The following is a 270797-nucleotide window of genomic DNA, read 5'->3' as shown; positions in this document are numbered from 1 at the left end:
ATTACCATTGTTAAGGACATGCTGGAAGTTGTAGGTTCAAGTGATACAACTGTATATGGGGCTGATCTGACACTGCAATTAATCGCTGTACTGATGTATTCATTTACTAATGAGGGTTATTATGTATTCATGTACTGATGGGGATTCTGGTGATATATTCCTGTACTGAAGGTGGCTGTGATACTTTATTTCTGTAATGTTGGTGTCCCTTGGTAGTTCCCTTTGCTTCCCAGGCTCTTTGCTTCCTTTGGGCAACTTCCCACCGAGTTACTAGCAAATACAGAGGCAAATCATTTCCAAGACACCAGAGACATGGTTCTATTCCTTTATTTATCCAAAATTCATCATAATAGCAACATTTGGCAACCAATGACCTTTTTCAAGCATAAACAAAATGGCAGATGAAGCTGTACTGTTGCTAGTTCTGGTGATGTATTCATGTACTGAGGTTGGGATACAGTATTTCTGAACTGTTGGTGGTTCTGGTGATGTATTCATGTATTTTGCATGGTTCTAGTGCTGTGAAATAGATATGAAAAACCAAGAAGTGTTGTGAAATTGGATTTTGGGCTCCCCCGGTGGCCACTGGTGGAATTGAACTTGTGTGCATCATCCCCTCTGTTCACCTGTTCCCATCAGGATGTGGGAGTCGCTATTTAACCTTGCTCCTCTGTCACTTCCATGCCGGTCAACATTGTAATCAGAAGCCTTTCTGTGCATGTTCCTGCTACCAGACAACTTCCAGCTAAGTCGGACTTTTGTCCTTGTTTGTTTTTTGCATTTTGTTCCAGTTCACAGCTGCAGTTTCGTTTCTGTGTCTGGAAAGCTCTTGTGATCTGAAATTGCCACTCTGATGTTATGAGTTAATACTAGCGTCTTAAAGTAATTTCAGGATGGTGTATTGATAGGGTTTTCAGCTGACCATGAAAGTACCCTTTCTGTCTTCCTGCTATCTAGTAAGCGGACCTCGATTTTGCTAAACCTATTTTCATGCTACGTTTGTCATTTTCATCTTAAATCACCGCCAATATATGTGGGGGCCTCTGTCTGCCTTTCGGGGAAATTTCTCTAGAGGTGAGCCAGGACTATATTTTCCTCTGCCAGGATTAGTTAGTCCTCCGGCCGGCGCTGGGCGTCTAGGGATAAAACGCAGGCTACGCTACCCGGCTACTGTTAGTTGTGCGGCAGGTTTAGTTCATGGTCAGTTTAAGTTTCCATCCTTCCAAGAGCTAGTTCCTATGTATGCTGGGCTATGTTCTCTTGCCATTGAGAACCATAACAGTTTGACCGGCCCACAAAGGGTTAAATTAATTGGCAGAGAAAGGAGAGAAAAAAGAAGTCTGCTGAAAAATTTTTTTTTTTTTTTTTTTTCCTTCAGTTCTGAGTGTGCTTTCAATTGAATCACTTGCAAGTCTGCCTATATTGCAGCCTTCCTCTCTCTCTCTCCTTCTAATCCTGGAATGGCTCTGTGTTCACCTGTTTAGAATGGATATTCAGAGTTTAGCTGCAGGTTTGAATAATCTCACCACGAAAGTTCAAAATTTACAAGATTTTGTTGTTCATGTTCCTATATCTGAACCTAGAATTCCTTTGCCTGAATTTTTCTCGGGGAATAGATCTTGCTTTCAAAATTTCAAAAATAATTGCAAGTTGTTTTTGTCCCTGAAATCTCGCTCTGCTGGAGATCCTGCTCAGCAGGTCAGGATTGTGATTTCCTTGCTCCGGGGCGACCCTCAAGATTGGGCTTTTGCATTGGCTCCAGGGGATCCTGCGTTGCTCAATGTGGATGCGTTTTTTCTGGCCTTGGGGTTGCTTTATGAGGAACCTCATTTAGAGCTTCAGGCGGAAAAAGCCTTGATGTCCCTATCTCAGGGGCAAGATGAAGTTGAAATATACTGCCAAAAATTCCGTAAATGGTCTGTGCTTACTCAGTGGAATGAGTGCGCCCTGGCGGCGAATTTCAGAGAGGGTCTCTCTGATGCCGTTAAGGATGTTATGGTGGGGTTCCCTGTGCCTGCGGGTCTGAATGAGTCCATGACAATGGCTATCCAGATCGATAGACGTCTGCGGGAGCGCAAACCTGTGCACCATTTGGCGGTGTCTACTGAGAAGACGCCAGAGAATATGCAATGTGATAGAATTCTGTCCAGAAGCGAACGGCAGAATTTTAGACGAAAAAATGGGTTGTGCTTTTATTGTGGTGATTCAACTCATGTTATATCAGCATGCTCTAAGCGTACTAAGAAGCTTGATAAGTCAGTTTCAATTGGCACTTTTCAGTCTAAGTTTATTCTATCTGTGACCCTGATTTGTTCTTTATCATCTATTACCGCGGATGCCTATGTCGACTCTGGCGCCGCTTTGAGTCTTATGGATTGGTCCTTTGCCAAACGCTGTGGGTATGATTTAGAGCCTCTTGAAACTCCTATACCTCTGAAGGGGATTGACTCCACCCCATTGGCTAGTAATAAACCACAATACTGGACACAAGTAACTATGCGAATTAATCCGGATCATCAGGAGATTATTCGCTTTCTTGTGCTGTATAATCTACATGATGTGTTGGTGCTTGGATTGCCATGGCTGCAATCTCATAACCCAGTCCTCGACTGGAACGCTATGTCTGTGTTAAGCTGGGGATGTAAGGGGATGCATGGGGACGTACCTTTGGTTTCCATTTCGTCATCTATTCCCTCTGAGATTCCTGAATTCTTGTCTGACTATCGTGACGTTTTTGAAGAACCTAAGCTTGGTTCATTACCTCCGCACCGGGAGTGCGATTGTGCCATAGATTTGATTCCGGGTAGTAAATACCCTAAGGGTCGTTTATTTAATCTGTCTGTGCCTGAACATGCTGCTATGCGAGAATATATAAAGGAGTCCTTGGAAAAGGGACATATTCGTCCTTCGTCATCTCCCTTAGGAGCCGGTTTTTTCTTTGTGTCTAAGAAAGATGGCTCTTTGAGGCCGTGTATTGATTATCGGCTTTTGAATAAAATCACGGTTAAATATCAATATCCGTTGCCACTGCTGACTGATTTGTTTGCTCGCATAAAGGGGGCCAAGTGGTTCTCTAAGATAGATCTCCGTGGGGCGTATAATTTGGTGCGAATTAAGCAGGGGGATGAGTGGAAAACCGCATTTAATACGCCCGAGGGCCACTTTGAGTATTTGGTGATGCCTTTTGGCCTTTCAAATGCCCCTTCAGTCTTTCAGTCCTTTATGCATGACATTTTCCGTGATTATTTGGATAAATTTATGATCGTGTATCTGGATGATATTCTGATTTTTTCGGATGACTGGGACTCTCATGTCCAGCAGGTCAGGAGGGTTTTTCAGGTTTTGCGGTCTAATTCCTTGTGTGTGAAGGGTTCTAAGTGCGTTTTTGGGGTTCAAAAGATTTCCTTCTTGGGATACATTTTTTCCCCCTCTTCCATCGAGATGGATCCTGTCAAGGTTCGGGCTATTTGTGATTGGACGCAACCCTCTTCTCTTAAGAGTCTTCAGAAATTTTTGGGCTTTGCTAACTTTTATCGTCGATTTATTGCTGGTTTTTCTGATGTTGTTAAACCATTGACTGATTTGACTAAGAAGGGTGCTGATGTTGCTGATTGGTCCCCTGCTGCTGTGGAGGCCTTTCGGGAGCTTAAGCGCCGCTTTTCTTCCGCCCCTGTGTTGCGTCAGCCTGATGTTGCTCTTCCTTTTCAGGTTGAGGTCGACGCTTCTGAAATCGGAGCTGGGGCGGTTTTGTCGCAAAGAAGTTCCGACTGCTCCGTGATGAAACCTTGTGCTTTTTTTTCTCGTAAATTTTCGCCCGCCGAGCGGAATTATGATATTGGGAATCGGGAGCTTTTGGCCATGAAGTGGGCTTTTGAGGAGTGGCGTCATTGGCTTGAGGGGGCTAGACATCAGGTGGTGGTATTGACCGACCACAAAAATTTAATTTATCTTGAGTCCGCCAGACGCCTGAATCCTAGACAGGCGCGCTGGTCGTTGTTTTTCTCTCGGTTTAATTTTGTGGTGTCATACCTGCCGGGTTCTAAGAATGTTAAGGCGGATGCCCTTTCTAGGAGTTTTGAGCCTGACTCCCCTGGTAATTCTGAACCTACAGGTATCCTTAAGGATGGAGTGATATTGTCTGCCGTTTCTCCAGACCTGCGGCGGGCCTTGCAGGATTTTCAGGCGGATAGACCTGATCGTTGCCCACCTGGTAGACTGTTTGTTCCTGATGATTGGACCAGTAAAGTCATTTCTGAGGTTCATTCTTCTGCGTTGGCAGGTCATCCTGGAATCTTTGGTACCAGGGATTTGGTGGCAAGGTCCTTCTGGTGGCCTTCCCTGTCACGAGATGTACGAGGCTTTGTGCAGTCTTGTGACGTTTGTGCTCGGGCCAAGCCTTGTTGTTCTCGGGCTAGTGGATTGTTGTTGCCCTTGCCTATCCCGAAGAGGCCTTGGACGCACATCTCGATGGATTTTATTTCGGATCTTCCTGTTTCTCAGAAGATGTCTGTCATCTGGGTGGTGTGTGACCGTTTCTCTAAGATGGTCCATTTGGTTCCCCTGCCTAAGTTGCCTTCTTCTTCCGAGTTGGTTCCTCTGTTTTTTCAAAATGTGGTTCGTTTGCATGGTATTCCGGAGAATATCGTTTCTGACAGAGGAACCCAATTCGTGTCTAGATTTTGGCGGGCATTCTGTGCTAGGATGGGCATAGATTTGTCTTTCTCGTCTGCTTTCCATCCTCAGACTAATGGCCAGACCGAGCGGACGAATCAGACTTTGGAGACATATTTGAGGTGTTTTGTGTCTGCAGATCAGGATGATTGGGTTGCTTTTTTGCCTTTAGCGGAGTTTGCCCTCAATAATCGGGCCAGCTCTGCCACCTTGGTGTCTCCTTTTTTCTGTAATTCGGGGTTTCATCCTCGATTTTCCTCCGGTCAGGTGGAATCTTCGGATTGTCCTGGAGTGGATGCTGTGGTGGAGAGGTTGCATCAGATTTGGGGGCAGGTGGTGGACAATTTGAAGTTGTCCCAGGAGAAGACTCAGCTTTTTGCCAACCGCCGGCGTCGGGTTGGTCCTCGGCTTTGTGTCGGGGACTTGGTGTGGTTGTCTTCTCGTTTTGTCCCTATGAGGGTTTCTTCTCCTAAGTTTAAGCCTCGGTTCATCGGCCCGTACAAGATATTGGAGATTCTTAACCCTGTGTCCTTCCGTTTGGACCTCCCTGCATCTTTTTCTATTCATAATGTTTTTCATCGGTCATTGTTGCGCAGGTATGAGGTACCGGTTGTGCCTTCCGTTGAGCCTCCTGCTCCGGTGTTGGTTGAGGGCGAGTTGGAGTACGTTGTGGAAAAAATCTTGGACTCCCGTGTTTCCAGACGGAAACTCCAGTATCTGGTCAAATGGAAGGGATACGGTCAGGAGGATAATTCTTGGGTGACTGCCTCTGATGTTCATGCCTCCGATCTGGTCCGTGCCTTTCATAGGGCTCATCCTGATCGCCCTGGTGGTTCTGGTGAGGGTTCGGTGCCCCCTCCTTGAGGGGGGGGGGTACTGTTGTGAAATTGGATTTTGGGCTCCCCCGGTGGCCACTGGTGGAATTGAACTTGTGTGCATCATCCCCTCTGTTCACCTGTTCCCATCAGGATGTGGGAGTCGCTATTTAACCTTGCTCCTCTGTCACTTCCATGCCGGTCAACATTGTAATCAGAAGCCTTTCTGTGCATGTTCCTGCTACCAGACAACTTCCAGCTAAGTCGGACTTTTGTCCTTGTTTGTTTTTTGCATTTTGTTCCAGTTCACAGCTGCAGTTTCGTTTCTGTGTCTGGAAAGCTCTTGTGATCTGAAATTGCCACTCTGATGTTATGAGTTAATACTAGAGTCTTAAAGTAATTTCAGGATGGTGTATTGATAGGGTTTTCAGCTGACCATGAAAGTACCCTTTCTGTCTTCCTGCTATCTAGTAAGCGGACCTCGATTTTGCTAAACCTATTTTCATACTACGTTTGTCATTTTCATCTTAAATCACCGCCAATATATGTGGGGGCCTCTGTCTGCCTTTCGGGGAAATTTCTCTAGAGGTGAGCCAGGACTATATTTTCCTCTGCCAGGATTAGTTAGTCCTCCGGCCGGCGCTGGGCGTCTAGGGATAAAACGCAGGCTACGCTACCCGGCTACTGTTAGTTGTGCGGCAGGTTTAGTTCATGGTCAGTTTAAGTTTCCATCCTTCCAAGAGCTAGTTCCTATGTATGCTGGGCTATGTTCTCTTGCCATTGAGAACCATAACAAAGAAGGATGTTGGTCCCACTTGTTATAGCATACAAAATAAACATAAAAATGCTGAATAAATACAGAACAATTAATTATTAGTTTAAAAAATGGATATATTATCCAGCTAGATCTCACCTTTAACTGTGTACAGTTGCTCTTTTATATATCTGCATAAATCGTATGGTCTTTCCTTTAACTTTTGGTAAGTCTGGCAGCATCTGTCATGTAGTTATATCTCCTGATCCTGTTGCAATTAAAATCCACCACATGCTGGAGGGCGGAGTGCTCGATCAGAGAGCTAATATACAAATGACAAAAGAATGACTGGCACTTCCAGGCTAGGATCCTACCTACCCATAAATTCAGGCTTTAAAGAGAGGTATTCATATCTACCCAGAAATTCAGACTTCACCCTAAGATAGAAATTGACACTAGACACGTAGGTTCCCAGCAGTTCTGAGACCGCCTTGTCGTTGGTTGCTGGGCATGCATGAATTGGCCAAATTATGTGCTAAGTGTCTCAGTTTTTTTCTAGTATCCAGAAGCAGTAGTGCTATTCATATTTCATACATTTCACATTGACATACTTTAGCACTACAGAGTGCAACTTCTTTTGTTTACATTACAGGTTGTGTCTGGCATAGCAGCTTTGCCTCAACAAGGTTAATAGAGCTGAGCAGCAATACCATATATAACCGGTAAATAGACATGACATGGTTTTTGAAAAAATGCAGCCATGTTCTTCCATTTCTAGACAACTTCTTTAAATGTCCAATTTATATTTAATTTGCAGATGAAACTCGCCCATTGATGTTAATGGTACCAAGAAAAAAATTAGACAGCTGGGAGATGTACTTTTTCATTGACTGGTTGGAGGAGAAACTTCGGATTCTCTATTAGAGAAAAAAGGATGGCACACAGATGGTACAATCACACACATGGATGGGAAAAAAATAGATGTGTGACTGAGACCCAAACTGAAGTGTACCCCTCCAGTAAATGAGATCCTCCACCAGAGTGCAGAAATGGGGCTCTGTGGCTATAATTGAGACATTTGTTTGGGGGTAGTCCCTTCTTTATGGATCATTTTAGTCAATTATCATGGTAATGAATGCTTCAAGGAGTTGTCCACTACTTGGACAACCCCTTCATGATCTAAATGTTTGGCCGGGATAAAATAAAATAACCGGCCAATTCGACTGGAGGTGGGAGCTGTGACGCCAGCGCTGATTGGGCGCCGGTGTCACGTGTCACAATAACTGCACGGGAGCCCCGCGGAGAGCGAGTCCCGACTCCGCGGGAATGGCATTGCAGCGCTCCAGAGCCCTGGTTGCTGCAGTAATGTTATTCTTCCACCAGGGGGAGTGATATTATGTCTGAAGGTAATACAGGAGTTCATCTTTCCAGGTATCACAGCATCACAACACACTTCACACTCCAGACCACCAGGGGGGGCCATGCTCCTATCTAGTAGGGCACTCCTCACAGAAGGGTAAAACTGGTGGGTTGGATAGGCAGTTAGTGAGAAGCTGACTGAGCTCGGCCCAGGCAACACCTGTCAGGCAGACAGGGGGAAAGGAGGAACATCTGAGCTGCAGACAGAGGGTCCCTGTCAGAGGTGGGATCCTGACAGAGGCCTAGCAGGATAGAAAGCTACGGAGCTGCACCTGCCCCACGTGCGGCAGTATCCAAAGAAAGGACACGAAGCGAATTGTATTGTAGAGAGTGAGAAACGAAGTCACAGCACAAGGAGAAAACACCAGGAGGAGTTCTGCCCTGAGACAGGCAGCCTCCTTCTGAGGCGCGTAGTCGGTGGCCGGAACATCGAGGGAGTAATTGACTCTACGCATTACTTCAGAGACCAGCAGGACAGTCAATTCCAAGTTGGCTGCCCAACCTAATTACCTAAGAAGACACGGTGGCAAATTGTGGGGGTCGGTGCGTCTCTAGGGTCCCTATAAACAAGCCTCAGGCCATCCCAGTCATACGGGTTTGTCCTATCCATACCATCTGGGGGACAGAGAGAGAAAGACATCTAGAACATCTACGAAAGTTGTGAGGACTATCCCGTGGTGCTCAGCAGGGAAGTACTACAACACACAGGCGCTAGTAGGAAGGCTACTGATTTCCACCTGGATAAGGGGACTCTGGATTTGCCTTCGGACCGGCCAGACTCTTCCTACCCTGTGGTTTGCACCCTGGACTGTGGACTCTGAAGCTTTCAGTAAAAGGTAAAGAGACTGCAACCTTGTGTCCTCATTATTTACTGCGCCCTGCATCATTTACCATCACTACCTACACTGAAGGGAAGCCCTGGGGAAACACTTCACCTGTGGGAAGGTATACCATCTTGCTGCCATAACATCACCCCAGCGGACCCCTAAGCAGCATCGGTCACCCTGACCGAGTACCACAGGTGGCGTCACGAATTGGACGCCCCTCAAAGGGCCACGGACCGGGTCGGGCCACCGTGACATCACCAGAACCGAGAGGGACCCGGTACCAAGTACCCCATTGCCCTGACGTGGGGGCGCTCCAAATCTTGGCGTCACGAACAGGATCTACTTAAGCCTGAAAATCGGGTCATGTGTGCCTAAAACTGCGTCAGAATTGTGATTGGAACTGTGATTTGCTTAAGGACTGTGTATTGCCATTTGCAGCCAAAATTCCCGCCAAAACCGCCGCCATTACCGCGCCACGAGGAGCGCAGGAGAAGAAGAAGGGCGTGGAGTTGTGGGCGTGAACGAACTGAGAAGTGCGAAAAATAATGGCCGCCCAGTCTAAATATCTCTGTACCTTGAGGACGTGTCTGTCAGCAGCTGAGACCCGCCTCCTGATCCTCAATGGCGGGCGGAAACAAAGAAAACGAAACCATCCACGAAGGAGAGAGCGGGAAAAGGACCAGGAAGAGGCGAGCCACGTGGAGGATGCCATGGCGAGCTGCCCAGAACCAGAGCGTGGGGTCGTAGCGGAGGACTCCCCCAACTACTCGGAAGGGCACCGGAACCAGGCCTCCATTGCTGACGCCGACTCCCTGCAGGCCGGAATGGAGGCGTTGATTGACCAGCTCCTGCAGATGCGGGTAACCACCAGGGCCGCATACCGGACGACACCTGCGGAGGATTCCTCAACACCGCCACCGCTCCCTACATCGCTACAGGAGCCGCTGACAACACCGTCGCGGACGCCGCTGCCAGCAGAGCCAGCTGACATCGAGGACACCGCTGCGGCAGGTAAGAATGCCGACCCTGCCCCGGTGACGAAGGACTGCTGATAGGCCCCGTAGCAGCGCTACCTGCTGCCACAACTAAGACTAACGACATTAACCCCCTAGTCTCTGAACTAGCGAGTCCCAACACTACTACCACTACGACTATTACGCCTACTTGTACCTTTACTAAGACAACTGTGCACTGCCACAAATACTGAAACTATCGTGGCCACAGAGCCAACTCCAATGGTAACCTGTGCCCAGGTTACCCATGAACGGAACACTGTGGGTACTCAGACCCCCTTCTGGAGCGAGGGCGCATCCTATGTAGCACCTAGTAGCTGCCAGTATCCAACCGGGCTACCTCCACCAGTGCTACCTCCAGAACTACAATAAACCTCGAAGAACTGAAAATGTAAATAGTTAACTGTTCATTCCTTCTTTGCTGCTTTAAAACCCGTCCAGGGTTAACTCTTAAAGGGATCCCTTTGTTTACCCGGGATCCCTATTGTTTCAAGTTTTCTACTTTTACAAAAGAACTACCGAATCATGGACAGTGAATGATTCACAAACTGTTCCTGTATATAGTTTGCACCTTCTTAAAGGTGCTCTCTACTTGTTTTACATAGGAGGCTTTTACAGAGACTGCCTCTTAACAGAAACTGCTGTTAAATTATGCTGTAAAAATAACTGCTTTGCTTCACAGACCTGCAGAAAAACCCGTTGGTGCGGCAGAATCCTGGGTCAGGATTACACATCTTGTAGCCCACCCAAGACCAACGTTCGGGGGTTCGTAACGGGTCCCTCATATCACGTCATACCGCTTTAAACAAACTTGGGAATTAATGATGTGATTATTTGCACTACCTCTGAAAAGACTTGGAGTTTCCTCTTAAAGGGAATGTTTACTTATTGCACTTGGATAATGTTGTTTTAAGAAGTTAGATAGCCATGATGTTTTACATAGTGATAGTATGTAGCCAAGAATAGTAAAATGTTTGATAAATGTTGAGAGTGAAATGTTTAATGATGTACTTTGAATAAAATTGAGGACAAAAGGAATTGGAAGAAAGATACAGTGAGCCTGTAGTGGGGGTGAAACCTGTTCTGCATTTCAATAAAGTGAACCCGTAGGGATTAGTGAGTCCTCTAGAGAGCCTTAGGAAGTGAGTTAAAAGACTTTGCACTTAGAGAAGAATAAAAAAAATAAATGTTAATTTATTGTTGTGTAAATGCACTTAGTAGATAGAATACCTGTATGGGTAATTGTGTTCCATAGATTGCCTTATGCACAATGTAAATATGTTCTTGTTTTCCAACGTTCAAGTGTTCTCACCTCCCATAAAGGGAAGCATTGTTATATTAACTGTTTTACAGCATTCCGAAAACTTGTATGTCTTTTTGCTTATGCATTGTTGTTTTCTGTTCCCAGCCCGGGAGTGCTGGACTTAACAGAGGGGGGGGGGCAATGGAGTGCAGCGCCCCAGAGTCCTGGTTGCTGCAGTAATGTTATTCTTCCACCAGGGGGAGTGATATTATGTGTGAAGGTAATAAAGGAGTTCATCTTTCCAGGTATCACAGCATCACAACACACTTCACACTCCAGACCACCAGGGGGAGCCATGCTCCTATCTAGTAGGGCACTCCTCACAGAAGGGTAAAACTGGTGGGTTGGATAGGCAGTTAGTGAGAAGCTGACTGGGCTCGGCCCAGGCAACACCTGTCAGGCAGACAGGGGGATAGGAGGAACATCTGAGCTGCAGACAGAGGGTCCCTGTCAGGGGTGGGATCCTGACAGAGGCCTAGCGGGATAGAAAGCTACGGAGCTGTGCCTTCCCCACGTGCGGCAGTATCCAAAGAAAGGACACAAAGCGAATTGTATTGTAGAGAGTGAGAAACTAAGTCACAGCACAAGGAGAAAACACCAGGAGTTCTGCCCCGAGACAGGCAGCCTCCTTCTGAGGCGTGTAGCCGGTGACCGGAACACCGAGGGAGTAATTGACTCTACGCATTACTTCAGAGACCGGCAGGACAGTCAATTCCAAGTTGGCTGCCCGACCTTAATACCTAAGAAGACACAGTGGCAAATTGTGGGGGTCGGGGCGTCTGTAGGGTACCTATAAACAAGCCTCAGGCCATCCCAGTCATACGGGTTTGTCCTATCCATACCATCTGGGGGACAGAGAGAGAGAAAGACATCTAGAACATCTACGAAAGTTGTGAGGACTATCCCGTGGTGCTCAGCAGGAAAGTACTACAACACACAGGCGCTAGTAGGAAGGCTACTGATTTCCACCTGGATAAGGGGACTCTGGATTTGCCTTCGGACCGGCCGGACTCTTCCTACCCTGTGGTTTGCACCCTGGACTGTGGATGCTGAAGCTTTCAGTAAAAGGTAAAGAGACTGCAACCTTGTGTCCTCGTTATTTACTGCGCCCTGCATCATTTACCATCACTACCTACACTGAAGGGAAGCCCTGGGGAAACACTTCACCTGTGGGAAGGTATACCATCTTGCTGCCATAACATCACCCCAGCGAACCCCTAAGCAGCGTCGGTCACCCTGACCGAGTACCACAGGTGGCGTCACGAACCTTATACAACCTACACCTTTAATTGGACGCCCCTCAAAGGGCCACGGGCCGGGTCGGGCCACCGTGACATCCCCAGAACCAAGAGGGACCCGGTACCGAGTACCCCATTGCCCTGACGTGGGGGCGCTCCAGCATCGTCACGAGAGGCGAGTATAGGCTTTATTATTTTATTGGTGCCAAGCATGAGGTGAGTAGTGGACAACTTAATTAAATATGAGTACTAACGAGACAGTGTAAGTGTACTTGACCACACTGGGGAAGCAGTAAAATCTGTAAGTTGGTGGAGCCCGTGTATAGCTGTATGTAGGTTCATGTCTTTTACATGACGATACAGTTTTTCGCAGTATTTCCAGCCTGTCTGTAACGCAATCTCTAGTGTTGCCATATTTTGCAGTGAAAGGGTTAAAAGCGGGACTGGACAGTCAGTGATTTTCCACTCTCTGCTATGTAGAAAATTTGCGAAAAGGTCAACAGAAAAATGACAAATCTGCAGAGGGAACAGGGACCCTCTTACAAGCAGATGAATGTCCACATTTATACCCGGCAGCTGGGAAGTGTGCAGATCACTTTAACCCACGGAGTGCTGTCTCCCACAGCAGATCTCAGCCTGAGATACTTACTGCTGAATGGCTGGGGTTCATTGTTTTTCTTGAGAATTGTCACATTTATCTTAGATCCACTTATGTGTAGGCTTTAGTACATTCTATACATTGATCTCAAACGCCATAGTTACACGTCCAAACCACTCAGCAGTTGTAAATTTCCATGTTATGATGTGTCAGATGCGAGAATTGGAGAATTTCCCAATTTGGGCCCCATTGCTGAGATTTTAACCTTCCTGCCGAATTTAAAATTCCAAGCAAAAAGCCTGAGTGCTCACTATAGTGCTCACAGGATAGTCCCCAGCCTCTGCTCGCTGCAGCCCCCAGAACTAACAGCCGTTCAATTCATTCAGATGCGTGGACACCGTTCCATCTGGAATTACAAACTTACCGGAAAGCAATGAAAGTCACATTTGGACATTATTGAATAAAAGCAAGTAAAAAAAAACGGAATTATCCCCCCAAATAGAAGCATAAGTATGTACAGGTCCTTCTCAAAAAATTAGCATATAGTGTTAAATTTCATTATTTACCATAATGTAATGATTACAATTAAACTTTCATATATTATAGATTCATTATCCACCAAGTGAAATTTGTCAGGTCTTTGATTGTTTTAATACTGATGATTTTGGCCTACAACTCCTGATAACCCAAAAAACCTGTCTCAATAAATTAGCATATTTCAACCGTCCAATCAAATAAAAGTGTTTTTTAATAACAAACAAAAAAACCATCAAATAATAATGTTCAGTTATGCACTCAATACTTGGTCGGGAATCCTTTGGCAGAAATGACTGCTTCAATGCGGCGTGGCATGGAGGCAATCAGCCTGTGACACTGCTGAGATGTTATGGAGGCCCAGGATGCTTCAATAGCGGCCTTAAGCTCATCCAGAGTGTTGGGTCTTGCGTCTCTCAACTTTCTCTTCACAATATCCCACAGATTCTCTATGGGGTTCAGGTCAGGAGAGTTGGCAGGCCAATTGAGCACAGTAATACCATGGTCAGTAAACCATTTACCAGTGGTTTTGGCACTGTGAGCAGGTGCCAGGTCGTGCTGAAAAATGAAATCTTCATCTCCATAAAGCATTTCAGCCGATGGAAGCATGAAGTGCTCCAAAATCTCCTGATAGCTAGCTGCATTGACCCTGCCCTTGATGAAACACAGTGGACCAACACCAGCAGCTGACATGGCACCCCACATCATCACTGACTGTGGGTACTTGACACTGGACTTCAGGCATTTTGGCATTTCCTTCTCCCCAGTCTTCCTCCAGACTCTGGCACCTTGATTTCCGAATGACATGCAAAATTTGCTTTCATCAGAAAAAAGTACTTGGGACCACTTAGCAACAGTCCAGTGCTGCTTCTCTGTAGCCCAGGTCAGGCGCTTCTGCCGCTGTTTATGGTTCAAAAGTGGCTTTACCTGGGGAATGCACGGTGGCTCTGGATGTTTCCACACCAGACTCAGTCCACTGCTTCCTCAGGTTCCCCAAGGTCTGGAATCGGTCCATCTCCACAATCTTCCTCAGGGTCCGGTCACCTCTTCTCGTTGTACAGCGTTTTCTGCCACATTGTTTCCTTCCAACAGACTTACCATTGCCTTGATACAGCACTCTGGGAACAGCCTATTTGTTGAGAAATTTCTTTTTGGGTCTTACCCTCTTGCTTGAGGGTGTCAATGATGGCCTTCTTGACATCTGTCAGGTCGCTAGTCTTACCCATGATGGGGGTTTTGAGTAATGAACCAGGCAGGGAGTTTTTAAAAGCCTCAGGTATCTTTTGCATGTGTTTAGAGTTAATTAGTTGATTCAGAAGATTAGGGTAATAGGTCGTTTAGAGAACCTTTTCTTGATATGCTAATTTATTGAGACAGGTTTTTTGGGTTATCAGGAGTTGTATGCCAAAATCATCAGTATTAAAACAATAAAAGACCTGACAAATTTCAGTTGGTGGATAATGAATCTATAATATATGAAAGTTTAATTGTAATCATTACATTATGGTAAATAATGAAATTTAACACTATATGCAAATTTTTTGAGAAGGACCTGTAAAGTGATGAAATCTGTATCAGAAAATGAATGGTTCATTGCAGCATTGTCGAGGTTGCTCTGTTTTTTAGATGAAACTCGCCTATTCAAATCTATGGGTGGCCCAAAAAAAAAAAAAATGGAACCCCATACAGATCAACCGTATGGCACCTGATTTTTGAGGATACATTGCCATTATTACATGGGTTATTGTATTTGATCATGTGCATTTTAAAATCTTGATGTATAAATGTGGATCTCATACGGATGTAAGAAATAGAAAAGGATGGCGCACGGATGAAAGCTGTCCAATTTATCTGGATGAAAATCAAACCATATTTCATCGGTTCATCTGAAACTGGCCTGTGTTTTTCATCTGGACACAACTCCTACAGGTGACGTCCCTGTTTTTTTCCAGTCTTGTAAATGTACAAGGTCGTTAATTATGAAGAAATAGGGATTGGAACAGAAGATGGTTCCCTTCGTAACTGGGGGAGATGCTACGTAATAATCTGGTAAATCTGAGTGACAGGACTTGTATGAGATGTCAGTCATATTCATGCCACAAACAGGTAAATGCTCGTTACTTCAGGGGAAAACGCTCATCAGAAGAACATACAAGTGAGATCATCTGACATATGCTTCTTCCTTATAGCCACCAGTATTGATTTTGCTTTTGTAAATTGACAATATAAGCCTTCTATAAGTCTAACTAGATTAATAAATTCATAATATTCATCACATGCGCTGTGTTGTGCACATGCTGCAGCTGGCAATAAGAGATAGTCTGCAAGAGGGACATGCTGGAACTCTGATTAGCATAGTGAGGAAATTGGCTATTGCTGCCAGAACCCCTAAAATTGATTCCATCTTGAAGAGACGTGCTGGAAAAGGGGCAATTGTGGATCAAGCCACTCGGTGGGGCAGCACCTATTTAATGATTGAGCGATTGCTTGAGCTAAAACCCTTTCTTGTAGATATGGCCAACCCACAGGTAACTACATGAAGGTCAAGGGACACAGGTGGCTGAATTGAAGGAAATGCTTCATCACCCATTTACAGTGACTAAAAAGTTACAAGCTGAGGATTTAACTCCTGGCATTTTTATAAAGGAGTGGAATAACTTGTTGTTTTGCCTGTCCCAAAGAGGAGGTTTAATTGCAGATGGCATTGCTGCTTCAATGAAATAGAGAGAGACACTGCTATTAGAAAATAAAATTCTTCTAGCAGCTGTTTATGTGGACCCGAGTCATCGTATATTGCTGGATGATCAACAGCTTACTAAAGGAAAAGAAGCTTTAATTGAGGTAGCAGTTAGGAAGAGCTACAGGACGGCCAAGAGCAAGAGGACTTGGGTCCTGCCAATGCTGCTGCTGCCGTTCCTTCATCCTCATCAGATAAAAGCTTGATTTCGACAAGTATTTGGACGACATGGAGCAGGCAAACCATTGCTGCAGGGAAAAAGATTCCACGCCCATAGAAAACAGATTGACCATATTTCAGCAAAATGTTTCACTTGCTCTCAAAGAAGTAGAAGAGTTCAATTGTTCATCAAAACTGACTGTGCATGAGGCAATTCCTTTACACCCTGAAAATGTTAGAGATGTTGCCCGTGTGGTTACTGCTTTGTCACCAACCCAAGTTAGTGTAGAGAGGTTGTTCCCTAGCCTTAAAATAATTAGGTCATATGTGAAGTCATCTAAGAAGGAGGATCTGATGGAGGCGACACTATTTCTCAGAACAAATTCACAGACTGCACAAATGCTATTCAGTACATTTTGTTGAAAACTGTTTTTTTCCACTTACTGCAGAGTGTATAATAAATTGTATATATGCAAAGTTTTTTTTGTTCTAAAGTTGTATTCCAATAAACATATTTTATATTCTATCTAAATGGCTTGATTATTGTATCATAATAAAGATTAAAAGCCTGATGTTACCATTTTACTACAGTAAATTTATCACTTAAACTTAAACATGAGCCATGTATGACGGAGTCGGAGTCGTGGAGTCAGAGTCGGTGTCATGGGAATTGAGGAGTCGGAATCGGAGGATTGGTTTACTGACTCCACAGCAATGCTGGAACAGAAATGCTAGTGTATCAACACGTCATACAGACAGGGATAACAGAAAGCAACAAACATACAGAAAGCAACAAACATACAAAAACATTCACCAATGGTAGAGAGGAATAAAGGGAAGGATAGGAGTGTACCAACCAAATGGGAATAGGACAATGAGAAAAGCATACACCCAAAAACAGCATGCAACAATCTCCAGTTCAGCACAGTGTCTCTAAGGAGCTAGGAAGCAAAGCTTTCACTGGCAAGGAGGAGAAGGTCTGGCCAGGTTTTACAGGGAGAGGTAATGACCAGATCAGAAGTAGCTGAAATGCAGCTGCATATTTCTGACCAGCATAGAAAGGTCATTAGCCTCTTCAGCACCAAGGGAAACCAAATCCATTTAATATGCGATCCAAATACACAGGCTAAAATGAAGATTTGCAATTCACATTTACGTAGTGATCTTCTAACCCCAGATCTCCTGGCTAAATTTTTAATTAAACACACACTCCAGTCTGCTGGTCACTGTTTTATAAAATCCTATTAGAAAAATTATTTTTAGTCAAATATACATGTATTTAAAGGGAACCTGACATCCAAAAATGCTACCTAGCTGCACATATAGGGTTAATCTGCAGGTAATCAACATTAAAATCCTGTGTACCTAGCTTACTAGAGCAGCAGCTACAGGGAGAAAGTTAAGTTTAAACCTGAAAAATATGTTCGAGTCCCCGTGGCTGCATGTCTCGTGGATGTTCGACAGCTGCAACACATGCCGGGATTGCCTGTTTGTTAGACAATCCCTGCATGTGTTGCGGCTGTCGGACATCCGTGAGACAGGCAGCCACGGGGACTCAATCATATTTTTCAAGCACGCTGAAGACACTCGGTTAGCACCCGAGCACGCTCCGATAACACCTTATCCCAGCACGCTCGCTCATCACTAGTGACAATCACTCTTGTGCACCAACTTGATGACAGAGACCAGTTATAGGGAGAATAAGCATTTGCTACAGACATTTCTGCATCAAAAACGTATTTTTTGCCACACGTGGACATGCTGCAGATCTGAAACTGCATACACCTCTGCGCTAAGTATACGTATACTACTAAGGGCAAATGTCGGCACAAGAACCGCTACACGACAGTGCTAATACATAGAAGACAAGGAAATGAGCTACAATAAAAACCTGTTTAGAAGAAAAATGTAAGTGAACTGGATAAAAAGTGCTATAATACGGAATTAAAACAGTATTTTTTTTTTCTCTCCTAGATCTGAAACTGCTTCAAGTTTGCAAGGAAAAATTAAGCAGCATCTGAACGAGAATTCAGGACTCTCATTCACTTTTCTGCATTTTTCGGGTGAACATACCCTAGGCTATGTGCACATGTTGCAGATTTCCTGCGGATCCGCGTTTTTTTCCACGCAGAAACGCTGCAGATCTGCAAGTGATTTACAGTACAATGTAAATCAATAGGAAAAAAAAAATGCTGTGCTAATGGTGCATAAAATTCCACACGGAAAACGCAGCGGATTAAAAGAAGGACCATGTCAATTCTTTGTGCGGATCTGCAGCGTTTCTGCACCCATTCCATTATAGAAATCTGCAGAGGTAAAAATGCATGAAATCCGCACAGAATCCGCAGAAAATCTGCAACAAAAACGCACAAAATCTGCATAAAAAACGCACAGATTTTGACCTGCGTTTTCTGCCAAGAGATGCAGAATCCGCACAGAAAATTCCACAGGCAAATCCGCAACGTGGGCACATACCCAAAAACATAATTTTCTGTCGGTATCAGATATTATAGTAAATTGGCTGTATGGGATTTTTAATGTGATTTGCCTACATATTAACTCTATATCTGCAACTAAATGGTATTCTGCACGTCAGGATCCTTTTAACAATAAAACAATGGCCTCAAACGTATCCATAGAGTTTGAATGTATGTTTTGACTTTCTACTAGAATTGCAAAATGCAGGAAAATATAACTTAATATAACTTCTGGGGTGATGACTATCTTAGAACTGCTCAGACCGAACACCTACCCGGTTTATGTGACCGGACTTGTCCATCAGCCTTATCCAATTAAAAAGCAGCACGTGGGAACGCTACTTTTTAATTGGTGGCTGATGGATGGGTCTGGTCATGTGCCCATCTATTGACTTCCATGTTGACTGCCTTGGTCTTCCCATCTAGCCGTATTGTGGTCAATTTGCAACAGTAATATGAAAAGATTAACTTTTGAAAAGTTTCATCCTAATTTATGTCAGGAAACAAGAGAATAATTGTTGTGCAGCATGAACAAAGCCTTCTGTAGATATATCCAGCTCCAAAAATTGTCCAAAATGTTATTTGTGTATTTGAGAGGAAACCAGGGCCATGGCTGCAATCCATAAACTGGAACTAGTCCGAGCCTTCAACACCTGATGGGGAATATATCCGTGTCAGTACATCTGGAGAGGCGGCAGCTGCAGTGCGAGCCCAGTGCTCCATTATCTAATGCCTCCTGTATGTGAGAGGGGTCAGACAGCTGGATGAGGGGGCGAGAAAAAAGGGACATGTCCACGCAAAACAAAAAGCAGATAAAGTCACATTCCAGCTCAGTGAAAGGACTTATAGTAGTAGAAAGCAAAAGTAACCATCCATCGCGCACACTGACCCACCACAGGTCCAATCTTTCATTGTTTGAGCCACTACACTTGTCAATCATCCAAGCAGAACCGCCATGAGGAATTTCTGATCCCCATACAGCCTAACAATCTTGGCCTCAGGGTACGGAACGGAAAGTGGTGAGGTGGTGGTAGTAATGGTGGTGGTGGTGAGGGTGGTGGCTTTAAGTTTGAAGCGGCTTTATAATGGCAGTAGTGGGATGAACAAAAAAAATAGCACTGGAGCTTCCAACTGTACACAGCAGATGAAGGGCTGTCTGCCAATCCGGCAAGATCTCCCATCATCGTGGCACAACCTAACAAAGTATCTTCTTCACACGTGGCACACACTTTTGTCATCCCATACCAGATGCCAAAATTAAGACCCCAGAGTGCCCCATTCTGATCATAATCCAAAATGAATCACACATTAGACCAGATGCCAAAATATATTTAGACTCCACATCCTAAATTGTTTAGACCCCAGGCTATGCCTCAAAGAAAAAAAAAGTTGAGACCAGACAGCTATGCTCTTGCCATGGATCAGGCTGTACAAACCTAAGTCTCTATCAGACGTTCTTAAAAATGGTGTGGACCAGAACCACAAAGCATATGACACGCTTCGGGCGTTTCACTATAGAAAACACTAATTAATAGTAATGGCACCCAGGAAATCCCTTCACACCTTTCCACAATCACCTGCATATGGGTGAAGCAGTGCACCTTTGTGATAGTGGACACAGGGCTCAGGAGTTGTACCTGTAAGATTAGCTGTGTAATAGAAGTGACAGTAACTTTCCAGTGGCAGCGGCCTAGAACACTGTGATTGTGATGCCGAATTAGAGAAATGTCTGAAATGTAACCACCATTAGATTCCATTAATAAGGGGTAATTATTGGTATCCCCCAATATTAACAAATGCTGGCAAACCCCTTAACCCGCATGCACTAAGGTCCTTCTAGTGGTGGCCACGAGCAGACTACGTTTATGGCCATGTGGAGAGGAGCGGGGAATGGGTGCTCCTATTAAAAATAAAGACAGTTCTGGCCCTCATAAATTGATCAGAACCATCCTGCCCAGAGTGCAGAAGACGCACAGAAAATATTACAAAATCCATGATAAATCATGTAGGACAATTAATTCTTCATTCGATCTTACCTGTGTCTTCTGCTTGTAATATGGCTGATGAACCTTCATGACAGTTTGTGTACTCTCCATTGTTGACACAATGTTCAGACAAAGAAAATCACCTGGCTCCATACATTGTCATGAAAGGGCATGTCTCCAGGCAGGTAGCACTTGCCCAATGACGGTGCTGATTAGCAATGTATTACAGTGAGGGTAGAGACAGCGGTGGAGACACAGGTGAGGGATGAGCAATGTCCTCACATGTAGCTGCTGGGTGCCTCATGTAAGCCAGAAGGGCTTTCATCCAGCTCCATGGAGAAGATTGTAGCGGGGGTAATTCAACGGTCTAACCATAGCAATCAGCACTGAGAAATAGTCATGCCCCCTGTACTAGTCTGAAATGCTCGGGCCTATAGTGAAATCAAAGACTCATAGCTGGTAGTAGACCCTTCCACATCAATTGTCTGTTCTGAGCCGTTAAATCTTTTAATTCCTTCCCGACATGGTGATTTTAAATTTTTTGTTCTCCTTTTCCTGAGAGCCATGACTTTTTTCTTTTCCTGTTGATTGCCTCTTCAGAGGCAGAGGACTTGAACTCTATAGCGCCACCTATTGGAAGTAGCGATCCTACAAGTCAATATTGACCCTATAACGAGTCTTGCAATATGACTTAGGATAAAAGCCAATTCAGAATCTAAATTTGCAGACAGTGTGTTTCGGGGTATTGCTCCTGGTCAGTGCAAAGTATGAGATATGATTTGGCTAGCTGAGAGGCTCTGGACTGAAGTCTAAGGATTGAGGGTCCTCCTTGTGGAGAGTGACTGTCATAACTCAGCTGTTGGGTGACCCGGGACCAGGGGCTCCTTCCCTGTCCATAACAATAGTGGGCACCCTAGCCTGCCCTATTTCCCCTGATACTTCTTCCAATAAGTTTATAAGTTGAGTCGTGAAAATAAAAATGTAAAAAAAAATAAATCACATTTTCCCCACAAAAATGTTATTTTAGTCACAAATGTTGCATTTTCATAAGGGTAACAGGAAAAATTGCACCATACAATTTGTTGTGCAATTTCTCCCGAGTACACCAATACCCCAAATGTGGGGGAATACTACTTTTGAAGCACAGTGCAAAGCTGTATTGGAGTTCAGATTTTGCTGGAATGGATTGGGGGTGCCATGTCACATTGGCAGAGCCCCTGAGGTGCCAGAACAACAGAAACCCCTATATGTGAACTCATGTGCCTCACAGCATTTTATACCACTGAGCCCAGAAGAAAGAATAAATTACATTTTTACCACTAAAATGTTGTTTTAGCCCCAAGTATTACATTTTTCTAAGGGCTAATAGGAAATGTTTTACAACAAACTGAGGTCCATTTTTTCCTGAGTGCGCCAATACCCTACATGTAATCGGGAAATATATTTCAGGCACAGTGCAAAGCTCAGAAGGCAAGGAGCGGCAGATTTTACTGTTATGGTTTGCAGGTGCCATGACCCACTGGGAGAGCCCATGAGGTGCCAGAACAGCAGAGCTCCCCATAAGTGACCCCATTTTACAAACTACACCTCTCAGTGAATTCATCTAGGGGTGCACTGATCATATTGACACCATGGGCGTGTCACAGAATTTTATACCATTGGGCAGTGAATAAAAAATAACTACATTTTTACCACTAAAATTTAGCTTTAGCCTAAGATTTTACATTTTCATACAAGAAGTCTACTACTGCTACTGAATGTGGCAATACCCCATATGTGGCTGTACAGTACTACTTGGCCATACGGAGAAACTCGGGAGGAACAAAGCCCTATTTGCCTCCTGGAACGCAGATGTTCCTAGAACAGTTTGTGGACTCTATATACAGAGCCACCAATTGGTAGAAGAGCAGAATCCCCCCTCAAGTGACCCATTTGGGAAACTATACCCCTTGGGGAATTTATGTACAGGTGTAGTGATGATTTGGACTCCATGGGTATTATCCAGAAACAAGCAGCAATGAATGTTGTCGAGTGAAAATTGCAAACTGCCGTTGTAGTGACCTGTACGTTGTAGTGACCTGTACGTTGTAGTGACCAGTCCGTTATGCTCAGCCTGGGCTTCAGGAGGCATGAACCCAAAAGTTAAGCGTGCTCTCATCACTTAAGAAATGCCAAACGTGGAATCAATATTTGGTTTAAGTACACTGGGGGGCTCAGAAGAGAGGGGGCATTTGGATTTAAGAGCGAAGAATTTGCTAAATTTCTTTTGGCGGGTGAGGAACCATTTGGCTTTTCCAGAGCCTCTGTGCTACCAGTAACGTGGAAGCCCCCTATATTTTCATTAACATATGATGGACCTGAGTGAGGGCTTGCTTTTTTTGTGGATTTTGTTGAAGCTTTTATTGGAAACATTTTACATGTGTAGGATCACATTTATCCGGCGCTATACGCTGCGCACTTACTCTGGGGTTTCTCGTAGTGACGGGATACAGATGAATCCCGAGGGATCCATTCACTATAATGAGGCAGCAGAGTTACTCTGGACTATGTCTGGCCTCTGTTTAGTGGTGTCCTTTTCAGAAATGCATAAAGCTGTGGCCGATGGCACTTTTATGCAATCCTAAAAAGACGGACACCGCCAGATCACAGGTCAGACGGCGTCCACAGTGCCTCCATCTGCCTCATTATAGGGAATCTTCCACCAGAGGTTCCATCTGAATCACGTTTTTCAGAGATTTACACGGAAACCCCAATATAAGCGCTCAGCGCAGAGTGCAGGATAAATGTGCGCCGAGCCTGTGATCTTTGGGAGGCAGAATGAAAAAATGAACAGAAGGTGAAGAATTGGTTTTATTTTTTACACTGTTCCTCATGCAGTATAAGTGATTAGGCGACTTTATTCTTCGGATCGGTGCGATTACAGCGATACCAGATTTATATCGGGTATTTATGACTGGCAGGTGTCACACACTAAAAGATGCTTTTTATTGCAAAAGAAATAGTTTTTGCATCACCACATTTTGAGAGCTATAATTTTTTCATATTTTGGCCCAAAGAGTGATGTGAAGGCTTGTTTTTTGCGGGACAAGTTGACGTTTTTATTGCTACCATTTTCGGCACATTACTTTGTTTTACTGCTATTTTTGGGAGGCAGAATGAACAAAAACCAGCAATTCATGAATTTCTTTTTTTTTTTTTATTTTGTGTAAAATTGATAAGGCAGTTTTATTCTTTAGGTCGGTACGATTACAGTGATATCTCATTTATATAGTTTTTTTTATGTTTTGGCACTTTCACACAATAAAAACTATTTTATAGAAAAAATTATTTTTGCATCGCTTTATTCTGAGACCTATAACCTTTTATTTTTCCACTGATGGAGCCATATGATGGCTTGTTTTTTACGGGACAAGATGATGTTTTCAACGGTACCAGGTTTATTTGTATCCATATTTTTTATCGCGTTTTATTCCACTATTTGTTCGGCGGTATGATAAAGCATTGTTTTTTGCCTTGTTTTTAATTTTTTTTTATGGTTTTCATTAAAGGAGTTAACTAGTGGAACAGCTTTATAGGTTGGGTTGTTGCGGACGCCGCGATACCAAATATGTGTACTTTTATTGTTTATATGATTTTTTATTCAAATATTTATAGCTACAGTATCTTGATTTTTTTATTTTTACAATTATTTAAAAAAAAAAATTTTTTCACTTTGTTCCACTATGAGACTATCATTTTTTGCAGGCTGATGGCTTCTACAGCATGGGGATGCGGCAGCATCCCCATGCTTTACAAACTGTCAGCTCTGCACTGACAGATAGACTTGCTGATCCTGGACTGACATACGGTCACTAGGGCAATGAGTGGGACTCCGCGTCACGCCACAGGGTCTATGATCCAAAGGGAGAGGAGCTGTCAACCCTCTGCTGCCAACCGGAAATCGTGTTCAAACGCAGCATTTCAGGGTTTAAAGTGCCCGGGAGCGGTGCTTGACCACTCCTGGCACTTAGTGCCGGGTGTCAACTGTCAGAATAAGCTGACACCCGGCGGCGATCACCCGCACACCACTCGTGTGCAGGCGATCGCGCAGATGAAATAATCCATCCCTGGTTAAATAGGCCCAGGTCACCTGCACGGATTATTACGACTGATGTCAGAAAGGAGTTAATAGGGGTTTATCATTTTCATAAAGAGTCCATTACCAGCTCCCTGCTGCTGCTCCGTGTTTTGGCTACAGTAGTGAGGTTAACGCAATCACTCAGGCTCTGATCACGTGCCATGCCCCCTATGGGAAGCACATGCTTCATTCATTCTATGGTACAGATCAGCCATTTCCATCCATCACTTACAGAAATGAAGAGAGATGGTGGAATGACCATGACACGTCTTCATTCACATGATGTATGCATTACCTGCAATGGCTGGAATATAATGCTACATTCCCTGCAAGGAAATGTATGGGAGAACATGGCTCCACACAAAGTGATGACAGCCGATTACTAGTAATCAGTTATTATGTGGCACACCTACTGATGAGGACATTATTTCTTACCTTCATTATCCATTATCTTTTCAAAACAGAAACACATTATTGTATTAAAAAAAGTTTAATAAATTATAAATATAGATTGCATTATACCATTTAATTTAAAACAAATCATATTTAAAGAAATTCACAGCCGACCGCTCTCCAAATGTGCTAACACCCTAAGAAAGAAATATGCTCAGTAGTAACTGAATATACTTATTAGGCCCTGTATGCGAGGAGCAAGTAATAGTGATGAGCGAGCGCGCTGGGACAAGGTGTTATCCGGCACGCTCAGGTGCTAACCGGGTGACTTCAGCACGCTCGAATAATATGTTGGAGTCTAGCAGCTGTTTGACAGCCGCAACGCATGCAGGGATTGCCTAACAAACAGGTAATGCATATTAAAACATATTATTCAAGCACGTCAATGTCATTCGGTTAGCACCTAAGCATGCAGGATAACACCTTATCCCAGCACGTTCGCTCATCACTAGAAAGCAATGCATAGTCCCTTTAGAAGCAGATTCTTCTGTGAATGGTCATTCATCTTTGCCTTCATTGTGCCTGTGCTCCATATGCACAAGACCCCTATATATAGTGTAGATACAGCCAGATATATATCTAGACCGACATGAAACCAGCTCGTGTGCAGTGCCCTCTACTGGTTTGTTCAGATTATTACACGGCGTTCCTGTATGTAAACACTTCCGTCTCATTGGGAGATTCAGTAGTTGTGAGCTTTGCTCTGAAGCCTCATCTGCTGATCCCGGCATAGTGTCTAAAGCAATAAAGACCGTTTTCATTTATAGGATATACTCGGTTGTCCTTTTTTGTGCAAATATTTAACTGTCCTTTCACAATCCTATGATTTTTCCCGTGCCCAGGAAATGTGTAAGGCTGCAATTCACACACGTTTATGATTTTTACAACTGTTAAAATTGGAGCATGTGTCATATGTTTTGTTAAATTCATTTTTTCCTCATCTGTATTTCATAAACTGAAGCAGGAAGGCTGTTTTTTTTTTTTATTTTATCCATTGAAAAATTAAAAGGAATTTTCCCCATTAAAGTGCATTTTAATCAACAGGTTTTGGAATAATACTAAGTTCCACAATTGGAAGTCTTAAAAAGAAATAGTTCCCGTACGGAGATAATCTTGTAATTGTGCAATTTACAGTGTAATGGCTGTGTCCGACCATGCAGAGCTGCTCCAGTTCATGGTCAGCACATACCACAGCTTCTGGCTAGGTGATGGAAGCATATGTCACCTATGATAATTGAGTATACAGATGAAACAGAAGGGGGGCTTGTTGCAGCTACTTGTTTTTCAGTAACACATTTCCCTGCCTGTTATTTTTTTTTTTTTAAACAGAAGCGAGTGATTCCACTGTGACTCCAGCCCTCTGAGCTAATCATAAATCAGGACTTAATTTATGATGTATGCACAAGACTGATGACACAGCAGAAACATTCACTCCTGTGATAAAACAGGCAGGGAACTGCATTCCCTCACAAAGAAACAGCTGTGAGCCTCTGCTTTTTGTCTGCATTCTCACTTACCATAAGAAGTTAGGCTTTCCCCCAGGCTATGTGCCAATCATGAACTGGAGCAGTCATTACACAGTACACAGCAGGGACACATTTGTAAGTTTATCTCAGCACAGGAACATTTTTTTTTTATCACATTCAATTGTGGAACTTATTTTTATTCCAAGATCTATTAATTAAAATGCACTTTATTTGTTGAACAACTCCTTTAATGGATCAGTTAAAAAAAACAGATGAACTACAGATGGACCTCTGAAGCACAAAGTATGTGTCTTCTATTTTATAGGGATCCCCATAGACAAGTCCTATTCTGATCAGTGTTGTGGATCAGACATGGCAGTCTCATGAATTGGAGATGCCGATATATTTTTAAAACGAAGGTCGGTATGGATCAATGAAACTATGGGTCCATGTGCTGTCAGTTAAAAAAAAAAAAAAAAGCCAAAAACAAGTATAGATGTATACAATGAATGTGTGATTGTAGCCTGACATCAGATGACAAAGGTCTAGAAGTGGACTGTATATGGTGAAGTGTAATGAATTTTTATATTACAGGTATCTTAGTAAAAGCTTCCAGTATAGCAGAAAAAAAAAAAACACAAATTGCTACAGATCTGGACTTCCGGATCCTTGTATAATGAAGTACATCCTCCTAGAATGCAGATGGGCAGTAATGAAAATAATAGATAACTATAGGTCTAGTGAAGGGCTATATACAACATAAACCACCCCAAAGGTCCTCGGACTTCTGCACACACCAGTGGGTTTTTCCACCTTTCTTTTCAGTTTTGGTGGCAATTTAGAGACCTTCATTTTACCAACACAGTCCCGTTTTTCAAGCCTATTAAGTCTTTCTAACGAACTAACTCATCAAAACTAATGGGGAGGAGGGTTGAAGGTCAAGATCATCCAGCTGATGACAAAATAGAAGAGGAATATGGGATAGACGGCCAAGGCTCTCCGGTTGGGTGGCTGACTGTCTGCTAGAAAGGCAGTTGAGGCTGCAAAAAAAAAGAAAACAAAAATCTCAAGTTGGAAGGGTTAACATGTTATTTAATCATGCATGTATTAAACATAGGGTGTGAGCAAGTCAGAAAGCAGCATTAAAAGACAACGTATGAATCATAGGATGACACTTCATGTTTTACATGGTAAGCAGGAGGCTAACCGCTCTGTTGTTCATCTGGGTGCCTATAAAGGAGGTAGGATATCCATACTATACACCGTTTGGTTCCTCGGGAAGGCGCTTTACTCCATCACTACCTGAACACTGCAATAGTCAGTGAGATTTCTCTCACTAGGACTTCTCAATAATTGCTGACGCCATGAAGCAGCCCTGTTTATACATAGGGGGCTTCCTGCATGAAAGTCACCAGGAAAGGTGTATAAAAAAATAAATAAAAATCAACTACTACAGCAAATGGCGTGTGAAAACATATGGCACGAGATGAAAACTCCTCCACCTGTAGGAGAGGTTAATAATAAATCCCTTTTTTTCAGCCTTTATAGCCCCACTATGTAGTGAATGTAAGCAGCCGCAGAGTGCTGCCCATGTATGCCCTGCAATAACCTCATTACAGAGTACTCCCCGGCATGGCCAAGCCGTGGGGTCTAAGGCACTGACACGGACTTATGTCACAATAGGACATAAGAAAAAAGAGGCAAACTATACGCCACATTAACCCTAACTGTTACCCCAGCTGACCTAGTGATTGAAAAGTGACAGATCGTGCAGCTCATTGTATAATTTAAAATAAGGTGAGGGGGGGGGGGGGGGGGGGGGGGAAGATATGAAAACTTACCAAAAGTAGACCAGGCAAACATGGCAGCCACTATGACGAGCCGCATGATGAACGCCGTCACGCTCGTACTGGCCAAGAGCAGCAGCCTACATACCAACATGGCCACTGTAAGGGGCAGGATGCAATATCCCAACACACACAGACTCTGGAAGAAAGAACTAAAAGAGACAGGAGACCATACTGTAAAAACACGTAGTAACAATAAGCCCACCTGCCTAATATTGTACAGGTCTCCCTTGTGATATCTGGAGGCCAAGGTGCATCTCAAACTTGGTTAGGTCCCTCAAGCCAATCATGAGCCACTTTTGCAGTGTGAGGGTCAGGATCCTGCTGAAAGTGGCTTCTGACATGAGGGCATGCAGATTCGTCCTATTGAATTGTTTTGTAGTACTACCGTATTTTTTGGACTATAAGACGCACTTTTTTCCCTCCAAATTTGGGAGGAAAGTGTGGGTGCGTCTTATAGTCCGGATATAGCATGTGGGGAGGGGGGCAGCAGGGAGTGGGATCGCACTGTTATCCCACTTCAGGATGTCCCCGCTGCCCGGAATCAGCTGCTGGGGAAAGCACATGGCCCCGCTGATTAAGTGCAGTGAATATTTATGAGCGGCTCCCCGCCCACCGATCAGCTGAGCGGTGAGCCGGGAGCAGCACATGAATGCTGCACTTAAGCAGGGACACACAGGGCTTCCTCAGCGCTGATTCCTTCAGCAGCTAAGGAGATTTGTGTGTCCTGGGGAGCAGGAGGCAGTAGCAGGGGCCAGGAGATCGCTGCCTACCTGCCTGGACGCTGAGTGTTGTGCACAATCAGGACCTGTGATGATGTCAGGAGTGGGCGGGCTGGAGCATCACATGGCAGCTCAGAGCCCTCCCTCTTCCTGACATCATCACAGGTCCTTCAGACTCCCCAATAGAATCTGCAGGCTTCCTCTTATAACCTGTGCTGTGCTGTGGAAAGGCAACAAGAGGGGAGGGCTCTGTGTGTGCAGCCATGGGATGCTTGTACCTCACCACAGTGGCTGGCTGCCACAATTAAGAGGTTAGTCTACAACACACAATAAAGCACTCTGCCACTCCTGTGGTTATCTATAACTCCCAGCATGTCATAGGATCTGCAGGACATGCTGGGAGTTATAGTTCTCCCATGGGATTTTAAAGCAGCACTCCAGTGCTATTTTGCAGTGCTGGAGTGGTGCTTTCACTATAAGCCCTGTGCCCCCATTCTTATACTCACCCTCCAGCGTCTTCATATAGTACTTCACAGACACCACACTGGTCCCGCAGCTTCCAACATAATAACATACTATTATATATAATAACACCACATATAATAGTATGTTGTTATTTATGTTATTAAATATTTTACCACATTTTTTTTGCTTCAAATATTTTTTTTCCCTATTTTCCACCTCTAAAACCTGGGTGCGCCTTATAGTCCGGTGCGTCTTATAGTCCGCGAAATACGGTAACCAATGCCTACCAGGAACACCCCACAAGACCTACCATTTTGGAGATCACCTGACCCAGTCATGCAGTCATCACAATTTGGCTCAGTTAGAGGTAAGCCACTCTTGGACCATTTTTTTTTTATATAAAAAATATATAAATAAATTATATTTGTATGAGGTATACAGGTCCTTCTCAAAAAATTAGCATATAGTGTTAAATTTCATTATTTACCATAATGTAATGATTACAATTAAACTTTCATATATTATAGATTCATTATCCACCAACTGAAATTTGTCAGGTCTTTTATTATTTTAATACTGATGATTTTGGCATACAACTCCTGATAACCCAAAAAACCTGTCTCAATAAATTAGCATATTTCACCCGTCCAATCAAATAAAAGTGTTTTTTAATAACAAACAAAAAAACCATCAAATAATAATGTTCAGTTATGCACTCAATACTTGGTCGGGAATCCTTTGGCAGAAATGACTGCTTCAATGCGGCGTGGCATGGAGGCAATCAGCCTGTGACACTGCTGAGATGTTATGGAGGCCCAGGATGCTTCAATAGCGGCCTTAAGCTCATCCAGAGTGTTGGGTCTGGCGTCTCTCAACTTTCTCTTCACAATATCCCACAGATTCTCTATGGGGTTCAGGTCAGGAGAGTTGGCAGGCCAATTGAGCACAGTAATACCATGGTCAGTAAACCATTTACCAGTGGTTTTGGCACTGTGAGCAGGTGCCAGGTCGTGCTGAAAAATGAAATCTTCATCTCCATAAAGCATTTCAGCCGATGGAAGCATGAAGTGCTCCAAAATCTCCTGATAGCTAGCTGCATTGACCCTGCCCTTGATGAAACACAGTGGACCAACACCAGCAGCTGACATGGCACCCCACACCATCACTGACTGTGGGTACTTGACACTGGACTTCAGGCATTTTGGCATTTCCTTCTCCCCAGTCTTCCTCCAGACTCTGGCACCTTGATTTCCGAATGACATGCAAAATTTGCTTTAATCAGAAAAAAGTACTTGGGACCACTTAGCAACAGTCCAGTGCTGCTTCTCTGTAGCCCAGGTCAGGCGCTTCTGCCGCTGTTTATGGTTCAAAAGTGGCTTTACCTGGGGAATGCGGCACCTGTAGCCCATTTCCTGCACACGCCTGTGCACGGTGGCTCTGGATGTTTCCACACCAGACTCAGTCCACTGCTTCCTCAGGTTCCCCAAGGTCTGGAATTGGTCCTTCTCCACAATCTTCCTCAGGGTCCGGTCACCTATTCTCGTTGTACAGCGTTTTCTGCCACATTGTTTCCTTCCAACAGACTTACCATTGAGGTGCCTTGATACAGCACTCTGGGAACAGCCTATTTGTTGAGAAATTTCTTTCTGGGTCTTACCCTCTTGCTTGAGGGTGTCAATGATGGCCTTCTTGACATCTGTCAGGTCGCTAGTCTTAGGGTACCGTCACACAGTACCATTTTAATCGCTACGACGGCACGATCCGTGACGTCGCAGCGATCGTATGAATATCGCTCCAGCGTCGTAGACTGCGGTCACACGTTGCAATCACGGCGCTGGAGCGATGCCGAAGTCCCCGGTAACCAGGGTAAACATCGGGTAACTAAGCGCAGGGCCGCGCTTAGTAACCCGATGTTTACCCTGGTTATCAGCGTAAACGTAAAAAAAACAAACAGTACATACTTACATTCTGGTGTCTGTCCCCGGCGTTCTGCTTCTCTCCACTGTGTAAGCGCCATAGCCGGAAAGCACAGCGGTGACGTCAGACGTCACTGCTGTGCTCGCTTTCCGGCTGGCAGACGCTCACACAGTGCAGAGAAGCTGAGACGCCGGGGACAGACACCGGAATGTAAGTATGTACGGTTTGTTTTTTTTACGTTTACGCTTGTAACCAGGGTAAACATCGGGTTACTAAGCGCGGCCCTGCGCTTAGTTACCCGATGTTTACCCTGGTTACAAGCGAACACATCGCTGGATCGCTGTCACACACAACGATCCAGCGATGTCAGCGGGTGATCAAGCGACGAAAGAAAGTTCCATACGATCTGCTACGACGTACGATTCTCAGCAGGATCCCTGATCGCTGCTGCGTGTCAGACACTGCGATATCGTAACGATATCGCTAGAACGTCACGAATCGTACCGTCGTAGCGATCAAAATGGTACTGTGTGACGGTACCCTTACCCATGATGGGGGTTTTGAGTAATGAACCAGGCAGGGAGTTTTTAAAAGCCTCAGGTATCTTTTGCATGTGTTTAGAGTTAATTAGTTGATTCAGAAGATTAGGGTAATAGGTCGTTTAGAGAACCTTTTCTTGATATGCTAATTTATTGAGACAGGTTTTTTGGGTTATCAGGAGTTGTATGCCAAAATCATCAGTATTAAAACAATAAAAGACCTGACAAATTTCAGTTGGTGGATAATGAATCTATAATATATGAAAGTTTAATTGTAATCATTACATTATGGTAAATAATGAAATTTAACACTATATGCTAATTTTTTGAGAAGGACCTGTATTACTATTGGAGGAGATGATGGACCGGTCTGGTCACTGCTCCTCCACCAGCGGCCATTGTATGGACAAAGGAGCTGGTCCGTGTGTGAGGAGAGTGGCCGTCCTCTGACTGACTCCATTAGCGAGCTCGCTCTGATAGTGTTTTTTCGTCACATATCGTACTTCCTGATAGTGGTAACAATTATTCGATATGACGAGGTTATTTATGAAAAAAAATGAATATTTGGCAAAAATGTTGAAAATTAAATCAGAGAGTCATGTCACACAATGCATATTTCCCACATGTCTACTTTACATCAGCACAATTTTGGAAACAATTTTTTTTTCGAAAGGAAAAATGGAGAACAAAGTCAATGCAAATTCGAGATAAAAGGTATATGTTTAGATAATGTATGTAAAGTGCTGTGGAATATGATAGCGCTCTACAAGCAAAGCATGATAAATATAATATTTTAGTGAGAATAAATTTCATTAAAAACAAACAATGGGCAGAATACAAGTGATCAGTGACGGAAAACCAGGTGAACAGGGCTGGGAGCACTGCCAGTATAGAAAATGACCAAGGAATTTTTTTTTTCACATTTGCCTAGAAAGTGTATATATGTGAGGTTTGCGAAAAATCTGAAAGGGACATCCCCATATAGTGTGACGTCCCAACACCAATCAGTCAGTAAAGTAACGGATCAGCGTGTGTGGTCATATGGGAAGTGGCCAGGGTCAGTTTGTATATGCTCAGTGGCTGAGCCAAATCATTTCCCATATGTCTTACCATGGATATAGTACAGGCTAAGTGTGGCTATAAGGTGCCACCATAGGATTGGCAGTGGAATGGTAATAGTAGATTATTAGTATAACAAAAGGTGGATACCCATAGCTGCGGTCGCGGCAGTACACCAGCCCCGTCACCAGTTCAGATCTACAATCTGTTGGAATATTGACAGATTTTGCACTAGTGTTGATAAGGCGATATCTGATCGGCAGCACATGCATGGATTCCCTGTTTGTTAGGCAATCCCTGCATGTGTTGCAGCTGTCGAACATCTGTGGCGATTCGAACATAGCCGAAGATACTCTCTTAGCACCCAAGCATAACACCTTATCCTAGCAAGTTTGCTCAACACTATTTTGTATCCATTCTCCTCATCTTAGCTGGTTTCAGATTAAGAAATGCTGTTCGAATCAAAAGATGTTGTTCTGCAATCTGAAAAATCTCTTGCCACCGCCATCAGAGAGTGGGCTCTCGTGCCCCCGATGGTTGTTGTAGGCTACTGCAGTCCGATTGACAGACAGGATGCGACCATGATGCCCTTGCTGGGATGAAAGGAATTTTGCTATCGCATACAGGTGAAATTTAATTACAAATAGGTGTGATCCATATGTATCTTGTGCTAGTAGCTTAGTATGAAAACCCCGTCTGCATCACTGATTTCTCTGCACTGAGAGAGAAGTGGCCAAAAAAGCACAAAGACATTTCTCTTATCAAAATAAATAGCAAATGTATTCAATATAAACAAAATATTTGACATACAAAAATAATAAGATAAAACAAATGCCCTCCAATGTGACGTGGCTCGGACACTGCACACTGTAGGTATCAGTTATGGGCATTCAGCCTACTTGGAATTATTGAGAAGTGGGATGTTTATTATATGTACAGCCTCATCTGGGTTTTTTTTTTTTTTTTTTAATGGTGGCACCTTTTCAGCAGTTAGTATCGGGACCTGTTTCTGCAGTAGGCTTAAAACTTCTGCCTCCAGGGCTAACTACTCCATGCCAGAACACCTGGGAGAGGTTAGCCTGAAGAGCTGCTGGGGAACAGCCCTGAATTCCAGTCTCAAGCCTGACTCTACTGTCCCAAGGAACCAGGCACTGGATGATATTTTTTCCAAGGTAGGAAAGAAGTGGGAAAGCTAGCATCCTACCTGTGAACACCTGTCACTGGGAAGGTTTTCTTGCCTCTGAGGAAGGGCCTCTAAACATGAAAACTTTATTTTTCAGTTTCTTGTCCTTCCATTTCCCCTGGTCTCTAGGAAGTCTACATCAGTTGTATCTCCGCTTCCGAAAGGACCTCCTATACACTGGAATAGACATACTAAGAAATCCTTGCTTTTTGTCTCTTGCCTTGTCTAAGGTATCGTCCAGAGCTTGTCCAAAGAGATATTCTCCATTGCATGGAATTGAGCAGTTTAGTCTTGGGTTCAACGTTTCCTGGCCAGCTTTTGAGCCATAGTGCTGTTCGGGTGGCATTAGAGGCATGCTGATCTGGCCACCAAACTCACTGAATCCGCTGAGGCGTCTGCTCCTTGCATTAAATGAAGATTGTCCGGAATCTTATATCTGGAGACATTTTATCTTTAATCTGATCCCGTAGCAGCTGCAACCAAATCATTGATCTGGCCGTACAGGTTGCAGAAACTGTTGGCTTTAAACAACTCAGCCAAAGACTAGCAGGTTTGCTTCAAATATACATCCCCTTTCACCAAATCCTCAAAGGACAAAGACGACTTCCTGGATGATTTGGCCACTGTCACAACTATTTTAGGGACTTTATTTCATATGGCCAATTCGTTTTCATCAAAGGAGTATCTTCTTTTAGATGATGAGGGTAGCGGACCTTTTTTCTCTGCTTTTTCCATTCCCTATTAATGAGCATCTTGATCTTTTCATTAAAGGGAAACGCGAGTCTGTTTTTTCTGTTCCAATCCACCAATCACGATGACTTGGACTGATCTAGGGGGTTCTCATATCTAAGAGACCCGTAGTCGCCCTTATGGCGTTAACTGACTTATCCATGTCTGCTATGGGAAAACACAGCCTACCCCGTATAACTATCAGAGAACGAGGAAGAGAAGCCAGATTCATGTTCAGATATTATAGATTCATCTAAATCAGTCACCTGTCGCCTACATTTTTTCTTCCTTTTACTCCCTTCCTTTTGAATAAGTGACTTCGTGGAATCATTGACATCTGCCTTAATCACAGATTTTTAAACCATGGCTAAGTTGGGAGATTCTTCATAGATAGATTTCTGAATACAACCTGGGCAGAGTCTCTTCTGGAATGTGCTTGGTAACTTATCCCAACACACTGTGCACTATTTTTGATCTTGGCGCTACACTTCTTTGACCTTTCCTAGTAAAAATAGAAGAAGCCCCGACTTAAAATTCGCCAGCGCGCACCGCACATGTGCAGGCCTGGGCAGCAGTGTCTCCGGCACACCAATCCAGGACGCCCTGTGCATGCGCAGGCCCAGGACAGCGTGTTGGTTGAAGACATTTGAAAAAGAGATCTCTGCTTGCACACCACCCAATCTCCCGGACTGGCAGTGGCGCTTCCAGACCCACCAGTACCAGCGGAAAGACCCCCAACAGACACCAGCCGGACCTGGGCAAGTCCATTCTTTAGTACTGTCCTTCACTCCAGGTTCCCTCAAAAACAGGAAACCAAAACTAATGTGGAGGAGACGTCCCGGCCTTTTATTCAGTAGGCTTTCTGTCCTTGATGAAGCAGTCATCTCCAACAAAGGCTTTTGTACAAAGTATTAAATAGATTTCTGTAAACGTGTTCAATACTTTTTCCTCGTGTTCTCATTATTAAACAATTTCTGTACATCTATGGATTGATTTCTTTGCCTGTGTGGATTGGATGGGTTGTTAAAGACATCTGGTGAGAATTTCCTGTCAATAGCACCTGCGGAAATATATTTACTTAGGAAATCGGTGAAGTTTTCAATAGTTATTTCACCTTCTGAGTATGTCTATTAGGCTACTTTCACACTAGCGTCGGGCTCGGCCCGTCGCCGTGCGTCGGGCCGAGATCCCCGACGCTAGCGTTGTCCCCGCCGCACAACGGGGGCAGCGGATGCATTTTTCCCACGCATCCGCTGCCCCATTGTGAGGTGCGGGGAAGTGCGGGGAGGTGTGGGCGGAGTTCCGGCCGCGCATGCGCGGTCGGAAAAAGCGGACCGTCGGGAGCAAAAAACGTTACATGTAAGGTTTTTTTTTCCCGACGGTCCGCTACCACACGCCCAAGCGTCGCAAAACGGACGCGACGTTTGGCAATGCGTCGCAAATGCGTCGCTAATGTTAGTCTATGACGAAAAAACGCATCCAGCAAGAACTTTTGCTGGATGCGTATTTTCGGCAAAACGACGCATTTGCGACGTATTGCAGTTAACGCTAGTGTGAAACTAGCCTAATATAATAAATATATTTAGATTTTTTTTAAACAATTTTTTATTTTTTTTTAACTTTATTTTTTGGTCCCCCTAGAGGACTTTAACCTGTGATGGTTTGATTGCTCATGCTATTCTGCAATAATACAGTATAGAGTAAAACTGCAGTTCTCCAATGAAACCCCGGCTGTGGCCAAGATTCATAGGAGGATTGAGATGGCAGTTACAGGGGTCTTGTCGGCCACGGTAAACTATCGGTTCTCCACAGACATAATGCGAGGGGACACTATGAGCAGCTGCACACGTAGTCGCGCACCTGTCATGGCGTAATTTAAATGAACAGAACAAGTGCCAAGCGCATGAGTTACAGTCAGATGCATCTACCTGGTATGAAGCAGGCACAGCTCCTTTATACTCTCCTTAGCACCCTTGATGAACAAGTACATCATACCTGGCTTAGTAATGTAGAATTCAGTTGTACTAAGTCACCAGCTTTAATTTACCACTTGTGAAATGTTCACAAGTTCACTTTTATACTTCTACAAAATTTAGACTAGATGTACTTTTAATTTTTGCATTATTCACAATGTAGGCGATAGGCGGGGGAAAACAAAAACAAAGAAACCCTCCATTCATTATGTACATACATGGTTCCACCAAGCAGCTTAGAATTCAGTGTGATGACGACAGCCCCGAACCAGATGATTACGAACACTTCGGCAAACTGGGGCCCTCCAGCATCTTCGCTGTTTGCATGGCCACCTTGTAACATTCTATCATAGGATAAAGAAACAGATATATAGAGATCATCTAGAAATTTACTATCAGGAATCTGGCACAAAAATAGAGACAAATGCGCTCTCTTGCAGAATAGAAAGTAGCATTCCCTGCATCACTTCATGCTCAGCTGATATCTTTAAAAGAAGTTGTCTACTACTTGTCATACCCCTCGCTTGGCCCCATAATAAAGCTTATAGTCACCTCTCGTGCTGGTGCCGTCTCCCGTGCGGTTGATGTGACATGACGCCGGTGCCGAATCAGCGCTGGTGTCACTGTCCCTGCCTTCTGTGGAGATGAGCAGGAAGAAGAAACTCAGATCAGCTGAAGCCTGGACTTCCTCTTCATGTCCGAATGCAGGGAGAGTGATGACAGAGCGGAGTGGGCGCCGGCGTCACAACAACCGCACTGGAGCCCCAGGACAGCGAGTGCCAACACTTCAGGAATGGCGCTAGCACGGCAGAAGAGAATAGGCTTTATTATTTTATGGGGGCCAAACATTTTGATCAAGAAAGGGTTGTCCTAGTACTGGACAACCCCTTTCATGAAAACCAGCACTTCTCTAACACTGCCTCACTAGAGAAATGTAAAATGAAGGGAGTGGGCTGAACAGAAGCGAATCCGAAATATACTGCGCACTGTTCGTTTATGTGTGGTGTGTATGCACAAAACGGCAGACAGGGGGAGATCGACAAGGGAGAGGTTGCTGCATCTTTTGGTAGCGCTCTACAGACTGATCTTTTCACCAGTATTTCTTTCTAAGGCTATGTTCCCACATAACGTTTTAATTGCTGCGGATATCATTGCGAAAAAGGAGCAAGGAAGTCGCACATTTCATCCTTCTCAGAGCAAAGAGTGAAACTCACAACTATATCTCCAGCATACACAGACATGCAGCAAATCTTAAACCCCCAGCATGTTAATTTACACTGCTGATATATTTGGCAGAAAATGCATGAGATTTTTTTTCAAATCTTTCCTAGTGATGTAAAAAGCAGCGGATTTTCTGAAATTTAATAGGCTTTCATGGAACTTAGCCTTAAGGCTAGTGAAACAGTACGAGCTAGTGGCTCTGCTCTAGCAACTTAATGCCAATTACACTGATCAGGGGATAAGACATCAGAGTATTCTGATGGGATTGAAGTTATTGGTCTTACATTATATTCTACTTCTATATCGTCCGTGAGCAGAGTTACACTGTATAATTAGGGGAGTCTAGGGATATTCTTTTTGTTTTCATTATTTTCCATGTAGCTCAATGTAATGTGAATAAGAAGTTAGAGAGCAGGACAAGGAGAGGACAAATGAACATCAAAGACAGAGCACAGGACAAGGAGAGGACAGACGAGCATCAAGGACTAAAGGACAGAGCACAGGACAAGAAGAGGACAGACAAACATCAAGGACAGAGCACAGGACAAGGAGAGGACAGACGAACATCAAGGACAGAGCACAGGACAAGGAGAGGACAGATGAACATCAAGGACAGAGCTCAGGACAAGGAGACAGACGAACATCAAGGACAGAGCACAGGACAAGGAGAGGACAAACGAACATCAAGGACAGAGCACAGGACAAGGAGCGGACAGATGAACATCAAGGACAGAGCGCAGGACAAGGAGAGGACAGACGAACATCAAGGATAGAGCGCAGGACAAGGAGCGGACAGAAACATTAAGGACAGAGACCAGGACAAGGAGAGTTTAGATGAACATCAAGGACAGAGCCAAATATCAGTCTACAGTACAGACAAAGAAACAAGATGGACCGGAAAGTAGAGGACTGATTGCCATCGCTCGCAACTCCTTGTGCACCACGATGGTGGAGCTCTGTGTGTGGATATACACCAGACATGAGCGATGGGAAGAAGTTTAATTTTCTTATTGTTTGTTTTTAGATTTATTATTGCTGTTGATAAATTCAAGCAACCTATAGTCAGCAATGCAGATAGGTGTACAAGTAGCAGTGTCAGGTGTGGCTTTACACCAAGATGGTGCCACAATTACTGAGGCCTACAGAAACTAATATACTGGCACAAGCAGTGACCTGCAATTGTCTGATGTTTGCACTTTCTGCATTAGCTAAGTGCCTATTCCTTATCCTAGTGTGTCTTCCACGGGTTACAAATCCACAACATACAGAATCATATTCTACTGGTTTTAGCACCAAGCAAAACCAAGATATGCAACCGAGTAACAGGGAGAACATTACATGGGATATGGATATTTTATCACAGGGGACATCAAATTCCAGGAGGTCTACCTTGGGGGAAGAGCTATATATACTTTTGCAATGATTTTTTTCTTATTGTTCATTTGCTTTCCAAATGTAAAATTAAGCAAAATTCTAAATGCTAATATGGCGTGTAACGTCTGTACATGGCAGGATCAGTAGGCATCACAAATAAAGAAAGAGCAGCAACATTTCCATCACTAGTATTATAGGTTATATTATAGCAGGCTATATTTTATTGCATCTATGGGCTTTACCTCTCCCTGCTGATATTAGACATATGCATACTGAGAGTTTATTTGGGATATTTTTCTGACAGTCAGATTACAGCTGATACACTCTATTAACCTGTACATATGGGGTTAATCTGCAGGGTAAAAAGTCAATTATACACTATTCTATTAAAAATAATATAGAATCTGACAAAAAAAAATATCAAGTTACAGTAATGCATGCTCAAAAATGAAATAACTAAAGAAAGTACTTACAATGCAAGTGAGACACAAAGAACAAGAGGACCCCATAAATCCCCTAAGGAAAAAGCAGATTGCACTGGAATTAGAAGCAGGATTAGGCTGCAATGACATATTTGCTAAACCAAAACAGAGAATATTTTCAGACATGGCAGACATTTCTGCAACTGCGCAATATATCTGAAAAAGGTTTATAAAAACTCATTTGTGCTTAAACAACCCCTGGAGATGAATGGTCAGAAATTTCTAAAACAAACCTCGCAAACCTATCACTTTACTCTTAGACTCAATTTATAATTCTTCTAAGAGTTTTCTGCAGCTTATTGGTTGCTCAAAAGCAATCCAAGTCGCTTGGCCTAGTGCAACCCAGTGATTGGCTGCAGTGGTCAGTTACTGTTGTCGTATTTTTAATGCTGCAGCCAGTCAAAAACTGAAGTAGCGTTGAAATTTCAGTGCTTTATCTGCGGTGGGTGAGCAGAGCTTATGTTTACAGTGGGGAAGTCTATAAAGAAAAAAAAATACTGGAAAATCCCTTAAACCCTTGGTGTCATATGTCAAAATGAAAATTATACTGAAATACATCAACTCCAATAATTTGGTGCATACGTTACTTGTCTTAAAGGCAGAAAATGAGATTCAGGACATTTTCTTAATTGCAGTTAATAAATGTGTAAAGATATTCTTGGCCACGCGCCGTCTCACACCCTTTTCTCAATTTTTTAAAAGTGGAACGAGCAGTAAAACGTTAGCAAGGTCAAGCTCAGACAAGACGTGCCATAACTTGTGATTTAGTAACACAAATCTGGCACAAGCCAAATTATAAATCCCCACCCAAAACGTCGGCACTAACCCAGACATTGTATGTGGCATGGGTCTGGGCGTCTCTGCAGCTCCAAGTAGCAAAATGTTACAGAGGTCTCCTCTGGGGTACAACACTAGATGCTTAGCCTCAGGGTAGACCACCATTATGTAATCGGTGGAGCTGTGTAAAGGGATTTACAGGACTCCGGTACAGTGACCCCGTCATTAGTCCATGTCCTTCAGACCTTCCCCTACCTGCTGCCATCCTCTTAATAGGCACTTTGCAACATCATGTGCGTATTGCACAAAACTATAATGTTGTGACGGCCCTACTTATCCGAGTAGGTAGGAAGAGTCACAGCGCTCCCGGCAGGCGGCCACGGACTAATGACATGGCCACTGGATCAGGGTCCTGCACATTGATTTGCTCAACTCTAATATGTATGCATTACGGATTGTCTTTAGTTCCGGGGTACACTCCCTTTTACCATGTACAGGAGCTCCGTTTCATAACAGACATATTCAACACTCCAGATGGGAAGTTGAATTTTACACATTTTTGCTTCAGAGAAACGAAGATGTCCAATAATCCATCTAGATACTCACAGTCCCTCAAAAGTGCATTACTCTTTTTAGGGTACATAACATGAAAAAACTTCTGCCCAACAGCTTTTAGGTCCCGCATCTGAAAATAAAGTAAAAACATTTGTGATAAACAATAAGTGATCAATTTCTGAACTCTAGAAAAGACAAAATGCCGATAAAAAGCTGGAAAGAAATATATCTTGGTACCGTGTTAGCCAGTAGATAGAAAAATATTTAGAATTGAGAGTCCTCAGTGGTTGATACCTTTTAATGGCTAACTGAAAAGATGGTAACAAATTGCAAGCTTTTGAGACTACATACGTCTCTTCATCAGGCAAAGACTAAAACAAATTCTGAAGAATCACATTTATGCACAACATAGTATAGAAAAAAAAAAAGGGAGGGGAAAAAAAACATGGATAAGCCAGGTGACATGAAGCAGAATTACCATGGGTGATAAACAGTTATGTCCATAAACATTGGGCCAATTATTAGATAAGGATTGTTTTATTGTCCTGTGATTAGGGTCTCTGTTGTGATGACCCCACATGGTCTGATGGGCAAGTTCCTTAGTTGATGTAAAAATACATAAATCCGTGTGACACATTCATTCCTGCAGTTAGAGTGTCAAAGGTCGTCATCAGTTTATATTCCCAGACTCTCCTGTCTTTCTGCGATTTGAAGTTACCTTTTAGCACAAGTAATTTCATGTCCATAATGTTATGATTTGGGAGACAGAAATGTATTGCCACAGGTAGATCCATTCTTTTTTTCTCTTATTGTGTGGCGGTGAGAGTTCATCCTTGTTCTCAGTTTCTGCCCTGTCTCCCCCACATACAGACCCCCAGTTGGACATTTAGTACAAATAATTAGGTACACCACATTAGAAGTACCAGGTACTTTCAGCTGTGTCACTTCTAATGTGGTGTACCTAATTATTTGTACTAAATGTCCAACTGGGGGGTCTGTATGTGGGGGAGACAGGGCAGAAACTGAGAACAAGGATGAACTCTCACCGCCACACAATGAGAAAAAAAGAATGGATATACCTGTGGAAATACATTTCTGTCTCCCAAATCATAACATTATGGACATGAAATTACTTGTGCTAAAAGGTAACTTCAAATCGCAGAAAGACAGGAGAGTCTGGGAATATAAACTGATGACGACCTTTGACACTAACTGCAGGAATGAATGTGTCACACGGATTTATGTCTATTTATATCAACTAAGGAACTTGCCCATCAGACCATGTGGGGTCATCACAACAGAGACCCTAATCACAGGACAATAAAACAATCCTTATCTAAGAATTGGCCCAATATTTATGGACATAACTGTTTATCACCCATGGTAATTCTGCTTCATGCACCTGGCTTATCCATGGGTTTTTTCCCCTCTTTTTTTTTTTTTTTTTTTCTATACTATGTTGTGCATAAATATGTGATTCTTCAGAATTTGTTTTAGTCTGCGCCTGATGAAGAGACGTATGTAGTCTCGAAAGCTTGCAATTTGTTACCATCTTTTCAGTTAGCCATTAAAAGGTATCAACCACTGAGGACTCTCAATTCTAGATAAAATGCTGCACATCATTTGTATCCCTGGTGATGTTCCAGACGTTACACTTACAATGGTGTCTCGGACTGGTTCATCCAATGTAGAAAAATCCTCTTCTTGTGACTGTGAGGCCATGGGAACCGTGATCTCCCCCTCCACCGGAATATCCCCCGATATGGAAACATCTGATAACCCTGCAAACTGGAGGAGAAGGCAATTATGGTAGAAGAACAGAACCTTATTTCTTATAGAAAGACTGTAATCCTGATACAAAGACAAAGTACCCTCCTTTTCCCAGGTCTCACGTTCACAAAGCAAAAGTGTGTGAGAAAAAAAAATGCACAGCCCAAAAACTATGAAATTAATAAGGTGATATTACTGAGTTGCTTTCTTTTGCCTCGTCATTGAGCGTTACAATAACTTCATCCTAATAAAGTGAAGCAGTAAAACGAGACGAGTCTCCTGCACCATGGGAAGTGCAGCCTGATTGGCCTCTGAACTTCAGCAACTGCAAAAATGCCAATTCTGAATGATTTAGTAATTACGGTAGATTGAAAAAAATACATTTAAAAAAAAAAAGTCAAGTAGAGAAAAATGGACTTTATTAAAAATATAAACTCTAAAAAGTAAGAAATACTTATTAAAACAAACATTTTTTTTCATAGAAGATGCAAGAACAAATCGATTACAAGCCTGAAGAGGGAGATGGGCACTTGTAGTTTCATAGTTTCTTCCACAGCCACAGGAATGAAGGTGAACAACTGGTGGCAACATTCCCAGCAGGTCTATACTCTCCAATGTACACTCTCCTGGTCATAATGTCACTGTAATGTGACAGCAGAAACAATTGACAATAATCATCTGCTAAGATCTTGGAGTATAATAAAAAAAAAAACAAGTGACCAGCAAACTACACATCCATCACTGCCCGAGCAGGCGTCAGAAGGGAGGAACATGCAGAACAAGTGCCATGTGGCTGGCTGCAGTGACCTGGAGACTGTATATGGTGGGCAGCAGAGTCACCAACCGACCTCTGGGCTATGGGAACTGCCAAACAGATGCTCCATTTCATTAAGATATTTGGCCTTACACGCCGATCATGGCTGACTGTGGAGGACACGACATCATTGCGGCGAGTCACTATACCTTAACAGCAGACTGACAGCCGGACAATGAACAGATGGTATATCACAAAGTTCCATAATTATATAACCAAATCCTTCTTCCATATGGGGGCAAGACTGGTGAAACGGCGCTGTCGGGGTGGCAGCAAAAGGCGCACAGTGCAGCATATCTTCTTTAATGTAAGTCCATCGTTATTACATGGTGCATCCTGCATTTTGGCAGTTCACTCATTCACCATATGGTTTCAGTTTTAGTACATTATGATTTATGTTATATGACCCCGACCCCACTAAATGTGTCATGTATTGCAAAGCTATAGTTTTCTTTAGAGAAATATAATATAATTGTGTATATATATATATATATATATATATATATATATATATATATATATATATATATATATATATACACATACATACATACACACACATATATATATATATATACACTAGCTGAAGAGCCCGGCGTTGCCAGGGCATAGTAAATATCTGTGGTTAGTTATAGCACCTCAGTTCTCTTATTTTCCCATCACGCCTCTCATTTTCCCCCTCACACTTGTCATTTCGACCTCACATCTGTCATTTTCCGATCACTCCACTATTTGCACCTCACACCTCTCATTTTCACCTCACACCTCTCATTTTCACCTCACACCTCTCATTTTCACCTCACACCTCATTTTCACCTCACACCTCATTTTCACCTCACACCTCATTTTCACCTCACACCTCATTTTCACCTCACACCTCTCATTTTCACCTCACACCTCTCATTTTCACCTCAGTATATACACCTTTGTCATCTCCCTTATATATAGTATTCACCTGTGTGTCATCTCCTGTATATAGTATATACCTGTGTGTCATCTCCTCCTGTATATAGTATGTATCTGTGTCATCTCCCCTGTATATAGTATATACATGTGTGTCATTTCCCCTTTTTATTGTATATATGTGTGTGTCATCTCCCCTGTATATAGTATGTACCTGTATGTCATCTCCTCCTGTATATAGTATATACCTGTGTGTCATCTCCCATTTTAATTGTATATATGTGTGTGTCATCTCCTCCTGTATATAGTATATACCTGTGTGTCATCTCCTGTATATAGTATGTATCTGTGTCTCATCTCCCCTGTATATAGTATATACCTGTGTGTGATCTCCCCTGTATATAGTATATACCTGTGTGTCATCTGCTCCTGTATATAGTATATACCTGTGTGTCATCTCCCCTGTATACAGTATGTACCTGTGTGTCATCTCCTCCTGTATATAGTATATATCTGTGTGTCATCTCCTCCTGTATTAGACCTCGTTCACACGTTACTTGGTCAGTATTTTTACCTCAGTATTTGTAAGCTAAATTGGCAGCCTGATAAATCCCCAGCCAACAGGAAGCCCTCCCCCCTGGCAGTATATATTAGCTCACACATACACATAATAGACAGGTCATGTGACTGACAGCTTCCGTATTTCCTATATGGTACATTTGTTGCTCTTGTAGTTTGTTTTTATTTTTGAAGGATATTACCAGACTTGTGTGTGTTTTAGGGCGAGTTTCATGTGTCAAGTTGTGTGTGTTGAGTTGCGTGTGGCAACATGCATGTAGCGACTTTTGTGAGATGAGTTTTGTGTGGCGACATGCGTGTAGCAACTTTTTGTGTGTCGAGTTGCATGTGACAGGTTAGTGTAGCAAGTTTTGCGCATGACGAGTTTTGCGCGTGGCGAGTTTTATGTGGTGCATTTTGAGTATGTGCAAGTTTTGTGTGAGGCAACTTTTGCATGTTTTGCAACTTTTGTGCATGCGGCAATTTTTCCGCGTGTGCAAGTTTTGCGTGTGGCGAGTTTTGCACGTGTGGCGAGTTTTGCATGTGGAGAATTTTGCGTGTGGCGAGTTTTGAGCGGTGACTTTTGTGTTTAGACTTTTATGTGGTGAGGTTGGTGTATGTGTGTTGAAATGTGTGCTGAGGGTGATATATGTGTTCAAGCACGTGGTAGTGTGTGGCGCATTTTGTGTGTGTTCATATCCCCGTGTATGGTGAGCATCCCATGTCGGGGCTCCACCTTAGCAACTGGACAGTATATACTCCTTGTCGCCATCGCTCTCATTCTTCTTCACATCTGGCAGCTGTCAATTTGCCTCCAACACTTTTCCTTTCACTTTTCCCCCATTATGTAGATAGGGGCAAAATTGTTTGGTGAATTGGAAAGCGTGGGGTTAAAATTTTGCCTCACAACATAGCCTATGACGATCTCGGGGTCCAGACGTGTGACTGTGCAAAATTTTGTGGCTGTAGCTGCGACGGTGCAGATGCCAATCCCGGACACACATTCAGATATATATATCCTTGACTATAACATTATTAGTATACATTATTAGATCCATATATTATTATAGCACTTTTTTTTGCATTCTTTTGCACATTTTTTCTTGGAACCTAAATCTCATCTGGTAGTAGATGGGACTAAATCATTTTTTTCAGGAGTGTGCATCTCCTTAATATATCTGTATTGCTGCTCATGTCCATGGTATGTAACTTGCCCCTTTTTGCTGCCTTTTTTAAGATATCCTTTGTGTGTACAGATTTTTAAGAAATATTATTTTAATTATGTTACCAAATAAAATATTTCATATTTTAATTTTCTTTTGTTGATGCCTCTTTATCCCTTTATACCATTTGGGATGTTGCATTATTTTAAAGCTTGATAATGCAGGCTCTGTGTCCACAGCACTATTTAGGCTATGTGCACGTGTTGCCTTTTTCAGCCAAATTCCACCTGAAAACAGCTAAATACGGTAATTGCCAAGAATAGTGGACGCATGCACAGCAATGTCAAAACTCCTGGCGGTGCACAGGTTCCATGTTTTTTTAATATATTTTACCAGCTTCACGTTTTGAAAGTCATGAAGTGGCTAAAAGAAGTGACCTAACAATTCTTCAGGCAGTCCCAGCTTGAAAGCGGCTGCTATGTGACACCGGGTACACGGCACGTCCAGTCCTCAGACATCTCTGTGACACCGGGTACACGGCACGTCCAGCCCTCAGACATCTCTGTGACACCGGGTACACGGCACGTCCAGCCCTCGGACATCTCTGTGACACCGGGTACACGGCACGTCCAGTCCTCAGACATCTCTGTGACACCGGGTACACGGCACGTCCAGCCCTCAGACATCTCTGTGACACCGGGTACACGGCACGTCCAGCCCTCGGACATCTCTGTGACACCGGGTACACGGCACGTCCAGCCCTCAGACATCTCTGTGACACCGGGTACACGGCACGTCCAGCCCTCAGACATCTCTGTGACACCGGGTACACGGCACGTCCAGCCCTCGGACATCTCTGTGACACCGGGTACACGGCACGTCCAGCCCTCAGACATCTCTGTGACACCGGGTACACGGCACGTCCAGCCCTCAGACATCTCTGTGGCACCGGGTACACGGCACGTCCAGCCCTCAGACATCTCTGTGGCACCGGGTACACGGCACGTCCAGCCCTCGGACATCTCTGTGACACCGGGTACACGGCACGTCCAGCCCTCAGACATCTCTGTGGCACCGGGTACACGGCACATCCAGCCCTCGGACATCTCTGTGGCACCGGGTACACGGCACGTCCAGCCCTCGGACATCTGTGGTACCGGGTACACGGCACGTCCAGCCCTCGGACATCTCTGTGGCACCGGGTACACGGCACGTCCAGCCCTCGGACATCTCTGTGACACCGGGTACACGGCACGTCCAGCCCTCAGACATCTCTGTGACACCGGGTACACGGCACGTCCAGCCCTCGGACATCTCTGTGACACCGGGTACACGGCACGTCCAGCCCTCGGACATCTCTGTGACACCGGGTACACGGCACGTCCAGCCCTCGGACATCTCTGTGACACCGGGTACACGGCACGTCCAGCCCTCAGACATCTCTGTGACACCGGGTACACGGCACGTCCAGCCCTCAGACATCTCTGTGGCACCGGGTACACGGCACGTCCAGCCCTCAGACATCTCTGTGGCACCGGGTACACGGCACGTCCAGCCCTCGGACATCTCTGTGACACCGGGTACACGGCACGTCCAGCCCTCGGACATCTCTGTGACACCGGGTACACGGCACGTCCAGCCCTCAGACATCTCTGTGGCACCGGGTACACGGCACATCCAGCCCTCGGACATCTCTGTGGCACCGGGTACACGGCACGTCCAGCCCTCGGACATCTGTGGCACCGGGTACACGGCACGTCCAGCCCTCGGACATCTCTGTGGCACCGGGTACACGGCACGTCCAGCCCTCGGACATCTCTGTGACACCGGGTACACGGCACGTCCAGCCCTCAGACATCTCTGTGACACCGGGTACACGGCACGTCCACCCCTCGGACATCTCTGTGACACCGGGTACACGGCACGTCCAGCCCTCGGACATCTCTGTGACACCGGGTACACGGCACGTCCAGCCCTCAGACATCTCTGACATCTCTGACACCGGGTACACGGCACATCCAGCCCTCGGACATCTCTGTGACACCGGGTACACGGCACGTCCAGCCCTCGGACATCTCTGTGACACCGGGTACACGGCACATCCAGCCCTCAGACATCTCTGTGGCACCGGGTACACGGCACGTCCAGCCCTCGGACATCTCTGTGACACCGGGTACACGGCACGTCCAGCCCTCAGACATCTCTGTGGCACCGGGTACACGGCACGTCCAGCCCTCGGACATCTCTGTGGCACCGGGTACACGGCACGTCCAGCCCTCAGACATCTCTGTGGCACCGGGTACACGGCACGTCCAGCCCTCAGACATCTCTGTGACACCGGGTACACGGCACGTCCAGCCCTCGGACATCTCTGTGACACCGGGTACACGGCACGTCCAGCCCTCAGACATCTCTGTGGCACCGGGTACACGGCACATCCAGCCCTCGGACATCTCTGTGGCACCGGGTACACGGCACGTCCAGCCCTCGGACATCTGTGGCACCGGGTACACGGCACGTCCAGCCCTCGGACATCTCTGTGGCACCGGGTACACGGCACGTCCAGCCCTCGGACATCTCTGTGACACCGGGTACACGGCACGTCCAGCCCTCAGACATCTCTGTGACACCGGGTACACGGCACGTCCACCCCTCGGACATCTCTGTGACACCGGGTACACGGCACGTCCAGCCCTCGGACATCTCTGTGACACCGGGTACACGGCACGTCCAGCCCTCAGACATCTCTGACATCTCTGACACCGGGTACACGGCACGTCCAGCCCTCGGACATCTCTGTGACACCGGGTACACGGCACGTCCAGCCCTCGGACATCTCTGTGACACCGGGTACACGGCACATCCAGCCCTCAGACATCTCTGTGGCACCGGGTACACGGCACGTCCAGCCCTCGGACATCTCTGTGACACCGGGTACACGGCACGTCCAGCCCTCGGACATCTCTGTGACACCGGGTACACGGCACGTCCAGCCCTCAGACATCTCTGTGGCACCGGGTACACGGCACATCCAGCCCTCGGACATCTCTGTGGCACCGGGTACACGGCACGTCCAGCCCTCGGACATCTGTGGCACCGGGTACATGGCACGTCCAGCCCTCAGACATCTCTGTGGCACCGGGTACACGGCACGTCCAGCCCTCGGACATCTGTGGCACCGGGTACACGGCACGTCCAGCCCTCAGACATCTCTGTGACACCGGGTACACGGCACGTCCAGCCCTCAGACATCTCTGTGGCAACGGGTACACGGCACGTCCAGCCCTCAGACATCTCTGTGGCAACGGGTACACGGCACGTCCAGCCCTCGGACATCTCTGTGGCACCGGGTACACGGCACGTCCAGCCCTCGGACATCTCTGTGGCACCGGGTACACGGCACGTCCAGCCCTCAGACATCTCTGTGACACCAGGTACACGGCACGTCCAGCCCTCAGACATCTCTGTGGCACCGGGTACACGGCACGTCCAGCCCTCAGACATCTCTGTGACACCGGGTACACGGCACGTCCAGCCCTCAGACATCTCTGTGGCACCGGGTACACGGCACGTCTAGCCCTCGGACATCTCTGTGGCACCGGGTACATGGCACGTCCAGCCCTCGGACATCTCTGTGGCACCGGGTACACGGCACGTCCAGCCCTCAGACATCTCTGTGGCACCGGGTACACGGCACGTCCACCCCTCAGACATCTCTGTGGCACCGGGTACACGGCACGTCCAGCCCTCAGACATCTCTGTGGCACCGGGTACACGGCACGTCCAGCCCTCGGACATCTCTGTGACACCGGGTACACGGCACGTCCAGCCCTCAGACATCTCTGTGGCACCGGGTACACGGCACGTCCAGCCCTCAGACATCTCTGTGGCACCGGGTACACGGCACGTCCAGCCCTCAGACATCTCTGTGGCACCGGGTACACGGCACGTCCAGCCCTCGGACATCTCTGTGACACCGGGTACACGGCACGTCCAGCCCTCGGACATCTCTGTGGCACCGGGTACACGGCACATCCAGCCCTCGGACATCTCTGTGGCACCGGGTACACGGCACGTCCAGCCCTCGGACATCTGTGGTACCGGGTACACGGCACGTCCAGCCCTCGGACATCTCTGTGGCACCGGGTACACGGCACGTCCAGCCCTCGGACATCTCTGTGACACCGGGTACACGGCACGTCCAGCCCTCGGACATCTCTGTGACACCGGGTACACGGCACGTCCAGCCCTCGGACATCTCTGTGACACCGGGTACACGGCACGTCCAGCCCTCGGACATCTCTGTGACACCGGGTACACGGCACGTCCAGCCCTCGGACATCTCTGTGACACCGGGTACACGGCACGTCCAGCCCTCAGACATCTCTGTGACACCGGGTACACGGCACGTCCAGCCCTCAGACATCTCTGTGGCACCGGGTACACGGCACGTCCAGCCCTCAGACATCTCTGTGGCACCGGGTACACGGCACGTCCAGCCCTCGGACATCTCTGTGGCACCGGGTACACGGCACGTCCAGCCCTCAGACATCTCTGTGGCACCGGGTACACGGCACGTCCAGCCCTCAGACATCTCTGTGGCACCGGGTACACGGCACGTCCAGCCCTCAGACATCTCTGTGGCACCGGGTACACGGCACGTCCAGCCCTCAGACATCTCTGTGACACCGGGTACACGGCACGTCCAGCCCTCAGACATCTCTGTGACACCGGGTACACGGCACGTCCAGCCCTCGGACATCTCTGTGGCACCGGGTACACGGCACGTCCAGCCCTCAGACATCTCTGTGGCACCGGGTACACGGCACGTCCAGCCCTCAGACATCTCTGTGACACCGGGTACACGGCACGTCCAGCCCTCAGACATCTCTGTGGCAACGGGTACACGGCACGTCCAGCCCTCAGACATCTCTGTGGCAACGGGTACACGGCACGTCCAGCCCTCGGACATCTCTGTGGCACCGGGTACATGGCACGTCCAGCCCTCGGACATCTCTGTGGCACCGGGTACACGGCACGTCCAGCCCTCAGACATCTCTGTGACACCGGGTACACGGCACGTCCAGCCCTCAGACATCTCTGTGGCACCGGGTACACGGCACGTCTAGCCCTCGGACATCTCTGTGGCACCGGGTACATGGCACGTCCAGCCCTCGGACATCTCTGTGGCACCGGGTACACGGCACGTCCAGCCCTCAGACATCTCCGTGGCACCGGGTACACGGCACGTCCAGCCCTCAGACATCTCTGTGACACCGGGTACACGGCACGTCCAGCCCTCAGACATCTCCGTGGCACCGGGTACACGGCACGTCCAGCCCTCAGACATCTCTGTGACACCGGGTACACGGCACCTGTAATGAGGGGTTCTGCGGAGAACCCTACACCTGCAGCACACAGGCAGCGCTGACCCTCACCTGTCACCCAGGTCCTGGACCTTCTCTGCCGGGCACAATACCTGGCTGGTTCCCGAGCAGTGAGGCCCTCACCCTGCACACAGACCTGGCAGGGACAGCCGCCCGCACACACATATACACAGCCTAAGCCATCCCGGCCCCGGCACTCACCAGCTGTCTGCTCCCGTTCTCCTGCTTCTCTTCTATGTCCGCCATGTTTTCCCTGCAGCTCTTCCCAATCTGCTACTACGTGGAGTCAGGAGAGACGTCATCAGTCGCAGCCCCATCCGGCTTCCGCTGCCGGCGCGGGAGTTACGTCATCAGGACGTGTCATGCGCCTTTCTTGTGATTTGACATGAGGATGACGTCACCATGCACGGGGGGGGGGCGATGTGATCCGTGACGGGAATGCGCGTGCACAGTACGGGGAGCGGGAGCAGCTGTGCAGCGCCTGCTCGTCCTGCTGGGGGCGCTGTGCGCCTGGGGGGACATGGCTCTCCTAGACTGCCCTGTTATTCCTCCAGCTTGTCCTATGATCTTCGCTCTTCATCCTCCACTGGTCTGGTGCTATCTGACAGGATGCAGCCACAGCACTGCTGCAGCCAATCACTGAGACTGCTGAACCCGGGGATTAGTTGCAGCGGTTACTGTTGGTGTAGCAGTGACATCATGGCTGCAGCCTGTTATCTGAGCTGAGGCGGCACCGACCTATAAAAATAACATGGAGGCAGATGTAAAGATCACAGTGCAGAGGAAGGCTACACCGCGTGGCCCACACCCTTTCTCAGGCGCAGACGGTGGTATATCCGGGTCCTGTCTGATGAGGGGGGTCTCGGAAGGCAGCAGATTACAGAAGTCCTATCGATGAGGGGCAGAAAGGTGCGGCATTCTTGGGCACCGCCAGCACGGTGTAGGCCCTGATGGCACAAGAGGCGCCCGGGATGGCAGTCACTGCAGAGACCACAGCCTCATTCTTGCTGCCACAGAGGCCCAGCCTGGGCACCAGACCACAGCAACGCAGAACGGCCTACCCAACTCTCCAATACGTCCCAGACCGGCATCAGTGGCCAGTCCTATTTGTCACTGTCCACCGCCCAAACCTGGGAGTGTGATTACCAAACCATTGTGGAAAGGGATCGGCTGTGTTAGCAATCGGGAGACAGGGTTTTCCCAGGACTCTTTATCTACTGGACAATGCCGCCTCTAAATGGCAGGTTCCCGAGACCGAGAAAGTCACTGGACATAGAAGCTGTGATACACAGCATGTCCTGGAAATCCTGCGATAGGACCTGGTTGGGAAGAGGCTTCACTCCATCCTTCATGGCTCTGTATTGGGTTTCATTAGGAGCTAGCTGAGAACAGGTGTGACTTCCTATTTGCATAGGGCTGCCAGCCATGGGAAGAACAAGTGAAGCTGAGGACTGTTATTATGCGTATTTTATTATTGTAGCACCATTTATTTCATGGCGCTTTACATGTGAAAGGTGGTATGTACTACAAAAAACAAGTACAATAATCTTAAAAAATACACAAGTCACTGACTAGTACATGAAGAGAGAGGACCCTGCCCGCGAGGGCTCACAGTCGACAAGGGATGGGTGACGATACAGTAGGAGAGGGTAGAGCTACTCATGTAGCGGTTTGGTGGATCGGTGGTTACTGCAGGTTGTAGGCTTGTCAGAAGAGGTGGGTCTTCAGGTTCCTTTTGAAGGTTTCCATGATAGGCGAGAGTCTGATATGTTGGGGTAGAGAGTTCCAGAGTGGGGGGGTGGACGTGAGAAATCTTGTATGCTTTTGTGTGAAGAGATAAGAGGGGAGTAGAGAAGGAGATCTTGTGAGGATCGGAGGTTGCGTGTAGGTAAGTACGGGGAGACGAGGTCACAGATGTATGGAGGAGACAGGTTGTGGATGGCTTTGTATCGCTTCTTTTGTTGTGTAGGCCCAACACAGCGTGATCTTTGCACTTCCTGCCAGGCTGACTGTAAAAATGCAGGCAGCTGGAAGTACACAAGGCTCCCGAATGGACCACTGACCTAGCCGCTGGACCTGTGAATAAATCCACTCGTCTCTAATATCTGTGCTGCTGACTTCAATATGTAGCACACAGGTAACATAGTAAAGTTTCTGCATGCTGCCTCAGAGACTCTTCTTTCCCAGAAGCAATGCCGACGGCACAGAGAGGCATCGAGACTTAAATTGCAGACCATTAGCTGTAGTGCCTCATGTGCACGAGACCTTACAGTACATCATCAGGCAGCTGGTCACTTAGCAGAATGGACTGGATGCATCATGGCAAATGCTTGCTGCCTTGTTATGTGGCACTTTGGTGTCTCTCTCACCCTTTTATTTGTTCCTCCTTGGAAGTCGATTGTTTCAAGAAAAATTCTTAAAGATTTGTGACATTTCATTTTAGATGCTCCTGTTTCCTATTTCTCTTTTTGGGTTAAATGTTGATGTTCACCAATCAGGGGAGGTAATCTGCTGGATCTGGGTCTGTCAAATTGATCAGATACAATTTCAGATCTACAGGTCAGAGAGCATTTGGGAAGCAGTGACCATAACATGGTAAGTTTCAATATAGTTTTCAAACATTCAAAAGGGGAACTACCGAAACCTGGAACTTTAAGAAAGCTGATTTCAACAAATTAAGGGATGAGCTTAATCATGTGGACTGGGACCACATCATGGTAACTGGGGTTACCGACCATAAATGGAGCATACTTAAGGAAATGCTACTCAAATCCTGCAGAAAACATACCTTCTGGTAATAAAGTGTCCAGGAATAAAAAGAAACCATTATGCATAAATAAGGCAGTACAAAGTTTAATAAGACAAAAACAAAGGGCATTCAAAATCTTAAAAGCCGAGAATACTGAAATAGCATTTCAGGTGTATAAAGATCTAAATAAATCAAGCTAGCAAAGTTATCCACAAAGAAACAAATCACCAAGGACATTAAAATAACTCCCAAAATTTTTTTATAAATGCATCAATTGTCAAAAAGAAAAAAATAGACTATATCGGCCCCTTCAAAAGATCACAGTAACAAGATGATCACAGAGGACAAAGAAAAGGCAGAGATATTAAACAGGCACTTTTCATCCATGTTCACCAATGAATTGTATGTTACAGGGATCATTCAACAAGGCAAAAATCAAAATTCACCACCTGATATAACTAGTTTAACACAAAAATAAGTGCGTATATGACTGAGCAATTAAAACATTGACAAATCCCCCGGCCCAGATGGCATTCATCCATGGATACTGAGGGAATTGAGCTCAATAATTGACCACTGTATCTCATATTCTTAGTGCGTATATGACTGAGCAATTAAAACATTGACAAATCCCCCGGCCCAGATGGCATTCATCCATGGATACTGAGGGAATTGAGCTCAATAATTGACCACTGTATCTCATATTCTTAGACACTCTTGTAATAGGGGTGGTGCCACAGGATTGGAGGATGGCTCACGTGGGACCAATATTTAAGAAAGGTAAGAAGGTGGATCCAGGCAACTACCATCCAGTAAGTCTGACATCAGTAGAGTGCAAAGTTTTTGAGCGCATTATAAGAGATGACCTTCAGAAATATATTGCAGAGAATAATATAATAACTGACAACCAGCATGGATTAATGAAGAATAAGTCGTGTCTAACTAATGTTGGGTTCAATGAGGAGGTAAGTTAAAATCTGGTTGGTAATGCAATGCGGCTGATGTGATTTACAGTATCTGGACTTTGCAAAGGCATTTGATACAGTTCCACATAACAGCCTTATACTGAAGCTACAGAAGCAAGGACTGGAGGAAACTATATGCAGATGGGTAAGGAATTGGCTAAATGACCGGACACAAAGAGTTGTCATAAATGGTACGTTCTGTAAATGGGATATAGTCAGCAGTGAGGTACCGCAGTAATCTGTGCTAGGACCAATTATTTTTCACCACTTTATTAATGAGTTTGTAGATGGGATTGAGAGTAAAGTGTCAGTAAACTATGTAGGATACTAAAATCTGACCTTGACATTACAATATTGCAAAACGATCTGAATAAGATGACTGAATGGGCAAACACTTGTTAAACGAGATTTAATGTAGAGTAATGCACCTAGGATGGAGTAATCCTATTGCTGCATATACATTAACTGGGAGTATACTCGGTATTACAGATCAAGAGAAGGACTTGGATATTCTGGTTACAAGTAAGCTGAGCAGCAGTACTCAATGTCAAGCAGCAGCCGCAAAAGCAAACAAGATTTTAGGATGTATAAAAAGAGACAAAATTCTGTGATCCTAATGTATTACCACTTTATAAATCACTGGTGAGGCCACATCTGGAATATGGGATCCAGTTTTGGGCTCCACATTTTAAAAGATATTCAGAAGTTAGAATCATTTCAAATACCAACTAGATTATTATAAGGAATGGAGGCCTCTCATATAAGTAGAGGTTGGAAAGGTTGGGCTTGTTTAGCTTAGAAAAAAAAGTCATGTATAAATATATGTGTGGCCAGCGCAAAACCCTGGCATATGACTTGTTCCTTCCAAAGCCCATACTGAGGACTAGGGGGCACTTATTACGGGTGGAAGAAAGGCGTTTCTGGCAGCTTAACAGGAAAGGGTTCATTGTTTACAATGCCATAACATCATACCGACGAGAGATTGAAGCCACCAGGGTATACAAGACATCCTGAGGGATCTTGCTCCATTTCATCTTTATTGCTATGGGTAGGGGCCCCGACTCATTGTCATATTGTATCTCAAAGGTGCTCTATAGGGTGTAAATCAGGTGATTGACTTGGCCATTGCAACAGGTGAATATTTTTCTTTGCTAACCATTTTTTGACTAAATTGGATGTGTGCTTAGGATCATTGTCTTGCTGTAATTTCCAGCTCCTGCATACTTTGGTTTTACGATGTGGCAGCATTACATTCTCCAGTATATCCTTGTACATGGTAGCATTTATATTTCCATCAATTCAATGCAGAGGACCAATGGCAGATGCAGAAAAGCAACCCCAAACCGTGACATTGCTACCACCATGTTTCACTGTAGGTGTTTGGTACCTTACATCATTACCTTTTCCAATTGGGCGGTATATATTGTGCTTACCATTACTACCAAACAGACTGAACTTGGATTCATCCAACCACAATGCCTTAGACCGGTGTTTCTCAACTCCAGGCCTCAAGACCCGCCAACAGGTCACATTTTCAGTATATCCTTAGTATTGCACAGGTAATAATTTCATCACCTGTTCAAGCATTAATTCCATCAGATATGCAATACTAAGGAAATTATGAAAACATGACCCGTTGGTGGGTCTTGAGGACTGGAGTTGAGAAACACTGCCTTAAACAATTTGTATTTTTCTATTGGCCATGTTTTTTGACAAACACTTAAGTCGGACCTTTCGGTTCTTTGCAGAGATGAAAGATTTCTTGACTGGAACTCATGCATCCAACCCTACTGCTTTTAGCCATCACACCACAGTTTGGTGACTCACTTTGACCCCATATTCTTCGTTCATTTTGTGCGAGATCTGTACAGCACTTTTATGGACATCAGATACTGACTTTTTCTTAATAATGTGATCAACTTTGGAGGAAGTTTTCTGTGGTCGTCCACTTCTAGGTTTGTCAGCTGTTCCATAACCTTCTTTTTCTTTATTTATTTTATGTGACACTCGACTCAGAGCAGCTGAATTCCATAGCTACCTCTTTTTGGCTTTTGCCTGACTTCACTCCCAGAATAATAAGCTTCCTGACATCTGGTGTTAAATTTTACTTTGTCATGTTTTAACGTAAAACACACACAAAAAAAAAAAACCATTTCGACGACCCATGACAAAATATACAAAACATTTGGCCTAGTAAGTGTTGAAAACTAACACATAAAGGGATAAAGCAATGTCAAACACAATTTTCATTCTTCTAGCTGACAACCATTTGTTTACTAAAATCACCAGGAAAATAGCATCACAACAACCAGACAGAAATAATCACATATAAAAAAAATAATGCAAAACTTTTGGTCGCCACTAGTGATGAACGAGTGTGCTCATTTCTCGAGTTTTCCGAGCATGCTCGTGTCTCAACCAAGTATTGCTGAAGCTCGGACCTGTATTCTAGAGAGAAAATAAAAGATTTTTTTTCTTCCTATAAAATATAAAAAAAATAATTAAAAACAATTACAAAAACGACATTGTTAAAAATTAAATAAACCTCACAAATCAGCAAATAACACAGCATACCAGTGATCAGATTTTTCACAGGACAACTCCTTCCAAGGGTTATTTGGTCCTGGCTCTGGTCACTTGAGGTGAAGGAAAGGAAAAGCTATGAGTGGCTGAGCTACTATGTTTCTGTGACTCCTTTAGAAACGAACGGGAGTTAAGGAAACAGTGTGTCACTATTGTTTTACCTGAATTTTTCTGGGAGTTATGGAAACAGTACCTCAGCCGCTCTCAGAGCTTTAATTCCAGTAATTGTAATTTCCTGCTTCTCTCAATGTTTTACTAATGATACTTTGAAATGAAAATGAGCTTTGCACTCCAATGAGATGAACAGATGAAATGTATTAAGTGACAGCAATCCAGAATAAGCAAAGTGTTTTGGTCTAATCTCTAGACCTTCATCAGTTTTCTGGAAAAAAATCATGTCACAGTGATAACAAATAATACACAAACATCTTGAAAGTTGATAAAATCATGGTCTAGTGATTGCTAGTCAAGGCCAGCACAAAACAGATGGAGTTTTGAGATGTGGAAAACAACGATCACTGCATTATTTATGTGCGGTTGTGGAAGGGAGAAAAGGGAAATTAGAACATAATATATAGTAGTATCAAATTGGCAATGACAAAAGGACTGAGGGGAAAAAAACGTAAAAATAAAGTCTTATCAGGTTGACAGATGCCAGGAATCGTAATAATATATGCTTACCCTATCCAGGGTTGTGGCTGCTGTAGATCCCCGGGGTGATATCACCAGAGACTTGAAAAAACTATTAGTGGTCCATCTCCACATTGCCAGGTGGTGAAGAAACGTCAGACGCAAGAGATAGGGTAAGTTCACACAGGGCGTTTTTTTCTGCAGCAAAACCTGATCATCTTGGCAGAAAAGAAGCTGTGCCAAAAACGCAGGTTTTGGTGCATTTTTTGCCGCGTTTTTCTCACGTTTTTGGTGTTTTTTTCATGCTTTCTTTTCTCTTTGTGCATGCCAATAAAGTTGAGTGCACGCAGAGAAATAAAAACAACTTCCTGTAGATAGAATGAATAGATAGGTTAGATAGAATAACTAGATAGATTGATTGAATAGATAGATTGATAGAATAGAATAGATACATTACCTGCGGTAACCTCTTCCCCGGCATTTTCCCACGGTGTAGAGGTTACCTCTGGTCAGGCAGTGAGGGAGCGCAGGCTCGGTGACGTCACCGCTCGTTACTGAGCCTGCGCTCGCTCCGTCTCATTCATTCCCCAGTCGCTTACAGACGTGAGTGGTCGCATTAGCATCGCTCCCGGTTGTAGCTTTATCTCCCCCAGATACTGCGTGGGACACTTGATATATTGGACTATGACGGATCAGGACGTATACTTTTCCTTTTTTATTTTATTTTTACTACAGAAGATCAAGGGCTTCCCTTTGGAATGGCAGAACAATAAAAATATGGTCAAAACTGTGTGATGTTTTATTTCATTAAAATACTTTTTTCTGAATGTGTGTTTATTTAACCCATTAATTACTATAGGATTAGTAATGGATAGGTGTCTTATGCAAGGTGACATTAACCCCTCATTACCCCGCTTGCCACCGCTACAGGGCAAGTGGGAAGAGTCGGGCAAAGTGCCAGAATTGGCGCATCTAATAGATGTGTCTTTTCTGGGCAGCTGCGGGCTGCTATTTTTAGGCTGGGGGGGGGGGGGCTATATCAATGACCCCTTACCAGCCTGAGAATACCAGCCCCCAGCTGTGAGCTTTAGCAAGGCTGGTTGTCAAAAATGAGGGGGGACCCCACGCTGTTTTTTTTAATTAAAATTAAAAAAGGGTGAGGACCCCTCTATTCTTGATAACTAGAATTGCGGACAGCTGGGTGTTGCAGCAATTAGTGGCTGTAGGTGTCAGATGATGGGAGCAGTAGTCCCATCAGCTGACACCAGTGACCGGAGGTGAAGTTTACATCTCTGATCACAGCTGAGCGCTCCCGCTGTTTTCTGACAGCGGGGAGCCGCAGCTCTCTGACCGGTGAGGAGGATTTCCCCGCCGATCAGGAGAGGTGTTTGCCGCGCTGTCATGCATATGACAACGTGTCAAACACTAATATCGGACCCCCCATTCAAGTGAATGGGGATCAGGTCAGCTCTGCTGGATGACAGGCTGCATGAATGCATCATGCAGCCTGCCATCTAGATGTAGCAGAGCCGAGTGTGGCGTCACACCCGGCTCACCATGACTTTTCTGCAGCAAATACGCTGCGAGAAATGTCAACCTGGCGTATTTGCAGCATTTTTTCACCACCCATTCAAGCCAATAGGTGAAAAACGCTGAAAGAAGTGACATGCCCTATGTCAAAAAAACGCAAAGCACAAAATACTGATCACACAAAAAACCAACGTGTGTGCATGAGATTTCTGAAATCTCATAGCCTTTGCTAGTGCTGTAAAAAGCTGCTGAAAATCAGAATAAAAAAGCAGCAAAAACGCCCTGTGTGAACTTAGCCATAATATAAAAATTACGGTTTCCTTAATTTATACTACACATTTCGAAGTGTATCATACTTCTTCAGGAAATAAAAAAACATACTTATAAAGGATGTTACAAGGTTTATATAAAGGTAAGGTTTTGAAATAAGGCCCCAAAAAAGAACACATGACAGTATGTGTTGTGTCACAGTTCAAAGGGAAGGCACATGATGCGGTTCAAGGGAAAATAAGAAAAGAGAAATTGTGTAAAACAAAATAACGCTGGCGCTGTCCTATTGCGCTGTAATGTGTAAGCTGCTGGCACCCTGGCAGATGGGTTGTGCAAATCTGCCCAGGCAAATGTCTCAAACGAAAATAAAAAAAGAGGGCTGCCGCACTGATACAAATGTGCCCGTGTACAACCTTAGTGGCTGAATGCCGGTAATGACTGCACGTTTCAGAATTAATGGGGCGACACGTGTGTGCCCGAAGTCTCTGGTGGTGCAGCTAGCTGAGACGAGTCCACAGTTGGGGAGCGTCCTCCCTATGCACTGAAATGGCTCCTGAATCCCCGTCTGTAAGGTCCTTGAGAAAGAGGGACGGTTCCCTCGAAACACGTCAGTAATTGGCCCTTGTACATGTCCATCTTCCACCGCTAGCCACGCTCCCTGCTCACTACGCTACTACACGGCAGCGCCTTCGGCCGAGGTAAACCGCTGGCTCTTACAGACGGGGATTTAGGAGCCATTTCAGTGCATAGGGAGGACGCTCCCCAACTGTGGACTCGGCTCAGCTAGCTGCACCACCAGAGACTTCGGGCACACACAAGTAAGTGTCTCCCCATTAATTCCGAAACGTGCAGTCATTACCGGCATTCAGCCACTAAGGTTGTACACCGGCACATTTGTATCAGCGCGGCAGCCCTCTTTTTTATTTTCGTTTAAGAAAAGAGAAATTCTATGGTCATGAACAAATGAAAAAAAAAAATAACACGAGATAATATGAAAGGATAAAAATGTCACAAGTTAAATTACTACACAGTCTTCCTAAAATAAATACACTGCTTAAAAAAGAATAGAGAGAACACTAAACCACATCCTAGATATCAGTGAATGAAATATTCCAGTTGCAAATCTTTATTCATTACATAGTGGAATGTGTTGCGAACAAGAAAATGTAAAAAATGATCAATGTAAATCAAAATTAATATCCCATGGAGGTCTGGATTTGGAATGATGCTCAAAATCAAAGTGGAAAATCTAATTACAGGCTGATCCAGCTTCAGTGGAATTGCCTCAAGACAAGAAAATGATTCTCAGTAGCGTGTGTGGCCTCCACGTGCCTGTATGACCTCCCTATAATGCCTGGGCATACTCCTGATGAGGTGGCGGATGGTCCCCTGAGGGATCGCCTCCCAGACCTGGATTAAAGGGAACCTGTCACCCCTAAAATCGACTATGAGCTAAGCCCACCAGCATCGGGGGCTTATCTACAGCATTCTGTAATGCTGTAGATAAGCCACCGATGTATCCTGAAAGATAAGAAAAAGAGGTTAGATAATACTCACCCAGGGGTGGTCATCGCGGTCTGGTACGGGGCCTCCCATCTTACGATGACGTCCTCTTGTCTTCACACTCTGGCGCAGGGCCTCTCTGACCTTTCCCGGCGCCTGCGCACTGCAGTACTTTGCTCTGCCCTCAACAGGGCAGACAAAGTACGCCTGCGCCGGAGCCGCAGCGTGAAGACAAGAAGAGGATGTCATCGTAAGAAGATGGGAGGCCCCGGACTGGACCGCGACACCCATCGGACCGGACCGCAGCGGGACCGCCCCTGGGTGAGTATAATCTAACCTCTTTCTTATCTTTCTGGATACATTAGGGGCTTATCTACAGCATTCCAGAATGCTGTAGATAAGCCCCTGATGCTGGTGGGCTTAGCTCATCGTCAATTTTGGGGGTGACAGGTTCCCTTTAGAGCATCAGTCAATTCTAGTCTGTGGTGCAGCGTAACGGTGGTGGATGGAATGAGACATGATGTCCCAGATGTGCTCGATTGAATTCAGGTCTGAGGAACGGGCGGACCAGTCCATAGCATCAATGCTTTCATCATACAGGACCTGCTGAACACTTCAGCCACATGAGGCTTAGCATTGTCATGCATCAGAAGGAACCCAGGGCACCAGTATATGGTCTCACAATGGGTCTGAGGATCTCATCTCATTATCTAATGGCAGTCAGGGTACCTCTGACTAGTACATGGAGGGCTGTGCAGTCCTCCAAACAAAAGTCTCCCCGCACCATTACTGACCCACTGTCATGTATAAATGTTTTTGGCTATGTTTATTTAATAAAATTTGATATTTTTTTATGGAAAAGTACTCCAATTTTTGGCATTGCAGTTCATGCTGCAGGATGTTGCAGGCTGGAGAATGTTGTTCACGGCGTGTTCAGACTGTGCCACATCTATCACATGCTCAGTGTGAACCTGCTCTCATTCGTGAAGAGCACAGTGCGCCAATGTCGGACCTGCCAATCTTGATGTGCGCTGGCATATAGGGCCAATAGCCCTGCATGGTGTTGGGCTGTAGGCACAACACCCAGTTGTGGATGTCAGGCCCTCATACCACCCCTCATGGAGTCTGTTTCTGACAATTTGAGGAGACACATGGATGTTAGCAGCCTGCTGGAGTTCATTTTGTAGGGCACTGGCACTCCACCTCCTGTTCCTCTTTGCACAAAGGAGGAGGTAACTGTCCTTCTGCTGGGTTGTTGTCCTTCTACGCCCCCCTCCACGTCTCCTGGTGTACTGGCCTGTCTCCTGGTATCTGCTCCATGCTCTGGACACTGTGCTGACAGACATAGCTACCCTTCTTGCGACAGCTCGCATTGATGCGCCATCCTGAATGAGCTACACTACCTGAGCAACTTCTGTGGGTTGTGTAGACACCTCATCATGCCACTGTACCTCTAGGGGTGAGAGCAATGAGAAAATGCAAAAGTGACTTAAACAGCCAAAAAGGATGTGAACAGAGAAATGGTCTGTGGTCACCCCTGCAGTACCACTCCTTTATAGGGGTTGTCTTGCTAATTGCCTATCATTTCTACCTGTTGTCTGTTCTATTTGTACAACAGCAGGAGAAATTGATTCACAATCAGTGATGCTTCATAAATGGACAGGTTGATTTCACAGAAGTGTGATTGACTTTCAGTTACATTGTGTTATTTAAGTGTTTCTTTTATTTTTTTGAGCAGTGTAGATTATTCATAGAGACTTATGTTTCAAGTTTTCTACAAAAAAAGCTTCATTCATTTTATTTACCAGTTTTTCTGGATTCAAACACTGAGAACTGAGTGAGGTGACATTGCGATATGGGTAATTTGCTCATGAGGCTACTGGGGATGTTGAGATAAATTATTTGCTCAGGAGCCTAATGGTGTTATTGAGGTGCGGGGGAAAAGAGAAATAAAAAGAGTAAGAGATTTCCTATAATTATATTTGTTACACCTAGAAATGGAGTGGAAATGTATGGAATAGTTCAACTGGACCACCATGTGAAGACATGAAAACTAGATAAATAACTGATGAAATTGAACATATCAAATGAATTAAGTGAAGTGTTCAGTGATAAAAATCAAAAATTACTGATGACTGTGCTGGTCATGCAGTTAATGTTAAAACATTTACTAAGACCTTAATGTTAAAACGTTTACATAGGCCATGTTGTTACTGTAGATAAAAGAAGAAAATGATACCATCCTTCTTTTGGTGTATGATCCTTTCCTGAGCGTAAAGGATCGTGCGGTATCTAGTGGTAAGATATAATTTCTTAAAGTAATGATGGCCACTCGTTTTTCTTTACTTAGAATTTGTATTATGGCAAGAAAAAAGCAGCAGTACATTCAGTAGGACTGTTGCAGCGCCCCAGAGGCCTGGTCGTTGCAGTATTGTCGCTCTGCCACAAGGGGGAGTGATGGTACGTCTGATGGCACTAAAGGAGTTCACCTTGCCAGGTATCACAGTCACACATTACACTTCACACTCCGGCCTCCAGGGGGAGCAAAAGGTCCTATCTACTAGGCCACTCCTCACACATGGGTAAATCTGGGGGTTGGATAGGAAGTTAGGGAGAAAGCAGCCTGGGAGAGTTCCAGGGAGGACCTGTCAGGTGTGGGATCCTGACAGCGGCCTAGCACAGAAAGATCGTTACGGAGCTGTGCCTGTACTGCATAGCAGCAGTCTCCTAAGGAAGGACAAGAAGCGAAGTATATTGTGGAGAGTGAGAGACGAGATCACAGCATAAAGGAGATAGAACCAGGAGGTGTCCTGCCTTAAGATCGGCAACATCCTTCTGAGGCGCGCAGCTGGTGGTCGGAACACCGAGGGAGTAATAGGCTGTACGCATTACTCTGAACTACGGCAGGGCAGTTTATTCCAAGTTGGCTGTCCAACCTTTACACCTAACGAAGACAACGGAGGCAATTGTGGGAGAGGGGCGTCTCTAGGGTCCCTATAAAATAACTCCAGGCCTACCCCGTCATACGGGTGCGTCCTATCCAAACCATCTGGGGGATGGAGAGAGAGAACAGAAACGAACACGACAGTTGTGAGGACTATCCCGTGGTGCTCAGCAGGGAGGTACTACAACACACAGGCGCTAGTAGGAAGGCTACTGATTTCCACCTGCAAAGGGAACTCTGGATGTGCCTTCGGACCGGCCGGTCTCAGCCAGCCCTGTTAGCAGTGCTCTGGATTGTGGATGCCGAAGCCTTCAGTAAAAAGGTAAAGAGACTGCAACCCTGTGTCCTCGTCATTTACTGCGACCTACACCATTACCATCTACTCATCAAGGGAAGCCCTGGGGACATACTTCACCGGTGGGAAGTTACACCATCTAGCTGCCATTCCATCACCCCAGCGGACCCCTAGCAGCGTTGGTCACCCTGACCGAATACCACAGGTGGCGTCACGAACACTTGACAAACTCTCACCTACACCTTTATTTGGGCGCCCCTTAGCAGGGCCACAGGCATCATAGGCACATCAGGGGCTCTCCAAACGCGACATGGCGTCCGATCTCAATTCCAGCCAATTCTGCGTTGAAAAAGTAAAACAGTGCTCCTTCCCTTCCGAGCTCTCCCGTGCACACAAACAGGGGTTTACCCCAACATATGGGGTATCAGCGTACTCAGGACACATTGGACAACAACTTTTGGGGTCCAATTTCTCCAGTTACCCTTGGGAAAATACAAAACTGGGGGCTAAAAAATAATTTTTGAGTAAAAAAAAAATAATTTTTTATTTTCACGGCTCTGCGTTATAAACTGTAGTGAAACACTTGGGGGTTCAAAGTTCTCACAACACATCTAGATAAGTTCCTTGGGGGGTCTAGTTTCCAATATGGGGTCACTTGTGGGGGGGTTTCTACTGTTTAGTTACATCAGGGGCTCTGCAAATGCAACGTGACACCTGCAGACCGATCATCTACTGTAAGTCTGCATTCCAAATGGCGCTCCTTCCCTTCCGAGCTCTGCCATGCGCCCAAATGGTGGTTCCCCCTACATATTGGGTATCACCGTACTCAGGACACATTGGACAACAACTTTTGGGGCCCAATTTCTACTTTTACCCTTGGGAAAATACAAAACTGGGGTTCAAAGCTCTCACAACACATCTAGATGAGTTCCTTAGGGGGTCTACTTTCCAAAATGCTGTCACTTGTGGGGGGTTTCAATGTTTAGGCACATCAGTGGCTCTCCAAACGCAACATGGCGTCCCATCTCAATTCCAGTCAATTTTGCATTGAAAAGTCAAATTGGGCTACTTCCCTTCCGAGCTCTGCCATGCGTCCAAACAGTGGTTTACCCCCACATATGGGTATCAGCGTACTCAGGACAAATTGGACAACAACTTTTGGGGTCCAAATTCTTTTACAATTGGGAAAATAAAAAATTGGGGGCGAAAAAATCATTTTTGTGAAAAAATATGATTTTTTATTTTTACGGCTCTGCATTATAAACTTCTGTGAAGCACTTGGTGGGTCAAAGTGCTCACCACACATCTAGATAAGTTCCTTAGGGGTCTACTTTCCAAAATAGTGTCACTTGTGGGGGTTTCAATGTTTAGGCACATCAGGGGCTCTCCAAACGCAACATAGCGTCCCATCTCAATTCCAGTCAATTTTGCATTGAAAAGTCAAATGGCGCTCCTTCGCTTCCGAGATCAGCCATGCGCCCAAACAGTGGTTTGCCCCCACATATGGGGTATCGGCGTACTCAGGACAAATTGTACAACAACTTTTGGGGTCCATTTTCACCTGTTACCCTTGGTAAAATAAAACAAATTGGAGCTGAAGTAAATTTTTTGTGAAAAAAAGTTAAATGTTCATTTTTATTTAAACATTCCAAAAATTCCCGTGAAACACCTGAAGGGTTAATAAACTTCTTGAATGTGGTTTTGAGCACCTTGAGGGGTGCAGTTTTTAGAATGGTGTCACACTTGGGTATTTTCTATCACATAGACCCCTCAAAATGACTTCAAATGAGATGTGGTCCCTAAAAAAAATGGTGTTGTAAAAATGAGAAATTGCTGGTCAACTTTTAACCCTTATAACTCCCTAACAAAAAAAATTTTGGTTCCCAAATTGTGCTGATGTAAAGTAGACATGTGGGAAATGTTACTTATTAAGTATTTTGTGTGACATATTTCTGTGATTTAATTGTATAAAAATTCAAAGTTGGAAAATTGCGAAATTTTCAAAATTTTCGCCAAATTTCCGTTTTTGTTTTACAAATAAACGCAGGTAATATCAAAGAAATTTTACCACTAGTACCTGAAGTACAATATGTCACGAGAAAACAATGTCAGAATCACTGGGATCCGTTGAAGCGTTCCAGAGTTATAACCTCATAAAGGGACAGTAGTCAGAATTGTAAAAATTGGCCCGGTCATTAACGTGCAAACCACCCTTGGGGGTAAAGGGGTTAAAAGCATAGTATCATTAGAGAAATAGTATACAAAAAATAGCTGTGAACCTCACCTTGTCTGCTCTTGGATCCATTTCCGAAATTATTTTTTCAAGTGCTTAAAATGGTGTCAGCCCCCAGGTGCATTATATTTGGGGGAAAAGCTGTAGCACATTCCAGAACTTGAAAAACGGTGACTTTGAAGAGTGCCCGCCAACGTGCTTGTCACACAAGTATGAACTATTGTGTTTGAAAAGCATTAGATGCTCTTCACAGCTACAGTTTGTCCTGTGCTTTTAATTCATTTATGATGAATGATTTTATTCAAATGTTGAAATGTGCTACAACCATTTTTTTCGGAAAGTATCAGTAGAAGAAAATTTTTGAGAAAATTGTTATTTTTTTTACTTTTTTGGTTTCTTTTCACATTTTTGTTGTTACCACTGACAGTATATGAAGCAATTATGACTTTATTATCAAGATTGCAGTTTTCACATGAACCACTAGATGTCAGTCATTTACACAAATGAGCAAACATAAATTTCAGCTTTGGTGTTAAAGGGAACCTGACAGCTGATACATGGCGGCTTTTTTTTCTTCTAGTTATTCTGCTACAAAAACCACCTGCAAAATTGCTTCAAAAAGATTTGAAAGGCTCTCTCTATCCATTTCAGTTGTAAAACCACTTTGCTGTTCATATTTTCAGTGTTTTGTGCTCTTTTTTCTGCTTCAGGTTTTGAAGAACGCCTCTTGAAAGACTAGAAAGTGCATGTCACTTGCCTGATGGCGAACGCTACCAATTAGGAGCTGTTCACTAAGAAGGCTGCAAACAATGATTCAGTAAAAAAAAAAAAACTCCAAAACATTCCAAAAAGTTCAAAACTGCTTCAGGAATTGCAAAACTCCTCCAAAAACTCCCCAAAGAAAGGTTTCCTGAGGAGGTTTCCACTAGGAAACTTATTAGTGACCACCTGAAAATAACTGTGTACACAAGGGTATATGCACATGGAGAATTTTGGAACAGCCATTTTCTGTAGAATTTGGATGTCAGGATTCCTCCGCTCAGAGTGTCTGGGACAACACTGTCATCCTATGCTGGGGCTTGTTGAGCTGTCAGTGCTTTGGTTGACAGCTCGGTTGTCCTCTCCGAGATTGGGAGGTGCAGAGATTTCCACAGGTGCTCCCTGTTCTTAGTAATTACCCTGCTATTTAGGTGAGCTGTCTGACCCAGATCACTGACAGTCAAAAGCTGATACTCTCTGGTGTGTGTTTGCCTGATTCCTGTGCTGTGAGTCCTGATCTGCTGCTGCCTGACCTCTGGACCGAGTTCTGCTATTGCCCCTTTGCTTATCCACTATTTCTCTGGCATTCTGGCCCTGAACTGTGACCTGACTTACCTCTTCATCTCTGCCCTTAGTTTACTACATGCTCTCTTGGTACTGACCCTGGAATGACTGACTTCTCTGCCTCAGGGCCGCGGCATGAGTCACATTGGAGCACATGGTTGTTCTCACCTTAATTTGTTTTAAGATCTTTGTCTTTTTTTAGCTCTAATCTCTATGAATTGTCTGATGGGATTCCTCTCCTTGACTGTCTGCTGACGCAGGACCATTAGGGCAGATATATGTGCATAGAAGTCAAATGTGCTTATTAAATGGGGTTCTCTTAAGTCATGGTGATTGGCGAAGATTGCTGGAGGTATGCTTCTGTTTTTTTATTTGACTCTTACTTTTTTGTCTTTCTGCTATTTTTTATGTCAGCTTTACCAGGAGCTATGTTAGTCGCTAATTTTTTTTAAACTTTTTAATTTCTTTTCAAAGTTCTGTTTTAATAATTTAGTTATTTTTCACTCAGGTATCCAGATTAGTTCTATTATTTTGTTTTCATGTCTATATGTGGCTTTGATGAACTTGTAAATCTCTTGTTGAAATATCTTCTCCGGGAGGACACCATTATGTGTAAAGCTCTGTCCTGTTAGGAAGCTGCTCATTAGTTTGAGGTACATTTTGTATATTGATTATTAAATGTTACCTTGCTAACAGTGTAATGCCCCTTTAGCAATTTTTTACCTTTTTAAAGAGAACCTGTCAGCAGCATTTTCCGAAGTAAAGTACAGACTGGGCCATATTGGTGCTGTCATACTGATTACAATGTTATCTCAGGTGAAGAAATCCATTTTGTAGATTTTCTGTAATGTTTGAAGTTTCCTTGTAGTCATATCTTCGTGCTTTGGAGTGGGCCTGTAGTTAGGGCCTTCAGCTTTGATCCGTCCCTTCTGCTGTGTTTGGCTATCTTTTCTTCTTATATTTTTTTTAAATTTCTCGCTGGCTTGCGCACTTTGAGCTCTCAGAAGTTTTCAGGAAAATGGTGGCTGAACATGCCTAGATTGCTCAGTGCCACCAGTGTTATTTTACTGAAGCTCACCATTAGTCCCAGCCGTGGATAGTGTTGGCACAGATTGAGCTCTCGAAAGTCTTCAAGAAAATAGAGATTGAGCTCTGAAAAGTCTTCAAAAAAATGGCGCCGGCGGCTGCGCATGCCTAGATTGCTTAGTGCCATTTTACTGAAGCCCACCATTAGTCCTAGCCACGGATAGTGTTTGCACAGATTGAACTCTTGGAAATCTTCTGGAAAATCTGTGCATGCATAGATTACTCAGTGCCATCGGTGCCGTTATGCTGAAGGCCATTATTAGTTGTAGCCATGGGTAGCGCTTGCACAGATTGAGCTCTTGGAAGTTTTCAGGAAAATGCTGAGGATAGTTGAGAACGTAAAAGGCAGTGGTGCTCCATAGTGTGAATAGTGAGTTGGAGAAACGAATCAATAGAAAGAAAACTTGCCCACAACTCCAAAAAGTGCTGATAGTATGGACAGTCGCGTCCTCTGGCTGCAGCTCCATCACATAACTACAGGTAGAGGAACATGTGGTTTAATACAAGCACTGCCATCAAATGAAAGTGCATAGTTCAGGCCACAAAGAGGAATAAAATAGCAGCTTTAAATTGGACAAAGCTTTTGGAATTGATCCAAGTCCTCTTTACCAGGTAACAGGAAAAAATACTCTGACCTAAAATACTGGTTAAATTCTAAGATAAAAACAAAATGAGCAAATGCCCTGTTAGTAGGTCATGAATAAATAAATGAGACAGACTATAAGCTGGTAAACGTCCAAAGTGTTGGGTAAAGGAGGGGTCCAAAGTGTAAGAGCACCTTACCACTGTGGTTATTTCATAGACAAAATCCAAAAGAATAAATAAATGAGCATAACTCTACAGAAAGTAAGTAAGTATATCGTTATGGTACATGTAAATAACATAGGGGACTTAGTTAACACTATTTTGATCAAAAAAGCATCAAAGTCATCCAATAACGACAAGGTGAACCCATTGGGACGATCCTAAACTGTGCCTATTATTACAATCTTATCATGCATCAAACGATGTCAATGTGAATAAAGGCAGAGTAGGAAAGGGTCCGACTGAGACACCCATCCATGGGAAGCGATTTAAGCAAAACCAAAAAAAACTGAGCCTGACTAAAAGCTGGCATACCTGCCAAGTGTAAGAGCACATTTACACTGTGGCCATTTCACGACAAACCCCAAAACTTAGAAAAAAGAGACTTGCTTGTTATAATTTGCATTACCTTGTGGCTCACAATCAGACAACACTCATTTGGTGCTGCGACACACCATAGTGTTACACCATGCAACACAATTTACCACAATTTTTGTAATTTATGAGCATGATAGTCAATAAACTAAACAGTGACACATTTTCTAAATAAACTACATAAATACATGAGCTACTATTCACAATTGAAATGATGCTTGAACGTAAATATAAAGGGTTTATCAGGGACATTTTTGTTTTGTTTCTGGGCTAAGTGCTTGTCAGCAGGTAACTGGTTAATACCTACCTTTTCTTCCCTGCCATAATCTCTCCTGGCTCTGAGAGGTCATGGAGAGCGGCGGCAATTGTCCTGTTGGGTCATGTTCTCATCCGCTCTGTTGGCGGGGCATCGCTGCAGACATCATGCTGATAGCTGCCTTCCCAGGGCAGGGATCAGGAGCGGACCGTGGCCGTGGAGAGATTGTTGCATACCTGCCAATAAGTGCTTAGGCTAGAAAAAAAAATCAAAGTACAGTGATGCTCGCCCCTGTTATGAGTGATGAAACGCCAATATCCATCCTCCAGTAGGCTCTTCGGGCCGCCATGATGCTTCTCATTCAATGATATCTTCTACCAGACCAAGGTTTCTCAACTTTCCAAACAAGTCCCTTTATGGGGTGTGAAGTTAATTAACTTATGAATAAAATGCTAAGGTTTATGTTGTGAAAATGCAACAAGAAAATGTTACAAAACACTGAACTAGACGCCCAGTCATCGTCGTGAATTGTTTTATCCTGTCCATTGACTTCTATAGCAAAGTATGGAGCTGCTCCAAAAGGTCTTATGAATTGATCGTTTATTTCTTTTAAACGTTGGTGTTTTTGGTAACCTGAAGATAATAAAATAACGATCAAAATCCTAAATGTATGAACAGCAATACTTTGCCTAACTGTTTTGTGGCTATAATGCATGAATAATCCAGTTTAATAGGCAAACAAACTTCTCCTTTATTCATTAAAATAATACACAGGGCGCCCCCGAAAAGCTGTGATGCTACGTTAGCGCTGTCATCGCGCTGGTATCTACGCATTTCAGATTTCCCAGCACCTGAAACGCGTAGATGCCAGGGCGATGTCAGCGCTAACGTAGCATCACAGCTTTTTGGGGCTCCCTCTATAATTTTAATGAATAACGAGGTTTGTTTGACCTTTGAGCTGGATCATCTACTTCTCCTTGCTGATCTCCGGCTTTGACAGAACCGTAACCTGCGCTCCGGACAACAAAGGAATTATTAATGGTGAGCTGGAGTTTCCTTCTCCTCCTAAATAATGCATGAATACTAAAGTCTCCATTGTTTTTTCAAGCTTGCCTTTTACTTTTAGCTGGATTGTGCGATCTAATATCAAGCCATAAGAACTTATGTACGTAAATGCTGCCCTCCCCCCGTGCTTTTTGCGCAGAAAAACGTTCGGTGTTTGACAGTTCAAGCAAGGAGTTCAGGAAAACTCATATCCACTGGGAATTTACCGATGCTATTGAACTGTGCATTTTTGATATTTTTTTTGTCTATAGACATCTGTGGGAAGTAGGAAAATATCCATGAAAAAAAAATAATAATAATTTTTAAGCCCCATTCATGCCCTTAAAAAAACGCATTCAAACAATGTGACAAATCTGCACCAAGAATGCAACAAAAAAGGGGCAAAAATGCATAAAAAATTCAATAGTCAGAGCACATTTGCATTGCATACATTGGTGCCGACAACCGCAGAAAAAGTGCAGCATTTTCAGACGTTGGACGATGAGCGAAGTAATATCTCATAAGGCGCGGGCTAGTTGTCAGCGTGGGATTGTAGGCTGATGTTGAGGTTAGATCCTATATATAATGTTTCAAAGTGTTAAAGAAACATTAATAATGGTTGAGAAATATATTACAAAAACAGGTAACATTATGTGAAGATCTTGGTGAATAAAGAGTTACTGAGTCCTTTCATAATTTAGGTAAAATCTTCTCCTCTCAGCTAATTGCTTTCAAATGGACTCATGTTTCCTTCCTCATAGTCTTGCAATGGATGCTGTGGAATCTTGGTATTTTTAATTATTTTTTTATATAATTTTCTATTTTTGCTCCTTGTGGGACTCCAAAGTCAGCAGATCCTCAGATACAGAGTCCCCAGACAACAGATGGAGCCTCGCCCAGAACACAACTGGAGACGGCACGTTACCACAATACCAGGTGCAGTAGAAATGTTGGGAATGTGCCCCCTTCCAGGTTAGAGGACTATATAGAGGAGAAGAGATTGATGGTTTGTTGGATCTATCTAATTCCTAATATTGAAAAGAAAGTTAAAAAAACCTGTTTCCTTCATTTTCTAATTCCTGAAATTATTCCTCACGAGTAATCACGTATTCCTCACGAGTCAGGGTAAGGATCATCTTCTTGCTCTTGTTTATTATTCTTCACATATTATCAGCGGACAGCGTATCGTCTAGTCATATCCGCCCAACGCAGCATTGCTATGTTAGATAATCCATCCAGAATGATCTGCCACTGTTAATTCTCATATATAGTTTTATAGAACTACCGTTATGTTGTTACTTAAGACTAATTTATATGTAATTAGATTTTCAGTAGATTGCTCATTGGTAGGGATGTTATATAAAAGTAAGTTCTATGCCAGGACCAAATATATTGACAGTGTGTCTTTATGTGACAGGAAGGAATTGAACCAACCACAAAGTATTTATAGCACCATCACATCAAGCTTTGGACTCACTGTGATCATTGCATCTTATTATCCAGTGGCTGACATGCAATGTAACATCTTTTTGTGACATATGAAGTCAATCAAAAGACCCAAATGTAATATATAAGTATGGCTTTCTTGTTTTATTAATAAGTATGTAAGGACACTTTTAGCGGCCTTCAGCTCAAGCCATGGCAGCTCGATAGGTGCATGATCTGCAAGTAGATCGATCTTGTGCAAGCCTAGATAGGTCCAATAAGGTTTTCTTTGCCATTATCTTTATAGTATCAAGCCATCGGGTTGCTGGTCTTCCTCTTCTCCTTATTCCTTCTATTTTTCTGCTGATGTCTTTTTCCAGTTTTTGCTCTCTTCATGTACACAGTAGGCATGTCGTAGCTTGGTGATCCTTGCTTCAAGTGACATGTCTGGCTTGATTTGTTCCAAGATTGATATTGTTTGTTCTTCTTGCCATCCATGGTATTGATAACTTCTTTCTGCAGCACCACATTTCAAAGGCGTCAATTCTTGCTTATTACTTTATCGTCCAGGTTTCACATCCATGTGTTACCACAGAAAAGACAAAACTATGTACGAGCTGTGTGTTTGTAGCCAGTTAAATGTTCTTCAATTTGAAGACCTTGCCCAGTGACTTCATTGCTGATTTACCCATTGCTATTCTCCTATTGACTTCTGGTGTTGTATCTGCATGTTTAGTTACTATCAACTTAAGTAAGTTGAAGTTTTGTTACATCTTCCAATTAGTCACCATCCATCTCAAATGTGTCCCGGTCGTACCTGGCAGTAGTCAATGTATTTTGTCTCCTTTGTGTTGAATAGCAGTCCCATGTTTGAGCTTTCCATCTTGACAGTCCGTACATGTACGGTGCACAAAAGGGATTCACTTCTTCGCTAGTCACTTCTCATGGCCAAGCAGTGAGCCAGAATGGCCAAGGAGTCCAAGGTCAGAAGCCACGAGGGTATGTTGTAAACAGAAGGAAGAGACAAAAGCATGGTCAGGTAACATTCCAAGGTCAGAATACCAGGAGGATAACGGATCAGAGCAGAAGGGGTTAAACAGTCGGATGGTCAGAACAAAGTCCAAGGTCAGGCAGCAAAAGAGGAAGCATTCAGAAGTCAAGGCACAGGAAGCACAAACCTCGCTTGTTGAATGTGCATCTGGCAGAGGTCTTGGAAAAGCAGCTCAGTTAAGTAGCATGGCAATCACCAGGGATAATGAACACTTGGAGACAAACAACACCTCTCAGTCTCAGATTGGATAGTCAAGCTGTCAATCAACACACTGACAACTCAGCACGCCCCGGTACCGGATTGGTAACTACATCCCAGACACACTGAGGGGTGGAACCGTAACAGTACCCCCTCTTCTAGGGGGGCTACCAGACCTCCAGGTTTCCCAGGAAATTTTAGATGGAAGGCCCTGACTAACCGATCAGCCTTCACATCTCAGAACACGGACCTAGGATCTCTCCTCTGGTCCGTATCCCCTCCAGTGGGTGAGGTACTGGAGGGAATTACAGACCCTCTGGGAATCCTAAACCCTCTGAACCTCATACTCCAGGCCACCGTCTACTGAAAGCTGAGGAGGCAGGGATGAGGGAGACAATGCAGAAGAACATTCTCCTTTAATAGGGATTTATGGAATACATTAGGGATGTGAAGGAATGGAGGAAGCTTTAATCTAAATGCCACAGGATTGACCACCTCTAAGATCTCATATGGACCAATAAACTTTGGACCCAACTTCGCCAACGGCATTTTAAGTTTAATGTTCCTAGACGACAACCTAACCTTATCCCCAATCTTTAAAGCAGGACCCACCAAATGTTTTCTATCTGCCTTTAGTTTTTGGCGCAACTGAGCAGTCCCAATATTCTTCTGAGCCTCCCTCCAGACATCCCCAAGTCTCTGTACAGCAACATCCACCCCAGAGCATTCAGAACTAATCTTAGAAATTTCCCAAAATGAGGATGAAAACCATAATTGCAGATGAACGGTGAGGTTCCGGTAGACCGATTTACTCGACTGTTAAAAGCAAACTCAGCAGAAGGTAAAAACAAAGACTAATTCTCATGTCAAGCTAGCACAAAGCACCTTAAAATTTGTTCCAAAGATTGATTTGTCCTGTCAGTTTGACCTTTGGTTTCAGGGTGCTAAGCAGATGAAAATGACAAGTCAATCAAACAGCTGGGATGCTGTTGGCTGTTACCTGTATGGAGCCTTCTCAGTTCCCTGCTTTGCTGCGTAGCCGTACATGGGTGGTTAGGTCTTTGCTCTGCTGCATGACCATCCGCTTGTGCGGTCCCTGGTTGCTGCTGTGGAAGCTGTCTGCGGGTTGCGAGGTCATTTGCAGCTGGTGCACAGGAAGCACAACCCTCACTTGTTGAATGTATGTCTGGAAGAGGTCTAGGAGAAGCAGCTTAGTTAAGTAGCATGGCAGTCACCCGGGAAAATGAACACTTGGAGACAGCCACCGCCCCCAGTCTCAGATTGGATAGACGAGCTGTCAATCAACATACTGACAGCTCAGCACGCCCCAGTACCAGATTGGAGGGCGAAGATGTCAATCAAAGTACTGACAGCTCAGCACGCCCCTGTAGCGTATTGGATGGCTGAGCTGTCAGTAACTGCATCCCAGACACACTGAGGGGTGGAACCATGACAACAACTTTGAAATTGTTCCAGAAAATGAAGTATTTCTCTCAGAAAATTATTGCAATTACACATGTTTTGTTATACACATGTATATTTACTTTGTGTGTATTGGAGCAACACAAAAAATAGAGAATAAAAGGCAAATTGGACATGATTACACACAAAACCCCCAAAATGGGCCAAACAAAATTTTTGGCACCCTAAACTTAATATTTTGTTGTACCCCCTTTTGGCATAAATAACTGCAGTCAATCACTTCCTATAGCCATCACCTCTCACTTTTGGACCACTCTTCTTTTTCAAACTGCTCCGGGGGGTCTCTCATATTGAAGGGTGCCTTCTCCCAAGAGCAATTTTATGATCTCTCCACCGGTGTTAAATTGGATTTAGATCCGGACTCATATAGAAATATCTCAGACAAAAGCCGATAATAACAGATAAGCCCCATTTCCTAGATATAACATTCAGTTGGTTCAGAGGTCATACAATTGTACACTTTGGTTGTTTTGGTAGATACTTAGCAAGTCAAACACAGGCTGCATATTCTGAATATTTGGGTGGCCCATCAGCTGTCTGGCAAGCCCGCTACTGATACTCAATGCTGTGGGCCCAAAAGAGAAGCAGGGATGGCCTCCTGAATAATGCCAGCAATGCCTAGTAGGAAACAGCTGCATGAACTAAACTTGCCACATTTCTTCCCTTTTTAGTCAGTAGAACAATGTTGTGTGGCCGCGCATGAAGTAGACCATGTGCATTCATCGAACATAAGAAAACAGCATGAATGGCAGAATCTCCGTGTGGAAGTGAAACTCCACATTTACTAAAGCAGAAGTACGGATTATGTAATAAAATCAGGCATTATTTCTGGACATGGATAACACTTACACTAAAGCAGCCCCTTCATTCTGAGACACATTCACTGATATGGAAAACAATGGGGAGCTCAAAAGCCTCCATGACGGGAAAGGGCCGTTGTCCACGGAAGGCTAGTTGCAAAACTATTGAAAAAGTTTCTAAAATTTATTAAAATCGGTAAAATTATGCATAATGGAAGAATGGGTCTCGGCATATAATAACACCTGAATTTGGGTCAACGACAGACTGGTCAACTAGTAACTCATCTTTGGGCGAAAATCGATCAGTAGTTTTATATACAACATTTCACTAGCAATTGCATTGAAAATGCTCGGGTACAACAAAACCATGTTGCAATCACAATATAAACCCAATGTGGAGAATGACACATTTCTTGGATGCCAACAATTGTTTTGGATGTTCAGCATTGTTGCTGCGTAGTTTAGCAATCTTTCTATAAATTAGGACCTCAAACACCTTAATATTTGCCACCAATATACTGTATTTACATTCCACGAGGGCCCCAAGGAATTGATAATCCTGTTTTTTATCTTTATTATTTTTAACTTATAATTTCAATTTCATTATTGTTTTCTTTGTCTCTTTTGTTCTGGTTTGTATAGCTGACATGTATTTGTTTTTATAAATTAGATAAAATATTTTGTATCTCATATATAAAGTATATTTATTCCCTAAAGCATTTTACAAGTGCCAGTAACTGAATTGAATCACTTAGGGTTCGCTGACACTAGCGTCTAAAAAATCGGTGCGGTGGCCCTGGTGCAGTGGCATTAGGGGTAATGGTAGTTGGGGTTGATGTCAGCTATAAATTGTACAAAAAACACAGCTGACATCAAGCCCTGATGTTAGTAATGGAGAGGTGTCTATCAAAGACCCCTGTTACTAACCCAGTACTAAAAAGTAAAAAAACACAGAAACAAAAATAGTTGTTTTTCTTTGGTTAACCAATTTATTTTAAAACAGATTACAGCAGATTAAACCCCTAAATGCTGTAATCCATGTCAAAGCCGGGACATGTCAGCTGTTTTGAACAGCTGACATGTGCCCGCAATAGCAACGGGTGGAATTGCAATCCACCCGCCGCTATTAACTAGTTAAATGCCGCTGTCAAACGCTGACAGCGGCATTTAGCTACCGCTTCCGGCCATCGGGCCGGAAATGAGCGCATCGCCGACCCCCTTCCCATGATCGGGGGTCAGCGATGCATCGGCATGACAACCTCCTTGAGACCTCGATGGTTGTTGATGCCGGATTGCTGTGTGTGCCACCCTGTGGTTGGCGCTCATAGCAAGCCTGTAATTCAGCTACATAGGAGCAATCTGATGATCGCTGCTATGTAGCAGAGCCTATCCAGTTGTGCCAGCTTCTAGCCTCCCATGGAGGCTATTGAAACATGGCAAAAGTAAAAAAAAGTGTAAAAAAAAAAAAAAAATATGAAAAAAATAAAAAAAATATAAAAGTTTAAATCACCCCCCTTTCGCCCCATTCAAAATATAACAATAAAAAACCAAATATACACATATTTGGTGTCGCCACGTTCAGAATCGCCCGATCTATCAGGAGAAAAAGGTTAACCTGATCGCTAAATGGCGTTGCGAGAAAAAAATTTGAAACGCCCAAATTACGTTTTTTTTGGTTGCCGTGACATTGCATTAAAATTAAATAACGGGCGATTAAAAGAACATATCTGCACCAAAATGGTATCATTAAAAACGTCAGCTTGGCACGCAAAAAATAAGCCCTCACCCGACCCCAGATCACGAAAAATGGAGACGCTACGGGTATCGGAATATGGCGCACTTTTTTTTTTTTAGCAAAGTTTGGAATTTTTTTTCACTACTTAGATAAAAAACAACCTGGACATGTTTGGTGTCTGTGAACTCACAATGACCTGGAGAATCAAAATGGCAGATCAGTTTTAGCATTTAGTGAACCTAGCAAAAAAGCCAAACAAAAAACAAGTGTGTGATTGCACTTTTTTTTGCAATTTCACCGCACTTGGAATTTTTTTCCCATTTTCTAGTACACGACATGGTAAGACCGATGATGTCGCTGACAAGTACAACTCGTCCCGCAAACAATAAGCCCTCACATGGCCATATTGACGAAAAAATAAAAAAGTTATTGCTCTGGGAAGGAGGGGAGCGAAAAACGAACACTGAAAATTCCAAGGTCATGAAGGGGTTACATTTTTCACTCTGTTTCATTCCAGGCATTTGGTAAATTCAAAACAGTTCAGTTTTTCCTCATTAATGATCACTCTGCACCCCATCTTGACTGAATAAAAACAGAAATGTAGATATTTTTGCAAATGTATTAAGGCCATGTTCACACGTTGCGGTTTTTACCGCGGATCCGCAGCGTTTCTGCAGCTGCGGGTCCGCAGCAGTTTCCATTGCGTTTACATTTACATGTAAACCCAATGGAAACCGCAATCCGCTGTGCACAGGCTGCGGGAAAAACCGCGCAGAAAAGCAACGGTTTACATTCCGCAGCATGTCACTTCTTTGTGCAGAATCGCTGCGATTCTGCACACAAAGGAATGCATTGATCCGCTATGTGCCCACGATGCGGGAAGTAAGCGGATCATGTGCAGATGGTACCCGGGGTGGAGGAGAGGAGACTCTCCGCCAGGCCCTGGGAACCATATTTGTGTAAAAAAAAAAAAGAAATAAAATTAAAAAAATAAGATTGCCTTGCGCAGGCGTGTACTATGGAGGACAGAGAATGAACTTCAATCCAATATTGCAGCCATCATGCAGCCAGCGGGTAAAGAAAGGGTGAATCAAACACACGAAAACCCCGCCTCTATGGCTGAAAATTGTTCCCTCCAAATTCAGGTGACAGAGTCCCTTTAATTAGAAGCACTTTTTGAGCTAGTACAGCCCTGAGTCTTCTTGGGAATGATGCAATAAGTTTTTCACACCTGGATTTGGGGATCCTCTGCCATTCTTCCTTGCAGTTCCTCTCCAGTTCCATCAGGTTGGATGGTGAATGTTGGTGGCAGCCATTTTCAGGTCTCTCCAGAGATGCTCAATTGGGTTTAGGTCAGGGCTCTGGCTGGGCCAGTCAAGAATGGTCACAAAGTTGTTCTGAAGCCACTCCTTTGTTATTTTAGCTGTGTGCTTAGGGTCATTGTCTTGTTGGAAGGTGAACCTTCGGCCAAGTCTGAGGTCCAGAGCACTCTGGAAGAGGTTTTCATCCAGGATATCTCTGTACTTGGCCGCATTCATATTTCCTTCAGTGACAACCATTCGTCCTGTCCCTGCAGTTGAAAAATACCCCCATAGCATGATGCTGCCACCACCATGTTTCACTGTTGGGATTGTATTACGCAAGTGATGAGCAGTGCCTGGTTTTCTCCACACATACCACATAGACCTTTTTGGTGATAATTCTATCTTCGTCTCATCAGAGCGGAGAATCTTATCTCATAGTCTGGGAGGTCTTCACGTGCTTTTCAGCAAACTCTATGCGGGCTTTCATATGTGGAACTTTCTTCCATCTCCCTATGAAATCTCTGGAGCTCAGCCACAGTGATCTTGGGGTTCTTCTTTACCTCTCTCACCAATTGCTCAGTTTGGCTGGACGGCCAGGTCTAGGAAGGCTTCTGGTGGTCCCAAACGTCTTCCATTTAAGGATTATGGAGGCCACGGTGCTCTTAGGAACCTTGAGTACTGCAGAAATTCTGTTGTAACCTTGGCCAGATCTGGTTCTTGCCACAATTCTGTCTCTGAGCTCCTTGCTCAGTTCCTTTGACCTCATGATTCTCATTTGGTCTGACCTGCACTGTGAGCTGTGAGGTCTTATATAGACAGGTGTGCGCCTTTCCAAATCAAGTCCTATCAGTTTAATTAAACACAGCTGGACTCCAATGAAGGAGTAGAACCATCTCAAGGAGAATCACAAGGAAATGGACATCATGTGGCTTAAATATGAGTGTCTGAGCAAAGGGTCTGAATACTTATGACCATGTGATATTTCAGTTTTTCTTTTTTAATAAATTTGCAAAAAATTCTACATTTCAGTTTTTTTTTCAGTGAAGATGGGGTGCAGAGTGCACATTAATGAGAAAAAATTATCTTTTTTTGAATTTACCAAATGGCTGCAATGAAAGTGTGAAAAATTTAAAAGGGTCTGAATACTTTCCGTACCCACTGTATCTATTTATTATCTACCTGTATATATCTATCTCTTTGTCTCATCTATCTATATCCTCACATAAGTTTTGGTTTTTCATTGGTTGCCCGGTGGGTCCTGGCTGTGATTTTCCTGTGCTTGGCTGATGCAATTTCCTGGTTCCTTTGGGATGGGGGCGTAAAAATTGGATGGATGGTCTGTGTGCCGTATGTTTTTTTTTTTTTCTTGCACCACAGACTTGCATTGGCAAGTCTCATCCGATTTAGGCGTCCATACACAACGTGCTGAGATTTTTTTCCTCAAGCCAAATACAGGTAAGAAAAAAATATCAGATCTGCACAGCCTCATTGAATAACATTGGTCCGAGTCAATGTGATTTTTCATCAGATTGAACTCGACTGATTTATACGCCAGTGTGAGCGAGCCCTTATATGGTGCTGCCTCCAACCACCATTTTGGGAGAAAAGTGTTGCCTTTGGATGGCAGCAGCTCCCACAATGCCGAGCAGCAGTGCTGTAGGAGGGAGTAGGTGTGAGCCCAGCTATTATCTGTGGGGGTCCAAGAAGAGAGCGCTCCATGTCTCAGCAGCAGCAACTGTATACTCACCTCCTGCAGTGGCGCTGTCCCTAGCCATGTTAAAGGGGTTGTCCACCATTGGAGACCATTTGTTCTCTTACTTAAATACATGCAATTGGGACGGAAAATCTTTTTTGCAATTGGATTTCATTAAAAATGTTGCACCATTGGTCTCCTAAAGCCGCTGTATTACACTGTCTATTGCTGGGTGCAGAATGACTTACTTGGGTCGGCCACATTATCTGTATATTATCAGGTGTGCTGGGGCCATGATTTGGGGGCATACATAGGTGACAGGTTCTCCTCCTGCTCTTCTTACTGCAGCTTTCCCCATGGACAGCGCAGCTCTCCAGTCCGTACAATGGCTGCTGGTGGAGGAGCATGTGACCAGACCGGTCCACCAATAGAAAATCTCACACGGCAAAGCTGCTTTTCTATTGGAGGAGACTGATGGACAGGGCTGATCACATGTTCCTCCACGAGCAGCCATTGTATGGACAGAAGAGCTGTGCGGTCTGTGATGAGAGATGCACTGAGAAGAGCAGGAGGAGAACCTGTCATTGGTGTATAATAGTAAGTGGGACAAAGTCATGGCCCCAACACACCTGATAAATAAATAGAAAGTTAACTCATTCTGCAGCCACATTTTTTTATTAATGAACCGTAATAATGATTTTTAGCCCCTATTGCATGCATTTAAGTATAAAAAAAACCTGTCCTGAAAGGTGGGCAACCCCTTCACGGTCTATGACGCATAGATACGTCATAGGTTACCTCTCCATCTATGGTGTGGGCTGTGGTGCTGAGGCCGCATCTTTTCCAGCATGAGACAGCTGATCTAATCAGCTCACATGCGCCCCTAATAGCCGTGGGTGGAATTGTGAGATTGACAGTGGCATTTAACTCATGCTTGCTGAAAGCGCTCCATAAACCTCATCCATCTGTGCCCCTGTCACACGATCACAGAAGACCCCTGTGCCTGTCATTGCAGATTTCCTATGGATGTCGGTCCTTGGCCAGCGTTCATAAGAGATTATCATTTCTGCTCCACATAGCAGAGCTGAAGCCCTGCTATGTGCGTCCCAAGTGATCTCGAGGAGACTATTGAAGCCAGTAAACAGTGTACAAAAAATGATTAAAAAAATATAAAAAAAAATAAAAAAATATAAAAGTTCAAATCACTCCCCTTTTGCCCAATTCAAAATAAGACAACAACAAAAAAAACAACTACACATATTTGGTATCCTTCTATCTGCCTCCAGTCTGTGATTCCTCGGCCCCTCTGCCTCCGGTCTGTGATTCCCTGGCCCTTCTATCTGCCTTCAGTCTGTGATTCCCCGACCCTTCCGCCTGCCTCCGGTCTGTGATTCCCTGGCCCTTCTATCTGCCTTCAGTCTGTGATTCCCTGGCTCTTCCATCTGCCTCCGGTCTGTGATTCCTCGGCCCCTCTGCCTCCGGTCTGTGATTCCCTTGCCCCTCTGCCTGCCTCCGGTCTGTGATTCCCTGGCCCCTCCGCCTGCCTCCGGTCTGTGATTCCCTGGCCCTTCTATCTGCCTTCGGTCTGTGATTCCCTGGCCCCTCCGCCTGCCTCCGGTCTGTGATTCCCTGGCCCTTCTATCTGCCTTCGGTCTGTGATTCCCTTGCTCTTCCACCTGCCTCTGGTCAGTGATTCCCTGGCCCCTCCACCTGTCTCCAGTCTGTGCTTCCTTGACCTTTCCGCCTGCCTCCGGTCTGTGATACCCCGGCCCCTCTGCCTTTGGTCTGTGATTCGTCGGCCCCTCCGCCTGCCTCCAGTCTGTGCTTCCTCGACCTTTCCGCCTGCCTCCGGTCTGTGATTCGTCGGCCCCTCCGCCTGCCTCCAGTCTGTGCTTCCTTTGCCCTTCTGCCTGCCTCCGGTCTGTGATTCCCTGGCCCCTCCGCCTGCCTCCAGTCTGTGCTTCCTCGACCTTTCCGCCTGCCTCCGGTCTGTAACCACTCTGCTGGCATCACGGCATGGCCTCGCATTTCTCACACTATCTTACCCACTGCTCCAGGTCATGATGTGGTTTCTGTTTCTTGCCAGCTCCATGTTCTGTGTCTCTGCTCTCTGCATGCTTCATGGTTCTGTGTATAGGGGGGCGGCGCCTGAACTCTCTGGCTCTTATAGGAATCAGGTGCATCTGTCCAATCTGTTCCTGACCAATTGTCAAGAGGCCTCCAGTATATAGTGCAGCTCCACCCAGTGTTCTGGGCCTGTGCAATGTGTTAGCTCAGTTAGTGTCTTGCTTCTGAGTTTGCCTGGCCTTTCTCTGAGTTACTCCCTCTCTGGAGGATTTTCTGTGTTATTTCCTTGGTCTTGTTGTCCGCTCACCAGGAGGCAGTATATCCTGGTCCCAGTGTCTTTGTCCTTGTGTCTTGTTCCATTGCCTTGTCTGCACTTAAGGCCCCGTCTCACATAGCGAGATCGCTGCTGAGTCACAAGTTTTGTGACGCAACAGCGACCTCAGTAGCGATCTCGCTATGTGTGACACGTACCAGCGATCAGGCCCCTGCTGTGAGATCGCTGGTCGTGTCGGAATGGTCTGGACCTTTTTTTGGTCGTTGAGGTCCCGCTGACATCGCTGAATCGGTGTGTGTGACACCGATCCAGCGATGTCTTCACTGGTAACCAGGGTAAACATCGGGTTACTAAGCGCAGGGCCGCGCTTAGTAACCCGATGTTTACCCTGGTTACCAGCGTAAATGTAAAAAAAACCAAACACTACATACTCACCATCTGTTGCCCGTCAGGTCCCTTGGCGTCTGCTTCCTGCTCTGACTGCCGCCGTAAAGTGAGAGCACAGCAGTGACGTCACCGCTGCGCTCTGCTCTCACTGTACGGCGGCTCAGTCAGAGCAGGAAGCAGACGCCGGGGGACCTGACGGGCAACAGATGGTGAGTATGTAGTGTTTGTTTTTTTTGGTAACCAGGGTAAACATCGGGTTACTAAGCGCGGCCCTGCGCTTAGTAACCCGATGTTTACCCTGGTTACCCGGGTGCTGCAGGGGGACTTCGGCATCGTTGAAGACAGTTTCAACGATGCCGAAGTCGTTCCCCTGATCGTTGGTCGCTGGAGAGAGCTGTCTGTGTGACAGCTCCCCAGCGACCACACAGCGACACAACAGCGACGCTGCAGCGATCAGCATCGTTGTCTGTATCGCTGCAGCGTCGCTGTGTGTGACGGGGCCTTTAGTCTTACCTCGGTCTCCTAGTCCTTGGCTTCCTTCCTTGTTGTCTTTCCTTGTATTCTCAGTCTGCTTACACTCCGCACTCTTGCAGCTCTGCCTGCTCTGAACCTTTGTTACTTTACCTCTGCTCCTCACTTCTGCGTTTCTGCTCCTTTCTTCTCAGCTTATCTTCTGCTGTTGCAGTTATCCCTTGCTGCAGCTTCTCTCCACATTCCTTGTGGCTCTGCTCAGCTTTGCTGCAGAGACCTCTCCCGCAGCTCCTTTCCGCTCCTTGCGGTTCTACCTGGCTCCGCTCCTTGCGGTTCTACCTGGCTCCGCTCCTTGCGGTTCTACCTGGCTCCACTCCTTGCGGTTCTACCTCTCCTGCACTTGGCTCCGCCGCCAGCTCTTGGCTCCGCCTCCTGCCTATCTGCACTTGGCTCCGGCTCCAGCTCTTGGCTCCGCCTCCTGCCTGTTTGCACTTGACTCCGCCTCCAGCTCTTGGCTCCGCCTCCTGCGGTTTTGCACTTGGCTCCGCCTCCTGCTCTTGGCTCCGCCTCCTGCACTTCTGTTCTTGCCTCTAGCTCCTGTGCTTTCGCTCTGCATCCGCTCTTGCGGTCTTTTTCTACTTATTCCTAAGTCCTCGTGTCTGAACAGGTTCTTACCCGTTCTACATACCTGCCTGCAGACCGGTCCCTACCGGTTCTTCCAGTGTGCCAGTCTTGTCCACCAGTCCTGCCAGAGAGCCAGCCGTGCCTGCCTACCTGAGAGCCAGCCGTGCCCGCCTGCCTGACAGTGTTCCTGTTGTACCCGTCTGCCTGCCTATGTGCCAGCCGTGCCCGCTTGCTTGTCTATGTTCCGTTCCCCGGTGGGATCAGCAGCCACAACCAGACTCCACCCTGGAGTGGTACCTGGTAGCTCCCTATTGCACAAGACTGACCTCACCATCAGAGGCTCCAGCGAACACCTAGGAAGCTACTTAGTTACGCCCCTTCCTGGGAAGTTTGGTCTGTGGTCCAGTGGGGCCACTCCCCCGCACGCCCGCGCCAACCAGTCTGGGCGCGAGCATGACAGTTTGCACAGGCCATGGCCTCCGCTGTATCCCATGTCCTACCGCTCGCAGAGCATGATGAACTTTTTTCCTGCCCGTATGAGCAACCTGAAAAATTTGTTCCACCAAGGGTGGTTCAGATTGAAGAGACCTCTGACCCGATTATTGTCTCTAATGCTCTCTTCAAGCAACTTCAGGCCTATGAGGAGGAGCACTACCCAGCTGACCCACCTAGGTTCTATGGGAATCCTGAAGAATGTCAGGGGTTCCTGAAACAGTGCTTACGCTACATCCTGCAGAATGCAGCTTGTTTTCCCTCTGACTGGGTCAAGGTGGGTTACATCATGTCCTACCTGGCCGAAGATGCTCTAATATGGATAACTCCCCTCTGGGAAGCAGGGGATCCTATCGTCATGAACCTAGGGGCCTTCCTGGTGGCCTTCCGTAGAGTCTTTGACAAGCCTCGTCCTGCCACTCCTGTGAAGTCTTCCCCATCTAGATCCGAGAGGCGCTCCAGACGAGCGAAACCCGTGAAGAAACCCCCACGTCAAGCCATGACCGTCTGTGACCCTCCAGTTCCTCTACCCGTTAATGCAGCTACCCGTGTGAAGCCTAAGAAGGTTGATGAGAGCAGCAGCCTGAAATCAGCCATAAGAAGGGCATACAATGTCGCTGCTGTTGTGAGGAACACCTGGATGGCCTCTGTCCAGGGGATCTAAAGCTCAAAAACCTCGGGTCAGTAGGAGAGACTGCCCTTGGTGAGAATAACTCCCTGCCGCTAAAGTCTATGACTGTTTCTCTGCCTTCTGGGTGCTTTGGTGTGTCTAAGCCGCCTGTCATACGGAGTCGGTGTATGGTCTCCGTTTTACAGCTCCAGAACCCGGTGTGGGCGTTGCCTGATAATGGCCGAACCCTGCTAAAGAACAGTCTAGTCCTACAAGGACAACTACAGCTCCAGGTTGGAGCCTTATACACGAAGAAGTTTGTCTTCCACATGCTGTCTGTTATGCCCATGGGTCATTCTGAGCCAAGGACTCTACCACCCGCTCTGGTCAAGGGTTCCAGTAAAGTGCTTCGTTTGAACTTACCCAGTCTTGAGAACTGTCTGGTTCCCATGCGTCAAAGACACTCAGCAGTGTCCTCTTCTTCAGCTGGTCTGCTAGTCGACGAGTCAAGGTGTGCTGATGTCACCGAAGATGGGGAAACGGTGACGATGTCTCCACACATCTCCAGCGACTATACCAGTAAACACTTAGTCGTCGAGTCAAGGTGTGCTAATGTCACCGAACATGGGGAGGCGGTGACTATCTCTCCACACATCTCCAACGACTATACCTGTAATCCGTTCCTAGGAACATCCCCGCCGCTTGGACGATTTCTTCTGGATAACGGGCAGAAGATGGTTCCTATGTTTATACCTTCAGCGTCCTTGTGGCCGGCTGGTGAAGACTTCAAAACAGAAGTTTGTTCTCCTCAACTTTTCTCTGACCCGGTGGAGCTGTTGTTCTCCACACTCATTTCTGGTGATTTTTCCTGTGTTCAGTACTCTAGAACAGAGGTCCCCAACCTTTTTTGCACCAGGGACCGGCTTTAAGCAAGACCAGTTTTCCATGGCCCGGTGGGGGTGGGGCAGGGGCGGGGCTTTGGTCATATGGGGGTGGGGTTATGGAGGGATGGAGCTTAGTGCATACTTATCATATAATTATGACATTTATAATGAGAATGTGATTCAACTTACCATAGGTTCAGAATGAGTGGGAGCACCATGCTTGTTTCCCTGGTGCTCTGCACCATTATTGCCCCATAGCTGTGCCATACAGTGCTCTGCACCATTATTGCCCCATAGCTGTGCCATACAGTGCTCTGCACCATTATTGCCCCATAGCTGTGCCATATAGTGCTCTGCACCGTTCATTATTGCCCCATAGCTGTGCCATATAGTGCTCTGCACCATTATTGCCCCATAGCTGTGCCATATAGTGCTCTGCACCATTATTGCCCCATAGCTGTGCCATATAGTGCTCTGCACCATTATTGCCCCATAGCTGTGCCATACAGTGCTCTGCACTGTTTATTATTGCCCCATAGCTGTGCCATACAGTGCTCTGCACCGTTTATTATTGCCCCATAGCTGTGCCATACAGTGCTCTGCACTGTTCATAATTGCCCCATAGCTGTGCCATATAGTGCTCTGCACCATTATTGCCCCATAGCTGTGCCATATAGTGCTCTGCACCGTTCATTATTGCCCCATAGCTGTGCTGCTGCTGCTGCAATAAAAATAATAAAACACATACTCACCTGTCTTGCTTGCAGCTCCTCGGCGCCATCTTTCCGGCGTCTCTCCGCACTGACTGATCAGGCAGAGGGCGGCGCGCACACTATATGCGTCATCGCGCCCTCTGCCTGCACAGTCAGTGAGGAGAGAGAGACGCCGGAAAGATGGAGACAGCGCCCGGCGTGTGGGAACGAGGAGAGGTGAATATGACATACTTACCTGCTCCCGGCGTCCCGCTCCTTCCCCCTGCCTGTCTTCGGTGCCGCCGCAGCCTCTTTCTCTATCAGCGGTCACCGGCACCGCTTCATTAGAGAAATGAATAGGCGGCTCCGCCCCTATGGGAGGTGGAGCAGCCTATTCATTTCTCTAATGAGCGGTCCCACGTGACCGCTGAACAGGGGCGCCGCGGACCGGCTGAAAAACCCCAACGGCCCGGTCCGCGGACCGGCGGTTGGGGACCTCTGCTCTAGAACATCTCTGCTATCTGAAAGTTTGTCTCTGGATATCGGGCAGAAGGTGTATCCTGTGAGTATTCCTTCGGCTTCCATGTGGCCGGCTGGTGAAGATAACAAGTCGGTAGCTTCCAAGTCCCTGCTTCTTGTCTACCCTGAGGAAATGGTCCAGTCCATTGAGAAAGCTAACCCTATTGGGTACAATGAGACTTTGCTATCCGAGATTTCTGATGAAGCTAAACCTGCAGAGCACAAAGAGACTTTGTTTTTTGAGATACCTGGTGACCCTCCTGCCGCCTTCTACCCTGAAGATATCATGTTGGCCTGGACTATGTATGCTCCCATCCTTCTTCTACAAGTTATTCTGGCGGGCTTGAAGAAGAGGGGCCGTAAAGGGGGGGTACTGTAACAACTCTGCTGGCGTCACGGCATGGCCTCGCATTTCTCACACTATCTTACCCACTGCTCCAGGTCATGATGTGGTTTCTGTTCTTGGCTCTAGCTCCTGTGCTTTCGCTCTGCATCCGCTCTTGCGGTCTTTATCTACTTATTCCTAGGTCCTCGTGTCTGAACAGGTTCTTACCCGTTCTACATACCTGCCTGCAGACCGGCCCCTACCGGTTCTTCCAGTGTACCAGTCTTGTCCACCAGTCCTGCCAGAGAGCCAGCCGTGCCCGCCTGCCTGACAGTGTTCCTGTTCTACCCGTCTGCCTGCCTATGTGCCAGCCGTGCCCGCTTGCTTGTCTATGTTCCGTTCCCCGGTGGGATCAGCAGCCACAACCAGACTCCACCCTGGAGTGGTACCTGGTAGCTTCCTATTGCACAAGTCTGACCTCACCAGAATTGCCAAAAAAGATACTTAAATAACTACAGATTAAGCTTGCCGCGCATGCGTAGATTCCGTACACAGTCCATAGGCAAAGATGGAATGGATGTAACAGAGTTTATGGGGAGGTTTCCAATGATTAAAAGTTGCGCGTGCGCACCCCCTGAAGTGAATGCATATAAAGCAAAATAGATAGCAAGAGAGTGCCAAAATATTATGCGCGAGGGCACGGGCGATAGATACCGCATGCAAATACGATGAATAGGTAAATTAACCATGATAACCTCCGATAGCCGAATGCATTATTAAGAGTGTAAACGCATGCGTGGTGCACAGAAACAGAGCTATTTATTGCAATCAGCAAATAGATCAAAAGGCACACGCGTCAATACATAAAAGTTTCCGTACCATTTATCCCTATATTTGGCCAAGTAAATATAACTAGGATTGGTGAAAGTAAATAATAGAGACTGAAGTCCCACTAGCTGCCTATATTTATTTACCTGTGTGCTGTACACAAAACACATACAAGTGAACAAACCTAGGAGAGACAAAAGGTATTAATCTAGATATATATACAGAAAGGTGCATACTCTCTATAGCCAAACATCTTGAGGCCCTCACAAAAGCACCGAATAGCTGGAGTCCCCACCCTTCCTCTAAAAAGCGGTACACACCATTCCAAGCTAGTTATGGGTGAACACAGTGGTTCAAAGTGTAATAAAATAGTCATAAAGCCAAATGTACCAAAAGCAGCCCCTTACATCTTAAGTTTATATATTGGGACCTAGGTAAAGTTGAAAAACTGAAAGGTCCATTCATTTATTTGAAAAGGGATATTGGAATGCATGCACATGAAGAATGTTTCAATTGCATGCGTGCGAGCTGGTACCGATGTATAACCCAAAATTGTAAACATCACAAGCATTTGAAGGCATGACTAATCTATGTACCCAAACATATGTGGGCATGATAACCAAAATTGTGTGGATTAGAATATCCAACACACACGAGAAGTAGTCCTCTACAGGCTAGTAGTTACAGTTGGTCAAACCACAAAGGAGAAGCCGGAATCGGGTGCGTCAAAGTTGTTTATAAAACCCAGTAAAAAGGATTTCTTCATTGAGGCCCTTCGGGGATGTGCTCTGCAGATTAAAGATCCATTTTGTTTCACAACAGAGAAGACAGTTAGTAATGTCTCCACCCCTGATGTTTAAGTGCACACCCTCAAGTCCCATAACCCTAAAACTGGAGGTTTTGCAGCGATGGAAGTCCAAAAAGTGTGGAGCCACAGAAGATAAAGTCTTATTTTTCTCCCGATCCTTTGATGCCGTTGAGATGTTTGAGAGATGCTGTTGCATCCTCCTCCTTAGTTCCTGTGTGGTCTGCCCCACATAAATCTTAGGACAATCGCAGAAGATTGCGTACACCAGGTTCCGGGATCTACAATTGAAGTATTCCTTTGGTCGAATCTGGAAGGGTAGAGTAGAGATAGAGTAACCATCCTGAGAAATCATGAACTGACAGATATTGCAACTGCCACAGGGGTAGGAACCGAAGGTCCTAGTCCCTTGATTCAATTTCGTAGTTGGACGTTGGTAATGACTGTGGCAAAGATCATCCCTAAGATTTTCTGCCCTTCTAGCTACTATACACGGGGAATTAGAGACCAACGGAGTAATCTTCTTGTCGCTTAGCAAGATATCCCAATTTCTAGTCAAGAGTTCCCGCACATCTGCCCACTGATTGTTATAGGTGGCAATAAGTGCGAGGGGTCGGGTGGAGCATTTCAGCACGCACTCCAGCAAGATCGGAAAACTCTCTTTAAGAAAAAGGTACCTATGTCCACCCGACCCCTCGCACTTATTACCACCTATAACAATCAGTGGGCAGATGTGCGGGAACTCCCCGTGCCTCCGAAGATGTGCCTCCGGTCTGTGATTCCCTGGCCCTTCTATCTGCCTCCGGTCTGTGATTCCCTGGCCCTTCTATCTGCCTCCGGTCTGTGATTCCCTGGCCCTTCTGGAGCGCCCCCGCACCGCCGCAGGGCCGAGGGGCACCCGGAGCCGGGCCTCTAGGTCTCAGTCTTAAGTTTGTCACGGTGGCTAGACCCGGTCCGTGGCCCTGTCCGTCAGTGGGGGACGTCCGGTGAAATAAGTAGTGTTGTAACGGTGCAGTTGTGGGGTGCAGGTCGCGGTAAATAACGAGGACACCAGGTTGCAGTCTCTTTACCTCTTTACTGGAGATCTCTGAGTCCTCAGTCCAGAGTACGGCTCACCAGGCTGCGCAAGTCCGGCCGGTCCAATGGCACCTCCAGAGTCCTCTTCACAGGTGGAAATCGGTGCCTTCCTTCTTAGCGCTATGTGTTGTAGTCCTCCCCTGCTGTGCTTACGGAAAGTACCCCACAACTGTTGTGTCTGTTTCTTAAGTTCCCTCACAACTCGATTAAATGATGTTCTTCTAATCGTCCGTCCCTCCCTGATGTTACGGTTAGAACGGCACCCGTTTGTCGGGTAGGCCTGGAGTTCTTCCGGGACCCTAGAGACGCCCCTCTCCCGCAATTGCCTCCCAAGACTTCATAGGTGATATGTGTTAGACAGCCCGCCTGAGACTGACTGCCCTGCCGCTGTTTAGAGTATTGCTTGAAGCTGAATGTTATAATACTCCCTCGGCGTTCCGGCCACCGGTAGTGCGCCTCAGTAGGGTGTTGCTTCGGTCTTACAGCACGACCCCTGCTGGAATTCTCCTATCGCTTGATCTCGTTTCTCACTCAGCACAATCTATCTCGCTTCTAGTCCTTTCTTGGATCCCGCCGCTTCCCGGAGCTGGCGCGGACCCGTTACGTTCTTTCCAATGCCAAGCCCCTGTCAGGATCCCACCCCTGACAGAGACCCTACTGTCTCTTCCTCCACAACACCCTCTGCCACTAGGTGTTGCTTCGTCCAATCCAGTCAGCTTTCTGATCTAACTTCCTGCCTGACCCCCAGTTTACCCACTATGGTGGGGAGTGGCCTAATGAATAGAACCCTTAGCTCCCCCCGGAGGCCCGGCTGTGAAATGTATTGGTGTCTGTGATACCTGATCAGATGAACTCCTTCAGTGCCATCGGACGCACCATGGCTCCCCATAGTGGCGGAGCCACAGTACTGCAACGACCAGGACTCTGGGGCGCTGCACTTCCACCTGCCTCCGGTCTGTGCTTCCTCGGCCCTTCCACCTGCCTCCGGTCTGTGATTCCTCGGCTCTTCTACCTGCCTCCGGTCTGTGATTCCTCGGCCCTTCCACCTGCCTCTGGTCTGTGATTCCTCGGCCCTTCCACCTGCCTCCGGTCTGTGATTCCTTGGCCCTTCTACCTGCCTCCGGTCTGTGATTCCCTGGCCCTTCCACCTGCCTCCGGTCTGTGATTCCTCGGCCCTTCCACCTGCCTCCGGTCTGTGATTCCTCAACTCTTCTACCTGCCTCCGGTCTGTGATTCCTCTGCCCTTCCACCTGTCTCCGGTCTGTGATTCCTCTGCCCTTCCACCTGCCTCCGGTCTGTGATTCCTTAGCCCTTCCACCTGCCTCCGGTCTGTGCTTCCTCGGCCCTTCCACCTGCCTCCGGTCTGTGCTTCCTCGGCCCTTCTACCTGCCTCCGGTCTGTGATTCCTCGGCCTTTCCACCTGCCTCCGGTCTGTGATTCCTTGGCCCTTCCACCTGCCTCCGGTCTGTGATTCCTCGGCCCCTCTACCTGCCTCCGGTCTGTGATTCCTCGGCCCTTCCACCTGCCTCCGGTCTGTGATTTCTCGGCCCTTCCACCTGCCTCCGGTCTGTGATTCCTTGGCCCTTCTACCTGCCTTCGGTCTGTGCTTCCTCAGCCCCTCCGCCTGCCTCCGGTCTCTGCTTCCTCGGCCCTTCTACCTGCCTCCGGTCTGTGATTCCTCAGCCTTTCCACCTGCCTCCAGTCTGTGATTCCTCGGCCCTTCTACCTGCCTCTGGTCTGTGATTCCTCAGCCCTTCTACCTGCCTCCGGTGTGTGATTCCTCGGCCCTTCCACCTGCCTCCGGTCTGTGATTCCTCGGCCCCTTTACCTGCCTCCGGTGTGTGATTCCTCGGCCCTTCCACCTGCCTCTAGTCTGTGATTCCTCGGCCCTTCCACCTGCCTCTAGTCTGTGATTCCTCGGCCCTTCCACCTGCCTCCGGTCTGTGATTCCTCAGCCCTTCTACCTGCCTCCGGTCTGTGATTCCTCAGCCCTTCCACCTGCCTCCGGTCTGTGATTCCTCAGCCCTTCTACCTGCCTCTGGTCTGTGATTCCTCAGCCCTTCTACCTGCCTCTGGTCTTTGATTCCTCGGCCCTTCCACCCACCTCCGGTCTGTGATTCCTCGGCCCCTCTACCTGCCTCCGGTCTGTGATTCCTCGGCCCTTCCACCTGCCTCCGGTCTGTGATTCCTCAGCCTTTCCACCTGCCTCTGGTCTGTGATTCCTCAGCCCTTCTACCTGCCTCCGGTCTGTGATTCCTCAGCCTTTCCACCTGCCTCTGGTCTGTGATTCCTCAGCCCTTCTACCTGCCTCCGGTCTGTGATTCCTCAGCCTTTCCACCTGCCTCCGGTCTGTGATTCCTCGGCCCTTCTACCTGCCTCTGGTCTGTGATTCCTCAGCCCTTCTACCTGCCTCCGGTCTGTGATTCCTTAGCCCTTCCACCTGCCTCCGGTCTGTGATTCCTCAGCCTTTCCACCTGCCTCCGGTCTGTGATTCCTCGGCCCTTCTACCTGCCTCCGGTCTGTGATTCCTCGGCCCTTCTACCTGCCTCCGGTCTGTGCTTCCTCGGCCCTTCCACCTGCCTCCGGTCTGTGATTCCTCAGCCTTTCCACCTGCCTCCGGTCTGTGATTCCTCGGCCCTTCTACCTGCCTCCGGTCTGTGATTCCTTAGCCCTTCCACCTGCCTCCGGTCTGTGATTCCTCAGCCTTTCCACCTGCCTCCGGTCTGTGATTCCTCGGCCCTTCTACCTGCCTCCGGTCTGTGATTCCTCGGCCCTTCTACCTGCCCCCAGTCTGTGATTCCTCGGCCCTACTGCCTGGCAGGGAGGAGAAGACCCCATGTACAGTCCGGCCTCTGTGCACCGAAATCTAAGTAGCAGAAAACATCAAATGGTGATGAGAAGAACCAAACTGAGGATTTCTTCACCAAAGGTAGCAATGTCATCAGTATTTCTGCGCCATTACAGCCTTGTCTTTACGTTAAATTATAAAATCGGGCTGACGGCGTCTCTTTAGTGCTGCTCGTCCAGACGGGTGACATGACTTTGTTGTGTCATGTGACTGCTGCAGCCAATCAGCGGCTGCTGGCTGGCTGCAGCTCATCAATATTCTGTTAGGGCGAGTTTGATAGAACAGTAAAGTCGCTGATTGGCAGCAGCGGTCACGACACAACAATGTGACGCCACTCGCCGGAAACACTGGCACCCATATAGCACAGCACAGCTGCAGGGGTGTACATTTTTATTTTTTAGGGGGCCATGAAGGGATTAAGGGGTGGCTGGCGAGTAGTGGGCGACCCCTTGAATACAGAAATGACCCTCTTGTACAGAAGCCTGTGGTGAGCAGTCCTGCTAATATCAGGCCCCCGCATCTCACACTGTGCAGCCGGCCGCCGCTGCTCCTCACCGGGCTGCAGTTCCCGGTTTCCTCACTGGGTGACGAGCCGCCGCTGCAGTAAAGCATTTCATTTCCTGCAAGAAGCAAGGAAAAGCCAGAGCAGACACTGTCACTTTAAGAGAGGAAGGCTGGAAAGGAGGAGGCGTCTTCTCGGCCACAGTCTGCCCAGCTCCGAAGGAGGCGCCGGGAATCTTCCTGGAAGGAGCTGGGACGCGACTGTCACTGGAGGACACTAGGTGCTCACCTGCTGCGGGAAGGCGGAGGGCACGGTGCCATGTACGAGGAGCCCCCTGTGTCCTCCATCCCTGCTGCCTGATACACAAAGACCCCACAGAGACCGCAGCATCCTCCTCCCCCTGCTCCGTGTGCCCAGCGCCCAGGAACCAGGTACGTACTGCCCGCACTGCCACCATCACCTACCATCATCTCTATCACTGCTGCTGTGTATGCGGCCACTGCCATCCAGACACTACTCTACCCATCATCCTCATCACTACTGGGTATACAGTCACTGCCATCCATCCACTACTCTACCCATTATCATCATCACTACTGGGTATACAGTCACTGCCATCCATCCACTACTCTACCCATCATCCTCATCACTGCTGTGTATACAGTCACTGCAATCCAGACACTACTCTACCCATCATCCTCATCACTGCTGGGTATACAGTCACTGCCATCCATCCACTACTCTACCCATCATCCTCATCACTGCTGTGTATACAGTCACTGCCATCCAGCCACTACTCTACCCATCATCTTATCACTACTGTGTATGCGGCCACTGCCATCCATCCACTACTCTACCCATCATCATAATTGTTACTGCTGTGTATACAGTCACTGCCATCCAGCCACTACTCTACCCATCATCTTATCACTACTGTGTATGCGGCCACTGCCATCCATCCACTACTCTACCCATCATCATAATTGTTACTGCTGTGTATACAGTCACTGCCATCCAGCCACTACTCTACCCATCATCCTCATCACTGCTGTGTATACAGTCATTGCCACCCATCACCTACCCATCATATCCCCATCATCTCTATCACTACTGCTGTGTGTATGCGGCCACTGCCATCCAGACACTACTCTACCCATCATCCTCATCACTGCTGTGTATACAGTCACTGCCATCCAGCCACTACTCTACCCATCATCAGTGCTGTGTATATAGTCACTGCCATCCATCTATTACTCTACCCATCATCCTCATCATCACTGCTGTGTATATACTCACTGCCATCCATCCACTACTCTACCCATCATCATCATCATCATTACTGCTGTGTATACAGTCACTGCCATCCGTCCACTACTCTACCCATCATCATCATCATCATTACTACTGCTGTGTATACAGTCACTGCCATCCGTCCACTACTCTACCCATCATCCTCATCACCTCTATCACTACTGCTGTGTGCATGGCATGTGTATTTGGTCATTGCCATGCATCCACTACTCTGCCCATCAATTCACTACTCTACTCATTATCCTCATCATCCTTACTGCTGTTTACACAGTCACTGCCATCCATCCACTACTCTACCCATCATCCTCATCATCTCTATCACTACTGCCGTGTGCATGGCATGTGTATGTGGTCACTGCCATCCATCCACTACTCTGCCCATCATCCTGTTTATCTCTGTCATGGGTGCTGGTCATGTGTACATAGATAAGTGTTAGATGTCCTGCCTGCTGTAGACATCCTGAGGCTTCTGCCTGCCGTGATTACTCTCATCATGCCCATTATAACCCCTGCTGGGCACACAGGAGATCTGTGTATACACATCTGACTACCGGCTCCTGCAATGTGTACAGTGGAGTGTGACGTCCATGTTTATATGAGATCTGTCCGGGCTATGTGCCCGCCATCTGCAGAGCAGAGCCATAGAGCCCAGAGGGTGAGAAGACCGACATTGGGGTATGAATCCTAGCCCGGTGCATGTTGGTGGCCAGCAGCTCGCCTCCCTGGTCACCTATGAATGACAAATGTCAGTGTGTGTCTTATGCGGAGGCTTTTATGTCTTGGAGCAGAGGCTGAGTATGCACCTTAGGGTGCGCTGACACTAACGGATACAAAATCCATCCCATGCTCATCCAGAAAGGTCGGATGATTGGAATCCGTATGCTTCGCTCTTCCCAACTGCCCTGGTGTGTTGGAAATCGGGGTAATGGGGCTTGGGGTTGATGTCAGCTGTGGATTGTCCGAAGACACAGCTGACATCAAGCCTTGGTGTTAGTAATGGAGAGGTGTGCATTAGACAGCTCCATTCCTAACCCAGCACTGAAAATTAAAATAAATGTGATGTTCTACTTCTATGGCAGCTGTGGGCTGGTATTTTTAGGCTGGAAAGAGCCCAATAATCATAGACCTTCCCAGCCTGATAATATCAGCTCTCAGCTGTTTGCTTTACCTTTGCTGGTTTCATGAATTAGGAGGAGGGGGGGTCCCACATTGTTTTTTAATTTATTAAGAAAATCCACCTACAGTGTGTAGTCCTGGGGGCGTACAGCAATACATATAACGCAGGCATACACCTACAGCATGTTAGACGTGAATATTTCTAGAAGAAGACAATAAAACCCGTTGCTACGGAAACAAGCAGTAATTTGATAAGTGCTCATGCTAAGTTTTAGCAGAAGTGGTTACATCATTTTCAAATTGTGATTAAGAAAAGTTCCCCTTGTCAGGGGAAGATGGGGGCTTCAGCAAAAACGTCTTGTTTTCTCTCGGATGATGCGCAGCCCAAATGAACATGGTTTTTTCTAAAGGATTAGAATTAGTTGTTGATGTAATAGAGGGGTGAAGGGCGATATGGTTGAATAAAGCAGTATTTCCTCGAAGCCGTGGCGTTTCTTCTAGGCCCAGAATATATGAGTGCCCCTCGTATATATGGATGCTGAGGCTCTGGCCCCATGTGAGCTGGAAGGAGCGCTATTTTATTCACATGCGGATGTTTATCAGGAAGAAGAAGGGATAATCTCCGGAAAGGCAGCCGTCTCCGTGTCACTCTGTGCTCCTGGTGATGTGTGCGGCACCTGTGCACGGGGAATGGAGCGAGATTACCACACATCCTGGGGTGTGCTTATTTATACAAAGGCTTCCTGGCCTGTCAGAGGACGGCGTGCAAATATTAACAGTCTAGTCATATTACGCTGGAGGTAAGGAAAGGACGCTGTAAGACATCACGGTGTCCTCCTCTGTGGAGGGTAGATGTATGAAACGTATGGCGGGGGAGCGGTTGTTGTTGCCTGTAGCAACCAGCGCAGCACAATACAACATGAAAGCTGTGCTGTGGTTGGTTGCTATGGACGACAAAGACAGGCCGGGCCTAGGCGGCGACTTTGGCCGTGCATCCAAAGACAAGCGCGTCGCAGCATAACGCAGGTGAGGGTGGTCGCCTTGTGACTCTCAGGGGATGGCGACAAGGAATCACAAAAAATCCAAACTTCTGCAATTTTACGGTGCGACCCCATTCACCTGCATTATGCCTGATGTAGCGGTGACACACAGACATCTTGGGCATACGAACTGTGGCCCACGTGGCCATCTAGCCCCAGCCCTGTCACTGTATGCAGCTCCATTACTCTCCCGCTTACCTGGGCTTTCCTTCCCCTTCAGTAGCCCCTGGGTGGTATAGCTGTCCGGGTCATAGTGAGGGATCAGTAACCCCAGGGTGCCAGTCAGTGCACTGGGTATAGCCCAACGTAATGGATGCCACCGGCGGCTGCTGTGTGTACGTGTACACTAATGGGGGTGCGGCGGAGCGGCCCATAATTTTTGTTATATGCATTTTAGTTCTTATAATAGATGTAATAGTGTCAAGACACGTTATCAAACTTTGTCTTATTTTGTCTAGGAAAAGAAAGGCTTAGGGGCGATCTTATTACAGTGTGCAAATATATGAGGGGACTGTACAGGATAATGATTTACACCCAGACCTGGGACAAGGGGGCAGCCGCTAGAGGAAAGAAGGTTTAAAGGGGTATTCTCATCTCTAAGATCCTATCCCAATATGTAGTAGCTGTAATAATATAAGCAAATACCTCCAATTAGAAATGTAGTATAGTTCTTCTGATTCGCTATGTTTCCTCGTGCAGGCATTGCAGGACCTTAGGTATCCATGGATGATTACGGCCACTGATATAGTGCCAGTTAGTTAGTTCCTAGTGGTAGTAACCATGGATACTTAAGCTACTGCAATGCCTGCAGCTGAGGAAAGAGACATAGCAAATTAGAAGAACTATACTACATTTCTAATTGGAGGTATTTGATAGTAGTAGTAGTAGTCCCGAAATTTAGTAATTTTTGCAAATTTATTAAAGAAAAACTGAAATATCACATAGTCATCAGTATTCAGACCCTTTGCTCAGTATTGAGTAGAAGCACCTTTTGAGCTAGTACAGCCTTCTTGGGAATGATGCAACAAGTTTTTCACGCCTGGATTTGGGGATCCTCTGTCATTCTTCCTTGCAGATCCACTCCAGTTCCGTCAGGTTGGATGGAGAACGATGGTGAACAGCCATTTTCAGGTCTCTCCAGAGATGTTCAATTGGGTTTAGGTCAGGGCTCTGGCTGGGCCAGTCAAGAATGGTCACAGAGTTGTTCTGAAGCCACTCCTTTTGTTACTTTAGCTGTGTGTTTAGGGTCATTGTCTTGTTGGAAGGTGAACCTTCAGCCAAGTCTGAGGTCCAGAACACTCTGGAAGAGGTTTTCATCCAGGATATCTCTGTACTTGGCCACATTCATGTTTCCTTCAATGACAACCAGTCGTCCTGTCCCTGCAGCTGAAAAACACCCCCATAGCATGATGCTGCCACCACCATGTTTCACTGTTGGGATGGTATTGGGCAGGTGATGAGCAGTGCCTGGTTTTCTCCACACATACCGCTTAGAATTATCACCAAAAAGGTCTTTCTTCGTCTCATCAGACCAGAGAATCTTATTTCTCATAGTCTGGGAGTCCTTCATGTGCTTTTTAGCAAACTGTATGCGGGCTTTCATATGTCATATGCACTGAGGAGAGGCTTCTGTCGGGTCACTCTGCCATAAAGGCCCAACTGGTGGAGGGCTGCAGTGATAGTTGACTTTGTGGAACTTTCTCCCATCTCCCTACTGCATCTCTGGAGCTCAGCCACAGTGATCTTGGTGTTCTTCTTTACCTCTCTCACAAGGCTCTTCTACGATTGCTCAGTTTGGCTGGACAGCCAGGTTCTAGGAAGAATTCTGTTGGTCCCAGACTTCTTCCATTTATGAATTATGGAGGCCACTGTGCTCTTAGGAACCTTGAGTACTGCAGAAATTCTGTTGTAACCTTGGCCAGATCTGTGCCTTGCCACAATTCTGTCTCTGAGCTCCTTGGCCAGTTCCTTTGACCTCATGATTCTCATTTGGTCTGACTTGCACTGTGAGCTGTGAGGTCTTGTATAGACAGGTGTGTCCCTTCCCAAATCAAGTCCTATCAGTTTAATTAAACACAGCTGGACTCCCAATGAAGGAGTAGAACCATCTCAAGGAGGATCACAAGGAAATGGACAGCAGGTGACTTAAATATGAGTGTCTGAGCAAAGGGTCTGAATACTTACAACCATATGATATTTCAGTTTTTCTTTTTTAATAAATATGCAAACATTTCTATTTTGTTTTTTATTTTTCAGTCAAGATGGGGTGCAGAGTACACATTAATGAGAAAAAAATGAACTTTTTTGAATTTACCAAATGGCTGCAATGAAGCAGAGTGAAAAATTTAAAGGTCTGAATACTTTCCTCACCCACTGCATACTTTGGACTTGTATGTCGCTTTAATGGATCTAGTTTTCCCTTCATTTCCAGTGCTTACATGTGTAAGGGCCAATATTGTGAGCTGAACTGAAATTGTAATTGTGCTACTTGTATTGGATTTTAATGGCCATAAGTATAAATTGTGCAAACAATTGGACGTTGTGTATCTTTGTTGGTACCTAAAAATATTGGAAAAAATTATCAAAATTAGATGAGAAGTTGATATGTTGCCATTTCAGCAATGTGAATTCCAGCCTAAGGATAATGGCTGCGGTGCCTGGATTTATTGCTACGGGAAGTTTCTCTACTTATCTCTGTTCAGTTTTGATCTGTCTCCTATATTGTGAGTCCTTGTACCAGTGCTATGTATTCCAGCATGGTGGCATCCTGCGTGAGGCAGAAAGACGGTAAATCCCTGCATATTCTACTGGAATTTCCAAAGGAAACCTATACAAATAAAATAGATTGCACAATGTTTATGTAGCTGGTTCTCTGACTCCAGTGCACCACTGTCTGTGATACTGGGACGTGTAACACGTGTTGTCTTCTTCTTCTCAGGAGGAACAATGGGTCATACACCCCTGGAATTCAGTGAGTGCTACCTGGACAGCCCGGTGTTCAGAGACAGTCTGAAGGGATATGAACAAGAGCTGGAGAGGACCAATAAATTCATCAAGGATGTGATAAAGGATGGAAATGCTCTTATTACTGCCATAAAAGGTAAGATTAATGGTCGGACCATATCTCTGTTCCTCAAAGGGGTTGTGACAGGTGTTCTCCTATCGATAGGATAGATAACTTGCTGATCGGTGGGTGTCCTACTGCTGGGACCAGCACACTGGCAGGTCAGGGAATTTTTCCTCAGTGGAGAACTTTTGTCCCAAATAGAAAACGGTGCTGATTGACTCCCCCCTGCCTTCCATCCTTTCTATATGGGCTGCTGGAAAAAGTCTTGCTCAGGACTTTTTGGAGGAGCGATCAAACGTGCACTATTGCTTCGTTCTAACGGGGGTAGTGCTCATCTCGGTGGTGAGAACCCAAGCAATCAACAAGGTATCATCTGGTCACAGCAAGAGCCCTCATGTTGTTATGTTTGAAGAATATCGCGCTGCGGTCATCATGAGCTAACAATGTGTGTTCCAACTTTAATTACCGTATCTTGTATTTCAAAAACTCTTCCCAAAATAATATGTATGTGACCTTCAATAAAAAGACAAATGGAGTCTTGTGTCCCATTTGTGTAGATTAGAGTTGATCTCCTCAGAAAGTAAGAGCTGCCTATAGCTTGTGGTTACGTTCTCTTGGCCTGGAGACGCAGATGTAGTCTTATTAGGCTTTTCCTCTCACGAGGCTTGGTTGCTGGTCTTTACCTGAATATGTGCCTGAGGTGTATGGAGACAAAGAGAAGGTGTGTTGTAATGCCAGGAAATAACCTGGTCCGGCCCTATGTACCTGTCTCTCCACTGCTCGTTTTTATGTCAAAAAGCTCCATTGTCCTGAATAACATGATGCGTGTCAGTTCTCTGTGTCCTGTCGTCACGCCTCTACAAGGAACGCATCATCTGAGGTGTGTGATATATCATATATACAGGCTGATTCAGAATGGATGGGAATTATAGTCACAAGTGGGAGAATATAACACCAAGTGATTTCCAGTGGTGGCATGGCAGACGTCTAGGCGGTGGTGGTCTACTGCTGCCCAGACACGGGGCAGGATATCCTCGGATATGGGCTCTACTCTTTGGTGATGTCTTGTCTCAGATGGTTCAGATCCTGTGACCGGGGAAGTAGGTACACAGAGTCCTTCAAGTCGCAGGGTTAGCGCAACATTGGTGAATTGTTATTTCCAGTGTGACCGATCCAACGTTGCTGTAAAGTTTAGTTCAGGCAAATATCCAAATGGAAATGCAGAGGTGCACCATTCTTCTGATGGAGGAAGATCTGCCAGACAGTCTCTGTGTGGCAAACTCCATCCCTTTAACATGTCTAGGTGACAATGGCCACTGACACTATCCTCTGCAAAAAAAAAGGCCCCGTAGACTTTGTGCCCGCTCCCTGCACAGAGCACGTTTACTGCGAGTCCCTCATGTGCTTCATAAAGGCACATGCTTATTTTCTGGATCCAAACTTCTGGTATTGTGGCGATTGTCCTTTCATAAGAGACGCCATATTGTGATCTGTGCCACCTGTAGTCCTCCACAGCCTAGTAGACTGTCTAGCGCTATGCTTGTACGTGGCTGGAATCCTCTTCACTGTCTCTTCCGGTGTGTTTGGGCGGCCCGAATATTTCCCATGACATGCACACCCAGTGGTTTCGAATTGTTTCACCCAACAGGAAAGGCAGTTTTTTTATATGGGGATCAAGTTTGCTAAAATAATTCTAAATGTATGGCTGTACTGTCACAACAAACTCCAACACTCAGAAAGCTTTCTGTTGCTTTGCTGTTGTCATCCTATGTCACACCGTGTAAGCACACTTTACATTTGGCTATTGAAAATGAAATCTGTGCTGTGATCTGCTGCTACGGGTTCTGATCCAGTTTTGCTTTGATTTTCAGTCTCTGGCCATTTACCACTAATTCTACTTTAACTACAGGCTTTTACTTTTTCTTTGTCCGTTTTGAATCACGCTGCAAGTGTTCTAGCATATACTGGGACAAAACAAGCAGCCGCTTATTTATCATTATTAGATGTTAGGAGATTTGCAGGGATTGTCCACTTTCTGGCCAAATTTCAAAAGAAGCCCAAAATTGTTGTATAGAGACATAGGTAATGATGAATTCTGCTATTGCTTACACCCGCACTGCATTTCAAGGCCACTGCTGCTCTTAATCACTAGTCTCTGCGTTCATAGCACTGCACAAGGCGGAGGTGACATGGATACTCACGTGAGCGCTTTCCATCTCTGTCCTCCAAGCCGGTGGTGACATGGGTACTCGCGTGAGAGCTTCTCAGCTCTGTCCTCCAAGGCGGTGGCGACATGGGTACTCGCGTGAGAGCTTCTCAGCTCTGTCCTCCAAGGCGGTGGCGACATGGGTACTCGCGTGAGAGCTTCTCAGCTCTGTCCTCCAAGGCGTTGGCGACATGGGTACTCGCGTGAGAGCTTCTCAGCTCTGTCTTCCAAGGCGGTGGCGACATGGGTACTCGCGTGAGAGCTTCTCAGCTCTGTCCTCCAAGGCGGTGGTGACATGGGAACTCACGTGAGCGCTTCCCAGCTCTGTCCTTCAAGGCGGTGGTGACATGGGTACTCACGTGAGAGCTTCCCAGCTCTGTCCTCCTTCAGCACAGGTACTGATGCAGGCAGCAAATATCCTGTATTTGCTCATGTGCTGAATTCTTATAGCGCCTGCATAGTAGAGGACAGAACTGGGGAAACAATCACACGATTTCACACATGACAACCGCTTTTTTTGAGTTCCATGGACTGTATGACTGACGTTCAGGACTTACATTGTTAATCCGTGGACAGCACGGACCTTGAAACTCTGCACAGTAGTAAGCATTAAGGTATCAATAACGGCCTATATCTGTACACAACAGTTTGGGAATTGTTAGAATTGTAACCTTAAAGTCATTATCCCCTTTAATGATGACTCTATTAGGCCATGTTCAGTATTTGGTCAGTTTTTTTACGACAATATTTATAAGCTAACGTGTGACCATGCCCTTAGACTGGGAGCTCTGAATACTCACTACTCGCCCATGTGAGGGGAGATGGCAGTATGACAATATGCTCCTATTCATTGCAGCAGCCATAAAGCACACACCTCCTCCGTCCTACAGGAAAACAAGCCAGTATGTCTGACATGGCAGCCTCAGGTGGCCACAACCTATAATAAAGCCAATAAATGACACATTCCCTGTGGATTTGTCTTGTGGCTGCTGGTGGCTCAGTAGTTAGCCCAGTTTCCTTACATCACGGGTCATCTTGGTTGTGTCACTCTGACCCGGATATTTTTGACCCTTTAATATTGTTCCTTGTGCGACTTTTTCGTAGAGTGTTTGGTTTCCAAGTCAAAGATATGTGGAACCTTTGATTAGTTTTTCTGGTAGCCCCAATATGTGAGTGTGAGATATTTCAATGTCTGTACATTGCTTGATAAGATGGTGCCACATAACCGCTGCAGATGATCAGTAGCACTGATCGGCTGCAGCCTTCACACTCTAACCCCTTGGATCACCACAAGCATTCAAATTCGTCAATAATAAAACATACGGTATATCTACAGTGGTATTCCCAAGTGTGTCACCATACACTGTATACCTCTCTAGATATAAACTATAGTAGTATGTCCAGCCATAGCAATAATTACTAGCATGTTATGTCATCACTCTTGTGGTATTGCGCCATTAATGTTTAGCCGTTCTGCTGGAATCCATTTATTACTCAGTGTGCGTCTAGGAGGTTCTCTATCCTTTTTATATATGTAGGTTATTGTTTGATTTTAGTAAATCTCTAAATAAAAAGTGTTTTTATTTATTACCGGTAATTGTGGCATAGTATTTGCACCAGTGTCCCATCCCCCTGGCCGAGGTCCGAAGGGTTGGATGGTATTATTAATTGAATTGGGTGCACCCCATATCAACATATACCGTATATAGGGTGATTTAAGGAATGCTGATGGCCTTCACTCTCTGCCTGAGGCGGCTCGACTGGAATGTGAACACTGCAGGCGATCAGTAGCCCCTGATTGGCTGCAGCAGTCACATGATGTCTCTGCTGGAGGAAAAAGCCAGAACAGCAGGGAAAATGGGCAGGGAAATGCTGGGAGTTTTCTTTGTCTAACACCCCATGGGCCTTTATTGTAAATATTAGTGGGCGAATCCTCGCTGCCTCCCCGCTGTGTGGGGGCTGTGGAGCAGGGGGATGACACACATTTCCCATCTGGCTCTTCTATTGCACAGTGTCCTTATACGATGTAGAGAATATTGTGCGGCGTGGAGGCCGCCTTCTGCTGCCTTCTGCCGCCTTCCTTCTCCACGTTGTTGCCATGGATAGTTGTACATTGCAGATAGGTTGGAGTGATGTCTCATGTAAACAGAGCTGCACAGCAGAGTGTTCACAAACTTTCCTGTCAGACTGTCAGACCGAGCTCGCTGACAGCTCTCCTGTGTGAGGAATATTACTATTGGAGGAGATGATGGACCGGTCTGGTCACTGCTCCTCCACCAGTGGCCATTGTATGGGAGCTGGTCCGTGTGTGAGGAGAGTGGCCGTCCTCTGACTGAGAATCAGGGCCAAGGTGCCAAGGGCCCACCAGTAACATTCACCTCAGGGTGGCCCACTTTTCACCTGTATTCAAATATTACACAGGATTTCCATGTTCCCCCTCACGGCCAGTCCGAGCCAGGCAGTGCATATTCGCTGCATCCAAATTGCTGCCGTCTATTGAACGCAGGTGAATCTGCATGTGATCACTGAACCGTGCGGATTTACTGCGTCCAATACATTTTATGGGTGAAATTTCTCTTGCAGAGACGCTAGCCTCCGCAAGAGAAATCGACATGTTGCGGTCTGGAGAGACGCGCCGCATATCCGTCTCTGCGGGTGAGCCGAGGGTGTCTGTGGATGCATAACGGACATGAGATTTTTAGAAATCCCATACACTATGCTGTAACATCTGGATGCTGCACAAGTTTGCCGCATCCAACCTGCAGCGATTACTGACCGTGTGCACCTACCATAACTTATGCAGAGAAAATTGACCTCTTGTCAAGGATTTAGCTCACCTGTTATTAATCATTGATCTCACAGACGTAATAGAAAAGAGAAGAATTAGCTGGGTCGAAAGGAAAAATGAGCAATTGTAAGTACACAGTACTGTATAATATGATGACTGCAATATATTAAGAGGATAAAAACTTTGATGGGAGGAGGAGTGCTGCTTAAAGGAGTATTAAGCCTCATAAAAAGTGAAGATAATTATCTCCGTGTTGTCTATGCTGAAGATTCGTGCAGACAGTTTAGTCTGTGCTGAATTGAGTTGAAGGCTATGGCCACTTTTGAAAAACAAAAAAAATTATTTCCCCAATACATCAAGTGTTTAAAAGTCAGGCACCTGTGCTGGTAACACGACCCTACCGTTTTGTGACTCCAGCTCCCGTGCAGACCTCTGAGTCTCTATGGTGACCAGAAGTCCAGTCCTACATTATACTGTCCTTATATTCTGCTTATAAACCAGATGTTTGTCAGGAATAAGCAGGGATCAGATGGTAGAAGACTGTTACCATGAAGATGCAGACATGTGCATAGGCGCTGTGTACACAAAACGAAGTATGCAAGAGAATGGTTTTATTTGTAGATTACCGTTACTCAGGTCTTGTACCCCAGTAAAAAGGATTACACAAGATGATATTTGGTGAAGTTAGAAATTGGGGAGGGGCGATTTCTCATTCACATAAACTGCAGGAGAAGCAACAGAACATATTATGGAGGACAGAAAGGGAGTTGTCCAGGACTAAGCATCGATGAGCTTTCCTTAGGACAGGCCACCTGACTGAGGAGGAAGCCCCTGGCAGCCCCATTGATCTCCTATTGATGACCTGCGAATAGTTAATTGTTTAACCCCGGACAAGCTGTTTAGGCTCATAGTTGACGTCATGTTCACACTTAGTGATATCTGCGTGCAGCATTATGGTGAGTAAGGCGCCCCTTCACCAGTTCACACAGGGGTCCAGGGCTGATGGATTCCCCCACCGCCCAGTGACCCTCCTCATTTGTAGGGGATTTCATGTGGGAACGATTGTGCTGCTCAGGGGAAGAGGTTGGGGTTGTGCTTCTTTTTATGTGATTTTGCACATTTGTTTTAACCGTTTCAGGCACATTCCGTTCTCTTAGACATTTATCTTCCTGATATGTTTCCACCATCTCCCATCCACTACAGAGGGTCTTCCTGGCCTCGCTGGGGGACGGGTTCCTTTCAGGCTGGTAATGTCACACATTTTTCACCATCCTGTGAGGTTTTTACTTTTGAACATTAGAAAAATGTTAAGCATTTCTGCTCTCTGGAAGCTTAACCCTTTCATGAATGCACATGCCTCAGGCCTGCCTGTCACCTGTTAGATTGCTAGGGCTAGCTTCAGCAGCCATGTTATTGTCCCCACACCGGAGGTGTCCTCCTGTGGCTAGACGGACCTGAACTTAGGTCCTTACTGTGTATAAAAGACGCTCTACAAAAATACCTTGAAAGGAAATTGTTCCAATTTGCTAAGATTGGAGTTTTGTATATAACCCTTGAACCGCATGTATAAGATGCACCAAATTCATGAAAAGGGACATGACACTTCATGAATTTGGGGCATCTTATAACAGGCTTGTGCCTCTGCCAGGAAGGTGCATTATATGATTTCAGTTAGAAAAAGTGGCTTAAATGTTGATGCGTTTGCTGGACAGGCTTGGATTGTCATAAAAAATGTGAAATGTTGCAACATACTTGTGCTACTAAGCCCAGGGTCCCAGGAACGTAGAGTCTCTCATGAATCGGATGGATTATGTTAATGGAAGTCCAATCAAACTTTGATCAGAGTTTGGTCCAAGTGTCAGCTTAGTGTAATCCGATTCTCTCAGATGATAGAATTGCAGCACAGGTATGGAGAAGATGGAGAACATAATTTCTCCATCTTCTCCATTGTCTGTGTCCACGGAAATAGGACTGCACTTGGATTTCATGCCAAAATTGCATGAGATAAAAAAAACTGATCAGTGTTGCCCCATAGCATAACATTGGTCCGAGTGCCACCCAGTAAACCATTGCACAGCACTTGTGCGATGTGAGCGAACCATTAGAGTTTTGCCAAAATATTGTGTAGTTTAAAGGTGTTTTGTGTAAATTCCTTGATTGATCAGGCCCCAGCCCTGATCCACAGGCTATCTGACAGTGTCATTCCTGCAGTGGTGTCTACTGGTAGGAACTGGTTCTGCACGTGCGGTAGACCTGAGCGCCACATGTGGCTCCTGACTACGGCTTCTGAGAGATGATGCTCCAGAATTCTTAGTACGTCCAAGTATTTCCTAAGACCGTCATTCATACTAACAGGTCCTATGTATAGGTAATATGTCACGAGAAAATAATATTCTTATATAGACCTCCATAATGTACACTTGGCTATGTTCACACTTTTGCGTTTGTGCTGTATTTTTTTTATTTTTTTTCTTCCAGCTGGTATTCCTGGTTCTTGTACATTAGGATTTGCTTTCTTGTCGCTGTATGTTTTCAGTTTTCTGCTTTTAGGGCCAGGACCATGGAGATACCATATATTGGGCTAGTAGTATTATATAGATGTTCATATGAATGCCAGTGAAGTGTTAAAGGGGTTATCCGAGACTCTGCTAATTTGTTTGCACAACGATCTTTGCCAGCTCAGAGTGGTTTCAGACCATCAGCGCCGGCGATTCTCCCTCTCCTTGTGCCATGTCGGTGGGGCGCCACTGCCAATATCATGCTGTTTGACTGCTGGCTCCCTGCTGCCTAGCTGCGGGGAGCAGGCTGTCTATCAAAATGACATTGACTGCAACACCCAGTCTACTGAGCAGATCAGAAGAGAAAGAACTGCTCTGTTGGCGCGAGGTCAAAGGAAGCAGGAGACTCGCCACCTGAGCCAACAGAGATCCTCGCTGGGCAGAACAGGTGGTAGTTGGCAACTACCTGCCAGTAAGTTACTAGCCCCATGCAGAAAAAAAAATAAAAATAAGCAACGTCCCAGTTAACCCCTTTAATTTCAGTTCAAGAGGAAATGGAGAACTGTCTTCCAGGAACTAGTGTTTTGTAATTCTGTAGTTACTGCCCTCTGACACCCGGCTCTAACACTCCATTCTGTGCTGTACAGTTACTGAAGTGTGTCATTTTAGCAGCCCGCTATCGTGCACATCTACGACTACACCCTCCTAAAGAAGATGTATCCTGGAACTGTAAAAAGCCAGCAAAGTCAACTGGTCATACTGGTTATTGTTTGACATGTTCTGCTTTGCCAAGTTAAAGAAAATGATGTGTGCGCTGTCCCCTTAAGAAACCAGCTGCTTGCATGGCTGCTAACCTGAATGTAGAGCTGCAGACACGTCACGGTGCACTACTGAAGGTGCGGTGACACTTTCTGATTGCAGGGACGGTATCCGACTGTTAGGATTCTTGATGCCATTACTGCATTGTGTGAGCCATTGTAACCTCCCTGTGTGGTCTGCTGGGGGCGCTCCAAGCCATGAATGGATCATTAAAGGAATACACCTGTAAAGAACTGTTTCAAAAAGTGTATCAAAAACCTAGAGGTGTGAATAAAGCCTGAACTGAGGAATAGTACCGCCCAGTCAGTTTATTGACACAATGATACAACATGGAGGTCTAAGTGAAGGTCCAATGTCATCATCTGATTCTGAGTATTGACTAACACAGACATGCAAGTTAGGGCTCATTTCCACTTGCGAGGAAAACGGACGAGTGCAATCCGATAAAAAATCGGATTGCACTCGGACCAATGTTATTCAATAGGTGTCTTTTCATTTGCGATTTTTTTTTCTCAGCAGAAATCGGACTGAGAAAAAAATCGCAGCTTGCTGCGAGTCTCGGACGAGACTCGCCAATGCAAGTCAATGGGTGCGAGAAAAAAAACGCATGGAATACGGACCATCCGTATTCTGTCCGTTTTTAACGGATACCTTACCATTCTGTGGCATAGAACACTGTAAATGATCCTGTAAATGACTGTAAAAATAGTTGCAGAGAAAAAGAACGGATTGCATACGGATGTCATACGGATGTAAAACGGATGGTGCGATTAAAAATCGCATAACACTCGCATGACAATCGCATACACTAAATCCGTTTTTTCGGTCCAGATTACGGACCGTTTTTTTCTTGCAAGTGGAAATGAGCCCTAACATGCAAAACCTGCCCATGGAAAGACGAAGAAATGCAAATCAAGAACTGTCCTGCCATGTCTACAAAAATGCACTGAAATATTAAGGGTTGAGTTGTCCTCTGAAAGTAGCTGGTGGTTTCTCAGAGGTTTCACTGTACATGTTGATGATGGTGAGTTACAGTGCCCTTGTACTACACGTACACTTACATCTTCTACACGAGGACGTTGTGGCAGAACATCAGCTGTGAGCTTCCTATTCTGATCCCCACGGTTTAGCAGAACTAGACCTGTGGTGGCCTCAGGAGTGACCCGAGCACTGACCTCCTATGGGCTACACTGCAGAGACACTCGGAGCCCACCTATACTGATCACGTCTAGCTTGCCTTTTGTATTCTTTCTTTCTTTTTTATTTCTTTTTTTTGAGTGTGAAAAATGGAGATTTGTGACAGGAGATTATGACAGGACAATAGTGAATGTTCTGTATAGCCATGCAGATGGCCATGAATGTCATGGACTAGGTTGCAGGGTCTGATTTTAGTTTTAACATGAATTTGTACAATTTTTTTTTAAATTTTAGATTCTGGTTCTTGATGTAGTACCTAAAAAGTACAGCAAAGGCAGTGAGTGGATCCTAAAAAAAATGGGGAGTCTAGAAGGAAGAACTAATGCTCTGCTCACACTTGCATGTAGGGATTCCATGAAGATTTCCACCACAAGAACTTCGCAGTCTGAAGCCAAATTCACTCCATCCAAAATACCCCCTCACTTATTGCCAGGTGCCAAGTCAGAGGGTTTGTCAGGGTTCACTGGTGTCTAATGACAAAATGATCTGGGATATCGGTCAAAATCCAATATTTCTGGAGAACCCAATATCGGCATGTTGGATTTCACCACTTAGTCCTTTTGTTCTCAAAGGAGGTAAGCTACCCCGAATCTGTCTGTCAGCAGCGTACTCCTCCTCTCCCAATGGAAGAAAATGAATGCTTATTTGAACCAAGCTTGCATGTATATGCAGTGGTCAAGCACTATTCAAGGTCTAAGAGCAGACCACAGATTACCGATCCCACCAATATTAAGGCTGAATCACACATAACGATATCGTTAACGATATCGTTGCAACGTCACGCTTTTGGTGACGTAGCAACGATCCCGCTAACGATCTCGTTATGTGTGACAGCGACCAACGATCAGGCCCCTGCTGGGAGATCGTTGGTCGATGGGAATGATCAGGATCTTTTTTTGGTCGCTGATCACCCGCTGTCATCGCTGGATCGGCGTGTGTGATGCCGATCCAGCGATGTGTTCACTTGTAACCAGGGTAAATATCCGGTTACTAAGCGCAGGGCCGCGCTTAGTAACCCGATATTTACCCTGGTTACCATTGTAAAAGTTTAAAAAAAAACAGTACATAATCACATTCTGATGTCTGTCACGTCCCCCGCCGGCGTCCACAGGGTTAAAACTGCTTTCGGCAGGAGCGCTGCTAATATGCACGCGCTGCTGCCGAGAGCTGCCCTGACTGTGTCAGCGCCGGTCGTAAAGCAGAGCACAGCGGTGACGTCACCACTGTTACTGCCGGCGCTGACACATTCAGTGCAGGAAACCCTGTGGACGCCGGCGGGGGACGTGACAGACATCAGAAGGTGAGTATGTAGTGTTTTTTTTTTTTTACTTTTACAATGGTAACCAGGGTAAATATCGGGTTACTAAGCGCGGCCCTGCACTTAGTAACCCGATGTTTACCCTGGTTACCCGGGTGCTGCAGGGGGACTTCGGCATCGTTGAAGACAGTTTCAACGATGCCGAAGTCGTTCCCCTGATCGTTGGTCGCTGGAGAGAGCTGTCTGTGTGACAGCTCCCCAGCGACCACACAACGACTTACTAACGATCACGGCCAGGTCGTATCGCTGGTCGTGATCGTTGGTAAGTCGTGTAGTGTAACGGTACCTTTAGGCTGGCCATTGGGTCAACAACTGCTTCTTCTGCCCCCCACCAAAGTATATGGACGCTCAGCCAAATATGCATCTTAATGTAGAGGACAACCGCTGTTAGAGCCCTGCCGGTCACTTATCACCATTGAAAACAAATGGATCGGGTCCTTAAAAGCCAACGTGCCAATCTTCTTTTCCCAGACATCTGTCTTCAGGGGAGTGTCAGGACCGCTCCACTTGCATTAGATAACGGGCCAGTCATGTCAAAGTCGGTGGATCCAGCCAACATTTTTCTAGCGTGTGTCTGCCGATAGGATCTGCAGATCAGTGCATGATGTGATTGGTAAGAATTGGCATGGACCTTCAGGCTTGTAACATGATTTACACAAGGGATGGGAACTGGCGTCTGTGCACGTTACAGCAGATCAGTATTGACACAGTGATAAGATTATAGATAATTCCACACCAGTATGGAAAGCTTGGAGGATGGGGAGCGGAGAGCAGCATGGAGTTATTGAATAAGGTCCAGGTCCCACTACAGGAGCTGGAGACATGTTTGGTTGTAGGGTCGGAGCTGCTCTCAGGTAGATGAAACCTGTTCAGCTCTACAAGAATAAAGACAGAACAACTCACACTAGAGATGAGCAGAAATTTTTGCAGTACCCGGTAGTGGCAGCCGGACCAGGGTGATCGGTGGCACTCAGATGCCAGCTTCCTGGGAGCCTCTTGCACTTACTGTGACTCCATGTTTTCATGATGTCATGGCATTACGCACGTCGTGAAAAGGACACCAGACAAGGACAGTACAGATCTTTTTTGCTTGTCTCCAGTTAGCATTGAGCAAGGTCACTACAGCATCATAGGATTGAGAGAGACATTTACCCACCCTTAATGATTAAGATCTAAAGCCAGCCACATGGGTATAGGGTAACCATACCTCAGATGGCACCAGCAATGAAGGAGGTTTAGAATGGGAAGTGACAGTGTAGTTCTTGCTGGTGGCAGCAAGGCGGAAGAGAAAACCGGCTTCACACTCAGAAAAGTAAGTTCTTATAGAAGTGGCAGAAAAAAGGGGACTGAACAAAGAAGATGTTGTATGTAGTACACGCCGAGTCTGCTGCTGCCTTCGCTGAACAAGTATGCCCTTGTTTACCTTGGCCAAAAAAAGATGGCAGGGTTACTGAGGGAGCTGCTGGCTCCACATTCACTCCAGGGCCAGATGTGCCCTGACATGAGCAGGGTCTAAGGCGGCATCGAATGGAGAACTTCTGTACACAGTCCTATATATCCCTACTTACTACATATCTCCTGGATGTGCAGAGCAGTAAACCTAGAAGTGCAAATTCCGCATGAAATGCTATTAATCATTTGAGCATTTCACAACTTTTCATTCATCCATGACAATCTACAGAATTGTTTTCCTGCCTTTTATTTTTTTATTTTTTTTTAAATCCTATTGTAACCCAAAGCTTGTTGTGGGGCCACTTCCTGACTGCAGCACTTTACCATCCCAACATCAACCAGGGAACCAACTGGCTGCTGTACTAAAGTTCACAAGGACTTAAAGACGTTCTCCTATCTTGCCCAACACGCTCAGCATTTTTCAGAGCCCTCATAGAAATGAATGGAGAGAGCTGCACATGCTCAGTCACCTCTGAATTCATGCCTGCCATTATGATTCTCCAGGTCATTACTAGTTCATAGACACCAAACATGTTTAGGTTGTTTTTTGATTTAAGTGGTGGAAAAAAATCCAACATTTATTAAAAAAATATAAATATTGCGCCATTTTCTGAGACTCGTAGCGTCTCCATTTTTTGTGATCTTGGGTGGGGTGAGGACTTGTTCTTTGCGTGTCGAGCTTATGTTTTTAATGATATAATTTTGGTGTGGATACGTTCTTTTGATCGCCCGTTATTGCATTTTAATCCAATGTTGCAGCAACCCAAAAAACATAATTCTGGCATTTTGTCCTTTTTCTTTTTTTCGCTATGCCGTTTATCGATCGGATTAATTTTTTTATAGTTTTGATAGATTGGCCAATATCAAATGTGTATGTTTGATTTATTTTTTTATTTTTTATTTTGAATGGGGTGAAGGGGGTGATTTGAACTTTTATTTTTTGTAATATTTAAAAAAAAACATTTTTTTTTTACTTTTCGCATGCTTCAATAGTCTCCATGGTAGATGATCAGATCGCCCGTATGTAGCAGGATTGCTCACTTGCTATGAGCGCTGTCTACTGGGCGGCACTTACAGCAATCTGGCTCTGACAACCATAGAGGTCTGCAGGAGACCTCTGGCTGTCATGCCAACCTATCAGTGACCCGCGATCACGTGACGGGGTCATCAATGGGCGGGATTTCCAGAGCGCTTGCCGGGAAGCGCGCGTTAAAATGCCGCTGTCAGAGATTGACAGGAGCATTTATCTAGTTAACAGCCGTGGGTAGATCGCGATTCCATTCTCAGCTGTTAGAGGCACGTCAGCTGTTCAAAACAGCTGATATGGGCCAGGAAAGATGTGGGCTCAACCCCGGAGCCCACATCAAAGGGGGAGACACGACATGCGCTGTACTAGTACGGCGCATGACGTGAAGGGGTTAATGGTTGGGGAGATGGTTTTTCCTGAAATTATGGGCCCTTTTTTCGCCACACATACCTTTTGATCATTGTGGCCAAAAAGTTGTATTTTAACCTTATCAGTCCACAGGACTTGCTTCTAAAATGCATCAGACTTGTTTAGATGTTCTTTTGCATACTTCTGACACTGAACTTTATGATGAGGATACAGGAGAGGTTTTCTTCTGATGACTCTTCCATGAAGGCCATACTTGTGCAGGTTTTTCTGAACAGTAGAACAATGTATCACAAGTCCAGAGTCTGCTTAATCTTTCTGAAGGTCTTTTGCAGTGAAGCTGCGGTTCTGATATGCCTCTCTAGCAATCCTACAAAGAGCTCAATAATATTTTTCTTGGTCTTCCAGACCTTATCTTGACCTCTACTGTTCCTGTTAGCTGACATTTCTTAATTACATTTCAAACTGAGGAAAGGGCAGTATGAAAACACTTTGCTATCTTCTTGTAGCCTTTTCCTGCTTTGTGGGCCTTCCCCATTTTCATGTTCAGTGTGCTAGGAAGTTGCTTAGGCCTTGGTCACACTTGTGTGCGCAATGCGAGAAACTCACACGAGTCTCTCGCATCAATTCCCGGTACAGCCGCCGGCACTCGGGACTGGAGCGTTCAGCTGCATAGAAATACATGCAGCCGCACAATCCGGTCCGAGTGCCGGCTGAGGGTACTGGGCATTGATGCGAGAGACTCGTGCGAGTTTTCCGCAAGTGTGACCCCGGCCTTATACACGGCTTAGGAGGGGTGATCCTACTGACAGATTCCTTTTTAAGCCTCATTTGCATTATAAATTCTACTTAGATTACTTTTCTACACATGGAGGCCTTCCTCACAGGCTAATAATGCGGAGTAGTCTAAAGCCCCAGGAGATCCTGTGATCAACATCCCCTTGTAAGTACCGTAAAAATGGGCGCTGAATCTAAAAGCCCATAACTCTGGAACCGTATAAAGGATTTAGAAGAAAAAAACAAAAAAAATTGGAATATTCATTGGTGCAGCTGGAACATTTAAGAGTAAAACTTGTCCACTTCTGACCTACTGCTAGTATAAGTAAATGTGACACCGGAGTGTGTGACGTCGGTGTACGTTACTGTTGCAGTAAGTGATTAGTTCCACAAATATGCCGGCTATGTCGGTAGATCTCGTAGAGGGAACCTGAATTTCCACCCTGGCATGTTGTAGATCTCTCACGAGGTGTTACTGGAAAATTCTGATGTATTGTTCCTGTGTTCTGCCAAAGCCTGTTATATACATAGTAACACCAAATGATCTGGAAAATTGTGCGTTTATCAAGGTTAACATTTTTCTGGATTTACTGTAACAAACAAGGACTACAAAAATCCCAATATTATCATAAGTATGATGAGAGGGAAATCGGCAATTCCTTCCTGACTCCAGTTTATGGTGTTCATAGATATCCCATTTCCTCTTGATTAATACATCTGAGTAAAAGTCCCTATTAAAACATGTATTTTTGTTTCTTTTCCTTATGAACCTGGACACAAAGACCTAATGAGGGGAGTTTTACTGAACTGCGGAACTCTGTGGATTGTAGATAACCACTTACTAAGCCTAGGGTCACATTAATGCAGTGCCCTCCATCCCCACTATACTATAACCTGAGGGTAATTTCCACAGAGCCCCGAGGGAGCCCTTCACTTTAATTTCTGGCCTCTGTCCTGGCACGATTTGTCCATTTCAGACATTCACAAAAACATGGCAAACTATGAATACCGCCTGGACGGAGAGTAGACCGTGTCCAGAATTACTCCTTCGGCTTCATTCACGTGAATAGCTCTGTAGGGGCTGCCACCAGAATACAGTTATTCTGTGATTCCGACAGTAACCTGAACGTGGTGCTCGGTGGAGAGCGCTGTCTTAATGTGAACCTAGCCTAAGCATCTTCTATAAGCCAGTAATCACCCCACTAACATGTCAACCTCATTGTCAATGCCATGTCTACGTAGGTAAGAAGGAGTTCGAAAATGACAAGTGGTCAACACAAAAATCAGCACAGTAGAATTATATTCCTTTAGAATAGCCTGTCCATATGTTCTTGTCATCTTGACCCACATTACATTGTCCCGAGATGACAGCAAAATGTATAGCACCTGCTTATCTTATCTTGGTGGCACCAAAGCGTGTCAGATAGTTTTCATTTATATCCTCAAATTGTAGCTAATCAATTCAACTCCTACATCAGTACGTCTCCTATCTTGTGTGTTTGAGACCCTTGTGCTTCATCGAAGTTGGTTAGTGAATCTATCATCACCATAATATATATTTTACATATAATAGTTGCATTTTTAGAGTTGGCACATTTCTACGGAATCAGACAGTGTGGTACTGACTGCTTCACAGGTCACTTACCTTCTGTTGTTCCAGTAACTATAAGATTGACTCGTGAAGGTGGCCATTCACAGTCAATACCTCCCAACCTCTACATGTCGGCTCTGTACAGCCAAACATAAATGTGTTCTGAATGGGGCGAAGGGGAGTCAGCCGCCGACCTAGCTTCCTTTAGCACAAAGAATTGGGCACATTGAATTATAACATGCCTTATCCCTTTTTCACTCAACATAGTTCTTACTGATTGTTGGCCGAAAATAATAGACACATCAGTTCCCATCGAAGATCAGAGGGTTCTGTTGACTTTGTTCCAAGCCGTATGGAACATTGTAGTCCTATGGTGAATAATATTTTGTGTCCTGTCTAATGGGCTGTACAGTAAATGCTGGTTACTACTTGTCCGTTAGGCTTCAGCTTTTCAGGGCCGATCTCGGCTGCAGGGGGTGATTGGTTATTTATTGGGTACATATAGCCACCTGTACCACTTGGTACATGAGTTTTTGCTGTATTCAGAGTACACTATTGTACAAAAGCTAAAAAATGCTATGTGTGCTGTTCCATCGTTTGCTAAAAGGAAAGTAGTGTATATAGTACCTTTTTGGAAATTTTGGGGGTATTTGACGAAACAGAGTCTCCTTTGGGATAACATACAAGCAGGAACATGTTAGCAAAATGCAACTTGCCAAAAGGTGGGTGGGATATATGGGGCTCGTACTCCTCTAATAAATAGTCACATTTATATCCTCTATATCCTAGGGGCGAATAGTACAGCAGATCTGTACCTGTAATATTCTGTTATGTAGGGCCACAGGTTCTGGTGGTGGGACTTGTGCTTCTTCCATTCCTTGTCTACCATGGGATTATCTGCCCGCTTTGTGCAGTTGCCCTTTTTTACATCTGTATTCATTATGTGGACAGGCTATGCTAAGTATCTGCAGTTCTGACAAATTCCTGGAAAGTTCCTCCATTGAATTAGATTTTATTAATCGTAGCTGAATATGAGGTTTAGCAGATTTTGTGTTTGACCTCCGACATCTCATGACTCAGATGGACTTGAGGTTTTGGGAAGCCCCATGTTCTCTCTGTTCCGCTGTGACTTGGAAGATCTTTCAGTACAAACCCTAAATGAGAACCAGGCGTCCTAATTCCCTGTTTATAGTTCTTCCTCGGTTGGTTGCTGGTCTGTGATACCATCAGGAATCATTTTGACTTCCTCCTGTGTAGATAGATTACTTTCTGACCAATAGCTCTGATAATTGGTTTCCGCAAGCTTTTGTCAGGGAAAGTGTTTTAAAATCTTGCATCAGATATTTGAGCGCAGCCCTGAACCACCCACAATTCTCAGAGGAGATTGTGAGCTGAACACATGCCCCGGGATCAGGCCTGCGTCATAGCATGTGCTGTCCATATGAAGGAAGCCGGCAGCTCTTCTGTACTGACGGGTGGCCAGGCAGGCGTAGTGTGTGGTGGCACAGATCTGCTGGGAACAAGGACATAAGATTTCATCCTTATCAACAGTCCCTAGTGAAGTCCGTTTTGTGATAAGGATTATCTAATAATCTGTTACTTGGACTATTGCATTGCTATGTTTCCAACCTGGGCTTGCACAATTAAACAAGCAATCTGCTTATGTAATACTAGCATGGTAAAACCAATAATAATTTCTGGAGCTTTTCTAGTCAGTCCTCCTGAGCCGTCTGTATGGACATGTAGGTCACAGGAAGCAGGATAAGATGATAAAATGATATCTGTGACTCAATGTCTTATTCCAGAGAAATCCTCGTTTTTCTTATATGTACATGAGCTATTCAGGACCTTGGGCTGAATAATGAGCTACATGAGAATCTGCCTCCAGAGATTATTTTATATGAAGGAGGCATTACCAGTGTGATGGCCGCTCTCTGATCTCTGCAGAGCCGTGTGTGATTATACCTGACACATCTGCAGGTTCCTCTCAGCTTCCATCTCACCGGCAGACCGGGTTGTAATGTTGTTGCAATGCAGCAGATCTGTAAGGGCTGCAGCCAATGTGTTTGTAAGAAGACAAAGTTAAGTTCTGCTGTTCTGTTAGTTATATGTCTCATACTGTCATGTAAAATAATCTCTGGATGCAGATTCCCGTAGAGATCAGTGTGTCCTGAACAGCTCATTTACATATAAGAAAAACATGGATTTCTCTAGAATAAAACATCAGATCGCAGATGTCAAGGTATCATCTTATTCATCTTCCTATGACCCACATGCCCATATAGACAGCTTAGGAGCGTTGATCCTGCTGACCGATTCCCTTTAACATTGGTGAACTTACTACAATATTTAGGCATATCATTAGTAGCAGTTCCCCGATATGTTCTGTATAATAATGATGTGCACATATTATAGCTTTATAACTGTAAGTGATAGAGTGCTCCTACAAGTCTATGGAGGCCTCCTGTACTTCTGTATGGATCCAATTGTATTGGGAACCGAGGGCACATCATGGAGGTGCTCTTGTCCAGAAACATTGCTCCTAGGGGAGAGACAACCTTTGTAGTGCGGGGCTGTGGTGTTATATAAAAGTATGTTTTATGCTCCGCTGTATGTTTGAGGCCTACATATAAGCAGACTATGTGTTAGGCTTTATATTGCCTATAATACATGGTGGATTTTCTCCTCAGTGTGTGAATGATGTGTAGAACAATCCCATCCACAGTGCTGCTACTGTTATACGGTGCAGGATAATAACGCTATTGCTGTAACCATGCCCCGGCACTGACAGCCAGCTGTCTCTGTATCGACACACTACTGAGCCGGCTGTCAGTCAGTGCCGGAGTGTGGTTTCAGCTGCTCCTCACTGTGTACTGAGCCGTGACTGAAGTCGTGCCGTCCGCACCTCTATGACTGACTGAAAAGCTGGAGACTGCTGGGACGAATAATGTTCATTTCCTCCCGGCAGCGGGACTTTCAGTGCGGACGCTGGGCAGGTTCAGAACGCTTTTAACCTGCAGATAAACCAAACCTCTGTATGTTAATAACGTTTTTTTTACTTGACAGGATCACTTTAATGAAAGCAGGGGAATTTGACTTGTGGCAGACAGAAGACCCCCGTGTATAGGTGGTCCACATAAGACTGCCATGAAGAAAAGGGGCATGTGCAGACCTAAGCAATTTTTTTTTTTTTTTAGCATTCACATGTAGAGGCTCCTTAAATGTCGTAGTTCGGTAGGAAGGAGAATTTGTAGATCACATGTAAAAACCACCATATTTTAAAAGAATTATAGGGCTGACAAATAGAATCTCTGAAAAATCCCTTTAAGTTTTCGTACTTGTTACTTTCTCAAGGTAATGAGTAGGTCATAAAAATGTTGCTGGAGTCTGACTCTGCAGTACTTATGGGTTTTTGCTCAAGTGAACTAATTAGTGACTCCCATATCCATAACATGAGGAAGTTGCCAATTACTTTTTCGGGGATGGGTGGACTCCTAGACTTGGTTGACCCTGTCTGAATGAGAATCAATGTGAACATTCCTTTAACCCTAACAGTGAGCAGTCCTTACATTTAGATTCCATGGGTTGTGTGCATGCATCCCCCCCAAATTTCCATGGATAAAGTGGTGCAGCCGTTTGTCTTTCTCCATCTTGCACTGTCTAGGAAGCCGTTCTTTATTTAGATATGTAAAATTTCTATGAATGCTCCGATTCATCTGTGTCCGGGGGCTGCTGCTCAATGAAGCCTTTCACTGCTGTGCTGAGGACACAGCGGAGGGGTCCCCCATGTAGGGGAGGTCCGGTGCTCATATTGGTTTCTGCTGCACCACCACAGTAGAGGACTCTGTACCCCTCACGCTACGCAATGTGTGTTTGGAAAGGCACCTGTAACCCTTTCCATGTCCGTGAGAAGCCTGATATTGCTGGATTCCCCTAGACCATAAAGGAGAGCGTGCGCACATGTATGGTCCACTATCTCTGTGTACAGCAGGACACACAGGACCACTGGTCCTGATCCCACTGAAGAAGCTTTTTTTGACATACAGTTAGAATACCTATTTAGCAACCAACATTGCCTTTTACATGCCGCACCTTTCAGATTTTTGGAAGTATATGTCATATTGTAACTTGGGAATCCTGCCAAGTCATCAAATATTTGTTCTGCTCCAGGCAGTTTTGTGCCACCTGTCACCCTATGGATAGGAGAAACCTTCCTGCTGCTGTAGCTTTTACACAGGAAGGTAAACAGACGGCATGTTCTCTGTTAAATGTCTCTGTGTTCTCTGTGCAAATGTCCCTTCCCGAATCATCAGTCAGATCTCTAACAACTCGCACGGATTGCACACAGATGGCAATGTGTGCTGCCCATGATTATCACAGACCTCTAGACTTGTAGTAGTGACTTTGATTTGTGACTGCAAAAAAATCAAGGAGTCATGTCCATTTTTTATCAGACACATCATCCATAAAAAACATGGTTAGAACACGTCTATGAAAAACAGACATCTGAGTGAGGCCTGAGAGGAACCGTAGTGGGCGCATACCCTACCTCAAAGGTTTACATGCTTAGTTTTCGCACTGTGCAGTGTAGTGTATTTTCATAGTTTTTGGGAGCATTAGTGGTAGCCATATCAGTTGTAAAGAAATATGACCTTTGGCTGATTGACTGTTTTAAGGGGTCATCCAGTCTAACCAAAACTACAGCAAATGTTGTTAAACAAAAAAAAAACACCACGGATCTTTTCTTTGTACTTCAGAATACATGCCTATTCAGTCAGTCTTTGTTCACAAGGAACCAGTATGTGACTAGTCAATCCGTTGTCCCATGGGTGATGTGCTGCACTGCTGTCATGTTGGCTTTGTGCTGAGGAGTAATGCCAGTGAAGCTCGGCACATGATGGCTGCAGCAGACATGCTGTACCCACCAGGACAGACCGTTGTTCTCCTGACATGCTTTCTGCAGTTCCTATAGTGAGACCTATTACTACCGCAATACTAATACACCATGTGTTTTCATTTATTTTTCAGGCTATTCAAGTGCGATCCAAAAATTTGCTCAGACTTTGCAGAGCTTCCAGTTCGATTTTATTGGTGACACGATGACGGATGATGAAAAAAATATTGGTGAGGAAAAACCGTATTATTTCTGTGGTGTAGTGTAGCATTGTGCTTACTGATGAGTCCCTACATGTAGCAGCGGCTGTCCTACAGGAGCATTGCAGATGTGTCTGTAGCATGTGTAACGGAGATTACAGCATTTCTCTACCAGAATGGACCTGAGTGTAATGCTGGGGTTAATACCAGATGTTTCAGTGCCGGTCCCTCTGTACCATAGCCAAGCAGTGACTCACACTCGGTGATCAGCGGCAGCGCTGCTCACTCCCAGCAAGAGGCCCTGCTTGGGGTTGACAGTGGGGTCCTCCCTAGTACGTGAGGATCGTACACATGCTTGTCAGGGACTAGGAGGCTGTGCTTATTTTTCTGATGTATTAGGAGATGTTCACACATGGCAGATTTGTTACAGTATGTGCAAGGATTTTGGGAAAGCCCATTCAGATCAACAGGGCAGCCACAGACATTTCTGCAAGGAATCTGCCTCATGTGGTCTCTGTACGCCTCATTCATCCTCCTGTCCTAATATACTCTGAAATAGGTCACATTCAGTATTTGGTCAGTATTTTACATCAGTATTTGTAAACCAAAATCAGGAGTGGTGACGAGTTTCTATTATACTTTTCCTCTCATTGTTCCACTCCTGATTGTTGGATGTAAAATACTGACCAAATACTTAACGTGTGAACGTGGCCTTACTCATTATTTCGTGTGACTTCCCTGAGCGCTGAGTGCAGGTTGAGGGAAGTGTCTGTGTACTTATACTCCGGTCTGTATGGGCAAAAGGCGTTAATAGACAGTCATACTACTGTATTTCATCTATTTAATATTAGAGACATTGATCATCTATTGCATTTTGAAAGGGGGGTCCCAAAGTCCTCTGTGTGAATGGAGCTGTAGTGCGCATGCGTGCCCACCACTCTGGTGATTATTCCGTGACACCGAGTCCCCGAGAAGGGAATGGAGCCATGGTCTTGTATGCACCCACACAAAGTTACACAAGAGGACTTGGGGACCACCACTGTCAGGATCGTTGGTGGTCCCATTAGTCAGACCCTTAACAATCATATGTTACCACTTATCCATGGATAGGTGATAAATGTATTTAGAGGAACAGGCCCATTGATATTCATGGCTACAGAAGTTCTTACAGAACTGTCCCCTAAGGCCTCTACTAAAAGCACCAGATGTGTTCAGACCCTACACATTGGTGACATAATCACTGGTGGTAACGTACCGAGCACCTCCAAGAACGGTTCTTTTGATGGGGAGGAAAATGTAGATGGTGCCTGTAATGAGTTATCACGCATTACAGGCACCATCTACGTTTTCCTCCCCATTGAAAGAACCGTTCTTGGAGGTGCTTGGAGGTCTGATCAAGCAGTGCTTCACCATCCACTGCTAGAGGTGCACGGACCAAGACTAGGACAGGTGCAAGAGTCTTCTCACAGGCCAAGGGACTTAACCACAGGTATAAAATCTCCATTCAGGGACAGAAATTAACACTTTATCATATAAATAATGGCATTCACTGACTGTTACCAGACCTGTGCATGCTAGGTCCTGTAGACCATCACCTAGAGATGAACGCTGAAGACTGTAGATGAAACCTTGTTCATAGGGTCTGAGACCTTTCATTTCTAATGATCTGATACGATCGTACAGCTGTCCCGGGGAGAGCCTTCTATTAATCATCTTCTTGTACTGTCCTAGCGGAGTCGTTCAAAGAGTTTGCTGACCTGTTGCAGGAGGTGGAAGATGAGAAGATGATGATGGTAAGACACCTGTGAGTGTAATAAATGTGCCTTCACAATCTGGTACCTTTCCATTCCTTCCACCATATTTCTACTTTCACACTCCTATGTAATAACGGAAAAGTTCTACCCAGCGTGAATTGTGAAGATTCTGTACAGAAGCATCTGTCTCCATGCCAGGATCCCGGTGTGGGCAGGCCTGACGTCTTTGTGAGTGATATAATGGCGGGTAAATAACAGAAGCGAGTGGATTTATTTATACCCGAGTGCACAGTCTGGGATGTATTATAAGCCGAGGCACCGTGCGAGATGCTTTCTTCTTGAGTTCAGAAGAAGAATGGATGTACATAATGTACTTGTTTGCTACGTGTTCAGATATTCAGTGTCCTCCCACGCTCCTTTAACTCCAACTAATGGAAATAATATTAGGAGCATAAGAAGAACATAGATCAGATTCTCTTCTTCTCAGTATGTGTATTCTAGCCCGATCCTGGGAGAAACTCTCCGTCCTTTCATGGTTCCTTTCCTGAATATAGGGATAGAATAATAAATGTCATGTCTGTGGTCAAGATGTGAACCAGAAGGGATTTTGTCTGTGTATGGGATGCTAATGTATGTAGGACCGTCTTATGGACCCAATGTTGCCACCGCTCGGTGTAAATGCCAGTAACCTCTCTATACACACCAACACACAGGCTAGCAGAGTACAGAGATCTGCAGACAGTTCGTCCCCCTAGCACAGTACCCCTGTACCTGTAATATGCTGCCTGCAATATGGACAGGATAGTAATTGGACAGAGCCGCCATATTGATGCAGATGAATGGTAATTGCAACCACCCAAATATGTCTTTTATGACTTTTTGGTTGGTAACTGGTTTGTGTCGCTTGCAGAATGTGAGGCCAGAATTATTGAGGTTTTCTGTACTTTACGTATACCATTACTGTTTTCCCCTTTTGTGTTCTCCACGTTTCCACGTAGATTGTAAGCCTTGGGAGCCTTTGATGTGCATTCTATCTTGACTCTTCTTTACTAATAGAAGCCATTTCTTCCTGACTTTTAGTCATAGTTTGCAATCATTAGGGCGCAGGACAATGAGGATTGTGGTTCGGGTAATGACTTGTTACTCTTTTGATCTCCTTATTCACTGTCTTTATGATTGCGGTAATTAATGCATTTCATCTCATGAATGTACTTTTGTTTCTTACTTCTGGATTTGTTGATCCGTTTATGCACTACACATGTAATTTGTGGTCTCCTCCTGATTAATACATCCTAGACAATATAAATATAGCGACATACTAGTATGCCACAGGTGACATAGAAAATTGGCGACATGTTCAATACTTATATTTCTAAAGGTGCTGTTGACCTGAAATTCTCATCACATGTCAGTAACAACCCATCCAATCCACACAGGCAAAGAAATCAAATCATGGATGTCCATGAATTTTGTGTAATAATGAAAAATGACACAAGGAAAAAGTATTGAACACGCTTGCTGAAATGCTATTAATACTTCGTACAAAAGCCTTTGTTGGTGATGACAGCTTCAAGACGCCCCTGTAAGGAGAAACTAGTCGCATGCATTGCTCAGGTGTGTTTTTGGCCCATTCTTCCACACAAACACTCTTCACATCCTGAAGGTCCTGTGGGCTCCTTCTATGGACTCTGAGCTTTAGTTCCTTCCATACATTTTTTTTTTTTTTTGTGGATTCAGAACCAGTGATTGGCTGGGCCATTCTAGCAGCTTTATTTTCTTTCTCTGAAACCAATTGAGAGTTTCCTTGGCTGTCTGTTTGGGATCATTGTTTTTCTGAAATGTCCACCTTTGTTTCATCTTCATCATCCTGGTAGATAACAGCAGATTTTTATCAAGAATGCCTCTGTACATTTGTACATTCATCCTTCCTTCAATCACATGAAGGTTACCAGTGTCCTATGCTGAAAAACAGCCCCACACCATGATTATCTCACCCCCAAACTTCAATCTTGGTATGGTGTTTTGGGGTGATATGCAGTGCCTTTTGGCCTCCAAACATGGTGCGTAATATGGCATCCAAAGAGTTCAGTTTTGGTGTCATCTGGCCATACTATATTCTCCCAGTAGTCCACCGGCTTGTCTAAATGTTGTTGAGCCAACTATAAATGTGTGTGTACATGCTTTTTGTTCAGCAATTTTGTTCAGGAATCTTGCTTGGTGAGTGTGCATACAGGCCATGAAGGTTGACTGTATTATTATTATTATTATTATTATTATTATTATTGTTGTTTTTTGTTTTTTTTAAACAAAGGTGGCCCTTTGTTGTTGGACAACTCTTCTGATAATTCTTTTCACTCCTCTGTCTGAACTCTTGCAGTGGAAACCTGGTTATGGTCGGTTTATGGTGAAATTATGTTCTTTCCAGTTCCGTATTATGACCCCAACAGCGCTCACTGGAACCTTCAATAGTTTAGAAATTCATCTGTAACCAATGCCTTCAGTATGTTTTGCAACAATAAGGTTGTGAAGGTCTGGAGACAGTACTGATTTTACCCATCATGAGATGTTTCTTGTGTGGCACCTTGGTAATGATATTTGTTTTTATAGACCATCAGTTGAACCAGCTGATATTATTTTTCACTAAGTGGCAGTATTGCTTTCTAATTACTGATCTATTTCAGATGGTGTCATGACTTTCCATAATTTTTTGCTCCCCTCTATACTCATGTGTTCAAAACTTTTTTTTCCCCCCGAGTCGTTTCTCATTATTACACTTAATTTCTGGATGTCTATGGTTTGTTTGATTTATTTACTTGTGTAAATTGGATGGGTTGTTACCAACATCTGGTGAGAATTTCATGTCAATAATGTGTTTAGAAATATATTTAATGTATATACTCTTGTATAAGCCGACCCGAGTATAAGCCGAGGCACCTAATTTTGCCACAAAAAACTTAGTGGCTCGAGTATAAGCCAGGAATGCGTTGTCCCCTCATCCCCATCCTTGTCTGCACGGCTCCTTGTCCCAGTCCTTGTCTGCACGGCTCCTTATCCCCATCCTCTTCTGCACGGCTCCTTGTCCCAATCCTTGAATGCATGGCTCCTTATCCCCATCCTTGTATGCATGGCTCTTCATCCCTATTCTTGTATGCATGGCTCCTCATCCCTATCCTTGTATGCATTGCTCCTCATCCCTATCCTTGTATGCATGGCTCCTCATCCCTATCCTTGTATGCATGGCTCCTCATCCCTATCCTTGTATGCATGGCTCCTCATCCCTATCCTTGTATGCATGGCTCCTCATCCCTATTCTTGTATGCATGGCTCACCATCCCTATCCTTGTATGCAAGGCTCCCCATCCGTATCCTTGTATGCATGGCTTCCTGTCCCTATCCTTGTATGCATGGCTTCCTGTCCCTATCCTTGTATGCATGGCTCCTCATCCCTATCCTTGTATGCATGGCTCCCCATCCCTATGTTTGTATGCATGGCTCCTCATCCCTATCCTTGTATGCATGGCCCCCATGAGAAAAGCGTAACAAAAAAAATCCTACTTACCTTCCCTACGCGCCCTCGCAGCATCTTGTGGTGTCAACAGCTCCAACTGCCGGGTGATCACGTATCCCCACTCACTAAGGTAATGAATATTCACTCCACTCCACGAATATGGGAGTGGAGAGAGGTGAATATTCATAACTCTTAAGTGGCGCGCACCCATGATGGCCCAGCCCCTGCAGGGGCCGGCTGCTACAGCTGTAACTGTGCCCGCTATAAGGGAAATGAATATTCACTGCCAGTGCAGTGAATATTCATTTCTCTTTAGCAGCGGCACAGGACTTGGCCACAGCCTCCTGGTCCTGACTCTGTGACCCTCTGCTCCACCGCTCCCCCTCCCCCACCGTCTTCTGGGACAATGACTCTTGTATAAGCAGAGGGGGCGTTTTCAGCACAAAAAAAATGTTCTGGAAAACTCGGTTTATACTTGAGTATATACGGGACTTAGAAAATTGGTGATGTGTTCAATACTTATTTCACCTGCTGTCTATATTATACCTTTAGGCCCATATATTTATTCATGAACTAAGCATTTTCTTTTGGTGGTTTTGTAATGATATTATTTTTGGGGGTATATTTCTGGTTTCAATTTTGTTTTCAGAGTATGTGCCATATCTATGTAATTAGCTAGTTCTGCACTTTGCACCGTGACCAGGGGTAATTCACCTCTGATACTTGGGTGTGTTATCATACAGTGATATCTGTGTGATATTTTTGGAGGAGACCTTTTCTTCCATACTGCCCTTGGTTATGTATTGTGAAATCCAGGAGCCTATAAATATATATACGATTAGAAGAAAACGGCTGCACTCACCAACCTTCTTATGCAGGTCACTTTATTCAGTCCATATTTACACGGCACGGGGGTGTGTACATTGGGTTATGCGGCGGCTGAACGACGATCGTTTCGCACCTGTCCGGTGCTTCAACGGGTACCTTGGTATAAATATATATCACATTGATATTAGATCTTTATTGACAACCACTTAACTTCTTATTGGTATTTACAACATTATGATCTCTCCGACTTTTTACATTGTATTTTCTATAATTAATATGAGAAGTAAATATTTACATTTTGTATTATGTCTGAGGTTTGTGTAGGTTTTTGCAGGTTTCTATAATTATTACTAAGTAGTTAAAAGTTGTAATTAAGGACAGCATCTCGTCTGCGATTGCAGTACTGCTATAACCCTGCCCCTCCGATAGAGCAATGTCTGCTGTATTCGAGGCCAGCAGAAGACCTCCTCATCCCAGATCCTCCTTGAAGCATGATCTTTCTGACTTGTTAGCTTCTTTATCATTGTTGTTTTTCCTGCAGTGACAATTTCTCTGTTTCCACCACAGCTTCAAAATGCAGATGAACTGCTGATCAAACCCCTGGAGGTTTTCCGCAAGGATCAAATTGGGCTCACCAAGGTACTTCCACATCCTGCCGTGGGCTGCGCCGAGCTCCTACTGACAGCCTGTGTACACAGAGGCCATGAATGGAGTTTCCTGTCCTTTAGTCTAGCTCACATCTTATATAGCCGGACTATTTTCAGAAATATTGGCCAAAATAAAGGAAAAGGGTGACACATACCGGTAAATACAGGTACCTCGCTATACCCATCATGGCTACTACTAGGTATGATTATTTGTAGCCTTGGTGGAAGGAGGTTGTTGCTTCCTCATTCACCCATGTCTCTTCCCCAAATTCCTTGTTTTTCTCTTGTAAAACTTCACGGTTATGAACTTATGAACGTCCACCACAATGTAAAGGATAGGAAGTGCTGGGAAGTCCGGGGCAGCCTCGCACCGTCGAACACCCCCACCTCCCAGCCCAGGTCCCCCCTCCTGCCGCCACCATCTTCCTGCAGCAGCGCCCCTGCCTCCTGGGCCCCTCCTGCACCACAGTCGCCTCCCCTCCCCTCCGACTTACAAGACGCACCACCATTTTATTCAAAACATTTTTTCCCTGTTTTCCTAACCAAAACTTGTGGTGCATCTTATGGGCTTATGCGTCTTATAATCCTCAAAATGAGGTATTTATTCCAAAGGCCGTGCAACCAAATATTTAGTTGAGGGTGGCAACAATTTTGTCTGGCTAATTTTGGGGGTTTTGTGTGGAATTATGTCCAATTTGCCTTTTTTCTGGGTTTTTTTTTGTTTTTTTGGGTGTTTTAATATATACAAAATGAAATAAACATGTATAACAAAGCATACATGTGCAACTGCAATAATCTTCTGGGAGAAATCATTTTCTGGAAAATTACAAGGGTGCCAACACTTTCGGCCATGGCTGTATATATTGAGTTACTTGGAAATATACAGATTAGTCATATTGATTTCCCTATCCTAGCCATTTTCATCTGGAATCATCAAATAGAATTATTTAGTAGTCCAAATTAAAAGCCTTAATGGGAACCTGTCATGTAGGGTATTATATGTGACCTGCGGGTGGGATGATAGAGAGCAGGAGGAGCTGATCACATTTATATACATTTTTCTAGGTAAAATTTCAGTAAAAGTTGTATTTTATCAATTGACATCCCTGGTGTTTTGTGTGCAGTCCAGTGGGCGGTCTTCCCTGTGACTGACTGCATGCAGATTGCTGTCGGCCACTAGTAGGACCGCCCACTGGACTCATATGTATACAAACTGCAGGATGCCAATGAATAAAAACAAGTTCTAGTGAAACTTTTCCAATGAACTGTATATCATTCTTCTGCTCTGTATCTTGCTGTCCACAGATCGGCCTGCATGTACAGTGTGAGAGGTTCTTTTTACGGTTTAATTCACACATGCTGCTTTTTCAGTGTTTTTAATTGCTGGTAAAAAAAGGCACAATGAATTTTGTGGGGGGGGGGTTTGTTTTTTTTTGTACAGTTTTTGGTGAATAGGTCAATGTCAGTGCTGATATTGACCTGTCATGTGCGGCTCTGAACAGGCGGAGGACATAAGCGATCTTCTCCTCTTCTCTCATGTCACTACACTTGTGTGTGGCAGCTGACAGGAGGCAATGCTAATAGTGGGGCCTCCCAACCACATCCCTCCCTACTGTGCGTGTCCAGCGCCTCCGCTCTTCCTGCCTTCGCTGTCCTCCTTCTTGCTACTTGTGGGTGACGCATCCTACGTCATCCACATAGTATCCTATATCGCACTCCTGCCGAGGGCAGAGCAAAGTGTTGTGGTGCGCATGCGCCAGCGCTCTTTAGCCTTTCCCTGAGCATACGCAGAACGGTAGTTTGCTCTGGCCTCAGCATAGCGGGGAGAAGTGCGCCTGTGCAGAAGCGCGATGGGGAACACTGTGCGGATGACGTAGGATGCGTCATCCACACGAATCAGGGAAGGAGGACGGCACTGGGCCAAGACCAGCCACCCTCACCGGACCGCCCCGTAGGGGCCCCGTGGGGCCGAAAGGTGATGGCTGTAGGTTATATGGGAAAAGCCTGGTGACAGGTTCCCTTTAAAAACTGCATTGTGTGACCCTGCCTTACAGCACATTAGCGGTGACCCTTAGGGCATGCTCACACTGTGCCTTTCTCCAGCTGTCAAAAACACCCCTGGTCAAGCAGAAGATGCTTCAGGAAACTTTTTTCTTTCTTTTTCTTGGTAGGTTTGTAAACATGAAACCTCTTTTATTTTAACTTCTATTTGGTCATTTCCTGAGCGTTTGTCTAACATTTTTCTTTTGTCCCACCAGTTTTTGTTTGTGCAATTTTTGTCTGTCTTTTTTACTGCCATTTTCTGAATATTTTTAATAAATAACTTAAACTAGTGATGAGCAAGTGTGCTGGGATAAGGTGTTATCATCGGAACATGCTCGTCGAGTGTCGTCAGCGTGCTCGTAGAGTATGTTCTAGTCCGCACGGTTGCATGTCTCACAGATGTCCCACTGCCACTAAACGTGGGGATTGCCTGTTTGTGTTATGGATGCTGAACAGCTGTGAGACATGAAGCTGCGGGGACCGGAACATATTATTCGAGCACACCGAAGTCACCATGCCGTAATAACACCTGATCCCAGCACGCATCACTAGTTAAAGCCCTTCCCAACTCTGATCGTATGAGCAGTTTTCCTACACAAACGAATGGCTTTCTGGAGAGGTTCAGTCGTTCTCCTAGCTCTTTCCCCCCGTTTCGCTCTGTGCACCCCCTTGTAAAGCTGACACAGATCCCAATGTGACTATGCCCTTAGGATCCGCTGACATCCGCTCCAGAAAAGTCGCCATTTTCCCATCTGCCTTTACCATCCTGACACGTGCCTCTGAGATAACCCAAGGGCCGTGTAATGAGATGAATAAATAATACGGACATGACGGTAATAATCTTATTAGCTTCTCGCCTGCATTTTATAGCTGTGAGAACATTTTTATTGAAACATGGCCTCTTGGAGGTTTGCCCTCCAGCCAGAACTCCATGTGCTTGTTTGTAAAGTGGAGCGTGGTCTCCGTGGTGGGGACTCCCTCCAGTCTGGAGGTGGGAGGGAGCCCCTTCTAGGAGGGGATGGGTCCTCTCAGGCCATCTGGAGGCCCCACAATGAGTGAATGGGGAATATGCCCCCGCCAAGAGCGCTGGAAGCCGTGCAGATTCTGCCCCCACCTCCTCCTGGGGTGTAACCCATTCATTCCCAAACACGCACTCCAAGGGCACGCTACGGGGCGGCTAAGTGGCCACTTGCACTTTAAATTCTGCCTTCAGGGAACACAATGGAATTTGGCTTTAATACTTTTATGGGTTCAAAGACTTCTGGTGTTTTTCCCCACACAGTTTAATTACAATGTTATTCCTTGTGAACCTCCTAAATTAGAATCAATCATCCAATCTGTGATCTCCGGAGGTTACATAACGTCCTCACCACTTATTAGCACTGGGTAGTGTACCCTGCACCGTCCACGCCTTGTACGCAGGGCGGCCATTCACATCAACTCGGTAAACACTGAAGAACGTGGCGGAAAGCTGCACATCGGCAGAGTGTGGCTAATGTGCGCCCACTAGTGGACAGCCGCTATTCCAGCACTCTGTTACTCCAACTACAGCAGCCAAGACAAGGAAATGTGCCGTGTTACTGCTCCCATTTTTATTTCATTTTTCAGAACCCAGCAATTAATTGGAGCTCAGTCTTTAGGCTTCATTCACACATCAGTTTTCACATATGAGTGTTGTCCGTTTTTCTCACAAATCGCACTCGCACCTATGACAGTCTGTGGTGCTGTTCACACGTTCGATTCTTTTTCCTAAAGACCAAGTGATCTGTGCAAAATCAAGGAGACATGTCTGATATTGATCAAATGCGGCAATGAAATTCTATGGGGATGGTTCCGCGAGAAATTCTGACTGCACTCGAATGCCATATGTGTGCTGCCCGTTCTTCACTGACAGGAGAAGCTGGGAAAACTTTGTTTTTTTTTCTCATCAGTGGAAAAGAAAGACCAAACTCTTATGAAGCTGATGAAACTTGGCCAGTTTTTCACATACGTTAAAACTCCTGGGACTGAGAGGCCTGTAATTCGTACACTGTGCCTGCATCATGACCGGATTCAGCCTCCTCATACATCTGACATAAAGAACCATGGACTCCTTGTGATGGAGCAGGCCATGAAGGTGGTTGAGCAGGAGTTAGGACCACCTAATCTGCCCGTGATTAACGCATTGTTGGGGGAGCTGTAATCAGACACGTTGTCTCTTCGTGACTAACACTATATTGATGAAGCCCCGTAATCTGGCGGCAGTGTATTTCTTCTGCCCTCCGCCCCATGACAACACATTGATGGACATCTTCAGGACTGGCCGACCGGGGAGCACGTGAATTCCCCGTCAGGCCTCCCGACCTCCTCATGAGCAGTGCGCGGCAGAGTACACTAAACACATGTACAGACACGGGCAGCATCTCCTCACTCATCTCACAAGCAAGGGTCAGGTAATATTTCATGTAGCTGAGCAGTGGGCCCTAGGATCATGGTCACTGGTGGGCCCGGGCACTAGTCTGACACTGGTATTTCTGAGAGTATTCTGTTGGGCTGAATTCACACTTGTACAGACGCCAATGTACAGACGGAGCTCCCACTATAATAACTGTTCAGAATAACTTCCGTTCCTCATGGGTTGGGTGTTACCGGTGACCATGGGGTGTGCCTACATTACATAGAGACCTGCCATATTGCCTAGGACATGACACCGCCCCGTTGTTGCTTCCCCCGCCATTTGTGGACATCCCTCGAACACTGATTCTTTCTGCTTTGCGCTATACACGATTAGTCCTTTCTCTACATGTTCCTTGTTGAGTTGAATGTTTCCTTCTGGATATAAGGCGTGTGTGTGTTAGTCGTCAGCCATGGCCACGTTCCCCACCACTGAGTAATCCCGTCCAGTGTCATCAGCTCTTCATCAGCGTCTTGTATATTGTAATCTCTTCCCGAGCATGACTCAGAGAAACTTCTGTCAGAGTTTAGCTGCAAACATGAATGCTGCTCCTCACAGAGGGGCTTTGTTCAGTTATTAGGCCATTGTGGAGAATTTGGCCGGTCAGACATGGTAGACCTGGAGCAAGTGTCCCGTTGAATGAATGGGGTTCGCGGAAATCCATACCCATCCCACATAAATAACATTATTCGTGTGAATGAAATTTCTGCACCAAACTTGCCCCTTCTAAATACACCCGGAAATTTTATTAGGGCTTTTTGTGGGAAACCAGAGAAGGATTTTCTGACACAAGTCTATTAAAAAGTACAGTTTTAGACTTCCACTATTTCTCCTATAAATGTACATATGTGTCTGTGTATCTATATGTGAACAGTTACGATCCACGACACTATCCCCATTGTAAATTAGGTTTTGTAGGAACAGTTCTACTGATTAGTGATCACTCGAGTCCCAGAATTACTTAATCCCATACATGACCGAACATTTAGTACTTAGTAGAGCCCTTGCTATGACCTGCTGCAATCATGGTCCACCTCCAGAAACCAGCAGTGGACCATTGAAAAATCTTTGCCCATTCCTTCCTTATGGGCAATGCCTTCCAGTTCACACACACCACAGTGCCGGAGGAAGCAACACAGCCCCTGAACATCACTGAGCCACCACCAGGATTCATGGTAGGCGTTCTTTTTATCAGCACTTCATTCTTTCTCCTCCAAATATACCACTGATCCACAGAACAGAATCCCAAAAATTGTGTGGAATTGGCTTGGATCTAGAGACCCACAGTAGGTCCCGATATTGCGGTCCGTAAGTGGCCTTACTTTGTGCAAGACAACGATAACGATTTACACCACTCGCCTGTACCTGATTTACAAATGTGTGGCTGGTACGGGGGATTCTATTCAGGGGGTGAATAATTATGAGATTGCAGAATTCGGTAACCCTGGTACTTTGTGCTGAATTTGGAGAAACTATTTGTTGTGTTGAGCTATTTAAATTGTTCTGTATTAATTTATTGCAATCAGTGGAAATCTATAAATTTTGTTAACTACTTTAAATGTCCGTGAGGTTTGCTTTCTACTATGCATTGATGTTCTAAAAGGTCATTGTATAGTAGAGCAGCTGCACACAATCGTATACGGGAACTGACCAAGAAATGGCCAAGCTTCACTTTTGTAAGTCAAAGAAAGTTTGTTCCCATCTTTGTCTTCTCAATCGCTGTATACACAGCATTCAAGAAGTACTGTGTATACAGTAGTAGGCGCTATCGGACCTTCCTTCTGGCTCAGCGGTGATATGATTCTGGGTCCTGAAAACTCAGTCAGGTCTCCAGTATCTTCATCTTCAGCTTTTTAGCGAATTCTTGACAATTTTCTTGCAGAATTAACTGGTATTTGGAATTGTTCATTATTCCGTTCACCTTAACTAAAGCTCCAGTTCCAGCTGGTGAAAAATAGCCCCAAAATCATAGTGCTGCCTCCACTATGCCTTACTGTGGGTATGATCTTTTTGTGTTGCCAAGTGGTGGAATTGCGCAAAACATAACTTTTGGAATTATGATGACCAAAACGTTCAATTTTGGTCTCATCAGACTATAACACATTTTCACACATGCTTTTTGGCAGACTTGATCAATGTTTGGGTAAAACATAGCTGGGCTTTGATGATCTTTTTCTTTGCAAGAAAAGACTTCCATCTTGCCATCCTATCCCACAGGCCAGACATATGAAGTATACGGGAGATTGTTGTCACATGTGGTATCCAACATGAGCTTAAATGTGATTGGCTAATTCTGAACACAACTACATCTCCAGTTATAACAGGGTGTTCACACTTATGCCACATTTTTTTTTTTTTTTTAATTCGTTTATTGATTACAGCATGAATCATACATACATTTGCTTATATTTGTTATTATCCATAAGGTATATAAAATTACCACACATAACCATGTCTGGGATATCGCAAAGGTTACAAGCAATGCATGTCAATCATTTGTTCATATCTTATTCAAACTTTAACTACCTTAACTTCTAATGAAACCTCTAAAACTAACACGCTGCCGCTTAAAAGAGAGTTCTAGATAGATTCTGCCCTGTAAGTAGATAATGCCCATGCAATCTTACACCCTTTCCTTGTATAATTGTTAAGTTATGTTAACCTAAACAGTATGGCAAGAGGAGTTCCATCTTCCCCATATCTTCTCAAATTTGGCTGGATTACCTCTATTCTGATATAATGCCCGCTCATACGGAATAATGGAATTTACCAAGTCGACCCACGCTCTAAGAGTTGGGCAAGAACCCCCCATCCATCGCAGGGCCAACACCTTCCGTGCCAAAAACAGAGTCTCCCTCAGAAAAATTCCCGTATGACGATCCCAAGTCTCAGCCTCCCATACTCCAAACAAGCATACCAGGGGTTCAAGTGGGACAGGGATCGACACCAGTGATGTCAATAATGTCGTTACCTCATTCCAGAATTGGAAGACAATAGGACATTTCCATATCATGTGGATAAAATCTGCATTGCTAGAATGGCATCTCAGGCAGTCTGATGAATGTAGACGACCCATTTTAACCCCTTCCCGACCTTTGACGCATACGCTGCGTCATGAAAGTCTGTGCCTTCCCGACCTATGACGCAGCGTATGCGTCATGGAGGGATCGCGTCCCTGCAGATCGGGTGAAGGGGTTAACTCCCATTTTACCCGATCTGCAGAGACAGGGGGAGTGGTGCTTCAGCCCAGGGGGGGTGGCTTCACCCCCCCGTGGCTACGATCGCTCTGATTGGCTGTTGAAAGTGAAACTGCCAATCAGAGCGATTTGTAATATTTCACCTAAAAAACAGGTGAAATATTACAATCCAGCCATGGCCGATGCTGCAATATCATCGGCCATGGCTGGAAAACCTGAAGTGACCACCCCCCACCCCACCGATCGCCCCCCCAGTGCTCCGGTGCGTGGTCCGGTCCCCTCCGTCCTGTGCTCCGCTGCCCCGTGCTCCTGCCCGCTCCCCCGTCCTGCTGTCCGCTCCCCCCGTCCTCCGATCACCCCCCCTGTGCTCAGATCCACCCCCCCACCACCCCTTCATACTTACCGATCCTCCCGGTGTCCGGCCGTCTCCTCGCTGGGCGCCGCCATCTTCCAAAATGGCGGGCGCATGCTCAGTACGCCCGCCGGCCGGCAGATTCCTTACAGGTACATTTTGATCGCTGTGGTAGGTTCTACCACAGCGATCAAAATAAAAAAAATAATAAATAAACCCCCCCCTTTATCACCCCCATAGATAGGGACAATAATAAAATAAAGAAAATATATTTTTTTTTTTTTCCCACTGTGGTTAGGGTTAGAACTAGGGTTAGGGTTAGAACTAGGGTTAGGGTTACGGGTAGGGTTAGGGTTATGGCATGTGCGGATTTGGCAGCGGATCCGCAGCGGATCGGCCGCGGATCCGCAGCGGATTGGCCGCTGCGAATTCGTAGCAGTTTTCCATCAGGTTTACAGTACCGTGTACACCTATGGAAAACCAAATCCGCTGTGCCCATGGTGCGGAAAATTCCGTGCAGAAACGCTGCGTTGTATTTTCCACAGCATGTCAATTCTTTGTGCGGATTCCGCAGCGTTTTACACCTGTTCCTCAATAGGAATCCGCAGGTGAAATCTGCACAAAAAAACACTGGAAATCTGCTGTAAATCCGCAGGTAAAACGCAGTGCCTTTTACTTGCAGATTTTTCAAAAGTCGTGCGGAAAAATCTCACACGAATCCGCTACGTGGGCACATACCCTTAGGGTTAGGGTTGGAATTAGGGCTAGGGTTGGAATTAGGGTTACGGGTGTGTTGGGGTTAGGGTTGTGGTTAGGGGTGTGTTGGGGTTAGGGTTGGGATTAGGGTTATGGCTACAGTTGGGATTAGGATTAGGGGTGTGTTGGGGTTAGTGTTGAAGTTAGAAATGAGGGGTTTCCACTGTTAGGGCACATCAGGGGTCTCCAAACGCAACATGGCGCCACCATTGATTCCAGCCAATCTTGCATTCAAAAAGTCAAATGGTGCTCCCTCCCTTCCAAGCCCCGACGTGTGCCCAAACAGTGGTTTACCCCCACATTTGGGGTACCAGCGTACTCAGGACAAACTGGGCAACAACTGTTGGGGTCCAATTTCTCCTGTTACCCTTGCAAAAATAAAAAATTACTTGCTAAGACATAATTTTTGAGGAAAGAAAAATGATTTTTTATTTTCACGGCTCTGCGTTGTAAACTTCTGTGAAGCACTTGGGGGTTGAATGTGCTCATCACACATCTAGATAAGTTCCTTGGGGGGTCTAGTTCCCAAAATGGGGTCACTTGTGGGGTGTTTCTACTGTTTAGGCACATCAGGGGCTCTGCAAATGCAACGTGACGCCCGCAGACCATTCCATCAAAGTCTGCATTTCAAATGTCACTACTTCCCTTCCGAGCCCTGACGTGCGCCCAAACAGTGGTTTACCCCCACATATGGGGTATCACTGTACTCACAACAAACTGGGCAACAAACATTGGGGCCCAATTTCTCCTGTTACCCTTGTGAAAATAAAAAATTGCTTGCTAAAACATCTTTTTTGAGGAAAGAAAAATGATTTTTTATTTTCACGGCTCTGCGTTGTAAACTTCTGTGAAGCACTTGGGGGTTGAATGTGCTCATCACACATCTAGATAAGTTCCTTGGGGGGTCTAGTTTCCAAAATGGGGTCACTTGTGGGGTGTTTCTACTGTTTAGGCACATCAGGGGCTCTGCAAATGCAACGTGATGCCAGCAGACCATTCCATCAAAGTCTGCATTCCAAAACGTCACTACTTCCCTTCTGAGCCCCGGCATGTGCCCAAACAATGGTTTACCCCCACATATGGGGTATCAGCGTACTCAGGAGAAACTGGACAACAACTTTTGGGGTCCAATTTCTCCTGTTACCCTTGCAAAAATAAAAAATTCTGGGCTAAAAAAATATTTTTGAGGAAAGGAAACACATTTATTATTTTCACGGCTCTGCGTTATAAACTTCTGTGAAGCACTTGGGGGTTCAAAGTGCTCACCACACATCTAGATAAGTTCCTTGGGGGGTCTAGTTTCCAAAATGGAGTCACTTGTGGGGAGTTCCTACTGTTTAGGCACATCAGGGGCTCTGCAAATGCAACGTGATGCCCGCAGAGCATTCCATCAAAGTCTGCATTCCAAAACGTCACTACTTCCCTTCCGAGCCCCGGCATGTGCCCAAACAGTGGTTTACCCCCACATATGGGGTATCACCGTACTCAGGAGAAACTGGACAACAACTTTTGGGGTCCAATTTCTCCTGTTACCCTTGCAAAAATAAAAAATTCTGGGCTAAAAAAATATTTTTGAGGAAAGGAAACACATTTATTATTTTCACGGCTCTGCGTTATAAACTTCTGTGAAGCACTTGGGGGTTCAAAGTGCTCACCACACATCTAGATAAGTTCCTTGGGGGGTCTAGTTTCCAAAATGGAGTCACTTGTGGGGAGTTCCTACTGTTTAGGCACATCAGGGGCTCTGCAAATGCAACGTGACGCCCGCAGAGCATTCCATCAAAGTCTGCATTCCAAAACGTCACTACTTCCCTTCCGAGCCCCGGCATGTGCCCAAACAGTGGTTTACCCCCACATATGGGGTATCACCGTACTCAGGAGAAACTGGACAACAACTTTTGGTGTCCAATTTCTCCTGTTACCCTTGCAAAAATAAAAAATTCTGGGCTAAAAAAATATTTTTGAGGAAAGGAAACACATTTATTATTTTCACGGCTCTGCGTTATAAACTTCTGCGAAGCACTTGGGGGTTCAAAGTGCTCACCACACATCTAGATTAGTTCCTTGGGAGGTCTAGTTTCCAAAATGGGGTCACTTGTTAGGGAGCTCCAATGTTTAGGCACACAGGGGCTCTCCAAACGTGACATGGTGTCCGCTAATGATTGGAGCTAATTTTCCATTCAAAAAGCCAAATGGCGTGCCTTCCCTTCCGAGCCCTGCCGTGTGCCCAAACAGTGGTTTACCCCCACATATGGGGTATCATCGTACTCAGGACAAACTGGACAACAACATTTGGGGTCCAATTTCTCCTATTACCCTTGGAAAATTAAAAAATCCTGGGCTAAAACTCATTTTTGAGGAAAGAAAAATTATTTTTTTATTTTCACGGTTCTGCGTTATAAACTTCTGTGAAGCACCTGGGGGTTATAAGTGCTCACTATGCATCTAGATAAGTTCCTTGGGGGGTCTAGTTTCCAAAATGGGGTCACGTGTAGGGGAGCTCCAATGTTTAGGCACACAGGGGCTCTCCAAACGCGACATGGTGTTCGCTAACGATTGGAGCTAATTTTCCATTCAAAAAGTCAAATGGCACGCCTCCCCTTCCGAGCCTTGCCGTGCACCCAAACAGTGGTTTACCCCCACATATGAGGTATCAACATACTCAGCAGAAATTGCCCAACAAATTTTAGGATCCATTTTATCCTGTTGCCCATGTGAAAATGAAAAAATTGAGGCTAAAAGAAATTTTGTGTGAAAAAAAAGTACTTTTTAATTTTTACGGATCAATTTGTGAAGCACCTGAGAGTTTAAAGTGCTCACTATGCTTCTAGATAAGTTCCTTGGGGGGTCTACTTTCCAAAATGGGGTCACTTGTGGGAGCGCTCCAATGTTTAGGCTCACGGGGGCTCTCCAAACGTGACATGGTCTCTGCTAGCGATGGAGATCATTTTTCATTCAAAAAGTCAAATGGCGCTCCTTCCCTTCCGAGCCTTACCATGTGCCCAAACAGTGGTTTACCCCCACATGTGAGGTATCAGTGTACTCAGGAGAAATTGTCCAACAAATTTTAGGATCCATTTTATCCTGTTGCCCATGTGAAAATGAAAAAATTGAGGCTAAAATAATTTTTTTGTGAAAAAAAAGTACTGTTTAATTTTTACGGATCAATTTGTGAAGCACCTGGGGGTTTAAAGTGCTCACTATGCTTCTAGATAAGTTCCTTGGGGGGTCTAGTTTCCAAAATGGGGTCACTTGTGGGGGAGCTCCAATGTTTAGGCACACGGGGGCTCTCCAAACGCGACATGGTGTCCGCTAAAGATTGGAGCCAATTTTTCATTCAAAAAGTCAAATGGCGCTCCTTTCCTTCCAAGCCCTGCCGTATGCCCAAACAGTGGTTTACCCCCACATATGAGGTATCAGCGTACTCAGGACAAATTGGACAACATCGTTCGTGATCCAGTTTTTCCTTTTACCCTTGGGAAAATAAAAAAAATGTTGCTAAAAGATCATTTTTGTGACTAAAAAGTTAAATGTTCATTTTTTCCTTCCATGTTGCTTCTGCTGCTGTGAAACACCTGAAGGGTTAATAAACTTCTTGAATGTGGTTTTGAGCACCTTGAGGGGTGCAGTTTTTAGAATGGTGTCACTTTGGGGTATTTTCAGCCATATAGAACCCTCAAACTGACTTCAAATGTGAGGTGGTCCCTAAAAAAAATGGTTTTGTAAATTTTGTTGTAAAAATTAGAAATCACTGGTCAAATTTTAACCCTTATAACTTCCTAGCAAAAAAAAAATTTGTTTCCAAAATTGTGCTGATGTAAAGTAGACATGTGGGAAATGTTATTTATTAACTATTTTGTGTCACATAACTCTCTGGTTTAACAGAATAAAAATTCAAAATGTGAAAATTGCGAAATTTTCAAAATTTTCGCCAAATTTCCGTTTTTTTCACAAATAAACTCAGAAATTATCGACCTAAATTTACCACTAACATGAAGCCCAATATGTCACGAAAAAACAATCTCAGAATCGCTAGGATCCGTTGAAGCGTTCCTGAGTTATTACCTCATAAAGGGACACTGGTCAGAATTGCAAAAAACGGCAAGGTCATTAAGGCCAAAATAGGCTGGGTCATGAAGGGGTTAAAGAGACGAATCGGGGTCAGATAGGATTGATATATGATGTATAGTTGTGTCATCCTATTATTAACTGATGGGGAGACTTTAGTTGGGGATTCCAAAATTTCGTCCCATTCCTCTCCCAGTGTGTCTGGGAGAAGCCGTCCCCATTTCCCCTTAATTGAATCTATGGTGGATCCCTCACCCATGGATAACAGATAGGTATACAGAGAGGAAATAAGTCCCTGGGGACCCTGCGAATTAAGGATACCTATTAACGGTTAACGGTAAATCTGAGATAGCTCGGCCTGTACCCATACTCCGCATGTGTTAGTCCATGAGCCAAGAACCAAATTTGACGATATCGGTACCAAGCGGAGTGACTAATTCTCTTTGGTATTTTTAGGTAGATGCATGTCTGTAGTTTATTTTTTGATATGATAGCCCTTACATATACGTAGCTTATTAACCCCTTCAGCCCTAGGCCTATTTGTACCCAAGTGCCTAAGCCAATCTGACCTGTGCCACTTCATGGGCTAATAACTTTGGAACGCTTTCACCTATCCAAGCCATTCTGAGATTGTTTTCTCGTGACATATTGTACTTCACGTCAGTGCTAAATGGGAGTCAATATATTTTACCTTTCTATATAAAAAAATGCTAAATATTCGGAAATTTTGGAAAAATCGGCAATTTTTTAACTTTGAAATTCTCTGCTTTTTACAAAAATACTGATACCCCCCATAATAGTTATTAATTTACACTCCCCACATGTTTACTTCATATTGGCATCATTTTGAAAATGAAACCTTATTGTTTTACGACGTAATAGGGCTTATAGTTTTATGCGCAATTTTTCACATTTACAGCAAAACCCACTTTTCAAAGGACCAAGTCACTTCTGAAGTCACTTTAAGGGGCTTACATAACAGAAACCACCCATAAATTACCCCATTTTGCAAACTACACCCCTCAAGCTGTTCAAAACTCATTTTTAAAAACTGTTAACCCTTTAGGTGTTCCACAGGAATTTTAGCAGAATGAAGGCGAAATTTCAAAATTTCATTTTTTTTCCAGATATTACATTGTAATCCAATTTTACCTGCAACCTAGCAAGGGTTAACGGCAAACCCAAACTTGGTTACCCTAATTCTGCAGTTTATAGAAACACCCCACATGTACTCGTAAACTAAAGTATGGGCACACAGCACAGCTCAACACGGAAGGAGCGCTATGTGGTTTTTGGGTGGCGGATTCACTGGAAGAAATCTAGGGGGCCATGTCACATTTGAAGGCTGCCTGAGGTACCCCCACAGTGGAAACCCCAAAAAGTGACCCTATTTTGGAAACTACACCCCCAAGGAATCTTTTAGGGGGTATAGTGACCACTTTGACCCAACCAGTGTTTCACAGTAGTTGGAAACACTTGGTTGAGAAAATGGAAAAAGTGCATTTTTTACATGAAGGTGTCATTTTAGGCTCATTTTTTTATTTTTAAGAGGTGTACCAGCAAAAAATGCACCCCACTATTTGTTCACCAATCTCTCCCGAACACAACAACACCCGATATGTTGTCGTACACTGCAGTATTGGGGAACGGCAGGCCTCGGAAGGGAAGGAGCGCCAAATGACTTTTGGAGTGCAAATTTTACTGGAAGAAATCTAGGGGGCTATGTCACATTTGAAGACACCCTGAGGTGCCCCAACACACGCACACACACTGACACATACACGTTCTGTGCTGAACAGGACTCTCCGGTCTTCTCTGCAGAGCTCCTATCTCCCTCTGTAGAGGCTGACACCTCCCAGGCTTGTGACTGATCACATGGCCGTGACATCACCACAGGTCCTGTAGTCCTGTACTGTGTGCTGCTGCTGGTAAGGAACTTGTGGAGAGAGGGGGAACAGTCACCTAGCACCAGCGCTCCCAGCTCTAAGAACGAGCGCCTCATGAAGGTGGGCCCCTGCCTCCTCCTTCCCTGCGCGGCGGCCTTTCCCCCCGGCGGCTGTATTCGGCGTATAAGACAACCGCCCTCTTGGAGCCATGTTTTTCATGGCTAAAAAGTCGTCTTATACGCCAGGAAATACGGTAAATAAAATTTTAATGTTTTTCTTTGTGTTTGCAGGTGTTTACTGACTATCTAACGGCATGATGGAAGTACCAGCAAGGAAGAAATCACGGATCGACTGTATCATACACTGCTCTAATGATGACAGCGATGATCTGGCGTCCCTTAAGGATTTGGACTCCTGGAAAACATTGCTTAGGGCTGCAGAGATCAGGCAGCATGAATCAGTCCTGGTAGCAGCTAAGGGCCTTGAAGAAGGAGAAATACCACACATACAATATCACCGTAAATGTCGTAGTATCTTTACAATGAAGAAGTCACTGGATTCTATCCTTGGCAAGGGTGTCAATGTCGAAACAGCAAGCAAAATCTCCATGAGGAAGCTACCGAGGGGTGCCCCCAGTGATAGCAGGGTGTATGCCAAAGTATGTATCTTCTGTGAGAAGTCAAGCAAGTACCTAAAAGGAAAACAAACAAGGGAGCCAATTGTCCAGTGTGTTGAGCTACGAGCAGATGAGACGATCCGCAGAGCAGCGATAAGGAAAGGCACACAGAGAATACTTGGTTTACTTAGCAGAGACCTTGTTGCTGCAGAGGGGCACTACCACAAGTCGTGCTACAAACTATTCACAAAAGATGATTCCCAAGTGGCCTGTAGGTCTAGTGCAGCTGAAAATCAGGTCGAAAGCGAGGAAGTACGCTACGAAGAGGCAGAGAAAGAGGCCCTTGAAGAACTCTTCTTGTATATAAGGACTAAATTGTTCCCAAACCCAGAAGTACTGCCTATGATAAACCTCACATCTAGGCTTGAGAGATTAATGATATCCCGTGGTATCATCCAACTGAAACCATCGACAAAGAAACATGTTCGACGAAAACTTGAAACAGAGATTGGGGAATCACTCCGCTTTCTCTCAGATGAGAAAGGTAAGCTTCTAGTCTATCCATGTAGCCTATCAATGGACGACCTTGTCCGGCAAGTACACAGCATGACAAAAGATCTGCAAGAAGCAAGAGCTGCTAACTCTGGAGATATCGTAACCAAAGCAGCAATGCAGCTAAGGAATGAGATCAAGAAGCAAGATGTGAGTCAGCCATGGCCTCCCAATACAGATCAGAATGTCGTTCCTGCATTAGTCACTCAATTCCTGCAAACCCTGCTTACAGGAGATTGTGAGTGCCAAACTACCTGTGAAAGAGCTCAACGTCTTGCCACATCCTTCGGCAGTGACTTGGTTTTTGCTGTTACCAATGGAAAGACAAAGCCACCAAAGCACGTACTGCTATCCTTTGCAGTTAAGTCTTTGACCGGCAATACAGAACTGATTCGAACTCTGAATCGTCTTGGCCACTGTGTGTCATATTCAATGGCTGAGGAGATCGATACAGCCCTTTGTATCCAGAAGTTGGAATGTTCAAAGGATGACATCCCAATGCCAGCAAGTATCTACCCAGGTGTGTTCACAACCCTGGCCTGGGATAACATTGACAGACTTGAGGAGACACTAAGTGGAGCAGGTACATCTCATAGAGTCAATGGCATTGCTGTTCAGTCCAATGTTGCATGCTCTGTGACAAAGAAAGTCCTGCCAGATGTAACCAAGTCGAAGAAAAGAAGCATAACTCTGACAGAATTAATGCTACCGATATACAATGTTGGGCAGCGGGGAGAGCCACCCAGGATTGAGACTTCGAATGTTAACACTACCAAGGAGGTCCAGGATTCAAAAACCAAAAACCATATCTGGCTTCTGGCTAGAATGTCAGACCATGAGGATCAGACCACCAGCAGTTGGACTGGGTTCAACATAAAAATCCGCAGCGACATTGTAGTGGCCCAGGACACTGTAAGCTACCTGCCCACTATCAATGCTCCTGCAACAGCCATGTCCACTGTGAATGAAGTCTTGGAGCAAACACATGCCATCATGCAGACCCTGAAGCTTAACAGAATTGTGTGTGTGTTTGATCAAGCACTCTATGCCAAAGCTGCCGAGGTTATCTGGAAACAGGAGAAGTTCAAGAACATTATAATTAGAATGGGTGTCTTCCACACAATCTGTAATCTCCTCTCTATCATAGGGAACAGATTTCAGGATGCAGGCCTTAGAGATCTGTGTGTTGAATCCGGTGTAATCGCTGAAGGATCAGTGTCTGGAGTGATGGACGGCCGGAGGTACAACAGAGCAGTGAGACTACACAAGCTGGTCTATGAAGCACTTATGAGGCTTGCATGGAAAAACTTCCTTCCATGGCTAGAAGAAAACCATGCAAGGGACCTTCACCATCTGGATGAAACACTGAAGAACATCACAAACTTTCGCATCAGTGTGTCGCAGGGATCCTTCGAAAAGCTCTTGGATAATGAATCTTGCACACTTACCCTGAAGCTCTTTCAAGTTTATCTTGAGACCCTCAGAAATGAACAACTCTCAGCATTCTGGATGTCATACTTGGACATGGTCGAGACCATGCTGGCCCTGGTTCGAGCTTCAAGAGAAGGCAACTGGATGCTTCACCTAGGAGCAATCCGACAGATGATACCATGGTGTTTTGCCTATGACAAGGTCAACTATGCCCGATACCTAACCTATTACTATGCCACAATGTCTCGGCTGCCCATAGAACACCCAGAGGTCCATGAATACTTCATGCAAGGTGGCTTTTCGGTCCAGATCGGTAGCAAGAATCCTTTTGGACGAATTCCTGTGGACCAGACCATTGAAGAGACAATCAACAAAGACACCCAGACACCAGGGGGCACAAAAGGCTTCAGCCTCAAAGTTGGAGCTGTTTCCAGGTTCTACCTGACATCAGAGTACCGCAGTATGTACTTGAGGCAGCTGAGGGCCCTGGTAGGCCAACAATATACTGACTTCAGCCATTCAGACCTACAGGTGTCTAGGATTAGAAGAGATGAAGCCGATGTCCAATCTTTCGTTCAACTGCTGGAGACAGGTTGGGTGAACCCCTTCAACAAAGAGCATAATGGTGAACTTATCAGTTTGTCAACAGCGACTGTAGCACCACCAGATGTAGCCAAAGACCTTCAAGGGGCATACAGTATAGGAGAGGATGCATATCAAACATTCAAGGATGAGCGTTTGGGTACCGATAAGCCAACTACATTGTTTCATGACAAGATGACGAAGAACAAACTTAAAACGTTCTCTAACATCCAAATGAAGACACGCAGACAAGGTCTTGGCAAGGAGGTAATTTTGAAGGCTGACAGAAACCTATTTGGCCAGATGATACTTGTAGCTGAGAACAGAAAGCTACAAATGAGTGATGTCTTGACTCATCCCCTGGGTCCATTGCCATGGGCACTTGCCAATGGTGATGGGTCTATCCGCAAGACCAACAAGGCTGCCCTCGCAAGGGAGTTGGAGAGGAATGCTCGTCCTGCAGAAGTGATCCCCGAGCCCTCTGCAACCATCATTGATGGGATGAGCCTGGTTCAGAAACTGAAGGGAAACAATGCAACATTTGGCCAGCTAGCAGGCACAGCAATGAGTCGCGCTATCCATGAGGGTGCTAAGAGCAAGCGCATTGATATTGTCTTTGACGTCTACAAGGAGACATCCATCAAAGATACAGAAAGAGTCAACAGATATGAAGGCACAGGGATCCATTTCAAGAACATTCAACATGGGCACAACATCCAGCAGTGGAAAAAGCTTCTAAGTAGTTCCTCCAACAAGGCAAGTCTCATAAAGTTTCTGGTAGAAGAATGGAAGGCGAAACACCACAGGGAGAAGCTTGAGGAGAAGGAGCTGTATGTCACATGTGAGCAGCTCTGCTTTAAGATCACCAAAGAACAGTGGGAAGAGGCTGCTGACCTTAAGTCAAATCAAGAAGAAGCAGACACACGCCTCCTTCTCCATGCTCTTCATGCAGCAGAATCTGGTTACAAGTCGGTCATCATCACTTCGGAGGATACTGATGTCATGGTCCTGTGTCTGGGCATGTGCCACAAAATCCCATCCCACCTGTTCCAGAAATGCGGTACACAGAACCGGACAAGATTCCTGGATATCACCACTCTGAGCCGAACATTGGGAGGCAGCGTATGTGATTCATTGATTGGTATGCATGCATTTACAGGCTGTGACACCGTCAGTGCATTCGCTGGCCGTGGGAAGATGACGACACTCAAGCAGTTGAAGATGAACAAGACATACCAGGATGCCTTTCAGGAAGTTGGTCGTTCATGGGAAGTGTCTACCGAACTTTTTGAGAAGTTACAGGAAATCACCTGCCACATGTACCTGCCAACTACCCAAACAACTGAGGTAAACAGGCTCCGTTATCAGCTGTTCTGTGCCAGACGTGGAGTGGTAGAGTCAAGTCAACTCCCTCCTTGCCAGGACTGCCTTTTCATGCATGCACTGCGTGCAAACTACCAGGCTGCGATCTGGAGGAGAAGTCTGCAGAGCCAGCCATGGGTTGCAAACCCAACAGACTGCGGTTGGATGATAGATAACGACGGAAAGCTTGTTGTCAAGTGGATGCAAGGGGCACCAGCACCAGAAGCTATTATACAGCTACTGTCCTGCAAGTGTGTGCGGTCATGTGAACTTCCTCAGTGTACTTGCCTCAGCAATGGCCTGAAGTGCACAGACATGTGCAGATTACAGACATGCCAGAACAAGGGTACTGAAGACGAGCCAGTAGAACAACAGTCAGATTCAGAGTCCGATGTTGAAGATATTATGGAGTAACATATATATATATATATATATATATATATATATATATATATATATATATATGCACATGACATGTTCAGTGTGTATTTACATAACTTGGATTAAATTTTGTTACAAATACTACATCTAGTCACTCCGGGTGGTACCGATATCGTCATATTTGGTTCTTGGCTCATGCTAAAATTCCTGTGGAACACCTAAAGGGTTAACAGTTTTTAAAAATGAGTTTTGAACAGCTTGAGGGGTGTAGTTTGCAAAATGGGGTAATTTATGGGTGGTTTCTGTTATGTAAGCCCCTTAAAGTGACTTCAGAAGTGACTTGGTCCTTTGAAAAGTGGGTTTTGCTGTAAATGTGAAAAATTGCGCATAAAACTATAAGCCCTATTACGTCGTAAAACAATAAGGTTTCATTTTCAAAATGATGCCAATATGAAGTAAACATGTGGGGAGTGTAAATTAATAACTATTATGGGGGGTATCAGTATTTTTGTAAAAAGCAGAGAATTTCAAAGTTAAAAAATTGCCGATTTTTCCAAAATTTCCGAATATTTAGCATTTTTTTATATAGAAAGGTAAAATATATTGACTCCCATTTAGCACTGACGTGAAGTACAATATGTCACGAGAAAACAATCTCAGAATGGCTTGGATAGGTGAAAGCGTTCCAAAGTTATTAGCCCATGAAGTGGCACAGGTCAGATTGGCTTAGGCACTTGGGTACAAATAGGCCTAGGGCTGAAGGGGTTAATAAGCTACGTATATGTAAGGGCTATCATATCAAAAAATAAACTACAGACATGCATCTACCTAAAAATACCAAAGAAAATTAGTCACTCCGGGTGGTACCGATATCTGGCCCGGCTCATGGACTATGTGACTGGAAGGCTGACCTTAGTTGTAGGTAACGGAAAAATTGAGACTTTGGTATGCTGTAGGTATTTTGTAGCTGTTCAAAGGAGACAAAGATGCCCTGTTTATATAGATTACTCACTGTAAGGACACTGTACGATATCCAGAATTCAGTGGACGGATGACCCAGTAATACCGGAAAATAACTATTATTCCACAATGGCATTTCAGCTGCTATATCAGCAAATCCCGTTACCTTTTTAATTTGCCTCCATATTGATCGTGCTAGTCGGAGCAAAGGGAGTAAATGAGGAACCGCAGTTCTCTCCATCTCCAAAAATCCCAGTGGACAATCAATTTTGGCCGAATACAGAATATGGTGTTCAGAGTTAGGAAGAGTTTTCCCGGGCATCCACATATTCAACATTTTGGTCTGACCCGCTAGGTAATATAAATAGAAGTCTGGCAGGGCCGCCCCACCCCCTTGTTTGGGTCTTTGTAGGGTGGATAATTTAAGCTTAGGCCTAGCCTTTCCCCATATGAAGGATGTAGTAAGGGAATTTAGGGTTGCGAAGAAAGATTTAGGTATTATAACCGCGCTGTGTTGAAAACAATAGCTCAATTTTGGGAGTAATATCATCTTTATGAGATTAATACGTCCAGCCACAGATAATGGTAATTTGTCCCAGGTAGCGAATTTGGACTTAACCACATCCAGTAGCGGGAATATATTAAGATGTAAGTCTAGGTGACTACTCTGGGACATATGTATTCCTAGATATTTAAACTGGGAGACAATGGGTAGCAGTGAGAGGGTTTCAAGGCAGGACATTGGGGTATGGGAGAGAGGCATCAGAGCAGATTTTTCCCAATTTATATAAAGGCCAGAAAATTTACTAAATCTATCTATCATCGTTATTACTTTTGGTAATGTGTCTTCCGTTTGATCCATAAACACCACCATATCATCAGCATACAGACCGATGACGTCCACCCTATCAGCGATATGTATCCCTTTAATATCTACAGAAGACCTCATTCGTATTGCCAAGGCCTCTATCGCCAAAGCAAATAAAGCTGGGGAGAGAGGGCACCCCTGTCGAGTTCCCCTATGCAAAGAAAACGATGCAGGCATTGAGCCATTCACCACCATTCGTGCCCTAGGTTTCGCATATAATGTATCTATCCCTCTCAAAAATTTATTTCCAAACCCATATTTCCGTAAACATGCAATTAAGAAGGGCCATTCGAGGGAGTCAAAAGTCTTGGCTGCGTCTAGCGAAGCCAATGCCCACTTGTTGTCTGGTTCCAAAGAACTATATTGTATGACCGACTGTACCCGCCTGATATTGATAGAAGTGCTTTTCCCAGGCATGAAACCGGTTTGATCTGGGTGTATAAGATCTAATATGATCTTGTTCAATCTAGTAGCTAAAATTTTAGTAAAAATTTTGTAATCTACGTTCACCAAAGAAATTGGTCTATATGATCCACAATCTAAAGGATCCTTCCCCTCCTTCCTGAGTACTACAACATTAGCATCATAAAACGTTTCGGGTACAGATTCCCCCTCCCATATTCCTTTGAGTACCTTCAGCAGTATAGGGGCTAGCTTGTCACGGTATTTCCTATAGAACTCTATGGGAAACCCATCAGGTCCCGGGGCCTTTCCAGTTGCCATGTCAGCTATAGCATGCTCCACCTCTTCCAGAGTAAATTCGGCCTCCATAAGGGCCTGTTGCGATGGACTTAGCGAGGGGAATGTTATATCTGATAAATAATCTAAGCACTCATCAACACCAGAGTCACTGCTAGATTTATATAACGAGGTATAATAGTCATAGAAGCCCTGAAGTATTCCATCAGTAGAGGACACTAAAGAGCCATCAGACACCCGGATCTGCAATATTGTATTGGAGGTGTTGTGCTGGCGTACCAAGAAGGCCAAAAGTGTACTGGCCTGATTCCCTAACTCAAAATAGGATTGGCGAGTGAAAAATAATTTACGCTTTGATTTAACATCTGCGTGTTGGGTATAAAGTCTCTGGGAGGTGAGCCATTCAATTCTATTACTGCTGGACTGATTAGCTATATAAGTGGCCTCTGAATCTTTTAATCTTTGTTCTATTTCCTCATCCTCCTTCGCCGTTGCCCTCTTAATATAGGAGATAGTAGAGGACAGACATCCCCTCAAGTATGCCTTCAGGGTGTCCCAAAATAAACCGAGGTTTTGGAGTTCCGAGTGTACTAGAATGAAATTATTTAACTGATCAACCGTCCTGTCACTAGAGTCTATTAATTTTAACCAGAAGGGGTTCAATTTCCAGGACCTACTATTATTGTCGGATCGTCCAAATTTAAGTTTAAGAATAATTAGGCTGTGATCTGAGATCCCCCGGCTACCATGTTCAATACTATCCACCCACAATGCCAATCCACTCGACCCAAATATATAGTCTATTCGAGATAATGATTGTCTAGTGGATGAGTGACAAGTATACCCTCTGATCTCCGGGTGACTCATTCTCCACAGATCCAGCCATCCACTACCATCCATAAATAGTGCCAATTGAGAGGGAGGCTGAGGTAAAGTGTCTCCCGATGTTGCGTCATCTAATCTCTCAATCTGTCCATGGATTGATTCATAACTAAATTAAAGTCTCCCATGCAGATAACATTGGCTTCCGGGTATTTTAAGGAGAAGGCTAGGGCCATACGGAGAATTGACATACTGGCAGGGGGGGGTTATAGATACATAACAACACGTATTCTTGTGAGTTGATGAATGCATGCACAAAAACAAAGCGACCCTCTGGATCACGTCTCGCCTCCTTGGCCTCCCATCTGACCTCCTTGTGTATTAGTAGAGAGACTCCTCTTGAATAACTGGTGTGGAAGGCGTGTAGGGACCACTGTACCCACGGTTTTTGCATACATCGAGCCGTGTCCCTTGTTAAATGTGTTTCTATTAGTGCTACAATATGGGGGTGGCATCTTTTTATCTGTGAAAATACTTTAATTTTCTTTCTAGGGGTTTTAATGCCTCGGATATTCCAGGTCATACATATAAGTTCAGCTCCCATGTTTACTCTTGAGGGAAGAATTAATACATATCATTATTATTCGGGTGCATTTCAATAGCGTCATATTGGGCAAGAAGTTAGTGTCAGCGGCAGCCTTACTTAATAAACAACCAAAACTGAAACAGAAAACCGTGTTAAACAAGAAAACTTGAACAGTAGGGGGGAGTATTTCCATCCTCCCACAGTCAAATTGAAAAGGGGATACCCTCACTGAATTCAGCGTCCGGTATTGTTGACTTTTCCGCACCTATACGGAAAGCTCAATTTTTATTGCCATCAGACAAGGAACCCAGGTTAGGGGTCTTCCACATTCGGTCCTCCATTAGATCGCAACCACTCAATCGCTTCTGCCGGGTCTGTGAAGAACAAGGAGGAGCTATCATGGACGATGCGGAGCCGAGCTGGGTAGAGCATAGAATAGACAATGTTCTTGTCTCTAAGTTGCTTCTTAACATCCACAAATCGTGCACGCTGCTTTTGAAGATCCACGGAAAAATCTGGAAAAATCGATATGGTGGCATTATCGAATTTGATGAGGCCCTTCTGACGCGCCAGACGAAGGGTGGTATCTCTGTCTCTGCAATTAAGAAGACGCGCCAGGAAAGGTCGCGGCGGAGCTCCAGGAGGGAGGGGCCTCGTTGGTACCCTATGGGCTCTTTCCACCGCAAATGTCGAGGAGAATCCATCTCCTAGTGTAGACTTGAGCCATTCCTCTAAAAATTGCTCAGGCCGCTGACCCTCTGACCGCTCCGGGAGACCTATGATTCGGATGTTGTTACGGCGCAGTCTATTTTCCAAATCATCTGCTTTTTGCTTCCAAGCATTTACGGATCCAGCGGCTTTGGTCAATTTGGCCTCCATAGGATTGATAGTGTCTTCTATATGAGACACCCTTGTTTCGACCTCAGAAATACGCCCTCTCATAGTTTGCATGTCATGTCGCAGGCGGCCCACTTCAGTATGCACATCCTCTATTTTCTCCGTAAGAGATGATCTAGTGAGGGATATAGCCTGCATTAACTGCTCCGATGCCTGTTTGAGAGTCAGTTCTTCCTCCTCCCCTTCCCCAGTACCATCAGAGGGGCGACCCCTGCGTTGAGATGATGTGGAGTTACCTCTGAGGTTGCGTACATTTTCATGAGGGTCGTCCTTAGCAAATTTTTTAAGTTTTTCAGCAGCTGCCGCTCCTCTAGGATGTTGCATGGCGGGTATACACAAGAGGACCTCACAAATTAGTTCCAGAAGTAATTATAGGCAAGCTGTGCTCCAACTTTATGGTTATAGATGAATCAAGCTCTAACCCCAGGTCTTGTATAGTATTAGATTGTGCTCCAAGGCTCCATAAATTTAACAGGTAATGACAGTGAGGATCGCAGGGTGGTTGTCCAAGTATTTATTTAGGCCTTATATGCTGGGCGGGTGCTCAGTTCGTGTATAGAGGGAGAGCAGCAGGGAGGGGGTTAATTCCCACTATTATGGCGCCACCAGTGAAGCGATTGATTAACAGGGGAGGTGCAGGGCCCAATATCTCAGGGCACACACCGCACCACCTCACTAGTTCCCCAGGCACAGAATTGTCTCTTAGGCAGCACCGCAGGTGCACAAAGCGCCACTCCCTGTGCTGTTAGGGAGCGCGCTATAGTAATGGCCGCCGCTCCCCTCGAGCCCCTCTATCCCTTTCAGGCGTCCTAACTATCGTGCGTCAGCACAGTCCTCACCACCGCGATCCTGCCGCCTTCAGCTCCGCTGTGAGGGAAGTCCGGTTCCAGCTGGAGGTGGTGGCGCCGCGTCCTGTGTCTCGGAGCGCGCGCACCGAAGATGGCTGCCGCTCCACGTGTGTCTTCCCAGTGCCTCTGTCCCCGCAGCCTCCCACCGCCTCGGATCGCTGCAGCGGCCGTTCAGAGGGTCCGCAAGGTTCCCTGGGGTAAGGGGTTTCAGCTTTTGCCGGCAACGCTTGCCGGAATATGATAAATGTGGCAGGATAAGAGAAGGATATTTGGAGCTCTCACTCAGTGCGTCCTTCTTATCCGGCTACATAGCCACGCCCCATGCAACCACATTTTTATTTTATCCTTTAAAAAATTTAAGTTTGAGTTGTACAGATTATGGATGACAGTAAAGGTGGAAAAAGTTCTGAAATGATTCTTTTAATGATCTTTTTCACATGACAAAAACATTATTGTAACAGAGGTGTGAAGACTTTTTAACTGTAATTTTTTTACCAACATTTTAGGACAGAAAAAAGAAGTTTGACAGAGACAGTGAGAAGTTTTACTCCTTGCTGGATAAACATCTGCATCTGTCATCCAAGAAGAAGGAAGCACAGCTACAAGAGGTGGGGAAGGAGTCACATGTTTAGCCATTAGATGAATAGGGGTATATGTTCAGACGAATCTGAGATGCATTACCATACGCAACCTGATGGCAGAGGTGGCATTGCTTTTGTAAGAAATAAGACCTGATTTTTCTATCCCATACCATCCCTTTAACATTAATAGTAGTGCCCTACTGGAGGCCACACTGTTCACACATTAAGGAGATGACATTGGTGGTATTTATATACAATAAAGTCTCTTTTTCATTACAGGCAGACCAACAAGTAGACAAAGAGAAGCAAAACTTTTATGAATCTTCACTCGAATATGTCTATCAAATTCAGGAGGTTCAGGAGAACAAGAAGTTCAGCATTGTGGAGCCGGTAAATGATTTAGAGCTTTTTTTTAAAGCTTCCCTTTCATTTTTTATTTAAATGGAATCTGTCACCAGGGTTTTGCCCACTCATCTGAGAGCAGCATAATGTAGAGACAGAGACCCTGATTCCAGCGATGTGTCACTTACTGGGTTGCTTGCTGTAGTTTTGATAAAATCACTGTTTTGTCTGCAGGAGATTATCACTAGAGGACTAGTCCTCCATATTTATGAGTTGTGGAAAACCCCACCCCCACCCATGCTTGGCAGCTTTCTGCCTATGCACAGTGTACACAGAAAGCTGCCAGTCAGCGGTGTGGGTGTGGTTATACAGAGCTCAGCGTACAGCTAGATCTGCAGCAGATAAATGTGAGTTTTATCAAAACTACAGCAAGCAGCCCAGCAAGTGACACATCTATGGAATCTGTCTCTGCCCGTACATTATGCCGCTCTCAGATGGGGCAGCAAAAACCTGGTACAAGAACAATTTTCAAAATTTTGACAAGACTTGAGTTTCATAGAACATTTTTTTGAGCTCATACCATGAAAGTAAGGATCATACTATAACTTTAATTACAAAATACTCCTTTTTACTCAGATCACGCGGCCAGGCCACACGGCCTCTGTAACGTCCTACAGAAATGGAGCCGCTCAGCCGCTTTCTGTACTGTTACCTCCAGTGGTTGGAGCCTAAAAGTCCGGCCTAGATAGGACCCTTTATCTTGTTCTTTACTTGTAGATGGGCGTTTGTAAGTTGTACGGCAAAATGCTGACAGCCCCCAATTATTGCAGCACAGCACAGTTCTGCCGAATCCTTAACATGAAGCTGATGTTATTAGCACTTTAATGAGTGTGTCCGATCTCCCAGAGAGAGAAAGGCTGGTGAGGTGCCCACCCTGTGTCTCCTAGTAATGCTCCTCCTCGCTCCCCAGGTCCTAGCCTTCCTGCATTGCCTCTTTACATCTAATAGCCTGACCTTCGAGCTGACTCAGGACTTCTTACCCTACAAGCAGCAGCTACAGCTCAGCCTCCAGAATGTAAGTGGTGTGGACACGTGGCTGTCTATGGGGGGAGCAGACAATTATGGGGGGAGCAGACAATGGGCTATACAGATTGTCATCAGCAGAATATTTACTGGGGCTACTTACCGGGCAAATGGTAGTCAGATTGTGTATTACAGTGATCACATTGTTTTCCAATGAGAGAGTGCACTAATCATAGAGAGACACATGTATACTATCTATCTATAGTTATATCTCTATCTATATATCTCTATTCTATTGTTTCCTTTTTGTCGTTTTTTGCGCCCCCTACAGTCCTGTTTAGCCATAGTGATTTTCATGCTTTTTGCTAACTATGGCCGGGTCCCTTCTCCACTCTCTCCGCTTTCCTAGTAGGGTGAATCTTCACTGTCTTATTAGTTTCTCTTGTAGGTTTTTGTATTCTCGGTCATTGCTGCCGCTGATCTACAAGTTCCTCTTCCCCGCAGACACGCAACCACTTTAGCAGTACGCGGGAAGAGCTGGAAGATTTGAAGAAGCGGATGACAGATGCACCTATGATCTGCAAGCTGAAGGGACAGAGCACCATTGAAGGCTACCTGTACTCCCAGGAGAAAAGTAATGTGGCTGTAACCCTCGGGTTGTGCTTTCCTGTATTCCGGCTGTAATAACTGCCCATTCCCCTAACCCAGTAATGGGCAGACAGTGCAGTCGTGCGTCTGCTGGGACGAGGGTGAGAATGTTCTAGGTTGTTGTCTTGATTTGATCTGAAATATCATTCTTCCCTTTCTTCTTTCCTTTTCCGATCTGCCTACTAAGGGAGGGATGTTTTATCACTTTGCTCAGGTTCTCACCTATTTGTACTTCTATGGCTGTTCATATCAATCTCTTCTCTGCCATTTCCTGTGCCAGTTGGGTGAATGTGCTCACATTGCCTGCACATTACCATTGCTACCCCATTTTGTCATGGCTTTGTTGGACGGGGCCGGATCTGTAGGAGATGAGTAAGTTCTGCTTCTTTCTTCATGGCTTCCAGGGGCTCTGGGTCTTACCTGGGTGAAGTATTACTGCCGATATGAGAAGGAAGGAAAGATCCTAAGCATGATGGCGGCGGAGCAGAAGCCAGGGTCCCGACAGGTACGGCATAAAAACCAATTCTCATTGATATCTGGAAAGTCTCCTTCCTATTAGCCAGGTTAAACTCTGAAAGTTATTTCCGAAACCAAGTCTGTGACCTCCGTGCATGGTGGCGTTACATTCTCCTTCCGTACAGGCAGACTGAACACAGACACAATAGACAATACTCAAGATATGATTTAACCCAAGGTTTCCCCATCAACATTTTAGAAAATTACATGGAAAAATCTCCGTAACCTTCTCTCTGTCATTGGAGCCCCCACAAAATCCTGACATTTCTTGTCTGAAGGTCTCACTTCATCATGTTCTATACCGGTTTCTGCAGACTGTTAGACTTTGGACCATTAGAGGTGGTCTCCCATGAACTAGGAGTTTCACCGATCCAGTGGATAACTGTCTGGTCACTGGGTGTCCCACCTCTGAGGCCCCCATCGATTATCTTTAGAACTTTGGTCCCACTCCACCATTTGTGCTAGTGGGACCAAAGTCTTTAACTACCATTCATTGTAACTGCCATAAGGGGTACATGTCCTGACACTGATGGGTCTGCTCCTGTGTGATGGACATTGAAGACTCTCCCCATTATCTTGTCTTTGTTCTAGTATCTATTGTATCCTAGTGAGAGTCTCCCCTTAATAGATGTTTGATGATCTAACCCCAGGACAGGTAATTCCTATATATCAGATTGGTGGAGTCCAACACCAGGCATCCCCACGATCTGCTAACACCAGGTCCCTCAGCCACCAGAAGACCACCACACCGTGGCCAATCTCGGGTCCTGTAGTCCAGCTCATTTTGGGGTGCATGGCTTCATACAATGTGTACTCTTAGAAGCCACAGCACCAGCTATGAGCTGATCGGGGGAGGTGTTTGCTGTTGGGTCCCCACTGATATGATGTGTATGATGACCATTCTTAAACACAAATGATCAATATCTTAGTCTTGGATAACCCCTTAAAAGGTATATTCCCATCTCCAAGATCCTATCTCACTATGTAGTAGGTGTAATATTGATAATATTTGCAAATACCTCCAATACCTGCAATAGAAGTGTTGTATAGTTCTTCAGATTAGCTATTTTACTTACCTCATGTGTAGGACATTGCAGTAAGTTGGGTATCCATGGTTATGGCCACTGATATAGTGACAGTTAGTTAAAAATGGATACCTAAGCTCCTGCAGTGCCCTGCACATGAGGTAAGTGACATAGAGAATCAGAAGAACTATACTACAGTTCTAATTAGAGGTATTTGCTGATATTATTAATATTACACCTACTACATATTGGGATAGGATCTTGGAGGTGGGAATACCCCTTTACGTCTATATATGTTAAGCCTAGAATGTGACCAGGTTCCACTAGTGAAAATCTACGAACCTGTCCTGGACTAAAATACAGTCACCCGGAAAAGCTAAAATCCATTTTTAGAATTGCTGATTCCATCCGTCTGTGTGGTGACGGCACACATAACCGTCGTGTAGTGACAGGCTAATCCTGTTTGCCTGCCAGGAAAGCCTGTGTGGTAATCCGGCCCACCATCTGTCAGGAGGGAGACCCTCATTGCTGCTCTTGTGTCCTCTCTATTCTATGCCCGCTCATTATTCTTGCCTTCACACTTTGGACCGGTCACACTGGGTCTCCCCGGTCCTCTCCTCACACCGGTTCTCCTCCGCTCTCTTACTATCCTTCTTCTTGTGATCTCGTCACTCCTCTCCCTTCTCACCGTTGCTCTGCCGTCTGCTTCTTTGATATTTGCCCTGACCAGTGGTGTTTGTCATGTCCGTGTGTAGGCGGGCCAAGAACTGACGCTTAAGTCTTGTACGAGAAGGAAAAGTGAGTCCATTGATAAGAGATTTTGCTTCGATGTAGAGACCAATGAGAGGTGAGTGGTAATCGTGTATATGTTCTTTGTATTGTGTATAGAATATGTGACTTGAATCTTGGCCATCGATGTCATTAGTAAAATACGTGCTGACTGCTACAAGCTTCCACACCATATAATGTCGCGTACATCTGCGCGACCTATCTGTTAACCCTGCACCTACTGTATGTTGTGGACATAGACGTGCCTCTCCCTTCCTTTACTTCTATGGGAGTTCTGACGGCTCTTTGCTTGGCAGGACTGACACAGAAATAAACGGACGGTCTCTTCTCCTTCTCTGATGAATGGGGCCCCGTTATTGAAATAGGGGCGCACCGAGTGCATGTATTTAATGCTTTCTGTCAGCCGCCATTCACATTGTCAGTTTTTGTTTTTCAGGCAGGGGACAATCACTTTACAAGCTCCTTCTGAGACCAACAGACGTCTGTGGATCGAGGCAATGGATGGGAAAGAACCGGTACGTGCTGTGCTTGGCCTGCCTGTGAGTCCTGTCTGTCATTTGTAGAGCATTTATCGGCCATTTTGTGCCACCCACAGATGGGATTCCTTATGTCATGTAGCCGACAACAACTGTCCATCACTTTGCATTATATGTTGGAGCTGGAAATGGCTTCTAATTACACCGTGTGGGCAGATCCATGCGTGTGGTGGAAGGGACAGAAGAAATGGCCGTCTCCTCCTCTAGATTCTGCATGCCATGGGCCTCACTCACCACCAGGACGGTTTGGGGGCATAGACTTGTAGGATCATGGTGGTTTGTGTAATAAAATGTCTTCCTGTATTGGTAAAAGTATTGGGACACCAGCACGGCCACCTACAGGAGCTTCTCTAAGTCCATTACTATGGAGCTGTCCTTCCGCCATTCTGGGTTTAATGTCCACAATTCATACTCGTGTCTTCTATAATAAGCTGAGATTAGGTTTATTTCAACCCGAAATAGATTTTGCCATTTCTGAACTCTCCTTAATACCACTGGGGGTTTACAGTACGAAACATCCATTTCATTCTTGAAAAAGAATTTTCTCCTCTTCAAATATCTAATGAAAGAGATATTAGCATTAAAGTATTATTTTTTTGTTTGCTCAGTGGTTAGCACTGTACCGTGGCTCGGCGGTTAGCACTGTACCGTGGCTCGGCGGTTAGCACTGTACCGTGGCTCGGCGGTTAGCACTGTACCGTGGCTTGGCGGTTAGCACTGTACCGTGGCTTGGCGGTTTTAGCACTGTACCGTGGCTTGGCGGTTTTAGCACTGTACCGTGGCTTGGTGGTTTTAGCATTGTACCGTGGCTTGGTGGTTAGCACTGTACCATGGCTCGGCGGTTAGCACTGTACCGTGGCTTGGTGGTTAGCACTGTACCGTGGCTTGGTGGTTAACACTGTACTGTGGCTCGGTGGTTAGCACTGTAATGTGGCTCGGTGGTTAGCACTGTAATGTGGCTCGGTGGTTAGCACTGTATTGTGGCTCGGTGGTTAGCACTGTACTGTGGCTCGGTGGTTAGCACTGTACCATGGCTCGGTGGTTAGCACTGTACTGTGGCTCGGTGGTTAGCGCTGTACTGTGGCTCGGTGGTTAGCTCTGTAATGTGGCTCGGTGGTTAGCACTGTACCATGGCTCGGTGGTTAGCTCGGAGGTTAGCACTGTACTGTGGCTCGGTGGTTAGCACTGTTGTTTTGCATTGCTGGGGTCCCAGGTTCAAAACCCACCAAGCACAACATCTGCAGGGAGTTTGTATGTTCTCCCCATGTTTGTGTGGGTTTTCTCTGGGTTCTCCCGTTTCCTCCCACACACTGATAGGGAATGTAGATTGTGAGCCCCAATGGGGACAGCGATAATGTCTATAAAGCACAATGGAATATGATGGCGCTATTTTGGCAAATAAAATAAGTGGTGTAAAATAAATAAGTGCTTTGCCTCAGTGTATCTGCAGGTAAAATAGGGGAAAACGAAAACCAATAGTCGCTATTTTGGCCTCTTCCCCCTATAATGTACCTGGTCATGGAATTCCTGCCACATTTGAAATGCTAGACTGCCATCTTGTGGTCATGTATGTGTAGTGTAATATCACTGTCCCACAGTAAGTGAATTATTGCTAGACACTGACAAACTATGGCTTTAGCTCAGAGAGAGGGGATCTGGAGGATGCTGGAAGTAATTTCCATGGTTCTGGCAAATATTTCTCCATTTTTCTTGCAGACCTTGGAATAACATGACTGACGGGTGACTTTTTGCCCTTTCACCCCGTACCTTTACTGTGGAAAGCAGCCACCATGTAATGGTCACCGCTGATCCCCTGCTAGTTGTCAGGAATGCCTCCAGGAAATTGTTGGCCAGACTACATGTAAAATAGGCTTCATATTGTTATTTCTGGTGGCTTGTAGAGCACTAACCTATTCTGCGGAGATTGTCACCGTTCACATTAGATCCTGTCCTCCTTTGCTCTCAGAATCTTCTCTTCCTATTCAGGACTCATTGGGGTCAGTATCCTAGAAAACCAATGAGCACGGTGTACTATTGGGGAGTGGGCGAAGCTAGAGGGATCATGGATGCTCCATAGGGACCCAAGTGCTGTAAGCCACATAGGTGCTGCCCCTGTGTAAGGTACCGCAGTGACCCGAGCCCCCCGTGGACGGCTTCTAGGCTCGTGCATCCCAGCTGCTAATAAGACACTGGTAACTTCTATTCTCTCCACGCTGCGAGCCTTTTGGGAGGCATGTGGTCCCATGCATGGTTGAGTGGAGCGGCCATGTGCCCAGGATAGCACCTCGGTGCCATTTATGTGCATGCATGAGACTTACTTGCATTTCTGCCTTCCTTGGATCATTCTTGGTAAAATCAGTGCTTGGCTCCATCCTCGCCAGCCGTCACCCTGCATACATACATTTTTACTAATGGACAATTGACTCTGTTTACATTTCCAAGACCACGGTTTAGCCATGATGAAATGTGCTTTGTTCAGTGGCAACATCCCATCTCTATACAGAAATAAAGTGTTATAAGCCCCCATTAATAGGTAACATCCCACCCTTCTAAAGCCAAGGAAGGGAGAAAAAGCAGAAAGTCCGACCAAAAAAGTCCCAATGTATCCAAAATGGTGAATCAAGGTAGATCTTTATTTATTTAAATCTGGTGATAAACAAGGATAACAGAACAGAAAATGTATAAAAACAAGGGGCGCACACCCAGAATGGATGGGCAAGTGTTCAAGAGAAATCTCATGAATACAGGTACAAATGATGTGTGACCCTAAGACACTGTATAACATGGATATTACCCATGGCACAATCCAGGCTGATGTGAACAGGTGCACGCTAGCAGCAGCCATCTCCATATACAATATACACTCTGTAGTGGTAAAGCATGTCAGTATGAAATATCGGAATAGCAATACTGCTTCTGGATACTAGGAAAAACCGAGACGCTTAGCACCGAATATTACCCAAGAATATATCATGAGGTAGAGGTACTTGGCTAAATCAGATTAATGCAAATTAATGGTAGTGCATGATAGTATATCAAGTCCATGCCCATATAGAACTCAAGTGCAGTGAGAACAGGGCAAGGGACATAAAGTGTAAGACGTATCGATGCCTGAGCAAAAACCCTACAACATTGGCGGCGCTATTATAAGCGATATAAACTTACAGTCAGTGACTCTTTTAGATCTGTCTGTGGTGCCCCCTCAATTTATATTGGTGGCGTCCACCCCGACGCGCGTTTCGGCTTCGGCCTTCGTCTGGGGTCCATCCATGCTGGGTGTTCGCCCCTTGTTTTTATACTTTGTTTTTAACATTTTTTTTTTGTTCTGTTATCCTTGTTTATCACCTGATTTAAATAAATAAATATCTACCTTGGATTCACCATTTTGGATACATTGGGACTTTTTTTGGTTGGACGTTCTGCTTTTTCTCCTTTCCTTGGTATTCGCCGACTGTCCCGTTTTAGCCATTATAGTCCAGTTCCTCTGTTGTGTTGATAATGTACCATTAACATTTAAAGTATTCTGCACAGTATTTCAATAAGTCTGTCCCACAACCCGACCCAAATCTTCCCTTGTCTTAACCTTCTAAAGACTAGTAATGGCTACAACACACTGCTTTAATTACCAGTATCTTGTCTCTGGGCAGTCTGATGGTTTTCCTAATGATTTTCCGTTGTTCTTTCTTTCTCTCTTTTCTCCTTGTAGATTTATCACAGTCCTATAACTAAGCGTGATGAAAGTGAGTACACCCTATATTCTGTCACAGCTTATCATGCTAAGCGCTGTTCACATCTGCCCCAGGGACTGTCAGCAGCCGAATATCGCAGAGTCCTTCATCATTGAAAGGAAACTTTCTACCTTTAAATCGATGCACCCCATCATAAGTCAGAGGGGTCTGTTGGGGGCCGCCTGTGTCCTTCAGGGGATCGGCTCAGCACTGGGCCGTGGTTTGTGTCTGTGATGTGATGTGATGTACTGATGGAGGTGATGATGGCAAGGGAAGTGCGTTATGTGACTGTACTTAGAAGTAATGTTACACTAACCGACAGCATTCACATAATTGTGTATTCTGTTTCCAGAAAATATTTGTTTTTGTATTCAGAATTGTACAGCTTTGTAATATAAGTTGTGCATCAAATCTCTGCCTGTAGCCATGTAATGGGTGCCCTCCTCGATAAAATCCCTTACAGGAGACGTCCTGATCGCATGGGCCATGGCTTGTTACAGGACAGTAACCATCGCTCTATACTGAGCCATATTCCTGTGTGATTCATTTACACCATAAAGAGAAGCTGTCAGCACAGTTTTGTAATATAAAGCCCAGACGTGGCTGTAATGGCGCAGAAATACTGATTACATTGTCACCTTTCATGAAGAACCCTGCTTTGTTCTACATTAATCACCATTAGAGGTTTTCTGCTAATTAGATTTGGGTGCGCAGAGGGCGGACTGTACAAGGGGTCTTCTCCTCCATGTCTGTGATTTTCTAGCCCTCCCGCCCCCCACAGACCGGAGGCAGGCGGAGGGCCCAGGAATTCCCAGACTGGAGGCAGGTGGAGGGCCCAGGAAATCCCAGACTGGAGGCAGGCGGAGGGCCCAGGAAATCCCAGACTGGAGGCAGGCGGAGGGGTCAGGGAGTCCCAGACCTGAGGCAAGCAGAGGGCCCAGGAAATCTCAGACTGGAGGCAGGTGGAGGGGCAGGGGAATCCCAGTCCGGAGGCAGGTGCAGGGGGTTGGGGAATCCCAGTCCGGAGGCAGGCTCAGGGGCCAGGGAATCCCAGGGCGGAGGGGCCGGGGAATCCCAGACCGGAGGCAGGCGGAGGGGGTTGGGGAATCCCAGACCGGAGGCAGGCGCAGGGGGTTGGGGAATCCCAGTCCGGAGGCAGGCGCAGGGGCCAGGGAATCCCAGTCCGGAGGCAGGCAGAGGGCCCAGGAAATCCCAGATCGGAGGCAGGCAGAGGGGCCAGTGAATCGCAACTTGAAGCGGGCGCTCCCATCACATAGCGCTCACAGCTCAGGAGCGGGCTGCTACTACATCACCATAATGACTCTGTGCGTGTTGATGTAGGAGGTGACCGCTCCTGAGCTGAACTGACCCAAACTGCCCATTTAACCACCTGTTGAAAGTAATGGCTTGTTGAGCTGATCACTCACATTCTTTTTTTTCTTTTTAGTGGAGCTGAATGAAATTGGATTCCGCTTTGTCCGGAAGTGCATAAACACTGTGGAGGCCACAGGTATGAAGAGCAAGCACTGCCCCTCTCTCCCATGTCTAGCTTTGTGATCTTTGCTTTCTCACCTTATTTGTATGCCCCTTTTCCTATGGAGCATTTTATGACCTAGTCATATCAGCAGGAGAAGCAGTGTCCCCTAAATCTGTGGTCTCCACAAGGAGCAATGTCCCCCTCCAGCCCCCAGACTGTTACTATCCCCTCGGCTTGCTGAGCACGCTTCCTCGCTGTCATTCATCCTGATATTTCCCTCCTCATGTAGGGATCTCCTCAGAAGGTGTATACAGGACCGTGGGAAGTAACATCCAGGTGCAGAAACTCCTCAATGCTTTTTTTGGTAAGAACATCCAGACGTCACCTCCTCCATTGCACACTGATAGTAATTAACCAGCATTGTCCTAGGTGAGCCCCAAGTCCTGGCTAGCACAGCTGGTAGTTGGTGGCTGTAGCTGCCATGGCTAGTGGTGTATCTCCTGGGCCGAGCACTATTCTGCTGCCTCGTGTGCCACTGCTCAGTATGTCCTGTGGTGGTCACATACTGTGCAGCCGACAATTTACAGCTTCCGTCCAACATCTTTTAGTTTCTCCTGACAGTAGACACATGTTTTGGGTGAGGCCGATGTGGCTCCTCGGTCATGTGACCCGGTGTAGAGTGTAAGATCCTGGAGCCTCATTTGCTCATTTATCAAATCTGTCTAAGAGAAGACCTGGGAACAATTACTGAGCAGCTCCTCTCCTTAACCCCCTCTGTCCTGCCGCACGTATGTGAGCTCGCTAATGGCACGCTGCTCTCTGAGCGGGGTCTGCTGTGTGTAACTGCACTGTGATCTGCAGGATCAGCTGTCGCCCACAGCCAGGTCCTGTACTGTTACAGGGGGCTAAAGGAATCCGCCCCCAGAGCAGCACTCATACATGTGCTATGGACTCCAGTGCAGTAACCCCCAGAGCAGCGCTCATACATGTGCTATGTACTCCAGTGCAGTAACCGCCAGAGCAGCGCTCATACATGTGCTGTGCTCTCCAGTGCAGCACTCATACATGTGCTGTGCTCTCCAGTGCAGCGCTCATACATGTGCTGTGCTCTCCAGTGCAGCACTCATACATGTGCTGTGCTCTCCAGTGCAGCGCTCATACATGTGCTGTGCTATCCAGTGCAGCGCTCGTACATGTGCTGTGCTCTCCAGTGCAGCCCTCATACATGTGCTGTGCTCTCCAGTGCATCGCTCATACATGTGCTGTGCTCTCCAGTGCAGCGCTCATACATGTGCTGTGCTCTCCAGTGCAGCGCTCATACATGTGCTGTGCTCTCCAGTGCAGCGCTCATACATGTGCTGTGCTCTCCAGTGCAGAATTGCTGAGTGGTTTTCTTGAGGAACCTGTGAAGTCACGAGGATTCCCCATGTGGATGAGTCTTGGAAGTGCTTTTCTCTGCATTTCTTCCCATACAGATCACTGGTGACGGTCAGTTTATGGCCTGTTGCTGTCAGCTCACCGTTACCTGTGTATGGAGAGGGCAGGACGCTGATCAGTACTGTGATCCCTGCTGGCCTGGCACAAGTTAGTACAGAAGACATTAGCTCACAGCATGGGAATAATGGGGAAGTATAAGAAAATGGGAAACAGCAAGCTCCTTCTCCTCCCGGCCCTTTTTAGTAAGACTCCTCTTCCCCAGCACTTTTACACCTTTGCTGAACAGTCTTTGTACCCAGATTACTAGCGCTACTCTGGTAGTGCTGTGCATAGTGTGGGGCATCAAAGTATGGCAGGTCCAAGTGCCCCAGGGACTCGTTCAGATATGTGGATAATTGGTGCTTCTGATGGCCATTTGCGCCACGGACTGCACATCGACCCTTTAAAGCCAGGGTGCCGGTCCTCATGGCCTGTTTTTCAGGTGGACTGATGGCCTGCATGGGAAAAGAATCCCAGTATGTGCTATTCTGGTGCAATGGTCAGTGCAGAATAATGCATGCAATGTAAAGGCGGCCATTGCTAATGCAGCTGACACTGAGAACCGCACACACAACCAGTCCTGTCTGCAATTTGTGGCCCCGACTGCCCATTTTCCATAAAACTGACTGAACTCTGAGTAAGAGAATGAACAATTATTCATGTGATCACACTGACCTAGACCATCCTATTGCTAGGTCATTGTTACTGCATAATGAACGCCCTAAAAAGAAAGCGCAAAAAAAAAAAAAAGTTGAAATTGTCTTTTTTCACTATTTTACCCCACTTTTTTTCCCCACATTTTTTAATACATTGATAAAATGAATGGTATCATTCAAAGCTGCAACTTGTCCTGCAAAAAAGCAAGGCGTCTTATGGCTATGTGAATGTTGAAAAAAAGAAAAAAGTTATGACTCTTGTCAGAAAGGGAGGATAAAAAACAAAAGTGCAAAAACAGGTCTTGAAAGGGTTAATTCTTCCTTCTTGTCCTACTGTCCCGGTTCTATTGGTGCCGAGAGCCAAAATGAATCGGCACCAGACGAGCTGGCTGATTGTTCTGTGGGGAGTGACAGGAGTATCAGGGGGCACATAACAAGTGTGAAATATCACATGATGGGCGTAGGAGCATGTAAAGGGGTTTCCAGATTTTTCTCAAAAGTCTGCAGACTTATGAAACATCGAATCGTGCCCAGCGTGCACGATGTAGGTTCACCAGTGTGGACGGTGAGATCGAGCGGTCATGTAATGGCAGTAAGCGTTCTCCTAGTCACATTTCGACTAGACGTGCACAGCCTCACTCAGTGCAACTGACGCTGCACACGTCTAGTCGTAATGTGGCTGGGAGTAGTATATTGCCTACTTGTGGTCAGATGACCGCTCGATCTCGCCGCCGACACCAGAGAGTCCTAACAACGTGCGCAGTGCGTGTGATGTGAAGATTCGCATCTTGTGATAAACCATGACAATCCCTTTAATTTTATTTCTCTGGAAACATTTTCAGTGTTGTGAGCAATCTAATGGAGTAATCGTTTCCAAACCCTTTAAACTACTTTGGGATAGCGGCAGCTGCACAGGGATTGTGGATAAACGAGGCCATAGGTGCTTAGACAGCTTTGATAAATGGTGAAACCGATGATCACCAAAATGACAGTGAACCTACTCTGCATTTTATCAGGATCTAGAGGAATCCATGTATCCTAAGCTGTGCACTGCGAAAAGCAAGTGGTGAAGGCTGCAATTGTCTGTAAACCTGTGTTCAAACCTTGAGTTGTTGCTGCATTTTTTGCTTAGTTGTTGCTGCATTTTTGTCAGGGAACATTTGTCTGGTTCAACTTCATCCAGTTTGGGCACCAAACATTCAGCAAAACCTGATACCTACATTTTTTACAGCATTTTTTTCACCGCTCTTTGCTTTTAATGGGGTGAAAAACGCTAAAAAAAAAAAAACGCTGAAAGAAGTGACATGCTGCATTTTGCAAAAATGCAGCTCTTTGACAAACAGTCAGGAAAAAAAAAAACAATGTGTGTGCATTAGATTTCTGAAATGTCATAGACTCTGCTGGCACTGTGAAACGCAGCTGAAAATTTACATAAAAATAGCAGCGGCAAAAATGCTGCAAAAACGCAACGTGTGAGCATAACCTTAGCCTGTCGCATCAAGACTTCATTCCAAAGATGGATCTAGAGATCGTGGTCCGGGGTTTGTGGTCCGGGGATTGTGGTCCGGGGATTGTGGTCCGGGGTTTGTGGTCTGGGGTTTGTGGTCCGGGGTTTGTGATCCGGGGATTGTGGTCCGGGGATTGTGGTCTGGGGTTTGTGGTCCGGGGATTGTGATCCGGGGATTGTGGTCCGGGGATTGTGGTCCGGGGATTGTGATCCGGGGTTTGTGGTCCGGGGATTGTGGTCCGGGGTTTGTGGTCCGGGGTTTGTGGTCCGGGGATTGTGGTCCGGGGATTGTGATCCGGGGTTTGTGGTCCGGGGATTGTGATCCGGGGTTTGTGATCCGGGGATTGTGGTCCGGGGATTGTGGTCCGGGGATTGTGATCCGGGGATTGTGATCCGGGGTTTGTGGTCCGGGGATTGTGGTCCGGGGATTGTGATCTGGGGTTTGTGGTCCGGGGATTGTGGTCCGGGGATTGTGGTCCGGGGATTGTGGTCCGGGGATTGTGGTCCGGGGATTGTGGTCCGGGGATTGTGGTCCGGGGTTTGTGGTCCGGGGTTTGTGGTCCGGGGTTTGTGGTCCGGGGATTGTGGTCCGGGGATTGTGGTCCGGGGATTGTGGTCCGGGGATTGTGATCCGGGGATTGTGGTATGGGGTTTGTGGTCCGGGGATTGTGGTCCGGGGATTGTGGTCCGGGGATTGTGGTCCGGGGTTTGTGGTCCGGGGTTTGTGGTCCGGGGTTTGTGGTCCGGGGTTTGTGGTCCGGGGATTGTGGTCCGGGGATTGTGGTCCGGGGATTGTGGTCCGGGGATTGTGGTCCGGGATTTGTGGTCCGGGGATTGTGGTCCCGGGATTGTGGTCCCGGGATTGTGGTCCCGGGATTGTGGTTCGGGGTTTGTGGTCCCGGGGTTTGTGGTCCCGGGGTTTGTGGTCCGGGGATTTTGGTCCTGGGATTGTGGTCCCGGGATTGTGGTCCGGGGACTGGTTTCTTTCTGCCCTTATCCAGGCTGCAGTTTATTTACTTACAGGAATGAAGTTCTTACATGTACCTTTTTTATTTTTTTTTTGTAGATCCCAAATGTCCTGGAAACGTGGACTTAATGACCAGTGATTGGGACATTAAAACCATCACCAGCGCTTTAAAGTTCTACCTCAGGTATCTCTAAGTAAAAGTATATATCAAAGTAAGAGGGGGTTCTAACTGCTAGGAGCAGGGTTCTAACTATTCTAGGAGGGAGGTTCTAACTAGGCTAGAAGGGAGTTCTGTCTTGTAAGAAATCACTTAGACTTTTAAAGGGAACCTGTCACCCCCCCTCCTGGCGTTTGTAACTAAAAGAGCCACCTTGTGCAGCACTAATGCTGCATTCTGACCAGGTGGCTCTTTTAGTTCGCGTCCCTGGCACTGCTGCAATAATCGTTTTTGAAATTTGTCCCTCATACCTTGAAATTGCCACGGAGGCAGGTCTTTCCCCCCTAACACAGACGCCTCACAGCCGTCACTCATGGCCTCTGGGCGCCGTCTCCTCTTCCTTCATTAGCGTCCCCGCCGCCTGCGCTGTAAGTTCGAAGGGCAACGCAAGTGCGCATGCCGGAAAAAGAAAATAACAGCGCATGCGCCGGGGACGCTAACGAAGGAAGAGGAGGTGGCGCCCGGCGCAAAGAGGCCTTGACTGACGGCTGTGGTGCGTCTGGATTAGGGGGGAAAGACCTGCCCCTGTGGCGATTTGAAGGTATGAGGGACAAATTTCAGAAATGATTATTGCAGCAGTGCCAGGAACAAGAACTAAAAGAGCCACCTTGTCAGAATGCAGCATTAGTGCAGCACAAGGTGGCTCTTTTAGTTACAAACGCCTGGGGGGAGGGGGGAAGTGACAGGTTCCCTTTAAAAAATGTGTAAGTTGTTAGATTGTAATCTTGGTTCTTTTTTCATGTTGCTCAGACTTTCAGAAAATAAAGCTTTAGAGCCAATTGGGCATCCCCACGGATACTCCCCTCCCCCACCTTTTGTGGCAGACTGTCCGAGCACCGCTAGCTGCAGTTGGGTGCCTTCTCTGTCCCCTTAGATTCTGCAGTTGCTATTGACCATGACATCTATGGGGTCTCACAGTCAGACTTGAGGTCCTCGGCCATACACGGCCAGCTCCCACCATGGTGCGGGCTCAGGCCCTGGTCACGGCGCTGTGTATGGACTTCGGAATGGGCATACCTGCACCTTTTATATCCTGTGTGATGGGCTTCAGTGATGAGGGGCGGCATGGGATACTGTTCCATACGGACTGTGATTCGGCAGCGAGGACCTTGTGACCGGCAGTGACGCCTGCTGTTAGGAAACTAATCGATTACATAAAATAGAAAAGCTCATTGGATGCAGAGAGTATGAGACCCTGGCAGTGTGGCTGGCCAGAGGGGCATTCAGCCATGGGTTTGGATTGAGTCTCCTTTTCTGTGTTGCAGGAATCTCTCTGAGCCAATTATGACGTACAAGCTGCACCGGGATCTTGTGTCTTCTGCAAGTAAGAGCCTGTCCTCTGTCAGCTCAGCTAGTCCTGCATGTCATATATGCTGTACCGTCATCCTATATCTTGTCATCGCCATTGTGTCTACTGATGTTACTTCTAACCTGGGCATAAATCACAATGGAGTCCACCTGATCATTGCACATTGGTAAATCCACACCCTTCATCTGCTGGAGATCTTACACCGTCACCATGAAACAGTGCGGTCATGTCCCCTTTAGTGATGAAGTAATACAGATCTCTTACTGAATATCACAAAACAAGCTGCATACTTTATTAAATAGATGGCTTGGATCTGATGTGGCTGTGGTACTTACTGTAAGAGCCCATGTCAGCATATCCTAAGAACAGAATGAACAAACTCCATTTAAAGAATTGAGAGAAGTCATGAGGACAAATGTATTCAGTCTCCACTCAGCGATCCTGACTGGACAGCTGCAGCTTGTACCAAAATCTCACGCAGATTCAGTCTATGAACCATCTGAAAGCATTATATAGCCATTCTGATCAGAGTTTTTCATATTAGTGCACCGGCCTCATCAGGTCTTGGAGATCTATTTCATAATGCGTGCAATCTGGAGATTTCACAATAAATGTAAATACAAATAACTGTTTTCTACCTCATTACTATTTATTCTAATTGAAGTACAATGTTTTCAGACATCTTTTTTTACATTCCATTCATATAATGTATTAAAAATTACTTCATCAAACAGAATCTGAGAATTTGGATTACAGACTGGGAGCCATTCATTGCTTGGTGTATAGACTACCAGACAATCACCGGGAAATGCTGGAGCTTATTGTACGCCACCTATCCAGGTAAGCACAGAAGACAGGAAGGTATATGACTAGAGACCGGCATGTCATCATTACAGAAGGTATATGACTAGAGACCGGCATGTCATCATTACAGAAGGCATAGGACTAGAGACCGGCATGTCATCATTACAGAAGGTGTATGACTAGAGACCGGCATGTCATCATTACAGAAGGTATAGGACTATAGACCGGCATGTCATCATTACAGAAGGTGAATGACTAGAGACCGGCATGTCATCATTACAGGAGGTATAGGATTAGAGACCGGCATGTCATCATTACAGGAGGTATAGGATTAGAGACCGGCATGTCATCATTACAGAAGTTATAGGACTAGAGACCGGTATGTCATCATTACAGAAGGTATATGACTAGAGACTGGCATGTCCTCATTACAGAAGGTATAGGACTATAGACCGTCATGTCATCATTACAGAAGTTATAGGACTAGAGACCGGCATGTCCTCATTACAGAAGGTATAGGACTATAGACCGGCATGTCATCATTACAGAAGATATAGGACTAGAGACCGGCATGTCATCATTACAGAAGATATAGGACTAGAAACCGGCATGTCATCATTACAGAAGATATAGGACTAGAGACCGGCATGTCATCATTACAGAAGGGGAATGACTAGAGACCGGCATGTCATCATTACAGAAGATATAGGACTAGAGACCGGCATGTCATCATTACAGAAGGTATAGGACTATAGACCGGCATGTCATCATTACAGAAGATATAGGACTAGAGACCGGCATGTCATCATTACAGAAGATATAGGACTAGAGACCGGCATGTCATCATTACAGAAGATATAGGACTAGAGACCGGCATGTCATCATTACAGAAGATATAGGACTAGAGACCGGCATGTCATCATTACAGAAGGTATAGGACTATAGACCGGCATGTCATCATTACAGAAGATATAGGACTAGAGACCGGCATGTCATCATTACAGAAGATATAGGACTAGAGACCGGCATGTCATCATTACAGAAGGTGAATGACTAGAGACCGGCATGTCATCATTACAGAAGGTGAATGACTAGAGACCGGCATGTCCTCATTACAAAAGGTGTATGACTAGAGACCGGCATGTCATCATTACAGAAGGTATAGGACTATAGACCGGCAAGTCATCATTACAGAAGATATAGGACTAGAGACCGGCATGTCATCATTACAGAAGGTGAATGACTAGAGACCGGCATGTCATCATTACAGAAGATATAGGACTAGAGACCGGCATGTCATCATTACAGAAGGTGAATGACTAGAGACCGGCATGTCCTCATTACAGAAGGTATAGGACTAGAGACCGGCATGTCATCATTACAGGAGGTATAGGACTAGAGACCGGCATGTCATCATTACAGAAGGTGAATGACTAGAGACCGGCATGTCATCATTACAGGAGGTATAGGATTAGAGACCAGCATGTCATCATTACAGAAGGTGAATGACTAGAGACCGGCATGTCCTCATTACAGAAGGTATAGGACTATAGACCGGCATGTCATCATTACAGAAGGTGAATGACTAGAGACCGGCATGTCATCATTACAGGAGGTATAGGATTAGAGACCAGCATGTCATCATTACAGAAGGTGTATGACTAGAGACCGGCATGTCATCATTACAGGAGGTATAGGACTAGAGACCGGCATGTCATCATTACAGAAGGTGTATGATTAGAGACCGGCATGTCATTATTACACAAGACAGGGAGGTATATGGTAAGCTGCAGATACGATAATACTGCCAGTTAGAGGGGTGCTTGAACTGGATGCCTTAGTGTGGTGAGTATGCTTGATGTAAGGGTACTGAATGTGAGTAAAGTGGGCACTCCTGGATGTAAGTATGGTGCCTATAAGGCAGGGGGCACAATGTTTTGGTGTTGTTTTTTTTTTGTGCTGAAGCTTTGGCTGTCTTGATACCATGTTCTAGATGTTAGTACTGTGATGGTGCTGAATCTGGTTTGCTCGGTAGGAAAGGTTGGGAGCCAATGGTCTAGATACTGGCATGTGATCATTACAGAGGAGAGGAAGATATACCGTAGTTAGGTCCATAAATATTTGGACAGTGACCAAAGTTTCGTGATTTCAGCTCTGCAGGCCACTATGTTGAATTTAAAATTAAACAACTGAGATGAAATTTAAGTTTAGACTTTCAGATTCAATGAAAGAGGTTGAACAAAACTATCCTGCAAAATGTTTAGGAATTGCAGCTATTTTTCGACAAAGGGGCTCAAAAGTAATTGGACAAATTAACCTTACCATAAATAAAATGTTCATTTTTAATACTTTGTGGAGAATCCTGTGCAGGCAATGAGAGCCTGAGGTCTGGAAGCCATGGAAGTCACCAAACACAGTTTCCTCTTTCGTGATGCTTTGCCAGGCTTTCACTGCAACCGACTTCAGTTGTTGCTTGTTTGTTGGTCTTTGTGCCTTAAGCTTTGTCTTAAGCAGGTGAAATGCTGCTCGATGGGGCTGAGATCTGGTGAGAGACTTGGCAACCACAGAATATTCCCCTCTTTTGTTTTAAAAAAAAAAAACTCTTGGGTTGCTTTCACAGTATGTTTTGGGTCATTGTCCATCTATCCTGTGAAGCGTCGTCCAATCAATTTTGCTGCATTGAGTTGAATCTGAGCAGAAAGTATCGCCCTGTACACTTCAGAACTCATCTAGCTTCTTCTGTCTAGTGACCCAGCGCCATTGGTAGCCATACATGCCCATGTCACCACACTGCCTCCACCATGTGTTACAGAGGGTGTGCTGTGCTTTGGATCATGAGCCGTTCCAAGTCTTCTCTATACTTTCTTCACATCATTTTGCTACACGTTGATCTAAGTTTTATCTGTCCCAAGAATGCTTTTTCAGAACTTGGTGGCTTCTTTAGATTTTTTTTTTTTATTACAAAGTCTATATTTGCTCTCATGAAGTCTTCTCTGCATGGTAAACTTATATACTGAAACACCTACTTCCTGGACAGTGTTCTTCACTTGGGTAGATATTGTGAAGGTTTTCTCTTCACCATGGAAAGAATTCAGTGATCATCCACCACCCTTGTGTTCTGTGGACGTCCAGGCCTTTTTGAGTTCCCAAACTCACCAGTGTGCTCTTTTTTTGCAGAATGTACCAAAACTGTTGATTTGGTCACTCCTAACATTTCTGCTATATCTCTGATGGATTTTTCCAGCCTAATGAAGGCCTGTGTCTTTTCTATTTAAAGCTCCCGTGACCTCATGTTGTGGGTTCACAGCAACAGTTTCCAAATTCAAATTCCACAGTTGGAATCAGCTCCAGACCTTTTTATGTGCTTAATTGATGATGGATTAACTATAGAATACCCAGGCAGCCCATTAACGAGCTTTTGAGGTAATCGTCCAATTACCTTTAATCCCTTGAAAAGAGGCAACTACATATTAACCTCTTCACGCCGCAGTCCTTTTTTGTTTTTGCGTTTGTTTCTTGCTCCCCTTCTTACCAGAGCCATAAAGTTTTTATTTTTCTGTCAATATGGCCATGTGAGGGCTTGTTTTTTGTGGGACAAGTTGTACTTTTGAACGACACCATTGGTTTTACCATGTCGTGTAGTCGAAAACGGGAAAAAAAATCCAAGTACGGTGAAACTGGAAAAAAGTGCAATTCCACAACTGTTTTGGATTTTTTTTTACCATGTTCACCAAATGCTAAAACTGACCTGCCGTTATGATTCCCCAGGTCATTACGAGTTTGTAGATACCCAACATGTACAGATAGGATTTTTATTTAAATGGTGAAAAAAATCAAAAGTTTGTTTAAAAAAAACAAAAAAACGAAAAATCATGTCATTTTCCGAGACACGTACCATCTCCGTTTTTTGTGATCTGGGGCTGGGTGAGCGCTTATTTTTTGCGTGTAGAGCTGACGTTTTTATTAATACAATTTTGGAGCAGATACGATCTTTTGATGTCCCGTTTTTGCAATTTAATGCAATGTTGCAGCGACCAAAAAAAATGTAATTCTAGCGATTTGACTTTTTTTTTCGCTACGCCGTTTACCAATCAGATTAATTATTCTTATAGCTTGCTAGATAGGGCGATTCTAAAAGCGGCGATAACAAATATGTATAATTTTTTTTTTTTTTTAATGTTTTATTTTGAGTTGGGGGTGACTTGAACTTTTTAGTTATTTTTTTAATATTTTTAAAAACTTTTTTTTACTTTTTGCATTCTTCAATAGTCTCCATGGGAGACTAGAAGCGGCAGTACTATAATTGCCTCTGCTACATACAGGCGATGATCAGATCGCTTGTGTGTAGCAGAAATGTTCACTTGCTATGAGCACCGAGCGGCGCTCATAGCAATCTGGCTATGAGAATCATAGAGGTCTGTTAGAGGCCTCTAGTTGTCATGCTGACCCGTCGGTGACCCGCAATCATGTGACGGGGTCACAGATGGGCGGGATTAGTGACGCGCTTCCGGCTCCATCACATTAAATGCCGCTGTCAGAGATTGACAGCGGTATTTAACCGCCTGACAGCTGTGGGTGGATCGTGATTCCCCCCGCGGTTGTTGCGGGCACATGTCAGCTGTTCAAAGCAGCTGACATGTGCTGTGAAAGATGTGGGGTCAGCGCCTGAGCCCACATCAAAGGGAGGGACACAACATGTGCAGTACATGTATGGCACATGTCGTGTAAGGGTTAAAGCACCTTAATTCCTAAACCCTTACTCAAATTAGGATGTCAATACCCTCAAATTAAAGCTGAGAGTCTGCACTTTGAGCCCAACTACTATATAATTGTCTAAGGGGTACTTACGTCTGTCTGTCTGTCCCAGATATTCATTGGTCGCGGCCTCTGTCTGTCATGGAATCCAAATCGCTGATTGGTTGTGGCAAAACGCCCACGACCATTGCCACAACCAATCAGCGACGGGCACAGTCCGGCAATGGCCGCTCTTTCTTTCCTGAAGTCAGTGCCCCCTCCATACTCCCCTCCAGTCAGCGCTCACACAGGGTTAATGGCAGCGCTAACGGACCGCATTATGCCACGGTGTAACGCACTCCATTAACGCTGCTATTAACCCTGTGTGACCAAATTTTTACTATTGATGCTGCCTATGCAGCATCAAAAGTAAAAAGATCTAATGTTAAAAATAATAAAAAAAATAAAAAAATCATTATATACTCACCTTCCGCCGCCTTCTCCGCTCCTCGCGACGCTCCGGTGACCGCTCCATGCAAGCGGCAGGTTCCGGTGCCAAGGATGGTATGCGAGAAGGACCTGCCATGATGTCATGGTCATGTGACCGCGACGTCATCACAGGCCCTGCGAGAAGGACCTGCCATGACGTCACGGTCATGTGACCGCGACGTCATCACAGGTCCTGCGCTCATACCAACCCTGAGACCGGAAGCTGCCGCGTGCACCGCACACAGGGCCAGGACTTCAACGGGCCTTCGGAAGGTGAGTATATGTTTATTTTTTATTTTAAGTCTGTATACTACATGGCTCTGGGCTGTATACTCCGTCGCTGTGCAATATACTACGTGGCTGTGCAATATACTACGTGGCTGTGCAATATACTACGTGGCTGGGCAATATACTACGTGGCTGGGCAATATACTACGTGGCTGGGCAATATACTACGTGGCTCTGTGCTGTATACTACGTCACTGGGCAATATACCAAGTGGCTGGGCAATATACCACGTGGCAGGGCAATATACTACGTAGACATGCATATTCTAGAATACCCGATGCGTTAGAATCGGGCCACCATATAGTATTGATCATATAACTGAATCTTGAATATGTTTTGGTAAACAGCAAAATGCTAAACTTGTGCCACTGTCCAAATATTTCTGTCTAGATACTGATATGGAATCATTATGGAGGAAAGGAAGGAATATGTCCAATGAATGCATTATGGTCACCTGAATGAAGCTTTTAAAGGGGTATTTTTACATCTGTTTTTTTCTATTAGTTCCATATATTTTTATGTGCTTGTAGACACCCCTGCATTGATTTCACTGGTATAAGTACCCACTGAGTGCCTCTTTGTATCAGTCAGCTTGCATCACAGGATCCCATTTTCCCAATATATTGGGGTCTCATCTCTTGGACACTTATCTATCCGCTATTTATGGCTCATAACCTGATTATTGGCTTTTCTCGGTCTCTATACTGTGCAGAGCTGTAGTTACGTTTCATCTACGTTTTGAAGCTCAATGAATGACTCCCATGTGTTGTCAGGGACAGCAGCTACTGGGAATTTGATTTCCTCCACTATTATCATCACGACTACTCCCATTTGTAAAAAAAAAAGAAAGTTCAGGGAATAACTATTAGGAAATTACTACAAATGGTAATTCTTTACTTTAAAGTGAACACCTCTAAACCATTTTATGGCAAATAATATATAATTTTCTGTGCTTCAAAAATAAACATGAAAAGGTCAAACACCGAATGCAAATGTGATTCTCCTAGAAGTGCACAGCGCAAGTGATGTGAATGCAAGTCTGTCTCATTATATCCTGAATGCTGAGAAAGCCCGGCCTTATAAATGAATGGCTGTTGCCTGCACCTTATTTCCCAGTAGATTTGTCCCAATTTTGTGAGTTATTTAGGTGGATGGTGGCACTGTGATCATTGCCTTAGAACATGGATGGTGGTGCTGTGATCATTGCCTTAGAACACGGATATTGGCACTGTGATCATTGTCCCAAGACATGGACGGTGGCACTGTGATCATTGTCCCAAGACATGGACGGTGGTGCTGTGATCATTGCCTTAGAACATGGACGGTGGGTGACGCTGTGATCATTACCCCAGAACATGGACGGTGGTGCTGTGATCATTGCCCCAGAAAATGGACGGTGGCACTGTGATCATTGCTCCAGAACATGGACAGTGGCACTGTGATCATTGCCCCAGAACATGGGACGGTGGTGCTGTGATCATTGCCCCAGAACATGGAAGGGACGATGGTGCTGTGATCATTGCCCCAGAACATGGACAGTGGCACTGTGATCATTGCCCCAGAACATGGATGATTGCGCTCTGATCATTGCCCCAGAACATGGACGGTGGCGCTGTGATCATTGCCCCAGGACATGGACGGTGGTGCTGTGATCATTGCCCCAGAACATGGACGGTGGTGCTGTGATCATTGCCCCTGAACATGGACGGTGGTGCTGTGATCAATGCCCCTGAACATGGACGGTGGTGCTGTGATCATTGCCCCAGAACATGGATGGTGGTGCTGTGATCATTGCCCCTGAACATGGACGGTGGTGCTGTGATCATTGCCCCAGAACATGGACGGTGGTGCTGTGATCATTGCTCCAGAACATGGATGATTGCGCTGTGATCATTGCCCCAGAACATAGCCGGTGGTTGGTACAGTGATCATTGCCCCAGAACATGGACGGTGGCGCTGTGATCATTGCCCCAGAACATGGACGGTGGTGCTGTGATCATTGCCCCAGAACATGGACGGTGGTGCTGTGATCATTGCCCCTGAACATGGACGGTGGTGCTGTGATCATTGCCCCAGAACATGGACGGTGGTGCTGTGATCATTGCCCCTGAACATGGACGGTGGTGCTGTGATCATTGCCCCAGAACATAGCCGGTGGTTGGTACAGTGATCATTGCCCCAGAACATGGACGGTGGCGCTGTGATCATTGCCCCAGAACATGGACGGTGGTGCTGTGATCATTGCCCCTGAACATGGACGGTGGTGCTGTGATCATTGCCCCAGAACATGGACGGTGGTGCTGTGATCATTGCCCCTGAACATGGATGATTGCGCTGTGATCATTGCCCCAGAACATAGCCGGTGGTTGGTACTGTGATCATTGCCCCAGAACATGGACGGTGGCGCTTTGATCATTGCCCCAGGACACTGGGAAGAGTAAATCCATGTCTCCGGAGAGAATGACTGTCACTGCAGATACCCGGGTGGATGCTCGTGGCTATAGCTTGTGTAGGTGATTTTTCTGCCACATTCATGCAAGTCGTTGTACAAATTGTTTCATGTTTTGTGATAGTTTCCATGATGTGACACAATGTACGTTATATTGCAGAGTATGCGAGCACAGTAAAGAAAACCTCATGTCTCCTTCTAATATGGGGGTTATCTTTGGACCAACTTTGATGAGGGCCCAGGAAGATACAGTAGCTGCCATGATGAACATCAAATTCCAAAATATTGTGGTGGAACTTCTTATAGAACATTGTAACAAGGTAGGTCACATACGTACCATCACATCTGAGCGTGGAGAGTCACCCAAACTGCAGGTGTCACTAAACCTTGTGCTGCGTAGATGCGGGGTCAGACAGGCAGACGTGGCACTCCTAAAATCTGGATGAATGGATGGACATCCTCACTGTAGCCCCAATAATTACACATAAAATATTTCTATATAGCAACATAAAGTTTCTGCAGTTTTGGCACAAGTGTGTAAGATCAGAGTGACCAGTTAGTAAGATTGCCAGCAAGTATCTTACGTCTTTATTTCCCTTGTGTACCTAAAATATATTGAGAACATATGAGAACTGAATTTGCAGTCAGTAATTTGGCTGAAATATTCAGAATTCTGTGAGAATGGATACTGCTAAAAAAAATGATTAACCATGAGTTTTCTTTTTTTTGTGAGTAAGGCATGAATCCAGTAACCAGCTTGACCTGTTGTGTGATGCAGGAGGTGCACGTCTTATACCGCCTACATCCCCGACCATTGCAGCGTATGGGGACTGTCCGCTAACCGAGCATAGCCATAGGACAGTGTATAGACAGGGCGTTGTCACACCGGCTGCTTTACATTAGAGTCAGCACTGACATGGATGACCACTATTCTGAATAACTGATACTGATGATAGAAGATGCTCCTATCCAATCACTGCAACGGGAAATGACTGTCACATATGGGTGAGCCACTTTGCTCCACAGTTTGGCTAATCAAGGGATTCCGCTCTGTAACATCTACTTATGAAAAGGTTGTCTTCATGGAAATTGGCTTGTAATGTACGAAGGAACACCATGGTACAGTCAGCCTATCTCCCATAATAGAAAGAGAACAGTTTCTGCATAGTGACATAGTTAAAGGAAACCTGGCAGTGGATATATGCTGGCCCATTCTTGAGCGGCATGCATCGGGCAGTGGATACATGCTGGCCCATTCTCGAGCGGCATGCACCGGGCAGTGGACACATGCTGACCCATTCTCGAGCGGCATGTGTCAGGCAGTGGACACATGCTGGCCCATTCTCGAGCGGCATGTATCACGCAGTGGACACGTGCTGGCCTATTCTCGAGCGGCATGTATCAGGCAGCGGATACATGCTGACCCATTCTTGAGCGGCATGTATCACGCAGTGAATACATGCTGGCCCATTCTCGAGCGGCATGTGTCAGGCAGCGGATATATGCTGGCCCATTCTCGAGCGACATGTATCACGCAGTGAATACATGCTGGCCCATTCTCGAGCGGCATGTGTCAGGCAGCGGATATATGCTGGCCCATTCTCGAGCGGCATCTATCAGGCAGCGGATACTTGCTGGCCCAATCTCGAGCGGCATCTATCACACAGTGGACACATGCTGGCCCATTCTCGAGCGGCATGTGCCAGGCAGCGGATACATGCTGGCCCATTCTCGAGCGACATGTATCAGGCAGTGGACACGTGCTGACCCATTCTCGAGCGGCATGTGTCAGGCAGCAGATATATGCTGGCCCATTCTCGAGCGACATGTATCACGCAGTGAATACATGCTGGCCCATTCTCGAGCGGCATGTGTCAGGCAGCGGATATATGCTGGCCCATTCTCGAGCGGCATCTATCAGGCAGCGGATACTTGCTGGCCCAATCTCGAGCGGCATCTATCACACAGTGGACACATGCTGGCCCATTCTCGAGCGACATGTATCAGGCAGCGGATACATGCTGGCCCATTCTCGAGCGACATGTATCAGGCAGTGGACACGTGCTGGCCCATTCTCGAGCGGCATGTATCGGGCAGTGGACACATGCTGACCCATTCTCGAGCGGCATGTGTCAGGCAGTGGACACATGCTGGCCCATTCTCGAGCGGCATGTGTCAGGCAGCGGATACATGCTGGCCCATTCTCGAGCGACATGTATCAGGCAGTGGACACGTGCTGGCCCATTCTCGAGCGGCATGTATCGGGCAGTGGACACATGCTGACCCATTCTCGAGCGGCATGTATCGGGCAGTGGACACATGCTGACCCATTCTCGAACGGCATGTATCGGGCAGTGGACACATGCTGGCCCATTCTCGAGCGGCATGTGTCAGGCAGCGGATATATGCTGGCCCATTCTCGAGCGGCATCTATCACACAGTGGACACATGCTGGCCCATTCTCGAGCGACATGTATCAGGCAGCGGATACATGCTGGCCCATTCTCGAGCGACATGTATCAGGCAGTGGACACGTGCTGGCCCATTCTCGAGCGGCATGTATCGGGCAGTGGACACATGCTGACCCATTCTCGAGCGGCATGTGTCAGGCAGTGGACACATGCTGGCCCATTCTCGAGCGGCATGTGTCAGGCAGCGGATACATGCTGGCCCATTCTCGAGCGACATGTATCAGGCAGTGGACACGTGCTGGCCCATTCTCGAGCGGCATGTGTCAGGCAGCGGATATATGCTGGCCCATTCTCGAGCGACATGTATCACGCAGTGAATACATGCTGGCCCATTCTCGAGCGGCATGTGTCAGGCAGCGGATATATGCTGGCCCATTCTCGAGCGGCATCTATCAGGCAGCGGATACTTGCTGGCCCAATCTCGAGCGGCATCTATCACACAGTGGACACATGCTGGCCCATTCTCGAGCGACATGTATCAGGCAGCGGATACATGCTGGCCCATTCTCGAGCGACATGTATCAGACAGTGGACACGTGCTGGCCCATTCTCGAGCGGCATGTATCGGGCAGTGGACACATGCTGACCCATTCTCGAGCGGCATGTGTCAGGCAGTGGACACATGCTGGCCCATTCTCGAGCGGCATGTGTCAGGCAGCGGATACATGCTGGCCCATTCTCGAGCGACATGTATCAGGCAGTGGACACGTGCTGGCCCATTCTCGAGCGGCATGTGTCAGGCAGCGGATATATGCTGGCCCATTCTCGAGCGGCATCTATCAGGCAGCGGATACTTGCTGGCCCAATCTCGAGCGGCATCTATCACACAGTGGACACATGCTGGCCCATTCTCGAGCGACATGTATCAGGCAGCGGATACATGCTGGCCCATTCTCGAGCGACATGTATCAGGCAGTGGACAGGTGCTGGCCCATTCTCGAACGGCATGTATCGGGCAGTGGACACATGCTGACCCATTCTCGAGCGGCATGTATCGGGCAGTGGACACATGCTGGCCCATTCTCGAGCGGCATGTGTCAGGCAGCGGATATATGCTGGCCCATTCTCGAGCGGCATCTATCAGGCAGCGGATACTTGCTGGCCCAATCTCGAGCGGCATCTATCACACAGTGGACACGTGCTGGCCTATTCTCGAGCGGCATGTATCAGGCAGTGGACACATGCTGACCCATTCTCGAGCGACATGTATCGGGCAGTGGACACATGCTGACCCATTCTCGAGCGACATGTATCGGGCAGTGGACACATGCTGGCCCATTCTCGAGCGGCATGTATCACGCAGTGGACACGTGCTGGCCCATTCTCGAGCGGCATGTATCGGGCAGTGGACACATGCTGACCCATTCTCGAGCGGCATGTGTCAGGCAGTGGACACATGCTGGCCCATTCTCGAGCGGCATGTATCACGCAGTGGACACGTGCTGGCCCATTCTCGAGTGGCATGTATCGGGCAGTGGACACATGCTGACCCATTCTCGAGCGGCATGTATCGGGCAGTGGACACATGCTGGCCCATTCTCGAGCGGCATGTATCGGGCAGTGGACACATGCTGGCCCATTCTCGAGCGACATGTATCGGGCAGTGGACACATGCTGACCCATTCTCGAGCGACATGTATCTTACCGACTCCACAGTCCTGGCGGCAGACCACCCATTGCCCTCATAACCGTGGTTGCTTTTCTCTGCAGGTTGCTTTTATTGTGGGGAAATTCCAGGATCACATCTAGAAAATCTTCACATGTTTTTCCCATAGTAGAAGTTAATCTTATCAGCCTATTCGAGGCTCAGATTTTGACCCCCTTTTTACATATTGGCACCAAGTTTGTGATGTGAGAGTCCGGTGCGACTGATCCTGTCTTTATGAAATCCTTGCATATTAGAAGTAAAGCTGTAAGGATAATAACTATAAACTGTCGGAGAAGATGCGGGTAGGGTGGAAAATGTTCCTGATTACAAATCTCTCACTTTTCTATACCACCTTAACAAAGCTCAAGACAATCTTTAACATATCGGTCTTCTGAGAAACTGAGTCCATAGGAAATGAACATCCGACAGTCTCTGAACGGCAAAATCTCTTGTTACTAGGAACACAGGAGACACTTTGTCCTTTTCTGCGTGCTTTATTAGGATGACCTCATGTATCAATTCATTTATGGAATTAAACAGCAGAACGCGCCAAACCTAATGCAGTAATAGTTGGTTATAATGATGACAGGACGCTTCTTAAATGGAGCATATATACCGTAACGTCATCTTGTGTCAAAATGCTTAGCATGTCGGCATTTGTTAATATTGGAACCATGTCTTGCATAAATATATGCATAAATTATTGATGTAAAACACATACGGTAATATTCTCTTTACATTAAGAAGTATATAATCCAACTAATAGTTCAGATCAGGTAAATGCCTATATCGCGTCATCGTATAGTTTTATCCATACATGTTGGATCATGGCACACGAGGTTAGACAATGTGCCTGAAGAAAATTAAAAACAAAACTGTAACCCCTATTATTAATAAGTGCCGTAGGGGTATATAGAACGACTCTAATGGTGGCAAATGCTCTCTGATTAGTATATGATGCAAGTATTTACACTAAGAAGACAATTTCCAGGCCGAGTTTGTCTTCTGGCTCCGAGTACCCCAATATAACAGTATGTTACCATTGCTTTTCCAAAGTTTTCTTGTAGAGAAATGTCTGTGTGCACAGAGGAAGGGATCGGGATCTGTCCACGCGTCCAGTAATGATCCGTTAGAAGGGATCCAGCAGAAATGCATTAGAATAAAAGTTGTTCTGGCACATCGTTAGTCCGCCATTCACTAACTGGTCTCTGCCGGATCTGTTTTTTTAATTTTGGAGTCAATGAGCAGCAGATCTGTTAATGCAGCATCCATTGTCGTCTATTTCTAAGGGATCGGCTAGAAAGAGCCTGTGCTTCAGTGTTTGTGTGCCAAAACCAGGAGTGGAACTTAGAGGGATCCACTCTGATTGGAAGATTGACTCCTCTTCTGTGTTTTTTAGACACTCCTGGTTTTAGCATAGAAATACTGACATGTGTATGAAGCCTAAAGTGTTAAATCCCATGTTCCGCTCGCATTTGAGGTGATCCACCACGTGTGGCCCATTACACCAGCTGCGTGGCACCAGCCTCTTAGCCCGTCCAGCTGTTCTGTAAGGTGCAGATGGTGTCACCATATTTGCCACCAGTATAGTAATGTCATGTGACTCAGTCCATGGAAAAGACTGAGAGGGGAAATGTTCTTAGAAGCTCCTGGTACATTTGGCCTGAGGTGACCTGAGCTGTCCTCAGCGCTGTGTACTAGCGTAGACAGTGACCCCAAGGTCAGGTTACAAGTCCAACTTCTTCTTTTCCCTCACGTTGCACCCTGTGTGTATGACGTTGTCAGGTTTTCTGTGCTGGACGTAGAAGTGGCTGCCAACCCCACGGTGGCTGAAATGTCAGGGTGGGGTGTAATGGCTTCTGCGAGGAGCAGGCACCAAGCATTCCTCTCATTCCACAGGCCACTCCATGAATCTGCTCCTCGGCCTGGAATCTGTCATATGACTGCACTTACTCATTTGCTCTTATGCAATTAATTCAACGAGACGGTTTCTACATCGAAGAAATGTGAAAGTGCAGTAACCCAGTCCTCCAGCTCTAAGATTTGTGCCATTAGATCTGCAGAAAGTGTGACTTCTGGATGACTCCCCTCCATGGTGGTCCAGGGGGCAGCGTCGGCTTGGAGTCTGTGTCTTACCACGTCTCTATCGGTGTCCTCCAGACACTTTGGTTTCTTCTCATTATTCAAGAACACATAGATTGTGAACCCCAGCGGGGACAGGGACGATGAGTGATGGCCATCTCTGTACAGGACATATCTATATATATATATATATACCGTATATAGATAATCCTAATTCCCTCCTCCCCGAGTGCTATCTCCTCTGTCAGGAGGTCATAGTCCCATGTATGAAAGCTATTTACAAAGGTTCACACTGATAGCAAATTATTTCCTACTAATAGGTCGGAGTCCTTCAATATTTTCCCCTGAAAAAGTCTTCGATAGGCTGCAGTGCTGACTACACATCCACATCACATGTAACCGCTGCAGCTAATCGCTTGGCTCATCTGTTCTGCCAATGTACAAAGCACATACCGCTGATTCCAGTGACTGTCTGCAGCAGTCCTGTGCACTGTCATCGTGATGTCACCACTGCAGCCTACCAGCAAGGACTGGAGCAGCGGCAGAGAGGCGATGCTGGAGCAGCAGAGGGTGACAGCAGCTGTTTATTATTGTATTCATCTACATGTCTAGAATGTGACCGGTGTGTGACATTCTTATTGATAGGTAGGCTTTTTTACATTTATTTTTATTCCAGCTCAGAAACATAAACTCGTGATCCGAATATGGGAGATGTTTGCAAAACACGGTGGTCACATTGTGATCCCATGAATTGTATTAATAAATGCAACATGTCCTTTTTGGTCATTTTAAGAGCTGCCACCGGAGGGCGCATGAACACATTACTTTGTATGACTGGTTAAAAACCAAAAAAAACCCCAAAAACTTAGATATCCCAAGCAGAGAGGCTGGCCTCCCCAGTGAGGAACCCGGAGCTGGCAGTGAGGTGCAGCTGGATAGGCACTTTCATAGAGGTCACCACATACTGTAGTCCTTTTTCTGGCTGCAGCTATCGTTTATCAACATAATTGGCTCATTTTTTACTTATTCTCATGTTATACCAGAGTCAGGAGGCAAAAAAAAAAATTTGAGAGCTGTTTTTGTGTTGAGCTATAACTTCCACTACAGATAGTGGGGCCCAGGAATCATCTTGGTCTGCGTGGTGAGGCCCGGTCATTACCTTAGTCATTCTGCGGAGGCCCCATTAGGAAAAAAGTTTGTGAAGCCCTGATGTAAAGTTCTATTTAGATACTTCAATTTTGAGAAAAATAAATCCTGCTTGTTTCTTCATGGCATCTGTATGTGGTTTATCTACACTCCATAGACATTCAGGTATTTGCATGGCTTTACATCAGGTAACCGCATTAAACATCTTGTTAAAGTTTGTAAGAACGTGCCAGATCAGTATCGCACAAAACTTGTAGAAATGGTCAACTTTTCTGTCTTTGGCTTGATGTAAATATGTTGTACTATGTATTTGTATACTATGTATCATTTGCATTCTTGTACCCCATTGTATGAGGTTTTCACTTGATTCTGACTTCCAAACAGAAGATGGGAAAGACCAGAAGAGCTTCCTGAATGCCCAAATCATGAACCTCGCAGAAGTTGGCAAGGACCACACAAGGGAATTATTTGCCATGGTGAAATAAATGAAGAATCCTTTCTTAGCAAACTAAGCAACCATCAAAGACTCTTATAGGACTGAAATTAGCGACCAGCGGGACATCAAATAGAGATGGAAGGAATACACAGAGGGACTAGATGCCAGCATTGATCATCATGAGAAGGGGGCCATAAGGAACCAGATTTATTGGAAAGTGAGGTAAATTGGGCACTGTGTCATTGATGGTATTCCTGCAGAGCTGCTCAAAAGCCACACTAACAGCACTAAGCCAGAAGGTCTGCCAGAAATGCACATGGCCAAAGCTCTGGAAAAGATCAGTTTGCATCCCACCATCCGAGAAAGGTGACGCCGGGGATTGTACCGACTATAGAACAAACGTCCTGTTACCCCATGCCAAGTAGGTGCTTCTACAGATCATTCAGAAGAGCTTGGGCAACATCCTTGATCGAGAACTTCTGATACCCAGACTGAATTCCATTATCGCAGCGTAATCTGTGATCATATTGCAAACCGGAGGTAGACCACTGAAACGATGAGGGAGTACTAGGAGAACATCTACCTGTGCTTCATTGGCTAGACCAAGGCTTTTGACTTGTTGAACACGATAAAATTTGGAAGCACTTAGTGACGTAGAAGTGCCACTCACCTGATTAGGTTAATTAAGAACCTACAGTGCAAACGATGTATGGAGATGCAGAATGGCTCAACATAAAGGAGCAATGCCTGGGTGCGTCCTCTTTTGTTGTCTTTTCAAACTCTGCAGAATTAATCACGAGGAAGCTATGCTTAGATGATAGAGGTGAAAATAGGCAGGAGAACCATCAGCACTTAGAGATATGGAGAGGGTATAGCCCTTCTGGCAGAGAGTTAGGAGCAGCTGAAGAATCAGACCCTGAAGTTGAACAACAAAAACGAGAAGATGGGTCTTTACCTGAACATCATGAAGATCAAAAGGTGAATTTCCAGTGCCTACAAGATGATGTGCAATATACTAGGTCAATGTCCTGAAAAATAAAAGAACATAAAACATAAGACACTTTTATGAAAATCCTGAATAGAACCTGTGCACAATATATACCCTGTGGGAATAAACATGCTAGAAATGGCAGAAAATTCCTTAAAAAAAAAAAAAGAAAGTGTTTAGAGAATTACAGCAAGAGAGAAGTGATGAGGCAATAAATTATAGAAACTTGAAGGCAGTGAAGATAGACAGAGAATCATTGCCAAGGAAAGTGAAAGTAATCCAAAATATTATTCATCTACATAAACAGTAAGAAACTCAAAAATATTAAGATGATGGTGTTGCCCACCTCAAAAATTGTCTGGATGGAAAGAGGAATGAGAAGAGGATGAGAGAAAGGCCCATCTGCTAGACGTCTCTTTCTCTAGAGTATTTACACAAGAAAATCCCATGGCAGACAACATGATCAGTAATACTATAAATTCTCAAATGTCACCCGCTTAACCCAGGAATGATGTACCAAAATCACTAAGATGGCCTAGATGGCATACACCCCCAATTATTGCAGGAATAAAGTACCGCAATAGACAGACCGTTCTTTTTAATAATCAAAAATGCAATAATAACAGGATCTGTACCACAGGACTGGCGTATAGAAAATGTGGTACCAACATTCAAAAAGGAGATAAAATCTGAGCCTAAAAACTGTAGGCTGGTAAGTTCAACCTCTACTGTGGACAAAATCCTTGAGCGTTTTCTAAGAGACGCTATCCTGGAGTATCTCAATATGAATAACCTCATGATTCAACATCAACATGGGCTTATGAGGGACCGGTCCTGTCAAACTAATCTGATCATCTCCTATGAGGAGGCAAGTTCCAGACTGGATCAGGGAGTGAATGTTGTCTACATGGACTCTTCAAAGGCATTTGATACGATGGATATGATATGATATTAATGGAACACACTCGGATGGGGTCTCAGTTAGCAGTGAGGTGCCAAAGGGGTCAGTATTGGGCCCTCTTATTTTTAATATTTAAGGGGATACAGAGTAGAATTTCAGTATTTGCAGATGATACTAATCTCTGTAAAATAATCAACACAGAAGAGAATAATGTAATATTGCAGAGTGATTTACATAAGCTGGAGGCTTGGGCCAAGAAATGACAATTGCGGTTTAATGCAGATAAACGTAAGGTCATGCATTTGGGCATAGGATGTAAAATGTCTTATTATATACTACGTTGTAAAACACTGGGCAAGACTGTCACTAATTTAAAATACTTGGCGTATGGGTGGACTGAAAACTCAACTTTGGTGACCCGTGCCCAGCAATTGCTGCCAAGGCAAATAATGGGATGTAATAAGGGGCATAGATGCTAATGACAAGACCATAGTTTTGCCTCTATACAAGTTACTAGTTACAAGTCACTAGTGCGACCCCACTTAGAATACTGGGTCCAATTTTGGTCTCCTGTCTATAAGAAGGGCATAGCAGAACATGAATGGGTGCAGAGAAGAGCGACCAAGGGTATTAATGGAATGGGTGGACTACATTACCAAGACAGGTTATCAACCTTTGTATTATACAGTTTGTAAAAATGAAGGCTTGGGGGCGATTTTATTACATTGTACAAATATATGAGGGGCAAGTACAGAGATCTTTCTAATGATCTTTTCACACCTGTTTACAGCTTGGAACAGTGACAAGGGAACATTCTCCATTGCTAGAGGATAGAAGGTTTAACCATAATCACAGACTATAATGGTTGATTCACTGCAAAAGTACAAGCAGGTCTGGAAGCCTTTCTTGAAAAATATAATATTACAAGTTATGGCTACTATACTTTGTGATGTGACATTGATCCAGGGAACTAGTCTGACTACTGTATGTGGAGTTGGGAAAGGATTTTTCCTCTAATATGGAGATATATTGTTTGTTTGTCCCATTGGGTTGATGCCTTACTTTGGATCAATATGTTAAGTTTTAGGCTATAGGTTGATCTCGATGACCGTAGTCTACATTCAACCTTAAAAACTATGGTGAAACTATGGAAATCGTGACTACCACCAACTAGAAAGTTCACATAAAGATCAACAATGAAGAAATAGAAATGGTTAAAACCTTAGTTTTTTGGGGTCCCTCATTAAGTACAATGTTCGATCAACTGAAGAGTTTAAGAATTGATTAGCACTGTGGAGTGTAGCAATGATAAGCATGGATCAAATATGGAATTGCAAGGACGTCTGTCACTATCAAAGACTGTTCCTACAATGGTGACATATTACTGTGAGATGTGGATGCTCATGAAAGCAGACAGATGGAAAATTGAGGCCTTCAATTTATTGTGCTAGACAAGACTTTTATGAATCTCATGGACGTCTACGATCACCAACAAAGATGTTCTTTATCATATAAATGCTTTGTCAAGATCACAAGACAGAAGCTGACCTATTTTGGACATGTGAAGTGAGATTCTACTCAGGATGGTCAGTGGTAAAAGGAAACGGGAGTCCAAGACCCATTGGCTGGATACCATCAAGAATGACACGAGAATGAATATCAAGTAATTGAAAGAAATCATGGAAGACAGGGAAGCATGGCAAGAAGTGGCCTATAGAGTATCCAAGGGACGGACTCAACTGAATGAATAGAATCAGAATTTGTTTGTTTTATACAGATATATGCAGTGAAAAAAATATGTTGCAAAAATGGTCTATTTGTCATGAATTCCTTGTACGCAGTTTCTGCTCCAGTTCTCTTCATGACCTACAAGAACCTTTATTTTCTCTCTACTGTAGATATTTTCTGGCCCTCCTGAAGACAGCACTACGCCTCCTGTCCCACCACCTAGAATAACACCCCGGACCCACAAACCCATCACAATCTCTAAACGACCGGTTCGAGGGCGAAACGCTTTGTATCTAGGACAGAGTGAAGAAGGTAATGTGTGTTCCTTTACAGTAATAACAATTAATGTTAAGCTAAAACTTATATAGGAGGTGCACTTGATCAGAGTCAATGAAGCATTTAGTAAAGTTAGAGCTCCACACCAGTTTGTTTGTTTTTTTGTTTTTTTTGGTGCCACTAATTTTAAGTTTCGTAGTCTTATACTTACCAGCCGCAATTTTCAGCTCTTACCGACGCTTCTCTGTTGATCTGCCACCATCTTGTGGCCATATCTTCTGACTGATTGGAAGTCACAGGTAACGGTCATGAGCTCTCAATGTGTGTCTATGAGAGCTTTGTTCTGGCCTCGTTCTGGCTCTCATAGACTTACACCGAGTAGTGACTTCTGGCTCACCCAGCAAACACTGGAGCGGTCCGGCACGTCTCAAACGTCTAGAGATTGACCGGAGCAGTGCCGATAACAGATGAAGATGATGGCTGACTGACTGGAAGTCACAGGTAACGGTCATGAGCTCTCAATGTGTGTCTGAGAGCTTTGTTCTGGCCTCGTTCTGGCTCTCATAGACTTACACCGAGTAGTGACTTGAGCCAGCAAACACTGGAGCGGTTTGTCAGGTCACAAACATCTAGAGACTGACCGGGGCAGTGCCGATAACAGATGAACACAATGGCTGATAAGTAAAATACCAGGGTCAGGGAACTTACTGTAGATTAGTGGCGCCACTTCAGTGCTACAATTAAAAAACACTGGAGTGGTGCTTGAAGTAAGAAAATGGAGCGCAGCTTCTGCTCTCACGAATCTGAGCTGTCGGTGCTTTTGATCTGAATGGCCTTCATGTAATACCACATTTCCCTTGCCACTACAGGAGAATTCACTGGATTGTGATGTTTTTCTCCCAGCAAAATTTGCATCTATCTTCTGAAAAGGAAAGTGTCTGATGAGGAAACTCTGTTCAAGATTTTTTTTTTCCTCCAGAATGACCTTTGGCCATTGTATGTTTGGTGCAGAGGGTAGAACTAGGTTTTTTTTTGAAGCAGTGACTGCCTGTCATTATTGCAACCAGGGATACTGGTACGGAAATGTTGTACTTTGTAATAGATTGAGACGAGATCCATATAGCTAAAATATCTCACTGAGCTCTGGGCCTCGCGTAGTGCGGAGAAGCTCTGGGCCCCGAGGATTCCCGCCCGTCAGCCGGCTTCCCCAGTGTGCAGGCACAGACTGTTGTGAGTGACAAGGAAGGATTGGTCTGAGGTCACCACCAACATCTCCTGTAGCCATCTGCGACTAGCTGTTCCTCTGATTCCTGGAATTCATTTCTGTTTACTAAAAACAAAAATGCTTAACTGGGAACCCTGGAAATGCTGCTTTTATGTAAGGAAGGCTCTTAGTATTGTTCTGTGCAGAGCGGACACAAAGCTTCTACTGGCACATTAGAGAGGGTCTTCTTTTTGGACAATGTATTTTTTTGTCAGAAGAATCCTTCAGTGTTAGATTGATGCCATCATGTCTCAGCGCTGTAGCTCTTCGCTGGCAGCCGGGGTTCAGCACCACCACAGAGGAAATGAAACCTTACAAGGTCCCCAGAAAATCAATAGGATGCCTAGATGTGCCAGGTTCTCCAGAGTAAGCCCTGCTGTTTGAAACAAAGTTTTCTTAAGTGGACTGCACCCATAAGCCTATGTTATACAGAGGGGAAGCCTAGAAAAGATGCATTTAAATATCAATTTGCAGACTTATTAGAAATACATTTTATATGGCCAAGATCAGCTGCTCATTAACAGGGTACATTCTAATAATTGCTGAATGTACAAGTAGTTGGATAATGTAAAAGGATGAAAAGAGAACCATTGAGGGTCCCAAACTTTCCCCCCAAAAGTCATTGCAGCTGCACGTATTGTACCCCTAGTGTCATGGAAGCACACCGGTGGCTTATGTTTTTATCCTGTTAGAGATCTCTGATAGTAACTGGGGGTCTTCACTTTAGGGTTCTCTTTGTTAAAAGGAATTTGTCACAGTTTTTGCCACCTAATCTGAGAGCAGCAGAATGTAGAGACCCTGATTCTAGCGATATGTCACTTACTGGACTGCTTGATGTAGTTTTTATCTGCTGCAGATAAAACAGGGATTTTATCAAAACTGCAGCAAGCAGCTCAGTAAGTGGCACATCGCTGGAATCCGGGTTTCTGCTCCTACATTATGCTGCTCTCAGATATTGTAGCCCTAACCTGGTGACAGATTCCCTTAGAACAGAGGGGTGTCTCTGTAGACCAAGCACTTCCATACGTTACAGGAGAGCAGTGTACTCCCGCGTTGTGGCCTCAACACTTGAATCCATGTTCTAGCATTCGCATTTGCCATGGAAGATTATATGGATTATTACAGGTTACTTGCTAGTAGTAAATACTGAACAAAAAACCAGAAACCCGATAATTATCTAGTAGTTAACCATTTAGTTATCCATCAGTTTGTTTTTATTCAGATGACGGATCCATCCAGAATGGTAATGGTGTTATCACAGGTAGTGATCACCCTCTTCCTGTACAACGAAAGAAGCTGATGTCTCGAGCAGATTCACAAAGTCCAACAGACGACTGCCCAGAAGTGGACGTTGCAAAAATGGTCTCCATGATGCAGGACAGGGGGGTGAAGGCCAACACAAACCACGTGAATGGAGAGCTGCCTATATACTCTGTGCCAAACAAAGCATCTCCGGTGTATGCTAAAAAGCCCCTAGTCCGCCCCAGAGAAGGTGAGCGCATCCCCGTTATTCACGGCAGTCTCTGCCATTGGAGCCCTGACCAACATAGAAGCTCTCCTCTTCCACTGCTTAACTCTCTAGGTGATTGTGAGAACATTAGTAAAGTCCGTTCCCCCGGAGAGAGGCCAGTAATATCCCGCCCTCCAGTAAGACCTCCGGACCCACCATGTAGAGCCGCCTTGATTCCTAAAACGGAGCCCAGAACAGATGTCACCTCGGGTGTCCGAGAGGATGTGCCGGCGTCCGTGTGAGTGATAAGGCCACAGTACAGGCCATATCTGGAGATGAAATGAGCCGCAAAATTAGGTGTAATACCGTAATATTCATAATGTTGTTTGCTTTACATCATAGAGTTGCTTCTCGCACCAAATTCTTTGAGAAGGCATCGAGGCCAAGAGGAAGGTAAGACCCGCACTGTTGTGTCTGGTCATGTCTTGTCTTAGTCTTAAATAAACCTTTCGCTAAAGAAGTACCAATGTTTTTCTTACCGGATGTCAGTCCGTTCCTCCATTACCAATAAATCGGTGCTTGAATTGATATGGAAATGAGGCCGAAGAACGATTTGTAGGTCGGAAACCTCCGTCACTCCAGCTCTATTCCTGCCCAGTGCCACGTTCTTCTGCTTGACTAACCGCTTCTGTGCTGTCTGACTTAAGGTAAAGGAGCAATTGGTCAAGCACGAGGCGGCAGCACTGGGTGGGGAATAGACCTGGAGTGACGGAGGCTCAGATCTTCAGCTTCATTTGTATATCGATTCAATTGCTGATTTCTCAATAAAGGAGGAACAGATTGGCCATGTAAAGGTATTGCTGGACTTATCTTTGAAAGAGCTACATGCACATATGAATAGTTTGGGATGTGAAATCCTGCTGACAGTGTCCCTTTAACTCTGCTCTAAACCCAATCTATCTCAGGATGCGTGGCAAGAGATGGTAGACAAACATGACACAAAGCGTGTACATGTCCAAGGAATTCCATCCGCGACCATCTCTCACACATAGGCTTTCATGTTAAAGTTAGGTTTATAGTAACAGATCCATCACCTATTGGCTCTTAGGTTTTAAAACAAATCTATATATCTTTGTTACTTGTTTGGCATAGTATAGTGCTAAATTGGAATCATCGCAGACTGTACAATTTCAAGAAATTAAAAACAATAAAGTCTTCACATCTGTATGTGTCCAAAAAAGAAAAAAGGTTGGCACTCACCATCCAAATTAAAACAGTCCTTTATTCAGTCCATTAAAATGGGTACAGTGGGAGAGAAGTGGATACCTTCTGTCATGAGACCTGTTGAAGCGCAGTCAGTGCGAAACGGCCATCGTCCACAGAAGGTATCCACTTCTCTCCCGCTGTACCCATTTTAATGGACTGAATAAAGGACTGTTTTACTTTGGGTGGTGAGTGCCACCTTTTTTCTTTTTTGGACACTATTTGATTTATCTACTTTGGTGTGCACCCGTATTCCTTTAGTGGTCCGGTGTCCAGCAATACAGACAGACGTTTGATTACAGCTGTGGTACTCACACAGGTAGGTGCCGGCAATACACTCTCCTTCACAAATAGCTTGTCACATCTGTGTGTACCTTCAGAAGCGATGGCACAGACAGCACTACGGTGTCTTACTGGTGTTGTGTCGGGCATTTACTTCTTGTACAGAAAGTGGGCCTGCATCATCAGGGGGCAAATGGCCTCAAGTGGGAGAACTCACAGCTCCCACTGCATTTCTTCCTATACTTCTGCTGTCCAGTCCTACATTCCTCTATACTGTAGGTATACAAATAATATAGCTATGCGGACACCTGACCACGCCACATTGCTCTGCTCTTACTGCGGACAAGTATTACTTCTAATACCATTGTTTTTCCATTTCCCCCGCAGTCCTCCTTCACCTCCCCAACGAATTCTAACTGAAGAAAGCTGAGTCTCTAAGGTATAAAAATCTTATTAAGTCTCTGTGTTTGGCTGCCCCAGGTATGGGGACTTATTAAACATACATATTTAAGGGGGCTGCTGCAGGGTCATTTTCCTAGTTTTACATGGTTTCATTTACAAATCAGAAATGTACACTACTCCTATATACAGTCACATACACTATTGTACTGTACTCCTGTATACAGTCACATACACTATTGTACTGTACTCCTGTATACAGTCACATACACTATTGTACTGTGCTCCTGTATACAGTCACATACACTATTGTACTGTGCTCCTATATACAGTCACATACACTATTGTACTGTACTCCTGTATACAGTCACATACACTATTGTACTGTGCTCCTGTATACAGTCACATACACTATTGTACTGTGCTCCTGTATACAGTCACATACACTATTGTACTGTACTCCTATATACAGTCACATACACTATTGTACTGTACTCCTGTATACAGTCACATACACTATTGTACTGTACTCCTGTATACAGTCACATACACTATTGTACTGTGCTCCTGTATACAGTCACATACACTATTGTACTGTGCTCCTATATACAGTCACATACACTATTGTACTGTACTCCTGTATACAGTCACATACACTATTGTACTGTGCTCCTGTATACAGTCACATACACTATTGTACTGTACTCCTGTATACAGTCACATACACTATTGTACTGTGCTCCTGTATACAGTCACATACACTATTGTACTGTACTCCTGTATACAGTCACATACACTATTGTACTGTACTCCTGTATACAGTCACATACACTATTGTACAGTACTCCTGTATACAGTCACATATACACTATTGTACTGTACTCCTATATACAGTCACATACACTATTGTACTGTACTCCTATATACAGTCACATACACTATTGTACTGTACTCCTGTATACAGTCACATACACTATTGTACTGTGCTCCTGTATACAGTCACATACACTATTGTACAGTACTCCTGTATACAGTCACATACACTATTGTACAGTACTCCTGTATACAGTCACATACACTATTGTACTGTACTCCTATATACAGTCACATACACTATTGTACTGTACTCCTATATACAGTCACATACACTATTGTACTGTGCTCCTGTATACAGTCACATACACTATTGTACTGTGCTCCTGTATACAGTCACATACACTATTGTACTGTGCTCCTGTATACAGTCACATACACTATTGTACTGTACTCCTGTATACAGTCACATACACTATTGTACTGTGCTCCTGTATACAGTCACATACACTATTGTACTGTGCTCCTGTACACAGTCACATACACTATTGTACTGTGCTCCTGTATACAGTCATACACTATTGTACTGTGCTCCTGTATACAGTCACATACACTATTGTAGTGTGCTCCTGTATACAGTCACATACACTATTGTACTGTGCTCCTGTATACAGTCACATACACTATTGTACTGTGCTCCTGTATACAGTCACATACACTATTGTACTGTACTCCTGTATACAGTCACATACACTATTGTACTGTGCTCCTGTATACAGTCACATACACTATTGTACTGTGTTCCTGTATACAGTCACATACACTATTGTACTGTGTTCCTGTATACAGTCACATACACTATTGTACTGTACTCCTGTATACAGTCACATACACTATTGTACTGTGCTCCTGTATACAGTCACATACACTATTGTACTGTGCTCCTGTATACAGTCACATACACTATTGTACTGTGCTCCTGTATACAGTCACATACACTATTGTACTGTGCTCCTGTATACAGTCACATACACTATTGTACTGTGCTCCTGTATACAGTCACATACACTATTGTACTGTACTCCTGTATACAGTCACATACACTATTGTACTGTGCTCCTTTATACAGTCACATACACTATTGTACTGTGCTCCTGTATACAGTCACATACACTATTGTACACAGTCACATACACTATTGTACTGTACTCCTGTACACAGTCACATACACTATTGTACTGTGCTCCTGTATACAGTCACATACACTATTGTACTGTGCTCCTGTATACAGTCACATACACTATTGTACTGTGCTCCTGTACACAGTCACATACACTATTGTACTGTACTCCTGTATACAGTCACATACACTATTGTACTGCGCTCCTGTATACAGTCACATTATTGTATTGTACTCCTGTATACAGTCACATACACTATTGTACTGTACTCCTGTATACAGTCACATACACTATTGTACTGTGCTCCTGTATACAGTCACATTATTGTACTGTACTCCTGTATACATTCACATACACTATTGTACTGTGCTCCTGTATACAGTCACATACACTATTGTACTGTGCTCCTATATACAGTCACATACACTATTGTACTGTACTCCTGTATACAGTCACATACACTATTGTACTGTGCTCCTGTACACAGTCACATACACTATTGTACTGTACTCCTGTATACAGTCACATACACTATTGTACTGTGCTCCTGTATACAGTCACATTATTGTACTGTACTCCTGTATACAGTCACATACACTATTGTACTGTGCTCCTGTATACAGTCACATACACGATTGTACTGTGCTCCTATATAGTCGCATACACTATTGTACTGTACTCCTGTATACAGTCACATACACTATTGTACTGTGCTCCTGTACACAGTCACATACACTATTGTACTGTACTCCTGTATACAGTCACATACACTATTGTACTGTGCTCCTGTATACAGTCACATTATTGTACTGTACTCCTGTATACAGTCACATACACTATTGTACTGTGCTCCTGTATACAGTCACATACACTATTATACTGTACTCCTGTATACAGTCACATACACTATTGTACTGTGCTCCTGTATACAGTCACATACACTATTATACTGTGCTCCTGTATACAGTCACATACACTATTGTACTGTGCTCCTGTATACAGTCACATACACTATTGTACTGTACTCCTGTATACAGTCACATACACTATTGTACTGTGCTCCTATATATAGTCACATACACTATTGTACTGTACTCCTGTATACAGTCACATACACTATTGTACTGTGCTGTATACAGTCACATACACTATTGTACTGTACTCCTGTATACAGTCACATACACTATTGTACTGTACTCCTGTATACAGTCACATACACTATTGTACTGTGCTGTATACAGTCACATACACTATTGTACTGTGCTCCTGTATACAGTCACATACACTATTGTACTGTACTCCTGTATACAGTCACATACACTATTGTACTGTGCTCCTGTATACAGTCACATACACTATTGTACTGTACTCCTGTATACAGTCACATACACTATTGTACTGTGCTCCTGTATACAGTCACATACACTATTGTACTGTGCTCCTGTATACAGTCACATACACTATTGTACTGTGCTCCTGTATACAGTCACATACACTATTGTACTGTGCTCCTGTATACAGTCACATACACTATTGTACTGTACTCCTGTATACAGTCACATACACTATTGTACTGTGCTCCTTTATACAGTCACATACACTATTGTACTGTGCTCCTGTATACAGTCACATACACTATTGTACACAGTCACATACACTATTGTACTGTACTCCTGTACACAGTCACATACACTATTGTACTGTGCTCCTGTATACAGTCACATACACTATTGTACTGTGCTCCTGTATACAGTCACATACACTATTGTACTGTGCTCCTGTATACAGTCACATACACTATTGTACTGTGCTCCTGTATACAGTCACATACACTATTGTACTGTGCTCCTGTACACAGTCACATACACTATTGTACTGTACTCCTGTATACAGTCACATACACTATTGTACTGCGCTCCTGTATACAGTCACATTATTGTACTGTACTCCTGTATACAGTCACATACACTATTGTACTGTACTCCTGTATACAGTCACATACACTATTGTACTGTGCTCCTGTACACAGTCACATACACTATTGTACTGTGCTCCTGTATACAGTCACATTATTGTACTGTACTCCTGTATACATTCACATACACTATTGTACTGTGCTCCTGTATACAGTCACATACACTATTGTACTGTGCTCCTGTACACAGTCACATACACTATTGTACTGTACTCCTGTATACAGTCACATACACTATTGTACTGTGCTCCTGTATACAGTCACATTATTGTACTGTACTCCTGTATACAGTCACATACACTATTGTACTGTGCTCCTGTATACAGTCACATACACGATTGTACTGTGCTCCTATATAGTCGCATACACTATTGTACTGTACTCCTGTATACAGTCACATACACTATTGTACTGTACTCCTGTATACAGTCACATACACTATTGTACTGTGCTCCTGTATACAGTCACATTATTGTACTGTGCTCCTGTATACAGTCACATACACTATTGTACTGTACTCCTGTATACAGTCACATACACTATTGTACTGTGCTCCTGTATACAGTCACATACACTATTGTACTGTGCTCCTGTATACAGTCACATACACTATTATACTGTACTCCTGTATACAGTCACATACACTATTGTACTGTGCTCCTGTATACAGTCACATACACTATTATACTGTGCTGTATACAGTCACATACACTATTGTACTGTGCTCCTGTATACAGTCACATACACTATTGTACTGTGCTCCTGTATACAGTCACATACACTATTGTACTGTACTCCTGTATACAGTCACATACACTATTGTACTGTGCTCCTATATATAGTCACATACACTATTGTACTGTACTCCTGTATACAGTCACATACACTATTGTACTGTGCTGTATACAGTCACATTATTGTACTGTGCTCCTGTATACAGTCACATACACTATTGTACTGTGCTCCTGTATACAGTCACATACACTATTGTACTGTACTCCTGTATACAGTCACATACACTATTGTACTGTGCTCCTGTATACAGTCACATACACTATTGTACTGTACTCCTGTATACAGTCACATACACTATTGTACTGTGCTCCTGTATACAGTCACATACACTATTGTACTGTACTCCTGTATACAGTCACATACACTATTGTACTGTGCTCCTGTATACAGTCACATACAATATTGTACTGTGCTCCTGTATACAGTCACATACACTATTGTACTGTGCTCCTGTATACAGTCACATACACTATTGTACTGTACTCCTGTATACAGTCACATACACTATTGTACTGTGCTCCTGTATACAGTCACATACAATATTGTACTGTGCTCCTGTATACAGTCACATACACTATTGTACTGTGCTCCTGTATACAGTCACATACACTATTGTACTGTACTCCTGTATACAGTCACATACACTATTGTACTGTGCTCCTGTATACAGTCACATACAATATTGTACTGTGCTCCTGTATACAGTCACATACACTATTGTACTGTGCTCCTGTATACAGTCACATACACTATTGTACTGTACTCCTGTATACAGTCACATACACTATTGTACTGTGCTCCTGTATACAGTCACATACACTATTGTACTGTACTCCTGTATACAGTCACATACACTATTGTACTGTACTCCTGTATACAGTCACATACACTATTGTACTGTGCTCCTGTATACAGTCACATACACTATTGTACTGTACTCCTGTATACAGTCACATACACTATTGTACTGTGCTCCTGTATACAGTCACATACACTATTGTACTGTGCTCCTGTATACAGTCACATGCACTATTGTACTGTACTCCTGTATAGTCACATACAATATTGTACTGTGCTCCTGTATACAGTCACATACACTATTGTACTGTGCTCCTGTATACAGTCACATACACTATTGTACTGTACTCCTGTATACAGTCACATACATTATTGTACTGTACTCCTATATACAGTCACATACACTATTGTACTGTGCTCCTATATACAGTCACAAACACTATTGTACTGTGCTCCTGTATACAGTCACATACACTATTGTACTGTACTCCTGTATAGTCACATACACTATTGTACTGTACTCCTGTATACAGTCACATACATTATTGTACTGTACTCCTATATACAGTCACATACACTATTGTACTGTGCTCCTATATACAGTCACAAACACTATTGTACTGTGCTCCTGTATACAGTCACATACACTATTGTACTGTGCTCCTGTATACAGTCACATACACTATTGTACTGTGCTCCTGTATACAGTCACATACACTATTGTACTGTGCTCCTATATACAGTCACAAACACTATTGTACTGTGCTCCTATATATAGTCACATACACTATTGTACTGTACTCCTGTATACAGTCACATACACTATTGTACTGTGCTGTATACAGTCACATTATTGTACTGTGCTCCTGTATACAGTCACATACACTATTGTACTGTGCTCCTGTATACAGTCACATACACTATTGTACTGTACTCCTGTATACAGTCACATACACTATTGTACTGTGCTCCTGTATACAGTCACATTATTGTACTGTACTCCTGTATACAGTCACATACACTATTGTACTGTACTCCTGTATACAGTCACATACACTATTGTACTGTGCTCCTGTATACAGTCACATTATTGTACTGTACTCCTGTATACATTCACATACACTATTGTACTGTGCTCCTGTATACAGTCACATACACTATTGTACTGTGCTCCTATATACAGTCACATACACTATTGTACTGTACTCCTGTATACAGTCACATACACTATTGTACTGTGCTCCTGTACACAGTCACATACACTATTGTACTGTACTCCTGTATACAGTCACATACACTATTGTACTGTGCTCCTGTATACAGTCACATTATTGTACTGTACTCCTGTATACAGTCACATACACTATTGTACTGTGCTCCTGTATACAGTCACATACACGATTGTACTGTGCTCCTATATAGTCGCATACACTATTGTACTGTACTCCTGTATACAGTCACATACACTATTGTACTGTGCTCCTGTACACAGTCACATACACTATTGTACTGTACTCCTGTATACAGTCACATACACTATTGTACTGTGCTCCTGTATACAGTCACATTATTGTACTGTACTCCTGTATACAGTCACATACACTATTGTACTGTGCTCCTGTATACAGTCACATACACTATTATACTGTACTCCTGTATACAGTCACATACACTATTGTACTGTGCTCCTGTATACAGTCACATACACTATTATACTGTGCTCCTGTATACAGTCACATACACTATTGTACTGTGCTCCTGTATACAGTCACATACACTATTGTACTGTACTCCTGTATACAGTCACATACACTATTGTACTGTGCTCCTATATATAGTCACATACACTATTGTACTGTACTCCTGTATACAGTCACATACACTATTGTACTGTGCTGTATACAGTCACATACACTATTGTACTGTACTCCTGTATACAGTCACATACACTATTGTACTGTACTCCTGTATACAGTCACATACACTATTGTACTGTGCTGTATACAGTCACATACACTATTGTACTGTGCTCCTGTATACAGTCACATACACTATTGTACTGTACTCCTGTATACAGTTACATACACTATTGTACTGTGCTCCTGTATACAGTCACATACACTATTGTACTGTGTTCCTGTATACAGTCACATACACTATTGTACTGTACTCCTGTATACAGTCACATACACTATTGTACTGTGCTCCTGTATACAGTCACATACACTATTGTACTGTACTCCTGTATACAGTCACATACACTATTGTACTGTGCTCCTGTATACAGTCACATACACTATTGTACTGTGCTCCTGTATACAGTCACATACACTATTGTACTGTGCTCCTGTATACAGTCACATACACTATTGTACTGTGCTCCTGTATACAGTCACATACACTATTGTACTGTACTCCTGTATACAGTCACATACACTATTGTACTGTGCTCCTTTATACAGTCACATACACTATTGTACTGTGCTCCTGTATACAGTCACATACACTATTGTACACAGTCACATACACTATTGTACTGTACTCCTGTACACAGTCACATACACTATTGTACTGTGCTCCTGTATACAGTCACATACACTATTGTACTGTGCTCCTGTATACAGTCACATACACTATTGTACTGTGCTCCTGTATACAGTCACATACACTATTGTACTGTGTTCCTGTATACAGTCACATACACTATTGTACTGTACTCCTGTATACAGTCACATACACTATTGTACTGTACTCCTGTATACAGTCACATACACTATTGTACTGCGCTCCTGTATACAGTCACATTATTGTACTGTACTCCTGTATACAGTCACATACACTATTGTACTGTACTCCTGTATACAGTCACATACACTATTGTACTGTGCTCCTGTACACAGTCACATACACTATTGTACTGTGCTCCTGTATACAGTCACATTATTGTACTGTACTCCTGTATACATTCACATACACTATTGTACTGTGCTCCTGTATACAGTCACATACACTATTGTACTGTGCTCCTGTACACAGTCACATACACTATTGTACTGTACTCCTGTATACAGTCACATACACTATTGTACTGTGCTCCTGTATACAGTCACATTATTGTACTGTACTCCTGTATACAGTCACATACACTATTGTACTGTGCTCCTGTATACAGTCACATACACTATTGTACTGTACTCCTGTATACAGTCACATACACTATTGTACTGTGCTCCTGTATACAGTCACATACACTATTGTACTGTGCTCCTGTATACAGTCACATACACTATTGTACTGTGCTCCTGTATACAGTCACATACACTATTGTACTGTGCTCCTGTATACAGTCACATACACTATTGTACTGTACTCCTGTATACAGTCACATACACTATTGTACTGTGCTCCTTTATACAGTCACATACACTATTGTACTGTGCTCCTGTATACAGTCACATACACTATTGTACACAGTCACATACACTATTGTACTGTACTCCTGTACACAGTCACATACACTATTGTACTGTGCTCCTGTATACAGTCACATACACTATTGTACTGTGCTCCTGTATACAGTCACATACACTATTGTACTGTGCTCCTGTATACAGTCACATACACTATTGTACTGTGTTCCTGTATACAGTCACATACACTATTGTACTGTACTCCTGTATACAGTCACATACACTATTGTACTGTACTCCTGTATACAGTCACATACACTATTGTACTGCGCTCCTGTATACAGTCACATTATTGTACTGTACTCCTGTATACAGTCACATACACTATTGTACTGTACTCCTGTATACAGTCACATACACTATTGTACTGTGCTCCTGTACACAGTCACATACACTATTGTACTGTGCTCCTGTATACAGTCACATTATTGTACTGTACTCCTGTATACATTCACATACACTATTGTACTGTGCTCCTGTATACAGTCACATACACTATTGTACTGTGCTCCTGTACACAGTCACATACACTATTGTACTGTACTCCTGTATACAGTCACATACACTATTGTACTGTGCTCCTGTATACAGTCACATTATTGTACTGTACTCCTGTATACAGTCACATACACTATTGTACTGTGCTCCTGTATACAGTCACATACACGATTGTACTGTGCTCCTATATAGTCGCATACACTATTGTACTGTACTCCTGTATACAGTCACATACACTATTGTACTGTACTCCTGTATACAGTCACATACACTATTGTACTGTGCTCCTGTATACAGTCACATTATTGTACTGTGCTCCTGTATACAGTCACATACACTATTGTACTGTACTCCTGTATACAGTCACATACACTATTGTACTGTGCTCCTGTATACAGTCACATACACTATTGTACTGTGCTCCTGTATACAGTCACATACACTATTATACTGTACTCCTGTATACAGTCACATACACTATTGTACTGTGCTCCTGTATACAGTCACATACACTATTATACTGTGCTGTATACAGTCACATACACTATTGTACTGTGCTCCTGTATACAGTCACATACACTATTGTACTGTGCTCCTGTATACAGTCACATACACTATTGTACTGTACTCCTGTATACAGTCACATACACTATTGTACTGTGCTCCTATATATAGTCACATACACTATTGTACTGTACTCCTGTATACAGTCACATACACTATTGTACTGTGCTGTATACAGTCACATTATTGTACTGTGCTCCTGTATACAGTCACATACACTATTGTACTGTGCTCCTGTATACAGTCACATACACTATTGTACTGTACTCCTGTATACAGTCACATACACTATTGTACTGTGCTCCTGTATACAGTCACATACACTATTGTACTGTACTCCTGTATACAGTCACATACACTATTGTACTGTGCTCCTGTATACAGTCACATACACTATTGTACTGTACTCCTGTATACAGTCACATACACTATTGTACTGTGCTCCTGTATACAGTCACATACAATATTGTACTGTGCTCCTGTATACAGTCACATACACTATTGTACTGTGCTCCTGTATACAGTCACATACACTATTGTACTGTACTCCTGTATACAGTCACATACACTATTGTACTGTGCTCCTGTATACAGTCACATACAATATTGTACTGTGCTCCTGTATACAGTCACATACACTATTGTACTGTGCTCCTGTATACAGTCACATACACTATTGTACTGTACTCCTGTATACAGTCACATACACTATTGTACTGTGCTCCTGTATACAGTCACATACAATATTGTACTGTGCTCCTGTATACAGTCACATACACTATTGTACTGTGCTCCTGTATACAGTCACATACACTATTGTACTGTACTCCTGTATACAGTCACATACACTATTGTACTGTGCTCCTGTATACAGTCACATACACTATTGTACTGTACTCCTGTATACAGTCACATACACTATTGTACTGTACTCCTGTATACAGTCACATACACTATTGTACTGTGCTCCTGTATACAGTCACATACACTATTGTACTGTACTCCTGTATACAGTCACATACACTATTGTACTGTGCTCCTGTATACAGTCACATACACTATTGTACTGTGCTCCTGTATACAGTCACATGCACTATTGTACTGTACTCCTGTATAGTCACATACAATATTGTACTGTGCTCCTGTATACAGTCACATACACTATTGTACTGTGCTCCTGTATACAGTCACATACACTATTGTACTGTACTCCTGTATACAGTCACATACATTATTGTACTGTACTCCTATATACAGTCACATACACTATTGTACTGTGCTCCTATATACAGTCACAAACACTATTGTACTGTGCTCCTGTATACAGTCACATACACTATTGTACTGTACTCCTGTATAGTCACATACACTATTGTACTGTGCTCCTGTATACAGTCACATACATTATTGTACTGTACTCCTATATACAGTCACATACACTATTGTACTGTGCTCCTATATACAGTCACAAACACTATTGTACTGTGCTCCTGTATACAGTCACATACACTATTGTACTGTGCTCCTGTATACAGTCACATACACTATTGTACTGTGCTCCTGTATACAGTCACATACACTATTGTACTGTGCTCCTATATACAGTCACAAACACTATTGTACTGTGCTCCTGTATACAGTCACATACACTATTGTACTGTACTCCTGTATACAGTCACATTATTGTACTGTATACAGTCACATAGACCCTATATTTATGCAGCTCCTATTAGACCCTAATCCTGTGTTGGGGCTGGTGACATGCTCACGTACATACAGTGCTGTGTACTTTGTAGACCCTTTCATTCAGGGATTGGTAAAGCCATTAGTACTTGCGATCTCCACTGCCTGCGCTCCTAAGAGGATGCAGGGTTATCTGTAATGCTCGGTGCATTTATTCAGCTCAGAAGAAGTAATGCTTAAGATTGTTAATGGATTTTGGGAATGATAGGGGTAAAGAATAGGTAGTGTGGGTATAAAAGATGCGAAGAGTGTGATTGAAGAGAATGTAATAAGATTGTGATCTGTCAGAGCTTTCTTCATGTCACACTCTAGACTGTACACTGTAGGTGTAGATTTATATGGCGGCTTTATTTCGTACTGTGCTGGTGATAAAGCTGAGCCAGCACTAATCCAATGCAGAGCTGTGTGGTGTCATTTATTGTAAGATTGCTTTATTCTGATGACACGAAATTGTCCCACGTTAGGCAAAATATCCCAAACTGGAGAAGATAAAGCATGGCTTGACTATTCTGAACATTGACATAATGAGAAGGTCCAACAGGGCAGGAATTAGTGGTCTATAGAGGAGGTCTGTGACATCTCGAAATAGTCCCCCAAACCCTCTGGATGGCGTGATGCCAAACTAATGGATTACAACTGATGGCACGGCCGTTCCTTCTTCACAAGTGTGTTGGGCGCATGGTCTTGTGGGTTCTCCTCCTGCAGAACAGCTGCTGATGGACACTTGACCAGACCTGTCCATAAATTTCCACCCATGGAGAAACTGCTTTCCTATGTGCAGTGATGGACAGGTCTGGGCTCATGCCCCTCCATCAGCAGCCATTACACAATCATTTCTACCAAGAAAGGTGCAGTGGTCCAGTGACCATCAATCTCCAATGATTTGTTGTGGGAAACAAAACCCGTAAGATCATAATTATTATTGAGCGGCATAATTGCTTGTTGCTGTACTTCCCATTCACAGACAGTCTAGATTGTGGTGACATTGCTCTTTATTGCATTTTTCAGAAGTCTTCTCTGACTTTCTCATTTTTATACCAGCACTTTATATTTCTTTTCCCAGGATCGCACAATCATGTTCCATGGCTGGTCCAAGGAAAGATGCCGATGGTTTTTCCAGGGTGGATAAGGAGTACATTTCACAGTGGGCTTTAGTGAACAGGATCCATACCGAGTCACTCCATTAGTTTTCTGCTGGGAACTCTGCAGAAAAATGTCTTTATCCCCTGTGCTGTACAACCGCTAGAAGTGATGTCTGCAAGAAATCATCCGAGCTTTTGCATCCTTTGTCTCTTTATAGAAGGAGAGGACTATACATGAAGGCTAGAAATCTAAAGCTTCCTGTGCCCCCAATATCTGCGCGTAGCTTACCCCGCCATAGTACGGAGGTCTTACCGGTGGTGTAAATGTGGACTAAGCTGAAGGCACTTCTCATTACAATGGTGGATCTATGAGAAGAGACAGAAGAGGACTGGTCAAGCAGTGCATGAACTGGATGGAAGGACTGTACTGGGACCAGATGAATAGATTCCGCACTGTATTGTAATATTTATTAACTGGTTCTAGGATTATTCATTTTAGTCACAGCTGTTTACCAGTGTTTTATGTAGTTAGTGTCAAGGCATCAAACTATACAATTATAATTCACCGTTTTAGGATAAGGTGACTGTAAATAGACATTTAGTGGCATGGCATAGATGAAGGGCAATTCTATACTGACAAGTGAATGCATATGTATAGTGCCTTGTTAACAGGGAAGGAGGGACATGTGGAAAGGTGCAGGCTCACGTGTGGGGTGTGGGTACAGGAACATGGAGGACCAGTAATGGGAATGGACACGTTCAGGTTCCTTTATCAGTATTTCCCCACACTGAGTATGTAGAGTAGTGGCTCCTGTGCTTCCCCGATACGTTATCCCCAGATTAATCACATAACCTGCGATACATATCTGGTATAGAGGAAAGCCCCCCATACTCTTTACACTAATGTCACCCACACCCGCCAAAATCTATGGGTCCGGCCATCACTCCAATGTGTATGGGAGCATTGGCCAACCAATTGTCAGGGGAGATGTCCGTCAGGGATGCCCGGATTTCAGACTGCCGGTCACTTTGTTCTCCCGGAGCCGTCGATTGAGATGTCTGTCAGTGATTTTCTCCTGATGATCCAGTGATTGTGTACGGAAGGGTTGGTAGAGAAGGCTGTCGGCCAGAGCATCTTTTGGGCAACAGCCATCTAATATATATGGCGGTAACTAGTGCTCGTTACTGGAGTTTGCCAAGGGTGCTTGCGTATGCACCGAGTATCGCAGGTTCTCACGTGAGATGTTCAAGTCCCTGTGACCACAAGTTTCACAGCTGTCATGCAGCCACAAAACATGCGGGGATTGCCTATAGTCCCGTGTTTGTGAGACAATCCCAACATGTTTTGTTGTTTTGTGGCCGTATAACAGCAGTGAAACATGGCGGTGGGAACTTGAACATCTCACGTGAGCACCCGCAATACTCGGTGCATTCCCGAGCACCAACGGCAAACTCCAGTAACGAGCTCTTGCTCATCACTAACGGAAACTTCTACATGAGCTGACGACCAAATCTAGAGGAGCAGCTGGAGATTACCTTGTACATTGGTAAAGGATACCGTGTCCAGTGACAGTAGATTACTTTCAGAAGTGAAAAAGGGATGTTTATTTTTCTAGCAACAGTCCCACTCTTGCTTATGAGCTGGATCCCATAATGAGGTTAGACTGCATTACCAGCAGCAACCGAAGCACAAAAGTGATGCTATTTCTAGAAAATCAAGCTGGCCCATTTTATTTTATAGAATTCTACGTTAAAATGATTCTCTGTATTTGCCCATATCTTGCTTTTTGTAACATGATCATTACCTTTTTAGTTACTGAAAACATTCAAGTGATATATATATATATATATATATATATATATATATATATATATATATATATAGGACCAGGGGTCCCCAATGCTCTGAATGAGCGTGCCCCCTCCTAAAATATAACGCAAAGTGCTGTGTACTTGAGGCGAAAGTTGAAGAAAACTTTTTGCCGTTCGTTTTAATCTGATATAATATTTCAGGTGCATATGAAGTCTTAATAAGGATATGATCCACTTTCTGGATCATTTTTGGAACAAAATTGTATCACATTTTGCTTAGTAAATCTCAACATTGTTTCTTTCCAATATCGAAAGGCAGCTAGTCCCTGTGGTCTGTCTTGGAGCTTCCATTTTCCACAATGGTGAGGCTATAATAACGCATTGTAACATGTCCTGTTAAAAGTGAATGAAGGCCTTAATGAAGCTGTGAAAGATCTGAAGGTGCAGATGCGACTGAGCACCTCACCCGTTGCACTGTCCTGAAGAAGGTGTATAGCTGGAGAGATGGAAGGCTCCATACTCAACACTTCTTATTTCATCAGTATATGGATCTTCCCAGTTATGGACTCCACTTTCTGTGACTTCTGTGGACGTCCCAGGGTGACCTCCATCTTAGAACGAGCCCCTTTATCCTCTCCATGGTTCAGTCATGTGCTTGTGAGAACATCCGGGTGTTTTATGCTCCGCAGGCTGCCAACATTTTATCCTGTGACCTTCGGCGCACTTTCAATTGTCTTGTAGCTTTTTCTGTGAATAGTTCAATAAACTTTTCTGTAAATATTTCAATGTCATTCCTATTTTATGAAGGGTTACATTCCCAAAGTATTTCACGTTATGAAGGAATTACACAATAAATGTGACGTTGCAGGTTATGCTTGTGTTTCTTGGCTTCTTGAGTTCAAAGTAATATACAACCATACAAGTGTGTGTCTATTATTATTATTATTATTTATTATTATAGCGCCATTTTTTCCATGGCGCTTTACATGTGAGGAGGGGTATACATAATAAAAACAAGTACAATAATCTTGAACAATACAAGTCACAACTGGTCCAGGAGGAGAGAGGACCCTGCCCATGAGGGCTCACAATCTACAAGGGATGGGTGAGGATGCAGTAGGTGAGGATAGAGCTGGTCGTGCAGCGGTTTGGTCGATCGGTGGTTACTGCAGGTTGTAGGCTTGTCGGAAGAGGTGGGTCTTCAGGTTCTTTTTGAAGGTTTTGATGGTAGGCGAGAGTCTGATGTGTTGTGGTAGAGAGTTCCAGAGTATGGGTGATACGCGAGAGAAATCTTGTATACGATTGTGGGAAGAGGAGATAAGAGGGGAGTAGAGAAGGAGATCTTGTGAGGATCGGAGGTTGTGTCTATTCCTTCATCTGAATATGATCTCACCATGTACGAGGATTCATGAATCTTACTACAGAGAATGATACAACAATCTAATCAGTTGCATCAATTGTTCTACCACAAACATACATTTTCCTGTATCCGCATCTATGGGTCAAAGCAGAGAGCTGCTAATGATCAGCAGATCCCAATCTGGTAGGCCCTATCACTGTAGAAATGTCTGACTCGCTGTAATTTGCTCCTCAGGAGTTTCAGAAACCAAACTTGTTGGTCAGATACATGGCAACCTAAATGTGGTTTACAGTACAGGACAGCCCCACTTATGCGGATAAACATGTGGTAGTTACTGTTCACTATTCCAGTGTCTAGCCATGATGGTTTACATTTCCATATTCTTTTAGTGTATTAATTTTCTCAGTTATTGATCATCATTTTATACAACTATTTTCTGAACTCTGTTATGCAGAACTTGGAATGTAGAAAGCCTTGCTAAAGATATAAATTGTCCCGCTCAGTTTTCCTCTGGCTTTATTCCATTTAATAATTATTGGTTAACCGGAGCTAAGTTGCATTCAATGCCAAGCTGCAGAGGCAAGAGCAATTTCACTCTTGGACCAAAGAGAAATCAACTGTAGGAATCACTTGTGTAACTGACCTTTTGACTTTTGCAAGACACAACTTTGGGTATCCCACTGTGTGATGGGGTGCTACACCAGATGACCTGGCCTCCACAGTCACCAGACCTGAACCCAATCGAGATGGTTTGGGGAGAGCTGGACCGCAGAGTGAAGGCAAAAGGGCCAACAAGTGCTAAGCATCTCTGGGAACTCCTTCACGATTGTTGGAAGACCATTCCCGGTGACTACCTCTTGAAGCTCGTCAAGAGAATGCCAAGAGTGTGCAAAGCAGTCATCAAAGCAAAAGGTGGCTACTTTGAAGAACCTAGAATATAAGACATATTTTCAGTTGTTTCACACTTGTTTGTTAAGTATATAATTCCACATGTGTTAATTCATAGTTTTGATGCCTTCAGTGTGAATGTACAATTTTCATAGCCATGAAAATACAGAAAAATCTTTAAATGAGGTGTATCCAAACTTTTGGTCTGTACTATATATATATATATATATCATACACACCGCATAAATGAGTACACCCTTTTGAAAGATAAGACTTTTTAATCAATATCTCACTAAGCCCAAGATCAATTTCCAACATTTTGCCACCCCTTTACCTACACTCAATTAACCCAATGGACAAGGATGAACACTTAACTCCACTTAAAAATACATTTTTAATCCAAGGCTACCTACCCACCGCCATTGATGATTAGATCATTAGAGCCACAAGGATTCCTAGAAGTCAGCTATTTCAGTATAGAAAAAAATAATCATGTACATCTTGTGTTGACCTACAGACATGCTCAGAAAAACTTCACCAGATCCTACACAAACTTGAGTGGCTACAAATAATATTCAAAGACCCTCCCTTGCTGTACTACAGACAACCTCCATACTTAAGAAATATTGTGATTTGAAGAGTTTAGTGCCCTCTGATACACTAAGAGGAACCTATCCTTGAAATGTGAAGAGTTGCAAAACCTGCACTCATGTAATGACCACAGATCGGATACAGATCTGCAAAGCACAGCAGGACTATAATATTCCTGGGACATGGACATGTTCCTCTTCCATTAGGATGTACTTAATTTTGTCCATTGATAGGCAGCTTTATGCCTATGCACAGTTCATTAAGCATTAAGGTAATGCAGGCGAGGTAAGTTTCTAAAAACTACAGCAAGAGCCCAGTAAGTAACACAGAGCTGGAATCAGGATTCAGTCTACATGTTATACTACTCTCAGATTTTATGCTAAACCTGGTGAAAGATTCCCTTTAAGAGAAATATTGAAACAAATCATAGTCCTGCACCCATGGAAGTCTATGGAGTCTTACCGCAACTTTTACTGAAATATTCTAGATTTCAGCATCCATTGGATGCTGTATTTTTGACTCCCTGTAGTATACAGTGCTGCATGGTAGCAACGTATGAAAGTACAAAACCGTCTCGGTGTCCTGACGTACATGCTGAATGATGGCATAAAGCTGCCGAGACAAAAATCAGTGATCAGTTTGATGTGAACTGTTATTTTCAATATAAAGACCTTTTAATCTCTAAGGAAAAAAATTCAATATTTATGGGGAACCTTATTTTAAGATTTTCTCTACATCAAGCTGAAATTCCCATTCTGAATATATATGGATATATTATCTCTGATCTGCCTTTATAATGTGCTCTGTTCATCTCCAAACATTAATTTCTTTCTTTGACTCACACTTTTAAGCAATCCATACAGAATGGTCTTATCTTAATATATACTTACCTTGTAATGTCTTCACATCCTGTTCCGTCCGGATCCCAGAATTCCAAGCGGCGGAAGTTCACCGACCGTCATATTGGGACACCCAAGTGATGGGTGTCTCAATATGGAAGCTGCTGGTGGTACTAGCCTCTTGCGTGGTACCACCAGCCGAACACCGTCGCACCACACACACTGCATACGCCATACTCCACACACACTCACACACACATTGTATACGCCGTACACACCACACACGCACACTGTATACGCACCACACACACTATACGCCGTACACACACACACACACACAGTGTATATGCCGTACGCACCTCACACATACACTGTATACGCCGTACGCAATCTCTTGCATGGTACCACCAGCAGCACACCGTCGCGAACACACCGCTGCCGGGATCAGCCGAATGATTCACTGACCGCTGCCATCTTTGTACAGGAGGAGCGCATGCGCAGTTTTAATGTAACCACTGCTATCTGTCTGCACAAAGATGGCGGCGGTCTGATTTACTGCAGGCACAGTGAATCATTCGGCTGATCCCGGCGGCAGATGCGCAATGTGTCTACAAGCAGAGGAAGCCGATCATATTAAAGGGGTTTTCCCACGAACCAAAATTAATTTTAAAAATTGTGTCTGACTGTGTACGAGCACATGGGGTACACAGGTCAAAGAAGAGATGACCTGAGAGGAGAAGACAGCAGATGGGGAGAGAGAAAGCGCACGAGGTGAGAGAGACAGAGCAGAGGGGGAGACAGCTCAAATGGGACAGCACAGGAAGGAGAAAGACAGCAGACAAGGAGGATAGCACATGGGGTAGACAGGTCAAAGAAGAGAGCACAGACGGGAGAAGTCAGCACATGGGGAAAGAGAGAGTGGATAGGTGGGTGAGCACATGGGGGGAGAGATTCTCAACGCTGCAAAGCCTGCCCCCATCGTGGCATTACCGCCCTCCCGAGGCGATAGCATCGAGCCTCCATCTAGTACTGTGTAATAGGTAAAAAGAAATAGCAAATTAAAGTCAAAGAACGGCTCTCCAACCACTCTCTGCTGACAGATTTCAGAGTTCCTGTCTGCAGACAAAGATCTCTTGTAGACAGCGTAATTTTAGCTCCCAAATTAGAATCTCAGGCTGTGTGACCCATGGCAGAGCCAGGATGCCCAATACTGTTAGTTCAGAACACCCCACTCCATCTTTTTTATTTATTTTTAAAAAATACAAGTACAGAAAATTAAGCAAGCAAAGCACTGATTAGAAATCACACTGATGTATTTCTATCTATTTAGCTATGCATCTATCATGTTCCCCATCACTATCTCTATCTTTGAACATGCTTAATAAGATTCTTTAATTTCTATGCTGCATTTCATCCCATACGTGTCACACTGACAGCACACGAACACGTACAGCACACGTACAGCGTGCCACATGGACCGCTGTACTGGTTTTTCCAGTACTGGAATCACCATGACGAATGAAGGAGGCCTAAGAGGATTCGGAGGAGGAGGTAGGGTGCTGGTGATGTCTCTTTCCCCCTCTGTCCATGCTTCCCCTCCATTTTCTAGAGTTGCCCCTCCTGTAGTATCCCCTACTTTCCACACTGAGGGATACCCCTGATGAAGCCTTGTATGACCATACGAGGGGGGAAATGGATCGTGACTATGCTCCAAAGAAGCAAGTGTATAAGCTAAGTACGATTTACTTCCAGGCTGCTCAGGCTCAATATGCACTTTGTTTCTTGTACATATGTAATCATTTATAATATATTGATGTCCCCTATCAAAGACATACTATTCTGGGATGATACTGCAGTGTTAGAAGCCTAATACTATCTAATGATAGACTACTTAGGCTTCATAAGGAGTTTGATATATATTTGATGTCTTTCACTTGTATCTTATTGATGTCCAGTAGTTAGAACATAGGCATTTATTTTCTTGGGGTTCCATAAAGTCTTAGGCTGGGTTCACACTGTGTTAGAGGCGTCCGTTAGACGGACTACGTTACACCACGGCATAACGCGGTGTAACGCAGTCTGTTAACACCACCATTAAGTCCTATGTCAGATGCATCGCTAGCACACGCCCACAACGGGCATGCGCTAGCGTTGTGCCATCATTGAGTGACGGACCCTGGGACGTGGGCTGCAGCGTTTCCGGGTCCATCACTGCTAGCGCAGATAGAGCATCTGTTAGCTCTATCTGTGCTAGCGCGACAACAAATCGGCACTTGCGTTAACAGCAGCCCATTAACGTATGTGTTGAACGGCCTGCTGTAAATGCAATGTGAACCTGGCCTTATTGAGCCCATTGAGATCTATCAATATTACTTATGGATAGTTGGCATTTGTGGAGGCCCTCTGCAGTGACAGCCTAAGCTCACTGTAGTAGCCACCTAATAGTTATTGGATTGTAAATTTCCTTGGTGGTCTTCACTCGCTGGTTGAATTTTCAAGAAACGTGGGACATTCTGGCTGACCAGCAGGCCAGTTTTTGGTATTATGTAGCGACAAATAGGTAAAATCTTCATTGAGCGGGGGGCGCCACATTGAATTATTAGGGTGCCAACCTTTGTGATTAGGAAGGGAAAAGTGTAGGGAGAATTCAGCCCCTATCTCTTTCTCCACCCTTCCATCTCTTTGACTAGAGTCATATATTTTTGTACATTTTGCATCTACCGGTATATGTTATTGGTACCTAGTTTTTAAGTAATAGTTGATAAAGACGTTTCTACAGGTTTGTTTTTTAGTTGTACATGTTTTTTAGTTAGTCTTGGTTGGGCTAGACAGAAGAGACCGCCTCAGTCAGTTCTGGTCATCATCGGGTGTACGCAAAGAGCAGACTTGCAAGGAAGCACATTTTCAGCAAGTAACAGTGTCGGCAGTCTCTCCTTATAGCAGGCAAGCTGGGGCATCCGTGGGAAGAGAATTTTAAGCAAGTTTCAGTGGTAGTCAGTTTGGGCACAGTGGTCACAGCGCAACACAATAACCCGTGTGACCCTGTACTGGGATACATTGCAGGACCTTAGGTATCCATGTATCAAAAAATTGACCATCACATCCAAACATAAATGAGGTCTGAACAGGTGCTTACCTAGAGTTGCCAACTGATATACAATGAAAAAGATTCACAATGTCTCTTTTCTCATGTGCATGCATTGCAGGACCTTAGGTATCCATGATTACGACCACTGATGTAGTGACAGTTAGCTAGTTGCTAGTGGTCATAACCATGGCTTCCTAGCGTCGTTCACTATATCAGTGGTCGTAACCTGTCAATCTTCTTCATGGCAGAGATGAAGGGTCCCAGTGTCTCAGAAATTGTGATTGAACATAGTTTGAAGGTGTCAGCAGCAGAATCAGAAACACATGCACACACCCGGGGACACCTATATTGAGTGTTTAGAGACGCAGAAGTAGAAGTCGGCCTTTTGTGTACCTTACAAGTATTTATGAGAATTTCATTATTTAGCCACCACTTGAGTACCAATGCCATATTAGTATGATGCCAATGTGTAGTTTATATTTGTAACAGGGCTCTCTCCGAGCCTGAAACATGGAATAAAACTACTTCTCAACTACTCTAACGCCTTTCCTCCATTTCATTACACAATTTATGCAGAATCTATTGTCTGCTGATGGACTGCAGCGACTGGGCTGGGCTGCTTCCTGAAGGTTTTACAAAATCACAGTTTTTTTTCAGCAGGAGATTAACCCTAGAGGACTAGTAAACCTTTTCCAGGTTATCCTCCATATTCAGGAGCCCTATATAACTCACCCGCACCCAGGGCCGTTTCTTCAACAGGGCGGGCAGGGCGGCCACACGGGGCGCCGTGGGGCCGGGGGGCGCAGGAGAGGCCTCGGGCCCCGGTGGTCCCCTGCCCGCTGCTGCTGCTGTTTAAGGGCTGTCAGGGGCGCGGATGCCGCGCTCAGTGCTGAGCGCGGGCGCGCCCTGCCCGAACTCAGCTGCAAATCTGACAGCTGAGCGGTCAGATCATCGCCTCGCGTCGCCGCGCCCCCCCCCCCGCACCGCACATAATGGTTGCGGCCACCTCGGCGCCGCCACTCACCCATACCTCCCAACCGTCCCGATTTCAGCGGGACAGTCCCGCTTTGGCACCGGGGTCCCGCTGTCCCGCTTCGGGCATTTAAAATCCCGAATTTGCGGCCGCCGGTGAAGCCCCGCCCACTTCCGGGACGTAGAGAGAGCCTGTTTTTTTTTTTTTTTATATAAAAGCTGCCTCCTGACCGCCCGCGCAACACCCCCCCCCCCTCCCGCCCCCTGTGCGGCGCTGCCACGCTGAAGGAGAGAGCCTGCAGCAATCAAGAAGAAAGGTCAGCGATTCACTACCTCTGGCTGTGTGTGCACGGAGCTCCGGCTTCTGCTCTTAGCTGCTATCCCGGCAGAGAAGGAGAGACGGGGGAGGTGCCGGGATAGTGCAGAGCTGTGAGCAGGAGACTGAAGACTTCAGCAGAGAGCTGCACATGGACATCAGCCGCCCCTGCATCACAGAGGAGATTGTGTGTGTGTGATGTGTGTGATGGCTGCGTGTGTGTGTGTGTGATGGCTGGGTGTGTGTGTGTGATGGCTGTGTGTGTGTGATGGCTGCGTGTGTGTGTGTGTGATGGCTGCGTGTGTGTGATGGCTGCGTGTGTGTGTGTGATGGCTGTGTGTGTGTGATGGCTGCGTGTGTGTGTGTGTGATGGCTGCGTGTGTGTGTGTGTGATGGCTGCGTGTGTGTGTGTGATGGCTGCGTGTGTGTGTGATGGCTGCGTGTGTGTGTGTGATGGCTGCGTGTGTGTGTGTGATGGCTGCGTGTGTGTGTGATGGCTGCATGTGTGATGGCTGCGCGTGTGTGTGTGTGTGTGATGGCTGCGTGTGTGTGTGTGATGGCTGTGTGTGTGATGGCTGCGTGTGTGTGTGATGGCTGCGTGTGTGTGTGTGATGGCTGCGTGTGTGTGATGGCTGCGTGTGTGTGATGGCTGCGTGTGTGTGATGGCTGCGTGTGTGTGATGGCTGCGTGTGTGTGTGATGGCTGTGTGTGTGTGATGGCTGCGTGTGTGTGATGGCTGTGTGTGTGTGATGGCTGTGTGTGTGTGATGGCTGTGTGTGTGTGATGGCTGTGTGTGTGTGATGGCTGTGTGTGTGTGATGGCTGCGTGTGTGTGATGGCTGCGTGTGTGTGTGTGTGATGGCTGCGTGTGTGTGTGATGGCTGCGTGTGTGATGCATTTGTGTCAAAGCTGCATGTGTTTGTGAGCTGCGTGCGTGTGAGCTGCGTGCCTGTGTGTGAGCTGCGTGCCTGTATGTCATTATACAGTATGGAGCATCATGTGTGGTCATTATACAATATGGAGCATCATGTGCGGTCATTATACAGTATGGAGCATCATGTGCGGTCATTATACAGTATGGAGCATTATGTGTGGCCATTATACAGTATGGAGCATCATGTGCGGTCATTATACAGTATGGAGCATCATGTGCGGTCATTATACAATATGGAGCATCATGTGCGCTCATTGTACAGTATGGAGCATCATGTGCGGTCATTATACAGTATGGAGCATCATGTGCGGTCATTATACAGTATGGAGCATCATGTGTGGCCATTATACAGTATGGAGCATCATGTGCGGCCATTATACAGTATGGAGCATCATGTGTGGCCATTATACAGTATGGAGCATCATGTGCGGCCATTATACAGTATGGAGCATCATGTGCGGTCATTATACAGTCTGGAGCATCATGTGCGGTCATTATACAGTCTGGAGCATCATGTGCGGTCATTATACAGTCTGGAGCATCATGTGCGGTCATTATACAGTCTGGAGCATCATGTGCGGTCATTATACAGTCTGGAGCATCATGTGCGGTCATTATACAGTCTGGAGCATCATGTGCGGTCATTATACAGTATGGAGCATCATTTGCGGTCATACAGTATGGAGCATCATGTGCGGTCATTATACAGTATGGAGCATCATGTGCGGTCATTATACAGTATGGAGCATCATGTGGGGTCATTATACAGTATGGAGCATCATGTGCGGTCATTATACAGTCTGGAGCATCATGTGCGGTCATTATACAGTATGGAGCATCATTTGCGGTCATACAGTATGGAGCATCATGTGTGTTCATTATACAGTATGGAGCATCATGTGCGGCCATTATACAGTATGGAGCATCATGTGGGGTCATTATACAGTATGGAGCATCATGTGCGGTCATTATACAGTATGGAGCATCATGTGCGGTCATACAGTATGGAGCATCATGTGTGTTCATTATACAGTATGGAGCATCATGTGTGGCCATTATACAGTATGGAGCGTCATGTGTGTTCATTATACAGTATGGAGCATCATGTGTGGCCATTATACAGTATGGGGCACTGTGTGGCCATATTTTTTTGTTTATAATTATTGTATATGAAACAGTGTGATCGGCAGTGCTAAATGGGTGTGGTTGGGATGTGGATATGGGTGTGACTAATTATGAATGGGTGTGGTCAGAGGCGTGGCCTAAAATTTGCCGCGGCGCGCAAAGCGCGCCGCAAACTTTGTCCCTCTTTCCCATCTTCAAAAGTTGGGAGGTATGACTCACCTCCGCTCCGCGCTGGATGAACAGCGAGAATGAACAGCCAGGATGAGGCAGCTCGGCCACTCCCACACTGATAGCAGGGGCGCCGCGCTCTCGGCTGAGCACGGGCGCTCCCTGAGACAGTGATCAAAGAGCTAAGCACACACACTATCACTGTCAGACTAGGCTGCCTGGCTGTTGCCAATTTCAATGCTGGACAGGACAGGCTGCAGTCTAGTCTGACAGTGGTAGCAGTATAGCAAAAATGCCCACCCCCTGCCTATGGATTAGTCCTTCCCTTCCCAGCAGCCCCATTTAGCAGTCTGAGCGCGCTCAGACTCAGAGGGCAGAGGGCACTGACACACTGAACAGGTGAGGGGGTCTGAGGGATGGGATGGGTTGGGCTAGCCTTTTTTTTTGGATGGGGACCCCCACACCTGCCCCCCCCCCAACCACCCTTGGGGCATGCTGATTTGGCATGCCCCACAGCATGAAACCCGGGAGGGGGCCCAGCTGACTTACCTCATCTTTGGCAGTCTGGTGGCATCCTCACCCAGGCGAGAAGTGTTGGAAAGAGTTATGGCAGTAACTGTATACCTGGCAACCAATAATTTAGCTTTTCGAGGATCGTCAAATACATTGTTTACACCAAATAATGGACATTTCCTTGGGCTTATAGAGCTTCTTGGAAAATTTGAACCAGTAATGAGAGATCATTTAAAACGAATTACTTCCCAGGAAATCCATACACATTACTGTGGAAATTTAATTCAAAATGAAATTATCTGCTTGATGGCCTCTCAGGTGAAGAAATGTATTCTAGAAAAAGCCAAAAGATCTAAGTATTTTTCAATAATGTTGGACTGCACACAAGATGCAGGTCACACTGAACAGTTGTCATACACCTTAAGATTTGTTGATATAGATGATGATCACGTAGCAATAAAGGAACATTTTATTGGCTATCGTCCTGCTACTGATACATCTGGGGAAAGTCTCGCCAATCTCCTTTTAGAAGAGATTAGTAAATGTGACCTGGAATTAGAAAATGAACTGGCAGAAAAGCTGAATTATTCGGAAGCTATTAATGCTTTTGCAGCGGCTAAATCTAGAAGAGTCAGTTTCTCATAAATCTGCAACCTACAATTTTTAGGATCTGTTTCCAAAATAATTAATAGATATTATTTACCTACAACTTTGTTCTCACCGTTAATAATTAGCATACTTGTCCCTTTTCCCCAAGTTCTATATAAGTTAAAGGCAAATTATAATTTATTAAAAAAAGGGAAGATACAAGCCTGCTCTCTATTTATTACTCAAGCCCACAAAAATAATGTTTATTATTTTCGGTGCCGGGGGGGGGGGGGGGGGGGAGAAATTTCCTACTCTCGCCCTGTGTCATTTTTGGGCTAGAAACTGCCCTGCCCGCACCAATGATTGGCAGCTTTCTTCCTCTACATCAACATCATTATTCTCTATTATTAGATTAGCAAAAATCTGTTGAATATTCCCTTAAAGTTTTATTGTGGCTCCTTAAAGTAGAAAAATATGACAAGGTGGCCCTCAGACTAAAAAATGTTGTGCACCCCTGAGTTAGGGTACCGTCACACAGTGGCATTTTTATCGCTACGACGGCACGATTCGTGACGTTCTAGTGATATCGTTACGATCTCGCAGTGTCTGACACGCTACTGCGATCAGGCACCCAGCTGAGAATCGTACGTCGTAGCACATCGTTTGAAACTTTCTTTCGTCGCTGGATCTCCCGCTGTCATCGCTGGATCGTTGTGTGTGACAGCGATCCAGCGATGCATTCGCTTGTAACCAGGGTAAACATCGGGTAACTAAGCGCAGGGCCGCGCTTAGTAACCCGATGTTTACCGTGGTTACCAGCGTAAAAGTAAAAAAAAAAAAAAACGTACATGCTCACCATCTGATGTCCGTCAGGTCCCTTGCCGTCCGCTTCCCGCTCTGACTGTCTGCCGGCCGGAAAGTGAGAGCAGATCACAGCGGTGACGTCGCCGCTGCGCTCTGCTCTCACTGTACGGCCGGATCTCAGTCAGAGTGGGAAGCAGACGGCAAGGGACCTGACGGACATCAGATGGTGAGCATGTACTGTTTGTTTTTTTTTACTTTTACGCTGGTAACCACGGTAAACATCGGGTTACTAAGCGCGGCCCTGCGCTTAGTAACCCGATGTTTACCCTGGTTACCTGGGGACTTCGGCATCGCTCCAGCGCCGTGATTGCAACGTGTGACCGCAGTCTACGACGCTGGAGCGATAATCATACGACGCTGCGACGTCACGAATCGTGCTGTCGTAGCGATGTAAATGGTACTGTGTGATGGTACCCTTAGACTATGAGAACGTTATCTCTCACTCATACTCTTATCATGGGCAGTACTAATTGGAATAGTTCATAAGGAAGAAACGTGCTGTCATGGAGACATTGTAAATCAACTGAACTCAGCGGAATGATACAGATGTTCTGTGTTGTGTGAGGCTCATACTTCCACCGGAGAAATCCCGGGATATGGACTGAGTTTACATGCCAAGAAGTTCTATAGAATTAACCTTCAGTGGATGTAAAACGTCCATACAAGCATTAGGGGCTTCCATTTATGCCCTGTGACTTACTGCTCTGAAACACAGATGGAAAAAGTTTTAGATCTGTTCAAACCTAACAAGCTGAAAACATCCTTATTTATTATCTCCCACCGATAGGAGATGAGAGCACAAGATTTGCTCTTCTGTAGACAGCAGTGACTCTGATGCCAGATGTTTCTATGTGCATTGTCTGAATGCTTCATTGCTTATAATGAGAACACACTGCCGATCTACTCAGCCATGATGGATTCCAGTGAAAAAAAGGTTTCTTTTATATCATGAGCAGTGTTGTGATATGTCTTCTAGCTGAGCTTCTCAACTCCAGTCCTCAATACCCCCACCCCGTCATTACTTGGAGGTCTCATCAAAACATTACTAGGAATTATGCCAGGCTAGAATTGTGAGATAGAGATTTCAGCAAGGCCAAGCAAAAAAATTCTAAAACATAACTTTTAATAACCACTTAAAAAGGTAATGAACCATTATATACATACAGACAAACCATACAATATTAAAATGCCAGTGCTCAATTTAAACCGTGCTCAAGAATAGAAAATGGTTCGGTCTCACCAAGTTCGCCTTCCGTTCTTCCTCCCAGTCACAAACGTATTGTTTCAAGAGAGAAGGAAAGAACAAAATATCCCCTATATTTCACCTTGGGGGATAGTAGAAGATAAAGGAGGGAGTTATTATATCTTAATACTCCATGTCGTGTCCCTGCATTGCTCTCGCCCTAACAAGGGCAGTACCCTAGTATGGTCCTTTACAAACATTACCCATATCTTTGCAGGCCAGCAGTGTCCCAGTCCCAGTGTGCTGTGGGGTGCATCACACTCACTTGTAGGCCGCAGGCCTCCGTTGCCCCGAGACTTCCATCCTCAGGAGCCGCAGCACCCAATGAATGGAACACCAGGTTCTTTGTTATAGTCAAACTTCTACTAAACAGTCCAAGTTCATCAGGTGGGTACAGGTGGGATAGGACACAGCAATGTACACTTCCTTTTTCCTTAGCACAACTCCTCTTCTGTTCTGCCACATGTTCATTCTGAACTACCACCAAGCCTGCTGACTCCATCAGCCTCAGGGATTCATTGTTGGCTCCAGCAGTGCAGGTGGGATCAACCACCTGCCCCTCCTGTAACTCCACGTCTACTGACCTTGTAATTTTGGAAGACTAGGCCCGCTCCATGGTACATGGCCCAAGCCATAGACTATATACTGTTCATCACATATAAAACCACATAACGGTATTCATATAGTGGGTCAGTGGTCTTCAGGGGCAGGAACAGAGAAAGACAGTCGACATCCCTACACGTGCACCATACGACCCATTGTAAGCCACTATTTCTATGTAGTAGCCTTGTCTGGACTGGGACTAAAATTCATCCCAGGTATTTGAAAGAAAAAAAAAGTAGTCCTAGATAACTCCTTTTATTCCATGGTTCTTAATATGTAATAATAATCTGTTTATATAGCTCTAATATATTGCGCAGCGCTTTACAAGTTTTGCACACATTATCATCTCTGTCCTCAATGGGACTCACAATCTAAATTCCCTATCAGTATGTCTTTGGAATGTGGGAGGAAACTGGAGAACCTGGAGGAAACCCACACAAAAACAGGGAGAAAATACAAACTCCTTGCAGATGTTGTCCTTGGTGGGATTTGAACCCAGGACTCAAGTGCTGCCCACTATGTAAAGAGGGTTTGCATACAAAATACATATATTAATTACAGTGAACAAACTAACAGTGACAGACTAGTACAGAGGGTAGAGGAACCTGCCTCCACAAGCTTACAGTCTATAAAGTATATATAGTGAGAAGGCAGCGAGGGCTATTGCTAGCTGTAGGCTATCCTGAAGAGATGATTTGTCAGGTTACGTTTGAAGGTTTCAAATGTGAAAATATTTAGACGTGCTGAATCACTGAATTCCAGAGGATAGCGAATCCTCAGGAAAATTACTGGAGATGGGTGGGTGAGGAATACACTGGGGTAAAAAGCGAAGCAGATTTTGTGAGGATCGGAGATTACGTGTGTGATGCTGAGTCACTACTAATGGGCAAGCTGTGAGACAGGGTAGTCAGCAAGTCCGAGGTCAGCAACAAGATAAAAAAAATCAAACACAGAGCAAGCAAACACACCTAACTAAGCTAAAGCCCCCGTCTCACTAAGCGAGATCGCTAGCGAGATCGCTGCTGAGTCACAAGTTTCGTGACGCAACAGCGACCTCCGTAGCGATCTCGCTATGTGTGACATGTAGCAGCGACCAGGCCCCTGCTGTGAGATCGCTGGTTGTGTCGGAATGGCCTGGACCTTTTTTTGATCGTTGAGGTCCCGCTGGGTAGCACACATCGCTGTGTTTGACACCTTACCAACGACCTCGTTGACGACTCAGACACTAAATCGTCATAATAGCTCCCATGTGACATCGTTGTACAGGTCGCTACAGGTCGCTGGTGAGATGTCAAACAGTGAGATCGCAGTTGCGATCGTTGGAAGATCTCACTGTTTGACATCTCACCAGCGACCACATAGCGACGCAGCAACGATCCCTGACAGGTCGTATCGTTGTCGGGATCGCTTTAGCGTCGCTAAGTGAGACGGGGCCTTAAGCTACAACTAACAATCTATTGTTCAGACTAAGGCCGGCGTCACACTAGCGAGTTTTACAGACGTATGAGCGCAGAAAATATGTCCAGAAAATACGCATTGCACACGGCCCAATGATTCTCTATGGGGCAGCTCCTATCTGCCGTATATTACGCATCCGTAATATACGGTATGCTACGGGCGTAGAAAATCGAATAGGTATATATATATATATATATATATATATATATGTCAGTGAGACACATATATATATATTTATATTTAATTCAGCGCTAGATAGCAGAAAAGACGGTAATTCAATTGCCGGCTTTTCCTATCTCCTTCACAAACCCGACAGGATATGAGACATGGTTTACATACAGTAAACCATCTCATATCCCTTCTTTTATTACATATTCCTCTTTACTAATGTAACAAGTGTCTCTGTAAAATTTGGGGGCTCTAGCTATTAAATTAAAGGGTTAAATCCCGGAAAAAATTGGCGTGGGCTCCCGCGCAATTTTCTCCGCCAGAGTGGGAAAGCCAGTGACTGAGGGTAGATATTAATAGCCTAGAGAGGGACCATGGTTATAGGACCCCCCTGGCTAAAAACATCTGCCCCCAGCCACCCCAGAAAAGGCACATCTGTAAGATGTGCCTATTCTGGCACTTAGCCTCTCTCTTCCCACTCCCGTGTAGCCTTTTCTGGGGTTGGCGGGGGCAGATGTTTTTAGCATTGTCATGATATGTACTTTTGCCCTGTCCTGTATTTGAATAATATGCCATTTGATGTATGTAACTGTTCTCTGGTTTCTATTAGCTGTAATTTATGTATTTTCTTGTGCTGGGAGTTCACCTGTAACAATATGTCTCCTTCCCCCAATACTTGCAGCCCTAAGCTATAATGTAATTAAGCTTTGTCAACACCACTAGTGAAGAATAGCCATTCTTCCTCACAGCAGGTGGCTAGTCAAATGTACATACTAGATAGACTAAGCGGAGCCGACCAGTCTAGAATCTTCTGGTGGACCCAACCATTGAATAGAAGGTGTGACCCCTATCCCCCTTCATGGGCGGATCCCAGGAGCTCAGACAATCCATTCTATTTTTGAGATCAGATGTGAGTTGATCCTTAAAGGAGAAGGAGTGGGGATTCTTAGCTGAGGCAAGACCCTACGTCCATCTGTGACTGCGGAAGCGAACGGGGCGAGACTTGAGCTGAGGACATATCTCGTCATTCGTGAGATTGTTTTGGGATCCCTTGGACTCGTGTGGACTATTGCTTTGTAGCTGGCACAAGGATTATCGGGAGGTGCCCCGAATCTGTTCTGTTGGACTCGTGGAAGGACTATTGTTTCATTTATCGGGTGCGGGATTACTGGAAAGCACCTCCAGATCTGTTTCTTTACTTGGACTTATTGTGGACTTCTCGTGGACTTGAAGGACATTATGGATATTTGATGTTGTATGCTCCCTGCTTTAGTAAATCTCGTTGGATCGTCCCTCGGCCTGTTGTCCCTTCCTGCTCTGCCGTACACCCCGTCACAGCCAGGGGGGGTCCTATAACCATGGTCCCTCTCTAGGCTATTAATATCTGCCCTCAGTCACTGGCTTTCCCACTCTGGCGGAGAAAATTGCGCGGGAGCCCATGCCAATTTTTTCCGGGATTTAACCCTTTAATTTAATAGCTAGAGCCCCCAAATTTTACACAGAGACACTTGTTACATTAGTAAAGAGGAATATGTAATAAAAGAAGGGATATGAGATGGTTTACTGTATGTAAACCATGTCTCATATCCTGTCGGGTTTGTGAAGGAGATAGTAAAAGCCGGCAATTGAATTACTGGCTTTTCTGCTATCTAGCGCTGAATTAAATATAAATATATATATATATATGTGTCTCACTGACATATATATATATATATATATAGACTGTATATATGTTTTTAAGAATATTTGAGCCGATGGATCCATGATATGTCCATTTTGCAAGCCTGCGAGAAAAAATCACCCTACGGAAGCCATACAGATGCCATACGGATGACACACGGATAAATTTGTGCGTAAAAATCGCATCCTCGTAATGAAAACGGAACAGTGTTTTGGGACAATTACTGCGTATTACGGCTGTGAAAAACGGACCGTAGTTTCATACACCTAGTGTGACGCCGGCCTAAGTCAGCTAAAAAGCTAGCAAATCATTGAGGAATGGAGGCACCTGGGGAAATGTGCGCGGGCTAGACCAGATTGAAGAACAGAGCTCTCAATCAAAATGCTGACAGCCAGCATGGCCCAGGATAGGATTGGATGACTGGACTATCACAAAACTAACAGTCCAGCACACTTCAGATCCTATAGGGCAGCTGAGCTGTCATTCATAGTCCCCAGGCCACAGTCAGCAATTAAACCATATAGAGAAATTAGATTGGCGATGTATGGAGGAGACAGATGGGCAGCCTTGTAGGTCATTGCTAATATTTTAAGCTGGATTCACTGGGGAATTGGAAGCCAGTGAAGTGATTGGCAGATGGTAGAAAAGTAGTGAGGAGAGAGGTGGATTCATTGGGAAATGGAGTTAAGGACAGATTGGAGGGGTGTGACAGTTTTTGTTGGGAGGCCATAGAGAAGAGTGTTTCATATTTGAGGCAGGAGATGATGAAGGCATGTACTAACATTTTATCTGATTCAGGGCAATATTTTTGAGTCGAAGGCAGCAGGAGGTGGTAAGGGCTTGGATGTGTGGTTTGAAGGGCTGAGGAGAGTTGAGGTTTGCACCAAGTGTAAAGCATAATGTCAGTGAATGATGAGGAGGTTGTATGGGAATAGGAGACACTAAATGTGCGGTTACTGAGGTATGAGAAGATCCAGGAGAGGACAAGGTATTTAAAGCCAAGGGAAGAGAGAGGATCAACATTTGAAGAGAGTGGTCGACTGTGTCGAAAGAAGAGGACAGGTCTGAGGAGGAGTACAGAGTATTGTCTGTTAGCTTTGACACTTAGTAGTTTATTCATAATCTTTGGTTGCGGTAGTTTCAGTGGAGCGGATGGGAGTAAATTTCAACGTGATCATGCTGCTCAAGATGCTTTGAGGTGAAATTAAGTAGTGATATTGGGCTGGAAAGCTGTATATTGAAATTATATAAATGGATGGATTCTTCATGATAGGTGTGATGGTGCATGCTTGAAAGAAGAAGAAATAACATCAGAGGTTAATAAGTTGGAGAGATAGGTTACGGTTGGGATAAGCAGTGCAGTGATGTTGGGGAGTAGAGGCGATGGGATAGGGTCAAGTGCGCAAATTGTGAGGTGTGACTTCGGAGAGTAAATTAGCAAGGTTTTCTCCAGTGATGGTGGGAATATACGTCAGGGTTGTGGTTGTTGTACATTGAAGGATATCTTGTACCTAAATTATAGATCCAAAACGCCTCTCTTGTCAAGAGGCGTCTTTTTATGTTTCCTCCTCGTTTGGGATTTGTCAACTGCTCTATACCCGAAATTCCTAAAGATGAAACCTCTCTATTATGATGCTCGATAAAGTGTTTAGCAGCCATAGAAATATTACGAGTGGCATTATTTAAATTCATTATGTCTCTAATGCCTACAACCTGCAACAGTGACCCCATTCCTTCACCTCTCCTGCAGTCTCTCTCACCAGTAGTCACCACTCACCTGACTAAAATATTTAACCTCTCTCTTTCTTCAGGTATCTTTCCCTCCTCATTTAAACATGCCATCATAACCCCTTTACTTAAAAAGCCATCCCTGGACCAGAACTGCACTGCTAACTACAGACCTGTCTCTAACCTTTCCTTCATCTCTAAACTCCTGGAACGCTTGGTCCACTCCCGTCTAATCCGCTATCTCTCGGATAACTCTCTGCTCGACCCCTTACAATCTGGTTTCCGCTCTTTACACTCCACTGAAACTGCCCTCACTAAAGTCTCTAATGACCTACTAACAGCAAAATCCAAAGGTCATTGCTCTCTGCTGATTCTCCTGAATCTCTCTGCCGCATTTGACACTGTGGATCACCAGCTCCTTCTCACTATGCTCCGCTCCATAGGCCTCAAGGACACAGCCCTCTCCTGGTTCTCCTCCTACCTCTCTGACCGCTCCTTCACTGTATCCTTTGCCGGCTCCTCTTCCTCTCCTCGTCCCCTTACTATCGGGGTTCCGCAGGGCTCAGTCCTAGGCCCCCTCCTCTTCTCTCTATACATGGCCCCTATTGGACAAACAATCAGCAGATTTGGGTTCCAGTATCATCTCTATGCTGATGACACCCAATTATACACTTCTTCCCCTGTCATCACCCCTACCCTAATTCAAAATACCAAGGATTGTCTGTCTGCTGTCTCTAACATCATGTCCTCCCTCTATCTGAAACTAAATCTCTCCATAACGGAACTTCTTGTGTTTTTTCCCTTCTACTAACCTCACTCTTCCCAACCAACTCTTCCGAAATTACCCTGGAGGGTTCAACCATAACTCCCAAGCAGCATGCCCGCTGTCTTGGGGACACATTCGACACCGATCTTTCCTTTACCCCCTATATCTGATCACTCACTCGCTCTTGTCACCTGCATCTTAAAAACATCTCCAGAATCCGACCTTTTCTCACCTTTGAAACTGCTAAGACTCTTACTGTCGCTCTTATTCATTCCCGTCTGGACTACTGCAACTCTCTTCTGATCGGTCTCCCTCTTAACAAACTTTCTCCTCTCCAATCTATCTTGAATGCGGCAGCCAGGGTCATATTTCTGTCCAACCGCTTCACCGATGCCTCCATCTTGTGCCAGTCATTACACTGGCTACCCATTCGCTACAGGGTCCAGTATAAACTCATCTCCCTCACCCACAAAGCCCTCCACAGTTCTGCACCGCCTTATATCTCCTCTCTCATCTCTGTCTATCGCCCTACACGTGCCCTCCGTTCTATAAATGACCTAAGGCTAACATCTCCCGTAATCCGAACCTCACACCTCCGTCTACAAGACTTCTCCCGTGCTGCACCAGCTCTCTGGAATGCACTTCCCCAGATGATCAGACTGATACCTAGCCCCGACCTATTCAAGCGCGCTCTAAAAACCCATCTCTTCAAACAAGCCTACCACATCAACTACTCAGTAAACTAACTTTGCCCTGTTCCCTCCTTCCAAATATTATTCGAAATCTGCACCCTACTATTCATCTGTCTCCACACCCTCCATGCACACGATAACTGCACTTGAAACTTGACTATTGCACTTAAACACATGGGCTGATGACCGGATCATGCAGCTTTATATGAAAATCCCTATTTATTCTAATTGCCAGACCTGAAATAACAAGCACTTTTCACCTATTGTGTCCCCCCATTTCCTTGTAGATTGTAAGCTTGCGAGCAGGGACCTCACTCCTAATGTCACTGTTTAAATTGTCTTAACTTATATTGAATTTATTGTCTGTACATGTCCCCGCTTAATTGTAAAATGCTGCGGAATATGTTGGCGCTATATAAATAAAGATTATTATTATTATTATTATTATTATTAATAATGTGTTCTGAAAAGCGAGTTTTTAACTTTCTGGTTGTACATCCCATATGTTAAATGACACATTGTACAATCTATTTTATAAACTACATTTATAGAATTGCAGTTGATGAATTGATTTATATTTTAGGATTGTATTTCATCATGATTATAAAAGATTTTTTTTTTTGAGCATATTTGTATGTTGTACAGTTATTTATACTGCATTTGAAAAAACCTTTAAGATTTAACCTATTATGTACAGCTGGTTTTGATGAAAAATGTCCTGGTGAGAGTTTGTTGCCAATTGTGGGAGCCCTTCTAGCTACCACATTGACTCCTGATTCCAGGGTCGTATTTGCCACTAGGCACTTGAGGGCACGTGCCTAGGGCAGGGACAATGCAGGGGGCGGCACCTGAGCAAGGTTTGTTTTTTTTTGTGTTTTTTTTTACAAGTCCTGGGTCACCTCCAGACCGACCATTCAGGGGGGAATATGAGCCATGCATTCAGGGGGGAATATGAGCCATGCATACAGGAGGGAGGAATATGAGCCATGCATACAGGAGGGGAAATATGAGCCATGCATACAGGAGGGGGATTATGAGCCATGCATACAGGAGGGGGAATATGAGCCATGCATACAGGAGGGGGGATATGAGCCATGTATATGGGATGGGAGGGAGATGAGCCATGCATACAGGAGGGGGGGTATTATACAGTATTGAGCATCATGTGGGATCATTATACAGTATGGAGAACTGTGTGTGGCCATTATACAGTATTGAGCATCATGTGTGCTCGATATACAGTATGGAGCATCATGTGTGGCCGTTATACAGTATGGAGCATCATGTGTGGCCAATGGCCATTATACAGTATGGAGCATCATGTGTGGTCATTATACAGTATGGAGCATCATGTGTGGCCATTATACTGTATTGAGCATTATGTGGGATCATTATACAGTATGGAGAACTGTGTGTGGCCGTTATACAGTATGGAGCACTATGTGTGGCCATTATACAGTATGGAGCACTGTGTGGCCATTATACAGTATGGAGCACTGTGTGGCCATTATACATTATGGAGCATCATGTGTGGCCATTATACACTATGGAGCATCATGTATGGCCATTATACAGTATTGAGCATTATGTGTGGCCATTATACAGTATGGAGCACTGTGTGGACATTATACAGTATGGAGAACTGTGTGTGGCCATTATACAGTATGGAGCATCATGTGTGGTGGCCGTTATACAGTATGGAGCATCATGTGTGGCCATTATACAGTATGGAGCACTGTGTGGCCATATTTTTTTGTTTATAATTATTGTATATAAAACAGTGTGATCAGCAGTGCTAAATGGGTGTGGTTGGGATGTGGATATGGGTGTGACTAGTTGTAAAAAGGGTGTGGTCAGAGGCGTGGCCTAAAACTTTATACCTCCTTCCCTTCTTCAAAAGTTGGGAGGTATGGTACTGCATTTGCCAGATCATGGCAAGTGCCGCAAATCCCATAGGGAATGAATGAGGCCGAACGCAGTGTTGCCGTAAGTGATCTGTTACGTGGCAGATGCAGAAAAACTGCCGGATCTGCTGCAAAAGGTGACTTTCACATCAGCAATTCTTGCCAAAGTCACTGCCGATAGTGTCATACTTACCAAAGGGGGAGGCAGCACTAAAAGTGCCTAGGGCAGCAGAAACTCTAAATACGGCCCTGCCTGATTCCAAAATTTTTGCTATAGTTTCATCTTCATATAGTATTGGTATGCAATTATGAATTTTTTTTTTATATCATTAAATTGAGGACTGAAATGCAAGCACATATAGGGTTTATTATTTTTTACTTTAGTGGCTGTATTGTCGGGTTTATGAAATCTTCTCTATTTCTATTAGAAACCAGTTTCTTTGCTCTATTTAGCATCCACTGAGGATACCTGCATATAAAAAATAAAAATAATTCATTACCTTAATGAGCGGTACCACATGACTGCTGAGCACAGGAACAGGAAAGAGCTGCCGGCGACGGGATAGAGATGCAGTGACGGAGGGTGAGTATTGATGTCTTCTGGAAGCCGGCGGCTGCAGCTGTCACTGTACTACAGCCACCGGCTCCCCACTCCCCCTCCCCCGCCGGTTTTCTGGGACCGTGACTCGTTTATAAGCCGAGGGGGGCGTTTAGCACAGAAAAATGTGCTTAAAATCTCGGCTTATACACGAGTATATACGGTAATAATTTAAAGAAATAATAATAAAAAAAACTTCAGATAAAAATAGTCCAGTAGTCCAAGCTTACAGTACCAAAATAGAATTGTTACTATATTGAGGGGCCCTCACAATATAAAAGAGTAACTAACGTGCCGGCATATTAACAGAATGTTTCAATCCTAAGATATGGTAACAAAGCTACATTTCCATGATCAGCTTTTGATGAGTTTTTGATATTGCTTATTTTCTCATTAATGTACACTCTGCACCCCATTTTGGCTGAAAAAAAAACAGAAATGTAGAAATTTTTGAAAATTTATTAAAGAAAAACTGAAATATCACATGGTCATAAGTATTCAGACACTTTGCTCAGTATTGAGTAGACACACCCTTGGATTTGGGGATTCTCTGCCATTCTTCCTTGCAGATCCTCTCCAGTTCCGTCAGGTTGGATGATGGACAGCCATTTTCAGGTCTCTCCAGAGATGCTCAATTGGGTTTAGGTCAGGGCTCTGACTGGGCCAGTCAAGAATGGTCACAGAGTTGTTCTGAAGCCACTCCTTTGTTATTTTAGCTGTGAGCTTAGGGTCATTGTCTTGTTGGAAGGTGAACCTTCGGCCAAGTGTGAGGTCCAGAGCACTCTGGAAGAGGTTTTCATCCAGGATATCTCTGTACTTGGCCACATTCATGTTTCCTTCAATGGCAACCAGTCGTCCTGTCCCTGCAGCAGAAAAACACTTCAAATCATGATGCTGCCACGACCATGTTTCACTGTTGGGATTGATAGGGGGCTATCCACCGGTGGGACCCCTTATTCTCTTCCCCCCTCTGCATGGGTAAGCATGGCGCTGACATTTATTGCGGATGTGCTTTGGGCCAGCTAATTATATGCATTGCTGCACTTACCTTATGTCTCTTGCTGGTCTTCTACATAGTCAATTTGTCTATGTACCGTGTATTTTCCATGCTGTTACTACTCTCTGCTATGCAAATGTTCTTTTTTATATACCATTGTGTGGGACCCTCTTATATAGGGGTTATCATATGGGGATAATTGTCCATTATTCCCAGTGTCCCCACTGTGCATAGCATTGGGGTGGATTGGGTCAGGGCTGTTTGTCTTCCCCCTTCATACAGTGCTGTGGAATACTTGGTATTAGTACCTATGTCCTGTTTTAAATATTTGTATCAATAAAGGTTTCTTATACATTTGTACCCTTGGCTCTTGGTCCTCCTGTTTTTTGAGGTGATGAGCAGTGCCTGGTTTTCTCCACACATACAGCTTAGAATTGTCACCAAAAAGTTCTACCTTCATTTCATCAGCCCAGAGAATCTTATTTCTCATAGTCTGGGAGTCCTTAATGTGTTTTAAGCAAACTCTATGTGGGCTTTCATATGTCTTGCACTGAGGAGAGGCTTATGTCGGGCCACTCTGCCATAAAGGCCCGACTGGTGGAGGGCTGCAGTGATAGTTGACTTTGTGGAACTTTCTTTTTCCATCTCCCTATTGCATCTGTGGAGCTCAGCCACAGTGATCTTTGGGTTCTTGTTTACCTCTCACCAAGGCTCTTCTCCCATGATTGCTCAGTTTGGCTGGATGGCCAGGTCTAGGAAGACTTCTGGTGGTCCCAAACTTCTTCCATTTAAGGATTATGGAGGCCACTGTGCTCTTAGGAACCTTGAGTACTGCAGAAATTCTTTTATAACCTTGGCCACATCTGTGCTTTGCCACAGTTCTGTCTCTGAGCTCCTTGGCCAGTTCCTTTGACCTCATGATTTTCATTCGGTCTGACGTGCACTGTGAGCTGTGAGGTCTTATATAGACAGGTTTGTGCCTTTCCAAATCAAGTCTTATCAGCTTAATTAAACACAGCTGGACTCCAATGAAGGAGTAGAACTATCTCAAGGAGGATCACAAGGAAATGGACAGCATGTGATTTAAATATGAGTGTCTGAGCCAAGGGTTTTCTCAATATATATAATATTCATCATATAAACTAGGAGGCAGGCCACTGAGGGATCAGTGACCTGTCAGAAGCCATACTTATGAATACCTAATCAGAGCACCACATGAAGACTCCCCGCAGGCCCGCCCTGGAGCACGAGCATATCATTAACTCAAAACTAAAAATAAAGATTAAACAACAACCACAAGACGGATTTCATCATCCAAGGTATCATTTTATTCAGTATAACGGTGCCAACCTAACACTTTGTATAGGTTACTGTGTACAATCCTGCTGACAGGTGCACTTTCAGGATATCTGCAACAGGAGATCTAAAACTCAAAGGCAGTGTGGATGCAGACTGGGCTGGTGAATCAAGTGATCGTAAATCGACAAGCGGCTATTTGTTCTAGCTTGGAGAAACTTAAATTTCTGGGTCTAGCAGAAAAAACGTGTCTGTAGCCTTGTCATCTACAGAAGCAGAGTATGTGTCTACAGCCCACGCTAGTGATGAGGTGATTTTTTTAAACCAATTGTTATGCGATCTTGGCAAGCCATCAACTCAACCAACAATGATTAATGACGACAACTAAGGATGGATTAAACTTGCATGCAGTGAGAAGATCAATGTGAGAATCAAAAACATTGACGTTAAACATCTCCTGCATGATTTGATCGTGGCATAATTTCGTTTGTTTATTGCAAGACTTACCAGATGATAGCTGATGTCATGACAAAGCCACTTCCAAAAGCTAAATTTGAAGAATTTAGAACCACTGTGGGACAGACGAAAAGGATAAGTGGTTGTTGAGTGGGGGTGTTGGAATAATACTTATTATTGTTTATATTGAATCAACTATTTACTACTGTTTAATAGTACATGGGTTTCTGTCTTCAGCAATAGTGCTATATTGCCAATAATACATTGTTAAAAAACAGGAAGTTCCTGCTAACTGTGTGTGTAGCTAGAGCACTTTTAATTTCACTTTGCAAACTGACAGACAAGATGCTATGATCCCAAGCTATAGGAAGTAACAGTTGTAAGCTGTGTTATCTTTGTTCCTGAATAAATATATATTCATTGTTGAATGGCTGGACAGTGCAGATTAATCAGCTGCCAACACCTTTGTAAAAGGGCCATCATGATCGAGTCACTCACCACTTCTGCATACATCCAAATCAATCTACTTACTTCACACATGTTCCTGGCAATCTGATATCCAAATATTATCTCCCGAATCTTATTGAATGTGACATTAGTAAGTTGTATCAGCTTTGTGTGAATTAAACCTGGAATATGTATTTGGCAGGATGGCGCACTGTTAGGATCATAGGTTATAAGCAGAATTAGTGTAATGATCCTTTTTCTTAATTAAATGATGGATGTCTCATTAATTTCTTCATCCAGTGCTCTATATTCTGGTTAAAGTCTAGTGCTGCCAATGCTTCTGCTTTACACACCAGGGCTTGCATTAAATGAAGATTACAGCTATATTACCCACCATGTCTTAGTTTACAACATCAGTGGCGTTTATTGAGCATTAAGCTATAATGTGTAGTATATACGTCCAATGTGTGAGTCCACCGCAATATAATAAGATAATACATACAGGGAGTTATGTCTTCCCGGTAAGCTGAAAATAATAGCAAACTTAAAGTGAACCTCATCAGAAAGACGTCCCCGATGTGTGGAATTTACATAGCAATTAAACAGTTTTTCTTAATGTTTTTTTGGAATGTGTGCAAGTTGGAAATAATGTTATTAAGTTTTATGAAACCTTGTTGCAGGTCTGATCAAGTAAGCCAAACACAGAGATGATGAGGAAATGAGCAGCCAGAGGTGAGTATAAGGGCAGAGACAGACTGCCATATTTCTCGTGCGAGAATCACATCGCACTGCACGGACTGGCCTGTCACCTAGAATCATAGAATCATAGAATGTTAGACATGGAAGGGACCTCCTGGGTCATCTGGTCCAACCCCCTGCTCAAAGCCTGATTCACTAAATCATCCCAGACAGATGTCTGTCCAGCCTCTGAAGACTTCCATTGAAAGAGAATTCACCACCTCTCGTGGCAGCCTGTTCCACTCATTGATCACCCTAACTGTCAAAAAGTTTTTTCTAATATCTAATCTGTGTCTCCTCCCATTCAGTTTCATCCCATTGCTTCTAGTTTTTCCTTGTGCAAATGAGAATAAAGATGATCCTTCTACAATGTGACAGCCCTTGAGATATTTGTAGACAGCTATTAAGTCTCCTCTCAGTCTTCTTTTTTGCAAGCTAAACATTCCCAAATCCTGTAAATGTTCCTCATAGGGGATAGGACATGATTTTCAGACCAGTCACCCTTCTGTTCGCTCTTCTCTGAACTTGCTCCAGTTTGTTGATGTCTTTTTTAAAATGTGGTGCCCAAAACTGGACACAGTATTCCAGATGAAGTCTGACCAAAGAGGAGTAGAGGGCAATAATGACTTCACGTGGTCTAGACTGTATGCTTCTGTTAATACATACATAAGGTCTAATGTGAAGTATCCACTTGGAAATCAAGGTCCCAGACTCTGGAGGAAAAGTGGAGAGACAAACAATCCAAGTTGCTTGAGGTCTATAATAATCTTTTTTTTTTTATATTAATCTTTATTTTTATATAGCACTAACATATTCCACAGCACTTTACAGTTTGCACACATTATCAACACTGTCCCCGATGGGGCTCACAATCTAAATTCCCTATCGGTATGTCTTTGGGGTGTGGGGGGAGGCCGGGGTGCCTGGAGGAGACCCACGCAGGCACGGAGAGAACATACAAACCCTTTGCAGATGTTGTCCTGGGTGGGATTAGAGCTCAGGACTCCAGCGCTGCAAGGCTGCAGTGCTAACCACTGAGCCACCGTGCTGCCACAGTGTGAAGTGTCCACAATCAGTGATGGTTTGGAGAGCCAAGTCATCTAGTGGTATAAGTAAATTGAGCTTAATCAAGCCCAAAGTTAGCGCAGGCATCTACCAGGAAATTTTAGAGCACTCCATGCTTTCTTCTGCCGACAAGCTTTTTGGAGATGGAAATTTAATTCTCCAGCAGGACTTTGCACCTGTCCGCACTGCCAAAAGCACCAATACCTGGTTTAAAACTTTTGGGGTCCAATTTTTCCTCTTAACCTTGGTAAAATAAAACAAATTGGAGCTAAAGTAATTTTTTTGTGAAAAAAAGTTAAATGTTCATTTTTTTTAAACATTCCAAAATTTCCAGTGAAACACCTGAAGGGTTAAAACTTCTTGAGTGTGGTTTTGCGCACCTAGAATGGTGTCACACTTGGGTATTTTCTATCATATAGACCCCTCAAAGTGACTTCAAATGTGACGTAGTCCCTAAAAAAAAATGGTGTTGTAAAAATGAGAAATTGCTGGTCAAATTTTAACCCTTATAACTCCCTAACAAAAAAAAACTTTGGTTTCAAAATTGTGCTGATGTAAAGTAGACATGTGGGAAATGTTACTTATTAAGTATTTTGTGTGACATAACTCTGCGATTTAAGGGCATAAAAATTCAAAGTTGAAAAATTGCAAAATTTTCAAAATGTTCACCAAATTTCTGTTTTTTTCACAAATAAACACAGGTAATGTCAAAGAAATGTTATAACTAACATGAAGTACAATATGTCATGAGAAAACAATGTCAAAATCACTGGGATCTGTTGAAGCATTCCAGAGTTATAACCTCATAAAGGGACAGTGGTCAGAATTGTAGAATTGTAAAAATTGGCCCGGTTATTAACGTGCAAACCACCCTTGGGGGTTAAGGGGTTAAAGTGAACCTGTCAGCAGGATTGTGCACAGTAACCTACAGACAGTATCAGGTCGGCACCGTTATCCTGATTAAAATGATACCTGGGATGATGAAATCCGTCTTGTGGTTGTTGTTTAATCTTTATTTTCAGTTTTGTGTTACCGTATATACTCGAGTATAAGCCGACCCGAGTATAAGCCACCCCCCTAATTTTGCCACAAAAAACTGGGAAAACTTAATGACTCGAGTATAAGCCTAGGGTGGAAAATGCCGCAGCTACCCGTAAATATCAAAAATAAAAATAGATACCAATAAAAGTAAAATTAATTGAGACATCAGTAGGTTAAGTGTTTTTGAATATCCATATTGAATCAGGAGCCCCATATAAAGCTCCATACAGTTCATGATGGGCCCCATACAAAATACGCCCCATATAATGCTCCATAAAGTTTATGATGGGACTCATAAGATGCTCCATATTAAAATATGCCCCATATAATGCGGCACAAAGGTTAATAATGGCCCCATATGATGCTCCATAGAGACATTTGCCCCATATAATGCTGCACAAATGCTGATTATGGCCCCATAAGATGCTTCATAGAGATATTTGCCCCATATAATGCTGCACAAATGCTGATTATGGCCCCATAAGATGAAAAAAAAATCACATACTCACCTCTCGTCGCTCAGGCCCCCAACACTTGCGATATTCACCTGTCCCCGTTCCACTGTCGGGCGCCGCTGTGTCTTCCGCGTCCTCTGCACTGATGTTCACGCAGAAGGCGCGCACTAATCACGTCATCGCGCCCTCTGACCTGAGCGACACAGCAGAGGTTGCGGAAGGTAGAGCGGAGCCCGCCGGTGGAATGAGGACAGGTGAATATCGCGCTATGCTGCTCACCCTCCACATTATACTCACCTGCTCCCTGCGCGGTCCCTGGCAGCTTCCCTGATGGTCTTCTCCGGGCGCTGACAGCTTCTTCCAGTGTTGAGCGGTCACCGGTACCGCTCATTACAGTAATGAATATGCGCTGCACCCCTATGGGAGTGGAGTCGCGTCCATATTCATTACTTTAATGAGCGGTACCATGTGACCGCTCAACGCTGGAAGAAGCTGTCAGTGCCCAGAGACCATCGGAGATGCAGGGACCTCGCCAGGAGCTGGTGAGTATGTGACAGCTGCTGCTCCCCCTCCCCCGCCGACCCCCCTGGGACAATGACTCGAGTATAAGCCGAGAGGGGCACTTTCAGCCTAAAAAATGGGCTGAAAATCTCCGCTTATACTCGAGTATATACGGTAATTATATGCTCATGCTCCAGGGTGGCTTGTGGGGGTCTTCATGCTTTGCTTGGCTATTCACAATGCAGACTGCTGATAGGTCACTGCTCCTTCACTGACCTGTCAACTTTCTGAAGGAAGTTGATGCACTGGTTCCTAACAGAAATTGCATATCCTGGCTCCCAGAGGCGAGGTTCTTGGTAACCGGGCTGGTGCACATGGGGTGAAGCCGTCTCTGGCACCGCCAGGAGGTGTCAAAGTCCAGTGGCGGCGGGGATAAAGCCACCCGACTCTAGATGACTCACCTGGTCAGGTTTGGGCCACGCACTCGCGGCAGTCAGCGGGACGATGTGGGTCAGACTCTCAGATACAGGAGTCAGAGGACGCACGGATTTACGTCCTTCCCGGTCAGTGTGCGCAAGGGCTGAGGAGCTGCAGAGCAAGACTGTCCTATCACGTAGTCTCCTAGAGAGTGAGTCAACCTGCTGCGCGCTCTGTCTTCCCACCAAGTGTTCTACTTTCCCGTGCACGCTGCCTTTTATTCCTGACACGCCCCCTACAGACGTGTGCAAAGGTCTGTCCAGGTTAGAAAGCTTTCCCACCGGCAACATTGGTTACAGCCCTGATAGTTCAGAAACCGACATGAGAGAAGCTTCACCGGCCTGGTCCATCTTCCTACATCGGTGCTATGGAAAAGTTTTACCGGTAACAAAGGTGCCCCCGAGCCTGTGGTTGTGGCTGGGGTTAATGCTAGATGGTTAATTATTATTTGCTGGTTTCCACCAGGTTACCAGGTTTTGGAGCTCCAAGAACCTCCTTACTAAAAGTTATTTATTGTAAATTTTGTATATTTGTATTTTTGGCCAATTTATTTAAAGAAAAAGGTGCTACGAGTGTTTATTTGGGGGCAAGGGGTTCTATGGGAGCAGGGTGGTGCTGTAAAATGGTGGGGTGGTTATAAACAGTACAGTTGGAAGGAAGCCTCTACAATAAAGTCATGGTTTGGGCTTACAAATACTGAGGTAAAATACTGACCAAGTACTGAACATGTGAACGTGACAATTATTAAACTTAGACAAGTATTGCCTGTGTTATATTTCCACAACGACCATCAGTCGATGTGGAAAATCGATTGCATGTATTGGCTATTATTTCTTGTTGTTTTCTCCATGTATTGACGCTTATACAGATAGTGGAAAACCCACCAGAGCCGTGGGGTACTTGGTACCTGGTCCGGTACTTAAAGGGGATGTCACGGTGGCTGCGACCCGGCCCGTGGCCCTGGGTGCCCAATTAAAGGGGAAAGGTCTTTAAAGGGGATTTGAAATAAAGTTTGTGTTTGTGACGCCACCTGTGGTGTTCGGTCAGTGGGGACCGACGCTGCTTAAAGGGGTGATGTTATGGCTGCTAGATGGTATAACTTCCCACAGGTGAAGTAGGTCCCCAGGGTTCCCGGTGTATAGATGAGGATGGTGAGTGGTGCAGTAAAGAACGGAGGACACAGGTTTGCAGTCTCTTTACCTGATTTACTGAAGGCTTCAGGCAATTGCAGTCCAGGGCACCAGATCACAGGTACAGACAGGGTCCGACCGGCTTGGAAGTGAATTCAGAGTCCCCTTTATCAGGTGGAGTTGGAAGCCTTCCTATTAGCGCGGTGATGTTGTAGTCCCTTACTGCCTTTGGCTTCTGGCAAGGTCTGCACAATTCTCTCTGTCCTCCATGAAGGTGAGGACACAAACCCGTATGACAGGTGACTCAAGCCTTTTTATAGGGTCTCTATCACGACCCAGGCTCTATGTGCCACTGTGTCTCCTGGGTATTAGGGCAGACAGGTGATGTGTAATCCAGCGGTCCTGCCGGTTTCTGCTGTGCCTCCTAGAGTCCGACACAACCTTGGTCTTCCGGCTACCGGAATCTGCACTCAGCCAGGGAGGTAGCCCAAATGCTGGCACGCTCACTAAACACTGTTCTTCTTTCAGTATCTCACTATCTAGGAGCTGCAGCACCTCTGGCTGCATGGCCCCTTCAGTCCTTCCGACAATCATTGTCTGACTGCTCTCTTCTCTGTCCTCCTGACAGACTACTCACTCACTTCCTCTCCAGCCAGAATATATATCTAGGGAGGTTTCCCTAAAAGCTGGGGTCAGAGCTCCCCCTTCTGGTCTGGAGTGCAAACATGTTGTGTGCTTTATGTTTACCTGGTGAAAGAGATCACTCTACCCTGTGAGGAAAGCAATGCCACTGTGACAACCAGGACCCTGGGGTGTCACACTAGCACACTGACTGAAGTTATGACTGAGTCTGAACAAGGCAGTAAGAAACTTTTACAAAGTGATTGGCTGATACATTTGACAGATTGCTATGAAATAGAAGCATTAGCAAAAAAAACTTTAGATAAAAAATATTAATCTAATAAATATATGGTCCCTATTTTACATATATATATATATATATATATATATATATATATATATATATATATAAAATATATATATATATATACATACACACACACACACACACACACACTGTATATTTCAAATTTTTTTTTTACATGAACCATTATATTAGCTAACAACCAGTGATTTTAAAGATTTCCTATATGCTAAATATTACATAAGGGATTCAACGGTGAATGATGTGCAACAAAATGGCAGATGGATTCAGACACCTGGGATGATGGGGGACACGAGTACGTATCGCTATACAGTAGCATATCGGGTGGCAGAGAGTAGACTATGCTGCATGTAAATAATTTCCACCATTCCTTTAATTTGTCCCCCTCGTTAGGTGACAGACTTCTGGTCATGTTAGCTCAGCACTCATCCTGTGTATATCTGGGCCTGCACTCTGTACATTCCGGTGACGAGCAGGGGGCAGTATATGCTGACGTTTCCACAATCCACACTGTTATTTCCTTCCAAACTTATCATTTGTTATAAACAATTTTGACCCTGAACTTTCTCAGAGTTTAATGAGAATAGGTCAAGAAATAATAGCAAAGTATTCTGAGGGAGGGAACGAGACACAGCAAGGCTGGGATTCTCCTCCTGCTGGCATCTCTCACTCCACAGATTTCGGTGGGCAAAGTTTTTCCACTAATTTATACAAGTATAATAATAGGGCTAACAACTGATTTACAAAATGATTTATAGGACACATATGGCCTACAGAGTTGAAAGCATCCGTCCTGTGTTCTCACTTCGCAGATAAGCCTATTATACTGCCCATACCACTGTACAGGACCCCCGGCAACCTTGAAATGAAAATTTCTATGAATTCTGAAGTGCGATTGTCATAGTTTCATAGTTTTTAATGTTGAGTTCAAAATGTAGGATTACATGTTGATCCAGAGGAGGCAACATTGATTGCCCCATAATAGCGGAAAAATTACTTCCCGAATTCATATATGGCAATTAGACTTGGTAATTGGATCAATGGCCCATCACAGAATCTAGCACCAAGAACCTGTAATATTGTATTTTTCAATAAAGGAATCCATAGTATATTAAAACTGAATGCTGAGTTTTCAGTAAGTTTTGTGATCAGTTACCATGTGCTTTAGGGTTTCCCTCACCATTCAGTTCTCTCAGCTGGCAATCACTTCAGAAAACCCCAGTTTTTCTATTACCTGCATTTACATCCTGACTCGGACCTGCTGACCAACCTTTCATCTGCTGTAAGCATAACAAAATCTTCTCTGGTGTTATTTACTCTTCAAACTCTGCATCTTCTCTACAAGCAAGTATTCAGTTTGCCTGTTCATCATTTCCAAGGGCCATATGTCTGCTGATAGCATACAACTCTGTCTTTAACCCCTTCACCACAGGTACAGAGAGATACATAAAGTGCATGTATACTAATGCCAGGAGCCTCACCAACAAAATGGAGCAATTAGAATTAATTTTGTTGAAACATAATTATGACATGGTGGGGATATCTGAAACATGGCTGGATGAGAGCCATGACTGGGCTGTTAACTTACAGGGCTATAGTCTGTTCAGAAATGACCGAACGGATAAGCGAGGGGGAGGTGTGTGTCTGTATGTAAAATCATCCTTAAAACCCATCCTGCGTGATAATATAGGTGAATCTAATGAAAATGTAGAGTCCCTGTGGGTGGAGATAAGGAGAGGGGGAAAAAATAATAAATTACTGATAGGGGTTTGTTATAAGTCTCCAAAAATAATGGAAGCAACAGAGGATATCCTTGTAAGGCAAATAGATGAAGCTGCGACTCAAGGAGAAGTCATTATTATGGGGGACTTCAACTACAATGAAATAGATTGGGGAACAGAAACCTGCAGTTCCAGCAAAGGTAATCTGTTTTTGACAACTATGAGAGACAACTACCTTTCACAACTGGTTCAGGACCCAACAAGAAGGGGGGCACTGCTAGACCTAATATTAACCCCTTCCCGACCTTTGACGCCACGTAGGCGTCATGAAAGTCGATGCCAATCCGACCTGTGATGCCTATGTGGCGTCATGGAATGATCGCGTCCCTGCAGATCGGGTGAAAGGGTTAACTCCAATTTCACCCGATCTGCAGGGACAGGGGGAGTGGTAATTCAGCCCAGGGGGGGTGGCTTCACCCCCCCGTGGCTACGATCGCTCTGATTGGCTATTGAAAGTGAAACAGCCAACCAGAGCGATTTGTAATATTTCACCTATGAAAATGGTGAAATATTACAATCCAGCCATGGCCGATGCTGCAATATCATCGGCCATGGCTGGAAAACCTAATCTGCCCCCCCCACCGATCGCCTCCCCAGTCCTCCTTTCTGCCCTGTACTGTGGTCCGCTCCCCTCCGTCCTCCTGTCCGCTCCCCCGTCCTCCTGTCCGCTCCCCCGTGCTTCGATCCACCCCCCCGTGCTCCGATCCCCCCGTGCTCCGATCTCCCCCCTCATACTTACCGAGCCTCGCGGTGTCCGTCCGTCTTCTTCATGGGCGCCGCCATCTTCAGTGCGCCCGCCGAATCTGCCGGCCGGCAGATTCGTTCCAGGTACATTTTGATCACTGTGATAAAACCTATCACAGTGATCAAAATTAAAAAAATAGTAAATGAACTCCCCCTTTATCACCCCCATAGGTAGAGACAATAATAAAAATAAAGAAAATATATATATTTTTTCTTCCCCCACTTGGGTTAGGGTTAGGGCTAGGGTTAGGGCTAGGGTTAGGGTTAGGGCTAGGGCTAGGGTTAGAATTAGGGTTAGAACTAGAGTTAGGGTTAGATTAGACTATGTGCACACATGGTGCGGATTTGGCTGTGGATCCGCAGCGGATTGGCCGCTGCGGATTCGTAGCAGTTTTCCATCAGGTTTACAGTACCATGTAAACCTACTGAAAACCAAATCCGCTGTGCCCATGGTGCGGAAAATACTGCGTGGAAACGCTGTGTTGTATTTTCAGCAGCATGTCAATTCTTTGTGCGGATTCCGTTTTACACGTGCTCCTCAATAGGAATCCGCAGGTGAAATCCGCACAAAAAACACTGGAAATCCGCTGTAAATGCGCAGGTAAAACGCAGTGCCTTTTACCTGCGGATTTTTCAAAAATGGTGCGGAAAAATCTCACATGAATCCGCAATGTGGGCACATAGCCTTAGGATTAGGGTTGGAATTAGAGTTAGGGTTGGAATTAGGGCTAGGGTTGGAAATAGGGTTAAGATTAGGCTTGTGGTTAGGGTTATGGTTAGGGTTAGGGGTGTGTTGGGGTTAGGGTTGTGGTTAGGGTTGGGATTAGGGTTAGGGTTGGGATTAGGGTTAGGGGTGTGTTGGGTTAGGGCTGTGGTTAGGGGTGTGTTGGGGTTAGGGTTATATCTAGAGTTGGGATTAGGGTTTGGGGTGTGTTGGGGTTAGGGTTGGAGTTAGAATTGAGGGGGTTTCCATTGTTTAGGCACATGAGGGGCTCCAAACGCAACATGGCGCCACCATTGATTCCAGCCAATCTTGTGTTCAAAAAGTCAAATGGTGCTCCCTCCCTTTCGAGCCCCGACGTGCGCCCACACAGTGGTTTACCCCCACATATGGGGTACCACAATACTCAGGACAAACTGGGCAAAAATTAGTGGGGTCCAATTTCTCCTGTTACCCTTGAGAAAATAAAAAATTGCTTGCTAAAACATAATTTTAGAGGAATGAAAAATTATTTTTTATTTTCACGGCTCTGCGTTATAAACTTCTGTGAAGCACTTGGGGGTTCTAAGTGCTCATTACACATCTAGATAAGTTCCTTGGAGGGTCTAGTTTCCAAAATGGGGTCACTTGTGGGGGGTTTCTACTGTTTAGGCACATCAGGGGCTCTGCAAATGGAATGTGACTCCCGCAGACCACTCCATCAAAGTCTGCATTTCAAAACATCACTACTTCCTTTCCGAGCCCCGACTTGTGCCCAAACAGTGGTTTACCCCCACACATGGGGTATCAGTGTACTCAGGACAAACTGGGCAACAACTATTGGGGTCCAAGTTCTCCTGTTACCCTTGTGAAAATAAAAAATTGCTTGCTAAATCATCATTTTTGAGGAAAGAAAAATGATTTTTTATTTTCACGGCTCTGCGTTGTAAATTTCTGTGAAGCACTTGGGGGTTCAAAGTGCTCACCACATATCTAGATAAGTTCCTTGGGGGGTCTAGTTTTCAAAATGGGGTCACTTGTGGGGGGTTTCTACTGTTTAGGCACATTAGGGGCTCTGCAAACGTAACATGATGCCCGCAGACCATTTCATCAAAGTCTGCATTCCAAAACGTCACTACTTCCCTTCCGAACCCCGGCATGTGCCTAAACAGTGGTTTACCCCCACATATGGGGTATCAGCGTACTCAGGAGAAACTGGACAACAACTCTAGGGGTCAAATTTCACCTGTTACCCTTGGGAAAATTAAAAAATTCTGGGCTAAAAAAATATTTTTGAGGAAAGAAAACACATTTATTATTTTTACGGCTCTGCGTTATAAACTTCTGTGAAGCACTTGGGGGTTCAAAGTGCTTACCACACATCTAGATTAGTTCCCGTGAGCATCTAGTTTCCAAAATGGGGTCACTTGTGGGGAGGTTCTACTGTTTAGGCACATCAGGGGCTCTGCAAACGCAACATGATGCCCGCAGACCATTCCATCAAAGTCTGCATTTCAAAACGTCACTACTTCCCTTCCGAACCCCGACGTGTGCCCAAACAGTGGTTTACCCCCACAAATGGGGTATCAGCGTACTCAGGAGAAACTGGACAACAACTTTTGGCATCCAATTTCTCCTGTTACCCTTGGGAAAATAAAAAATTGTGGGCTAAAAAATCATTTTTGAGAAAAGAAAAATTATTTTTTATTTTCATGGCTCTGTGTTATAAACTTCTGTGAAGCACTTGGGGGTTCAAAGTGCTCACCACACATCTAGATTAGTTCCTTGGGAGGTCTAGTTTCCAAAATGGGGTCACTTGTGGGGGAGCTCCAATGTTTAGGCACACAGGGGCTCTCCAAACGCAACATGGTGTCAGCTAATGATTGGAGCTAATTTTCCATTCAAAAAGCCAAATGGCGTGACTTCCCTTCCGAGCCCTGCCGTGCGCCCAAACAGTGGTTTACCCCCACATGTGGGGTATCATCGTACTCAGGACAAACTGGACAACAACTTTTGTGGTCCAATTTCTCCTGTTACCCTTGGGAAAATAAAAAATTCCGGGCTAAAAATCATTTTTGAGGACAGAAAAATTATTTTTTATTTTCACGGCTCTGTGTTATAATCTTCTGTGAAGCACCTGGGGGTTTAAAGTGCTCACTATGCATCTAGATAAGTTCCTTGGGGGGTCTAGTTTCCAAAATGGGGTTACGTGTAGGGGAGCTCCAATGTTTAGGCACACAGGGGCTCTCCAAACGCGACATGGTGTCCGCTAACGATTGGAGCTAATTTTCCATTCAAAAAGTCAAATGGCGCGCCTTCCCTTCCGAGCCTTGCCGTGCACCCAAACAGTGGTTTACCCCCACATATGAGGTATCTGCATACTCAGGAGAAATTGCCCAATAAATTTTAGGATCCATATTATCCTGTTGCCCATGTGAAAATGAAAAAATTGAGGCTGAAAGAAATTTTTTGTGAAAAAAAAGTACTTTTTCATTTTTACGGATCAATTTGTGAAGCACCTGAGGGTTTAAAGTGCTCACTATGCTTCTAGATAAGTTCCTTGAAGGGTCTAGTTTCCAAAATGGGGTCACTTGTGGGGGAGCTCTATTGTTTAGGCACACAGGGGCTTTCCAAACGCGACATGGTGTCCGCTAACGATGGAGATAATTTTTCATTCAAAAAGTCAAATGGCGCTCCTTCCCTTCCGAGCCTTACCATGTGCCCAAACAGTGGTTTACCCCCACATGTGAGATATCAGTGTACTTAGGAGAAATTTCCCAACAAATTTTAGGATCCATTTTATCCTGTTGCCCATGTGAAAATGAAAAAATAGAGGCTAAAATAATTTTTTTGTGAAAAAAAATTACTTTTTCATTTTTACGGATCAATTTGTGAAGCACCTGGGGGTTTAAAGTGTTCACTATGCTTCTAGATAAGTTCCTTGGGGGGTCTAGTTTCCAAAAGGGGTCACTTGTGGGGGAGCTCCAATGTTTAGGCACACGGGGCTCTCCAAACGCGACATGGTGTCTGCTAAAGATTGGAGCCAATTTTTCATTCTAAAAGTCAAATGGCGCTCCTTCCCTTCCGAGCCCTGCCGTGCGCCCAAACAGTGGTTTACCCCCACATATGAGGTATCAGCGTACTCAGGACAAATTGGACAACAATGTTCGTGGTCCAGTTTCTCCTTTTACCCTTGGGAAAATAAAAAAATTGTTGCTAAAAGATCATTTTTGTGACTAAAAAGCTAAATGTTCATTTTTTCCTTCCATGTTGCTTCTGCTGCTGTGAAACACCTGAAGGGTTAATAAACTTCTTGAATGTGGTTTTGAGCACCTTGAGGGGTGCAGTTTTTAGAATGGTGTCACTTTTGGGTATTTTCAGCCATATAGAACCCTCGAACTGACTTCAAATGTAAGGTGGTCCCTAAAAAAAATGGTTTTGTAAATTTTGTTGTAAAAATGAGAAATCACTGGTCAAATTTTAACCCTTATAACTTCCTAGCAAAAAAAATGTTGTTTCCAAAATTGTGCTGATGTAAAGTAGACATGTGGGAAATGTTATTAACTATTTTGTGTCACATAACTCTCTGGTTTAACAGAATAATAATTCAAAATGTGAAAATTGCGAAATTTTCAAAATTTTCGCAAAATTTCCATTTTTTTCACAAATAAACTCAGAAATTATTGACCTAAATTTATCACTATCATGAAGCCCAATATGTGACGAAAAAACTATCTCAGAACCGCTAGGATCCGTTGAAGAGTTCCTGAGTTATTACCTCATAAAGGGACACTGGCCAGAATTGCAAAAAACGGCCAGGTCATTAAGGTCAAAATAGGCTGGGTCATGAAGGGGTTAACCAACAGGCCAGACCGCATAGCAAATATAAGGGTTGGGGGTCACTTGGGGAATAGTGATGATCACAAAATAATACGTTTTCATGTATCCTTTAATAAGATGTGTAGTAGAGGGGTTACAAGGACACTAAACTTCAGGAGGGCAAATTTCCAACGGATGAGAGATGATCTTGGTGCAATTAACTGGGATGATATCCTGAGACATAAAAATACACAAAGAAAATGGGAGACGTTTATTAGCATCCTGGATAGGACCTGTGCACAGTATATACCGTATGGGAATAAACATACTAGAAATAGGAGGAAACCAATATGGCTAAATAGAGCTGTAAGGGGCGCAATAAGGGACAAAAAGAAAGAAGCTAGAGAATTAAAGGAAGTAGGTAGTGATGAGGCATTAAATAAATACAAAAAATTAAATAAATTCTGTAAAAAGCAAATCAAGGCAGCATAGATTGCGACAGAGAGATTCATTGCCAGAGAGAGTAAAAATAATCCCAAAATATTCTTTAACTACATAAATAGTAAGAAACGAAAAAATGATAGTGTTGGCCCCCTTAAAAATAGTCTGGGTGAAATGGTGGATGAGGAAAAAGCCAATATGCTAAATGACTTTTTTCAACAGTATTTACACAAGAAAATCCCATGGCAGACAATATGATCAGTGATAACAAAAATTCCCCATTAAATGTCACCTGCTTAACCCAGCAGGAAGTACGGCGGTGTCTAAAAATCACTAAAATTGACAGATCTACGGGCCCGGATGGGATACACCCCCGAGTACTGCAGGAATTAAGTACAGTCATTGATAGACCATTATTTTTAATTTTTAAAGACTCCATAATAACAGGGTCTGTACCACAGGACTGGCGTATTGCAAATGTGGTGCCAATATTCAAAAAGGGGACAAAAACTGAAGTCGGAAATTATAGGCTAGTAAGCTTAACCTCTACTGTGGGTAAAATCCTGGAGGGTTTTCTAAGGGATGCTATACTGGAGTATCTGAAGAGGAATAACCTTATGACCCAGTATCAGCACGGGTTTAGTAGGGACCCTTCCTGTCAGACTAATCTAATCAGTTTCTATGAAGAGGTAAGTTCCGGACTGGACAAAGGGAACCCAGTGGATGTAGTGTATATGGACTTTTCAAAAGCTTTTGATATGGTGCCACACAAAAGGTTGATACATAAAATGAGAATAATGGGGATAGGGGAAAATATGTGTAAGTGGGTTAAGAGCTGGCTCAGGGATAGGAAATAAAGGTTGGTTATTAATGGAGCACACTCGTACTGGGTCACGGTTAGCAGTGGGGTACCACAGGGGTCAGTATTAGGCCCTCTTCTTTTTAACATATTTATTAGTGACCTTGTAGGGGGCATACAAAGTAGAATTTAAACTTTTGCAGATGACACTAAACTCTGCAGGGTAATCAATACAGAGGAGAACAATTTTATATTACAGGATGATTTATGTAAACTAGAAGCTTGGGCTGATAAATGGCAAATGAGCTTTAATGGGGACAAATGTAAGGTCATGCACTTGGGTAGAGCAAATAAGATGTATAATTATGTGCTTAGTTGTAAAACTCTGGGCAAAACTGTTGCTGTAAAAGACCTGGGAGTATGGGTGGACGACAAACTCACATTTAGTGGCCAGTGTCAGGCAGCTGCTACAAAGGCAAATAAAATAATGGGATGCATTCAAAGAGGCATAGATGCTCATGAGGAGAACATAATTTTGCATCTATTCAAGTCACTAGTTCGACCACACTTAGAATACTGTGCACAATTCTGGTCTCCGGTGTATAAGAAAGACATAGCTGAACTAGAACGGGTGCAGAGAAGAGCGATCAAGATTATTAGAGGACTGGGGGGTCTGCAATACCAAGATAGGTTATTACACTTGGGGCTATTTAGTTTGGAAAAACGAAGACTAAGGGGTGATCTTATTTTAATGTATAAATATATGAGGGGACAGTACAAAGACCTTTCTGATGATCTTTTTAATCATAGACCTGAGACAGGGACAAGGGGGCATCCTCTACGTCTGGAGGAAAGAAGGTTTAAGCATAATAACAGACATGGATTCTTTACTGTAAGAGCAGTGAGACTATGGAACTCTCTGTTGTATGATGTTGTAATGAGTGATTAATTACTTAAATTTAAGAGGGGCTGGATACCTTTCTGGAAAAGTATAATGTTACAGGGTATATACACTAGATTCCTTGTTAGGGCGTTGATCCAGGGAACAAGTCTGATTGCCGTATGTGGAGTCGGGAAGGAATTTTTTTCCCCAATGTCTAGCTTACTCTTTGCCACGTTTTTTTTTTTTTTTGCCTTCCTCTGGATCAACATGTTAGGGCATGTTAGGTTAGCATATGGGCTGAACTAGATGGACTTAAAGTCTTCTTTCAACCTTAAAAACTATGTTACTATGTTACTATGTTGCTATGTATGTTACCTTAGGTTTATCCGTTTTTGAGTTTCTGTTTTTGCCTTCCCTTCTTAGAGCCATAACTTTTGTATTTTTCCGTCAATATGGCCATGTAAGGGCTTGGTTTTTGTGGGACGAGTTTTAGTTTTGAATAACACCATTGGTTTTGCCACATAGTGTACTGGAAAATGGGAAAAAATTCAAAGTGTGGTGCAATTCCACCATTTTTTTTTCTTTACCATGTTCACAAAATGATAAAACTGACCTGCCATTATGATTCTCCAGGTCATTATGGGTTTGTAGATACATGTATAGGTTCTTTTTTGTTTAAGATGTGAAAAAAAATCCAAATTTTCTAAAAAAAAAAAAAAAAAGTTGCCATTTTCCAAGACCCGTAGCATCTCCATTTTTCGTGATCTGGGGCTGGGTGAGGGCTTATTTTTTGCACCTCGAGCTGATGTTTTTATTGTTACCATGTTGGTGTAGATATGATCTTTTGATCACCTGTGCATTTTAATACAATGTTGCAGCGACCCAAAAAAATGTAATTCTGGCGTTTTGCTTTTTTTTTTCTTGTTAATTAATTCTTTCTATATATTGATAGATCGGGCATTTCTGAACGGGGTGATACCAAATATTTGTATTTTTATTTTTTTATTATTTTATTTTGAATAGGGGGTGATTTAAATGGAATCTGTCACCCCAAAATTGGCCTATAAACTAGGGCCTCCGGCATCAGGGGCTTATCTACAGCATTCTGTAATGCAGTGTGCAGGCCCCAGGCGTCTCTGACCTTTCCCGGCGCCAGCACAGTGCAGTACTTTGCTCTGCCCTCAACAGTGCAGACAAAGTACGCCTGCGCAGGAGCCGCGGCAGGAAGAAAAGAAGAGGACGTCATCGTATGAAGATGGGAGGCGCCGGAACCGGACCGTGACGCTCATAGGACAGGACCCCAGCGGGACCGCCCCTGGGTGAGTATAATATAACCTCTTTTTCTTATATTTCAGGTTACATCGGGGGCTTATCTACAGCATTACAGAATGCTGTAGATAAGCCCCTGATGTGGTGGCCTTAGTATATAGGCCAATTTTGGGGTGACAGATTCCATTTAAACTTTTATATTTTTTTATTTTTTAAATATTTTTATATTTTAATATTTTATTTTTAAAAACATTTTTTTTTTTTACTTTTTAGTTGCTTCAATAGTCTCCATGGGAGACTAGGAGCTGCAATCATCAGATTGCTTGTACAGAAATGCTCACTTGCTATGAGCGCCGACTGAAGTCCCTGGGTTGTCGCGCCAACCCGTCGGCGATCCGCTGTCATGTGACATGGGTGCCAATGGGCAGGATTAGTGACGCCCTTCCTGCACGAGCATGTTAAATGTAGCTGTCAGAGATGGCCAGCGGAACTTAATATGTTAACAGCCGCAGGTGGATCTCAATTCCACCCCTCAGCTGACATGTGCTGCAAAAGTTGCGGACTCACTGCCGGGCCGGAGCCCGCAGCAAACAGGGGGAGGCAACCTTAGACATACCTATACTTCTAAGGTTGAAAGGGGTTAATCATTTGTTTGCTGTTAGAACTGGACTTACTGAACAGCTATAATTCTCGTGTGTGTCTATGCTCCAGGCTGTGTTTTTAGTGTTTCCTGCTTCTCTTGTCTGCTTGCTTGTGGTTTCGCTGACCCACTGTGCCATGGGGCCGGGTTTACCTAGAAAGAGCGTAGCAAATTGGCTACCAGGTGTCCAGACTACTAAGCTCTGGATCCTCTGTAGAATGGTTACTGACACAGAGTGTCAGGCAGGCATAATTTCGAGATTGGTTGTAGCAGTCTGGATATATGAGGGACTCAGATAGGCACACGTTCAGACACACAGGTCTCGGATTCTGATTCAGGGAAAGGCCGCACATAGACTGGGGGATGAGGCTCAGTCCTGGGTTCAGGACTCAGGCCACACAAGGGGACCTCACAACTTCACTATGAGACCACCTCACTAATGATATACTGTGTTGCTTGGCAGCTCTCTATTGGGAAGGATGCCTTTTAAACAAGATGCCTACCAGCTATTGACTGGGAGTCATCCTGCAGATGAACTCAGAGAATTCTATAGAGAATTGAGTTGACCTCTTTCTAGCAAAATAGGCTGAAAATTCCTTTTGCTTCTTTGAGGACAGAGAAGCTTATTTCTCTTATTGTCTTCGTAATTCCTAGTGGTGGTATCAATTCCAGACTGAGAAGTCGACTCTTCAGATGGGAGCTCAACACATTGATGACATTTCTTTTTTAGTTTTGCCACTTTCTGATGCACCATTGTTTTGGGATTTCCACAGCAAGGTTTACATACTACAGGTTTTGATTGATCGTCTGACTAGATCACCCAGTAGGGATCATCAACAATCAGTTGCTTCAAAGCTCTACCACAAACATCTTCTCTGAAACTCAGCTGTGCTTTCTACGCCTCAAATTTGCCTGCTCCATACCAGTAGTCTGAAGATGCATTTTCTACGCAAAAGGCCGAGACATTACTTCCACATCATGAAAATCTACATTACAAACCAGACTTCTGACTATATACAACCAAGTTTACATATAAATTACATGCAAATTATACAATACATACCATACAATAGATAATATATAATATACGTCCCATTATACAGAGAACTAGCGGTTCTCTTAATGGAAATAAGCAAGATATTTGCAAAGTGGATACAATTTATTAAGTAATAATAAACATACATTATTAAATCAATAAATGAACTGCATTGTTTCTTGTTATATCTACATTTTTCTATCCCATATTTTTCTTGGAATTTTTTTTCTCCATCATTGTATAATGATTTTTGATTTATAAATAGATTCATAATATTCATATGAAAAATATCCAGATTGCTGAGCATCCAACTCCATCTAGAGAAACTCATCCAATATCGGATCAACGCATTGGGGACGTCTAAAATGGAAAATAAACAGAATTAGGAAAAGAAAAAGAGCTGTTGATCTCACATGATACCACCGATTGCATAATCTTCATTTAAACCACTGGGTATAGAGCGTTTAAAGTATGTATTCAATATGCTTCTCTACGGAGGGGAATCTTTTTAATATTACCACCACTCCTAGGGACTGCAACTTGCTCTACTACTTGATATTTTTATTAGTCACAATTGGAAGAAATAAAAGAAATGAAAGAAATACGTCAGGAAATATGACGTATTTGATTTTATATGACACGCTGCAGCTGTGGTTCCCCCACAGCTCCTCCTTCTTCTCACTGCCTAGAAAGCTGTCCTTCTCAGTCTGCCTGTGTAATTCTAAACCACTCAGTCTCCCTCCCTCAAAAATGTGTTGGTTAGCAGAAACCAGTTCTTTGTTTGCAGTCATGTGCTTCCATTTGTGTATGAGAGTTATTCAAGATGGAAAAACTCGACCCCAAGTAGTGGTATAGGTGTGAAAGTTACATATTTAGGATGTGCAACGATAGAGCTGCACACCAGTGCATTTCCTAATTTACCGTACCAGCAGAACCCAAGTAATGGATTACTGCTTAACTGAGGCACATAGCCAAATCCTGTTTAGACTTAAATGAACATCCATTTCATGCTGAGAAAAATGATAATTTTGTCTGCCTTCTACAGGCTTCTCCCCAGGAGATATGGTTAATAGCCAGCTTTCATAACTTTCGAAAAGGGGGTATCCAATCCCTCTGTGATGTCATGAGCAAAGGGTATAAGAGATTCAGCCTCATTTTAGGAGTGTCTTTTTCCCAGTATGTCAGCTTTCATTCTGTACATACTATAAGTGTCTCATCTTGTAATATCGTTTTTTATACCTTTTGTAAACACTGCCTAATTTTTTTTGGAGTAAAAGCTATAATATTTACTAGCTTTGTTTTTCTTGCTCTATAACGTACCTCCAACGCCCTCTGAAGTAACTCACACTACTGATTGGGTTGGCACTTTACCTGCTATTAATCATAGTAATAGGAGCTGGTGGCAGCGAAGCATCCTGAGCTTTTGGGGAAAACTGGCAGCGATGGACGGCTTTTGATAATTATAATTCATGCCTGAGTGGAAGTAGTTATATCGCCCTCACTGTAATGTGCCCTATAGCCAGTACATAGCAAGGCAGCCTTTCTGGCAATTAATTACCCTTGGTGCAGTTCTCTGACAACCTGAGAGTAAGGGGGGTGCCAGAGAGCTGCAAGTTCCAAACCGGAACTGGGAAGTGGGATATAAATAAATCCCTGAAGAAAGAACTAGAGCAACCAAACACCCCCGGTTCATGACACAAATCATGGCTTGATCCAAAACGTGCTGATGTTCTTCAACAATCTGATCTATTTTCACATTTATAGGGTGAAATTCCCTAAGGGCAGAGACAGACTGCCATATTTCTCGTGCGAGAATCGTATTGCACTGCACGGACTAGACTGGCACCTCTCCTGATCTGAGCAAGACAGTGTGATGTATTTCTATGCAGCTGTCAAGCTCAGGTCAGAAGAGCCGACAGCAAGTGCGATTCTCGCATGAGAAATACAGCACTCTGTCTCTACCCTAACAAAGGGAATACATACAATTTTTTATTTTCATGAACATATCCCATTTAGCCTTATTCAAGAGGTGTATAGAATAACCTCTAGATTTCACCTCTGTTAGTCTGTGTTCACATGTTGAGAGGTTGGTGACGATCCTCCGAATTCTCTGAAATTGTGATCTGGGAATTGCTTTCTTTAATGAACAAGGGTGTGCACTGTCTAAATGTAATGCATTATTTGTATCCATTTTTTTTTTAAAGATCGAAATCAAACCCAGAATTATTATTTTTTGATGATCATACTATCAAGAAAACTAATTTCCTGTAGACTGTGCAACATTGTAAACTGTAGCTCATCCCAGATATTATTAGGTTAATTATGAAAGGTTACCAGCGCTCCCAGTTACCCATCTAATAAGACAAAAATGTCATCTATAAATCCATGCCTGGTTTACACATGTGACGAAATAAAGGATGGCTATATATAACATTTCTTCAAAAAATTTCATATAAATATTTGCATATGAGGGGGCACATTCGCACCCATTGCTGAGCCTCATCTCTGATTATAAAAGTTGTCCTGGAAAAAAAAATTCATTCAGTACTATTGTCACAAAGGTCAATGATAAAATTGTTTTGCAGCAATGGGAAATTATTTCAATCCTTCTTGTGAGGGCTTGTTTTTTGCGGGACAAGTTGCATACACCATTTATTCTACCATATAGTACTGGAAAATGGGAAAAAAATTCAGAGCCCGGCAAAATTAAAAAAAAAAAATGCAATTTCACAATTGTTTTTTGTTTTTTACCGTGTTCACTAAAAGCTAAAACTGACCTGCCTTTATGATTCTCCAGGTCATTACAAGTTTGCAGATACCCAACATATATAGGTTCATTTTTATTTCCAAATAGTTTTAAAAGCCAAAATAAATATATTTTTTTAAAAAGGCGTCATTTTCTGAGACCCGTAGAATCTTTATTTTTTGGGATCTACGGCCGGGTGAGGACTTATTTTTTTTGCGCCAACCTGTCGTTTTTATCGATACAATTCTGGTGTAGATACGATGTATTGATCGACTGTTATTGCATTTTATTGAAATGTTGCGGCAACCAAAAAAACTTAATTCTGTCACTTTGAATTTTGTTCTCTCACTACGCCGTTTACCTATCAGATTAATTCTTTTTATGTTCTGATAGCTTGTTCATTTCTGAAAGCGGCGATGCCAAATATGTTTTTTTTTTTATTTTAAATTGGGTCAAAAGGGGGGTGATTTCAACTTTTATATTTTGGAAAACTTCTCTCTTTTTTTACCCTTTTTTTTGCTGGTTTCACCATTTGTAGAATAGCCTCATAGAGAGATACAGTAGCTATCACTAGTTATTACCAGTGACTATTGTAGTCAGGCAAACCATTAATGTCTGTATCTGTGTTGCCCCATAACACAGGGGAGGTTGGACTTGATGGACCCGTGAATTTTTTTAAACCCACTTATCTATTTAATAAGTAATAAAGCTACTAACATTAATTCAACACACGGCCAACACTATGACGGTCTCTTCCTATGCCTTAATTTATTCCCTTGTGTTTGAAGTCCGAATCTCTAGGGGTGACTCCAAAAAAAAATGAGTAAATTTCTGCTTCCTTGAAGGATTGAGGCCAGTTTTGTCAGGGAGTCATAGAGGACAAAATTTATGATACAGAGTTGAGAGTACAAGGGAGTAATCTTGGCTTTGAACAACGAATAATGTAATTTGAACAAAATTATTTTCATGTCAAAGAAATAAAATTAAAGAGATTCCAGCTTTATCTGATAGATTCATTTATGGCTCCGGAAGGCAGATTAAATAGCATTAAATGTCCATTGTTATCAATAACTCAGGCGTGCAACTAGTATTTGATGGATTTAGAAAAAATAGATGGAGCTTTTTATGTTGGGTTTTTGGCAAAGCAACAGTCATTTTCTGTTCTTTATTTATCTTTTTTACTAAGAGCGTAAAGTTTTCATGATATGCCAAAGAACCTAGCAGAAGTCAAGATCGCCTTCATAAAATTGCTGCTCAAGTGACTGCATCATACAGTACAAGCGCCAATAACATTGACTTCAATGAGCGCTGGAGGTAGCTGTCACTTCAGATAATTCTCATTATTTGCTGTACATAGATGGAAGGCCTAGTGAATAAAGTAATGGAAGATAAACTTGGAATGCATTACAAAGTGTGAACTTAATTTACCTTTTCTAAGTAACAATACCAGATCAAGCCCCCAAGGAGGCGGCAGCAGGATAAGGATAAGATTATTGATTATTTGACCTTTACATGCATGGGTACATTGGATGAGATCTTTGTAAGTACATGTCAGTGAAATGAACAATAACTCCAAGAGGTTTCTGATGGGAACTCCATAAAGTCATCGATGGAACTCATGGTTGTCCTCATAATAAAGTAGACTAAGAATATTCATGGAAGATTTCTACTGCTGAAATTTTTACTTCTAAAAATGTGTTCCATGCATCTGAAAGGGGTGGATTCTGTAATTTGCAGATTGATTTCTGATAGCTCCATGACTTAATAGTATACTAGACTATGACTCGGCATGACCCCCCCCATCACTCCAACATTCATCAGTATGCACCAATATAAGAAAAATAAACTTTTATTAGCAGATGAGTAGCCACTATTATTAGCAAGCAGCAAGAAATGCAGTCATACTCTGTAAGAGACACATATATACCGCAATACAACAATATATAACAGTGTGGCGGCATGATCCCTGAGAGCAGTCTCTGTCCCATCAGCTTCCACCCCAAACCTAAGGGCTTCAACATAATGGTGACTTGTTTTGGGGATTTCAGCACAAAGATATTTCTGCCTCCAAGAAGCTTCACTCCTAACCACAATAGAAAACAGTGACTCCGTACTGGTTTCCATCTATCCATCCACCTCGAAGACAAGTTCAAGAACAATTTCAGATTTCCAAGTACCACATCTTAACCGCTTAATCCCCGAGCCATTTTCTGTTTTTGCGTTTTGTTCAAGCGCTTGAAAGACCTTAGGTGACGTCACTGCTTTGTGATTGGTCGCGTAGCGGTCACGCGACCGCTACGCGACCAATCAGAAGCTGCGGACGTCTTCTAAGGTATTTCAAGCGCTTGAAAGACCTTAGGTGACGTCACTGCTTTGTGATTGGTCGCGTAGCGGACACGCGACCGCTACGGACCAATCAGAGCGCCGTGACGTCATCTAAGGCCCTTCAAGCGCGCATTCTTAGGTACAACGGCTCCCGGTTACGGCGGTAAAGTCCAGGCTGCGTCGGAGAGGTGAGTATATCCCTATTTTTTATTTTAATTCTTTCTTTTACACATTGATATGGATCCCAGGGCCTGAAGGAGAGTTTCCTCTCCTTCAGACCCTGGGAACCATACAGGATACCGTCCGATACTTGGTGTCCCATTGACTTGTATTGGTATCGGGTATTGGTATCGGATTAGATCCGATATTTTGCCGGTATCGGCCGATACTTTCCGATACCGATACTTTCAAGTATCGGACGGTATCGCTCAACATTACTTATAAGGCAACCAACTGCTTTTTTAAAAGCAAAAATCCTGTTGCTCCTTTCTGCACAGTTATCTTGTGTATTTGTCCACACTTTTGTGTGCAGCAGTCCTTTTTGTTGCTGCCATACTTGTCCTGAGATCATTGTAGGGAGATTGAAATTGTACTACAGTCCTTGTATTTTTTCATATATCTTCCAGCCACTTTCTGCCACTTACATTGTGTTGTTTTTATACACTGGGCCTGAGTTTTGGTTCAGTCACCCCCAAAAAAAAGTGAGATTCAAATTCTCACAAATTGGATATACTTCAGTCCTGTTAGTTTGTCATATATCAGCCAGCCACTTTCTGCCACTTACATTGTGTTGTTTTATGCACAGGGCCTGAGTTTTGGTTCAGTCTCCCAAAAAAAGAGGGAGATTTAAATTCCCAACAAGTTTATATACACCTTCTACCTTGTTTTACAGTACCATATAACGGTTGTTATTGTGGTTAGATTTTCCAAAAAATGAGGAAGTCTGGTGGAAGAGCCCGTGAGCAGTGGTTGCCAGCTGGTACTGATGGTGGTGGTGGAGCATCTGGTGGTAGTGGCAAAAGCACAATAGCACCTAAGCCTGGAGGTGTTGAGCCAGCGTCATCGTCTGGCTACACAAGGCCTCGAAGGCTCCCTTATCTGGGAGTAGGAAAACAGCTTTTAAAGCCGGAGCAGCAGGAAAAAGTTTTCGCTTTCCTTGCTGACTCAGCCTCTGGCTCTGGCACAGGGTCACTCATAGTACAATGAAGTGTCTCTGACAGTGGTGGTGCACAACCAAAGTCAGACACCACGTCGTAATATTAGGGGCCCTGTGCCAGTACCGCCGCCCACGAGAGAGTGTTCCCCCCAGCTCGAACAGTGCTCTACCACTTGCAATACTTACCTCTCCCTGCTCCACCACTGTGTAGTCTGTGCTGTTAAATCCTTCAATGGCACTGCCAATACAAATTTGTTGAAATGATGGATGATAGTTAAAAGATACAGCGGCCCTGACCTCCATTTAGACCAGTTAATACTTTGCGCCTACTACCACTGTCTGCTACTCAGCAGAGGAGCCCACCCCTGTACCTAGCTATGCCACCTGTTTATTTATGAACAATTTTTTGGCACACATTTAGCTCACTTTATTATTTGGGCCTACTAACTTAGTCTGCTACTCATTACAATTTTCCGACACTGAGCAAAGCAATGTCGCCTGCTTATTTATGAGCAATTTTTTTGGCAGACATTTAGCCCACTTTATTATTTGGGCGTACTAACTGTGTCTGCCACTCCTTACAGTTTTCCTCCACTGAACAAAGCAATGCCGCCTGTTTAGTCCTGTTGCCACATTTGAACTGCATTTAGCCTACTTTATTATTTGGGCCTACTAACTGTGTCTGCCACTCATTACAGTTTTCCTCCACTGAACAAAGCAATGCCGCCTGTTTAGTCCTGTTACCAATTTTGAACTGCATTTAGCTTACTTTATTATTTGGGCCTATATCTGTGTTTCCTCCTCATCCTGCCCATTGCCCAGCTGTTGTGAACTCTGTTTTTGGGCTCCCTCTTGTGGTCACAAGTGGTACTGTGTGAGTGCTGTCTTTGGGCTCCCTCTGGTGGCTCTTTGTGTCATTCTGCAGGTCTGAGGCTGGTTCAGCTGTCTCGTTATCTGTTAGCTGGTTTCCTATTTAGCTCACCTGGACTTTCAGTGGTTGCCTGCTGTCGATGTATTCAGTGCTATTTTGATCTCTCCTGAATTCCTTCGTTATCTGTCTCGTCAAGAGAAGCTAAGTTTCTGTTTGGTTATTTTTTGCTCATCAGTGTTCAATATGTTTCTTGTTTATTTATTTGTCCTTGTCCAGCTTGCTAATATGTGATTTCCTTGCTTGCTGGTAGCTCTAGGGGGCTGAGTTTCTCCCCTCACACCATTAGTTGGTGTGGGGGTTCTTGAATTCTCAGCGTGTATATTTTGTATAGGGTTTTTTACTGACCGCACAGTTCCCTGTCTGTCTTCTGCTATCTAGTATTAGTGGGCCTCATTTGCTGAATCTGTTTTCATTTCTACGTTTGTATTTTCCCCTTACCTCACCGTTATTATTTGTTGGGGGCTTCCTATATCTTTGGGGTCATTTCTCTGAGGCAAGTGAGGTCTTACTTTCTCTATAGGGGTAGCAAGTTTCTCAGGCTGCGTCGAGACGTCCAGGAATTTAGGCACGTTCACCGGCTACCTTTAGTGTGTTTGGTTAGAATCAGGATTGCGGTCAGTCCAGTTACCACCTCCCTAGAGGTCGTTCTATGTTCAATAACTTAGCTAGTCCATTCGGTGATCCTCAGCCACTAAGGATCATAACAGTACAGCAGGCCAAAAAAGTGTTTAATGCATCGTAGAAGTGGGATAAGAGAAGTCCTGAGTACAATTTTTTTTTTCCTCTCCCTTTGCTGCAGTCTGTCCAGCTTCTCTCATCCCCTTAATCTCTGGGTGGCTTTGAGTTCAGCTGCAGACATGGATATTCAGAGTCTGACTTCTAGTGTGGATCATCTTGCTGCAAGGGTGCAAAGCATTCAGGATTTTGTTGTTCACAGTCCTATGTCTGAGCCAAAAGTACCTATTCCTGAGTTGTTTTCTGGAGATAGATCTAGGTTTCTGAATTTTAAGAATAATTGTAAATTATTTCTTTCTTTGAGACCTCGTTCCTCTGGTGATTCCGCTCAGTAAGTTAGAATTGTTATCTCCCTGTTACGTGGCGACCCTCAAGATTGGGCTTTCTCCCTGGCGCCAGGAGATCCTGCATTGCTGAATGTGGATGCGTTTTTTCTGGTGCTTGGATTGCTTTATGAGGGACCTAATCTTGAAAACCAGGCAGAAAAGGCCTTGCTGGCTCTCTCTCAGGGCCAGGATGAAGCTGAGGTGTATTGTCAAAAATTTCGGAAATGGTCGGTGCTTACTCAATGGAATGAGTGTGCCCTGGCTGCAAATTTCAGAGAAGGTCTTTCTGAAGCCATTAAGAATGTTATGGTGGGGTTCCCCACGCCTGCAAGTCTGAATGACTCAATGGCTTTGGCCATTCAGATTGATCGGCGTTTGCGGGAGCGCAAATCTGCGCACCATCTGGCAGTGTTTTCTGAACAGAGACCTGAGTCTATGCAATGTGACCGAATTCTGACCAGAATTGAGCGGCAAAATCATAGACGTCAAAATGGGTTGTGCTTTTACTGTGGTGATTCAACTCATGTTATCTCAGCATGCTCTAAGCGCATAAAAAAAAATCGCTAAATCTGTCACCGTTGGTACTATACAGCCTAAATTCATTTTGTCTGTTACTTTAATTTGTTCTTTGTCATCCTACTTGGTTATGGCTTTTGTGGATTCAGGTGCTGCCCTGAACCTGATGGATTTGTCGTTTGCCAGGTGCTGTGGTTTGGTCCTGGAGCCTTTGGAATTCCCTATTCCACTGAGGGGAATTGATGCTACACCATTGGCTGAGAATAAGCCTCAGTATTGGACTCAAGTGACCATGTGCATGACTCCTGTACATCAGGAGGTGATTCGCTTTCTTGTGCTGCATAATTTGCATTATGTTGTCGTTTTGGGTCTGCCATGGCTGCAGGCCCATAATCCAGTTCTGGATTGGAAAGCTATGTCTGTTTCAAGTTGGGGTTGCCAGGGGATTCATGGCGATGCTCCTTTGGTGTCAATTGCTTCTTCCACTCCTTCTGAGGTCCCTGAGTTTTTGTCGGACTACCAGGATGTATTTGATGAGCCCAGATCCAGTGCCCTGCCTGCTCACAGGGATTGTGATTGTGCTGTAAATTTGATTCCTGGTAGTAAGTTCCCTAAGGGACGACTTTTTAATTTGTCTGTACCAGAACATGCCGCGATGCGGAGTTATATAAAGGAGTCTTTAGAGAAGGGACATATTCGCCCGTCCTCCTCCCCTCTTGGTGCGGAATTCTTTTTTGTGGCCAAGAAGGATGGTTCTCTGAGACCTTGTATAGATTATCGTCTTCTAAATAAAATCACGGTCAAATTTCAGTATCCTTTGCCATTATTATCTGATCTGTTTGCTCGGATTAAGGGGTCCAGTTGGTTCACCAAGATAGATCTTCGTGGTGCGTATAACCTTGTGCGTATTAAGCAGGGGGATGAATGGAAAACAGCATTTAATACGCCCGAAGGCCATTTTGAGTACTTGGTGATGCCTTTTAGACTTTCTAATGCTCCTTCTGTGTTCCAGTCCTTCATGCATGACATCTTCCGAGAATATCTGGATAAATTTCTCTCCTAGTGTATCATCACCCATCCCCTGCAGACTGTGAGCCCTCGCGGGCAGGGTCCTCCCTCCTTATGTACCCGTGTGCCTTGTTTTTGCTCATGTTTAATGTATTTGTCTATATTTGCCCCGTATTTCACATGTAAAGCGCCATGGAATAAATGGCGCTATAAAAAAGAATAATAATAATAATAATAAATTTATGATTGTGTATCTGGATGACATTTTGGTCTTTTCTGAGGACTGGGAGTCCCATGTCAAGCAGGTCAGGATGGTATTTCAGGTCCTGCGTGCTAATGCCTTATTTGTGAAGGGCTCAAAATGTCTCTTCGGAGTACTGAAGGTTTCCTTTTTGGGTTTTATTTTTTCTCCTTCTACTATTGAGATGGACCCGGTCAAGGTCCAGGCTATTCATGACTGGACTCAGCCTACATCTGTTAAGAGTCTTCAGAAGTTCTTGGGTTTTGCTAATTTTTACCGTCGCTTCATTGATAATTTTTCTGGCGTGGTTAAACCCTTGACGGATTTGACCAAGAAGGGTTCTGATGTGACTAATTGGTCTCCTGCGGCCGTGGAAGCCTTTCGGGAGCTGAAGCGCCGGTTTTCTTCGGCTCCAGTTTTGTGTCAGCCTGATGTCTCTCTCCCTTTTCAGGTCGAGGTTGATGCTTCTGAGATTGGAGCAGGGGCTGTTTTGTCGCAGAGAAGCTCTGATTGCTCTGTGATGAAGCCTTGTGCTTTCTTTTCAAGAAAGTTTTCGCCTGCCGAGCGGAATTATGATGTTGGTAATCGGGAGTTGTTGGCTATGAAGTGGGCATTTGAGGAGTGGCGACATTGGCTCGAGGGAGCTAAGCATCGTGTGGTGGTCTTGACTGATCACAAAAATCTGATTTATCTCGAGTCTGCCAAGCGGCTGAATCCTAGACAGGCTCGTTGGTCGTTGTTCTTCTCCCGTTTCGATTTCGTGGTCTCGTACCTGCCTGGTTCGAAGAACGTGAAGGCTGATGCTCTTTCTAGGAGTTTTGTGCCTGACTCTGCGGGAGTTTCAGAGCCGGCTGGTATCCTCAGAGAGGGAGTGATTTTGTCTGCCATTTCCCCAGATTTGCGACGAGTGCTGCAGAAATTTCAGGTGGATGGACCAGCAGAGTTATTTCCGAGGTTCATTCTTCGGTGTTGGCAGGCCATCCTGGGATTTTTGGTACCAGAGATTTGGTGGCTAGGTCCTTCTGGTGGCCTTCCTTGTCGCGGGATGTGCGTTCCTTTGTGCAGTCCTGTGGGATTTGTGCTCGGGCTAAGCCTTGCTGTTCTCATGCCAGCAGTTTGCTTTTGCCTTTGCCTGTCCCGAAGAGGCCTTGGACGCACATTTCCATGGATTTTATTTCGGATCTTCCAGTCTCTCAGAGAATGTCTGTCATCTGGGTGGTGTGTGATCGTTTTTTCAAAATGGTCCATTTGGTGCCCTTGCCTAAGTTGCCTTCCTCCTCCGATTTGGTTCCTCTATTTTTTCAGAATGTGGTTCGCTTGCACGGCATCCCTGAAAATATTGTGTCTGACAGAGGATCCCAGTTTGTGTCCAGATTTTGGCGGATCTTTTGTGCTAAGATGGGCATTGATTTGTCTTTTTCGTCGGCCTTCCATCCTCAGACGAATGGCCAAACCGAGCGAACTAATCAGACTTTGGAAACTTATTTAAGATGTTTTGTTTCTGCTGATCAGGATGATTGGGTGACTTTTTTGCCGTTGGCCGAGTTTGCCCTTAATAATCGGGCTAGTTCTGCTACTTTGGTTTCGCCTTTTTTCTGCAATTCTGGTTTTCATCCTCGTTTTTCCTCGGGTCAGGTTGAGTCTTCTGACTGTCCTGGGGTGGATTCTGTGGTGGATAGGTTGCAGCAGATTTGGAACCATGTGGTGGACAATTTGAAGTTGTCACAGGAGAAGGCTCAGCGCTTTGCCAACCGCCGTTGCGGTGTGGGTCCCCGACTTCGTGTTGGGGATTTGGTATGGCTGTCTTCTCGGTATGTTCCTATGAAGGTCTCCTCTCCTAAATTCAAGCCTCGTCTCATCGGTCCTTATAAGATTTTGGTAATCCTTAACCCGGTGTCATTTCGTTTGGACCTCCCAGCGTCGTTTGCCATTCATAACGTGTTCCATAGGTCTTTGTTGCGGAGGTATGTGGTGCCTGGGGGTTCCTTCTGTTGAGCCCCCTGCCCTGGTGCTGGTTGAGGGCGAATTGGAGTACGTGGTGGAGAAGATCTTGGATTCTCGTATTTCTAGATGGAGGCTTCAGTATTTGGTTAAGTGGAAGGGCTATGGTCAGGAGGATAATTCCTGGGTTGTCGCCTCTGATGTTCATGCGGCCAATTTGGTTCATGCCTTCCATGTGGCTCATCCTGATCGCCCTGGGGGTTTTGATGAGGGTTCGGTGACCCCTCCTCAAGGGGGGTGGTACTGTTGTGAACTCTGTTTTTGGGCTCCCTCTTGTGGTCACAAGTGGTACTGTGTGAGTGCTGTCTTTGGGCTCCCTCTGGTGGCTCTTTGTGTCATTCTGCAGGTCTGAGGCTGGTTCAGCTGTCTCGTTATCTGTTAGCTGGTTTCCTATTTAGCTCACCTGGACTTTCAGTGGTTGCCTGCTGTCGATGTATTCAGTGCTATTTTGATCTCTCCTGAATTCCTTCGTTATCTGTCTCGCCAAGAGAAGCTAAGTTTCTGTTTGGTTATTTTTTGCTCATCAGTGTTCAATATGTTTCTTGTTTATTTATTTGTCCTTGTCCAGCTTGCTAATATGTGATTTCCTTGCTTGCTGGTAGCTCTAGGGGGCTGAGTTTCTCCCCTCACACCATTAGTTGGTGTGGGGGTTCTTGAATTCTCAGCGTGTATATTTTGTATAGGGTTTTTTACTGACCGCACAGTTCCCTGTCTGTCTACTGCTATCTAGTATTAGTGGGCCTCATTTGCTGAATCTGTTTTCATTTCTACGTTTGTATTTTCCCCTTACCTCACCGTTATTATTTGTTGGGGGCTTCCTATATCTTTGTGGTCATTTCTCTGAGGCAAGTGAGGTCTTACTTTCTCTACAGGGGTAGCAAGTTTCTCAGGCTGCGTCGAGACGTCCAGGAATTTAGGCACGTTCACCGGCTACCTTTAGTGTGTTTGGTTAGAATCAGGATTGCGGTCAGTCCAGTTACCACCTCCCTAGAGCTTGTTCTATGTTCAATAACTTAGCTAGTCCATTCGGTGATCCTCAACCACTAAGGATCATAACACCCAGCCACTGCTAGATGAGTCTGCTGGTACATTGACCCAGACCACTACATTCCCCTTACACTCTACACAGCCAGAATGTGACCCTGCTGAAAGTCAGGTTCCCCTTCCCGCATACTATACCATCTTACACGGGGACAAAGAGAAAAGTGCAGATGAAAGTGCAGGTTCCTTCATCAGGTGGGGGGGCATACTCATTGGTGACGTCACTGGCACAGGGCCCCTCATAGTAAGCAAAAGTGTCTCTGCCAGTGGGAGGCGCCACCCGCTGTCAAACACACCGCCGTACTATGAGGGGCCCTGTGCCAGTGCCAATGAGTGGGCCCCCCCTGCTTGCTCAGGATCACAGCACTTGCAAAGTTGAAATACTTACCTCTCCCTGCTCCACCGCCGTGACGTATTCTGCGTTTCCTGGGTCCACGAAAATCTTGAGCCAGCCCTACCCCCCCACAACTTTAGCCAAATGACCCCCAGTTTTCAATGCCTAACTATTATTATAAAGTAAATTAAGATTGACAAGCTTAAGTAATAAGAATTGATGTTTTTGGCATTAAAATGGGCACTATAGGTGTTTTCCTGTCATCCACTCACTGCCGACTTTGATTCCCCATTGACTTGCATTGGGTTTCGTGTTTCAGTCGGCCCCCGACTTTTCGCAATAATTGGCCGATTTCACCCGACCCGACTTTTGACAAAGTCGGGTTTCGCAAAACCCGACTCGATCCGAAAAAAGTTAAAGTCGCTCAACTCTAGTATTAACTGCCATTTGCTGGTGATGCCAGGGTGCACTGTATTCACTGCTGTGTCCTGGTGACACCAGGGTGCACTGTATTCACTGCTGTATCCTGGTGATGCCAGGTGCACTGTATTCACTGCGGTGTTCTGGTGACGCCCGGGTCCACTGTATTCACTGCTGTGTCCTGGTGATGCAAGGGTGCACTGTATTCACTGC

General features: G+C 44.7%; 2 protein-coding genes across 9 annotated transcripts; one reads left to right on the top strand and one right to left on the bottom strand.

Annotated features, from left to right (window-relative positions):
* Nucleotides 1-25118: 25118 nt before the first annotated feature.
* YIPF6 (Yip1 domain family member 6) lies at nt 25119-52403 on the bottom strand. The gene is made up of 7 exons (XM_077284930.1): nt 52206-52403; nt 43069-43197; nt 41461-41539; nt 40069-40111; nt 37219-37344; nt 28408-28565; nt 25119-27606 (listed from the first exon to the last, which is right to left on the bottom strand). The coding sequence occupies exons 1-7, from the start codon at nt 52248-52250 to the stop codon at nt 27482-27484; spliced, it is 705 nt and encodes a 234-aa protein (XP_077141045.1). The 5' UTR covers nt 52251-52403; the 3' UTR covers nt 25119-27481.
* Nucleotides 52404-95785: 43382 nt separating this feature from the next.
* On the top strand, nt 95786-212929 carry OPHN1 (oligophrenin 1). Of its 8 annotated transcripts, none has more exons than XR_013221258.1 (27): nt 95895-96118; nt 102093-102254; nt 123289-123384; nt 125086-125147; nt 130012-130083; nt 155938-156039; nt 156292-156402; nt 157325-157429; nt 157882-158011; nt 158213-158239; nt 158430-158530; nt 160322-160413; nt 160792-160870; nt 164598-164631; nt 166067-166129; nt 166386-166460; nt 170802-170886; nt 172185-172243; nt 172963-173068; nt 181153-181312; nt 192563-192704; nt 195155-195424; nt 195515-195680; nt 195785-195835; nt 197315-197366; nt 210227-211413; nt 211704-212929. XR_013221258.1 is itself a non-coding variant. In XM_077284924.1 (27 exons), the coding sequence occupies exons 2-26, from the start codon at nt 102101-102103 to the stop codon at nt 197345-197347; spliced, it is 2433 nt and encodes an 810-aa protein (XP_077141039.1). In that variant the 5' UTR covers nt 95895-96118; nt 102093-102100; the 3' UTR covers nt 197348-197366; nt 210227-212929. The 8 variants fall into 8 exon arrangements, 7 of the variants coding, with proteins under 7 accessions (XP_077141042.1, XP_077141041.1, XP_077141039.1 ...); XM_077284924.1 differs by adding an exon at nt 196907-196964 and having other exon boundaries at nt 210227-212929; XM_077284923.1 differs by adding an exon at nt 196907-196964 and having other exon boundaries at nt 195140-195424; nt 210227-212929.
* The last annotated feature ends 57868 nt before the right edge of the window (nt 212930-270797 follow it).

This window comes from Ranitomeya variabilis, chromosome 2, assembly GCF_051348905.1.
Source record: "Ranitomeya variabilis isolate aRanVar5 chromosome 2, aRanVar5.hap1, whole genome shotgun sequence".
Lineage (NCBI taxonomy): Eukaryota > Metazoa > Chordata > Amphibia > Anura > Dendrobatidae > Ranitomeya > Ranitomeya variabilis.
Note: the sequence above shows the minus strand (reverse complement) of the source record. Positions and strands in the feature narration are given on the sequence as shown.

Coding starts and splice junctions, on each gene's coding strand:
- YIPF6 (XM_077284930.1), bottom strand. CDS start 52,250: ATGGCGGACATAGAAGAGAAGCAGGAGAACGGGAGCAGACAGCTG. Junction 43,198..52,205: donor AGAACGGGAGCAGACAGCTG/GTGAGTGCCGGG, acceptor CTTCTCCTCCAG/TTTGCAGGGTTATCAGATGT. Junction 27,607..28,407: donor GTTTGCCTGGTCTACTTTTG/GTAAGTTTTCAT, acceptor TTTTTTTTGCAG/CCTCAACTGCCTTTCTAGCA.
- OPHN1 (XM_077284923.1), top strand. CDS start 102,101: ATGGGTCATACACCCCTGGAATTCAGTGAGTGCTACCTGGACAGCCCG. Junction 156,040..156,291: donor AGGAAGCACAGCTACAAGAG/GTGGGGAAGGAG, acceptor TTTTCATTACAG/GCAGACCAACAAGTAGACAA. Junction 166,130..166,385: donor AAACACTGTGGAGGCCACAG/GTATGAAGAGCA, acceptor CTCCTCATGTAG/GGATCTCCTCAGAAGGTGTA.